Source organism: Pelecanus crispus, chromosome 3, assembly GCF_030463565.1.
Source record: "Pelecanus crispus isolate bPelCri1 chromosome 3, bPelCri1.pri, whole genome shotgun sequence".
Classification (NCBI taxonomy): domain Eukaryota; kingdom Metazoa; phylum Chordata; class Aves; order Pelecaniformes; family Pelecanidae; genus Pelecanus; species Pelecanus crispus.
Genome location: NC_134645.1, coordinates 62,921,509 through 63,204,837, shown reverse-complemented (window position 1 = coordinate 63,204,837; position 283,329 = coordinate 62,921,509). Strand labels below are relative to the sequence as shown.

The 283,329-nt window shown below is 39.8% G+C and overlaps 3 protein-coding genes and 1 long non-coding RNA gene across 11 annotated transcripts; 2 read left to right on the top strand and 2 right to left on the bottom strand.

Annotated features, from left to right (window-relative positions):
• Positions 1-8,371: 8,371 nt before the first annotated feature.
• Positions 8,372-67,862, bottom strand: SNX9 (sorting nexin 9). Its single transcript, XM_075707341.1, has 19 exons — positions 67,830-67,862; positions 48,799-48,885; positions 47,877-47,951; positions 46,561-46,687; positions 35,273-35,285; positions 31,934-32,103; positions 31,005-31,158; positions 29,465-29,549; positions 28,444-28,569; positions 28,029-28,146; positions 25,189-25,319; positions 23,654-23,757; positions 23,087-23,190; positions 20,294-20,371; positions 14,534-14,610; positions 13,492-13,581; positions 11,796-11,910; positions 10,283-10,374; positions 8,372-8,913 (listed from the first exon to the last, which is right to left on the bottom strand). The coding sequence occupies exons 1-19, from the start codon at positions 67,839-67,841 to the stop codon at positions 8,866-8,868; spliced, it is 1,806 nt and encodes a 601-aa protein (XP_075563456.1). The 5' UTR covers positions 67,842-67,862; the 3' UTR covers positions 8,372-8,865.
• A 48,083-nt stretch (positions 67,863-115,945) lies between these two features.
• On the bottom strand, positions 115,946-236,172 carry ZDHHC14 (zDHHC palmitoyltransferase 14). 8 transcript variants are annotated; one of them, XM_075706630.1, is made up of 9 exons: positions 235,602-236,172; positions 175,583-175,755; positions 153,925-154,083; positions 140,358-140,495; positions 136,319-136,367; positions 131,414-131,516; positions 129,542-129,651; positions 126,246-126,348; positions 115,946-117,193 (listed from the first exon to the last, which is right to left on the bottom strand). In XM_075706630.1, exons 1-9 carry the CDS (start codon positions 235,850-235,852, stop codon positions 116,792-116,794), a joined length of 1,488 nt encoding a protein of 495 aa, XP_075562745.1. In that variant the 5' UTR covers positions 235,853-236,172; the 3' UTR covers positions 115,946-116,791. The 8 variants fall into 8 exon arrangements, 7 of the variants coding, with proteins under 7 accessions (XP_075562745.1, XP_075562747.1, XP_075562746.1 ...); XM_075706632.1 differs by having other exon boundaries at positions 115,946-117,148; XM_075706631.1 differs by having other exon boundaries at positions 175,595-175,755.
• A 915-nt stretch (positions 236,173-237,087) lies between these two features.
• LOC142593158 (uncharacterized) lies at positions 237,088-241,992 on the top strand. Its single transcript, XR_012830895.1, has 3 exons — positions 237,088-237,113; positions 239,071-239,195; positions 241,185-241,992. It is a non-coding gene; the product is annotated as an uncharacterized LOC142593158 (long non-coding RNA).
• A 16,982-nt stretch (positions 241,993-258,974) lies between these two features.
• Positions 258,975-283,084, top strand: TMEM242 (transmembrane protein 242). Its single transcript, XM_075707962.1, has 4 exons — positions 258,975-259,125; positions 261,300-261,400; positions 266,672-266,809; positions 281,887-283,084. Exons 1-4 carry the CDS (start codon positions 258,990-258,992, stop codon positions 281,983-281,985), a joined length of 474 nt encoding a protein of 157 aa, XP_075564077.1. The 5' UTR covers positions 258,975-258,989; the 3' UTR covers positions 281,986-283,084.
• The last annotated feature ends 245 nt before the right edge of the window (positions 283,085-283,329 follow it).

Genomic DNA, 283,329 nt, shown 5'->3' with positions numbered 1-283,329 from the left:
CAGCCGACCTGTCACTGCATCCTGGGATTGAGGGGGAAGCGGACAGTGACGGTGCACATCTGTCTTGTCTTTCTCCATGCTGTAGAAGAGTTTATCAATCTGCAGCCCCGTGTGCCGCACGTACGCCTGGAGCCAGCCAGGGTTCAGCAGTGGGCCTGAGCCGGTGCTGCTTTCGGGCTCCACAGCAGTGAGAAATGGCCCCGAGCCCATGCACAGCTCTGCAGTCTGCGCAAGCTCCCTTGCAACCACCCAATACAATGTTAACTTGGTGGTTGGTTGGGTTTTGGTTTTTTCCCCCTGTGACACACAATCCCCTTCAGGAAGGGCTGTTTTATTTTACTATTACAAAATGACTTAAGGCCACTAGTCATTTTTACTAGATACTAATACTAGATAATTACAATATAAGCCTAGCAGCTCACCCAGAGGGGAGCTGTGTCAGACCAACCCACAACCACAGCTTTTCTGAACTCTTCTCTTGTTCTAGGAGCAGACCCTCAATCCCCCCTGAAACCACTGCAGTCCCTGCAAGTTGCCCTTTTCTCATGCTGATTTTACACCACATTCAAATAGACCCCAACTCCTGCAGCCATCCTGCAGACTTCCTTTGCAGTATAGCAGTCTTCGGATAGCAACCTCCTCTTACAGATTGTGAATTTCGTTTAAATTTTGGAAGACTTTCATAAACACTTGCATTGTGGTTTTGTTTGTTTGTTTGGGGCGGGGGGTTGTTGTTGTTGCCTTTCTGCCAAGCATTAAGACTGTGTTTGTAAGCAGCAGATAGCCTAGCACTAGTTCTTACCCCAGTAAAGTTTATCTATTGCCAAGTAAGCATCAACATGCTCATACTAGGGAGGAAGTGTTCTATACCTACTTCCTTCCCAAAGGTTTGTCTTGGGGGGGGGGGGGGAGTTAAAGTCCTTGCTGTAAGTTTGGTAGGTGCAAGTTGGAACTAGCCAGAAAAGTGTCACTACTTAAACAGGGAAGACAAACGAGGAGTTTCCTTACTTCTCAACTTTCTTTGCAGGCATAACGAGTCCTTAGCTCTTTGGATTGCCTTCCTTGCTGCCCTCATCACCAACTTGATTTTCTGTTCCTTATGCTGCCATTACCCTCCCTCTTCTTTGTCCCTACCCCTCCCTTCTCCCTTCTTTGTACTCTGATGCTTTTTTGTCCAATTGGTCTGCTAATCATTAGTTTTTGTTATTAGTGATTCTGATGCAGGCATAACGAGTCCTTAGCGGTGCAGTCCTGGTGAGGGCAATCAGACGGGAACCCTCTGGGGCAGTGTCAAGCTCAGCAGCTCCACCGTAACAGCAAGCAGCCTGGTTTATATTTTGCTGCTATATTGCAGCAGATGCTATGTTTAACTTTTCACTTCTCTTCCAGCTGTTGAGTTTTTAAACAAAATCTTTACTGAGCTTAAAAATACTAGTCAACCAGTCAGGAACTAGTCAACAATTAGAAAACTGTCCCTCACCCATGTATGGCCCTCATTTCTGAGGCACCTTCCCCTTTGGCAATAGTTTAACTTGGTGAATCATTATATTATTGGATGCACCGAATTTGGCAAGATCCTGTATCTGGCTTGGAAATAATTTGATTAAAAATAATAATATAAATAGATGCACATTGGATAAACAGTGGCACTCTCTTGTTTTGGGCTTCTGAAGGTCTAGGTTTCCAGCATGTCACTGGAAATTATAGTAGCAGATTTAAAAAAAAAAAAAAAAGATGGGATTCTCACATAAACGTTTTAAGGGGCTTTAAGAAATGCCAGTAGATATTTCAGATTCCTAGTATAGTTGTGAGTGCTAGTAGTATTGTAAGGGGATGACATCCTAGCCAGAGCCCTCCAGATAGTCTTATAGAATGGCAAGAACATACTAGCAATGACATCCTCCTGTCCTAGCTGGAGACGCGGGGTCTCAGAGATGCCAACAAAGCGAATACAGTGCAATTTATGTTAGGAGTCTGATAAATTTTGATGGGTCCAGAAAGGTCTAGATGAGCAGGCAATGCACACGGATCACGTGGGATCAGGGACATACTCTTCTCCCAGAATGTAAAGCTGAGAAGTAAGCATAATGAAACATTTAATCTTTTCATTTAAGAGGATTAAGAGATTAGCTAGATTTACAAATATTACAAAGAGTTGGTGTTGTGTTTGGTACAGCAATATTATTTGCTAACTATTTTAACATCGTTATTGTCCTAAGATAATTCACAGTCCTAGAAGCTGCTACCACTCTTGTATACAAAGAGCTATAAAGTACAACAGCTAGTACCTTAACTGACCTAATCTAGTTTTCTTGATGTAATTACAGATCTGAAAGAAGCCTGATAAATATTTAGCTTCTGCATTAGAAGTACCATCATGTTTAGTATCCAGTTTCATCTACAACTGTCACTTTTTTTTTTAACAGACTGATTTTCTTCAGATACGCTACTGTAAATGGTCACAAATAAAAAGCTTGCCTTTCAATTTATCAAGGTCCTGTTTTCTGTCCCTTTATCCTCTCCTTTGGTACAGAAAGGATGAGAGCGTGCTCTTCATGGTCCCTATTCTGTAAACTCCAGTCTGCTGTCCCACTATTTTCAAGTGTCCTGTGGGTGACCAGATTCATTAGTCACCGAAGCATCATATAATTGCAGGTGGCTGTGGGTGGATGCTATGACAAGCAACTTAATAGGTACTTCTTGCATGTACTAGAAACGTTACCATTGAAAACTGTTGGGAGCTCTGGAGTTAGGCATCAGCTGGGCCAGGCCCAAGGGAGGAGAAGGAAGCTGGGTAAGGGTTGGGGATTGCAGTTTTGAATTGAGGTGAATTTCAGCATTAAATTCCTTCCTTAGAATTAGCAGTTGGGTTCTATTCTCAGCCCTCCTACCTTCTTGGCATGTGACAATTCATTTGTCCCTCAGTTTCCCTATCAGTGAGGTACAGAGAGAATACTCACACATCCTGGTACAGGTCTTTCACGGCAAAAGGTTAACAATCTGTCCAGCCCTACACAAACATTTCCTGCAAGGAAGCCTATAAGAAAAATCATGTACATTCAGAGCAGGTTAATTTGCTGAAACCACACACATAGAAATTCTGTTGCTAGAGTTCGCACCTGGTGCTTGCTTTCATATTGCTCGGGTCTTTGCTAGTTCAGGGCAGACATTGTGGGCACGAAGAAGTCTGAAGAAACAGCGAGATGCTCTGAAACATCAGCCCACAGCACACTCCCTTGCCCAGACACCCTCAGGGTGTTTCAGACCCAGGGCACTTGACCTGCTTTGGTTTAGGTAAGGTGCAGTGATCTTCCTCCCCTAAGCTCAGTGCCATGTTTACAGACACAGCCTGTCAGTCACCCCATCATGTCAATGGGACTGCACAGCCCACCAACCCCACAATTCCAGCATCGGGGCCAACTCTGACTGATCCTAACAGCTTAAGCTTATCCTTTGTAAGCAGTCCAGCACACAGGCGTTTTCCTAAGAGACATATGGTTGAAAGTGCATAAGGGTTCAAAAGTGTAGTTATTTCTGGCAGGGACCCAACAGCTAAACAAAATTAACTTAACCACTGCCCCTTCTCTCATTGCTTCTAACCTTTGGGCAAATCTTTTCAGGAAACCCTGAAAAGGAACTCAAAACCTTAAAGGAGACCTTTACCTTTTTTTCCCCCCCCCCTGCCTCTTTCCTCTCCAGTCACAGATTTTCTCTGCCTTTCCAAGCTCTTCAGGCAATGCTCTTCCACTGCCCCAGCCAGGCCTCTTCTAAGGAACAGAAGGCAATGGGAATTAAAAGTGACCTCGAACTGATAAATGTGTGCTAAGACAAAGTAAGTTTAAAAGTGAGTAGTCTTTAAAGATGCTAGGTATAGGAGAAAATGAAGGGAAGCAAAAGTCTGTTATTAACAGAAAATAGTATGATACACCTCCTTGCTTCAGCCCTGACAAACTTATGTGATTTACAAAAATGTATTTGAACAGGAGAATAGAGCCACAGGCCAGAATAAGGGAAGTGTTTAGTAAACATGAGATAGCTGGGTTCAGATTGACAGGTCTGGTTCAAAGAAATTAATCAAGGCTGTCACAAAGGAAATAGTTGTCAACTCTGTAGATGAGAAGAACCTAGACTTCAGAAAGTTCAGCAGGAAGGCAGTAGGCATACTAGCAGGAATCTGAAGGAAGGCAAAAAAAAAAAAAATGACAAACTTTTAAGAAAGCATGTCTAATTAGGAAAGATTAAAAGGCCCGGAAGATTAAAAATAGGTTAAAACATTTTTTTGCCTTTATAAAACAAGGAAAAGATGTCAGTTTGAATTCAGTATCCCAAAGATGCTCACTTGTGTCAAAGATCCCAAAGTCACAACTGATGTGCAAAGAGCCATGGGGGGGAAGGCAAAAACCAGCTAATCCAAGTTTGTTGAGAAGAATCTGTGTAAATAGTCAAATATCCTCCCTTGACTGGAAGATTAGCCTAATTAAAAACAGGGGATATAGAGACGCAGACAAAAGGGGTTTAGAAATAATTTTGACAAATTTCTCACATTCAAATCTCAGAACAAATTCAAAATAATGTATTCTAAATATGATGAATACTTGGTAGGCATAAAATAAGTTGAAAACTTACACTAAAAGTCTATTCAATAATTGGAATATAACAAGTTTATTAAAGGAAAAAAACCCCTGCATGACCCCAACTAGGTTTGGGTTGCAAATACAGATGGAACCAAGTATTACAAATTGAAAATGTGGTTGGGAATTATATTTCATTTGTGATAGATGCACAAAGCTCTACCGTATTTGATGACTGTATGGAAGTTATGCAGCCAGGTAGCAACACAGCAGGGCAAGATGGGCATTAATACCACAAACTGATGAGCTGGCAGTATGACTCTATTGAAGGGTGAGAACTACCATCCTCATTCTGGCATGCATTAACAGGACTGGCATGAGCAAGAGAACAGATTAGTTTTATGCACCCAGGGAAGAAAGGTGATACACTTTAACATGAGGAAAGAATTAGTAATGCAGCATTGTTTATGTTAAAAAGGTTGCTGAAGGTATATGGTAAGACTTCTAACATAAAAATTATTAGATATGTTGGGTAACTGTTCTAGTCAATGAAAACTCAAGCTTAGCAGTAGCATTTCAGATACAATTTACAGAAGTGATGATGTGTGTGAGGGAAAGCTTTTTAATCAATAACATGCCGATTTACTGGAAAGGGCTATGCTGGCATGTTGTAGAGTCTCCAAGATTCCAAGAAAATATGTATTTGTGACTCAGATGTCCTTTAAAATAGTATGGGTATAACTGATACTGCCTCACTACAGGATGGGTGGATTGGTCTCCAGCCAGTCTGTATGTTTCTAATTCTATGAGGTTTTTGTTAGGGATTCCTTAGACAAAAAAAAAAAAGCTTTTTTTCTGCTCAAGTGGTTACTTCTCCTGTTCTGTCCTTGTTTGTTATTATATCAGTTTCTAGTGTTAATTTTATCAGAAGAGTTACAGAAAAATATGGAAGGTATGTGGAGTAGAAAAAACAACCGACTGGCGACCCGCACACAACTGGCCTTCCCCTGGTGCATGCTCCCAGTCTCAGTGTGCAGCACTAAAAGGCAGAAGCAGCAGTAGCAGGATGCCTGCCTAGCGAGTGCTTCGCTTCCCACAGACGGCTGCACGCCACGAGGCTGTAAAGCCTTTTAGCCAGTCCCGACTGGCAGAGTGTCTGGTGTACGTCAAACTAACCCACAGCACAAGAGATGCATCTCTTTCTTTACAGGGCTGTTAGTCTGAATTATTCTGCTGCACTAAACAAGACTGATTTTGGTAGCAGCAAAATTGATGTATATTATTTAATCAGAATTTACAGAATAAAGTGTATGTTATGATAATACTTTCTCAAGTACTTTGTCATAGAAAAAAGAAATTGCTGAGTAACGTAAAAATTTCAGTACTCATGCAAAGTTAGGCCTCATTACAGCATTAAAGAATACTCTTTAAGTGCAGTAGACAGTACTCTTCCAGAAACATACCATACATTGCAACAACGAAGTCTGCTGCTGCAGTCTAGTAACTGCAGACGAGAAATACCAGTAGCATTCCCCTTTGTATAGCTACATTTTTATTGTTAAAGAATTAATTTAGTATTTTAGCAGTAACGGAATAAGCAATTAAAATAAAAAGTTAAAATAAAATTAAATTAAAATAAAAAGTTAAACTGAACTGCTAGGGCATTTGACGGCTTTTACAAAGTCACTGGCATAGTGCCAGCGTTTGGCTATACCTCACCCTCGAAGAAAAGCATAAGCCAGGAAACAGTATTAAGGCTTTTTGATACACCAGAGATTAATTACTCAGCTATGACAAATGACATTCAGGAGGGCACTGCTCAAGTCTTACTCTAACTTCTTATTCTTGTTTTATGACTGCATCTTCAGTGCAAAGATTTTCTGTTGCTCCCAACTCACCCAACCTAACTATGCCACTATTCATGTCTAATTTAAAAAACAAATACCAAAGACAATCTAATTTCTATTCTGGGTCAACACCATGCTGACACAAAGCCAGGAATACACAGTGGCACTGTGCTCTACTACTTATTTGCAGTCAGGAGGGTTCCATCAAGCACAAGCTGGACTGACCTGAATAATGAAAGCTTACAACATACGCGTAGCCTTTGCTGGTTTGCAGTCACTAGCACTATTATACTGTTCAGTTGTGACGCCTGCTTTATGGAAGACACATGGATGCTTTCTCATTCCTCAGCTGGCCAGTGTCTGTAAGCTGATGAAAAGCTATAAGGAAGATTTGCCTCGTACGGCATCACCCTGTTAAAAAGCAATGTGACGATTTCAAAGAAAAAAAAATAGTCTTGTGGATATACATAAATATTTATTATCAGTTTAACTTCATTTTACTAGAAGTCTTTAAACATTTTTTCTTTTTTGCCACAATGTTGCATCTCTGATACAGTTGCTACCATCATAGCTTCCCTGCACTGGGAATGCGCAGCTTACACTTAGATTCCAAAACAATCTATTCAAGATAAAGAACCTTCAGCTTTAGTGCATACGGGAGCTATTTAAAGATTGGTAAAAAGAACCCTCCTTCCCCCTCCCAAATTAAGAGTCTGTTACAAAGAGATTTCATTACCAAAAAGTGAATATACAAATGCTAAAAAAAAAGCTGGCTTGAAAAATGATTTCAGAATTTACTGTACACATTGTAACAATTTATTATATAAGCTGCTTCTACATGCAAGCAGATCTTACATTTGGTGTAAAACATTTATACACATTCTTTACAATTTGTACATATTTAAATGCCTGTATCAAACAACACTGCACTATGGAATTTTGGAAGCAAACAACTAAAATTGGGAGGAGAAAAAGACAAGGTTTATAAAAAGTGAACAAAACCCGTGACACTGAAAAGCATCTAGACTTAGGCTTAGTCTTGTTTGGTTTGGTTTCAGGTTATTCAGGCAGACCCAGGTTTTCCTTCTAGCACACAAAAGTAACACCAATGTAAAACAGAATAAGGCAACTATTCAACCAGCGGACTGTACCCGTCACTTAGAATGGCTTATTGGTAAAATGCCTTTTTAAAAGTTTTTATCTTTTTGCTAAAATGTTTATGTTCTAGGCACATTTTAGCAAACACATTTTGGCTAACACGTTTTGGCTTTCCTGCTTGCTTATGGCATCACCTGAATTACTGGAGTCGGTGTCCATTGTGAACAGGGTTGGTGGTGGCTCTTTGTTTTGTAAAGCCCAGGCCTCAGATGATATTTCAGTAGTACAAAAGAGGACACTGGGCCACTTGATAAGAGATGAGGATCAAAGCATAGAGTTTGTGTGATAACTAATGATGTTATTCAGTACTTTTGCCACCTTTTAGTTTGCATTAGAAGGTAACAAAAAGTAAACCCAAGCCAATAGCATACCATACTACTACATGAAGACCTGAGCTTAGCTGTGGAATTTGGGGACTTCTGCTAGTTTGGGTTAAAACTGAGGGGTAAAAGGGAAGCTGGCCCTGTACAGCACTGAGGAACACCAGTGCCTTATGGCATAACATCAGGCGGGTGTCAAAGTGCTGGGTATGGAAAACCATTTTTCACACCTTCCTGAATGGCTCTTCCCTTGTTTGTACTTTGTCTTTTTATACAGTGCATAGCGAGAAAGAGAGAGCTTGACATAAGGTCTGAGGTGTTGTGCCACAAGTACAAGATTTAGTTAGAAGGAAAAAAAAGAAAGGGAAGAAAGAATGATATTTACCAGAAGACATAATGGGAGCAGTATGCCATGGCTGCATATGGGAAGCAAAACTTAGAACAAAGTGTTCATTCAGGAGATCATCATGAACACGTACCAGAACCATACACAAATATAATTCCTCCTGGCTACTGAATCACTAGAGAGCTGAATTGAATATAATGAGTGCTAAAGTAATTTTCTCAAGCTTGTCTGCTTTCCCACTTGAAAAAAGATATAAATTTGTAACTCTGATGTTGATTAAGAGTTTTTGGAAGAACATCTGATAGACACAAGTCTGCATGAAGTCCATGGCAACATTTTGGTAAATTAGATGCCTAAACTGACAGCATTATCTAGCTGGTTTTATTTAAATAATGTTACAAATGGGATAGCATCCAAAATAAGAGAACTTGATCTGATGATTTAGGTTGATAAAGTAAAATTTTAAATAATTTTTTTTTTTCCTACAACTCATTTTCATTGTTGGTGGGGTTTTTTTGGTGGGGTTTTTTGGCTGGCGAAGGCTAACAAGTTTTTATTGGCATTGCCCTCAAATCAGAAAAGCACTTCGGAGTTGTTCTTTATTGTTGACTACTCCTTATTCTCTACATCACAGGAAAGCGGCTGAGTGCCTGCCTCAGCTTCTGTGCAATCTGAAACAAAGAAACAGAACGTATTAAATATGTAGTCACTTTACACTATGCAGAAAAAAGATTGCAGGCTAAGAAATTAAACTAACTGTTCCCTCATCTTCTGAAAAACTGCAGTTTTTACTGCAGACTTTGTGTATGTAGGACTCCCAAAGCATTCCTTTATAAAGGCTTTTCTTCTCATATATACACTTTCTGCTTTGTTAATTTTGTGCTTTCACTGCTCAGGTTGTGTTGGAGAAAGTATTGTAGGCAGGGCTGTCATCCTGCCTGTTAGGTTATCTAGCACTGCACTAGGCAGGAGGGCTACAGGAACAAAGCCAGATTTTTCATTAAATCCATCTGCCTGCTGAAACAAGGCCACACATCAGAACAGAGCTCCTGTGCCCTCCCCGCAGCTCTCATGGTAGCCAGCACCCCACATCTGAACATGGATCTGGTCCCTGTACTGGGGGAGAGAGGATTGGTACAATGAGACTGGTGAGGCTGCAACCAGAAGAATTGGGATAGACTGGATAAGAAACTGGAAGAAGCTAAGGAGAAACCTAGGCTTAACCCCATCAGATGTCTCAGAGAAACTGAACAAGGTGACCTGATGGGGTTCCTGAAGTTCTTGTCCACTGAAGATACCTCTGAAGCCCCACTGGCACGTTTTACTGATGTGAAGGACCACCAGTTGCTTATATTACTCCTCTAAGTGATAGAAGTCAGGTGCCAGCACACTCAAACTCACATGTTTTACCAGCATATCACATCAGAAAATTTGTTCTCGGGTTTCATTTAAAGAAACACAAGGAATACATACATAAGAAACATTTTAAATGAGAACTAATATTGTAGGTCATGCTCAGAGTTAACATATTTAGTAAGTCACCTAAACCACTCCAGTCCCTGTCATGCCCCCCCTACCCCCATCCCCTTGTATACATCACACTTTACATCACAGAAGCTTCCCTTCATCCTCCCATCCTATGGGACAGAAGTTTTGTTCAAATGGTTTATTGTATTCAGTGCAGCAGGCCTTACTTACTGCATATCACAGAACTAAAATTTTTTGTAACCTTAGTACCAGCATTGAAAAAAAACCCCACCAAGCTGTCAACAGTAATGTTTCTCAACACTGGTTTTTAGGTTTAATATGACATAGTCATGTATATAGGAATAGTATCTATAAGAAAATCTTACTTTAACTCATTCTTTGGGTTTTTGTTTTGGTTTTGGGTTTTTTTTTTAAAAATATGTACAATTCTTCAGATATCTGCTCTCTGGGAGAGGCTCATACAAAAAGATGATTAAGTACTGTAAGTATTTCTTATAAAAAGTAGCAGCACACTATGTGCCAGGAAAACAGCACTGAAATACTACACCTTACCGTTTCATAAAACTGTGCCTGCTGCTCCAGATACAGACGAATGACACTGTTGTAGTCATAAATCCGGTTACTGTGGAAGTGATTCATCTCAGCTGCAATTAGACCCAGGAGGCAAATTATTTAAGAGAAGCATTCAAAATTATGAACAGTTTCACTCAGTTCAGATTAGTTACTATGCAACAAGCTCAGTGTCCAGCCCTGCCAGCACAGTTACTGTTCTCATGCTTCCACAGCCTGTTTTGCCTGCAGCACTCAAGTTATGATGGAACTGTTCGTGAAATTGGTAGGGTGTCAATTACTCACTGCTAAAATACGGACACTTCCTGGATAAAGCTGGGTTCTTGTTACAATACTCAGGTGTACAAAGATTTGATACAGAATACAAGCAGGATTTTCTCCTACTGAGGTAACTGCTCTTTCCTGAAGTGTTTCCAACAGAATTTGGCTAGGACATTCACATTTCCAAGGGTACAGATACCAAGTTGTAAGCCACAGCTGTAAATATTTAGCTCAAGAAAAGATACAGCCAGTAGTGTTTGACCCATTCTTGACTGAGGCCGTTTCAGTAGAAACCTGAGAAACAGCACTACTGAATCCATAACACCTTTCACCACATTCTGCATCTCTTGTCAACTCACAGCTTATGGCTCAAATAAAAAGTTAAAATATATTTTGAGATACCAATAGAGGGAGAAGAAATATTCTAGATTATAAAAGTCATCCTAGAGGCCTCTTCTATGATTACCACTTATACAGCACAGTCCTTTTGCATCATTGTGACCAGGAAGGAGGGGGTGGGGCATTTTCTTGTTTGTTTTTAAAATCAATTTTGTGTGCTGCTCTGACTTGGTCCTGTAAAATACTGAGGACTCTTGGCTTTATGTCAGCTAAAAAAGATGCAACTCCCTCAGCAATGAGCAGTCCCACTGAAGTCAGTAACAGGATGCACTTAAGGGCTTGATATCCTGCAGCACTGAGCCCCAGTTCCTCACTTCCCCACTTTTTCAAGGGCAGTGTGCTACATCTCGTATTTACAACATCTCTGACCTGAAGAGGAAAAAAGTTCACTCAAAGAACATCCAGGAAATAAAATCTTCTCCATGAGAATGTGAATCTCAACTGGATCACGTCTGACTAAACCACGAGTCAAAAACACTTCTGCACGCAATTAACTGCTTCCTGCACCAGGGCCCATGCTTTTTCTTTGAGACATTATCACTTCAAAATGAAAGAATCAGTCTGGGGTGGTTGTTTTTGTTTTGTTTTTAAATTGCATTTCCAAAACATGTATCTTTTGCAATAGCAATATGAGATTTGAAAGAAAACAATGGGCAAAATAACTACAATTTTAGGAAAATCTAAGCAGGTCACAAAGAAAAAAAAGAAAAAAAAGACAAAGCCTAGCTCTTATTATCATTCCTGGTAGAACAAAGATTCTCTTTCAAAGTTTGTTACTTAAGACATGTCCTTCAGAGGTCTACAACATTGCCATTTAGCCCAAAATTTGGTTTACCTTGTAGTGCATAAGCCATAGTGCTCACACGTTTCACCATGTTCTGCTTGTCTTGTGGTGTTATTTTACTGGTTGCAACTAATTTATCACTTTCCTTCACTCTTTCTATTGCTCCCTGTAGAAACCAAAATGCAGAAAGATTAAAAAAGTAGTCAACTTAAAGGTCTTTATAGTCATCTAAAATGCCACTGGCCACGTTTTGAGCTTGTGCACTATACACATATAGATACACGCACAGCAACTGATTCTGCCTTCCCACTTTTTCACCCAAAGTTTGTTATTTCACTCTATTGCTTTCCAGAGTCCTAACAGCTTGCAAAAAGCTACTTCAAACACAGGCATGAACACAGTCACTAGGAAATTGAATTTGGTAAAGGCAGTAATACACAACAATATATACAGAAAGGACAAAAGGACCAAGTTTCAAAATAACAGCTGACCAACACAACAGACATCCAAAAGCCTCAAACTATCAAGGTTCTGCAGAACCTTATTTGCACACTATACAAGATGAGACAACATCAACTATTTTCCAAGAGACTACAGCTCATTGCAATTTATAACATTCAATTCAGGAAAATCCTTGTGTCACATAAACAACAAGCATAAAAAGAAATGCCTCCCCTTTCACAACATATCTCTGCCAAACAACATTCAAGATAATCTATTTACACATCTCTTGGCAGTAGGCTTATGTTTCAAGTTTTTAAAAACATCTCTTCTCCTTTTATGGTATTTTTCCCCAAAGATTCTGTGGGATGAGAGACCATAAGCTGTCCTGAAGAAAGAATATACAAATCTGATATGCTTTTATTTTTGTTGCTCTCAGAAGTATGTTCTTGTTTTATACATTTAACACTTCAAGTGGTAAAAAAGCCCTTGTGTACTTGTTTAATACTTCAAAATTTTTTAGTTTCCTGAAATATGTTACAGCAGGCACATGAACATAAGGAAAACTCTAGGACCAAAAAAAAGCAGAATATCCAAACCTAGACACAATGGCTAAATTTATTGTTTTGTTATTTGATGGCTTTCATATTACAAATAACAAGTTGGTTGTTTTTTGTTGCTGGAGGTCATGCCTCCCCCCCAAAAAAAAAAAACGTTAGCCCTGTTAGCTCAGTTGGTTAGAGCATGGTGCTAATAATGCCAAGTTCACAGGTTCAATCCCTGCTTACTGCAGAGGGGTTGGGCTCGATTGATCTCTCAAGGTCCCTTCCAACCCAAAGCATTCTATGATTCTATGATTCTCTATTTTTTAATATTAAAGAAACTTCTAGGCAGTGCATGATTATTTATCACATATCAGTAAGCCAGCCATGTAAGTGTGCACAGTTTTTCCTACAATACTGGTATGGTTTAGTATCAGCTGCCACGTAAGACATATACTACAAATTTACACTACCGCTATTCACCACATTGGGACATGAAGTTAACATGAAGAAAATCATGAAGCTTCTAGTGTTTTACTATAGCAGAAAGTCATGATATTCTTAAATCTCGAAACACATTCTGGCTTCCCTCACCTCTAAGTCATTTTTCTTTTAAAAATCAACATGCCAATTTCACAGAAACTTTCAGTGTTTCTGGAAGCAGGGGCCAGGCTGCTGCACAAATGCAGTGTACCGTATCACCGCTTTTGTTGCTGTAGATCTTCCTACTGCCCAACCCTTAAAAGGAAAGGCCCCTTACATACCTTATGAGCTCCTATGATGTCAGGGAAGCAACCAAGAAATCCCTTATATTCATGATTTGTTTCCATCAAAAAGTGAAGATCTTTCTTCGGCTAATAAACGAAGTGTAAGCATTAGTAAGAGTATCTGTGGCATATTAACATCACAGAAGAGAAACTATGATGCCAAAAAAGGGTGGGGAGAAAAAGGGAAGGAAAGAATAGAAAAAAGCCAACCCAAAATCTTAATTGTTTGTTGCAAGTTTTTCATATTTAAAAAGGTCCTTATTAAAATATAAGCTCTTTGGAGTAAGGCACTGGGCACCAGTGAGCAGATGCCTCTGTTCTTTGTTTTACTCAACACTAGCTTATGAAGTGAGGGGTTTTTCCTCAAATTTTCACTGAAGAGAAGTTACCAGTCCTAGCAATAGCACTATTAAGCAACAATCTCATTACATATACAGATATGTACATGTGCATCTCCTTAGTTGCTGACTTGGAAAGCTGTTTTAAGAACCTCCAGACTCAACCTTGAGATCAAGAGGATCAGCATTTTGGAGACTTTAAGCTTAATACACTAAGCATTAATTATGGGCTTGAATGCTGACACCAATCAGGATTTAAGCTAGATTTTTACTGAAGCAGGTAATTGTGTATCAAGACAATGAAATGCAGCAAGATCTGGATCCTGTAGACATTTGGGTAATGCAGGGGGAAGATAGATACAAACCCTATCCTTGATTAAATCTCATTCTTCTGTATCAGTAATGAAAACAGCTCACTGACATCAAAAAACAAACACACTTAAAGAGGAAGTAATCATTTTAGTATTTTAGAAACCAGAGTGTGATCTTTCTGATCCAAGAGAAATACCCTCCCATTACATTCCCCTTAAGTTGACACATAGTAGAAAAGAAGATGAAAGTGCATTTAAAAGTATTAATAGTAATTTCATTTAACTGGTCTGCAGCACCAGCAATTATGTTTTAACAGAAAGGAAAAAAAGAAAAGTCAGCAGTGATCCAAATAGGTGATATGTATGCCAATGCATTCGTAATACTCCCACCTGATCTGCTACAAGACTGGCGATTTCTTCATAGGTTTTTCCTGCTTCTGTTATTGCTCCATTGAGATCAGATTCTCCTAAAAGTAAACATCAGTGTTCAAATTACAAGAAGGCAATTACAGTAACAAACTTGCCTTGATTCAAGGCAAAGTTCTAAAATAGCTTATTTTACAGTAATAAATGCCTAGTCATCATTTTATAACCAGCAGTAATAAAGAAGTTAGAAAAATATTAGTAGTTTTTATACTACTAATATATACCATTAAAGAAAGAAAACTCTGAAGATCTTATAGAAAGAATGCTAAAGGGACCACATAAACACTGTTCTACCATAGTACCAGCACTATTCACTTCCACATTTCATAATCATATGTAGTTTAAAAACACAGGTATTCACCTACACAGGGCAACAGGAAGCCTACCAGAATGAGAGGGAAGGGAGAATGAGGATGGTGACACTAGAATATAAGACTAACAAAGCTGGAGACACCTGCTTTCCAGTTTTTAATACATGATTTTCATACCTGATAAGCAGTAAATTCTGCACTATGCCCTATGGAGCAGTGATGCTAGCCCTAAGCTCTCCAACAGTCCTGGACTGCAACTGTTAGAAGGTCAGAGAAGCAGAAGGAGGCCCAACTGACTTTTTTCCTTGCCAACAAGATTTCTGACCCTTTAGGGAACTCTTGGATATATTTTCAAGCTCTGTACAAATCGCTGCTTTTGAGAGTGAGTTTCTAAGTTTCATCATCATATGAAACAGAATAAAGGGCCCCACAAACTACACTTAAAAATACAGACATCACCACAAATCCTAAGCTAGATAACACCACAAGCGCTCATAACACTGTATTACTAGCAGGACGTGGCTATGTGGGTCAAAGATGGAAACAAGCCTTACATTCTTGGGTTTTTCATGCCACTTCACCTTCCCAAAACACCACAGGTTTTTTCCATCCTTGTTAGCTTGTCCAGAGCATGTAGTCAACAGTAAGAAAAGCAAATTGAAGTAGAGAAAGGGGAAGATATAATTTGTGGATATCTAATATTAGTTTAAGAAAAAATGATTTTTCTCATCCTCTCAGACATGTCTTGATATTAGGTAGCAGTTAGTCTTCTACAAACATTTTGGTTTTATTCTATAGATGTTAATCAGTGACTTAATTGAAAATTACCAAACACCGATTTCATTACTACAACATAAGGACTAATCTGTTAGAGATTTATTAGATAGGATTCCTTCATTTTAGCATGTCCTAAAGGAAACAAGGTAATGGCTGAATGTTGCTTCAATTCTATCAATCAGTTCTGACTTTCCATTAGACTGGTTTCATAAAGCCAAAAGCTTTGAGGGAAAGTTACTGATCCTAACAACTAGTAAGTCCAGCAACACAAACACTGCTAAAGAATAGTTATTTTTCTTCTACTTGAGCCTGTCTGGATAAAATAAAAATAAAACCAACGTGAAATCCCATTGTGAGATCTAAGAGGTACATAATTCAGAAGATATCTTCACATTGTTGTAAAACAAAAAACATTTCAGGGAGATTAATTTCATTATTTCAGGTAGACTTAAATAATGTCATTATTTCAGAATTCCCCATGTCTGCTCAGAAGTAATCTTGAGTAACCTTGAAGTAACTGCTGCTTAGGCAACTGACTCCTAGATTTTGGGACAAAACATGGTGTGGCTTTAGAGTCAGAAGCCAGGTTGGTCTAGATATTGCTGTTCATTTCATAATATGCTATAAAAGATGATGACCTTTCCTATCTGAGCAAAAAGAAAGAGAAAGTATGTATATTTGAGTAGAAAGAGAAAATCCTCCCCTTCTGTGCAGACCTCACGCAAAGGACCTTCATAGATTGGAGCTTCAAAGAATCTAGACAAACCCTCCCAACACCAATCCTCTTTCATTTGGAGACAGCAGGGCACAAAGCCAGAAGGCACAGGGTGCATTAAGAGCTTCTACTACTAGCAGAGGCATTCACACTCCTCCAAAAGTAGGGCTAAGGGATAGCATATTTAAAAGTTGTCCCAGACAGTGGATCCTGACAGTAGGCAGGCACACAAGTGGCAGAAGAATATCTGCAGCTCCTCACACTGCATCCTTTTCTTCTACAATCTTTTTCAGGTAGTGCCAGGGCAGCCTTAAAGAGTCAGATTTCATCTCTCACCTGCCGCACCCTCCAAGTTTAATACACATTTATCAGCAATGTCATGCCATGCTCAGTCAGTCACTCCCTGCACTAGGCCACCTTGTCAGAGATACCGCACGCAACCCACATGCTCACCCACTAAAGTAACTTGAATTCCAGCAGCAGTTCGCTCCCAATCACTGTTGTTAGCACGTGTTTTGGTTAGAGTTTTGTTACTTGGGCAGGGCCAAGTTTCTAGCATTCTCAGCTTCTGAACAGATGCGAAGCTGGGAACGGGCTGCTTAACTCAAGCTGTGAAAGCTGACCTGGGTCCCAGTGCAAGGATATACCAGGATGTCAGGGGTTCTTTAATCAATGGAAAAGCAGAAAGCCCCACATGCTGCCAACATTTACAACAAAACTAAGGCAGGGTGCATTACATATATCCCCATGAGAAACAGAGAGGGCTTAAAAGCATTGACTAAAGGTAGCTGTAAAAAGACCAGTAATATTCTACAGATATTTAACCCAACCACAGGGAGAAACTGATATTTTCATTGATTTATAGGCCTGCATGCTGTCAGAGTTTTACATCTTCCTTCATCTCCCTATGAGGAGTCTTTTGGAGATGTTTAGCAGAGCATCTCTTAGCAGTTCAACTGCCTGGTAAATGCCAGTGATTATCACCTTTAAGGGAATACACCAGGCACATTGAGGGAACTAATATTCTGTAAGGCTTGATTAGGGCAGCAGAATTATTTTTTGTCAAGAAATGTTTTCATTTCGTTTTCTTTTCTTTCAAAGTACATTTTAACAGAATCCAGGAGTATGAAAAAGATAGAGTTTGATGTACTAGGGAACTACTTGCAGCAAGATTGTTCTTGACAAGTACACCTCAGACTGCTAATGTTCAGCACACAAGCAGCTCGGAAGGCATGATGTGCTTGTTGCTAGCTGGCAGGATAGTGAAACTTGCATGTAACTGCCTAACAAAATTCTTGAGGGGGTGATGCAGGATTAGGAGATCTTACTATGGTTGAATGGCATACCACAGCCATTCACATTTTCTTAATATAGGAGAAAGACTCACCCAGATTTGGCACCGCAAAAGAGGAGCCATGCTATTTAAGACTGCGTTAACCTAAGAGCATCGTATGATGCAATAGGATAGGGAACATAGTGCTAGGCTACAAGACACTTCCAGGCATATTCTGGAACTGTTCAATACACATTTTTGGACCAGGATCATACTTTCAAAGCACGTGTTCTTAAAACTAATCAGACAATACATAGGCCCATGGCCAAGTTAAATGAGACCCTCTCGATGCGTCCTTAATAGTTTTAAAGGCACCCTTGCCTCTACAAATAGTGGCAACAGATTCCCAATATGCACTGTAGCTGGCAACTAATTGATAAGGGTCATTCTGCAGCATAAAAAAAAAAGAGCTTGAGTGCATCAGATTAACAAGTGCATCTTGCCTGGTGCAATCTTAAACATTTTAGGCTGGAAATCACAAGATAAGGCAGTAGACATTCACCACATATAATAAGGCTTTGCAAAGTGAGCAGGCAGCGCTGATGAAAGAGGTAAGGACAGTAGATACATCCCATCCCAACTGTGCAAAGGAACCAACTAACAGTGTATTCAGCATGTCAGAAGTCAGCTACCAGTATCTGGAATGTTTGTGTCATCAAATCAGTTGTTGCAATCTTCAGCTGAAGAGCTTCAGCTTGCAAAGGAAACTGAACTGAGTGCCTTTTAAGTATGGCTGAAGGAGCCATTCCTCTTTACCGATAGTCCAGAAAAATCATTCCCCATACTCGGCTTAGCTAGTACTTCTTCATTTGAAGGAATAGGTCCAGTGCTGCCTGTTAAATATTGAGATCAGGAAACCTGCATCCTAGCAGTTTAAATCTAGGTGCTTATGTCTCTTGCATAGAGTCTGCTCGATCCACAGACCGGTACCTGAGGCAACCATCAAATGAAATTGTATACAAACAGCAGGCGAGGGCAGCACTGATGAAGACATTTAAAGCAACACAGGCACTGCACTTATCCTCTCTCCCTAGGAAATCAAATTTAAAAGCAAAGAATCCCATACATTATCAATTCTGAAAAAATACATGGTGTACCAGTTATTAAAAAAGCAAAATATATGGAAACAGGATAAAGGCATAAGTGGGAAGGGCGAGATACTAGGGTGCAACCAGGTACAACTGGGCAAACAGCAAAGAGAAACATCCTTGCCTTGTTCCCAGACATCATGGGATCTATTTTTTTCATACCATTTGAAGATGCTGGAAATCAAATTGAAGCTTTCCTTCGTAAGGCTGATCTGCAATTTTGCATCCTAGCTTTAAGCCATACTGTTTTCCCTTTACCCTGGCAAAAGAACGTGTGTTATAGTTCAAGCGATTTTCAGTCCTTTCTCAAGAATTCTTGCTACAGATTTTATCTGGCTAGGATTTACAGTTTTCTAACCCATGTTAAGAGTACATAACTATGCAAATCCCCTACTTGGTTCTCACATCCAGAAGTAATGTTTTAGGCAACATGCTATGCTCCAATTTTAACTCAGCAGTCATCCTGTTGAAGTACAGGACAAAGATGAGAACAAACTACAGGGACTATGCCTATTTCCAATGTTTCCAGCAGCAGTGAACCTGAGTTTCAGAAGTGATTGCATTTTAATACATGGTTTATGGGGCAAAAAGCTTTAAGAGTACTAAGCATGGGATAGATGAGTAGTCAGAGTAAGTACTGGTGAACTAAGAGCCTTAAGATGGAAAGATTTCAGAAAGCCTCTATGCTATAATGTTTAAGGTTTTAGAACAGAGCAATTTTGTTATTAAGTTTAGGGGGAAAAAAAAAAAAAGAAAAAACCCCACACATTTGACTGAGAATCCCAGAGAAAATGGACTCAATTGGCTCCCTCTGGGATATGAGGAAATATTTTCCAGTTATCTGGAAAAATCAGCAGAACTTAACATATCAAAGCAGGATTTTAAGTTTGGTCTAAAGACTACATTTTAGGAGGACTTTGAGCAATTGATGCCCTCCTTTTCCCTCCCACAACTTTCATACCTAACATGACAGGCTCTATTTTAGGGCTCTTGAAGGAGAAGGAAAGGTGAAGGACAAGAAAAAGCTACAGTAGCCAACCCTCCAGTCCACATAATGGTACACAAAAATCTTGTAATAAGTTCTCCAATCCCCATGTGGGGTCATCGTTTCATGAAGTCAGTCACACTGTAGTTCTCTGACAGATATTTTCAAGGCCGCATTTTTTCTACTTTCCTTTTGTGATATCACAAAAAAATGCTACAGCATGTTTTGTCAGTCAGGTCAATGACCAGATCATATATTAATGAGATCAAGCTAAACTCCACCACCACCACCAACCCACCACATGATTATACAGTGAGAGAAAACAAGATTGCAGACTAGAATATAAAAACCCCATAATACACACAGGGAAACAACTTTTTAATGTTTTTTCCAGAATCATGTTTGACATCTAAAATTCAAAGCGCATTAAGCATTAAGATCTTTGCAAAAAATATAGCATGATGCAATTAAAGTATCTTTTGTTAAGTAAAGTGCAAATGAATCTATAAAAGTACCTTGGTATCCACTAGTGCTGAAGACCAGTGCCAGGCTCTGCAACGCTTTTCCTATCTTCTGGTACTCCTTGGGTAGTGCTAAAAGGGGGAAAAGGATGGGGAAAGAGGGAAACAGAAGCAAAAACCCACAAGGGTAAGTGAGACTAAAACTGCAGCATTTCCAAAACTTGATAGAAGCAGATGTCAAAAACAACTAGGTTTTACATTTCCTGTACTCAAGTATTTACAATTACATTCTTACCCCCTCCCCTGCTACAGACGTTCCAAAACTGGATAAAGCAATTGCAATCTGGATTCTTGAAAGCCACAAACAGTTGGGGAAACAGCATGTGACTGCTATAAAAAAAAAAGAAAAAAAATCTCACTGTACTCCTAGCTCTGTCCTCCTATGTATACAGTGAGATTTTTTTTTTTTCCTCCTTGTGAGCAGACTTTATCCTCCTGGGGGGGGGGGCAGGGAGGGAAGTGCTGCAGTGATATGGAGAACAGATCTCATTAATATTTTAAGAGAGGGGATTATTATACAGACCTATAACACCTAAATTCTCCTCAAATCATGGATTTTATATTTAAAGGCACTAGAAACCAAGATTATCTAGGGATAAACATTGATGCAAGTATCTGAATAATACATTTTTTTTAATAATCTATTTATTGAAAACATATGCATAAATTGCTTCCTCACAATGAAGTCAAACTGATTTATGAGTGTACTCGTTATTAACACTTTGAATACCACCACCCCAGAGGCCTGAAAAGTGAAAACAATTTTTTATAAGCTACCTATGCTAGCAGAAAAAAACCCCAAGTAGATGTGCTTTTTGTTGCCAAACATTTGTATGCAGAGGGTACACTATCCAAGTAAATAGCAGTTTTTAGTTGCTCTAGCATCCCACACAATCTGATTTTCACAGAGGAACCCCTTTGTGTGGTAAAAAAAAACCAACACAAAAAACCCCCCAAAACCCAAAAAACAAACCCCCCAAACCATGTAATTTTATTGATTATCTTTGATCGAGTTCTTTCCCAGAAGTTAGATTATTTGTGACAACTGGTATTTCTTATACAACAGGTACCATTCAGAGTACTAGAATTCTGTTATCAGCCATTAACTTGTTACTGAATCTCCAGTGGAAACTTCAGCAAAGAACATTTGGTTTCTTTTCATTTGCAGTTAAGAAATTTCCACTGTCAGTCAGTTTAAATATCATAGAATGGAATGCACGTAACTATTGCTCAGGAAGTGCCAAAAATAATTCTGACTAGGAGCTGGGACTAGAGCTGACAGGGGACTTAAAACCTAAGAGACTACTGAAATTCTTCAGTTTTGCATGTCCCGATTTACCAGTCTCCTTTTTCTATTCAGTATGAATGTCTGGAAAGTTAAAAGTTACAATTTTCAACACTATCACATCTGACTTACTGCTTTTATCCTAACTAATTAATACCTGTAAGTATTAGAAGAGTCATTCCACACTTAAAACACTAGTGTCATAAGTTTAGGGATGTTTTAGCAGTGAACAAAGCACAATTCACAGCCAGCCCTTAACTATGGTGGTTTTGATCACTGCTTCTGTAACTGCAAAGCAATGCTATTTTTCTAGTCTCATCTGAGGGACCTTAGCCCTTCCCTTGCCCTCTGCTTCCCCCTTGGTATCATTTCCTAGTGAAGTGAGATCTGTACAGTGTTAGAGCCGTGTCCTGTGTTGGACTATTTTTGGCCAGCAGGAGGGTCAGTGATGTGTAGAAGGAAACCCTCTTATTCAAAGTGGAGAATTGTAAATAATTTAAAGTTCACATCCTACAGATACTAAGGTCTAATGTAATCACTACCAGAAGAGACTGGGCTTTTATACTTCCCATTCCCTCTGGTCAGCCCCAGATATTCAGCGTTAGATTAGAAAGCAGCAAAGAGATAACTCGGGAGATATACTTATTCCCAAGTCTGGAGACAGTGGTTTTTTGTGGGACTTAAAGGGGGGGTGGGGGGAGGAAGGAAGGAAAAAAATTAAGGAGATTTGAGGAGATTTATGTGATAGTCTTTGGTCACCAGACACTACAGCCTGCCCTGAAGTGTTTCTGATTATGATCCTCAGCTGTAGTACCTGCTTCTTTTCAATAGCTGCCTTGTGGTGGCCACAAACACTGAACACTGCTGTGGACTAGGAAATTAGAGCCCAGGCAGAGTCATAGGGACTTGGTGTGAAGTTCTGCAACCCTAAATATCTGTGGGAAGGAAGAGACAAGATAGGAGAAAAAGAATTGGGCTAAAGATTATGTTAGAATCAAGTTGTTTTTTTCTTTTCTTTTTCTTTTTTTTAAACTCATTTCATCTTTAAATCACTCCTCCTGGCATGCAAGAGTCCTAAATAAGGGATTAATAAAATGCAATCATTTATGATTTCAAATAGACAGGTCTACTTTGCCCATGTCACTAAAATGTAGATAAATGACAAATATATGAGAACAGGTCCAACAAGGGCTTTAGCTGGATCACTAGAATTATTTAACTTTTAATATTTTTAAACCTATGGGCAGGGACCAGGTATTCCTGTTATGGGAGAAAGAAAAAAAACAAAACAAAACCCAAAACAAAACCCCAAACTAAAAAACTTGCACAATTTATACTCTCAGACAATGAAAGCAGCCAGAATGCCATACAATCCTCATGATAATTTAGGGTTTCCTTTAGCTTTAAGATGTGCCTTGGATTATAAACAACAAGAACGCCAAAAAAAAACCACAGAGAAAAGCAACACAGAAATGACTGCTGAGTTCAGAAGGAACACTTACGCCCTGTACACCTCTTCCAGTGCTCTTGTCCCACTGTCAGCAGCTCTTTAACTCCATCATCCATTGCTTTGGTGAACCTACCCACTGCATCACATTTCTGTTCTCTGTGGCATTTGGAAAAAACAAACCCAAGAAGCAGGTTAACAGATACATTATGCTAACTTTAAATGCATGCTGAAATGTTATCCTAAGCTACTTGGGAAGTCTAGCATACTTTGGAACTGTTCACAATTGAAGGATTAAAGATCAAAATATACTTCCACAGCAATATAAAACATAACTCCATAGGATCTGCCAGCACTCTATCTCATCAACTAGTTTTGCATAAATCTTTTTAGTATCAGTATTCAGCCACTGAAGCCAAAGAGACATCACATGGAGTTCCACCAAGTTTTAGAGGAGTTGATATGAAAAAAAAATCTCATATTCAAACAATTTTTCAGCTCTGCCTTGATAAGTACCTCTTCAAATCCATGACTATATGTGCATGCTTACTATTCTAGTTTAAGCTCAATATCTGTTGTATATCCAGATGCATAATATCCATGGAAAAAGAAACCACCTTACATTTCTACCATGTCCAAGTCAGGAGCTTCTGGTTCCATTGTAGAGAAGATCAAGACTCCTACAGTTTCATCTTTTTCTGCCTTCCGCTTTCCAGTTTTCCACTCCTTGAGGAAAGAGGGTGAAGAAAAAAAAAAGTTTGACCACCACTGTTCATGCATTTTTAAGGGCATGTACTTAAGCAGTGAATGTAATGTTTAGGAGAACAGTTAACCAATAGACCATGCATAAATTAAAACCTTTTAAATGAAAGTTTCAGTGAGGCCAAGGTTTCTTAAGAGTTTCCCTCCGTCTTCCTTGTGCAGTTTGTTTTCTAGAATATGGGGTAAACAGAACCTTCTTGTATATTACTGAAATACAGTGTAAGAGCAATTATATTCAGCTGTCTCTGCACATGTGATAGTGCTGATATCAGAAGCTACTCACAAAGATCATGAGACTATTATGCAATTGCCATACTAAGTTTTTAGTGGGAACAGACAAAAAGGTTAAAAATTCCACATGTATTGCAACATCTATTCTGTTTATATCAGTCCATAAGTTAGCTACTAAGAACTGCTGACTAGCACAATTATACAACTCTCCACTGGCCATCCAAATAGCTCTTCACTAGGACTGCTACTTACTATGTTATTAAGCCTCTACTTACAGGATCACAGAATAATTCTGGTTGGAACTGACCTCAGGAGGTTTGTAGTCCAACCTCTTACTCAAAAATGGTCAGCTGCGACCTTAGTTACTCAGGGCTTTATCCAGTCTAGTCTTAAAAACCTCCAAGGATCATTTACTTTTTCAGCAAAATCTGTGTGTATTTAGAAATATGACTATTTTGAGGAGAAACCAGAAGAGTTTTCCTATTTATTTCCTCATTGGTAGATACCCAAATTAGTAACAGAGCTGGAGTTCAGTCATGAAGAAACCATTATTTACTGAAGGTGAAGATATTAAAACCTCTTAAAAAAGCATAAGAAAATGCTGGGGCGGGGGTGGGGGGCAGCATGGGAATAAAAAAGGGCTAGTTATATGAGGTAGGACTGCAGCATAATGCTGTTACAACCCATTCCAGTGAAAACTGTTGGGGGGGGTGGGGGTGGTGTCTGTTTTTTTAAATGTAATACAGGATCACACACATCCTAGATCTGCTACAAAGTAGCTTCTGTTAGCAAAGCAGTACCAATCAGAGGACCACAGTAATTAGCAAGTCCAACAGAGACAGATCAGGGCAACAGCCAGAAGAGTTGTTATATATGTTCCTCTCCTGCTGGAGGACACAAACTGTCCTTAAAAGACTGGCAACAAAGCTACTTTAAAGAGCACACGTCTGTTGGAACGCATATAGCATTTCACACAAGCAACTTTATGCCTCCTTTTGATCAATCAAGCTAAGTTAGTTGGTAAACCCAGCAGTTTTCAGCTCATCACTACTGCCCACAGGGGGGCAGACAAATGAGAAGGCTACAAAGCTGAACTCTTAGTTCGAAAAGGGATGTGGGGGGAGCAATTCCTCAATCTCAGTCTGTGTGAACTTTATTTCGTACCTTCTCGTCTCGGAAATTGAGAAATTGCTGGAAAACTTCACTTTCTGAGACTACAGGATGGCGACACATCCTCGTCATCCAAGCTTGCAGTCTCTCCATACGCATTTTGATAAATTCTTCTTCAAAGCGTCCTGTTATACATTGAACAGTAATTGTTACATTTCTACTATAGTACCCTCAACCTTTTTTTTTTTTTAAATTAAAACAGAATCTGTAATTCATCTGGTGAGTTATTAACCATTTAATGACTCAGAACTTACAAGAAGGAAACATTATGCTGACAAATCAGAAGAACCTTAAATTACATTATACTGATTATTGACCAAGCGTACTCCTCCTTTTAGAGTCAGGAAGTATTAAAAAAAACATAATACCCACCCACAATTCAAATAAATTTTGGGGGGGAGTAATAAACTTTCACATGGAAAAATTAGGCATTCAGATGACCCAAGAGAGAAGCTAGGTACAGGCTTGGAACGCAGACAATTTTTCTGATACAGTCTAGTAAATCTTTGGTCAATGTAAGGCTCAAAAACATTGGAGAAAAGGTACTACTTACTTTCCAACTTGTCATGTCCTAGCTAACAAAACATTTGAAATTGGACTGCTCAGATCTGAATAGGAGATTTAAAAAAGCAGTACCCCCCATAAATGTATTTCTATATAGGTAAATGAATGTGTTGGGAAAAAGCCTCAGAAAAATCTCAATAAATCATATGTATAAACCAGTTAGAATACATACATGTAAAGCTAACTCATTTTCTTGTTAGTTAAGAGATTTTAACACAAACTATTTAATAAGTAACCATATTCTTTTTTAACTAGAAGTGCATCATCACTGTTTACAAGAACCTTTTAGTTTTAGCACAAACTGCATCTTCTTGAGAGAATCTTTTCCAGTTAAAAAGTACACATCAGACTTCTAAAGCATACAGTGAATAGGATGTATTTGAAAGGAGAGATTCCTCCAGCACCCAACTCTTCTAATTTCCATAGCAGCACACATGACAAACCTCAAACACATGTACTCTTTCAACATAATTCTACCGTATTGTTACTATGGCAGCAGCTCCACAAGGTTGAGGGCTTTTTTGTGGGTTTTGTTTGTTTGGTTGTTTTTTTAAATGTCAAATATGGAAACTAGCAAGACTAGCAGGTAAAGAACACAACTAATGAGAAATGAAGTTTGGGTATGGGTACATTTCCTGCAAATTAGCTGGGGGCGGGAATTCAACTACTATGGAAGAGACATTACATAACCTGCAGTAATACCTTGTTCCACCCTTAATCTATACCGAAATCTCCACAGCATTCCTGCCAGCATAAGGAATGCAAGGCAACAGGAACAGTAACATTTGGAAGTTATGTGCTGGTCATTAGGCATATCATCACCAGCAAAATCATGATCCTGAGCAAAGGCAGTCTATTTGTAAGGAGACTTGCTTTGCCAAGACTAGTGGACAGAAATACTTTTCTAGACAGTCTTCAGAAAGAAGAGTCCTAAACACATTGAAAAACAAACACCATTTTTTCAGAGTTTTCCATAATGTTTCAAAAAAAGAGAGAAAAAGAGGCATGCTTTTTTTTTTTCTCTCCTTGCACGAGACAAGTTACCCTCTCCCACAGACTCTGGAAGACTGAAATCCACAGGCAAGTTTTAACTGTGATGCCAACCTCTTGAGTCTTTTAAAATACAGTTACAATAAAATGTAGAGATCCCACCAGGTCTTTTGGTTTCCTTTTAGTCCACATGCACATGTTTAAGCAAAACTACTGGTGAATTGTAAACATGGGACTAAGGGGAGGGGAGGAAGTTGCTTCCTCACTTTTGTTTCCTCGGCATTTTTCCCAGCATCTGCATCAATGCTTAGCTTTCTTCAAACAGCAGAGCTGCTGCATTTTCAGTGATGCCCACAGACACATGGCTGGCGACATGCCGGCTTTTGTATGTTTGGTTTTGGCTGGTTATCTTAAAGGCTGTATAAAAATCTTACCCAAAAACATACAAGTGGAAATAGGCAAAAGTAACACATTTTCCTCCTATAGAGGTGTCCATTCTTTTCTTCACATGCCTTCTAGCACACCTTTGTACAAAGGAAGCCAGAGACTACTGAAAATGCACAGGCATTGCCATATGCAATTGCAATGACTGAACTCATGAGTATTTAAAGGGTCCAACCCCACTTTTCTTCGAGTCCGAACAAGAGAATTCCATAAGCTTCAGAGAGTTTGGTCAAGCTGAACTGACATCAACCAGAGCAGAATGTTGTACAAATGAAAGATGCTTTCTAAATCAAGTGTGAAATCAAGCAACAGGAGAAACAGCTGCAACATTTTACTCATGAGCAAAAAAACCCAGATTGTCAGGGGATGCTCCCTTCCCCCGCCCCCAAGAGCTCTGCTTCAAAGCTCCTACAACATAACACATTTACAATCAAATGCAAAAGAAACACCACCCCCCCCCCACCAAGAAACCTCAAAAACCATTTCTCCAGACAATCAAATATGGAACATGAGTAGTTATCTCTTCTCTCCAATAATAAATACTCTCTTCTGTAGTAACTAGGGCAGTTTTTTCATTTGTTTGCAATTTTTTTTTTTTTTTAAATCACTGGACTAGATAAGTAAACCTGAGTTCTGAAATGATGCTTTAGTGCTGATATTTTATTATCAATAGGCCATCACAACTCATCCAAGTTTTGAATGGCAAAAGGCTGGGGTTTTTTTTGATACCTTCTTTAAAAATAATGGGAAAACCAAACAATAACAAATAACCAAACCTTGTAAAAAAGTGATCTCCTTATTTTCCATTCCATGAATTCACAACTGGGAATAATTACCTGTTACTTGCTTGTCTGGAAGAGATGGGATTGGAATGGCTAATCCAAATTTAACCAGGAGACGCTCATACAACCAGTCAAAGTGCTTGTATCTGTGGTTGACAGACCGATTAGTGTTCTGTAAGAGAAACACAACTCTGAATTTTGACAGGAATCTACAGATAGTGACACGTAACAGGTGTGACCAGAACAGTAAATACGTGGAATGTAAATAAAATCTATGATTTAGAGCCTTAAATCTGTAATTACAGAAGAACTTGAAATGCTAGAGCAAAGTAACTCTTTGGGGGAAAAAAGTGAGACAACTACCACTTATTCTTACAACCCTGTTTACCAAGTCATACAAACTGTATTATTTATATGTACAAATGACCCATATTTGCGAGAGAGAAGATCACATTTCAGATACACTTACAGTGCAGGTCAGCTGATATTCAATGTAGCTCTTGAGACCATACATTTTAGAACCTTTTTTGGGATCTGCCACCACACAGTCAAATGTAGAGGTAGGATAAACCCACATTGGGCCATAATCACCAATCTGTAAGAAATTACAAATGTTATCTTTAAATACATCCTGTTGTACCAGCTGCAAACAAGGAGACAAATATTTTCTCTCTCCAATTGAAAGTTTCCATTGATTTCAGTGAGAGCTTGATAGTCACGACAGAGGGGTTTCTTGCAACCAGAGATGACTGACCACAGTTGTGTTTATCTTATTCTGTATTTTACAATTTTTCCCAAAGAGCAAAGGAGTGGTGAATTCTAGGGATTGCTACTTCAGCCACATTTCACTAGAACAGCATATATCTAAAAAGAGTTTGGGTTTTAGATCAGAAGATGACCTGACCATCATGACTGAATATTGTAAACCTTTATGAATGTAGCTCCTGTGTATTAGGAGAATATCTAAATAACTAATAGACAGTGGAATGCATTTGCTCTGCCTCCCAATCCCAAAAAGGCTTATTTTCATGATCACAGGTAATGTAGATCCAGAATGAGAAAAAAAAAGTACTGAAAAAAATCATAAAAAATAATAAATCAGCACACTTAGAAGAAAGGAGGAGTTAACGCTTGACCCTGAAAGATCCCTCAATGATGTATGACTCTGAAATGTAGTCTACCACAACTTCAAAATACTTAAATGGTACACAGTTTTATTATGATAGTTCTAATTATATATTCAGTATCGGTTTCTTCTGACCCAAATACATATAGCAATCCTGAGGCTAAAAGTTAAGCTGGGGAAAAAGGGAAGGGTGGGGAGGATTTAAAACAAACAAAAACACCTCCCAAAACCCCCACAACCCCAAAAACAAACCACCACAAACAAAAAACCCAGAAACCAACCCCACCCACTCCCCAAAAAAACCCACCCCCAAAACAAACCACACCACCCCCACACAAAAACTACACACACGTCCCCAACTTACAATTATGGGAATTTTCTCTTTGGGTTTTGCTAGCTGCTTTGCCAACAGATACTGTTCCATCCCAGGTTTTGCAAATCCAGGAAATCTAACAAAGTGATAAGTTTATTCCATATTTTCCTTCCTTTGACATATGCAGAATTACCTACCACTATAGGAAAAAACCTTTAGTATTTCTCAAGTATACCAAAGAATTGATGTGGATTACTTAACCAACAATTTGCCCTGAAAAAACAGAATTTTTAGCTACTGACCTCCAGCTTTTATTTGTGTAATATAGGCCCCTTCTTCCAAGGCAAAGTAGCTATTTGTGGTTGGCAGCCCATCAGAGCAAACGTAACAGGAGGATGCAAAGTAGCAGCTGCCACTCCACTGCAGTCCACCCTCTCTGGAAATGCACACACACACACACTCATGCACACCGTCCTGCCGTTCAGATGATGAGATTTCAATCATCTGAAAGAACAATGAACTGCAGATTTAGCAAGTGCTTCTAAACATGAGTTATGTTAAATAATATATCCACCAATTAGAAAGAAAACCACACAAAAATCACTGTAATGTCCTTAAAGTCTGTGCAAAAAAATATTACAAAAAGCAAATGGTGGTTCTCTTTCTAATTAGGAAGATACTTAGCCCTTCAAGTACTGCCAACCTACTGCCTGCTTGCAGAAACATGAGGAGTAAAGTAGGACTTACTTCACAGACAAAAAACTCTTAAATAAGGTATGTTTATGCTGGTTATACCAAATGGGTTTGCAACAAGTAGATGCCACAATGATGCAAAAGTATTGTTGCAAAACCGGCCAAAACCTCCACTGATGAACAAAATCAACTGTCTCTACATGACTAGCTGTTAATCTCAGTTACCTACCCAAGAAGCCCATTATTCTACAATCCTTTTCCACTCTGCTTTCATCCACTTAAAGATTACTATACAGTAGCTTCTCAGAGTAAGGGTAGTTTTAGAATAAACAAACATTAAGTTGCAACATGAGATGAGATAATGCTAGTATAACCCTGACAAAGCTTCATGCTATTGTAAGATTCTTATCTAAAAATCAAGCTTTCTGTGGCTCAAGAATCAACCTGGGTGATACACAGACACAGGAGAGCAGAACTCTTCCCTACTCCCAGCAACTGAAATTGCTCACGAGCTCTGGGGCAGCATGTCTGATTGGTCTCGCTGTATGGACAAGCCACCCATCACCTTTCAATTTCACTAAAACACACACAGTGTTAAAGACAGTTACATTTTAAGTATGGTCCAGAAGTTCAGGCCTTACAAAAGTGTCATTTGCCTGTATAACACCTCCAAAACTTATACAGTTTTGTCATGTCATGTACTTTCAGGCTTTCATAGATTTGTGTTCTCTGATCACACAGGGAGAATGCTGAGCTACAAATCCATCTCCACTTTTACCCCAAAACTGTAATATTTACATTGCATATTTCAAGAAGGTTGAATGGCCACATATTTACACATCTTGCCAAATTCCAATTCTCTTCAATATATACACATTTGCCCCGCATTTTCCATTACTTGTTAAGTGGTAACTTCATAGCAGCTGCACGAGAATTTCCACGCTGGACCCCCCCAGCGTCTGATGCCTCAGTCTCCTTGTAACCAAGATAAGACGGTGAAGTTGATTTTGGGTCATCCCAGTCATCATCCCAATCATCGTCATCAGCAGCTGCTGAAGTACAGGAAGGGGCAGGGGGGTAGGGAAAGGAAAAAGTTAAATATTTTCTCTTCAAAAGCAGAGGCAGCAACCTTAGCAGTCATACAAAAATAATCAACAGGGTAAATAGATTAAGTGCTAGTTCAGCCTTCTGTTTTACAATTCCTTCTCAATTACCACCATCCCCATCAAACACAACCTGGAAAACACTACACTAGAAATCCATTGAGGGAGATGGGAGGGGGGAAAAAAAAAAAGAGAAAAAAGAAAGACAAGATGGTGGTGTGTTAAGATTAATTCAATAGTGTTCCACATTCATAGATTCCATGTTAGCATTCTCCAGTTATGAGTTCTCCTCTTAATTTAGGCCTTTATTACAAAAAGGTAGAGAAGCCTTCTGAAAGGCCAGCCACTTCCTAAAATTACGGATTTAAGAGATTACTTCTTCACAGGCCTGAGGGCACAAATTCAAGGGTGTCTAAGTTCCAGTTATGCAAGCTGAACAACATGCCTGAGAACAGATGATGTATGCACAAGACTTTGGCTTGCCAGATGTCCATACCAGTTTGAGGTGTCTGTTACCATGGATAGGATTTTTTTTAAATTTTATTTTAAAACCCTATTATTTTAGTGTCCAGTTTACCCACGTGGCAATGTGCTACTAGGAAGCTGGCTTTATTTTGTTTTTTTAAATAAGCCATGTTCTATAGTTTATGACAGATTAAGCAATTCTTACCTCTACTGTCCACTTACTCTAATGTATTCAAAAATAAGAACATTATTAGCACACCTGGTCCTTGATATGCCTGTGGATGACCAAATGCTGCTGCTGTCTCCCAGTTATTTGAAGCACTGTTTCTCTGGCCAGCTACACTTTCAGGTTTTGTCGCCCAGCTGTCAACAGCATTTCCATTATCCCAGTTCCCAGACTTCCCAACATTCCAGCTGGACCAAGGATCACTGGCATTGTTTGCCTACATTGTATAAAGACAAAAGTAAAGAAGCAATTGCTGAAGAAATGAACAACGATCACGTACTTTCTTCCTGAAGTCTTTGATCTCCTGCTGATAGGCTATGAGTTTGCATTCAGCACTTTACTCATTTGATTTAGAAGCAGCTGGCAAATCTTACATTCCCAGCTACGCAGCTCTTAAAATGCAGTAAGCACCTAGAAGAACCGGTCAGCTTTCCAGCAACGTGATGCCAATACATACTAATAAGAGTGTTACATCTCCTATGGTAAATTAAACTATTTGTTCCAACAATGTTAGGAAGCTCTCCTACCCATGGTAATTATTTTACACCAATACCATAAGTACAGTGCATGTGAACTATTAATTACATAAAGCCATGGACTAATTAGCACATTTAAAACAGAAACTTAAAAGTCAAGGATTAGGTTTTTCCAAATGCTTATTTTATTAAACTCAGATTAGTGGCTTTATTAAAAGCAAATCATAAATTGTCCACCCACACCGTCACTATTGGTGTGACAGTTAGGGAGTTAGGGCCAGCAACCTGCCCAGCTTCCCTGTCAGAGCTTAACTCATTCACAGTGGAGATGAGGGAAGGAAACAAACGTCTGCCAGGGAAGAGTCTGGCATCTCCCTGTAGACCTACACTCTCAGCATAAGCTTCTTGTGAAGGTAATCACACATACCCTTCTGCTGATGCTGTTGTGGAGGTGGAAACCTCAGTGAAAGAGTGTAGAGCAGACGTGTCTAACTACTGCATCAATTTGTCAAGTTCATCTGTCAGTAAGTTGGATTAATAGCTTTGCGTCCTGCTCAGCTCCTTGATTTTAAGACTACACTTTGAAAAAGCATTGACTAGTTAACTGCAGTCTACTCCAGACACTTAGTGCAGAGACTAACTGGCAGAAAGAAAAAGAAAAAACCCAACAAAAAACACCACACAAATCAAAACCCACACACCCAAAGTGTAGGAGGAAGGAGGAGGAGAAGAGGAAGGAAAGCAAACAAAGCCGACAAAGCTTGTCTTGTTCAGCAGAGGGAGAAACTGAGTTTTGTAAAAGGAAGTCTCAAAACCTACAGAAGCCAGTGCATTATTTTTATCATGAAGCAGCATATCAAAGGGAAGCCTAATACAAATTAATTGCTATTAGACTATAACATTTACATAAAACTCAGAGCATTTGCCAGTACAGGAAATTTAATAAAACTCCCACTAAAAGCCAAATTATTCTCTGCAAACCTGTTGGAATACATTTGTTTCTTACATATACACCAAAAAAGTGCACTCCACACTCTGTTTTTCTTCACTAAAAATTCTCTCCTCTCATTTCAGCTTTGAGAAACTACTTAGGAATGAGAGCTCTCGCTTTAGTTTTTCCTAAAACAAAGTCATCTGACAGATTTTACAGACACTATCAAACCTTTAAGACTTTAAAATGCTTTGGACCTATACTATTGATATGATACAGCACCTGTTTTTTAGGTATAGAATCCCCAGGATCTGGAAATTAAGACCAAGCCCCCAGGCTAGGGGGAAATCACCATTCAGAAGACTCACTAGAGTCAGTGGGTCTCTAGGAACTGATGGAGCGAGACAGATTATGTGGACAGCTCCTATGTTGACAGTTTGGGGAATTTTGATGATGAAACTGAAGCAAGAACACTACTCCCTAAGGGATTGATATCATTGAGGTCTACCTAATTCTTGGATAGCCGATATACAGTGCTACTCTCAGCAATTACAAAGAAGTTGCTGGTAGCTTATAAGGTACCAGCATGCTCTTCCTATGATGTTCACTTGACACTAATTTATGTAAAGACAAAAAGCCATACATGCCATCAGTCAGAATTTATCATCTTTGCTAAAGGAAAACACATACACTGGGGCCCAACCACATGGGAAAGTGTGTCTGCTCCTAACAGAGCACCTAGAAAAGAATAGTTTGCATAATATTCATTTGCATATACTTCTGCAATATATGCTGTGCTGATCACCAGCAAATGAAAGCCCATCAGAAGTGGGATGATCGCCAAAAGGCTGAGTGAAGTTTTCCTCTTCTCTGTAGTTCATGTGTGGGTGAGTGGGTGGAAAAGAAACCTTAAAATCTGCTGCAAAACAAGGGGGAAGCAATATTATTAACACTGGGTACACTACTAAAGAATGACTGTCAAGACCAATCATCAAACTTGCAGACAGTTGCTGATATACACTAAATGCTGTACAGCAAGAGGAAGTGGATTACTTTAACTGGCCTCTCAGATGTTTTATCTCTGTGTACTGATATGGAAGCACTATTCAAATCAGAAAATTTTACTTCTGAAGTGTCCAAGAAAGCTCTAGGGTAAGCTCTTGCCCCTAGGTGTATCTCCCACAAGCTATAAAAGGGGTGGGATATGCTATTCCCACTCAGCTTCTTTCAGCCAAAGGGTCCACATTTCTTTCCGAGGCAATGGGGAAGAGGGTAAGAGATCGGTTAGGAATGTACATACACACAACACCTCTCAAAGAGCATTTACAGGTCTCCTTTCATCTCTCTTCAAATGTTTTCCTACATACACAGACACTGTGGACACTTTTAAGTAGTAGCCAAAAATCAGTAAATGTGGAAAAGGGTTCAGGAATCAGACCTGCCATCCTCAAGGTCCCATAGCACCATGGAGGGCCAAATAAGGCACAGCATTTATTAAAAGGGTAATCTCAGCTCCAGTCAGCAGTTCTGTGGATCTCAGCAGCTGACAAATTCTATACGAGAAGCCATTTGTGTGGCTTAGCTCTGGCTGAATAAACCCTCATTAAGCCAGCAAGTATTTTGTAAGTGATTAAATTATATATTCTCACACCTTTAGTTTTCCATAACTGAAATTGATAATCCTCTGATCTCTCTTTAGTCAGCACAAAAAAAGATGAAGAGTCCTTGCAAGAGGCTGTTACTTAATCAATATAACTTGATACAGCACACCTAACATCCAAGCATGCAAGCAAACGCACAGAAAGAAATGCCACACCACGCATAATTAAGAAACTAATCAACCTTCAAATGAAACACTGCATCTCTTTGCTCCTCAAGGTAACATCAAACAAGTACACTGAGATTAAATTCAAGGATAAACTCCTCAAAGGCAGCTGATTTTCCCTTTTGTAGACTATTACAGACTTGTTCGCTCCTACTGCTCTAGGAGAAAATACAAAAAGGCTATTCGGAGAACAGACAACAGAGGGAACTCATTACTAAGTATTTTAAGAGTCTTCCACTAAGGGCAGATTCAAACTCACTATAGAAATAGACCATTACTGGTGGGGGGCTGGGGGAAAGGGGGAGAAATCTAGTATGTTTTTAAAGACCTAATTATAGTTGAATGAGAAAAAATTCCACCACAACAGGAAAATCCTCAGCTTGGGGGTAGAATGTCAGTATCTTCACCAAATGAATCATGAATTAAATAGGAAGAAGTGACATCTTTGCTATTTTCCGGAGAATACAAAGTTAGACAGTAAAGCTAAGACAACTCACTGAGGCATCTCTCTGCCCTGGCTAAAAATCTTTTTTTGACCTCTTGGCCAACTAAGTTGTTCCTGGCAGACTCCTTCCTCATATTTATGGATGTTGCTGATGGACAAACAGATCCATTCTACTCCTGAGGGACAAAAGCCAAACCAAACATGATATTCAGATGCTAAAACTAAGCTAGGTACATAAAAAGATCTAGCTTGTCAAAAATGACAACCTCCAACTGTAAGAAATACACCTTGAAATCTACTCAGAGACAGCAGCCATGCTGAAGCAGCGAGTAGAGAAAGTAAGTGTGATCAGATCAAGGGAAGTCCAGGACAGCCAAAGCTGCAATAAGAAGTGTTACACTTGAAGAGGGGTTGAAAAGAAACAGACAGCACAGAGGAATGGCAGAAAATACAAGAAAAGTCATGGTGGCTCAGCTGAATAGCTCACAGGAATGAACATACCTCTCCAGTTTTATAGCTGCCTTAGTTACCTGCATGGAGACAAAGCCTTAGGCATACTCAGACATCACACTAAACTCAAGTTCTTTGGATAACAGCCTCTGAATAGATGCATAAAAAAAGTAAGGTAACATAGAGAGTCACCCTAAAAATCAAGCTTTTTTTCTTCAGGAAGAAATGTGAAGGGCTCAAAGCCTACCCTACAGCAATCACAGAATTGCATTCACTGTGCTGTATTTACTATAGAGCAACTGTGCACATTAGCAGATACTGAAGTAGCTGCCATGCCCATGATATTTTATGCCCAAGCTTTCTTCCTGGTAAATCATTACCTTAGTATTGTGGTCCTGGACACTTTTATCACTCCTGAAGGAAGGCCCTCTTTTCCATCGAACAATTTAAACATTTTGTCCTTAAAGAAATCCTCTAGGAAAAGGAAGACTGGAGATGGGCTAGACTTTAAGGGATAGCCAGCCTTACGGACTCACATACTAGAATGCTCCTGTGGATAAATACATGAAAGCAACAGGAGAGAGGACCTCCAGAAGGAGGTGACAAGCAGGCAGTAGCAATGCTGTCCAAGGAACCCATCTGTTCCTCAGCTGCTCCTGTCATCTTGCTTCCTTCCAGAGAAAACCATCATTCAGCACCTGCACTCCCAGCCCCACTGCCCCCTTCACAAAGCAGTCCCTGCAAAGGAGCTGGGCTTTGAATGCTCACAAACCACATACAGCCAAGGCACACCCACTGGACACTCCTTGCTTTCAGCAGGAAAAAAAAAAAAACAAACCACCAGTGAAAGAACTGAGTTACTACCATGAAGAGCAGAGCAGTTCAGTTTTTGGTTTTTCCCCACTTCCATTTCCTCACCTGTGAGGTTATTCACAGCCAAAGTGGACTAGAGGCTGCATTGCTTCTGCACAGTGCAGGCACAGGATTTCCATCTATTAACTCCCAATTCAGCAAAAAAAAAAAAAAAAAAAAAAGCCATGTTTGAAGTACAGAATGGTCTTTTAGAAAGATATATAATTTGGACTTGAGCAAAGAATACTCAGTGAGGGGACAAGGGGAGGGAAATAAAACACGTATATTGTCACCCTCACTGCGTAAGGGATTTTTTTTTTTTTTTAAATTAAAGTTTGCTTAGTTTCAACTCTCAGCCACTAAAAATCCTACCGACATTTATTCAATTGAGCTCTCTCAGGCTTCTGTTTTTGTTACCCACACCTGCACATGTAAATGGCAATCAAGTCACCTCTTTATATCCTTGTCTGCTCTTGAGCTAATTTCAATCCCTAATGGATTCTTCTTGAAACACAGATGAGAAATTTCAGACAGTTTTCCAAGCAGCAGTCACAGCAATGCCAGAAACGGAAGAAAGACTCCCTGTTCCTCTCTGCTCTTCTCTAAACATCCCAGGGATCAGGCTACAAAGATTAAACAAGGCTTTATCCTTCCTTTTTGGGAAAAGCACTCTGTATTTTTGTTTGGGAACAGGGGACAGGGGTTTCCCTTGTTGCCGGTTTTTTTTTTTTTTTTGGAGGAGTTGAAGAGTATTATTGGCTAAGGCTTTTCAGCTCACCACTTTCAATGACAAATGTCAATGATTCCACCTTAAAATAAGAAGTTCTCAGTGAACAATAAACAAACAAAAAAATCAGAAAAACTATATACTGCAGTAAGCCCCCTGCTGTGGTGAAGGGGATTGTGCAACACATGCATGCTGCTGCCACTGTAAGCATGCAAGCAAGTAGAAACACTCATAGGAGAGCTAACAAGATTGTCACCACTAGCAAGTTAAAATATTCTTTATATAGTCAATGCCAAACTACAAGACCACAAGGCTACCTCACAAAACAAGAAGTCAAATCAAAACAAAGCTACAAGAAAAAGAACATGCGAACACTGCAAATTGTGGGAAACGGACTATTTCAATAGTCAGATTTTGCCTGAGGGTATAGGTACAGACCATAGGTGAGGAGTGATCGCAGTACTACAGTTTAACAACTTGCTGCTCAGGCCTTTGCATTCCACCAGGACACCCACAAAAAAAAAGCTCAGGACAGCTCCACAATTGGAATTGGTACAATCACTATCATATGTTGGACAGTTATTTTTTAATATGTGAATGTGATTCATTTCAAAGCAAGCAAGCCACTGTTTCCAGTACTGTATGGGAGCTGCTGCCTGGTACTTTGGTTAAACAAGAATTGGTCACAAATTCCTGTTACTGGTCTGAATGCAATATTCCGATTCAGGTGGGGGGGGAAAAGAGTTGCTTTCAAATTACATGTAGCAATGGAGAATGTTACAGTGTCATTATCTGTAACAGGAACTAGAAGTTACTAATCATGAAAGCCAAACTAGCATAAAACCTTTTTTTTTTTTTTTTTAACGTCTGAACAGTTCTAACCCACCGGTTTTGCTTGCACTTCTTTATAGATACCTTTTGCACTATGCCCTTCTAGACATGACTTACGCACATACAGAGGCAACTTTACACTTAATCTTACAAACATATACATTTATGCAGAGCTAAGGTTTATTAGTCAAGGAAGCAATAATTTCCAAAATCCATAAACAATTGTAATCGTAACTTCCATGGTGAACCTACCTGCGTATTTTATAAGGTAGTTTAGCATACTGGTTTAACAAGACAAACTGGACTCAACCAAACATGAGTGAGTCACATTTCCCATGACAATACTTCTACTTTACTGCACACACAGCAACGTCAGAGAATGGAAATGTTGTTACAGGAATGCAATAACATGCATGTGGAAATTTCCACAGAAGTATAATAATGCACTCTTAGTAAGAGTACTACATCTATTTTCTTCAATCTTAGCATTTATTGCTACTCATAGCAGTTCAGGGCGGGGGGAGTTATGGTATGCAAATTTCAGAATGACAATTTGCCTTTCCAGCACTAAGTTGCAAAGAGTGGAAAAGATATGAAGTAAAGCTCTGGGAATAGCTTCTTCAGTGTTCTCCTTATGCACGTTCAACAACTTATGTCTAGACACCAGGTAACTTAAGAATTGCCTCAGCTCCTGTACACCAAACTCGGTATTTTCACTGCTATTACTCATCCTGCCTATACAGAAGTCCCACTGTTTTCTGAAGGGAAAGGGTTTTCTACACATAAGACAGACCATTTATTTCATATCCTTCAACAATTGTGTAGCAGCTTATCTTTCTTCTACTGAGAGAGAAACTATCCCGAGTGATTTCACACTTACCACTGGATAAAACAATACAAATATTGAGAGCCTTCTGTTAGCTGCTTCCTGTACCAGCTCCTAGGCTCTTGCTGCTCTTGGGCCCTTGCTGCTCTGCCCACAACACAACTGAAGACACAAAATGTGGATTCACTGAGGTCACACTGGAATTAAAACTGACAAATCTGCAATTCACAAAAATGCAAACTCCCAGGATACTTATTTTATCCAGAACTAAGAACAGCTGTACAGTCATCTTCATACAGAAGTAGACTTGGCAGCAATTAGAGAATTAGTGTCAAGAAGAGGGAACAAACTCCTCTACACATGCAACTTACGGTTAGCTACAAGAACTATTTTTGTATCTGAAATACTGTGAAGCCACATCCACAGTTCTCACATCAACATAGCTGGTGATCCACTTCCACCCTGAAACAGACAAGCAGTACTCCACACTTTAATTTATACATTTTTAATGCTAGCTTTCTATTCTCCAGCAGGGCCAGGGAGGGGGCGTGGGGTGGCAGAAGGCTAGACTTTAAGCTTTAGAAGGAAGGGAGGAGAAACCATACAGACTAAAATATATAGTACACTGAATTCATAGCATTTCTATCCTATGTTCAAACATGCATGTTACACACGCTGTAAATACCTGGACTACATTATGGCTAATTGTACATACAGTTTATTTACAGACCACTAATAAGACTGTTGTACAGATAAGAAAGGTTTAGCTTAATAAGGAGAACTAGTTTGGGCCAAAATAGTTATGATTTAGATTTAATTTAGATGAAATCTAAATAACTCAGATAAACACTATTGTTAAAACAGAAAGCTGATATTTGTTCACAACTTTTAAAACATTTTAAGTTAGATAAATGAAAAAACACCACAAGTTGTGGTTTAGAATGGAGAGAGAAATCGTCACTTAAAACAGCAGTTTCTGAACCTAGAACACGTGTAAAATAAATGCAACTATATCTGTGACTTGAAAAACACTACTCTTGACCACCAAAAAAACCCAAACCAGTTGGAGGAGACTACTCAGAATGAATTTTACATTAATGCTTGTATTTTCATACATACTTTAATTATGAAGGCTCCAGATGCCACCAAGCTAACAACGTCCTCGTCAACTACAATGAAAAACACTATTTAAAAGCGTGAAACAGGATATCTATTGCTGCCACAGCCCCTGGAAGCAACTCAGCATCAAAGAAATACTACAAGAAAGAAAAAAAACCCCAAACATTCATTCTTCATCAGAAATGAGAAATTTTGTGTCCAGTGTATTTCAAGATGTTTATTTGGTTTAACCTGCCATAACTTATATTCATTTCAGTGCCATTATAGCCAGTGTTATTCTAATACCAGAAGGGTTTACAGGTACCTTACTTGAATACATATATGCAATTCTAACACATAGAAAAAAACCATAGAGTGCTGATATAATTACTATTTGTTCCACATGACAGTCTAAAATTAGCAACCCGCATTGCCGCTCAGAGGAACAGTGGATTGACAGAGAAGAAAGATTTCTCATTCCCTTTGCTTCCTTTGTCCAAGGGCTACAAGGTCAAAACAGCACGAGACCCATACAAAAGCCATGCAACAGCCTCCATCTTTGGCAACTAAGGGTTACTTAAACTGTATTTTGTTGAACAATTTTTCAGGCTTTTCAGACATTAAACCACAAATGTTATGGGCAGATGTAACATTAAGTTCTCCTATCTGCTTTTCTTCTAAGTGTAAAAATAATCACCTTGAGTAATTTTTTCCCCTTGTTCGTGTATAATTAGCCTCATTCCTTCCTCTGATGCTTTCATCTCGCCATATTTTCTACTGGTAGCTCCTTCAAGGAGCAGCTGCAAGCTTTATCAATGCAGCTATTGCTGGGACACTACTGATGCAAGGAATGAGTTGAGGGAGAGTGAACTGCCAAGGGTTGTGCGGAATTCTCCTTAGGAAGTACCTCTGTGCCCTTTCTCTACTGTCACTTTACACCTGTGGCAAACCCAGGTAAGGTACAACGCCAAAGTGTTACTGTGGTCATTGTATCTTAGTGAAGACAAGGAAGTAAGAGCAGCTGCTTTTAGTTATTGCTTGTTAATTACTTTTCAGGAGGTTGTTTACTGAGCAACAACAAAAAACTTCTTAGAAAAGGGCAGACAGGGAGTAGGGCAGTGTTTGAGCTGATGATGTTTTCTTAACACCAAAAAGTTATGGATCCCAGAGTAGGAAACCAAAAGCTTCTTGTTTGCCTGGAAAGCAAAAAGGGATGGGTGTAGACAGAGGGAGGAAGTAAGTTTTATTCAGAGATATATGCATGCATAGAAACTGATCTGGGAAAACTGTAATGATTTAGGTTCTGTATTGCATGCAGCATTGCTACTTAAGAAAAGCAGTCATCCCCCTAGATCTATCAGGGCATATGAAGATATGTCAGCAACAATACAGTGTATAAAGCTAAAAAAATAAATTTGTTGGAATTCTTTTAAGCCCTGTCAGAAGGACATTGCCATTGGAGATATATTTCTGAACTGATAGGCTAACCAGTTCAGAACTTTAAAAATAAAACTAAGACAGAAAAAAGTTATAGACAAAGTTTGCATTCAAATATAACTGGTTGTACTGGTTTTGGCAGGGGTTCAGTTAACTTCCTTCAAAGTAACTGGTATGGTGCTATGTTTTGGATTTGTGACCAAAACAGTGCTGATAATAGAGGGATGTTTCAGTTATTGCTGAGCAGTGCTTACACAGAGCCAAGGCCTTTTCTGCTTCTCACCCCACCCCACCAGCGAGTAGGCTGGGGGTGCACAAGAAGCTGGGAGGGGACACAGCTGGGACAGCTGACCCCAACTGACCAAAGGGATATCCCGTACCATATGACATTGTGCTCAGCAACAAGCACTACAGGGAAGAAGGAAGCGGGGGATGTTTGAAGTCATGGTGTTTGTCTTCCCAAGTAACTGTTACGTGTGATGGATGCTTTCCTGGGAACAGCTAAACACCAGCCTGTTGATGGGAAGTAGTGAATGAATTCCTTATTTTGCCTTGCTTGCATGCAGAGCTTTTGCTTTACCTATTCAGCTGTCTTTATCCCAACCCACAAGTTCCCACACTTTTACCCTTCTGATAAGGGTCTCCTCCATCCCACTGGGGAGAAGTGAGCAAGGGGCTGGGTGGGGCTGAGCTGCTGGCTGGGGTTAAGCCACACCACTGTGGTTTAACTGGTCTTTCAAAAAAGAAAACAACCCCCCACATACACACACATTTCAACTCAGACAGATCTACTATTTTTAATAAGGTTTGGCACTGAAAGACTATGCAACAACCTGGTTTTTTACTTACTTTTAGAAGAATGGAAGGAATTCTAAGAATTAAAACATCTTTTGACTTATTGAAATTGGGGGGGTGGGGGTGTTGTGTAATTGCACGTACATTAAAGTGACTTAATGTTTGCACAAAGTAACTTCTTCAATACAGTAGTAGTAAGAAAAAATCCCTAAACATCCTGTTTATTTAGAAGGGCTTTTATAAAGTCTTCTTGTAATAAACTTGTGCCCCTCCATGTTACTATGAAATATAATTGATAGCATAAAATGTCAGCATTTAGGAATGCTGCTATTTCTTATTCAGTCCACCATGCTACATCTATGAACATTTTAGTTCCCACTACTGTGTCACCTCCAGCATCGATTCTCTTTACATTGACACCTAATTTGTCATTTTCCTTTGTTCTCCATAGCCTGAACACACAAGTTTCATTTAAGATGAAGTGCTTTGTATATTGACCTAGTCACTCATTAAGACACTTGAAAAGAGTAAGTCAATTGCTTGCAACAGTGCATCCGAACACAAATCAATCCAAAGTGCCTGAGCGAACTCATGTTAAACAATGTAAATGTTATCATAATCAAAGGCAGAGTAATACATCTAGGAAGAAGGGTCATACCCACAAAACAGAAGATCATATCCTTATAAGCAGTGGCTCTAAAAGAGAAGCCAGTATGCAGGGGATGAGCAACTCAGTATAACCTCCTGATGCAGTATTACAGGAATCAATGCAATCCTTCACTATATCAGGCTTTTCGACACCAGAACAGCAATGTCAAACCTGTTTGACATCACATGATGTACACAGGAGCAATGCACACATTTCACAGACAAGTCACAAGATCACAGAGACTGCAGAAGAAAGGGTTGGGGTTTTTTTGAGGGCAGGAAAAGAGTCTTACACCAGACAGATAGAACAAACAGAATTTCTTAAATCAAGAGGACAATTAGCCATAGAATTTTTGCAAGGAGAAAATACCATGCACTAGAGAGCTCTCTGATCTGGGAGAAATGCCTAACAGCCAAAAGGGAAAGCCAGACTGCTTAGTATACAAATTAAATTCCTATTAGCAATAAGCCACTGGAACAAACTACTAGATGTATGTCAGAAGCTGAAGAAGCCAGTTTTCAAATCAAGATCTGCCATTTTTCTAGAAAATACATAAAACTAAGCTGCAGTTACTGAACTCACTTAAAGAAAAAAAATTGAGGAAATGGAAATAACTTATGACATAAAATCCTGACCATGCAACAGTATGATTCCTGGTATGAAAAAACAGGAAAACAAAAGACCCAAACACACTAGCCTGAGGGAATGTGCTTCCCCCACATCTTGCATGGCCTTGGCTGCTTCCAGGTACACACTCCTCTTCCTCCTCCTCTCTCCACGCCCCCCCCCCCCCCCCATTAATGTTAGCAATATAATTTTACTGTAATACACTGTGGTACCCTGGTTCTCCCAATTGTCTTGCACAGAATTTGAAGGATAATGGAGAGGAACAGGACACACACGAATAAGGCACTGAAACAGATGAGATAAGCTGTTCACCTGAAGTTACTCCTTTCCAAAATTTGTTAAGAAGAAACTGCAATTTGTATGGATTACAGGGCCAGTATACCGCTGATCCTGTGCATACTGTATTGTGAAGTGACCATATTTTCAAGATTTTCCCTCCTTGTCGTGGTTTAGCCCCAGCCAGCAACTAAGCACCATGCAGCTGCTCACTCACTCCCCCTACCCTGATGGGATGGGGGAGAGAATCAGAGGAGTAAGAGTGAAAAAACCCACTCCTGGGTTGAGATAAGAACAGTTTAATAATTGAAATAAGGTAAAATGATAATAATAATAATATAATAATGATAATAATAACAACAATATACAAAGCAAGTGATGCACAATGCAATTGCTCACCACCCACTGACCTATACCCAGACAGTTCCTGAGCAGCGATCGCTGCTCCCCGGCCAACCCCCCCCAGTTTATACACTGAGCATGACGTCGTATGGTATGGAATAGCCCTTTGGTCAGTTTGGGTCAACTATTCTGGCTGTGCCTCCTCCCAGCTTCTTGTGCACCTGGCAGAGCATGGGAAGCTGAAAAGTCCTTGACTAGCATAAGCACTACTTAGCAACAACTAAAACATCAGTGTGTTATCAACATTATTCTCCTACTAAATCCAAAACCCAGCACTGTGCCTGCTACTAGGAAGAAAATTAACTCTATTCCAGCTGAAACCAGGACACTCCTCTAGAAATGCAACTTCCAAAACTACATTGCCATAGTAATTCACTATTATTTAGGATATAATAGATATCTTTATTTTAACCTTTCCTCCTATATGGGCAAGGGGTTTTACTTCCCTTCTCCAGGCACAAGTACCTTGTGTTAAACACAGATCAACCTCTGATAGATGCCTCTACCACCATTCAAAATATTATATATTCATTTTGTTACTAAGCAATTCTTCCTAGATCAAATTCTCTTCCTTCAGAAGAGAAACAGTATTTGAATTTGACAGAAGTAGCTGCACCAAATATTTCAAGCTTACCCAGAGATAAAGTTTGGCTAGAAATTCTGTAGGAGGAAAAAAACAGGGTAAGGGTAACAGACAGAGCAGAAGAAATGAGGTTCCCACTCTAACTTAAAAATTACTGTAAGTCTTACTGAGGGAAAACAAACCTATTATCAATGCTTTTAGCTCAGTCTGACATGAGAAATTAGTAAGGCATTTCAAGAGTTCTGTATTTAACCTAAATATTAACCGGGCATCAGAAAAAAAAAGTGATAAACACTGAAACAGTCACAGTGTGGTCTGGAGTTCTCTCTATATGTGTGATCACAGAATCACAATCCTAGCATTGTCTGGCTGAATACAAGGAAGCACAAATTGAACACTATACAGTCAATGAACTGTTACATTCACTGTCATACAAAAATGCCCCATGCACAGTTTTCAAGAGATCTCGCTTCATGTTGAAGTCCTGTGTTGCATGTTACAATTAAGAAAACTAGTAACTGATATTTAACTGATCCACAAACCAGGTATGTGTCCCTAACTGCTACGATGAGTAAAGCATTTACTTTCCAACATGTGAGATGTTGATATTCTGCTGTTGGGAAAAGCAGATGTTGTTCTTCTGTTGACCCATGGACTTTGAAATGTTTAACTGTTCCTACATGTGTGACATCCAGCAGTCTGTATACCATAATAAACAGCTTGTGTTTAAAGATACCATATGTCTTCAGATATCTAACCTGAGACTAAATACTTGCTGCTTAATGACCTGACATGCTGGGCAAAAAGCAAGGAATAAAGCAGAGGCGGGAACGAACAAAAACCCAAACCCACCAAAAAACCCACATTCTTCCAAACCAAAGTCAGCCTCTTCTCCAACTGACTAGGGACAATGCATGAACTTGCTTCATTGTTTTTAATCAAAGAAATAACTCTTACTCATATTCTGGAAAAGATAAATATCCATTCACTCCAGCTGATGATGCACGGACCACCCAATCATAATAGACATTTAAAAAAAAAAAAAAAAGAAATTTACAGTTCCTTAAAAAGGTTAGCATACTAACATAAGTAACTTGAAAATAAAGTAAATTTGCTAAGAGTGCATTCACATAGAACTGAGGTACAAACAGAGACTGAGGTAGTCACAGATTTATATGATTGCAGGCTGGAAAGAATAAAAAGGCTCTGTTTTTGAAAGGGTTATAATACTAATTTTTCCAGCAGGGACAGTAGCTGAACAGGCACCCATATCATTAATATTCAACAAAAGTGTTCCCTAATGAAAACACAGTTACTTTAATTCGTACTTTTATGAGGATTCACAACTATGCTACAGCACAACTGAAGAATGCAAGCAGTTAACGTCAACAGAACCTGCCATGCCCACTGTGCCTGGAAAACCTGGAGACATACCTGATTACTGCTTTTTGCAGCAGAGTTGGTCTGAGCTGTATTTGAAGAAAGAGAATCAAAAAAGGCTTGGTCAGCTAATGAGTTACCGCAGCTAATTCCATCTTTTGCACCTTCAGTTATAATCTGAAATGGAAAAAGTTGCAAAAGATTTTTCATGCTTCCATTAATCAAATTATGCTCTTTATCATATATAATCATCCTAACATTCATGTCACTAGATGCTCAGATGGTCGCAAATACCCTTTTTGAATTCAAATTGAATAGTACCTTTTACAAGAAGTTGATGTGAGAATCTGGAGGATTTACTTCCACAACAGATGGAACTGTTTTGCATTATCACAGTGTAACATGTAAGACTGTTGTGGCAGTGGACTCCTGACTACAAATTCATTGGGAAATTAACAAAGTTGTTAACATTACTGCTTGGAGACTGGGAACTCAATACTCGGAGGATCAGTTTGGGACAGCAAGTTTGGAGAGCCAAAAGCTACTAGACCATGAGCTAGCCAACTGAAGACAAAAATCAAGGTTATGTGAACAAGCATCCTTTCCTCATCACCACCCCCTCTTCCTTCCCCCCCCTTTTTTATTTTTAATAAACACAGCACTGGTGAAGGAAGGGAGACACATGCCTTAAGAGGAGGCTGCAGGAATTACAGCCAGAGTCTTCACCTAACTGGCAACCTGCAGACATTCAGACACTGGGCCCTCCAAGAGTTAACTGGATTCTGGTCTTTGCACCAAGACCCCTATGCCATCCCCACCCCCATACCACCAGTCTTTAAACAAAGAGTAGATCAATGCATGCTGAAGAGACAGCAAAGGCCCTCAGGATGAAGATGAGCTGAATAGTCCCTGGATTTGGGATCCCATATCCTGAGCCCCAGAAATGGGATTCCACACCAGAGATTTATGACCGTGTGGCAAATCAGCCACAGCAACCCCAGTGTAAACTTGCACTACTCATTTCACTTCCATATCTTCAGACAGGAAAACAAAACAATTATTGGATCACAAGACCCCAAAACCAGAAGCAGACTCAAAACAGCTCATGTTCTGCAGGTCACCAGTATTTACTATAGACAACCTCCTGTTGCATTTCTTGGGAAACCACTAAGAAGCGCAGCAGCTTTGGATGGCATGTTTGCACTGGTCTCCAAAGCCAGCTACAGTTGCTACAATAAGATTATATATTCCAAGCTTTAACACTGGAAGTTTTAAGTCTGAGCATTACAGGCTGATCAGCAAACCAGAGGATGGCCTTTTCAGTAGTTCTGCTTTTGCAGTGCAGAGCAGTGTAGTAGTCACTTACCTCAACGTAATCTGTTGGAACAAGTCCTCTCTCGCCTTGGCTGTTTTTTCCTTCTAACCAGCCTCCACCAACATCCTAAAAGAAGTAATAATATAGAAATAGTTTTGCTAGATGGATCTTACAGCATGCTTTAAACAGCTCAGGAGGAAGCACTGTCTTGCTGTCAAATGCAATGTTTGAAATACACAGTTATGACTATGCCCATAAACAAACTTGCTTAAATCTGCTGAAGCAGCAGACATTAATTTAAACAGAAGACAGACCATGCTTGTTTCACACAGCTATTGTGGACTTTAGATTTAATAAGCATGAGGAGAAAAATCACACTCTACAACTACCTGAAAAGAGGTTGTAGTGAGGGGGATGTTGGTCTCTTCTCCCAAGTAGTTAGCAATAGGATGAGAGGAAATGGTCTCAAGCTGCATCAGCGGAGGTTTAGATTGGATATTAGGAAAAATTTCTTCACGGAAAGAGTGGTCAAGCATTGGAACAGGCTGCCCAGAGAGGTGGTGGAGTCACCATCCCTGGAAGCGTTCAAAAAAACAGGTAGACATGGCACTCTGGGACATGGTTTAGTGGGCATGGTGGTGTTGGGTTGATGATTGGACTGATGATCTTAGAGGTCCTTTCCAGCCTTAATGATTCCTAGTTTTTACTTTCATTAAAAAATAATCCAGCCACCAAGCCAGGAAACATGAAATTACTACTCGACCCTTAAATGGTTTAGTGGTGGACTTGGCAGTGTTAGGTTAATGGTTGGACTGGATGATTTTAAAGGTCTTTCCAACCTAAACGATTCTAGGATTCTTCAGGGGAGGGTAGCCAGGGCTTTCAGAGGCCAGCTAGCACCTTTTTTCTTCCATGTGCTAGAAGTAGGTCAGGACAGTGCACTGAAGCCTTGATTCTATCTCCGTTTTCTTACCGGGTTGGTAATTATGATAATCTCCCCTTCACTGACGGTCAGCTCGTTGTTTCCAGGCTCAGCAGCAAAATCATACATAACACGGGCCTGTAGGTGAAAGAATATACCAGTGAGCCTTCCAACTTATTTAGAAGATTTCATGAAGGAAGTATCAGCACAACTCATTCTTACGTAGCAGAAATACTAGGTGGCGAAAGGCTGGGTGTACAAAGAACAACTCAGCATGTAGGAAGCCAACATTTTCTAAATTTGACCTCCAAACTGAACACTAATGCAAACTTTACATGATGAAAGTCTCTTGCAGAGCTTGTTAGAGATGATCATTATTTTCCTGGAGGAGTCACAGTTTAAGCCTGGCTGTTCTCTGCCATGTGCAGAACTATCTGTATAACTCTTTCCAGGGGAAGAAGGAAAGGCTTCTAACTTTAGCAAACAATCCAATTAATTTTTTCTACAAGACATATTCCAGCTCCAATTCGGGTAAAGGGAACTGTTTCATAGAGCAAGTAATTCAGAAGAACAAGTTACTGCAGATGTAAATAACCACTGCTTTACATAAAAAGTAATATGTAAAGTTATGTTTTGAGACTCTGTATACAGGAGGAACTATGCAAATGCACAAACAGTAAGAGCAAGCCTGTTACATATTGGCACAAGGGCAGAAGGAAAAACAAAACCAACCTAATTTTTAAGTGTTTAGACACACAAAGGCTTTGCTGTGTACTGGCTCTGCTACTACAATACATAAAGAAATATTATGTTTGAAACACTGACAAAGTTGTCTAACATTTAAGGAACAGTTCTGCTTCTCTGTACAAAGAATTGTGACATGGTCTAAGATTATATTCCCAAATATCTTTTCATTGTCTTCTATTAAATTCCTTTCCAATCTAAAAGTAGAGAAAGCTCTCAGGAATTACAAAGTGACTATATTTATTTTCTCAAACTGTTGAAATGGATGCAGAGAGAAACCACATCTATTTTCCCCTTGACTCTTAAAAGAAGATCTAGAATCAATGTTTTAGCTTTCCAGTTAAAGTGGCATATTAGATAAACTTTAAACCTGACTGAACAAGAGAGCAATAAACCCTTTATCTAAGCTTTTTTTCCTCTGAAATAAAACTCATCACACTAGTAGATCTTACAAAAGATAAAAGCCTTATTATTTACACCTCAAGTCTTTGTTACCAGGTGCCCCAGAAGTAATTAATACTTCATTTTACCAATATTTTACCAATTACCAGATTGATGCCAATGCTGAAGTATCAAAGAGCAGCAAAAGGGAAAGCTAGTCTACAACTCAGGAAAGCCAAACAGAAAAAGTACAGATTTTAACAGACAGTCCTAACAATTGTAACAAAAAGTTTTTTCTTGTACAACTAAAACAACAAGCTATAAACTCAATTCCAGGGGAGGGGGGGAATCTTTAGTAGCTTAAAGTTTAGGAAAAAGTAATTTCTAAGAGCAAAGTTATTAAGACTTGTGGTTGTAACATGAAGGCCTCTGTTGTTGTTTAACCCCAGTCAGCAGCTAAGCACCATGCAGCCGCTTGCTCACCCTACCCCCCCAGCCAGTGGGATGGGGGAGAGAATGGGAAAAAAAAAAAAAAGTAGAACCTGTGGGTTGAGATAAAGGCCATTTGATAGGACAGCAGAGGAAGAGAAAGTAATAATAATAATAATAATGATGATGATAAAAGAATATACAAAACAAGTGATGTACAATGCAATTGCTCACCACTTACTGACTGATACCCAGACAGTCCCTGAGCAGCAATCACTGCCCCCGGCCAACCCCCCCCCAGTTTATATACTGAGCATGATGTCATATGGTCTGGAATAACCCTTTGGTCAGTTTGGATCAACTATTCTGGCTGTGCCCCCTCCCAGTTTCTTGTGCACCTGGCAGAGCATGGGAAGCTGAAAAGTCCTTGACTAGTATGAACACTACTTAGCAACAACTAAAACGTCAGTGCGTTACCAGCATTATTCTCATCCTAAATCCAAAACACAGCACTATGCCTGCTACTAGGAAGAAAATTAACTCTATCCCAGCTGAAACGAGGATAGCCTCTAAAAGTGGTAATGTAGTCATTGATTTACAGGCCTGAAAGCCACAGAAGGGACAACTAGGAAGAGAAACACCTCCCTATCATGATACACCGGCTAAAAAAGGTTTCTTTAAAATAAAATTTAAAAAAAAAATCAATACTCAATATAGATTACATCGTAGCCTTTCTTTCTCCAGCTCATATAGGATTAAGAGCAGGAGAAAGTTTATTTCCAGAAACACACCAACTTCCCTAGCACATCTTGAAAGAGGAAAGACCAGGGTCTCATCTTCACCACCAAGACATATGCTTTAGTTACCTCAGCTCATACAGAAGTGGGCTTTGTTCCTGCAGATTAAAAAACTAAATCCAAGAAAAACAATTTTATAACAGTGTTACTAATAATGTCAGACACTGTGTACAGCAATAAGATCCTTCTTGTACTTGGAGGTTGAGGGAAGGAAAAAAAAGCAGCTAATTGTTTCTGCCATAAAGATGACATTAAAATCATGATTTCTGTCAAAAGCAAGTTATGTGATAGAAAACAAAAAAAACCCCACACCAGAAAGCAAACGTTCACCATCAAGCCTTGCCTGTCTCAAATTGTTGTTATGATCCCCACCTAGACATTCCTTCTTCTGACATAAAACCAGAAAAAACACAAACTTCCCTCCCCCACATCTTCATTTCATAAGTATCATGTGGAAATACTTCTGGCTGGTCAAGAGATACTTTACTTCAGTGTAAATAAAAACAGCACAGAGAAAAAACACATATGTTGTAGTTCAGCTGACAAAGCTAATCCTGAACCATGTGCACAACAAATCAGACACTTGGTCTTCTCCAGTAGAGAAGCACAACATTGGAAAAAAACATGTGCCCCAAAGCACACTGAATGCTTCCTTGCGTGAAAGCTTTTCCTTGAGAATGGAGGCTTTCAGCACTTTCTGATTATGCCGTGCAAAACAAAGATGAATAAAAAAACCCCTGTTTTCAGTAATAACACTGACTGCTTTCCTTCCAGCAGAAAATCAGGCTTCCATGCAAATATAAGAATAAGCTGCCTTACTTTCCTTAAAAAGTAAGTTGAAGAGAAGAAACACACCTTTTGAAATACACAACCATTTTAAGTAGGGGTGTAAAAAGCACCACCCTCCAGGCCTCTCCCCTCAGCAGTGGTAGATGAAGGTGTTGAACGTGTCCTTTTTACAGCAGGTTACCAACACTTATCTAGTTCCTGCAAGTCGATTTAACAAAGCTCAGATGCTAGGCATCTGAACCATGGGGAAAGGAGCTTTCTTAACCAGAGAGCCTCCTTAGCCTTCTTCAAGTAGTACACCACAGTATAAAAGTTCTTGCTTTTATTCACAGGAATGAGAAGAATTCAGCAGGACAGAGGCAGATTTTACTAGCCTTCAGGAAAACTGGCAAAAGATCCCACAGTAACGACCAGACTAGAAAGGTAAGATATATTTGTGTCTAATAAGAGATCAGATGCAAACACTCGGTTCTCCAGATGTAGCAGGGAAATAAAGTAACTCAGAAAAATCTGGAAGTATTAATCTTGTAGGGAAGGAAAGACCAAGAGAGATACATAGAATTTAATAAAGTCATCATGCCAAAGTCTATCCATTCACCTGCTCCGGATTCCTGTTCCAGAAGTTGTTAAAAAAAAGTAGAAAGAAAAAAAATAAAAACAAATGCAATAATTTTTGACTTACCACAGTTTGAGACATTGAAAAGAAAAAAAAAGATTCGCAATACCACAGAAATGGATTCTTACAGAGCATTAAGCATTTGAAGTACATCTGTAACCTGATCCATATATTGACGTCTCAAATACATTCCCCAGATTTTTTTGCTGGTACTCTCCGTTTCACTTGCATTGCTGGACTCATTTGGCTAGTTTGGGAATTAAGTCCCTAAGAACTCCTGGCAAGTAAGTTTTAACACTACCCTCTGACTATTGAGATTTAATGGGAAAAAAGAATATAAACTCAACTAATTCCAAAGTAAGTGAAACTAAGTGACTAAATGTTTTCCCTCAATTTAATAACTATTGTTAACAATGAAAAACCCTCCCTCTAGCCTTTCCTTGGGCAGAGGCATCAGCCTCAACCCTATTTAAATTTTTGACAATCAGTTCCAAAACACTATAAAAAGGGAAATGGTTTGGTTTTGCAATAAACTTTTTCCTACTTACTGGCCACAAATATTACATCCAAGCAGCAGTTATGGCTTAGACTTACATCTTTGCCACTTACGCAAAATAGCATGTGGGCATGGAGAGACGAAAGCACTTAACCAGAAAAGATTTTAGCTCCTGGGCACTGCAATACATGCATTGAATATTAGGTCTAAGCTTATGGACATTTTGAATATTTGTAAAATTGGAATCTCTGACAAATTCCAAAGATCACAGAACGAACACCACAAAGGCAACTCCTTCAAAACACAGGTTTTAAAAAAAAAACACAAACCAAGACTTGTTACAGTAACTGTTGTGCTTCATATTGACTTCTGATCATATGTAAAAGGATCAAACAAATCCAAGAGCTACAGGAACTTCAGAGATTCAAACATTTGGTTAGTGGAATAAAGGCCATTGCTTCATTTACAGAATACTTCAAATCCACAAAACAAGTAAGAATTACTAATCAATCTATTAAGCTATAAGGAAATTAGTTTCTTTTACTGGCTGCACTTATTTCCCTCCCACAAGATACAACTGGTCCTGGATTCTGAAGTTGTTTTGTCAGATCCTTCGAGAAAAAGGACTGCTAACCCGAAAAGTTTAAGCAGATTTTATGGACCAGAAAGCAGACCTAGTCACTGTACTGTACACCTACTGCCTCCCTTTGCTCAGGTGGCAGTGGAGCTTCCCGCACCTCCGCTGGGAGTTTGTAACACATCCTGACCTTCGGTTCATCTCCTGTTCCCTCATGTGAGAAGAGGCCAGCATGGATTAAGCAGAATCCTGGCACAACACATGCCAAGGAGGAAAGGGCTCTCCAGTCCCTAGCACCTCTGCAGCTCTGGTGTATATTGCAGTTTCTCTGGAATGAGAGGGAGCTGGCAGTTTTCTCTACAAGCTGAGGATAGGGGGAAACCAGTAAGAATTCCTCCTTATTGAACGAAAAGGAGCTTTTCAGCAGTATGGATATAGACACTCGCATTGTAATAAGGAGAAGAAAATAGGAAAGCAGTAATTCTCAGTGCTACATCAGCATCCTTAGGAGCTGGTTCTACTTGCTGTAGAGTTAACACATCTGGACTGCGGTTTCCCAATTTACAGATTTACTGACTTATTACAGAGTGAAGCCTCTCTAACTTCTAGAAATCCTAAGCATTGCCATCAATCACTATTACTATCTTTTTAGTATGATAACAGTAACGGTACCTAAGCATATTAGAATACAAAAGATTCTTTGCATTGAAAAGCAGTACCTAGATAGCAAAATCATTATTCCCCTGCAGACCTGGAGCAGACTTAGCCTTTCTCCATTACTTACCTGCCTGAGTTGAGTACCTCCCACCTCTTCCCAAAATATTAAAAAACAAGAGAAAAAAAAATAACCAAGGGCATTTATCAACTTATTTCTGCAAGCAGACATAAGACTATGAAACTCTAACTGTCAGTGTGTCAAGACTCTTCACATAAATTAAGCAGGAAGTTGGCTAGCAAAAGTCATTAAATAAAATTTCAATGAAGGATTACATTATCACTACAGTAAGTTACTAGAGGAGTATCCAAGATCTCCACAGACATCCTGATGGACCAGCTCTTCTGTATTTCCCCCAGAATCTTGAAAGAGGTGATAGAGCAACAGAAGCACCTATTTCTCATAAGAAGAATCCTTCTACCTTTTCTAAGATGTTTTACTTGTGAGATGCTAGGCTCAGATGGAAAAGCAACTTACTCCCCAAGTCTGACAATCCTGATGCGCACAGGCACACACTCACCTGCATTACAGTTCACCTGCAGCAGGCTAGCTCTTTCATGGAGAAGCAGGATGATGAAAACCACCGTGCATTCCTCACTAGCCACGAGCATACGCACTAACAGCTCATGCACATCAGTTGTGCTCACAGCAGCTTTTATAACAGCTTCCCTATCTAAACTCTGTTGATAAGAACAATTAATGACCCACATAGAGTGATTACTGGTTTTTTGTTTAAGTTCACACTTCTGAAGCAAAATGGTTTTGTAATGCTGGACTTCCTAATGCAGAACCATGGTGTTACAATGAAAGTATGCTTTATAGCACTAAAACTGAAGAAGCGACTCAAACATTGGACACACCTTTGAAAACGCTTTCCCTACGGACAGAACTTCATTGCATTAGAAAGAGCTCTTGTGTTATGCCATAGATTCATCTGTTTCAGCCATGTGTTAAAAGTTTAGGAAACTGTACCACAACTGCTTCTCTTGGACAGCTGACAGTGGCAGATTGTACAAAGGAAATATCCTTAAAAGGTTCATAGCATGAAATTCCCATAAATGCATGCCTACCTTTTAGTAGTTAGAGCTTCAGCAGTTCAGCATTTCAGCCTTTCTTTTCAAGGGACAAGGACTCACAGGTTTAATTTGCTTGGTGCCACCATCTCAAAGACAACTGCTGTATCACAGCAGCAAGGATGGCAACACCTTCCAGGTTCATGCTTTGCCTCCAGTTTCCTGTCCTACTGCTGGTGGCAGCAGTTCCCAGATTCAAAGAAAGAGGATCAAATTCCATATTTCTGTTTTGGAAAGTAAATGGGGCAGATAAATCTTTCCAAAGAAACCTGCATCCCACTAAAGAAGCAGAAACCATAATTTGGGAAGCCTGGTAAAATGTCTTTAAAAAAAAGTTAATCATTAGCATCAGCTTTTTTGGGGGTGGGTTTTTTTTTGTTTGGCTGGGTTGGTTTGTTTGTTTGTGGTTGTTTTTGTTTTGGTTTTGAGCTAGGACTCTTCTTCACAAGTCAAGACCTTAAATTTTAAATAGCCTTGACAGTGAGCAGACTTGAGCTTTTCTTCTAGGACAGCGGCTTAAGCTTTTAGCTGGAATGAACAACAAAGGGCTTCTGGTCACCTCAAATAACTCCAGTAACATTTCTGTTATGAATAAGCTTCAGAAATGTTTGCTACAAAAACTGCATCAGTTAGTACAAATATTCTTTAGTAGGTCTAGTAAGCATAAACCTTTGAAACCAGCTGCTTGTGAAACACTGATAAGCAATATGTTGATCACACCTGGAAGCACAGGACAGTAAAATGCATTTCTGTCTTAGAATCATAGAATCATTTAGTCTTCCCTGACTTTGTTTTATTCATTCTCTACTACAAGTTTTTTGGATGTAGGTTTTCAGGTTTTTTTGTTTGGTTGCATTTTGGGGGGAGTTTTTTGGTCAGGTTTTTTTTTTTTTTCAGAATTGCTTTTCCCACCAATATTGTTTTTAGAAACACAATATTCATTCTAAAGGGCAGTTCTAAGAGAACAAAATAGCAACAACATTCCTGGGATACAGGTTGAGATCCCAGGATTAGAGAAATTGAGGAAGCAGAAAGAAAATAATAAACACAAAAACCTAGCTGCAAATAAACCAGTTCAGAAGTTGGCAGTATCTTTTGATTGCATCCAAAAGAACAGTTCAAAATTAAGCATTTAATCTAAAACGTGGCAATACTATGCAAACAGAGCCAATTGACTTGAGAGGATTTTTGTATTTTCTGTTCTGGACTGTTTGACCTTTCACAGCAATTTGCCCTATGATTACTGTCTAATGTTGCCTTTCAGGTAGTTTATTACTTAAAACAACTGCAAGACATCTGACTTGTTATCAGCTGAAGAGTCAGCATTAAACCCCTAGCTGTCCTCAACCGCATCAGTGAAGCTACAGAAACACGGTAGGGTAGGCAAGGCTCTAAACGCCAGTTTAACTATTGTTTCATTTCACCATTCAAACACAGACTACTTCAGTTGCCATGTTTTAGTCAATGCTGTCTTTGGGGGCTGGGGGGAAGCCTCTCAGCAAGTCAAAACACACACTAACTCGCACCGTTGATATTACTAAGGGTACTGTGAGAAGCTGAAGAATTAAAACAACTAGTGTCTAAAGAGCTTGGAAAACCAGGAAGAAAAATGCTTCAGAAACATAGGCAGGAGCCCCTCCTCTCTTTCCCATCTCAGAGTACACTACCTTTCTTCTAAGAGTGGCTACCATTTAGCTAGATTTAACCTTTCCCCCACTCTTTATCCTGAAACCCCAGCTCACCCAAAAGCCAGTAAGTACTCCAAGACTGAAAGAGATTTTCACTGCAGCAGCTGCAACATCTGGGGCTATGATTTGACAAAAGAAAAATTTGCCTCTTCATTTTAGTCCATCACAACTGTATCAGACTGCTATGCAAAGTGTTCATTTGGATAGTCTATGCAGAAATACAAAATGGCTCTTCAAGGGCCTATGCCTCAGCCTGGAAAGGCAGCTACCTTCTGTCCTGCCTGCAGTAAACAAATCTCTATATATGTTCCTCTCACAGGCATTCCTAAGAGACAAAAAGCAAACAAAACAAAAAAAAAGATGGAAGCACAAGAGGACACTAGGGACACTGTCTTCTCAGACAGACTTCTACAGATGTCTTACTTTAACAATTCAAGAGATTATACATTATTCTAGAAACTGCCAGTTAAAGTGATAAAGATTTATTCCAGAGGAAGAGATCCCAATGCTTATCTATTTAACTAATATAGAGCAAAGGGAGAAAATGCATATTGCTTGTGTAATGCTAGGCATCCCTGTTCTTGTGTACGTGCTCAACAACATCTGCCTAGAAAAAAACCTGCTAGCCTGAAGAAACTGAACCATCCCTTCAAATTGGTTCTATACTATGATTTTATTAAACAATAAGTAAAAATTATAATTCACTTGTTTTGATAAACACCTCCCTTTAGTATTAAATTTCTTTTCAAACACTTTTTTTTTTCTTTCAGCAACATCAAAATTAAAAGAAACTCATACAAAAAGTGAAACTAAATTCAATCAAGAATGCCACTTCTGGACTAAGAGAGGTCACCATATTCAGATATTAACTACAGAATTTTAAAGTCTGTGGATTATATATAAGCAGCTCAGTAGTTTTAAAAAGCAGCATTCAAATTCTGATACTTTCGAAAGAACCATCACGCACTATTAAAAGAGGTGCTTGGTTACTTTTTGTGGTGTTCATACAGACTTATTTATGGGGCACTGTCAGACCAAACAACAACATCCCCATGCACCCAAGCAATACAGAAGAAATGGAAATTCAGTTGCAGAAATACATGCAAGACACCCATGTGATTTAGAGAGGTTTCCAAATACTGACTCAGATACTCCTGTGAATCACGTGAGCTTTCAGTTGCGTTAAGCACGTGAAGTTCTTTTCTTGTTTAAAACATCACTTATAAACCAGTTATCGGTTATTAACAATGTACTGCAAAACTTTTAACCGTGAGTGAGGAGCTCCAATGATATCAGAAGACCTTTTTCAGAATCAATTTACTGCACAGCTCCAGGTGCCCAGAGTTCCCCACATTTTCCTTCCTGTGATACCAACCTATTCCAGGTCCCCAAATAGACTAGGGACTAAACAATTTCAAATTTGAGAAGATTAATTCCAGTTACAGCAGGACATACAACTGCAGCAAGCACAGCATGGGTTTGTATTTATGGATGTTAAGCAGGATGCATTTATCTCAAGCATGATTAAAATCTCTGCCTTGATTAATCATTACTGCCCCTGAAATCAAACTGCAACACTTGCAACTGTTTGCTGAATCAATATTTAACGGTGTGTTTCAGAAGTCTGCCGCACCAAGTCCCCTGATGTTTGCCTGAAACTTTAGGGTGATCAGAATTGTACCCTCGCAGTCCTGTCCCCAAAGAACAAAGCCGGTAAGACATGAAGGTTTCAGAAAAAGCCTGCAGCATTCACCAGAAAAATTGCCACATTGTGACCTACTCATTAAGACAGCTTCTAGTCACACAATAGTGCTGCCTTCATGAGAGCGGAGATTAGAAAAAAAAAACAGTAATTATCCCAATAATTGGAGAGGCACAATGTTTCACTAAGGTTATCTAATGAACTTCAAGCCTTTTCAGACTCACTACACTATTACAGGTTCTGCATTTCAACGTACCAGCTGCACAGGCCAGTCTAGAAGCAAATGAAGAACTAGCAAAGCAAACTACCTGCATGTTAAAATGATGCTACTTCTAATAAAACTTGACCTGTAAAATACAGAATGGAATAGCTATACTACTTTGAAGTCCAAGCACTGATAATATTAATAGGAAAACACGTGCTCAATAGCATGCTAACTGAAGACAGCAGGGAAGGAATCTAAAATGCAGCAGAATACATCCTCAATGTGGAATTCTGCTAAATTCCCTGTTACTTGAGTAACCAGTATTAATCAAGATACTAATGTTTTGGGATGTCTTAGTCCTTTTTAGAAACACTACTTTATGAAAGCCCAATAATTGAACCCTTTCTACGTTTACTTTTATTTTATGAAGACAAGTGAGGAAACTATTATGCCAACATAAATGCCTTACCATTTTATCAGATGAAGCTTCTTTGCTCTAGAAATGGGTAAAGTTCAGGTTTTATGGGTTCTAATGCACGCAAGCTTACAGATACTTTAAGCTTTTCTGTTGACAGTGTAGAAAAGTACAGGACCCTGTAAAGTTACAAACTGGGCATGTTAAACAGCAGCTCAAATAAGCAAGGCTCAGTCATTAGACCTGGCCAGAGAAGACCCACCACTTGAACTGGACATTAGTCACCTGCAATTTAATGCAATATGCACACTAGCACTATTGCCCTATCCCACTTCAAGGAAAAAAAAAAAAAAAAGAATGCATGACAGAACTTACAATATTTAAAGTTTCTACTTTACAAATCTCCATCTTCCATTATCTAGGAATTGATTTAAATTGGACACCACACAAACTTTTATTGTACCAGCAACCTTTACAGTGACAGAAAGCATCAAAGAAGTCAGAAAAGACAGTTTGAACTGCTGCTTCCTTACAAACTACTAGAAAATTTGGCAGTTTGACAGAATGTGACAGAGCTGTTGATATAAAAATTACAATTCAACAAGCATATGCAAACTTCCAAGAATATGGTCTAGTTATTTGCAGCAAGGAAGATGCTTAATTTTGTATTCCATAAGCAACCATTTTCAGAAGACAAATATAGGGCTATTAAGGGAGGAAATTACAGTACTGCTGAAAGAACTGTGCTATAACTAGGTAAGCACTAATTACATTATATTATCATATGTTATTACAATATTCAATTACTGAATTAAATCTTAACCCCCCAAAAAGAATTAATGCAGTGGAAGAAACAAAACATTTAAGCTTAATTCTCAAATCTGATGAAGTTGTAGGCCAAAATGAAGCACCTCATCAGTCATGGCCTTACTGCTGCAGAAAGATGCATTGTATAGGCTCTCCAGGGAATCCCAGGATTTAAATCAGAGTTAGCAGGAACAATAAATGTAATAGCCTTACATCAATCATCTTTCTTTTGGAAAATGCCCATATAATCATGACAAAGAAAAAAATCCTCATACAGAACAGAGAACCAGTTTAAAGCTATCCTAAGAGAATTTTTACAGTTGTTCTTGAAAGTTAGCCATTTTGTTGTATCAGCCAGGAAAACAAACACGTTGCTTGAATTCAACTAGAATCGAGAGGACAACTTATTTTTGCTCTGAACATTGAGAACTGCAGTCTCAGACGGCTGGGAAAAGCAAAGGAAGTCCAAAACCTACTGTGTATAAACAAAGATACCATATGAATACACAAAATAAAAGCACAACAGTTCCCTTGCCAAGGAGGAGCAGATGGCAACTCAGAGCAGAAGTCAGTAACACAACGATAAGTCATAAGAAAATGCCCATCAAGCAGTTATACCCAGGTCCTACTTTTTACAAGAGAGGGACTGAATGATTTCACCTGGGTAAGTCCCATTTGCAGAAACCCCAGGTCAGGCATGGCTGCCCATCCCCAGAAGCAACCGCTTTGCTTGGACTCCCAAGGGACCTCCCTCAAGCTGCACTGCATACCTTCCTACCACCCCCTCGCCCTTCCAGCCACTTATTTTGCACATTGGAAACCCCTCCTGTACAGTGGTTTGGGGCAAGGCCCGGGGGAAGAGCTGCTCTAAAACACAGGAGGAAATTAGAGTTCTTACCAAGAAAAAACACACGCCCAGAGTTGCTGGTTTGACTTTACCCAGCACGCTTACTATAAGCACACACACTCTTATTAGCAGTGCCCAGGACAGCTCACATGCCCTTCATACCACGCCATGTCCTGAATGTCCCCTTGCAGCTACGCAACAGCTGGATCAGCCTGCGTAAAGGCAGCTCCCTACAAGAAGAGTTGTCTCTCATGCCCTTCTCCTCTTACTGGGGGTCTCACAGAGGACTATGTGTCAAAGTTAAATGAGTCTGGTCTTAATTGCCTTTTTTTTTTTTTTTTTTGACAGAGGTTTCTTACCCATATGAAGCTGGAAGTGAAAGACTGCTTTGGAAAAAAATCCAATAAGGCTCAGAGCTTAAATTAAATTTTCCAGTAAGCAACATGCATATATTTTTTTTCTCTTCAATAGCACTTAAATATTGCTTATTGGACTACTACAAGATTGCTTTTTGAACTTTGTGTTACTTGGGAAGCTCCTTTCCAATCATAAATCGCTGAGAAAGCAGGAATACAACTAAAGTAAGTAAAAGAACAAGCTCTGATTTTTGCCCACCCCCCCAAGAAGTTTAAAGTGAATTTGAATTAGCTTGTAATTGTGAAACATGCTTTGAAATAGAAGAGGTTTAGCTTTAAATACTGAACACTGCAACAGTTATTTACTTTAAATAATTCCAGATCTCTAAATGGTGATCTGCCCTACTGCAGTGCTGGTTGAAACAAATCACTCCCACTATTTTACAGTCTCTATTACCTGCTTTTGTAATGTTCTGCAAGCCTGCTTCCAACACCATCAATGTTGCAATTGCTTGTAAATGTAATACAGGAGGGAACCTGTATATTTAAAACGGAAAGGTTCTCATGTAATCTTCCCTTTGTAACTTCTGTAATCTCTGAAATTTGCCAGGTGTCCTAATCAAATAAGGAGGTTTTTATAAACAGAAGTATGTGTGGATATTCAATATTTAAGCAGCTTTCTGAAGACCCAAAAATCAGAGGTTCTAGAAGAGGAAGATAATTCACATAAGAAAACATTGAAAAATGGACTAAAATAAAAACTTTGTTACAAAGCCACAATTAACTGTAAAGACTTCTTGCTGAAATAATACTGATACATGGAGAAATTCTACCAGAGTGAAAATCTGAACTGCTGCGCCTATAAACCAGATGAGGCTTACGACATATGACACCAGACTTCCTTCTCTTTAGCTGCTGCAATCATGTTTTTAAATCACGACCTCTGGTAATGAGTCTCTGATGACTCAATGCCCAGGTGCTTAAAATAACTTTGAAAAACTGAGTCAGAGGAATCATTACCCAAGCATAGCATCATACAGAATCTCACCAGCTCTCCAGGTTCCCAGCACAGAAACAGGCTGGCAAATGAGAAGCCTTGCACTACTAATTGCTGCAATGTAACGTAACTCACTTACCACTGAACTTTTAAAAAAATCATAAGGTCAGACAGAAAGACAAAAGAACAGACAACCTGTATCTTAATAAAGTAAGACTGTATCAGTTCTTGTGCTCATCCTAACATCTCACTCCATCAATATGCCAGGAATCTGTGGTAAATTTGCATTACCAAACATTTTCACCTTCCTCTAGTCATCTTGTTGCCCCTTAAAAAAACAAGCCACCAAACCAAAATAATCTGAAAAGTCCCAGGAAATATTTTCACATCTACTTAATTATAGCTTAAAAAACCAAACAACTTTTCATATGATTAAGACCATAAAATCAAAATTATTACTTCACCTAATTAGTTTTGTTCTATCACATCCTACATATATAAGTCAACCATGATCTCATTCTTTGTATTACACCTTGCTCTGCTGAATTTAAATAGTGGAACATGCTGAACGGATTATGAAGTGCTCTGCATAGTAAAAGTTCATCCCAACTCACAGAAGTATTAAGATTTATTAACTGAATATTCTCTTAAGATGCAATTTCCTAGAAAAGTCCACTTTCAAAGTTATGACAATACAGAAGGCAGACTTGCAGAAAGCAGAGTTTGGGTATTTTGGAGGGTTTAGCACAGAGGGGTGCTTCACTTCCCAGCTGCAAATCAGAACAAAGAATTGTTTCTGCCCAATTCATAATGCAAACATACAAACAGCTTCATGATGGTACAAATGAAAATGTGAGACTTTTTTGGGGGAGCCTTACACTAGTAACAGCAATGGAGAATCAAAAAGAAAGATGAAAGGAAGTATATACACTTAAGAAAAATAATCTTTATTTGAAGTCTAATGTGTTATTTTTTCCTACCTGAAATTTTCATATATAAATCATTATCTTCCCTCACAACTACAAGAACTGTGCTGAATTCAACTATACCTGGTTAGTGACATTCACAAGAGATAATCCAACATGATTAGATGGACAAAAAAGCCTTGAACAACACTTCCATGTTTTAGAAGTATTGCTAAGCTATACCTTCTTTTAAGAACAAACTATTCAGTCTAAGGTTTCATCTCAAGGGACTTCTTCGCACAAAAAAGAGCCCAGTCCTACAAACAGAACCAGATAAATGAGTTCTTAAAGTAGACAAAGCATCGAACAATCAAGAACATAATGGTGGGATACAGGTGCCCCTAAGGTTACAAAGAAAAAATTGTCCCTATTTACACCGAGGGGCTTAACCTGATAAAGCTTATCAATACCTGCCTTGTGAAATACCCAGCTTGTGAAAGTAATGTCACCAACTTCAACAGTGTTATTCCCATAAATCAGTTTATCAGCTTCTAGTTCCAACTTCAACTTTTAAATTAAAACCCTCAATGCACATTAGCAGCACGGGTTCCGGAAGAACTGTCTTGATCACCAGCATGCATGTAACGTATGAGCTTTTCTGAATATCATCACCTCCTCCTGAAATTAGGACTTCACAAATGGCAAAACATCAGCTTTCCAAGAAAAGGATTTGCCTACATTTTAAAATAATAACTAACTCCAAAAATAGACTGAGGTAGGGAGCATGTTATTTAAAAGCCAGCATATCACTTCCTGACATTTCTAGCTCTCCCTGTTCAATGAAACTCAAAAACAAAACAAAGAGCATGAGTAAAACTGGGACTTAGCAAACTCTAGTGGGGAAAGAAGAGGAAAGGCCAAAGAAGTGAAGAAGGAACAAATAGAAGAATGAGAATCTCCTTGAGATTCTGCAGCTTTCGCAAGCAACTATCACAGAAACACATTTATAATATTGCATTTTCTTTGTGACTGAGTTTTGAAAATTTTTTTAAGCTTTATTCTTTTAGGCTCAGGCACTTTTTGCCTTCTTTTGTAATGCACAGTTAAAAACAAGGAATTAGTAAGCTCAACTCTGTTTCTGAAGGAAGCATCCAAAATAAAGTATCTAGCTTAACGCATCCGTTCTTAACTGTGCGTTTGAAATTGCCTACCTCTGAAGTCAGGTACAGTTAAGTTACTGCAAAACTTTGGAAGTCAGCATCTCCTAAACAATCCTTTTTTGTTTTGATTTGCTTTTTTCACTTGCTTCGCTTTTTAGAGCATGTGACCTTGAGCAAGCCTTTAGGGAATCACAAAATCCACTGCCAAGCTACAGTAAGGAGCTAGCCAACGAAAGAACTGCCACTGGAAGTCTCAGGTCCTCCATTTCCCATTTATATTTCTACCCTTCACCATGGAAGTCTCCCCCTCCCCACTCTGCCACCCCACCCAACCTTTCACATCAGCTCTGAGCAAACTTTCAGCTACTGCACCTCCCTAGAACTGGAGAAAATGGCCCCACTGTTTCCATTCAGTTAATCTTTTGCTATTTCAGCAAGTTACAGTAGCTCAAAGACAGGCCTGACAAGTGTTGGAGTCAACTCCTGGGACATACAAACAGCACAGGATGAGGAGCAAGAAGAAGGAGCAATGGTGACTGCTAGCTCAGCTCACAGCAGCAGGCCCAGCCTCCACAGCCTCCGGAGCACCTAGGGCCTACAGCCACCCCGACCCATTTCAACAAGACTCCCTACCAAGCTGCCAATTAACAAAGACGCTAGGAAAGCATTGCTAGAGGCTTTTTTGTACAAAAATAGTAGCCCTTTCCCCTAAAAGCTTTTATAATTTCAGTAAGAAATCGGGTGAGTTTGAATGGTACAGGGAAGAGCCAGCAGATTACATGACTATAGACCGCATCTTCATACTGGAAAACTCTAGGAACTTAGTTGCTGTGGTTTATCAAAGTGGGAGGCAAGAAAACTGGCCAGGGTTTACAAGTTAGCTGTGGAAGAAATCCCAATTCTCCCCACACCCCCCAGGAAACCTAACACTTTGATACAAGCATTTGTAAATCTTGTAGGCAAAAGGATAAAACTGGAAACAGAAACAGGTCAAATTTAGATTAAATAAATTAATAAAGAAGCATCAACAGCAAGAGAGTTGATGGTTTAAAAAAGAAAAAAAAGGGCAGTGAAAGCATTCAAACCAAGACCGAATTCTCCCCCAGCCCTCCTTGGAAAGTATATTCTAGTTTAAACAGGAATTAATTCAGGAAGCGCTAATAGCCCGTGCACTGCAGGCCAGGCCTGACTGTCAGTCGCCCCTACCAGCTATATAGGATTTGATACCATTAAAGTTTGAGAAATTCACACTCCAGATGACTAATTATAGTTTCGTTTTGTTAACGTTTTCACATACAACACAAATACTCATTGCATATGTCTTTTAAGAATAGGCTATTTTGGAAGGAGCACAAGCAGAAGGTGAAAAGTTTGTTTACAATTTAAAAAACAAAATTAACTTCCCAAGTGAAATGATGGCTGGTTAATTGGCAGAGTTCCTAAAAACTGTTTCTTCAGCCAGCTAGTCCCTTACATTGTTAAAAAAATGTATCCTTTACTATAGCTGACATTTGCACAAGTTTAACATCCAAAACGTGGCAATTCTTAGAGAGGGACCTATCTCCTGGGTGAAGCTCACAGAAAATAAAGCAAGCTTCTCTTCAGTGCTGCTCTCAGTTACCAGCATATCAAACAAATAACAATAAAATATCAAGTCTTTACTCACTATCACTTCCCAATTTTAACCTTCAAGTTAAAGTAAATTACCACAACTTGCAATCTATAGAATGAAAAAACTTGCACCACCTGATTTCAAGCCCATCCTGGTTAGGAAATTGGAAATTATACACCCTTCAGTCTGTGGCCGTAATGACGCCAAAAAAGTATTTCAAGAAAAGCAAGGTGAAAGTTTCCTAACGTATGAATAAAACGGCTTCAAGTGTTCGGCACAGAACACAGGATCCCATGAGGGTACTGCACCTCAAAGTGAGGAGAGAAACAGTAAACTGGTTTAGTACAGTATCTGCTTAGCATACTGTGTATTATGTAGTACATGCGTACACAGAAGTCATTTTCTTTTTCTTGCTACCTACAATAGTTAGGTTGATTATATATCATTCATTCCCACAGATCAGTGGGAACCACCAATATTAAAACCGAGTCCATCAACAATATTCTAGAACCTCAACAGAGATAAATGTCACTCTATTAATACTTCTTAAACTGCCCGAGTGATTTTGAAGCCTAAAACCAACTTCTCCGAGCTTCTGAAAAAGTTTACTAAAACTTGAATAACCATCAACTCATATGGTTACAGAGACAGCTACTTATGCGTTAAATTTGATGCATTCAAGATGCAGAATTTCTCCAGCACCGAGAAGCACAACACAAATAGTGCACTGTATAAGAACTGCCGGCCAAGTTTATGGAATTAGGTGACTCAAAGCATTACTTCAAATACCAAAAAAGCCTGCTGCGATATTTAGGCAACTTACAGATGATGTTTACTGGTGGATGTTAACTCACACCTACACAAGCAGAGATGCTTTCATCAACCGATATAGTAAATAAACATTGTCAATTTAGAAAGAGACCGGTTTCAGATAGGATGGGCTAAATTTGACTGTTGCATTAATAGCAGACACTGTTGAAGAACTGCATAAAGTAATTTCACTTCCTGCCTTTTTTGGGTGTTTTGGGGTTTTTTTTGTAAAATCAGACCCTGCTATTAACAGGTCGCACACTACAGACTGCGGGCTCCCACAAGAGACGCAGCGCACCTCTCCCCCGGCTGCCGCTCCAGGGGCTCTGCATCAGCCGCCCCGACGCGACGGGGCGGCCGGGGGGTGCGTTTTGCGGGGGGGGAGGGGGGGGCAGCCGGGACGCCCCGTGGCCAGCCCCGCGGGGCAGCCGGGCCACCCCGCCTCGCGGCCGGGCCCGCCGGCGGCCGAGGCCTTTCCCCACCAGCGGCGCTGGGTCGCAGGGCACGGTGGAAGCGGGGCAGGGGCGCCCGGGCTGCAGGAGGAGCAGCCCTCGGCCTCCGGCTGCTTTTCGGCCCTACAGCGGCTCCGGGCGAGCCGGGGGGGCGGAAAGAAAGCAGAAAACAACTTTCCCCCCCCCCGCCCCGGAGTTGGCGCTGCCCCGCCGAGCCCGCCGCGCCGCTCGGAGGGGCCGGGCAGCGGCGAGGCCTGAGCGCGGCGGGAGCGGGCGGCCCCCTCCTCCCCTCCCTCCTTCCCTCCCTCCCGCGGCCGGCGGCGAGGGGCAGGCCCCGGGGAGGGGACTCGCTCCCCCGACCCCCGAAACGCAGCCCGTCCCCCGCGGGGCCTCCCCCTCGCCCGCCGCCGAGCCCCTCCGCGGGGCCTGCCGGGCGGCCGGGGGGCTCGGTGCAGGGGGCGCCGCGGAGCCGCCTCACGACCCCCCGGGCCGCGCCGGGGGCTGCTCACCTTGGTGGCCATGGCGCTGCCGCTGCGGGCTGGGCTGCCGCTCTCCCCTCCCCGCCGCGGACCGCGGCTGCTCGGTCGGTGCGTCCGGCCCGCCCGCCGCCGCCGCCGCTCAGCCGCGCAGGCGGCTCCTCCTCAGCGTCCCCCAGTCGCCGCCGCTGCCGCCTGGGGGCCGTTGGGCGGCTCAGCAGCAAGCCCCGGCGCTGGGCAGGCGGGGGCTGATGTAGCCGCAGGGCCGTGCCCCCTCCCCACACCCCCTGCACGCCCCCGCTCCGGCCGCCCCTTCCCCCGGCTCGGCTGGGCACGGCACGGCACGGCACAGCACCCGGGGGCGGTGGCGGTGGCGGTGGCGGGGCTGTTTGTCCCCAGCTTTTCCGACTGGGCCGGAGGGAGGGACCCGCGGCGCGGCGGGGAGCCCCGGGGGAGCCGCCCCGGTCGGTCCCCGGGGTGCGGGCGGGGGCGGACGTGCCTCCGGGGCCGCCGGGTTGGGACCGGCCGCCCCCCCCCCCACCCCCGGTGCCTTCAGCGCCTTCGCTTTGCAGTCAGCGCTTGCCCCCAAATTCCCGTCTCTGGAGCGGGGCCGCCCCGGCACGGCGGGGAGCCGAGCTACCTGCCCGCCTCGGGGGAGAGGGCCCGCAGAAACACATGGTCTGTCCCTCGGTCGCTTTTGAACAGAAATTTCGAAGCAACTGTGTAGCAAGGAGAGCAATTTTTCCTGGGCCAGGCTCCCTCTGCAGCTGTTAGCGGGATGTGCGTCGCCCCTGACCTCCTGTTTCAGCCGGGCCTTGGGGTATGGCTGGTTTTAAAGGCAGAAAATAGTATCAAGGAGCCGGTCAGGGTCGGTAGCGTTCTTGTCGGGCGCTCTACGACCGTCTCATAAAAACTAACTGTGACCCCACTTGATTTCCAGCCTACAGGAGAGATGTGATGGGAGGCTAAAACAGAGGGGATGGGAAAATCCAGTGGCAGCGATCACGCAAGGTACTGCAACACCTGAAAAGCGCAACTTCTCGTCTGTATATGTACAGTGGCTGGCCTGGAATCGGGATACGTTTCCTTTCTGTAAAAGGAAATACATGGTGTAATTGTCAGGGCTGCCAAGGAGAGTCCCAAGAGGCAGGCAGGCTGTTGGGAAGCTGCATAACTCTTTACATCTGCATTTCCTTGCCCACAGAAATTACAAGCCTCTCTTCTGTTATTGGTGTAGTTTCTCAGCCAGACAGCTTTATTACAAGAGAAAAATGTGTCCAAACGTTTTTTTTTTTAAGTTGGAAAAAAAAATTCTTTTTTGGTAGGACAAGTGAAATAGTTTCTATGGAGAGTGAGGATGAGGAAGGAGGAGGAAGCTGGCTGTTCCATCGCCACTACTTTTCAAATGGTTGAACTGATTAATTTGAGAAGTATTCAAACTCCATTACTGCAGTTTTTAACTTTTTCAGAATTCAATTAAATACAATGATTCCAACTTTTTATTCTTTCTAACAGCAGTATCTGAAGTGGAACCTCTGTGTGTGGCTCTCAAATGACCCTTTATGATACCACTTGTAAGTAGAGGTATTGTATTGAGGATCAGTTTTGCTGCGTGATCCCTTCCAGACTGGCCCTGCATCCACTTTAGTAGCAAAACTCTCTGCATACAGCTTCATCCTTGTACTAAGGGACCCTGTTCTTCCACCTTCTTGCTAAAAATCTTTCCAACGTTGCACGTTTTCATGTGGTGATCTAGCGAGGACTTTTGTTCACCTTGGACCGTGTTCGGTGGAATCGTGCCCCCTCCACCCCCATGCTACGTAGGAAACAGTCCAGCAAGAGGCTGGCTGAGTCATGGGAAGAAGGGTGGGAAAAGGGGTTTCCAAGCTTGGGTAGAAACCAGCCTGTTTGCTTCCTACAGGAAATGGGGATTTATCCATAGCTGGAAAGAATGATTGTGCACTACAGATATATTTTGTCACTGGCATTTTTAGAACCAGAAAAAGGGACCTTCTGGCTAAAAGAGCAGAACTCACTAATTCTGCTTGGATTTACGCCTCCTTTGTAGTACCAGCTGTCAGGATAGCAATCCTAGACAAAAGTAACATGTACATTTGCCACAGGTTAAAGGAAGCATAGCTATGCCCACACTGCCAGGAAGGAAAAAAGGGCCTGGGACTGATTTCTGTCCTTGGGGCAAATTAACAGTAACTCACTCATGTCCGTACTGCTTAGGATTAGCCCCCAATACAGCAAACTTTTCTGGCTGACGGATAGTTGGAGTGGTTTAAAAGTGAATTACCTAAGTTAAGCAATGTGGATGTTTATGGATCTTGTGCTCAAGGTAACTCCCTGGCCATCCATCCTGCAGGATGGCCAGACCCGATGTGGAGAAGGGTTAAGGAGCAGTTTTCACAGGTGTAAGGTATGGCAGCAGGCTGTGGGACCAAGAAAGACTGGTACATAGTTGATGAAACCTTGAATCTTATAAAAATGGTAGAGGTGTGAAGTCAGGAGACCCAGCATTGTCTTGTTTAGGGGTCCCCAACCGATAGGTATGTGAAGCACCTTCCATCCCTTCACTAGATGCTATATTTTGATATGTGATTTATAATAAACTTGTGGGGTTTGTATAAGCTTGAGTCTGTGTCATTCTTTACCTGCAGTCAGAATAGCTGCCTGAAAAGCTTAGTCTACAGCTGGTAACCAGTATAATTTAACAGAGGGCTGCTTGCCATGTGGGGAATGAAGAACAAAATCATGATTTATTCAGCCTCTCTATATGCTTAAAATCTCCAGTTTACAGTTTTTCCACTCTGAGGTACTCCTAAAAATAAATCTTGCCTGACAAGTTTGAGGGATGAAGGAAATGTTAACGTTTCTTTCAGAGTGAGAGACTGTTCTGGGAAAATTATTTTTGATGAGTTCTTTCCAATACTATTTGCAATTAATTGCCATTAATTCTTGCATTAACAAAGACATTCTTAGCGATTACTTTGGATTGCAAGTAAACATACCTCTTCTCAGCTGCAAGCGTTATTATTGCTTGACACAAAGGGCCAAATAGCAACAAATTGCTAATTAAATCACCTAAAATTTCCAAAACTTTCTAAATTAGTTAATTTTCTGCTACCAAGCTGAGTGCTAGTTAATTAAGACTAGATGTTTGCTTAGCACTAAACATATAAGAAATCTCAGTGGCTTCAGTGGGGTTGTTTACATACTTAAGCATTTGGTAGGTTGGAATTTGAGTGCTCTGCATGGAGCATCAGCTTTCAAACACAGTTGGCTCATTATTCACTTTGTACTAAAGCCCCAATACATGTAATAATAGTTAAATATCTCCACCTCAGGAAAAAAAAAAAAAAAAAAAAGAAGAAAATCCCTTACCCAGCACATAAGTGACTTTCACAGAAAGGCAGTGACCCTGTACATTCTGCTTTATGCAAGCCTGGTAGGGAATGATAAAGAAAACAATAAGGTTATTCAGATAACCTTCAAGCTGAAAACTGTCTGGAGAAAGAACTACGGTTTGTGTTTCTAAGCTACTGTCCTCAAGAACTCCTTGAGATGTTGCACTTTGGATTTTGCCCTGCTAGCAGGCTGTGCCCTTAGCATTACCTAGGTGATGCATGAGGGTGAACCAAGAAGGACAGGTGACCCTGAGGCATTGACCACAGCTGTGGAGGAATTTTCAGGAACAGTTATTATCTTCAGTGGCAACAACTTTGCAAATAGAGCAGCCTGTCAAATACATGTATTTCCAAAATCTTTGCAGGGGGCATACTGAGAGTATATTGTTCTAGGTCTTTATTTTCAAAAGTGTTTTATAAAGTAAGAAGTGATTTTTTTTTTTTTTCCTCTTGGTTGAGAGGCTATCACTGTGATGTGTATGATAACATCAGTTCCACACTATGTGCTTTTAGCTCAAGATTTCTAACTACATTCATCAGTAAAGCCTAACAATGACTAGGGAGTAATTACAAAAACATTTCAAACTTTCCTTACTCCTTTTAATTATCCTGTTTACCTTAATCACCTGATACACCTCTTGTTTTAAGAAGTAGAGATTTCACATTTCCAAAGCCTTAAAGTTAACAGTTTAAGCAACGACTTAGTTAACGAATCAAAAATAATGGTAGTGTAGTCTTCATCTTCAGAAGTCATATCCTACAGCTTCACCTACCTCTGCCCAACAGGTTCTTCGGGTGTCATTGCCTTTCCTCCCAGCTGACCAGTGGTTCTATTTCAGGGTTGGGTTAACACCATTTCTTCAGTGTTCCTGAGAAGTTTGCCATAGAGCAAAATAGATGAAATATTGCTTCCTCCTATCTTCTGTCTCCTACCATCCCCCAAAATTGGACAGAAAACAATAGTAGCTGCCACATCCTTGAAATCTAATGTAATCTGCATAGAGCAACAGGGGAGCAGCTGTTGAATCCCATTTGTGTATTGCTCTGTACAATGTGGCATCATTTGCAAATTCTATCTGAAAAATACATTTAATGGAACATATTCTGAGGAAAAAATGCAATTATTTTCCTTGATTGTATGTTGGGAATCTTTGGCCAGAAAGGGTGTGAACTCTTGAATCGTATGGTATTGGCACCAAAGCACTATACCTTCTCATTTAGCCAGAAGTTTACATGGCAGTTTAAAATGGTGCTCAAGCGATTAAAGACACGCTTTTCAATCTTATTCTGCACCTGGTGCTGGAAGATCACTGTCAAACCAGTAAGGCAGCCAACTTTGAAATACCATAGGATGTTAGATCAAGACTTCCCTAGTTCATAAAAGCCACACAAATGCACCCAAAATTGCACCCACATTCCTCTGAGTTTTTCAGTCTCAGAATTTGTGTCTGAATAAGCAGTGCTGAGAAAAACTGTGCTTCGTGCATTTGCATTTGACTTAAGGGTTTTGTCTCCTTAGAGCTGGTAATCAAACACCATTATTATCTGAACTGTGGCATACTGTGTGAGCTTTTTCAAGGTAAGTTCTGATTTGACATAGTTACATCCTTAATAAATACACAGCTAAGACTGGGTTTGTGTTGTGTATGAATATGCTGTTTTCTTTACACTGGGGGAAAAGTACAATGCTATGTGATGCTCTGTGGGTGCTGGTTTTTTGTAACACATCTTTGTGAAGCCAACATTTTTAAGTCATGGTGGTCTTCCTGGACTCAATTTTCTCTTTAAAAACCCGTAAAAACAACTGCTGACCATGGAAGATGTGAAAAAGCTACACAGGGAAAAAAGTGTGGATGTTCCAGAGACAAAATGTCGTTGCAATATGCTTTTGGACACTGTCAATTCTTTGAGAGCACTTTTTTCTTTTCTTGTGAAGCTGATTGTAAAGGTCATGTTTTGGTGCAAATTTGATCACCCTTGAAGGAGAGGGGGATGTGTGAATTGAATACCTAGTGCAGACCTTCATGGGTGAGCTCCATGGGTGCAGCAGTTAGGAGGTTGCTTGGTCATGATGATCTATTCTTTCTTTAGATAATAGTGTGTGAAACAACTTTTTTCCTCCCTTTTTCCCAATTCAACAAATATTTTGACCAGTTCTAGTATTCTTTTTCTGACTTTACAGCATAATAATTGGTGATAGACATATTTATTTTTTTTTAGCAGTATAAGCTTTGAAACAAATGATGTAACAACTCATGGTTTCTTGTGCAAGGTACAAAACAGATTTCCTGAAACACCTAACCCTAATATCATTCTTACTTTTTGCATTCCCTTCTGGCTGATTGATAGTTTATTACATATGCTATATATCTGAGCTAGGATACTTATGCATGCATACATATCATGCATTTTACTTGTTTTGCAGTTGGATTTTTTGTTAATGTTTTGTATTCATTTGGGTTTCAGTGCAATGACTGCTGAGGTCAATAGGTATTGAACTCAGCTTTCCTGAAAAATAGAATACAGTTCAGTAAAAAGAATATTTTAAAAGGTATAAATGTTTCCACTTTGCTGTTTGCTAGCTTTAGCAGAAGTGACATACTGTTAGCACTATTGATTCTTACTGCTACTGACCCTTTGACAGCTTGTGGCTTATTTCCATTTTTTTCCTGTCATGGTGGAAGGGCTGTGCCAGCTTCTGTACCCTGCCATCTCAGGGGACTGCAGTCTCAACAAGCAAAGCAACAGAAGTGGAGTGTGTTCTGCTATGTACTTCATTTAAATGCACGGGTACATCTACGATGAGGTTCTGTCAACATTAAGAAGCCAAGGATTGCACCCAAATTGTCTTCCAATACACAGATTGCTAATCATACTAAATATGTAATTAATTACTCTTTGCAGTCATGTCTAGATGATGGTCCAGTTATTCATCTTCACTGAGTATCCCTGGTTTAATGTTTGCTCTCCAGTGTTCCAGCATGCAGCATTCACTCACACTTTTTCCCCATGACACAGACAGATGTTTTGGAGAAATGTGATTCTGAGTTTTCTAACTGCTTGTGTTTTTCGAATTCTAACAGGTTTATTACTTCATTACTTTTTTGTGTGTTTTCATTATGGAAATTTGGGAGATTTCGGGGTGTCTAGTTGACTCTGCTTCCATACATGAGAAATGCAGTTCTGTGGCATTTATATGGTGAGATCACCAAAAGACTGAACCAGACCTTAGTTTCCTTTACACCTTAAATCTTGTTTTGAACCACTGTTTCCTTCAGCAATAACTGTCAATGAAATTACTTCAGAGAAAGAAGCTGCTGATGAGCAGCCCCCCAGCATTTGTGAGCCCATCTTTAATGAATGCAGGTGAAGGTGAAAAGAACTGCTCCAAAGCAAATGCCAAGCAATATTAATTTCCAGGAGCTATTGTTCATCTGCATTTTCTCTAGTAGGGTTAAGGTGTCCTACAGCTAGAGAAAGAGTTATGAAGCCTCTTTCTAGTGCACATATATTTCTCTCTCATGTCAACCCATGTTACAACTCCAGTGCATAAACTGTTTTCTAGCCCAGACAAGCTGAAAAGGAAATAAAGAAAAGGGAGAAAGTGAAAGCTTTCGTTAATTTCATTATACTATCACTAGGTACACTCCTATTATGTAGTTTTTCCTGTCTGGAGGAAGGAGCTTGGAATGTTAAGATCCCTTTTTATCCTACTTTTCGTGATTTGTTCTTGCACATTATAGCCAATAAAGACCATGCTATCCTAGTAAAGAGATAATAATGTACAATAGAAGGAAAAGCAAAGCTTGTGGCTAGCTGATGGTCTACAAAAGAGGCTTTGTAAGCTGCATACCTTGCATTGCTGCTGAGGAAATTATGTGACTGTGGGCAGGTCAGAAAATTTCAAGTATCTGTGAAATTCTTTGTAATCACTGCCTCAGATTAGGTTTTGCAAAAAAAGCATTTTCTTTGGTTGCAGGGCACAGGACCATTCATTCATTAGTAGGAGTATTCAATAGTTGGCAGTTCCAAGATATCTTATAGGAGTAGGTATTCAAATCTTTTTTCAAAAATCCACTATTACTAGCAAGACCAATAAGTCTAGTCAAGCATTTAATTTATTACCAGTGCTAAAACAAAAATGATACCTTAGGAATTTAAGTGCTTCATATCTTTCTGCGTGCAAGTATTAAGATGTTCAAACTAGCCGACACTTCTTTTCTTCAGATTACCAGAAACAGCCCTAGAGGTAGCTCTAGCTACCCTGGAAAGGCAGATGTCCAAAAATCTACAAATATTTCCTGGAAATCTGACCCTTACACTGAAGTTAAAGAGAGGATCCAGACAGGAGTAAATTCTGCAGCTCCCTTTTCCAGAGTACAGATTTTCTTAGTTTTTGATAGGGGGTAAAATTTGAAGCTTGCTTCAATGAGGAGCTCTAAATGCATTCTTTAAGTTGAGAGTTCTCCTTTAAGTTTACAGAGTATTCTTGTCCAAACTCTTTAGACTGAGGGAGGACATAGCAGATGCAGCACTCAGTCATGTGCCCTTTTTGTGGTTAGCCACACAAAGCCAATTTTTTCAGATGCTAAGCTCTACCCTTTTTTTTTTTTTAAGAAAAAAGACTGAACACAGCTGCTCTTGATATCAAAAACAGCCACTGAAGAAATGAAAAAGCACTATGCTATCCAACTAACAGCTGACATTTAGAGTCGATCACAGTGAGTTTACCTAAGGAATGCTGAGGACAAAAAAAGGACCTGCTGTACCACAAAGTACCTTTTCTCATTTGCTTGAACCCCACGTGTGCATTTTTCCAGCATATCACATCATTCAGTTTGTCTCTGGTAATGTGTTTACTCAAAAGGTGTTCTTTATCAGGAACTTGCTGGTGTTTGCCTGCCACTGCTACATCAGTCCAAGGTTTTTACAAGAATAAAATACTGCTGCTACAGACAATGTTGTTGCAGAAGAGTTAAACTGAAAAGATACTCCTTTAAAGTTATGATAACAAATGGAAGAGGAAATGTGACTGTAATAAGACATTAAAAAAAAAAAAAAGCAACACAAAACCCCTTAAGCACTGCAGTGAGCCTTGAAACCTACTAATATTTCTAATTTTGTTTTGTGAACCTTCTATTTCTAAGCTTTTTTTTCCACCATAAGTATGCAGCATCGACCCTTTTTTTTTCCTCCCATGGTTCAAAGAGATGTTTTGGAACACTATGACTGCAAGCTCTCTACCTGCCTACTCTCCTTCCAATTCTCAGTTTATCACTTCACTACATTTCTTTGTCTATGTTTTTATCAAGGCATTTTGGGGGCCTCAGGCTAAGGAATTTATCTGGTAATTTAATTCCCAGGTAGCATGAGAAGTTTTCCCCATAATATTACTTCAGTAATTGAGTTGGTTGCAAACATGATCATTACTGTGCCTGATTTTCCTCCCTGCAAGCATCCTGATTGATTTTTCCAGAATGTGAATTTAATTCTGGATATCCCACCAGAAATATTTCTAAGTCCCCTCAACATCTCTTCTGCAGCTGCCTTCACACTCCTGACAGATGAGGCTCTTCCCGCCATCCCGACGGCTCCACGGTGCCCTGCTGCTGCGGAGGAGGATGCTGGGGTGTAAGGTAGGGCTGTACTATACCTTTATAGCTTTGTCATGGTATAGTGGCAGCCCCTGTCCATCCTGATTATGATCTGCCCTCTGTGTGAAGGACTGTAACCACCCTGAACATTTTGCCCACGTTTCCAATAGCTGGCATGTCTGTTGTGCTTCCTAACCAGCTCCTTCTTTGGCTCACAGGGCAAGGTTGAAGCTTTAATTCCACATCAGACCCAGAGGTTTCTTTTCCCTTGAATGTTTAACGACAGTCAAATGGAAGATAAGAGTTTCCTAGCGCTTTTTCAGGCCCACAGTGTCTCTGCGGAGAGGCAAGCCTTTGGCACCGCAGACCACCCTGAGTCAGTGATGCAGTTGCAACACACATAGAAATCAGGGCCTTCCCTCGTCCTGGTCTCTACCCTGGGTTTCTAACACACTGAGCTGTTTTCCTAACACACAGAAAGCCACCTTTGACTGCATCCTCCAGGCCACTTCTTCCACTGCTAACCTCTTCACCGCTCCCCAGAAGTCCCCAACCAAACCCTGCTGAGCTTTGGCTTTGACCCCAGCTGGCAACAACCATTTGGGTTTTTTTTTCTCAGGCTACAGCTGCTCAGAAGCTTCCTTGCACAAAAGCAGTTATAATTGCAGACTTCTCCTCAAGGACAGGTGATTTATAGACTTAAACTCTCCAGCCTCTCAGTCACCTGATGTGGGAGAGGATGGAGAACAGACAGAGAGGAATGTCTGCAAAAAGGTTGTTCACCTGGAGTTAAGGGTTGTTTCCTGACCCAGACAAATCCATTCACAGGTATCCTATGCCCAACGCGATAGACAGATGTACTTCCTTTAAACAGAGAGGACTGCTCCTTTAATTCAGCCATTGGAATGCCCTGATCTGATCCAGCAGGGATATCTTCCATCCATGTAGATGCCGTTATTCCCTTTGCACCAGCCGACTGCCTGGAAACGTCTCTGTGGCCAAATCTGCAGTGGTTTCCCCTGCAGCAATTGCCACTGGCTCGCTGTCATCGGTCAAATGCCTCTGGCTGTGTTACAGCATTGGATTTTGTATTCTGGAGTAATTTTCTCTCATTTCTTTTTTTTGAAAGATGTAAAGTCCTCCTTATTAGTGTTTTGTCTGAAGAGAAATCTTGACTTCTATTATGTTTAATTACGATTAATTAAGGGGATGTGAGAAGGGGCACTTCAGGCTGTTACCAACTGCATTCCTCTGACAAAATACCTCTTCCAGATATCCCCATTAACCAGCAGTTTTTGCTTCAACTGTCTTTCCAAAATAACTGACCCCAATAGCTGTCAACAGACAGTTCAGAGTAACCTAATAGCATTTATTATTTTTCCTACCTGCTTAGCAGAGTCCAGATTTCACAGTGCCAAAGTAATTTGAATGTTACCATCCCGTGGAAAAGTTAAACCAGCAGATTCTGCTGTGGGCTTTCAGTAAGCCAGTCAAGAGAAAAGAGAGGGGGTGCAGTCTTGTTTTAAAGCATCGGTAGATGAATTGCTATGCAATGGAATTCTCTGTTGGCCCAGTGACAGCCTGAATCAGCACAGGGCTGGGGCCTGGCAGGGATCCTGCTGCTGCTGCCGCCGCTGCACTTTGCTCTCTAAGGTTTATTCTCTGCTGCCGGTGGCGGAAGCACATGGGGAATTGCCCTGGCTGCATTAGGAGCTGAAGGTAATTTTAAAATAAAAGTTGAAAGTGTAATATCTTTTCTATATGTTGAAGTCAGCTTTGCGTTCCTGTACTACAATCTGGCCATTCTCAATATACCTCAAGTAGAAAGTTGTCTCCACTGCTAAAGGATGTCACAATATAAGTGTATTCCTGTTTAATTCAAATTGGTGTCTTGCTGGTCAAGCAAGAAGTAAACCATTTATTCTACTGTGCAATCCTTATGGCAGAACAGCTCATGGGGTTCCCCATAACTTCAGCAGAAGTGCTCCCAGCAATGGTTGCTAATTCTCCTGTCGCATCACATATAATCACAAAACCTGTGGAACTGGACTACTGTTATTGCCCCAATCATCAACCCATGCAGAATATACCTGTGCTAATACCAGCAAAGCAGAACCAAGCCTCTACAGTACTCCTTTTGTCACCAGAGATCCCTGAGGTTTGCCAGTCTTCTGCGACTGCCCATACTGGCAGGTTAAATGCAATCATTTACGCTGGTAAACCACCAAATTGTTCCCTGACTCCATTTTGGCCCAGGCTAACTAGTACCCTGCTAAACTACTCATGGGGATAGTTTGAGAACGATAATATTACTGAGACCATTCCCAACAGGCAGTTTGAGGCTACCGCACTGTTGTGGAGGCTGAGCTTACCAGCACAGACGTGAGCTGTGCCGTGCCATTTGGCCTCGGTGTCTAGGAACATTCCCGCGCACGTTTGATTTGCTAGGGTATACACTTAGTTTATGAGTGTATACTAGTGTATACAGCCTATAATACCAGAGATCCTGGCTGTGAAAACCCGGCAATAAGCTTGGGTTTGGACAAGGAGTAGAACAAAGATCTTGAATAGTCCCTGAGTTTTGCAAGAGTATAGGTGAAACCGCTCACATCTTAGATGCTTTCCTGTTCAGCTAACCACATTCTGACTACCAGAAATTCCTCCAGATAATGCTGATTAATAAAGTGTTACTCCTTATCTCCCTCCATGACTATTTTTATTTGGGAAGCCATATTGCTTATTTTGTAACACCTGCTTTCTTTCACCAGGAAGGTGGCTGTTCTTTATTGCTGGGCAAACCTAGCTCTTCTCCAAGGTGAATTGTCTTCCAATCCTTTGAAAGTAGAATTTCAGAATACATTTTATTTCATCAATGTTGAATTTACTGACTCTGAACTTCATCAGATATCCACTTTGGTTTTGGGATTATGACAGTGGGAGCTTCTATTTTGCTATATACTTTCCCTGATGGATATCTTTCCATCAGCTCCCCACTTACCCACCACCTCGTTTTCTCATGAAGACATTCCTAGCCATTTCACTCTCTTCACATGACAGTTTTTCCTCAAGTCCTTGACACTTTATTGCTCTTCTCTGTACTCCTCCCAGCTTTATAGCCTGCTGTCTAGAACACTTTGAATGCAGCCAACAAATAAAGCCTTCCCTGAGTTATCTAAGTTTACAATAGTCATTGATTATTTGCCATTGTATTCCTCATGCATCCCAATATCTTGTGAGTGCCTTAAATTCAGCTTCTGTATCTCTAGCTGTACGGGCCAGTCCTTGCTTGACTGAGGACCATGTCAGGGCAAAAACCTTAGCAGAAGAGCTGGAATCAGGTTTTATGTCAAGCAGTCAAGAGGCAATAAGTAAGATTTGTCTAGCATGTAATCTTGTAATCTTCTGTGTAGTTTGAAAGACAAAACTTAAATGGGTGCTTATTCTATGGGTCTGATAGGGTAATTAATTAACTTGGAAACCAGTGTGTATAAATATACAGAATCCTTATGGACTGGGTGGAGATGCTCAATTCAGCAAATGAAAGACTTTAGATGTATGGACTGATGAATATAACCGACAGGAACAAAGTGTGGAAATGAACAACATGATTTAGAGTTTCTGAAGACCAAGACTAACACAGGACTTTAATTGACAAAGTGAGCATGTGTCCTACAAAATGTCCTAGGCTAGAAAGCTAAAAAAAAATATACATACTAGCAGCTCTGTTTCCATAATAATTCAGAATTGCTGTTTGAACTGCTGTACATTTATTTTCAAACACGTATAGTTCAGTAGATAACTGTACTTGCCAAAGCCTATGCTAAAAGCTAGAAAATTATTTTGTAAAGATATCCTCCTTTGTAATAAATTACAAAGGAATAAATTTGTATTAAATTAACAAGGAATACACTTGTGTTAAATTACAAAGGAATAAATTTGTATTAAATTACAAAGGAATGCTAATTGTCACATTTTGATTACAAAGCTTGACTTGGATAAACTAACGCTTGAAATAACTTAGAATAGCTTTTCAGTCATTTCTTTGGTGGACTGAGCTTTGAGACCTGCATAATTGAGTAGGGATAATCTGAAAAGCTGTTGCATAATTTGTTTTAACTAAGACGAGTTTCATAAATTTGCAGAGCCAGTTTGTAGAAGATGCTGGGTTTTGGGTTGGTTTTTTGGGTTTTTTTGGGTTTTTTTTTAAAAGCTTAAAAATACTGACACTAAGTTCTGCTAAATGAAAGATGATATCTCTGACATTGACATGGTATTTTTGTAAGAAAATGTCTCTGCTTATAAGATTTTTGAGACTTCTCAGCTTCAAATCCCTTATAAACCAAGAAATTGTCCCTAACACTCTTTCAAAACACATTCTTAGCTGAAATCTTTGAATCTGTGAGTAATGCTGCTGGATTTACATTTTCAAAAGCTATTCCACTGATAGAAATGGACAGGAAAACTTAATATGCAATTACTTAGATATAGGGGAGAATAATATACTAGAGCAATAAAGGAAATCTTAATATTCAGGCTACTGAAATAAACAGGGTAATAACAATGTTTAGTGAAAAGAGGAGGAAGTCATAGTTCAGAAAAAAGCGGGTAATATGTATTTTGGGTAACAGAAGGACAAGTCACAGCCTAATGGGAAAGGAAGAAAATGTTGATTCTTTACCATAAAACTTGGCATTTTGTCTTCATTAAACAATGCACTTATACTCCCATAGCATAGCATTTCCTTTTGCATATGTTCGAAAGCAGGACAGGATGGGGGATGAGGTTTCAGAAGATAGGAAGAAAGGCTATATAATGCCAATTTTAAACAGAGGAAAAAGGGTGAAGCAGCTAATTATAGTCTTTTCAGTAGGAGGAAACCACTTGGAAGAGTCTTGGCCCTTTGGGAGAGACTGGGAAGCGAGGTAGCTGTCAGAATGGCTTTACAGCAGAGTGGTCCCAGCAGACAAAGAGCATCTGTCTAGGCAAGGAAAGGAGGTCACATTTAAAAGCAAGCTAGCTAGAGTAGAGACAAAGTCTGATCCTAATCTCTTAGATATGTCAAACCTGTTTTAAGTAGCATTTACCAATTGTTCGTTTGGGGGTGGGGGTTGTTCAGAGCATGTTAGCCCACATCTTTTTAAACATGACCTGCTTTCCTAATCTGGGCAGAGGCAAAATGGATTTTGCTTTTTCTTTCAAACAGAAACAAACAAACCAACCCCTATCAGGCAAACTGGTAATTTATATGGGAAACACATACATTCTGAATGGATTTCTGTCAAGCTTTTTAGTAACGTATTTCACAGCAGCTTAATTAAAGATTAAATCTTTAAAAAACGTGGTTATGATGCTTGATCTGAGGGAGAAGTTCTGCAGGAGGCCTGGTGGGAGCACAGTTCAGAGACAGTAATTGGGCCTTCACCCAGAATATTTCACATCTGAGAGGAAGTCTCCTGTTTGGGGCTTTGGAGAGAGCTTTACTGGGGCTGCTGAACGTCACAACATAGGATAGGCAGCCTAATAACTTCATACTGGCAGTCCACTACCCTTCTGCAGTATCTTTCTTCTCAAGCTGCTAAGGTATTTTAGCTTACACCACTCAGCAAGGAAGTGAAATAATACCGTTTCCTACTAGTTAACTCAGGTGCAGAGAAGTTATGTGCAAGATTTTGTAACCTTTGCTCAGGTTGGTGATTGCTCACTCACGTGTCTTACCCATAGTAGTCAGTGGGACAGCTCATGTGTTTTAATTGCTCATCAGTGTGAGGAAGGATGATACTACCCAGCCCAAATGCCAGGTACACAAGGTTATATGGGAAGTATGTGGAAGAGCTGGTAGTAGTCTTCTGATTCCAGCACCTCTGCTGATCAAATAGGTGAAAGTTCAACAGTATTAAAATATCAAATAATCTACTGTGGTAAAATCTAATTGCAAGAGGTGACACATGAATAAAAGAGCAGGAATAAGGGACCCATGGACAAGCATCACCCAAAATTGCAGACCCTGTGTAGGAAATCACAATTCAGTCTGCAAAGTCCTCCCTGTGACATTAGTGGTTTTATTGGGCAGAGGAGCTGGTCCCACAAACCATTTTGTGCTAGCCAACAACCAGAGCAAGACTTCTTGGTGCAGGTGTCAATGGACTGGAGGAAGAGAAGACAGATCTCTGCCCGGATTTAATGAGTTGAAATGTAGGTGGATGGAGTCTGTCTTTGGATAAAAGTTCTGGGTTCTGGCCTAGGAAAGATCACTAACCAGGTCTGCCAAGTAAACACAGCCTAATGCACAGTATGAATCATGTAATATTTTATGATAATACTGGATTGATATATTTCCCAAAGTTTCTGTGGGACTTCATATTCTGAGGGACTGAGGAACTTTTAAGTGGGAGAAAAATAATGTAAAAGCGACCATATTTAAATTCAAAGTGCTAACAGACTGAGAGTGGTTTAGCCAAGGAGTCGTAGCTACCTCACAAAGTGCCCTATGTCAGCTCCACCCTTCCAGCCATTTCTTTTAACTCGTGGCAGATAACTTGTCCCCACAAAAGACAATGCTCCCAGACTGGATCTGCTCCTCTCTTGCCACTGAAAATGCTAGGGCAGCTGCTGGCTTGGGAGGCGGCAGCTTTTTGTCCAGAGTCATCTCCAAGAGGGGGAATTACAGGAGGGCACAGTCAGCACACCCCATATTTTCTGTTTTCCCTATTCTCAAGTGCAAAGGATGTTTTCTAGTTCATGATAATGATTTCTTGAGGAGGCTTTTTAAAGTCAGAAGCATTTTTGTCCTATGTGAGGCTGAAACAAAGCAATACTATTTGTGAGAGAAATGCTAATTATTCATTAGAAAAACTTTCTGACAAGTTCTAAACCCTTTTGGCTTCGCCTGAGCTGATGGAACATGTACATTCATATTTATTAAAGCAGAGAGAGTTTTTGACTACAGAAAATTTCTTTTTGCACTTAAATAGCAGTTCAAGACAAAATAAAACTTCTTACCTTCTCTCAAACTTCAGGAAATTGTAACCTGCTTCTTTAAGCTTTTTTTTCTTGTCTCATTTTGCAGCTTTTCATAATAGCATAAGTAGAGCTGAAATATTAAATGTTTATGGAGACTTTAGAGCCTGGTGAGCAACAGAGTTCTTGAATTAACTCCATTCAGTGGTATACCGGCACTGACACCGCTCAAACACTCTTAAACCACACTCTGCTCAAGTCTACACTCTTCATGTTGATTCCTAAAACCAGACATTATGTGGTCCTTTTTGTAGCCAAAGAGACCTTGTACAGATTTATCCTGACTCTGGGACCTCACATAGTTTTAGTCTCTACAAAGCTTGATTCACATAGAGAGGCTAACACTGCACTGCGTAATTTTACAAACAGAAAGGGGCTAATGCATGTAAATTGTACATTTTCTTGGGCACAAGAAGAAATTTCTAGAAGAATTTCAAAAGGTGGAGGCCAATGTACTACCTAATTCTAATATTTCAGTATTAGAAATAATTACCATGTTCCTGACACACACCCCTTTACTGACTGTGGACAAGCTTTGGATCCAGCATTATGTGAACCACATCAGAACTGTTGTTGGGCAGACAGATTAACCTCTTTTCGTTGATGGGAACACGTCTCAGTACAATGAGCAGGTAGCTGTTTCCTGCCAACAGCCAGACCTGTCTTTTTATAAAATTTAAATTGATTGCCCTTTAAAACCACCAGTTTTGCAGAGTTAGGTTGTTGCTGTCCACGGACTCTCCTACTTGGCAGTCTGGGAGGTATAGAGGGATAAGTCCTGTATTTTCTGACTTCTTACAGTTCCTATAACAGTGAATGGGAGCAATGATTTGTGAAGTTTTTATGCCATTTCCCCTCATTACCCTCCCCACCCAGTCTTCCCCAGGGGGAGAGTTGGCATACTGCAGCAACAGCAGTTCTGCCCAGACAACAGAAACGTTTGTGAGCAGGAAGGTTATGGAAACTCGTGAGAGCCAAACCCTCATTTACAGCACTGAAGCCTACAAGGTGCTGGCCACCACTACAATTACAGTGGTGTCTGTATGTCTGTTCTCCTGGAGCACAGGAGTACTCTTTATGTAGGGACAGCTGTTTGCTGCTTGCTATGCTAGCTTGTCTCTATTTCTTTGCTTTTTCACTAAGTTATTTCTGAATGTACTTACAGTATTACAAGATAATCTATTTTACAGAATGTCATGGAGAGCTATTGTATATGTATACACTGCTACCCATACTTACTCTGGTCAAAAATTCATATGCACTTTAAAAACTGTGGAGCACATTAAGGTTTCTTGGCATTGTGTTCAAATATTACAGTTTTAAGAGGGATACACCATTCTGTGATCACAGAAAGATGACTGAATCCACCCTTAATGTAACTGCATTGATTCTGATAGTGCTACAATAAAGTTATATTTGATCACAAGTCTTCAAAACCTGAATGTCTTGCCATCAGGGCTTTAGAATGGCAAAGAAGGGAAAAATGCCTCATGGTTTTTGTCCGGTCACTGCTGCCTTTACAACTTTGTTTCACTGCAGTTTGAATTACTTTTCTGTTGAAGGTAGCATATATAACTATCATTTCTTGAGCTAGATGCTAACAGCACCTATCTGGTCTCAGACATGTAATAGAGCTGCACTCTTAAGTCTTGACAAATCGTTATTTAATCTTAACCGTACAATTAAACCCTAGCTGTGTGCTTGTGTTGCTGACTTGCTCCCTTCCTGCTTTAGAAAGGCCCCTGATCTGTGCCAGTGAGCTTGTTGTTGAGGTCACTTCTGCTCTGTCCGACATTGTCCCCATCACCTGAAGGCTCACACCCAGAAAAACACTCAGTGATTCATCACTGCAGCCTGGAAAGGCTGAATTACCCACTCAGGGATTCCTAAGTCATGAGTTTGTTGCTATTTCATCACGTGCTTTGCTCTGGATTGTAGACAACTTCCTTTTCTCAACTCTTTAACTCTGAAGGGCCAGCAGTCATTTGATTGACTCTCTGCTACTCATTATTTACATATCCTCCCTAGATATTTGGTTCTGGGTGCATCGTGTCTGTGTCTGCGTGTGTGTGTTTTAATGACTTGCTGGCCAAATTTCTTCGTGGAGTGAATCACACTGTTCTGCCAAATCATTCCTCCACTACTGTCAGCCAATGGAGCCTATTCACGCTATTTAAATACAATAGCCACAAATGAGGACGGTGTGATAAGAAAGTCAGGAGGACCTGGAAAAACATAGTGAAATATCATGTCTCTAAGAGGCAATCTATGCTGAAGCAATGCAAATGTACAGGTCTGGTGTCCCTACGGTTTCTAGTGCTGATCTTCATCTGCAAAGCAATGTCATCTCTCCCCTAGTTTTGCTCTAAGATCCTTGCACTGTCATCTCTACAGAGAAACCTGCTGAAGAAAATGACCCAATACACGAGTAAACAGGAATTGACTCCATATAAGTTGCCTATGTGGAATATCTGACTACTTTTCCCAATGTAGTATAAACTCTCCCAATACACCCAAAGTTACATTTTCATATAAGCTCAGCTTATATGTAGAGATTAAATGAAAAAGTTTTCAAAAGGATTTTGCACTCAGTGCATAGACATCTCAGAAAAGCTGGCCTTTGATAGCTGCTGCGATGCCTGTCACAAATACTTTGGAGGAACCAGCTATTATTATTGGCAAGAGTCAACATTTTTTCCCTAAAATCATATAGCAACTATCAAGATTGCATCCAATGAGAACATAAACCAACGCAACCCTACAATCTTTGATAACTCTTGAATTTCACCCTAATGACCTACATACCTTTAATCAACCTTCACCGCTGTATCTGCATGCATCTGTTTCAGGCTGGTTTTATGCATAATTACAAACTAATTTTCAAAAAGACCTTCAAAGAGCTTCACAATTGCCTTTGCGTATTTAAGTACATCAGAATCATCCTGACTAGCAAATTGCATAATTAGATCCAAACAGGAGCAAAATTCAGGATGTTTGATAAAATATTTCTTTTCCACAAACCAGTGAAGGAAATTCAGTGTCAGACACATCCTGAGAAGATGGATGGTATCCTGCAATTCAGAGGCCTCTATTCTACAAAAAAGGCATTTCCTTTTCCTATCTTCTCCACTCACCAGAACCGTATTGCTTACTTGGGGAAAAAAAATTGAGATGGGGTTATTTTTTGAACAATATAATGCTAAACTTAGGTTATCTCCCTGTCTGCCTTAGGGCGATATGCCGGAGGGACCAGGAACTGACTGTTACCACCACATTGTTACAGAGATGGCAAAACATACTGTGGAGACAGATGGATTTGGTCTGAGGCAACCTTTTTTTCTTTGCCACAGAATCATAGAATTGTTTAGGTTGGAAAAGGCCTTTAAGATCATCCGGTCCAACCATTAACCTACACTACCAAGTCCACACCAAACCAACCAAGGGTAGACTAGACTAAACCATGTCCCAAAGTGCCACATCTACCCGTTTTTTGAACACCTCCAGGGATGGTAACTCCACCACCTCTCTGGGCAGCCTGTTCCAATGCTTGACCACCCTTTCTGTGAAGAAATTTTTCCTAATTTCCAACCTAAACCTCCCCTGGTGCAGCTTGAGCCAATTTCCTCTCATCCTATCACTAACTACATGGGAGAAGAGACCAACACCCACCTCACCACACCCTCCTTTCAGGTAGTTGTAGAGAGCAATAAGGTCTCCCCTCAGCCTCCTCTTCTCTAGGCTAAACAACCCCAGTTCCCTCAGCTGCTCCTCATAAGGCCTGTGCTCCAGACCCTTCACCAGCCTTGTTGCCCTTCTCTGGACATGCTCCAGCACCTCAATGTCTTTCTTGTAGTGAGGGGCCCAAAACTGGACACAGTATTCCAGGTGCGGCCTCACCAGTGCCGAGTACAGGGGGACAATCACCTCCCTGCTCCTGCTGGCCACACTATTCCTGATACAGGCCAGGATGTTGTTGGCCTTCTTGGCCACCTGGGCACACTGCTGGCTCATGTTCCTCTGAAAGAGCTGAGGACATTCCCTTGCACTGTGTGTAATGGACCAGCTCACCCTTTCCCCAAGACAAATTGGGCAGAAGTAAGGGCTGCCGTACTGAAGGAGCTCCTCTTGTTTCTTCAGGAGAGTTATGAAACCATTTCATGCTGGATCCAAGAGCAAATCCTCTTTGCTGTCCCCCTAATGCTTCTGTCTAACATAAATTATTAAAACACACACATGTGCATTAACTTACAACATTTCATACAGCTTTGATTTGCTGTACTCTTCTGCTCTTATCCCAAGCTGCTCACTGGAGATTGAATTTCCTGAAAACTAGATCCTAAATTAAGATTTTTGTTGTTCTTGCCACAGTGCATGATAACTAGAAGGACTATCGGCCCCTTGCACTCTACGCAGAATCCCCTGTCAGGCCACCTGCCCATATCTGAGCAGATCAGAGTAGTTTAAGCAGCCTGGCATCCTGAAAATGGGCTATTAAGATTGCACTTTGTATTATTTGTGAAAGAAGTGTTGTATCTTTTCTGAAATAATTCTTGCCACAGCTCTCACCATTCACTATGTCTGCTAGTTTGGCTGTAATTACTAAATTCATTTTTAGAAGCAGATTATTATGATTATTGATATGTTAAGTAATTGGAGCATAGACCTTAAAAATTAGATTTCCTTTTCAACTTAAGAACTGAGCATGGTTTTTGTTTGACAGAAGGCACACAAATACTTAAGATACCAGAATAATGGTATCCTAAGTCCTAAGAAGAATGGTACCCTATATACTAAGAAGCATTTTCAGGTCTTTCCAAAATTGTATGCCCATGCTGATGCTGATATGTATTTCTTTGAATTAAGATATACTGGTGAGCACATCTTGTGTTTGAAACAGCATAATTTTTCTTGTCTTGACTTCTTCTCTTCTAGCTGCATTCTCAGATTTCCTCAGATTTTATACTTTGTTATGCACTTTAAAAGTTTTGGAGAGCCATTTTCCTGTGATTATGTAGAGTGCAGATTATAGTCAAAACACTACAGATAGACCTATACAAGGTCTGAAAAAAATCAGTGGCACAGAAGGCCAGCTGGAAAGAAGCAGCTGAGTTACTGGAAAACCAGCTGTATTTGATCTTGAGATGGATGGACAAGGGGGACAGGAATTTCCAGCTTGGATGGAAGGAGACAAAAGTAATTTTGGATAGAACTTACAGAATATACTGTCTGAACACTAGAGTCCTTTTAAATAGATACTGAAGATACCAGTGTATCAGATAATAGCTACTGACACATTTAAACACATCCTAAAAATGTTAACAGTTTCCTGGGTTTGCTTAATCAAAATGTTTAATATTTTCTTTAGTTTAGAAGTCCAGCAATTTATGTTTTTAATCAGATGCACGCAGCTGGATCTGGCTTGTTTCAGACCAACATTTTCCATTTGCCTCACATTAGTCACTTTTGGGAAAGATCAGCTTTCTGGGACTTCAGACCATTTGTTCCAGGGTCATCTTCTACTGACATTGGGTCTGTTTAGACAGAGGCTTTTTGACACAAATATTGCGTAAAGCATAAATATAGCACGACACCCTCTGTGACTGTTAGCTCAGTGACAGAACTGCATGCTTCTGCTAAACAAAGCCAGGAAACAGTCAAAAGCATCTTGGAAGAAAAAGGCAGGAGGACAAAGAAGTAACATTTTAGTCACCTCATGTTGTCAGGGCCAAGAATACAAGCAACCTAGCTTTATTTAATTGAAGCATCATACTATCCTCTGACAAGTTCACTAGATTTAAATGTCATACGTTAAAAATAAAAAACAATTCTGCCATTCTAATTTTATCTGCACATCAAATGACAGTGTAAGAAATTTATTTCCAATATTGCCGTTCACTGCACTGTAAGGACTATTGCTCTTTCCATGAGCAACTCCCTCACTGAGAGGATGGATTTCAGCTGTACAAGCTCCAATCTGGACCGAAATCTGGCATCAAGCCATCTGAATTCATAACATGAATCATACTGATCAAAAGTACGCAGTGCTTTCAGAAGAGCTATTTTCATCTATCACGCTACCACATTTTCCTCTCCTTGCCCTGTTACAATGGGTGGCCAAGGAGAGTGCTCCAAACTCGGAAGTGAAGTGGATCTTTGTGTCTCGTGAGTTCCCCCGTCCTCAGACCTCTCCAAATTACGGAGATTGGAGGAGCACCACAGCGTGCTGCCCCACCAGCCTTCTGCAGATGCACACAAATCCTCCCTCTCTCTCCCCAGGTACAAGCCCTCCGGCTGTAACGGCGCGGCACCGTAAGCCTGAGGTGGTCCTCTCCTGCCCAGCCGTGCCAGGCTTGGGGCCACGCTCCTCCGTGCAGCACAAAGCAGCTGCAGTGCAGGAGAGGATCTGGCTCTGCAATTAATGGCAGGAGTGCACACTGAACTCCTTCTCAGAGCACCAGCCACAGACAGACGAGGTTGTGTTCACTCGCACACAAGCAAGTATTTATTTGGTCCTCTGCAGACTGTCTCTCTCGCAGACGCCCACCTCTCAGCTTCCCGTCTCCTCGAGCAGGAGAGAAAACATGGGAGCAGAAGCCAAGGACTCCTGATTTTCAGTTCGACTGCTGGTATTGACTCATTGTTTGGCCTGACTTACTCATTTAACCTCTCTGCCTTTAGTTCCCTCGCTGAAAAAGGACAAAGAAGATGGATTTGACTGGGCAAGACAGCTCTCCTCAGGAAACAAACAGGGGGGCTGTTTTGGAGAGCAGAGGCAGCTCTTTCCCCAGGGTAGCTGGCCCTCAATGGACACAGAGCAAAGTGCAAGGGGCAGAGCTGGACTGTGACCTGTAGTATACCACTACTAATCTTTAACCTCTGAAAATGATTTTCCTGAGTTTCAGTAGCACAGGTCCCTGTAGCTGGTGCAATGTAGACACCAAGCTATTCTCTCTCTCCCCCTTGTAACAAAGGAAATCATGGCTTACCTCTACTTACCAACAGTGCGATCCCCCAGTTCGGAGGGTGTGGCTGGTTGCCATGTTCTCCTTGGAAAGAGAAAGTCATAGAAAAAGCTGCAGGTAGGACCAGTAGGCCAAGCCTTGGACACCGAGAGGTATTTGAAGCAAGGGAACTGCTCTCCCTCAGAAAATACCTGAGTGCCCTTGCTAACAGTGAGGGACCGTGTAGGTACTCACCATCAAACCAACAAACCTGCTACATGAGAGATGAGAAGTAGTGCTGCCTGAATGGGTGAACCAATACTGAATGAAGATGTGGGTTAGTATGTTGTGGCCTGGAGAATCTCCTCCTAGCAAAATTTCATGGTAAAATTTACATTCAGTGACCATTGATAAGGGTTCTTCACTGCCACATGTCCCATACATAATACGACTAGCAGTATATGACTAGCAGCATAACAGCATGACTTTATTATTATTAACAACAATGAAGATTCAGGGGTTTTTTTCCTAGTTTCTAGACTTTTAAATTCTGATATGGTGGCATTTCTTCCTCAGCTGTAAAAAACAAGGCTAGAGGCTGTCATTTATCATGTGGCTGCACAAGCTAAAGCTTAGCAGAGCAACCCAATGGCTTTTGACAAAAGCATGAAAGCTGGTAACACAAGAACCTGCCAACACAGGCACTTGCCAATATTAACAGATAGAAGAGATGGGAAAATATTTCAAAGCACCAGTGAAGAAGCTGAAATGCTCTTTAACTGAGGGATGTCTTTCTACATCAGTTCAGCTGGGATGAAGGTGGAACAGGGAGCTATGCAGTTCTGGCCAACACAGCTACACTAAGCAGAGCTTGAATACCTGCCAGGGCACCGGCTGGCTGGCTGCTTTATAATTCCTGTCACTCTTGTAGGGACACAGCACAGTAGTGTCCAGCAAGGGTGGAAATCAGAACTCAGGCTTGTGTGCGCCCCATATGTCCCACCCTCGCAGGGCACCGTCTTCAGGCAGGTGCAATGATAGGCTCCCACCCACAAGGCAAGGGGCTGACTGGGGACTTGCTCTGGGGAGGAAATACGGTTGGGATGGGCTAGCAACAGAAGACTTGACTTCTTTTTTCATGCCCAAGAGAGGTCAAGCAGAGGTCAGAAGAAGAAACTCAATCCAGTAAATTAGTCAGTCCGTTTGGCCTTGGAGAGCATACAACTGCCTGCTCCAATATGGCCTTAATTAGATGCTTCACAGGAAGTCCGCAAGGGAATGTAAGCACTAGCCACCTATTTATGTGCCTGCACTCCTACCAAAATCGCCAAAGCAGGTAGAAGGTGCCTACCATCTTTGCAGAGCTGGTCTTTACTAGCTGGGTGTGACTGCGCCGGCAGAGAAGCAAAGGCACAAGCAGTCAATCTTTGAGACTTGAAGGGAGGTGATGGAAGAGCCCAACCTAACTTAGCACATTAGCATGGGGCCGCAGGCAGACTGGGCATGGCCAAGGTGAAGGGTGTTACGAACCAGTCTGTCAGCACGTATCCTGGGCTAGCTGCAAGAACAAATACAAACCATTCAGACGTGACAGTGACAGGTACTGTACCAGCACCTCAGACAAGAGTAATATCCCCATCCCAACGGCTAAATATCCCAAGGCAGCTGCAGCTCAGGGAGCTGAAATGGGAGAAAGCTCCTACACAGAAGCGTGGAGTCCTCTACTAGGTCTTGTAATGTCCCAGGTTTTGCCACCCCTCAGGGGGGTTACTCTGGCACATCAGTTCCTACCACGGCAAGGGGCTGTAGTGCAGCCTGCTGGCAGAGATTTTGTCCCTCAACTTCCCCCAGACCTCTTTTTGCAGAAGGAATGATCTGGTCTTAGGTAACATTTCAGATGTCACATTTTAGAGATGAAAAGCCAAAGCATGCTGATTAAAAAACTGATTAAGAGATATTTCAATGACTAATATGTCACATGGAGAGATAACTCACTGTTTCATAAGTAGGGTTTGGGCAAGCTGTTCTTCAAAGAGGCTATACTGCACTGAAGGGATTTAATTAATACTGTGTCCGCAGTAATGGGTTATGTGCATTAAATCTCATTAATTTTACATGACAAATCATACTATATACTGCCCCATAAATTCATCTATTCATCTCAAATACATGGACAATTATGTGAAAAAACCCTGCAATCTGGAATATGAATGTTGTCCAGCCTCATGCGGAAGGACATTCTGCTTCACAGTGGGTTTGCAATCTGCTAGGGCTCAGGTTGGCTCTGAAGCAGTAGTTACTTAATAGAGTTTAACATTTGGGAAGGCAGTAGTTGCACATGGTCAAGGCTGAAGCAGGAGAGGACAGCAAAAAGTGTGGCAGGAAGAAAACTGAAACTCCAAGCTCAAAGGTGAAGTAAAAATGGGATATACTCATGATCCTACCGTGTTAATCTAAGATTCTCTGTTGCAAAAACACCCTGAAGAGAGGAGGCACAACATACACCAATTGCACCTTGAGAAGACAGAATATATAGCATGATCAAACCCTTTTTAGCACCTACAGCTTGTCACCTAGATAAGGTGAAATCCAAAAGACTTTCACCACTAGATAAGCAAGCATGGCTTTCTATACTGCCTTTTATAAGAACCTATCAGGAGTTTGGGACAATTACTGAAAGATGAATGACACCTCAGGCACGGTTTACCAAGCATGGCAAAATTATAAGGAAAGGTTACAAATCGGTCTTGGTAAAAGTAAAACTGTTTCAGAGCACAGGGGTTTTTTTGAGTGCTTTGCTTAGGGAACACCACCTTCTTCACAGACATTTGACTGAGCCTCAGATTACCAAACTTGGGCAAAAAGGGTTGTACAGTGCCATTAGTGCAGTACACAGTCTAAACCAATAACTTCTACTGAGACTACATTACATTGGGAGCACTCATTTCTGCTTTTATTCACCAAGAAAATTACATGTTCAAACGACTTGGTTCACTGGACTAGTGATGGAGTTACTCCAGCTGGATATCTGTGCAGCAGGCAGCAGAATGCACCCCTTTTTGTTAAAAACACTATACAAAAAGGGTGACAAGCATCATGCGCAAAAGCTACAAAAATGCTGACATTCAGGCAACCTATCTTAGCCTTCTCAGAATTGCTTTGAGAGATCAACAACACAAGCAACCACAAGGCAGCCAAACCCTTCTTGTCCCAAACTCTCACTGCCCTGGGAGGAAAGCCTGAGCATTTCTCCCAGAGCCTGCTGTGATCAATCTTGGTGGTCAACCTTCCCTGCCCTTCCGATCAGAAGGTCTTATTTCACTAAAAGAAGGCACAAGGGGATAGGAAAGGAAAACCATGGGCATAATTAAAGGTCTCTGGAATACAACTGCGTTAGCTGGAACCCCTGTGGGTATGCAGAAGTGTACCCTTGGAGCAAATAACACATCAGAGGCTGAGCACAGGGCCTGGGTGACAGATAGTGGCTTCTGCCACAACTGCAGAAATATCAGGGGCCCAGAAATCAAAATGACACACACAGCATTTGTAGATCCCAATTAACACTGCAGCTTCCCTTGCAGACACTGTGAAAGTGTCACGTAAGAAGTCATCTGTCCACATTATGGTGAAAGGTGCTCTATGGCACGCTTAACGTACGTTCCCTCAGCCTCTGCTGAAGAAGGTTTTGTACATTTAAACGCACACTTTGATGGTTAAAGCTCCACAGTTACTCGTACTGCCAGGCAGCTGCACAAGAGGAGGTTTCCTACCTCCTGTTTGCCTCTGAAGCCCAGGTAGCCTAAAAGGAATTTTGATGGGGTTTGCCTGGGGGCAAATCTCAAGAACAGAGATTGATGCAGAACACTTGCTTTTCCTAAGTAACTTAACTGGATGCAAGTCCTGGAGGAAGCTGTTTCTGGAGAGAGCCCAGGGGGTCCTGATCTTTGCTTCTGAAGGGGAGCTGAGGAAGCTGTATATGATCTGCAAGGACTACTGCTCTCAAGAGCTGGCCCCGCATGTGTCTCCATGAGTAAGCTAATTACAGTAAGCCTAAATTCAGTGATGAACTAGTATCATAAACAAACCTTGGCCAAGCAATGCATTTATTTGCTTTGCCTCAGAAGGCAATGGGAAAAAAAACCCAAACAAAAACCCAACAAAAAAAGAGAGTTAATGTGGAGATCAAAAGTGAGGAACTAAACAAGTTTAAAAAATTATTCTTGGAGAGGCAACATGTATCGAATAATTAGGGAAACCCACTACCACATGTATCACAAATGCCAAGATCTTAGTAAGAATCAAAAGCACTGGAAATTTCTAGGGAAACACAAAAACACCTTTTTTTTTTTTTTTTCTTTAAACAAAACCCAAACACCATCGTCCTGGATGTTATGAAATGGCTAAAAACCATCAGGCTTCATATGTCAGGCCTGGACTTCCCAGGAGAGATTATTTCCTCACTGCTCATGGCAGGATATTGTGCATCTTCCTACTGGCCATTGCAAACAAATGTGACTGGACTAAACACATCAATGACATTATAATTGCTCTAGTTCTATGTTGTATTTGTAATTAAGCCTATAGAAGAGGCAAAGTTTACATTTGTAACATATAGTAACATGTAGTTCTACTTCTGAAACTTCCTCTGATTTCTTATTTTGTTAATTGTACAGAGACATCTCAACCTGATTAAAAGTATACTGATTAGTAAGGAAACAAAGAAATTAACCAGTTCCAGGAACCTTTTCATGTGAAACCAGCCATGACTGAATTAGTCTAAATGATTTATTAGGACACTACAGATGCCACACCTCCTGCTCTCAGGGAATTAAATAAAAAGAAATAAGTATTTAAATTAAGTTTCTTTTGAACAGATTTGATCTACTAGTTGATTTTTAGGGAAGGAAACTATGCTATTCATCAAAACTTTTCTACATAACAGCTTTTTACTCTTACAATAGTGCTAGTGAAAGAGAGAGAGAAAAAAACTAGTTTTTCATGAAGTTTGCTGAGATGAACTTAATTTAGAAAAGTTCTTTGCTGTTTTCTGGCCTTTTCAGTAGGAAATAAATTATTAATATTTATTATAGTAAGCTAATTTGTATAGAGCAAATGCTTCAGAATGAAATAAAATTCACCGAGCTGTTGGCATCTTTTCTTGTTTGCTTGGGCATTGGGAGAGCGGTTGCAAGCCAAGCAGATACAGCTGGTCCTCATTCCCCTGTGTCTATCATAGGCATAAACCACTGCCATCAGCTGACTGAAGTCACAACCCTTCCTCCTTTGCAATCTATTTTCTTATCAAAATAACCCAAACAGTTAAGAAAAAAGCTACAACCTGGAAAATTGTCATTCAAGTTTCAATATGATTTAATGATGGACTGAAAATATGTATCTTCCCTTCAAAGGTGTAGTAATTTCAGCCAACATGAAGATACCTGAATCATCTTGAAACGTGGGGTGAAAGGACAGAATGATGATGTGCAGAAATAAGACTCTGTTAAGGATATAGACCTATGTACCATGCAGAAATGCAGGTCACAGGAAATACTGGTTTGCACACTCTTAGGAGGTAATACTAAGGATCTAGAAGGCTAGTAATAAGGATGGCTACAGCACAGGCACGCGTTCAGCTCTGGATAACCATGAAGCTGTGGGAGGAGTCATAATTATTGGTACTTAGAAAACCTGCTCTCCATGTTGGGTATGGTTAGTTCTAGACTGCAAGGGAAGGAAGTTGGAAGGACATTTGTCTTCCCTTTCCTATTTTGCATCTGCTAAGGACAGTCCTAGCATTAAGACAATACCATTTTATCACTGCCCCTCAACTCTCTCAGCACACAAGTTTGCCAGACATAAGTGAATGTAGGTGATTTATACCAACAACGAGATATACTCATTCAGGCCACAGCCCAAATATGAAAAGCAAGAATATTTCCTCTTCTCTTTCAACCCTATGCATTTAAAAAGGGACTGACCTGGATTCTAGCTTGCACGGTCACTGCTTTGAATTACCCTGGCAGCACTAAAAGGCTCCAAGGCTAATGTCATTGCAAGGTCTCCACACTGGAGAGTAAATCTCCAGTGACACCATGACTGTGTAGCATCTGCACTGCGTTCCTCTTGGATGAGGAAGCCTTGCACTCTGCCAGCTCTTTTCTGCTGCAGTGGATTCCTGAAGATATTATCAGCTAAGCCTGGGCTGCAGCAATTTATAGGGCACCAACCTACTAGTCACAGAGCAGCAGAGCACGCAGCTATCAGTGGTTGGGGCAGCACAGAGTTTGAAGTCACTTTTGTACAATCTCCCTCCAGAGTTGTACCATCTGTCCTAGTGTAGGATCCATCTCTTTTGCTCTGTGGCACAAGCAATAAGGACTCCATTAAAACCTGTTTCAGGATCTGGAAGGTGGCAGCAATATGCCTCAGAAAAGTACTTCCCTGATGCCTTGGAGAGGCAGCTGGAGGATAAGAGACACAATTTAGTGTTTCAACATACTGGTGTGTTTGAATCCCTGTGCAGCTCTCGGCAATCTGAAAGACACAGATTTATAACGAAGCCAACAGAGCTGCAGAGCTGCACTGAGATGTTCTGAACCTGGGCTGCAATCTGTCCCCACAGACTCTGGAAGAGCAGGAATATGTTTCAGCTCAGTATAAAATCATGTGGCTTGGCAGCTGCCTACACCAAAGACACTGGAGAAACATCACCTGGAAAAGTCTGGCATAGCCAGAGGTTCTCAATTCTGTTCCTAGACCATGAAAATTATTGCTGTCCCTTCTGCTAGTGACTGATACCATCTCTGTGACAATGACAGCCATTTGTTTCTTACCAAGGTAATAAATAAAAAAAAAAAAATTAAAAATTTGGTCTTCTTTTCAGTTCAGTGCAGCAGCAACAGCAGCAGCAAACAAGACCAGGTCATTTTTTCTTATGGACTACTAACACAAAGTTCAAAAATTGCAGGTAGTCTGAGAAAAAGAATTTGGAAACCATTAGACCTTATTCTCTTGATATTTTAGCTATCATTATATCCTTGCATAGCATCTAACATATCATGGCCTAAGTTACCACAATCTTACTTTGAGCAGTGAACCTTAGGAAATGCATTCCACTTAAGAAATATAATGCCACTTTGCATTAATAAAGTAAACATCAATTTAAGTGCAACATTGTCACATTTTCTCTCCTTACGGGATGGCACAAGAATAGACCATCCCCGAATGGAGGCAGTTTAATGCCTGATGATAATTCAGATAGTCAGGGCAGCAGTTTTCCTCTCTTTGTTGCCTGTAACCTGCCATGACTATTAATGTCAGAACACATATTTATCTACACACAAATACAGTTATTACAATGTGTGTAGGCATAGGTATGTGTGTACATATGCACATACTAAATATGTATGGTAAATGCCTGCATGAAAAATACTCGATCCATGACAATTCTATAATGCAGCATACTTAAACCACACCACAGTACAGCACATATTACTCCATCAACATGGAGCGCCTGGGGACTGCAGAACATGATAAACCTGAATCCCAGAACTCTCAAATTCACTGGTATGTGTTTTCATTGTAGTAAGTAAATTTAACTAAACACAACTCTTCTCTGGTCAGGAAGGGAGGGAGCAAGAAACCACACTTTATGTACGAGGAAACAGAAGATTAAATGAAATTGCTTTTCTGCCTAGGAACTGCATCTTTGTATTGTAACACAACATTAGTTCCCAAAATGAACCTAACCAGTTTGTAGAACATTTGGTACAGTAAACATGATGACAATAAACAACCTGCTTGAGATCACACAGTCAGTGATCCAGCTTCCTGACTGAGTCCTACAACTTAGTCACTAAGGTTAGGTCTGCACGGCACGCTTACTCCAGGTGACTGGCTCTACTGAATGAACACCAAGATTAATTAGCCTATGATTACTGTGCGGATGTGCCTTAAATGCTCCCCAATCTTACAAAAACCCCTTGGTACTACTGTCTTGTATTCAGAACAGGGCTTTCACCCCTTTCCAATTACAACAAAGAAACACAACCTGAAAGATCGTGAGGTCTGAGTGTTTGTGAAGCATCAAATTTCCATGGCAATGGCTATTACAATTTTTCTTTTGCGTTTCCCACTTTTTTTTTTTTTATTCCCTGTGTAGCCTATAGCTTCAGCCAAGCGGCTGGGATTTCTGAGGACTTTTACTGTCACCTGTGTTTGCTGAGACGCCAATCTTTTCAGAAGCACTTTTCTGCCGAGTGCTGAGCTGAACCAGAGCCTGACTTGCACTCCAGGCTTTACTTGTCTTTCACACTTCTCTCTTCCTCTGCAAGTCTCTGTTCTTACCCCATCAAGCCATTTGTAAATAATAATTCAAATTACTTTGGAAAAGCCTGAACTGTTGGAAATGCTGTTGCCTGTTTAGGGCAGCAGGTACATGTACCCAAAGTTTCTTGCCTACACACCTTTCACCCAGTCCCTAGTGCTCCCTTTCAAATCCTTCAAACACCCTTATAGCACTGTATGAACCACTGTATAAGGCACATGTTACCTGCCAGTGATTAGCAGCACCCTTCTGGCCATATACAGCCTCTCGCCCACAGAACGTTGAGTAATGCTGCTTAATTTAAGTTCTTTGATAAATAAGTAAATGCAGCAATACATCTCTCTAACAGAAACAGGCTGCATTTCCTGCATGGGAGAGGAGGGGAGGGAGCTGAGGAGCCCTGACTTGGCCAGTTTGTTTGCATGTTCAGAGGAAGAACAACTGCTGCTCGGACAGCTGAGCCCCAGGATATTGCACACTAGAACAAGTGGACTCAGCACTTACTGGAGCATTACTGGGGAGCACTGGTGTTCCCCATGACTGAGAAGGAAGCCTGGGGGACTAACTGAACATTGTAAATCCACAAAAGCTTTATAACTGGTAGGTGGCTTGAAATTCCATATTATGTTGCATTTGGTTAGGTATTTGCTGTTGCTGCAGTTTTATCTGGGGTGAAAGCATGGGAAGTACTGCTTTTAAGGTTCTTTCCCCAGAGCTATCAGGAGGCAGCTGCTGGAGGGTAAACTCTGTTTACCCTGTGTGCTGAGCAAGCAGAATTTGCATGTAAAAGTCAGGCAGACTCCATATAGCCAAACAATTTCAGCTCAACACATCCTAAAGCGCAGAACTGCGTGCAAGTAACCTCCTTACCTAGACTTAAAACAGGTATTAGTTCATCCCTGTAGAAATACAAGACATGTTCCTCCTTTTCTCCCTTCCCTTCCCTTCCCTACCTCACAGAAGTATCCCTTTTCCAGAGCACAGGAACTACCAGGACCTCATACACAATCCATCCAGCTTTGCAGCACTTCTGAGAGCACTTGAGCTGAGAGTATCCAACAGAGATGTAGCAATGTAATGCCTCTTCTGTCACTGTGCAGTGTTGCCTCATGTAAGACTTACATGATCATCGCCAACAGACTCTCATGAGTGTCTGGAAAATGAAGTCCTCCATGCTAGCTGCCTTTTCAAAGCAAGAAATGGAGATCTGTCTTGTACTGAAACTTTATCACAACTGCATGATGAAGACAAGATTTCTTTCCAAAGAATCATGCCAGTTGTCTTATGAATTTTGGACAAGCTGGCATAAATACACTGCCACAATGCATCCGCTGAAACTAAGTTATTTAAAATTTCCATATTCTTCCCTATGCTTTCAGGTAAGACAGTAGGCTCTAAGTACTTGTTCAGATTTCTTCACTTCTACTGCAGCTTAGAAAAAAAATTCAAAATCAAATCAAATTCAGTAAGGTGGTCTGAATCTTCTGTAAGATGTTCCATTGAAGACCTTTCTAAGCAGAATTAATCAAGCCTCACAAGCATCCCTAAACAACTCATTATTCCTTTTTTACAGAAGGGCCCCAAAGTGTCTCATGGAAACAGTGAAGAACACAGCTCAAGCAAGTAGAGTTGGCTGGGTAGCAGTTCTTCAGTAAAAGATTTAGGGCTCAGTTAGAGTCTCAGATTTGGCTTTCCACAGGCCTTACACCTTATGGGGTGCTGCCAGCATGGCAAGACCTGGGAGAAGGGGAATGAGCATGGCCAGAGAGCTGCAGCCCCACCAGAGCAAACTAGCAGAGTTTTAGTCCAAGAAAAATGCAGCTGCCAGTGCTGAGAAAAGCCCAGTCTGCCCAACACGCCCCAAACAGCCACAACATGGGGTAATGGGAGCGAGTTACAATGTGGGAGGTTTAATTTAGACGGTAAGAAAATGTGTCTAATGGTGAGGCTACTGAAGCAACAGAAGGTGTGAGCCTGGAGAGGTTGTGAAGTCTCCCTCATTACACACAGTATAAGCAAAAATTGCTCAGGTGTTACCGAGACAGGTATTCCTATGTGTCGGGATACAAGGATGGGTTAGATGCTTTCAGGGTCCCTTCCAGCAATACTTCTTAGTGAATATTTCTTGAATTTAACCTGGGGTTTAACACTTTCAACCCATAGCTTTTGCTTTCGGTGAAATGTAATCTACTGCAGTCCTAATACCAGTTTAATGACTTTACTGGACCACATACCTCTAATTTAGTTTCCTCGCAGTGAAAACAGGGGTGGGGAACAAAAAAAACACCCTTACAAAATATATTTCACTTCCTTCTAGAGCTAAACTTTCTCTTCCCAGAGCCTAGGACATGGGCTAAATTAGAACAAATGACCCTAATTTTGAGACTGGGAGGCTTCAAGCAGACAAAAAACCAGCTGATTTCCTGAAAGACACAAAAGCTTCTCACTTCCTTGGAAAAGACAAATAAAAACTCCAAACCCCAGAATTTACTGAGGGCAACATTAAAACAGCAAACAAGAGACGACAGCAAAATGTGATCTGTTTACTAGCTCACACATGCATCTAACTCTCATCCCCACAGAGTACTGATTCTACATTTTAAGAATTGAACTCGGCATCGATGTAAACCTATTTACTTAATTGTTCTTGCAAAACATTAACCTGAGGCAACAGTGACTCAAACCTTGGCAGACAGAGCAATAGGGAGGTCATTTGAAAAGGGATTTTTTTTCTAATTGTTAATCTTAGCTAAATCTCAGTTGATCAAATCACTGGATGACAAGGTTTTGGGTAATACCACGTGTGCTAGCTTCCAATACCTGTTACATACGATGGTAATTGCTCAGCCAATTTCACAGTGGTACAGGTGGGTAGGAAAAGATTTTCAGAAGACCTTGACTGCAGGCAAAATTTTATCTCTTGGAAGTGGGGTCCTTTTTTTGCTCATGAGAATGATTACAAAACTCTCTCCTGTTCACTAAATAGCTGCCATATACTACCAACCCCCAAACCGTTTTGCTAATCATGCGGGGTGTTTTCATGGCTGGTTTTTTTTTTCCCCTCCAGAACATGAATTCTTCAGGTATTGCAATGTAGTCAAAACAAGTTTTTATAGAAGTAATGATTGCCAATAAAGGACACAATAGTTTCCACAAAGAAAAGAATGCTGCTCTGAGAGGAATTGGTCCTTTTGCAATGTCCTCCTGTTGTAAAAATTATTATGAATGGTGGAGGTGAGTTTTCTGTGGTCTCTTAATTTGTCTGGTTCATTTGTCTGAAGTATCTTCTACATAACTGTCTACAGCAGATCCAGAAAAAAGCAATTATTTTTCTTTGATTGATAAATATATTAATTCCCAGTGAAACTCCCATTTCAGGAACAAGGTCTTCACCTCATAAAGTGCTACAGACTATAGTTACACACAAGTGTCATGTTGGTCCACTTCACAGAGTATTTCTTCACCAGTTTAACTAAAAACTGCAGTGGAAAATTCCCATATTGTTGCAAGGGGGCACAATTATTGCCTGGAAACTTTCCTTTTTAAGATGACAGTGGCTATGAATTATACTTCAGTAAATAAACATTTAATTAAACAAATGGAAGAGCATGCATCTTAAGATGATCTGATAAACAATATATACGTTTACAGCACAGACACCTGCTGCAGATACATATTTTCCCAGGAAAAGAACCATTACGTTTTCTGTAGGACTGAACTACCACATCATCAAACCCAACTGCACTATACTAAGCAGTTATTCTGAAAGAAAAAACAACAAACAACATTTGCTTTTATAATCCAGTAAGTTTTAAATGCTCCAGTGTAACAGTACAATGTTACTCTTCTTGCTGCCTTCTAGACCTGGGTGCATAATCCTACATCCCCGACATTACTGAGCTTCAAATGATGAACACTGAAAAATGATGAAAGAAAAAAAAACTGCAAGCAACAGATTTGCTCTAATACTGGGTGAATCATGTTTCTTTTTGTATATGCCTGTTCACTCAAGTGTTAAGTATTTTCTGAATTATAGAACACATAACCTAGCTTCATCCCTTCTGGAAAGACAGGTACTAAATCATTTATAGGTTGAGTCATCCACCAAGCCACTTACACAAAGTAATCTGCTATCTTGAAGCTTTCAGCAGACTGTCAAATGAGCTCAAGGAATTACTTTAGATAAAACTCAGAAACACTGGGGAGCTGCAGAAGTACATTGAAAGAAGCTCAATTCTAAGGCATATTTTCTTTGAACAGGAGAACAAAGTCTGTATTAGTCAGTATTAGATGTACATGGCTGAAAGTCCATGCCATAGTGGACTTGCATGTAAAGGAAATCAAAGCATAAAGCAAAATTGTACGGATTGTTTAGAAGGGTTTTCTAAGGAAAAATTGACTTGGGCAATCATCCCAAGCTTGTGTGTGTGCACATGTGGGTGTGCATCCTCCTAATACCCTTGAAGCTATGGGAGAATGATGACAACAAACTGTTGTGTGGGGTGGAGGTGGGGGTTCGGTCAATGTGCTGAGGGCAGGGCTGCCATTCAGAGAGCCCGAGGCAGGTTGGAGGACTGGCAGGATCCCTGTGAAGTTGTGTCCAGCAAGGACCAACGCAGAGCCCGGCAGCTGGACCGCAATAGCCCCCTGCGGGGATACATGGAGCGGCACTGGAAAGCCGTGGGAGACACTCATGCTGCTGTGGTAAAGAATCACAGAAAATATGAGTCTGGGGCAGGAAATTGATAGCCCGGGGCCTTCAAGTGGAGAGGGGGAGGTAATATATTCTTCCATCACGTAGCTCAAACTCAAAATCGGCGTGTTTCTAATTTAGGAAGCAACTACAAACACTGGTCAGAGTAGTGGTGACAAGTGACATTTAAGTGCAAGTAACAAAGGTGAGTGTGGCCAGAAAAAAGGACTACTGAAAAAGCCCAGAAATGTAGAGCAGCAATTTTTTGCATGTGAATTGAATGTGGATTTTTGTTTGTTTTAAAAACATATTTCATTGACAAAACCAATACAATCTTGTTTTCCCCCTATTCTTTGAAACCTATGCAACTGTGGGGAAAACTTCTTTCAGTTCATGCATCACTGGAAAAAGCTAAATATTTATTTACTCACTTGATTATAAATGTAACTGCATCTTTGTTATACTTGTAAATTCCTATGTTCACTAAGGAAACTAATACAGACCTACACAACCTGGAAAAAAAAATAAAAAGCATTTAAAGTCCTGTCTCAAAGAGAAGACATGACATTTGAGGCCCAAAGGAAAGCTACAGACCTCACAGTCTCCAACTTAAGAACCGAACATCTGAAACTCTGTTTATAGTTGATTCCCCCTCCAGAGACATGTAATTAGAAATCAAAGAGGAACATTGCTAAATATCCCATAGAAGAAACTTCCTAGTAGAACATCCTCCTTACAACGAAATCAGAAAAACAAAGCAGGACAGAGGAACATCCAGAATCAGTCATTGCCACCTAGAAGAAGAAACTGCAGGACAAATTATGGAGATAAGTATTTATGCAACTCAAATGACAGAGAAAACATGAAAACATTTTCTGCTCCTTGTTTGGGGCAGAACTGCAACTGATTGCATTGCCCATTAGAAAAAGATTTACCATTGAAAATAATGGAGCAAAACACTGCCTAAATTAGTGAGGACAGAAAAAGCACCTCAGATCTGCACCATGATGCTGCCAGGGATGGCACCTGGCTCTGTGAAGTCAGCAGAGCACCTTGGTGAGACACCAAACCTGGATATTTGTTTTACTGTTGATTTGGGTTATACATTATCCGATATAATAGACACAGTGTTGAAAAGCTGTGTTTAAAAAAAAAATAAAATAGAACAGACTTTCAACACTCAAGAATAGTACCCTGTTCTTTTAATCTCTCATCTTATTCAGAAAATATGGCTCATATGAAAGTCTACATATGTCAAGAATAATGTTAAACCAGCACAGTATTTGTCATTTATGTACCTCTGAAAAGGTAAAACCAAAATAAATATAAATCCTTTAATTAACTGGGGCTGCCTGCAGTGGGTCAGAAATTTTGCCCTCAGAGGACAAAAAAAAAGCTGTATTCTTCTGTTGGAAATTCCATATTTTATCTAGACTTACTAGCATGCTAAAGACAAATATCCAAAATTCTGATTTCACACAAAGACACACATATGGTTATATTTCTAAACTACTTGCAAATTGTAAAATTAATCTTAATAACTAATCATTTTATGCTGCATGTTCTTTACTGCATGTTAGTACTCAAACATTTTAGTTATATAAAACTGCCTAATTATAACCCTTATGGGGACAATCTTTTTAGCAAGGCCTGTTGGGACAGGACAAGGAGTAATGGTTTTAAACTAAAGGAGGATAGATTTAGACTAGATATAAGGAAGAAATATTTTACAATGAAGGTGGTGAAGCACTGGAACAGGTTGCCCAGAGAGGTAGTGGAGGCCCCATCCCTGGCAACATTGAAGGTCAGGTTGGATGGGGCTCTGAGCAACCTGATCCAGTTAAAGCTGTCCCTGCTCACTGCAGGGGGGTTGGGCTGGGTGACCTCTAAAGGTCCCTTCCAACCCAAAGCATTCTATGATTCCATAAAGAATGAGTTGAAAAGCTCTTTCTCTTTTTTGAGTGCTACTATCCTTTAAACCGTATGGATTTTCTAGAAAGAAACAGGTCAGCAAGCGAGAACCAGTATCTGACTCATACGTACCAGTCCACTTCAGGGCAACCAGTATCTGACTCATACTTACCAGTTACCAGTACAATTACCAGTCAGCAAGACCTGTGCAGATAAGCAGCATGCAAGACTGCAGCTGGGAACGGATAACCTGCTGGTTACTGTGGGAGCAGGCTACCAAAGCACAGAGCAGGAAAACAGAAGTTGTTGGTCTCATGTATGGTTGCGTCTCCGGCTGGGGAAAGGGAGAAAATAGCTTTTGGTGTCAAAGATAAGCCCTCCTTTTTTAAAAATTTTTTTAAATTTTTTTTTTTTTTAAATTTTCTAAGATAAGTGAGCAAAAGCCACCTTCAGAAAAAGCAAGAGAGATATTTCCATGTGTTTTGGGACTGATTACTTACAGCGTAAGTACTTTTAGTACAGAATTCTCAGTATAAACAAATGTCTATAACACAGATGTTCAAGCACCGATAATGTGAATAGCATGCTGGGTCAACAGCTAATACCTAGAATAAGATAAAGTACTAACAAGTCATAATTTTTAGGCCTGTACGTGTGCTTAGTTTGCACAGTCATTGTGGATCACATAACAGGCTCCATGGAGCATCCGTGCTCTTATTTCCCTCATGACGTATACGCAATGCATCTGTCACTGTATTGGTGCTATGAACAACTTGTTGCTGTGTATCTCAGTGGAAAGACACTAAATTAAAGACTTCGAGGCTACCTCTTTAAACTTTCATTGCTTTACATTCCCACTAACACTAGTGACAACAGACAAGTATCAGTTTGTATGAATGCGATACTGCTCATATGAGACTAGATACAATCCAACACACTTCTATTTTCTCTAATGTAATCTGATGTTCTTTCCTTACAGTCAGTGAAAGAAATATGTATCTTTAAAACATTTTATGTATGTATTCTAATCAGTGCTGTGCTCCTTAATTATTCTTGTAATATGTGTTAGTAAAATTCTGTAGGATGCTATTGTCATTATAGCCAGTGGAAACATGTAGGAAGAAGAAATGAAACCATCAGTCTCAAAACATGAATCCATTCCTCAGGCATCAGGATCACTAATTATTATGTCAAGAATGTAAGATCAGAGCAACTGACTAGTGAGCGGATAGGAGAGGAACAAAACTTGCCATAATTCAGAAACAACATAAATAGTTAAAATAATACACATTTTAATCTCTTCAAATATATTTGCATAAATTAAAACAAAGCCTTACCAGCAGAAACCATCTCTTTATAGTAATACATGTTAAGGCTCATGAACTAATGAAACTGCTATCTACAAGAAATCAGGCCCTAGGGTTTCTAGACAACAGGTGGTCAGAGTGAGTGGGGAGCTCATGGAGGTATGTGATGCTACTGAAAGCGCATCCCTGAATTGCATGTGTTAGTCTTGCATTTGACAAAATTCCAGGAGCATTTTCTAGGCACATTGTTAATGACTTCCTCATGTAAGAATTATTTTGTATATTTTAAAGAAACATGCCCTATAAATTCACAAAAGTTAAATTTTACAGATTACTAGGTATACTGATACTTCTTTTTTTCAATAAGGAAGAACACAACTTCAGCATTATGAATGAGAGGAACAGTACAAATTTGTTGGGAAATCTGTCTATGGTTATAGCTATATGGTTATGTCTACTTTCACAAGAAGTGAGCATAATATGCATAAATCTCTGTAGCAAGACATTTGGTGCTGATGACCTGATGTCCACACTGTACGTGTTTTAGGGATAGAAGCTCTGGACTAGCTCCAGTCTGGTCTTGTTAACATTTGGATTGCATTAGGTATGCCACTGGAACCCATCTTCTGGTTTATTTGTTTATTTAAAAGAAATCTAGTTCTTATTACAAGACTGCTGCATAATATGAGCTGAAGTGCTAAGCAGAGATAACAGGAAAATTGATTTCCAAAGTGCATTAAAATACTAATGTGGATATGTACAGAACCAAAGGCCAGAAGAAACTCAGTCCCAGGCATTTAGTCAAAAAGTTCTGAATATATGTCTTCTCACTTCCTCCTCACCCATATATACCTTTCCCGTAACATATTTTAGCCTGTTAACGCAAGTCTTTTTCAGCCTGGTTTCCTATGCAAGTGTACGACCAGTGCGTGTGTGTGTTTCCATGCCTCTAAATAAGAATATATTTCAATCAAATTATATAAAAGGGTAGGGGTCTTGAAAATACAAAAATCTTGTGCTTTTTGTGAAAACAAGCAACTGAGAAACTCCTCCTGTTCCTGTGTGCCTCCTGTGCCCTCCAGAAAAACTCCCCGATGAGCTCAATGACAGTGCTGGTTCCAAGAGCATCCCCGTGTCAAAGAGCCGTAGGAAGCCGGGCATGTTTTGCTGCAGACTGAGGGTTTCTCAGGGGCCACAGAAGTAAGGGAAGCTGCGTACCAGGGTGCTGGGTGAGCACACAGAGGGGTGGTGTGGCTAAGGGGGTAAAGGCTGAGTCAGATGCATCTGTCTGCCAGGCTGGAGGATCCCAAGCTCATTTGCCCCTGGATTTTCCAAGGAGGTGGGGAAACAGGAGGATGGATGGGAAAAGATACCCTAAAATGGAAGATATGGATTTTCTCTGCCTCTCTTTTTGCAATCTGGAATCTAGAGCAACTCATCTAATATCAACTGCACTAATTCTATTACAGTACAGTAAAGGCTTGTGCCACAAGTACTAAAAAATAGTGTGGGTTTGGGTTTTTTTTTTCCCTGATTTGTGTAAACTGTTTTTAGTATTCCTGACTTATCCTATCAGAAATTTGATTATTAAATAACTAAAAAAACAAGGTATGATGTGTTACAGAATACTGATTTACAGCTGGAAGAGAATTTTAATCCTTGACATGAGAGAAAAATATTCAAGAGTAAGACAAGAATATTAGAAACAGCTGCTACTCATGTAATTATGGAATAAAGCATTTAACCTCATTTTCTTCTTCAAACGTAACTACAATAAAAGACAGACATTGTGAATATGAAAACAACAGTAGGACTTTGAGATGTTCTTTTAATATTCCAATAGAGATGAAAAGTCATATAGGTAATAAATTAAATACTAAATACATAAACCTACTATTTATTTAAAGATTAAACACCACTTGTGTTCCAAAAGGTTTTTCAGCTGAAGTTTTCAGAATCTGTGGAAACTTTCCAGAACCTTGTTTTTCCTTTCAGTTTAGAAAGCAAACCAAGTACACAAAAATATTAGGTATTTTCTGCATGCTAGAAACTTAGCTGGTTAGTCAGCGCTACTGAGCATGCTTTTATTTTTCTGTGACCTACCTAGAAGGGAACTTAACACTTTGTTACAAAAAGAAAACAAAAGAAAGCTTGTCTAGCTGAGGTTTCTGCCAGGAACTCCTCCCTTCCTATTCCAGCCAATAACCACAACCAACTGCTGCACTATGACAAGGCACGTAGCAGGGCAGACAAATTAGAGATCCTGTAACCAATTTTCTGTTTACTGCAACAAAGTTGTGGTTCACGTGCAAAACCATGCAATAACCGCACATGCTTACACTGAATTAAATTAATACTCTCACCTATAAGTATCTTTTTTTAACAGAAAAATGAACTTTCATGGTGACAAACTGTGTGAACCCATTGTGCACTAGCGCTCTCTCTCCTGACAGTGCAGGAGACTCAGGAAACAGGTCATGGGACTTTCACACCTTTGCTACCAAAACCCTCGTGCTTAGCGAACACGTACGCAACAGGAATCACTTCCTCATACCTGTCACGCGAACGCTGCTTTAACTACAGTGCCACCACCTTGACTGAACTTTCCACCATTCTTTGAAGTTCATTCCCTAATGAGTACGACACCTATACAGCCCACCTCGTCTTCCACCTCCCAGCTGGCAGCCCCCAGCGCAGTCAGATCCCTGCAGATTGCTATGGGCAGACTATAGAGCGTAACCCCAAAGTGAGACACTTTTGAGCCTGCTACATTCACATCCTTTTCTCAATTGTTTATGGTGCGTTTGAGAGGAGCTCAAGAAAGGCTCCAAGAGTTCTCCTCACATCACAGATCACTTGGCCAACTTGCTTTAAGGTGGTCCCTTTGTGTCCTTTGTATAACTGCACCGAAATGCACACAGGTAAGTTCCAGCAGCTGTTACCAGCTTCGGGTCTGGGAAGATTTAAATTATAGCAGGGTTAAACTTAGTTTTGTTTTTCCAAGTTTTCAGAAGAAGCAATGTAGCTGAAGTTGGGAAGGGCATAAAATACATCAAGGCAACCTTGGCATTAATGTTTTGTTGCCAGTGGAATTGACTTCAGTATATACTGTGAAGTAAATCTATCTCTGTGGGACAGATCTTTTTGGTTTGTAAACCACAAAGTTTATCTAGCCTGTAGTCTTAATTCCTATTTGCACACTAGTCACAGAAACTCTGACTGAATTCCAGGTTTCATGTCCAATTGGTGAGACTACTGCTTAGGAAAATACTTTTACTTTAAGGTGAGTGAACTTAATGAAGGCATCACCAAGAAACACAGAACCATACTACACCATTTTCCCCGTGCAATGGCACTTTTGGTATGGAAATACAGAATGCTAATACAATTATCAGTATGGAAATGCAAAATGCTAAAGCAATTGCCATTTTTAGCATAGTCAATGTCTTAAGCTTCCCATCAACTTCAAAGGGACCAAGATTTCACCTGTTTTTATATTTACAGATGTATTTTCAAAACAGAAGTAGGAAAAGATATTAGGGGAGAGGAGCTTGAGGGCAGATCAGCTCCTTGCATTTTTCTCACCATCTTCCTACAGCTGCTTTCTCTCAAAAGTCTGACCTTATTTCTCTTTTTTTTTTCTAGAATGATTTTTGAGAAATTTCTCACAAAAAATATTTGAATACCAGTGAGAAATTATCTTGACTTTTAAAAAAAAATTTGTTTGATTAATATTGACAGCTGTCCTCTTTTTTCCCCATGTGACTTTTTTGTTTATTCCCCCTCCTTCTCCTTCCACAGCTTACAGGTAATTCCCCTTTTCCTCCATGTCACCTGCTAATCTTCTCTGTTCTGCTTTCACCCAGTCTTCTTCCTTGCATCTTCTTATTCTCGTCCTCTCTGACCTACCTTAAAAACAAAGTCCTGTTTTATCTCTTCGTAATATCCAAAAGTTGTTCTCCTCTCCGCCCTGCATTGTTTGTGGTGAACTTTCAAATTCTATAGTTGAATGGTAACAGATAGTTGCCTTCTGGTGATGGAACTGAATTGCTGCATCAACTCAGAAATAATCCAGATTTGCAGAGGTTTAACTAGCTCACTTAATCCCACCAGTCTTTTGGGAGTCCAAGCAGTGCTCTCAGCCAGATGTCAAATTGAAATGTCTTTGCAGGCAGGCAGGCAATCAAAACCAGGAAGCCCTGACCCAGATGGATCCTGAAAACCAGGACAGTTCTAGTTTAAATGAACTAAATCTGTATGCAACTGTCTAAAACACATTCCATTCACCTTTTGGGCCTAAGAATATTTGAAAGTGTGTTGAAGTATGCTACCTCATCTCACTTCAGCCCTTAAAACAAAATCACTTGGGCAGCAATTGATTTTTAAAACAGTGTCAGGCTGGTCTGAGGCCCAACATATCATGCTCATCTTCAGGGGACCACTGCTGATAAGAAGGGGAGGAAAAAAAAAATATCAACAAATACATGGTGACAGTTCCCACATATAATTGAAAAGAGAAGAGAACTAAAGTAAGGATTAGAACCCTCTAACATTGCTGAGTTGTTCTTCAAGCTGTACTGAATTTGGGAATTAAAAGACAAACAGAAATTCAATTTTATTAGTTCTACAGAGATGCGCCTTCATTTAATATTTTTAACATTAGGCAATAATTTACTTACCATGACCTATTAAACTTACCGTATAGACTTAAAATACAAAATCACCAGTATCACAAGTTGGTCATCTCCCTTGTAATACACGCTGCTAACCCATAGGTCTTTGGGTTTATGAGATCAGTTTGCTGCTTCTAGGATCATTCACTGGGATCAACTGCAAAACAGCTAATCTTCCATCTATGAGATATTTTTAATGGATGCATTAACCACTTTATGCAGAAATACTTCTACCTGTATAAGCAGTTACCATGAACAGATGAAAAGTCTATAAAGGATGCAGTGTTATACAAAAACACAGTAATATTTTGACATTTATTACAATACTGCTTAACTGATATAAATATAAAACTCCCTTTTAAAATAGAAATGTCTTTGAGAAATCACAAGAATAAAGAGCCTTTAAAAACATTTTATGAAGCACTGTATTTCATTCTACATAGAATATTATATAGTCACCTAGAAGGGAAAAATGTTATTTAAAAAACCCAAAGCAGAACAAATATTTTTCATCAGATAAACTAACCAGTTTTCACACAAAGATTTTAGATTTTTAAGAAAAAAAACCCCCAACATTTACTTTTTGAAAATATCAACTTCCACTTTGATTCTACATTTATAAATCAGACAAATATGGAAAGAACGATTTAGTATTAGTATGCTAATTGTCAAAGAAAAAAGGTGGGAAAACCCCTGTGCAGTATTGACTAGGATTATCAGTTCAAATCCCTAGTGTCCATACTCTGTAATCATAGTTCAAAACACCAAAATAAAATTAAAAAATCAAATCTGTAAAGTAGGTGATGAATAGCTACTTTGCTCACTCATTCCAGATGTATATACAAGTTCCAGTGAAGGGAGCACTCATGATTGAAGACAGTTGTGATGGAGGTGAGGGGAAAGGACCCAAAACCCTTTTAGAGGCATCTCTTCAATCAACCTGCTGCTACAGGACAACCAGGCGATCAGGCCCAGTCAGCATGGGTTATGAAAGGCAGGTCCTGCTTGACTAACCTGATCTCCTTCTATGACAAGGTGACACGATTAATGGTTGAGGGAAAGGCTGTGGATGTCATCTACCTAGACTTTGGTAAAGCCTTTGACACTGTCTCCCACTGCATTCTCCTGGAGAACCTGGCTGGTCATGGCTTGGACGGGCATACTCTTTGCTGGGTAAAAAAACTGGCTGGATGGCTAGGCCCAGTTGCGGTGAACCGAGTTCAATCCAGTTGGTGACCAGTCACAAGTGGTGTTCCCCAGGGCTCAGTATTGGGGCCAGTCTTGTTTCATATCTTTATCAATGATCTGGATGAGGGGATTGAGCGCGCCCTCAGTAAGCTTGCAGACGACACCAAGTTAGGCAGGAGTGTTGATCTGCTTGAGGTAGGAAGGCTCTACAGAGGGATCTGGACAGGCTGGATCAGTGGGCCAAGGCCAGTTGTATGAAATTCAACAAGGCTGGGTCCTGCACTTGAGTCACAACAACCCCATGCAATGCTACAGCCTTAGGGAAGAGTGGCCAGAACGCTGTTCGGCGGAAAAGGACCTGAGCTGAACACGAGCCAGCAGTGTGCCCAGGTGGCCAAGAAGGCCAACAGCATCCTGGCTTGTATCAGGAATAGTGTGGCCAGCAGGAGCAGGGAGGTGATTGTCCCCCTGTACTCGGCGCTGGTGAGGCCGCACCTGGAATACTGTGTCCAGTTTTGGGCCCCTCAATACAAGAAAGACATTGAGGTGCTGGAGCATGTCCAGAGAAGGGCAACAAGGCTGGTGAAGGGTCTGGAGCACAGGCCTTATGGGCAGTGGCTGAGGGAACTGGGGTTGTTTAGTCTGGAGAAGAGAAGGCTGAGAGGAGACCTTATCGCTCTCTACAACTACCTTCAGGTAGGAGGTTGTAGTGAGGTGGGTGTTGGTCTCTTCTCCCAAGTAGCTAGCAATAGGACAAGAGGAAATGGGCTCAAGTTGCATCAGGGGATGTTTAGATTGGATATTAGGAAAAATTTATTCACTGAAAGGGTTGTCAAGGACTGGAACAGGCTGCCCAGGGAACTGATTGAGTCACCATCCCTGGAGGTATTTAACAGACATGTAGACGCTTAGGGACATGGGGTTTAGTGGTGGAAGTGGCAGTGTTAGGTTAACAGTTTGACTCACTGATCTTAAAGGTCCTTTCCAACTGAAATGATTCTATGATTCTATAAATCACCGCCTGCTGTCAATCAAAGACTGCAAGTACCACACCATATGGGTTAACAGACCTAGTTCTGAAATCTTCCAGCAGATGTCCTCACAAGGCAGTTGTGTCAGGGAGGTTAGAGATGTCACCATTTAAAAGACAGAGATGGGAAGGAAAAATAGACTTAAAATAAGGGTGATATAAATATCTAGATAGTCAAATGCAAAGTATTGAATTTATTCTCATGTGCCAAACTTAAAAACATAAACAACGTGTTAAAAAATAAGGCTGTGATCTTAAAAACTACAAAAAAAAAAAAAAAAAAAAAAGCCCTAACACCCCCCCCTCCCCCCAGTTTGTTTTAAGTAGCACATCTGTTTCAATTTTGTTAGGTAATTCTTATACCTCAGTTATAAACAAAACAAGAGATTAAAAAAAATGATGGTGAAAAGCATGAGCACAAGTTTCACATGGAAAACAGCATAAAAACTTTAATGCTGTCCTCCTTCTGTTTCATGTTAAAACTGACACTAACTTTATCGTATGCAGAGCTGATGTGCAGCTTTCTGCACTACTCCCTAGTGGCAATGACATACAAATGTTGTCACGAAGCTGGTATTCTTGGAAGCATAAAATCCCTCGGGTACTTCAGGGAGACTTAAAAAGAACAATTTCCTTAAAATAGTGATCCTCATCATTACTGCTACGAGTGGGAAGTTTTGATACCACATTAAAAAAATTTGACTTGTCCTTCTGTGTAGTGAGTAATGCATCTGCAGTTAACTACTCACAGACACCTATGTGATAATGATTCAGTCAAGTACTGGTCTACAAACTCAAAGCCGGGATTCTTTACCCAGGCCTACGAGACCAGTATCTCCAGTCCTCAATCCATTACCTGCTTTAATGCAGATGTTCATGGCATCATACATGAGAAGCCACAACAGGGAAAGATGAAAGCAAGATGATGAGCATCACCGACTCTTCTGCAAGAGCAGACACAGAAATAAGTGCCAATACTTGGGGCTTATTGGGAGACCAGCCAACTGGGACATGTCAGTCACTACAGTCTGGCTGGTGGAAAGGACTCAAAACTGTCCCAGCTTCAGGAAAATGCTGGGAGGGTGGCTCCAATAGCTGGGACAGACTTGTCTGCCAGAGGTTCTTTGGTAGACCCGTTACAGCACTTAGAGACAGAAAGTTTTGCTGTGTTCTACACAGTGAATTAGGTCAAAGCTAGCATCATCAATTAGAGAATCAGACTGCTTACGAAATCTTAGAGGAGTAGGGTATTTGTCAGTATCTTGTCTGAAGCTTCAATAGCGTGGGTGACTGATTTTCTGCAGGCTGATATCTTCAATTTCAACAATGAAAGTAAAAACAAAAAGATTTTTATCTTGGTGTCAGTGAATGACCACGGTGAACAATACAGAACTGTTACATTTCTTAACTGGTGAACACTTTCATGCCATAGAAGCATCAGATAAAGCATACTCAGCACTTAGTTTGTCCTGAGAAAAGAAGAATCCACGTTGCACATCCTGAAAAGCATGGTAAATACAGAATTAAAGCTATTAAACTTTCCCAGCTTAACTAAGGTTCTCTTCAGCTATCACGAAAAATAATTATAAAAATATCTTCAACTTTTTTGTTGTGCTTTACTTAAAAAAAAAAAGCACAGAAGAATTCTACAAAATCAAGATTTCAATTTAAAATATTAAAGGACAAATACAAATGAAGGATGATGTCTGGGAGCAGCTGCAGTCTATTGTTAACAATTTAAGATTGCTTCACTAAGCTGTCTTTGTCTCAAATCTCAAGCCCCTCACCCTTTAGCCATATGATAAGGAACACAGAATTACAGTCCAAGCAGAGGCTAACTCTACCATTTCCAAATAAAGACTTCTTATGGGAAAAATACACATTTCAAACAAAACCACAAAAGATGCTGAAGCAATCCTAATTGTAACCAGCTCTTCCTCCGTAGCTCTGGTTTCATTATGTAAACACATCCCAGTCAAATCTTTACAAGCTATGTCAACAAATCATGATTTCCCCCTCTTTCCCCAGGAAAGCTGCAAGGATAACTGTACACATGTCCAAGAAATAGAGGATGTCATTTTATTGGAGGTCCACAGGTAATTGTATCACATTAGGGAGTGGAAGAATCTTGTGGTATGGCACAACACAATACCTCACTCTAAACACTTAAACAGAAGGTTAAATGATATGCAACATGATCAAATCAGTAACTCTCCATCTTCTAGGCACCACTGATTAATTTAAAATAAATTTTAATTGAAAAAATAATATAGTCCATTAATTTGTCTGTTGCACTGTCTTTAAATGAAACAGCACTTTGAAAGTCACAAATAAAAAAGCAGCACTTTCTCTTAATACCAACACCACTGTAACACATACTGTAGCGTGGCATGCAAATCCATATCTGCAGTCTTTTTTTTTTTTGTATTAACAAATGGAATGGTAATTTTCTATCTCAAATATTAGTAGCATAACATGTAAGTGCAGATCATTCTGGCCACAAGTGTGGTAAGCCTTAACAAGTGTGTATTACAAGAGCATAGAACACAGAGCATGACACTTACATCCAAGAATCTCTCTCTTTTGTACTGTACATGATGTTTGTTACAGGCTGAATTCCAACTTGCTGTACCCAAGCTTCAGGAAACAAGATTATTGACCTTTTCTGGTTTTGCTTAAAAATAAAATGCAGTCACCATCAAAGCACAACCATTAACAACCTGGTCAAAAAAATGCTGTAGCTCCATTGAAAAATAACTTGTCTTTTTAGTAGACTCCATTACGCAATAAAGTTTCCATTACAGGCATGTTACGAAGTCTTACAGTGGTACTGCAGTGTCATTCCTGTTAAGCAGAGATTTGTATAGACACCAAGAAATGGTGCAATGTTCAAAAAAGCTGTTCAAACTGAGCTAAGCTTCACAAGACCACGTACTGAGTCTTCATGCAATGAATCCTGGCTGGCTAGACTCAGGACGTGCATTGTATGGCTGTGTGTAATAGGACTTCCACTTGGCAGCATCCCAGGGGGTGATGGAGCTTCTTCAGGAGTGAGAAACTGATGACCTTCGTGTTCCTCTTTTAATGGCATCATGTCTGTCAAACCTGTATCTGATGTGAGATTTGGCATAGAAGATGGTGGTGTTGGTTGCCCTAGAGTTAGAGTTGCACAAGGCCCACTGATAGTAGTCTTTCCTGGTAAAGGTAGCTCTTCACTAGTTATGCTTGGCTCACTCTGTAGTAGGGGGGTGGCAGCAGCCTGCAAAACGAATTTAGTGCTCTGAATGCACTGATCTTGGTCACACTGTAGAATGGAAGGGTGTCAAAATCATATAAGGCAAACAGAACAGAAAAAAAAGGGAGAATATGAACAAAAAGGTATGGAAAAGAATGGGATATGAAGAGAAAAAAAGAAAGCCATTAGTATCATTCCATGGTTAGCGACCCAAAAATCCCATTGCATGCTGCCCAGGGGGAAAAAAAAAAAGCATGCATAACTGAGCCAGTGCTTTGGATAACCATCAAAGTCAATTATGATAAACATTTACAGTGTTCCCTTAAGGATTTTGGTAACCTCTAAAATAGTATTTTGTGTGTACTGTAATTCAAACGCTTTGCTTATTCTTGTTCAAAGCCATTTGGAAAGCCTAGCTGCACAGTCTGTGTATAACTAACTGCACTGGACACCTCAAAACCTCCCTGATTCCAGGTGAGGTGAATCACTTCCACACTACTCATTTTACCCTAGAGTAGCTAGCAGTTCATAGAGAGGCCCAAATGCATAATCCAAGCATCTTTCCAAGTTCAAAAACACTAGGCAAGTATCTTTTTTTTAATTGGTCTTCACAGATCAGAATTAAGGTGCTACAGAAGTTTTCCAGAAGAATTCCACCTGATGCAGGTGGGTTTATAAAGATATAGCTGGCAGCACAGCCTCTATGAGCAAAAGTTTCCCCCCTTCCCTATTTAATACATTACATATACACTCTAGAGAATATACTACACTATCCTCAATACTCTGTAGGATGTATAGAAATTAGGCAGTACTGCAGATGCATTAGTTTAATCAACTTTCATGATCTTTAGGCTGTGTCTTGATTAATTTAGTCTTGACAACATGAAGAATCAAGGTACAAACCACAGATTTTCTGGCAAGCACTTTTACAATAACAAGCCAAATTCAGCATTATATAAATCCAATTAAGCTCAGTGAGTATTACCAGGAATGCTTTTGGCTCTACATCCTTCCTAAGAACTGTTTACACAAAATTATCATTCATTCCTTGAGATGACAAGACAACAGGTAGGTGTTTCAATAATGTCCACCTAGCTAAGTAGGTGGTAGACCTATTGCTAAATTAAGTTTCTTTAACTCAAACTGGCATAATTTTTGAGAGTTTCCAAGGTCAATATTTATTTAATTGATAGCCTGATCAATTATAACATCTGCAGATTTTCAAAATCCTGTTAGATTAACTTGCCACACTACTGTTCTGCTGTGCAAAAGAAACACTACAGTTAATGAACAGAACTGTAACTCCAATGTAGCAAAGAAAATCTGGAAGCAAGCAAGCAGAATAAAAAAATATATCCGGAGGTAAGACATGCCTATTGCTGTCATTATTTCAAGGATTCTGTTAAAGCAGTGTGTTCTGCTTTACAACTGACTTCTTTGATCTATATCAAATTACTGAAAGACATTACAAATCCAACATCTGTTCAAGATATTCCCAATCATAAGCATTGCTACTAATACTACAGCAATTCCCTAAAATGCCCATTTGAGTTTAATAAGCCACTGTGATATAGTCTATGCAAACTCATGGAAAGGCTTTTGCTTCCTTTACTGTAATGATGAAAACAATCACTATGAACACTTCCTCTGATATTTTCAGGTCCTCCAATTCCACCACTGAAGAGCTTAATGATGGATGCGCACACACTGCATTCAGAAAGTGTGCAAGCAGACTGCTTGGTCACAGTAAATAGGTAGTATTTTAAACATGTCTAAGTGGTTTAAGACTCCCAGAACAGCTATTTTTTGACAGGCAGAAGTACGATCCTTACTCATTTACGTATTTTCCAACACTTACGCATTCAGAAAGATAAATGCACTGACTTCCTATTATAAAAATTGAGTTCAGAAATGTTGCAGGCAATTTTTTCCCCCACAAAATGATGAACAGCCCCAGCCAAACAATTGAAGTTGTCCCATATAATTTCAGAGGGATTACTCACAGGCTTAAAGTCAAAATCTTGCATAAGTACCTTACTAAGAAGAAAACTGTCAGCATCTTTTAAAGTCGAGCTTTCAATTAGTAATTCAGTGTGAACAACTCATTCTTGATTAATATACTGTTATTCATGCCTGCTTATTTCAATTAAACTATAGCCCTTCAACCAACCTTACTATGCAGACCTTAAAGATCTGTTAACTGAATTTTCAAACTTCAAAAAGACCAAAATCCATCTTCTCTGAAAAGCAGTAGCCAAAGAGCATGTTAAATAACAAAGGAATGCCAATAACCACTGGGGTACATTGAAAACAAATAATTTTAGCAGCTGACTTACTGCTTTAGTGCAGCTTCAGCACTGATCTTCAAAAGGAAATTATTAATGTGTTCCAGGCAATACAAGTACACAGTTTTAAATTAGCTGAAAGTAATTTACTTGAACTCATTGTATAGTCTGAATTAATTTTCTTCTTACGGAACTCTACTGCATTTCAACTGAATCAATACCCCAAAGATAAAGTAGCCTCATAAAGCTCCATTAAACAGAGTGTTATAAAACCTTTTCAGGTCTGTATATCTCTTCTTCATTTTCCAAGCATTTGTCACTAAAGCCTCTCCTCTTATTCAGATACATTTCAGGTTTTCTTTTTTTTTTTTTGTTCAATTAACAGTGATCAACATGAAATTTCTTAGGAAAACACAGGCTGTACACAGCTTTCAAAAGTGACTAGAGTGGGGTTTATACTAGAAGAGGTACACGTGTTCGATGAGCTCTCAAAAACATCTGATAAAACCAACATATACTATACAGGTAGACTATTCCTGAGTCTAAACAGCCAACACAAAACTAAACAAGGAAATCAGATTTCTTTATATGCCTGGCATTGTGTTTTTCCTTGATTCCATATTTATATTTCACTCTTAACTAAGTGAAATTTAGGGCCAAAAGTCTTAACAGCTATTAATCACATGAGTTATTTAACGGCAGCATTTTAAATAGAATAAAAAAGCCTACGATTGTAACAAAAAGGAAGCCAAGCACTGAAATCTAAATAGCTAAAATCTACTGTAGAAATTATTCCACCAGTACTTTCTACTGATTTTATTTTCCACTTACAATTTCCACTGTTTCAGAGGAACAGCAGATTCTGAAGGTAAGACAAGTTTCCTAAGTTCTACAAGTACAGAAGTTCAATTACATATTTGCATAGAAGTTTTTAGCCATCTCTGTATTTATTTTCATCTCACAAGGCATGAATTAAAGCAAATTAGACAAAACCTAATATTCTGCATTTATTTCACAAATAATAAATAAAAACAACTAAGGAAACAGTATTTTTGTTTTTTTTTTTCTGAAGGAAATCTGATTTTTTTCTAAGCTACCCAAAACATACACATTAACACAGTTGTCGTACATGGCAATACATTTTTCACATTTCTAACGCCAAAGTTAGAGATTATTTACTTTGAATTTAAAATTAACTTTGTTAACTATTTTCTAAACATTGGTAACATTAAAGAATTGTTACAGTTCTCAGAAGATGGAGAAAAGAAGGTTGAATTAGCTCAGCATCTCTGAATAAAGTACAAACAACAAAAAGTTTGGAGGAGACTGACAGCACTAAGTGTCAGTGCTATGAAGTAACAGAAGGGATGCTGAAATGCCATACTAGATGGATACAATAGATGGGTAAAGAGTGGAGGGCTATAGCTGTATAACTGTTCCCAACAGCTGTAGGATTTCACACGCAAAATCATGGTGTTTGCAGATACTGTGCAACAACTGAGCCACAAAACCCACCAAGTCAATGGCTCCACTAGCAAGTAGTAGAATGCACCAGGAGATCTATGAAGAGAAACGCTTCTGAAGCTAAAGGGGAAACTATGCCTGTTCCAGGGATTTTACTTCAGACTAACTACTGTTTGTTCTTACGGACTGAATGTCTGTGGTTAGAGCATGTTGTGTGCATTCCAGGAGCACATCTTCTGAAAGAAATCTAGTTCATGTGCTCTGATACTGCTCTGCAGTGTGAACGACAATGCAGTAAATATGCAGAATCAAAAGAATGGCTTCTGTAACATACCTTGATCCAAAGCAAAATGCTTAAGTTGATTTACTGCATGTGCCCTTAACCCATTTCAACTGTGAAGTAAAATGCTTTAATGAAAATCCTCTATCAACCTTGACTGTAGTCATGTTGACTTGCTAAGAGCCTCAAGTTCCATTTTGGGCAATGATAAATTATATTTGTGAGGTACGACAGTAAATACACAAGGAAACACACTCGTAAAACTCCCAGCAAAGTGGGGCTCCTATCCTTGCTGATCCTTGCACTGTTTGTGATAGAAATACTTACTCCTAATAATGAGAATATAAAAAGCAAAGGAGAAAGTATGCTACGATGGTTAAAGTTCCCTGAATCAGCTGGATTCCTGTTTCCAGATCAGTGCTAGAAATACTGACGTGAACATTTGAGACAGAACTTTGCTGCACGTCTCGCTGGCAACGAATGTTGTGCATGCACTATTATGGTTCCTATAATTTTCAGTGGTATGTATAAATAAGAAAACAAACACTCTACCTAAAGAATTTGCATCCAGGAAAGGAAAGGAAGAACTGGATATAAGGGAATTTGGCACACATGTAACTACCTAAGCATTGAACAAGAGACGCCTAGAACGCAGGAGTACAAGTGAATTTCTTAAAAACAAATAAATAAACCTGTCCTGACACAGAGGCAGATAGAAGTAAAATCTACCACTTTATAAGGCATTAGAGAATTCCTAGAGACATCATAGTAAAAATAAAGCAAACTAATTCCTCTAAAAAAGTGCACAGAGTGAGATGGATTTTGTGTTTCTTCATAATGGATTACTAAAGAATAAAATACCCTGTATCAAAACCCAAGAATCAACTCAGGTTTTTAAGAGTAAGCTAAGTACTACAGAAGTACAGATCCAGGTAACAGCAGCTGATGGGTTTATGGTGAAATAAGAACTTTTTTCAGAGTAGAAAGAAAATAAACCTTAAAATGAAAGAGAAAGAAAGAATAAAATACAGGAAAAGTTATGATTTCATAATGGCTGCAGTACTGTGTTTCACACACACACAAATTCTTAAGAATGAGAAGAGAGATACTTGGGCAATCAAACTAACGAAGAGCTTCTAAAAATCATCAGCAATAAAATGCAATAGGGAAATAGTTTGGAAATACCAGATCTACAGACCATTAGCTCCAAGTGACCATGCTTGTCACTTGGATAAGGATATTAAGAAGCTGACTAATGAATTTACCAGACTAATTTCAAATTATATTGGAAAATAGATTAAAAACATTGGGAATGTACCAGGAAAAAAAAAAAATTTGTGCTTCCAGCCTTCAAAAAAGTAAATAAAACTTTAGCTGTTAGTAAAATAAGGGAGATGCGAAGGAGAGAACAGGAAAAAAAGCTCTTTTATAAAGATCGGGGGTGGGGGGGAGAATCACAGCATGGGTCTATGAAGCACTGATTATAGCAACAACCCTGACTTTCTGAGATTGTGACAAACTGAGTCACTAGCACGAGTACAGTAGCTCCTATGTGAAATATTCAAAGTCTCAAAGGCAAAATTACCACAAAAGCTGTTAAATAAAAAAATAGTGCCCCACAAATGGTATCCTGAATAAGAGATAATGTATTGCACTGAAAACAAGTGTCTGGGAAGTTTAAATTTAGCCTGATATTTATTTTGAGGTGAAATGCAAAAATGATGCGATGCTAAAAGATATATTAAAATAAATTAAAGCAGAATGTAATACTAAGCAACCTAGAGAGATTCAAAGAATGACCAGATGCTAGTTGGGTGAGGCACAAGAATTCTATTTAGAAAGACACAAGTCACTGAGTAAAAGATTGGAGGGAAGGGAAGAGAAGGAAAGGAAAGAGGGAGGGAAAGGAGTAAGAGAAGACAAGTGTGATAGAAGATGCTCATTAAAAACTTCCTTTAATGTCAATGGGCAGGAGAGACATTTTAGCACACTATATGGATTAAGTACTATAACATCTAGATGTTAAGATTCAATGTAGAGATAAGATGTAACGCATTCTGGAAAAAAAATCCAGGTGTACTGGAACACACTTTAGATTTCTAATAAATTATTTCCTGTACTTAAAAGAGTTAAACTTGGTAACATAGTGTAATTATCTGTGATGATGTATAAATGGCTAAACCTTGCTATTTAAAAATTATTTATGGACTAAGACTATGATCTACACATGGTCTTAAGTCAAGGAATTTCTCTTTGCCTGTCCTTATCTGAAACCATAATAATACAGGTTGCAGTACCAGATACATACCCTTCAAACTAGCCAGTTCTCTGTGGCCCACCTGCCTCAGCCCCAAGAAAGCATTCTTCATTTTATGCCTCTGCCTTTTTTTCCAAAAGGTATGCAACCTTCCAGAAGGGATGACTGAATCATATTCCATCTTTTGCCTAACCTTTGTCAGTGAGGACATGAGGTAAAAAGAAAACCTTTTCTTCCACAAAGACTTTCCCTCTATTGTTTTGCTTCTACTGGAGTCTTGGGCTTGAGCTAGTCTATTATTTAAACCATCAGCCACCAAAGGAAATTTTGATGTTTGCATCTGAACTTCTAGCAAGAGGGATTCTAGAGAATTTTGCAGAGATTCCTCCTCTAAAAAAAACCAAATCAAAAAACAACCAAACCACAAAACAAACCCAACACACCAACAGGATGCCACATGCCTTGTTATGCTTCTGCCATAAAGTGTACTCCACTGCCTTTCACTCAAGAAGCTTCAGCAGCCTTTTTCAGGGGAGAACAAGTGAATGGCTGGTGTTCCCAGTGCTCCTGTTCCCAAACTTCTTCAGAAGAATCTAAGACTGTGTACTGGGAAGAAAGCTGAGAAAAACAGATACTGTAAAGCCTGGAAAAGTAATAGGGGTCACTTCATGGGAAAAGGTTTAAATAGAATGATGAAGTTTTACTTGATTATTTGTCGAAATTTAAATTGGAACAGGAAATCTGGTACAGAATGACTGAAAATAACTAAGCTACCAGTAAGGTGAATTAATTTTGGTAGAAAAAAAGAAAGTCTGTTATGTGGATGAGATTGAGATCTTAACTGTGAAATAGGGAAATCAATTTTGTTGTTTGCTGCTTTATGAGATAGGAGAGACGGGAACCTGAAAGTAGACTACTGAGAAGAGCAAAAAAGTTGACCTTAGAACACAGATAAAGGGAAATGTGAAACAAGAACAAATCAGAGGCAAAAGTTATGTCCCTGTGCATTGTTGCCCGCAGGAAATTAATTTCTTATTACTTCAAGCAACACAGGAAAGAATGCAAGATTTTAAATAGGGAAGAGAAAATAGTGCTAGAGAGACTGGGAAACTAAGCAGGTCTTTAACAGCTTGCAACAAAACTCAAGGGAGAAATTTTAATGCTGATAACCAGCTGCTACTAGAAGCCAATTGGTCGTGGATCCAGACCAGGAATAATACCCCGAGAAAAAATGGCATCACAGTCTTAAAGACATTCCTCCATCCCAAACATGACCTATTACCTTTTTCAAGGTTTTTCTGAGAGATTATTTTCAGGAATGAAAGCTGCACATTTCCAAGTGACTCTGATAACTGTTAAAGAACCCAAGCCTTTCCCAGCTTGAGTAGTGTGATGTTCTAGGATATTAGTAGTTCAAATCCTTGAAGAATTTGCGTATTTACAGGTATTAGACTCTAAAATCATAAGAGCTACCTGTTTGACTTAAAGTAATGCCATAACAGATTTCTCCATTTGTAGAAACAAATATAGTCAATTTTCTATCAAAGTGGCACAAGATTTTCTCATTAATAACTAGTATTAATGATAGTGTCTTCTTTACAAATAAGAAGTCTTGACAGAGTCAGAAAGTTTGGGTAATCCCTGAAAGACCTCAGGCTATTTCTAAGGTTTGCTTTCTCTTTCTTGTTTTCTGCCCCCCCCCCCCCCCCCCCCCCCCCCCATCTTTTCAGGGTTTTTTTGTTTGGTTGGTTTTTGGTGTTTTTTTGAGTAAAATTTGCATGGAGCATTATCTTGTTCTGCACAACTGCACCTCACAGAAGATTAAGAGTTAATACTGTGTCTTTCATACATTTTCCTATTAAGGAGACTAACAAATCTTGTAATTTAATCCTCAAAATAATAAGTAAAAACGGCTTAGGAACTACAGCAAAATTTTTATACCAGTTTATCAGTGACACTAAAACTAATCTGTCTGGGAATAGTGAGTCTTTCCTTCTTTTGTTCAAAAGAAAGGCTGAACTATGTCAGAAGGCCTTGTGGCCTCCTCTTTTTTGGCAGAGGAAGGGTGTCCATAACTTATGGCTTCTTTGACAAAGTCTTAGAACCCACATAATATGAAGATATGTGGATAACAATTCAGAAATAGGCACATACGTTAAGATGCTTGCCTTTGGAAAAAGATCTCTTTCCAGTTATTCTCTTCTTCTTGGCACTGAAAATCCTATCTTCCATTATGATAGCCAACGTTACCAGCAAAAAACAAAATAAAAAACTATTGAAAGATGTTTAAAAGCTTTTGCTGTAATAATCCAGTTGCCATTTTTTATTCATTGGAAGTTCAGTGTCCTCCTGCTCTTTCTTCAACATACTTCTCCCCTATAATCTCCTCTTTGTTCATCTTTGCTTTTTAAAACACATTAGTCTATGCAAAACCGCAGTGTACAAGCAAAGAAGGAAACAGAGTATGAAGAAAGTGCCATACAAAACAATTAGCTGGAAAATGATGAACCAGAGCAAGTCCACGATACTTGATTATTCCAGTTCAAAAGACAGCAGGTGTCAACAGTACAAGTCAAAATGCCAGTATATTCAATAAATCAACGGTGTAGAAAAGCCTCTCGTTTTTTAGAATCCATGAGCAATAACTATTACACTGTGTGAAATATACATCAAAAAGAGCCTTTGGGGTTTTTTTCTTTACTGTTAATAAACAAGTCATTCCACCCAGAATGTCAGCTGTATCCAATTAGTTATTACTTGATTAGTTCACATGAAAGTGGAGAAGGAAAACATTCACAGGAATCTTGATGAACAACACTATGGGATGATTCCTACCATGTTGCTCTGCGATTGTGTGGCCCCATACATAGTAATGCCATTTGACGGTCCTGCTAATTGCGGTGTATCTGGTTGTATAAATCCTCTTCTGTCAATTAAGCTATGGAATAATCAAAATAAAGAAAAAATGTTAGAGATATTTCTGATTAATAACTACCTCCTCTTGATAAAAAGAAAGAGAAAATTTTTCTATCATACAATGGACCTTAATACCTTACCAATGCCTTCAAATGTCTCCTTTTATTCAACTGAAGTACAAGACTTCATTTCTACTCATCAGCAAGGTAATTGTTTCCTTTAATGCTACCTGCTACATAGTCATATGTACTGCCACTTCTCTGGATTTTTATCATAGACAAAAGATTTAGAAGCTTACTAGCAGATACCACAAAACCCAACAATTTTAAACCACAGGTGTGAAAACAAATTACAAAATTCACTAGTGAACTTTGAATCAGTATCTATTTTGAAGGTTCTTTTGTTATCAGTTTCCACACCTCTAAATTAAAGCTACTTAATCACAAACTTTACAAAGAAAGAGGAACTTTTGTTCAGACAACTTACTTGACAGGTTTTTCATGACAGCTACTTAACACTACTTATAGCACTCCACTAGTCTTACCGAAGTGACACACTCATAAAATTTCTTATTTCCATCTAAGAAAATGTTTTATGGAAAAATTAATAAAAATAAGTAAAAGTCTACATAAGATTATAAAAAAAATAAATAGAATGGAATAATCTGACCTAGCTAAAGATTCTGCTAAAATTCCACATACAATTTTACTCTCAATTTAAGAGCTATAAACCTCACTTAGGTTCTGCTAGTTAATACTCACAAAAAGCTGAATGTACAGACCAAAGTACTGTATTCTACATCTGTATTAGCTTGTATCACTTCAATTAAAAAAAAAACCAAAAAAAACAAACAAAAACTTTTTAACTGTTTATGCTTCAATTCATTCCAAGTTGGGTTGTTTTTTTTTTTTTTTAATTATATGAAGCTTTCAATTATAGTTCCATGTATTTTTAATCATAGGCCAAAATGCTTTTTTCCTGTGACATGAACAATGTTACCTCCCATCTGGAAAACTACAAGTTTTACCATAGCATATCAAATTTTAACTGGAGGGTTTATAGTTCCAGTTACAAAGACATAATGACAGGAACGCCTCAAAACAACTGAGAGCTAAAGTCAGCACAGAACTGTTTTTATTTGCTGATTTATGGGACCTCTATATTCATTAAGGGTCAAGATGGCTTCAATTTTAAAAGATAAGAACAGGATGCATGGAAAATTCTAAGGTGTTTCCCCTCTCAATAGTCAATGAGGTTACCAACATTTGGAGACCAGTTGAAGCTCTCCTCATGAAGGTCTGCAGAACAGGTTTTTATGTACATTCAAAACACTTAGAAATCCACCTGAAATTACAATCTGCCACGTGGAAAGCACTCCTTCAAAAATCAGATGCTTAAGTTACAATTTATTATAGTTAGACCTATGCTGACAGCTATGGCTCAAATTAATTTTGAAAGTTACTGTTAAGGACATGTAAAATGCATTCTGAATTTGCTAGCATAGGTTTAAAAATGAGAAACAAGATCTTTAAACAGAAGTGAGATAAGTTTGGATTATTTACAGATCCTGTCTTAATCTGCATTCTATTCCCAAAGGCACTTAAACATTTTGAATTTTAAGCTGTAATTGCTGCTAAACCACTTTACCAGAATTTAAGGAAAAAAATTATATTTGGTTACTTGGGACACAGCTGAGATTAAAAGTCAAAAAAAGCAAGGTTATAATTTACATTTTACACTTGGTCACAAAACATCTCTCTGCAGAAACTCTACATACACTTCAGCATCTAAATAAGTTATGTTGCTACATGGAATATAGGGAAAAATGTACAAACTCTGTTAAAACAGAGAAGCCAATGCCAGTCTGGTCTAATTGTGTGCTGTTATTTGTATCAGCCTAAGATGCTATTTCAAATACTGAGAAACATTACGTAGTTTTAATAAAGATTTCCATTTGGAGTCAAACAAAAGAATTTGAAGCACAGCACTGAGTTTTTATGTCACATACTTTTATGAGAAGCAAAATGGCAGAATTAAAGGGTTAGCTTCAGGCACCATACATATAGGCAGGAAGCAGAGACAGGGTTGTTCTTTCTCACCACAGGGATTACAGTGTTAATCCAATATGTGGAAATCTTAACTCAGTTGTCTCCACCTTAGGAAAAGATGTCAGTCTCCCCTGTTGACCTTCAACTGCTCATAGAAGAACCACCTCTGATATTCATAATAGCAAAGACAGAAATCCCACTTCCAATGAAACACCTTAGCCACTGGACTGTAATTTACTTACTTTCTTCTCCACAGTTCAGATTCATAACTACATAATTCCAGACAAAGCAAAACCATTTCAGGCGATGAGTATGGCACAAAAATAATCTACAGGATGTTATCCACTCTCTACAGAGGAATTGGGCCTCTACTGTACATGTAGTACACGAACTATCTAACAACTGAGCATTGGAACAAGAGAATTAAATTAAGTCTTTCCATCTGCCAGTTTTATTTCTCTAGTCTCAGCTCTGTATTATATTTTGTTCAGGCTGAAAAACCATCTACAACCTTGAATATACAAATATTTTGGATTTCAAAAGTGAAAATGTATGCTGCAAAAATTAACCCATTAAGCTTTCTCTGGAACTGCTTTGGTGTAAGACCACCGAATTCAGGTTAATGTATACAAGTTACCAGTAGTATAATAAAGAAAATAATAAAGTCTAATATAATACTACTACTAAAAAAACCTTACTGTCCATTTAAATAAAGTGTTTTAGAGTGAAAAGACAAAAATGAACTATCAAGCTAGTTGTAGAATTAAGGTTCCTAAACTCTCCTAAACTGACGTCACATTTGTTAGATACATAAGAGTTTTTATTGAAGTTTCAAATCACGCATCATGCAACAGCTAACTACTAGAAATCTTTTACTGCTAGAATTATTAACTGCAGTGGCAAAAGTTCAAACAACAGATAAACAAGTTTATTTTCATTTCAGATGACAACCTTAAATATATTTTACAGGATCTGATGACTAACTTAGTTTAACCACAATTTACCAACTTATCTCTTTACTACTGAAGTAAAACTTAAAGCTTCTAATAGTCAGTAAAACAAAACTTTATTTTTGTTAAGTAAACTCAAGCAATCAGAAAGAATGTTTTTTTTCATCAATAATCATGTGGCTTCATTTATACTAACAAATACTTTTGATACTCTTACCTTGGAGAGAGGGGCCCACAGAGCGCAGCACAGCAATTAGTAAAGATGTTGCCATAACTGTATGGATTATAGTTTTCTTTACCTCTTTTATTTGACCATGATCCTTTAATCTGAAGAGATATGAACAAGATGCATCACATGTAATACAATACAGAAAATGGCTGCGACAAATTAAGGGTTACCAGAGTAGCAACAAGCTACTTACATCAGAGGCAGACCAGAGAAAAACCATGATCACACTTTCCAAACAGCCTAGAGCTTTGGGTTGTTATGAAAGGCTGGACCCTAAAATCTTACAAGCAAGCACATACTTTACCTCCATAGATTTAGACAACCCAAAATCTCAAAGGATCAATATACTCACAGTAGGAATTTCAGCATCTAAACATAATGGTCTAAGCTTAATTTTACAAATATTATGGCATGTTCTACAGAAGAGGTTCAATTACAATGTACCATTAAAGCCAGCAATAGAGCACTTCTTTTCCATACTCCTGGGTAAGTTCTCAAGCTGTGCCATACCACACAACATTATCCTCCCTAAGGTTCACAAATGGCTCTAAAATATTATGAAGCAACTGAAGTCATTACTACCTTTTAGCACATATTATGTTTTCTTTTAGCAAGTCTTGCTTTTCTGTTTTTGAGATACTTGAGAGCCTGAGTAAAATGTCTTACTGTATTCAACTGGAAATGTATGCTTTACATGAAATTATTGAACAGTTTAGTTGAAATTCAGACATGTTACACTGCTGCAGTTCCCTGCTATCTGACTTCCAACAATCCAAAAGAGACATTTATTTGAGGGAAGGGGGGATAGTGGAAGAACGCGGGGTCCATCTAGAGAAACAATGTTGGCCTAAACCTAATAATTGAGGAATACCAGAGTATCTCATCTGTCTTACTAACGAAGTAGATTTCTTCAAAGTCAGGCTACTTGCTCAGATACTTGATACCGAGAATCAATTCATTCTGAGCCTGCTTGGTAAGTTTTTTCTGGTTGATTTGTTATTTATCGTAAAATCTATAATTTTAACTGTGACCTTAAACAATAACCAAACACGTGTTTGACAGTCCCAGAGATGCTACTTTTATATTTGCCAGATAAAAAAGGTACAACAGAAAATTACAATAAAATAATTTTAAGCTTGCAGTAATTTCTTAGATTACCTACTAAATTCCACAAACTTTCTACACTATTAGCTACCTAGCTATTTTTATTTTCTCCTTTCACTCATTTTGTATTTCTCCTTTTAGTTAGGGGAGAACACATGAAGCCTCCACACACAAACATAATTTCACACCAAAACAATGGAAACCTATGTGCAAAATAGGACAACTGTAGAAATTAGAAAGTTGACCTTTAAATTAATTATATACTCCTTGCCAGGCATTTTAGACCTCAGACCGGCAAAGACATTTCAAAGGAAAAATAAAATAAAGGATTAAAATTTTGTTTTGAGAATTAAACAGGCTTTGCAATTTTTACAGTAAGCAATTTTTGAGTCAAAGAATATTTAGGACTCCCAGTGAACAAGAGATACTGAAAATTATTTAGTAATTTCCTACTGTATAAAATATATTTGTTCCTTTGTCTCCTCTCTTCTATATTTTCCTATTTCAAGATACAGGTTCTGTGGGCGTAAATCATAATGGACACACTACATAATGAGCACATTTTCAAGCCACAACAAATATAGTCCAAAAGTTCTATTCCGATATTTTGAATCAAGCATGACCAGGTTACTTCCTTCTTTTCTACTGAGGCATTCACAAAATTATGCAGGCAGGTGTGACTTCTCTAAGAATAACAGAGAAAACCTCCTCATTACTATTTAGAAACATATATGTAGAAATATACTCTGAACTTACATCTTCATTTGTTGTTTGATTGGAGCTGATCAAATACGTGTGAAAACCTGAGAGGCCAACAATGGACCATACTGAGAAAAAACACACCACAGCTTCCAGCACAGTAATTGAAAGTCAAGGAAATATATGCAAATGGAAAAAAATATTATATCCAATAACAAGTAGTTACAATCACAAAATTCAGGGCAGTTATCTTATAGCCCACGAGTCCCTTGAGATCTTTGGGGTACTTCAAAGGGGTAAGCAAAAGTAAAACTCAGAAAAGCAAGCCTATTGTCAGTAGGCTTTAGTGTACAGGCCACTGAATAGCATCTACACCAGCAAATATTTAAGGGTCTGCAGATTGAAAAAGGCTAGAAACTACTGACGAGTGGTTCTGATCTTAATTGCTGAAATTCAAATTTTCATGTTCACCCTATAAGTCATAACGTTTGTATTAAGACAGGTAAATTGATAAGTAACACTAAATAACAGTTCTGATGGGGTGAGGGGAAGATCAAACACAATTGAGGTAACTCAAGGCTAGCCGAATAGCAAAGACTGAACAGATAAGTTTATACAAATATTTAGCACACAATAGGAGTCTTGAGCCAGGACTAAGGCTTCTAGATCTGTGCTTATACGTATAGCAACAACAACAACAGAGTAAACTGCATCTCAGTCATATGTTCTAACTGCTGGACTCTCCTGTCTTTCTTCTGTTACTGAAGTTAAGATGCTGATGGGGATCCTAACACTAGCAAATTGCACTAGTCCAAATAAAATACAAAGTCCACTTGCTCTCTCAAGTCCCCCTAATAATGGGATATATTCCACATTACAACTGTGGGGTGCCTGAATGGCCCAGCCTTGGCAAATGGCCTGGATAACTCCTGTTAAGCCTGTGAGTGTAAATAGTTGGGCTGGGGTTGAATACTCAAAACTCAGCAGCATTTGCCCAAAACTTCTCATGTTAAAGAGGAAGACTATCAACTCCCAACTCACTGCACTGCTATTAGACAGTAGCTGAGGAATTACAAGACAACTTTTGAAGGAGGCATCAGCCCAAATTGTAAGAAAATCACAAAAAATGGCAGAAGAGAACTTGAAGTGGGAGCAGCAGCAGTCAAAACTTGGTTTGGTACAGCCACAGGTCACTCGACTGGCACCTGCCTAGCCCAGAGAGATCACCCTCCCTGTCAAATACTGGTAGTCTGCATCCAGACAGTAGACTCCCAGTATGGGGTGCAACATATAAGGACTTGCACCCGAGGTATACGTATGCGAGCTCGTGGGGTGCTTTCTCACCTGAGGGTTGTTGTAGGGAGCAGCACAGGTACACATACAGCAAGAGCACCCACACCTCCAAGAGGGTAGCAAAGGTGTGCACGTGCATGTGTGTGTGTGCACCACTAGGATTTTTCAAACTACCTGTGTTTTCACTCCTTATAAACTGCACAACCCAAATGCCATGAAGAAGTAACCAGGCTTTAAAAGTGAGATTGGTATGCTAAGAAAGTCAGTCAGCACTCAGTGTTGCATACTTACTACAGTTTATATCATTCCTTTAACTCTAAAAGAGTCATCATCTCAGCAATAAGACAATAAAGTTGCTTCTCAACTGTACATAATCAAGCATAAAGAGCAACTTTCTATAGAAGGCTTCCTGCCATAGTTTTTTATTTATATATATTTTTATTTACATACAATAGCCATGAACTCAGAATACATCTGCTTCGAGAATGTTATTTTCTACAACACTTCAATACTAAATTTTTTTTTAGGGAACATGAATCAACAGCAGAAAATACTTTGGTTCACAGAAAAATAGCTATAATAAATCAGTAGGAACAAGACAATGGGAAAAAGAGTAAGATAAAAATAATCTGTATATTAACCATATGCCAACCTTTAGTGAAGTCAGTTTCCAAGACAACATCAACTCAAAATATTCCAGAACAAGGACACAGCCTTAAAACATAGAAAACCATCCTTATTGCTGAACCTATCAACAGAAGAGAAATATGACAGCTCCTCACCGTTACACAGAGACACAGACTCGAAAATGCATGGATGGACAGACCTATTGGTGATAAATAATCCTAACATTAGTTAACAGTGAAGAGTTTTGTATTGCAGGTCTGCCCTCACCTAATGAATTGGGAAATACCTGAATTGTCTGTGTAACTTCCTCTAGAACCTACTTCACTCAGAGTGGTTTAAAAACCTGAAGAGAGCCATTTGCATTCTGAGCAAATCTTCTCCAAAAGAAGCACGATGACCAGAGTGCATTGCTGAGCAGCATGTTCACTACTCTCTCCCTCTCATCTCCTCCTCAAACTACGTGGGGAGTCAAACCAACACAACATATGAACTCAGTCTCAGTTGACTGTGCAACAGCCACGGCTAAAGCAAGGAGAATGAGGGAGAACAGATAAAGAAATAGACTGTTGTTAGCAGAGGGTTCAGAAAGGTGTAAAGGAGGAAAGGTAAAAGAAGGAAACAGCCCCAAAACATTATGCACAATACAAGTCCACCTAACTGGGCTTTGAGAGGGTAGAAATCATAAGGAAGGCTGTAGATGAGCACTGCTGGGTGGAGTCTACACACCAAGACTAAGAGGAAGAATCACCAGGTCAGAAAAGGGGAGCCTGAGAGGGAGAAGGGTTTCCTGTAACCTCATCAGATGACAGGATGTTCCTTGCCATGATTACACTCAAGAGGGTCCTGAAATGCCAGTTTAACCCTCCACATGGTAATTTCTACTGACAAAAAGGGGAATTTCTTTCAGTTCAAGACCTCTCAGTTCCCCGCTTAATGGGACTTCTTTCCCCAAGAAAGGGACTTCTTTCAGTTCCCCACACCAAGATCTAAAGCTCTCGGGAACAGCGGGGGTGGTTCATGTTAGATTAACATGACTCCATTAATTAAACATCAAATACAAAAAAGCAACATATTCTCAATATAAAGTATAACTTGCTAGCATAATATGGTATAACACTCCCTTGGTATCTCATACAGGGTTGTTAGCAAGCTAGAAATGGCAACGTTCTCTGTGCCTGAATTGACTGGCTTGCCCCAAAGCAGCATTCCCAATAATATTTGGACAATTTAATTTTTTACTGTTAGGGATTGTAACTACGCTATTAACTTGTCGAACATATCACTATCAAACCAGGCCATTTCTACAAGATGTGCTACTGAGCCTTTCAAATCAGCACATCTCTGAATATAAACTATGAATAAACAGCCCATTGTTCCTGTACAAGGATCCTCAAATGCGTAATCAATTACCTTTTGATCTAAGGACAATTGAAAGCTATTCTCAGTTTGAAAATACTTTGAAAGAATCATCTTTTGTAAGAAGTGATTGTAATTGTTTTAATTGGAAGCTATTGTTGTGCTATTTAGAAGAGTTTGCTTGTGCTTTGTAAAATCATTTGTACAAAAAAAAGTCTGAACAGTGGCTTTGCTTAAAAAGGGAGTTTACAGCTCAGTGACTCTACCTGATGAACACATAGACACACACACAAAAAAACCGCATCTGCAGAATTTGGAGAATTTGATACTTTGGAAAACTATCTGGAAAAAGAGGTCTGCCTTTATGCATAACTACGAATGACAGAGTAAGAGGTTTTTCTTCCTACTCTTCTGTGGAAAAGAGCAAACTGTGTGAGGCACAATGGACAAAAGACTTTTCCTTAGCACAAGTATGAGAAAGAATTCTTTTTATAGTAGCTTTGTGAGAGGTGCAAACTGCTTATTCAGACACAAACCATTCAAAACATATACAAAAGGAGTGGGAAGCTTACCATCTGTACAAAAATGTAAGGAAGAAACTAAAGAGAAGTTATGTCAGCTTCCCATTTTTCCATTATGTTAGCTGCTTTCAGACAGGAAGAAGGAGTATTTTTCATTCTCACCAAGTAGAGAGTATACAGAAAGCTCCCATGAAGTCACAAAAAGAATACAAAGTATTTACAGAACAGAATCACGGAATGGTTTGGGTTGGAAGGGACCTTTAAAGATCATCTAGTCCAACACCCCAACATTAGCAGGAACATCTTTCACTAGATCAGGTTGCTCAAAGCCCCATCCAATCTGACCTTGAACACTTCCAGGGATGGGGCATCTACCACCCCTCTGGGTAACCTGTTCCAGTGTCTCACCACCCTCATCATAAAAGCTTTCTTCATTACAGCCAACCTAAATCTACCTTCTTTCAGTTTAAAACTGTTGCCCCTTGTTCTCTCACTACAGGCCCTGGTAAAATGTCTCTCTGTCTTTTTTATGAGCCCCCCTTTATATATCTAAAGACCACACTGATGTCTCCCCAGAGCCTTCTCTTCTCAGGCTGAACAACAATAACAGTCCGTGTGTATGATGTGCATACTTTTATGTAACTTAACAGAAGTTGATACTTAAAAAATGACTTCTCTAAAAACAGTAAACAAACATAACAATACTTTCAGGAATTGAACTCTTCAGGGACAGCTTATTGTTTCAGTTGTTCCACAATCTACTTTTTCTGTCCTGACAAGAATCAGCCATTTTGGATACTTTCTGTTGTAAAAGCAGAAGAATTATTTAATATTTTAAATGAAACTACAGCATGGGTATAGTGTGAGATATGTTTACGAATTCCATCACAAATACATGGAACATATTTCCATCACACTTGGAAACTACAGACCTTTGTCAAGAGTACTACTCTGCAAAAGATGAAGAATAAAAACCACCCCAGGCTACGGTCTCTTTTGTACCTCCAACATGTGGTGAGAAATCCTGTTGTGCAGGAAGTGATGAAATCCTTAACTGATAAAGTCCCAAATGCACATATCCAACAACAGCAAGAAAACAAGCAAAAATACAATCTCAGATGTTATTTTGCAACAAGATCTAAAATTTGTTTCAGTGAAAGGATATCTTGCAGGACTGTCCTTCAGGGCATTGAGGAACCCTGTTTGTTGAGAACCTGTAGAAACAGAACCCAGAATTACCAGCTGAGTAAGAAATTGGACTACAGGCTGTTTTCAGCATAGTTAACACAATTAATATTTGAAGACCAACTGAATAATCATAGAATAGATTAACTAATATAAATCTGAGATTATGTTGCTCAGCAGCAGCATCAGAAAAAAACCTTGGGTAAGTTATCAGGTCTAACATCTGCAGGATATTTTCTCAGTCATACCAAATTTATGCATGCATACTTTCCCATGGACAAGATTTCTGATTATTTTTGTTCTTTTCAGACCTAATATGGAAACAAAAAATTATATGATACTTTTTTAGTTTGAAATACTATTTTTCAAAGCAACTTTTTTACTTTGAAAAATTTATACTATAGACCCAGACTCTCAACTTGCCCTCCTTTGTTCTGGAAGCAGCCTAAGTTCTCTAGACTATAATCCTGCTCCTACTGCACCTGCACAGAAGTTTTATTTAATAGGTGCTTATTGCCTCTGGGCAAAAAGAAGAATATCTAACAGCTGAAAAGAGCTCAAGAGCAGCATGCTTCAATGAACTAGAGATGCAGAAGCATCCACTTGGGTTCCACAACCAAAAAAGGGCAATTTGACAATTTTCTGATAAATATGCAACAAGTGAATTAGTCTGAAGAAACTGACACAATATCCCATAAGTATAAGGCACAGAGTTTGCATTTTACTTCATAATTTGACTTAAATCTTCAGGTTGAAAGTCTTTCCTACAGCAAAAAAAAATCTAAATTCATCAGAAGATTCGTATGAAGAGAGAAGCACTTCATCTTTAAAACAAAAAATAAAAACATATATATATGTGTGTGTATACATATATATATTCTCTAGACCTGCCTGGTCAATTTTACTGTTAAAAAGGGAAAGTTACTTACCTTGTATTTCTGAGCCTTTTCAGATAACTAACTGTTTCTTAGCCTCAAGGCACAGGACTAGTGGAACTTCCCCCTACCTTCTTACTATTTTTAGGATCCTTAATGGCAATGGCAGCAGGTAGGTGTGATCTCTAGTCCCTACTGCTGGTCAGACTTTTCCAAGCAGTTCCCAATATATCAGAAGGGGAAGGTTCTTCACTGCAACATACAGTTGAAATACTGATGCCTCCAACAGAGCTGAGTAACTGTGAAGATAGGCACTACTATTGAAAAATGTGTTATGCTTGGAGAAATGGAATAAAATCTTGCAAGCCAATACCTTTGAAGTATCTGATTTAAAAAGTAATTTTATCATCTTCAATAATACTACGTGCATACATTCTTAATCCTGGAAAGGGCAAATTTCCAATGAATGCCTCAAAAGTAAGGCCACAGAAAACAAAAAGTTAAGATGTATCTCACACCTCATCACCACTTATGCCCACTAAAAATTAAAAAAATGCCAGCTTGCAAGATTTATTAAAAATGAAACAGATCTCAACAATTTTTCTAAATCAAGAGATATTAAAAAAAAACCCCAAAACAGGTTTTCTATGTAATCAAGGAGGTCAGAGAAAGACCTTCCCTATTAAGATGAACAATAAAGGATTTTTTTTTTTTTTAAGGTCAGTGCCTGCAAGTTGCTAAAAATATCCCTCAGTCCCTTCCTAAAAGGATATTGGCAGAAGGCTTTCAGTCCAACACAGCATATCTAGAATAACGTGTTGCTGAAGGGAAGGTAAACCTGCTAGGATCATCTTCAGAAGAGCTAAGAACAGGATTTGATTGTCAGCAAGACTTCCTCTAGAATCAAGAATTTTGCCAGAACTTGAGGAAATACATATGGATGACTTTGAAATACTGCAGGAATAGTCCCAGGTCTAAAAACCAAGACTTTATTCAGACACACTAACACAAAGCACTCTATGCCAATTACAAAGGTTCAGATTAAGTAACTGAGAATCCTGCTTAATGATTAGCATCAGCTGAAGAACAGCATGGCTGTAAAACAGAACAAAAATGGTTGAGTGGTAACGTTAGAAAGGTAGATATGAAGACTTCTAGAAGCATGACAGAGAGTGGAGTGATCGATATGATAAAGAAACCTTATTTGTAAAGAACTCTGGTTTTTTTTGTCACAGTCAAGATTATAATAGATAATTTGGAAAGCTGGGCTTGAAGCTCAAACGTAGCAAACAAACATCGAGGAACTAATCACAATTCATACCTGCTCCCATTGCCTTTGAGGACCAAACAGTCTTTAGAACTAGGGAGGTTTTTCCTGTCCCATCCAAGCTAGATAAACCTCCATAGTGAGAAGGTTTCACAGCTGATATACTTAAACAAGTCAGCATTTAACATTTACTATACATTATCTGTAACACCTACACAGTACTAAAGTGCTGCTCAACCACACAGAGGCACAGTTCATTTCTCTGCTCTGTCTAATTCACACTTAGAATTAGGTATGGACACTGCAAAGTTAAAATCCACTGGATAACTCCACTTGATATACAGAAGATGAAATATTGGCATAATATTGGTAATTCATATGCTGAAAACTGAAAAAAAAAAAAAAAGCACTGTAGTGTCTATGAAATACAGGTAGCTAGCTTCAAAAGTAGCTTTATATTGTCAGACTGGTGTTTTCAACTACTGAATTCTAGCAGAGCAAGATGACAGAAAAACCCCATGCTTCCTTCTTCTTAAATGTAAAAAGTGTGCATGTATATGCTCATATATGCCCAAATAAATTTCAAGAATCTGAATATTAATGGAAAGTGTTCTCTTTCCAATAATTACCTTCCCCCTTTAAAATAATATTTACATCTTTTCTCTGCTCTTTCAACTGATATTAGAAATGCTGTATCTGGCAGTGAGAACAACTTGTTGATCCAGACTCCCGCAATATTAAAAGTGCCCCTAGCTCTAGTGTATATGCTAGATTTCTGAGCTACAGGAAAGCTGCTCAGTGCTCTCATCCTTCTTTTGTGAAGCACAAGTAAAAGGAGGAGGTTCCAGTTTTTAACACACAAATTTTCATGCCTGCACAGTGTAAGTAATTCAGGAAATTGAGCACAATCTGGTAAATTTTTCAGTAAAGCAGTCTCTAAATATTGCCATTACCAACTTTATAAATGTGTTATAAACTGAACTTAGTACTTCTATCAGATTTCCATTGTAATATGGAATACAAAGGGATAAAAAGATCACTTTTCCAAAATGATTAAAGAAACACTGTTCAAGGCAATAGCCTATATAATTAGTGAAAAGATGGAACACTCTTAAGCTTCCTAGTGATAGTGGGTTAAAAAACCCTCACAGCATACAAAAGGTCTTTAAAGACAAGTCATATAACCTGTCACCATAAATTAGAACATCATCATCATATAGGAGCTAACAAAATTTGTTACGTGTGTGGAAAAAAAAAATACACTATCCAAGAGTCTTGAAAATACTCTCCTCAAACCCAATCCAGAACACAAATAAAAATCAAACTCATGAGTATTCATTTTTCCTATAGCTTATCCGATTCACTCCATTACAAATTGGTTATTCTCAGAATGTCTATGCAAATGAACGTAACTTGTGTTAAAAATAGGGTAGAAAAAGATGTAAAACTAAACAGCAAACAACAAAAAGTGTAAAATAGCTCCAATTATTTCCTAGCAATTTACCTTTTTGTTTGGATGGCAAGTGACCCATGCTTACAGTTAAAAAGCACACAAATGTTCTTTGGGAAAATGATACTATCTGTATACTTAGACATAGAGTATGTGTGCTGCTTTTGCAATAAACTGTCCATAAAAGGACAAAAAAAGAATAAGCAAATTAACACTGTATTAAGATAAAGCCAGTGCTAGATCAATGACTACCATGACCAAGGTCTACTACAGACCAGAATGGGGCTCACTGGGGATTGTGAAGCTTCAGAGAAAAGGCAAATAAATAAATAAATAAATAAACCCTGAATGATCAAAAGATTAACTTAAAAATAAAAAACTCAAGCAAATGGCTACATACGTAATCTGATTTCACCAGCATACTTACGAAGGATGACGTGGGTGATAACGAATGCAAATATAAAGACTGTCAGAAAGGACAGAGATAAAATAAACATATAAAAAAATCTGTAGTTTCTTTTCCCCACACAGTTGCCTACCCAGGGACAGTGGTGATCAAACCGTTCTGAAATGAGAGGCAGAAGAAAAAAAAACGGAAAACAATTAATAAAATGCTGTTTATTTGAAAAAAGCTCTCTGAATACTACATTAAAACTCATGATTTAACTGGCATTTTCAAATTAGCCACAGAGAAATTCTTATTTAGAAAGGAAAAAGTAGAAAAGAAAACGGGAGTATTTTAATGAAACCTTACAGCTTTCAAAGAAATCAAAGCATGGCTGAGGTGAGCTCCTGTTAAACTAAGAGCATTATTGTGATAAATTGTGCAGTCAGACCAATAAGCATGTTTTATCCACTGTCAAACGCAGTGGTACCAGCTCAATTGGATTTTATGTTTTCAAAATAAGGATGTTTTTCCTCCAGTGACTCTTCTACTCAAAACCGGAGGTTTTTATGTTGTTTTATTTGTATCTGTCATGATCACACCTCTGACTTATGTCTACTATCATTTCATCCACCCATCCATTACGGTATATGAAATATTTATACCCTCCCACTTCTTTTTATTGCTTCACTCAAAATATTCTCCATTCCAGACCACCTATTTTTCCACTTAGAGTTGACACTGCTATACAAACCCATTCAAAATAGCAAAACCATTCACGTAAGCCATTTTTCAAGTGTTAAGATTCAGTGTCTTGTAAAATTTGCTTATACTTCTTTTGTGTTTGGTTTGGGTTTTTTTTTTTTTTTTTTTAATAATCTCTTCATTCTTGCAGGAATTTTCTGCAAACCACATGGTATAAAAATTGGTAGATGTCTGAATGTTCTGGTACCCTTTGCACTATAGGCTCCCTCTTCTTTTTACTAGACCAAAACCTTTCTCTTTATTCCCCTGAGAGATCAACTGGTCCATGAGACAGGAAAAGGCCAGGGCGGGGCAGAAACCAGTGTCCCCAGCACAGGGGAAATGCCCCAGCGCTGGAAAGCAGCAGAGGGAGCAGTTCATTGTGCTTCTTCCCAGGCAGCCTGGACCCCGCGTTCCCTTCCCAGTACACTGGGTAATGGACACAGAGCAATCGTCAGGAAACAAATCGGCTTTTGCTAACTTTGCTTTGGAGAGATTACACTGACAGAATTTAAATTTTTTTAATCAAATCCAAGATCATAACATAAGACAGATGCTCTCACGCTGACTCCCTCTCACCCTCTGATCCTTGTCCAAATCCTGTTTTGTTTTCTGTGACTTTTATGCCTCCATTGACGTACAATATCAAACTATTTGTACTTCCACAGGAAAGGCAAGCTATAAATTTGAAGTCCTTAAGCCCTATGTTAAAAAGACACATCTGTCCAAGCACACCAGTTTATTTTAGCTATGGTTTTATGTTCAAGACCTACATTAGAGGTTTTCCTTGAAGGACGTACTTAGGATTATCTTCATTTAAAAAAAAAAAAGTCAAAACAACATGCACAACAGATTTCTGAGTTCACCAGACTTTCAGGGTTTCTTAAAATGGTTTTGCGTGACAGCTGTTCAGACCACATGTTTCTGCCATAAATCTGTTTCAAATTCCGATGGGGCTATTCAAGGTGAAGTTACTGAACTTTCTTAGGGTAAGGCTTCAGAAATACTTTGATTTAATGAGTACTGCTAAGAATATCAAGAACTAAACACTCTGGTATCTAAAAGGGTAGGCAATGCTACCTTTATTCAGTGCAATACAGTTGTATTCCCGAAATAAGTTGATATTGCATTGGAACAGTGCTTATTTTTACATTTGTGCTTCTGAATGAGTCCTTGTGTTCTGATAAACACTTCATTTAATGGGCACCTAACACAACACATGAGCAAATAATAACAGAGACGACTACAGTTATAGCCTTTTAAAGAGCATAATCCTAGGGTAGTTTTGTAGCCTACTGCTTCAGGAAAAAAAAATCATGATGTCTTTGGAAGATGAATTCTGTATATACACATTCATTCCCTTCTATGCTGACACAGCAGGAATCAAAAAATTCTATTGACATAAAGCTCAGTTTCTAGCCATGAAACAATATTTAGATAGATGTAGACATCTGTTTGATAGATTCAGATAAATGCATACAAACATAAACACACATACATATACACACCCCTCTATCTACAAACACACATACATATATATTCCTTACTAAAGACTGACTGGGTATTTTTAACCTACTTGTCACCAATTTCTGTCTTCAAACTTTCTTGGTAAACTGAAAGGCTCTGCTTTCTCTATAAACAGCTTCACAATGATTGGTAAGGTAAGTAACTACCTAAGATATTTGCAAAGCAGAAATGGACAGAAAAGGGTAGCTGAATATGAAAAACACTGCTACAGTGTTAGATCTGAATCAACTCTAATGAAAAAGGAGAAATATTACAGGGTTTACATGAGTGTTATGAATGAATAACTGGGCCTCACATTTCTAGTCATAACATAGAAAGGGATGGGATATTTATGCTATATGCCACAAAACAATACACTAAAAAGCAAGGGATTATTGTACTCAGCAGAGCACAAATATGTAAATGCAAGTAAAAGATAACAGCCTTACAGCTTGTGAGCTGCTCTGGTTAGTTGTTAATGCAAGAGAAAAAAGCCAACCCTGGCAAAATGAAAAGACACATACTAAGCAAAAACTGCTAATGCTGTTAAATATAAACTCCCTTAAACCTAGAGCTGTTTCTTCTTCCTTACAAAAAGACATGGCTTAATAATTATTAATGAAGAAATACAATAAACAATACCTTAAGGTTCACCTCCAGCACTCCAGATGTCTGCAAACTGAACAACCAATGATTTGGAAAAGGAAGCTCTGCCTGACATCTTTACTTGGCTTGGACAATGTTGGCAGCAAAATTAAGATTTACTTTCACTGAGAAATGAAAAACTACTGATGCTGAGAAAAACTGGGAATTCCGGCCCTTGTAAACTTAAAATGCAGAGCAAATATAAATGCAACTGATTGTTATGAAGAATAACAGGCTGTTTAGAGGTGATGACTGCAGTTTTGGTTTAAATTTATAGGGTATAGTTAACATGCTGCTGTGTTCAATCATACGTCTGTGAGAAAGTTAATGTAAAAACATTTGAGGCAAATGAAGAGAATCAAAACACTAGTAATACAAACTCTTGTTAACAAAAAGTGGATTAGATCTCTTAATGAGGGAGGAAGAAAGCTTCAAGGGCTGAAAAGTTTGTTTATGGAAGCATCCCATGGAGAGAAAAGTTGTGATAGATCATCCTCCTGCACTCAATTTTAAGCAAAAGCAGCAAGGTATTTGCCTTCAGGATGTGGTATGACATTACAGGCATATCTACCTAATCGAGAATACTGCTAAAACAGATGGCACAGCTTCTCCCCTTTTAGCAGTCCTGTGAACAATCTCTTCCCTGTGTGTTTATGGCTCTCCGTCCTTAGGCCAAGCCCAGTGTTCATTTTACCCTGGGGGGAGCTGGTTGACAGAGCCAGATGAACTTAAAACTATGGTTAATCTTAGAATCATAGAATTGTTTAAGTTGGAAAAGACCTTTAAGATCATCCAGTCCAACCAGTAACCTAACATTACCAAGTCCACCACTAAACCATTTAAGGGTAGTGTAGCAATTTCATGTTTCCTGGCTTGGTGGCTGGATAATTTATAATGAAAGTAAAAACTAGGAATCATTAAGGTTGGAAAGGACCTCTAAGATCACCAGTCCAATCATCAACCCAACACCACCATGCCCACTAAGCCATGTCCCAGAGTGCCACATCTACCCGTTTTTTGAACACTTCCAGGGATGGTGACTCCACCACCTCTCTGGGCAGCCTGTTCCAATGCTTGACTACCCTTTCTGTAAAGAAATTTTTCCTAATGTCCAATCTAAACATCCCCTGATGCAACTTGAGCCCATTTCCTCTTGTCCTATTGCTAGCTACTTGGGAGAAGAGACCAACACCCACCACCCTACAACCTCCTACCTGAAGGTAGTTGTAGAGAGCGATAAGTCTCCCCTCAGCCTCCTCTTCTCTAGGCTAAACAACCCCAGTTCCCTCAGCCACTCCTCATAAGGCCTGTGCTCCAGACCCTTCACCAGCCTTGTTGCCCTTCTCTGGACACGCTCCAGCACCTCAATGTCTTTCGTGTAGTGAGGGGCCCAAAACTGGACACAGTATTCCAGGTGCGGCCTCACCAGTGCTAAGTATAGGGGGACAACCACTTCCCTGCTCCTGCTGGCCACACTATTCCCGATACAGGCCAGGATGCTGTTGGCCGCCTTGGCCACCTGGGCACACTGCTGGCTCATGTTCAGCCGGCTGTCAACCAACACCCTCAGGTCCTTTTCCGCCGAGCAGCTTTCCAGCCACTCTTCCCTAAGGCTGTAGCATTGCATGGGGTTGTTGTGACTGAAGTGCAGGACCCGGCACTTGGCCTTGTTGAACCTCATACAGTTGGCCTCGGCCCATCGGTCCAGCCTGTACAGGTCCCTCTGCAGGGCCATCCTACCCTCCAGCAGATCGACACTCCCACCCAGTTTGGTGTCGTCTGCAACCTTACTGAGGGTGCACTCAATCCCCTCATCCAGATCATTGATAAAGATATTAAACAAGACTGGCCCCAAAGCAGAGCCCTGGGAAGCGCCGCTCATGACCGGCCGCCAACTGGACTTAACTCCATTCACCACAACTCTCTGGGCTCGGCCACCCAGCCAGTTTTTTACCCAGCAAAGAGTATGTCCATCCAAGCCATGAGCTGCCAGCTTCCTAAGGAGAATGCTATGGGAGATGGTGTCAAAGGCTTTGCTTCTGTTGCCTAGCTCCCCAGACCAGCTCATCACAGTATCAGATGAACACCAAAGCTGGCCCAAGTGAAGCAGTGAGAACACATTGGCAGAGAAGGGATGAAATGACCCTTTCAGACGCAGCTAAGTGTTAATTCACCTTAGCTTTATCATCAACCTTACTACAGGTTAACACTTACCAGGACTGCAGGAGTAAGCCAGTTTTGATTAATTTTTTAGGGTCTGAGAACAAAAGCTGAAGCAAACAAAAAACACTGATAAAATACGTGAACAGTTTATAAGGTGAAGTACCAATGAAATGAGGAGATGGGTAAATGGAGACTAGAAATGCTGCTGTAGCTGAAAACCAAAGAGGTAAGAAACCTCAAAAGCTGTCAGTAAAGCTGCAAGAGTGACTTTATTTTACTAGTCTTTCCCAAGTGATCAGCAACTTCACATTTGGTTAATAACTTCTAAGGATAGCCAGGACCCCCACAATCAAATCCTAAGGGTGAGGCTTCACAAGATAACTGAGCCAATCTAAAAGCTGAGTAGCAGTGAAAGAGATAGTTGCATGCTACCTGTCCTGCCACTTTATCCTGCTTCCTTCTTTCATTGTCTAAGCTGCTGATGAGTCAGGTCAGTTCCCTGAACTGGCAGGAAGGAAAAAATGGAATTATTTTGTTCATTGCTTAGTGAGAAAAACTGACTTACCAATGGCTGTGTGATACTAAGGGCTGTGTGAACAGGCACAATGGAGAGAATCACACAAGTTGGGGGGGGGGGGGGGGGGGGTTGGGGGGTTGGGGAAGAGGATGAAGTTCAGATACTGCCCCTTTGGAAGCAGCAAGCTGTCAGCATGACTCAGTGGTCTCATTCATACTCACCTAATAATATATGCTAAGTGGATGACAGAAGAACATACAAGTTACATCATACTTTAGACATTTCTCTCATTTTTTACCTTCCCTGAAATATCTACATTTGAAAACTTGCTTAAAAAACATTAACTGCTGGATATCTCAGATAAAAACAAAAGCAAAAGCATTTCCCATTTTAATAAGCAATGGTCTTATAGATGGAGAGTGTTTCTGTCAGGAGCCACACCGAAGCACATTCCTTGCTGCTCACCAAAGAGTCAAATCTCTACTCTTCCATAGCACAGCATGTAGACTTTTAAATCCTTAAATGTTCAGCTTCCATTTTTCAATCATTACACTCCAGGAAACCACGTACAAAATGACCCCAACGTTTTCCTTCCTCTTTCAAAACATTTAATAAAAGCTTTATAATGTACAAGGAACAAAAAAAAGCATTTTTACATGGAACATTTGTAGGCCATCTTGGCCCTTCAGTTTTCAGCTTCTCTCATCTGTTCACACTGTGATCTCAGAAACATCTATTGTTATTTATGAACTGCTTTCTTTTTCCTTTGCTCAACTGGATCATTGCACTCCAACGTATGTTTTCTAAAGCTTAATGTGAAGGCAAGTCTCAAAGACAAAAAGTCTCCAGGTGCAAAAATATCTAGGTCACATTACTAGGAGATTCCAATGAGCACAAGTTAGAACTCCCTAATTCTTCCATCCCATTCAACTAAAGTGTTGTAGGGCAAAGATACAAACCTAAGGCATCACTGAATGTTACCATCTTTATTTAACATGCTCAAACATGCATCCCAGGACTTGGAAGAGTCAACAGCCCGCTATTCAAATCTTGCATCAGTCAAAAAAATCACATTACAACTGAACCAACTGGGCCAGCATTACTCAAAATTACTTTTGATACTAGCAGTACAACATAGGACTACAAAGTCCATTGTCGTGGCTCCACACTAAGCAATTATGTAGGGACACCGACACATCTGCACATATTTATAATGATGACAATTACAGCTTTTTGTAGGATTATGACATCATGATATGACCACATCTATTCAGGCTTACTGACTTGATATTTTGCATTACTTTCAGAACTTGGCTGCTCTTGAAATACTTAGGAAAATAAATGAGGTTTTTAAAAGTCCATATAAGGAATACTTTTTATTACAAAAAGTATGTATTTTCTTTAAGATACAGCAGTTCAATCCCAACAGCCTGCTGAGAGTCATGCACAAAAGCAAACACAACCATGGCATTAAATCCTTTACAGTCAAGAAAATTGTTTATTTAATCATATTGAAAAAAAACACTGATGGAACTTGCCATCCATTGGCAACAGCAATCAAATATATGGATCAATTTAACTTACACAACATTCACCTGTGTGACAGTCATTCCCTGACAATGCCTTTGCTGTTACTTTTGTGGAATGAAATCAGAGTAGAAATTTAGATGAAAAAAATGGTGAAAAACAAAAGACCAATTGCAAGTTACATTTATATGCATGCTGATGTTATTTTAGAACATCTGTTATGGACAATGCACAATGGAGCCTTTAAATCATTGAGATTCAGTACTTTTGTACTCTGATCCCAAATCAAAACACCCCAAGAAAACCAAATTGAGCAGAAAGAGCCTTCTAGCCTCAAGTTTACATTTGGGAAATACTCACCAAAGGTTTACTCCAGATTACATCATGGACACTACACTAATCTCTACAAGGTGATGCAAACTGGAACAGGAATGTAACACTGGGAAAGATGGGCCTCTATTAATGAAATAAATTAATAATGTGCATAATAAAGTCAATCAGAAGCACAAACACAAGGGCTACTCAACAAATATTTCAGTCTCACAATTGTTTAAATACTGTCCCAGACAGCTAAGCTATTTGGGTGGGGCGTTTTCAAGAAAATCAGTTGCAACTTCAACTTTTTCCACACTAATCAACTTCAATAGTGGCAGACTAATGTTATTCACAAAAAGAAAATAAACATGCTTAATTTTTTAAATAAAAATAGCAATTGATTTATTAGGAAAACATCCAGCCATTGCCCTAGGACAGCTCATAGTAATTAAACTGTATTGTCACATACCTCACTTCACTGCTACCTCCAATAATAAATGTTGACTAATTAACAACAAACCCCTTTACATGCACATTAATGGTGACATTTTCAAAGGCAGCAGCGGCAGTTCAGAATGGCTGGTCTTTGATAGGTACAAAGAGTGCACAGCAAAGGACCTCACTGCTTAACAGTCTCCCCTTACATACCTATTCTTGTCAGTACAATACCTTCACACATTGGGAACCAAACAAGTGCCAGACCTGCACCCAGCTGTGGAGGAAGAGAGTTAAGAACCCCAACTTGTCCCTAGGGGAAGCGTGGTATCCTTACCAGGTATCAGCATCCACAAAGTTCATGGCTTTGTACCCCTCTTTTCTACATGAAAGCACATTTTTTACACACTTCTGTTGCTGCCTTGTATCTGCCTTTGGATTCCTCAACTATGTTTCAAATTGTTATTGCACCAAATGTAAATGTTTGTTTATTTTCTTAGGTTCCTAATTTTTTTTCTGGTAATTTCTCTCTTTAATTTTTACTCTGACATCTGATGTTTACAGCATCATTTACACAGTTGGGTATTATGATCATCTCTGCTTTTTTTATAAGCAGACCAATACATAAGCTGCAACCTCTCTAAAGTAACCTATAATACTATTATTTTTTTTTAAAAGAGACTTTGTCATATTTCTCAGTGCTTTTTGACATACATGCCATGCTCCCTGAATTTCTAAAGTACATCTAGTATACAGATGGCACAATCACAAACAAATAATCTATCACTTCTGTAAGTACTGGTGTGTAGTACACACCATTGGCAGATTTTTGGGTGCCCCAAAAAGGCAGCACAAATAAAAAGAGCCAAAGCCATTTCTCACACGTAAAAACTGAGGAAAAAATATACAAGAAAAGAGAAGAAAGGAAAAAAAAAAAAGGGACATAGCAGCCAACTTTGTAGTTTTAACTGTTCAGCTAAAGAGTCACTTCAAGAGACCTGGAGCTAAGGTTTAACAGATTAAAAAATCAGGCCCCAAAATGAAGTGAAAATTGTACTCTCTTCATTGCAGGAAATGTAAGGAAAGAAATAGGCAAAGGTCATGAAAAGGAACTGAAAGCAAGAAGGGAGATAATAAAGTAATGGAGGAAAAGTGCTACAGAATGGAATTAAAACTAAGCAAAACAAAGTCCTGACATCAAGTAAATACACACCGATTATCAAGGACCACGAAGTCCTGGGAAAATTACTCTCAGACACAGTTGGTGTTATAAAAACCAAACTGTTACAATGCCACTTCTCAGCCTGTTTTTGCAGTAATTTGTGTTCCCTAGGCTGGAGGATGGTGGTATCTGGAGTGACTACAGGGAAGAGCTTCTCCCAGAAGACACTGGTAATTCTCACTCTCTGTCTTACATTGCGTGTGTTATATGTGTTTTAATAATTAATCCCCCATTTTAAGAAAATAAATTTACAACACTGGTGCCTAATCTTGGAAACTACTTTTAAAAACAATCATTTTATTCAAATTCTGCTGTTTGGCATACTGCTGGGTACATATCACCTTGTGTTTTCAAAACAATACATTAACATACACTGGTCAAGACTAAAAATGAAAGATGATGCTTGAAATTGCCTGGGAGAAGCACTTTACAGAAGCAGTGATTTAACCAGAAAGGGGGTGTCTATTGGCTTCTAATATAGCATGTTTTCTGTCAAAACTGCCAAAATATCGACATTTGGTCTCATATTAGGATCTATAGAAAAGCAGTCAGACTTACAAGTAAGAGGAATCCTCTCTCCTACAGAAAACAGAAACATGATACAAAATGCCAGTATGGTACGTGGGCCTTCAGCACTACTGGCATCCTGGTTCCCCATCTCAAAAGGTTTATATTAGGTACAAAGGCGGCCAACTAGCATCCATCAAGAGCTACTGAAAGGAAAGGGATAACCCCCCAGGGTTCAAGAAGGCCCATGCTGAAAATTTCTGAGAGCGTGAGAATATTCAGCAGGAAGCATCCCTGCACACTCGCCCTCTTCTGTTCTTCCCCAGGGATCCACTCTGGCCGTGGCAGAAAACAGGCTACTGCACAACCCAAAACTTTGGTCTAACTTAGTATGCCATTCTCATGTTCATCGGTGATGTCTGAAAAAACAAACTAAACGTTTCAAAGTTAAGTTGTGACATCTAATTTCAAAAATTTGAGCTTTGAATCCTCTGTGGAAAAAAATCATGTGTTGAAAGAAACACAGGGGAACTGGAGAAGAGAAGCTATCTTTATCATCAGTCACACACAAATATACGATATACAGATTTTGAAACAAATAAAAAGGCCATATTCTCTTAGATTAATATAAATGGTGGATCTCTTCTTCCACCATACTGGATTTTTGCCGTAGTCTAAATCAGTTACTTCACTTGATAAGCAAAACTGTGGCATGTGAAAGCAAGGAAGGCTTTAGACATTTAGATTATGGGACTATGTTGCTTTACCGCTTGCTAATCATTATTCACCGTTTCTCATTAGTAAATTGTTACTATATTTAAATAAATTGTTTGGAAATTGTCAACTGCTTCTTGTTCAGCTTTTACTATAGAAATCAAATTAAACAAGTCAAAAATTTATTAAAACAAAACAAAAAAAGGAAATTACACAGTTGGTGTTGAAATCATCAAAAATGAATAACAAAAGGTCATTTGGTAATTTCAGAAGCAAGCCCAAACACTGGCTTCTTACTAGCATCACACAGTGCAATCAAAACCTCCTGTCAAAACGCAGCAATAACTAGCTTGAATTTATGCTCAGAATTTATGTCTGTTGTGGTGGTTCTTTTTTTTTTTTTTAAGTCTTTATCTCTTGTGAATATGTGTACATTATTCTAAATTCATTTATGACTTTTAAGCAATATAATGGTACACAAAAAATCCTTGAGTGGCTAACTTCCAGCTGCCATTCACAAAGGCAATTAAAGAAAGTCAGGAATACACCCAAGATATTTGCCTCAGGGCAACGAAATTTTTGAAGGCATTACATAAATGCAACGAACTGCATTTGTATGAAAATCCAGATTTTTCTGGATACTACTATGAAAATATTGTAAAGCTGAAGGAGTTTGAAGTATTACTATGGGTAGAACTCAAATTGGTTTGAGTTTTTTTTTAAAGCTATTTCTTCATATTTTTATCTAAATATACTATGTACCTATTTATAAAAAATTTAGTGACAAAATGAAAAGCAGAAACAAGAGCAAGTAACACATATGCTTATTAGATAACTAGAAAGTTAGGATTAATTCAAAAGGGGGAAAAAAAACCAACGATGAAAAATTTTTGTATGTACTTACATATTTAAAATGCTGCTAAGGATTCCTTACAGAATGAAAAGCATCAACAGAAAATACAGAATGAAGGAACCTCTCTTCACACTGCATTCATTTGCCCAGTATCACAAAACACCTTCAGGTAAAAGTAGCATATTGTTTTTTCTGAGCAGTGAGTACCAGTTTGAATAAAGACTCCATTCCTGTATCACACAGTCTCTTGTAGTTAGTTTATAACTACGCAGCAAAAGCTTCAGGAATTACATGATAAAAAGCAACGCATAGCCATATTGGTAGTGAGTTGCAATCCTAAATTACTTCAATACCCGTATGCACGTGAAGTAGGTATATTTTTGCATTGATTTGGTTACATCAGTAAGGAACTCGCAAATGATAGTGGCACAAGAACACTCATTGCTATTACAAGATTTATTCACAAACTAAAATTAAATAAAAACATCATCATAAAGACAATCCTAACTTAAGAGTGGAGGTAAACTGCATAACACATTCTGATTAAGTGTACGCTCTTAGACTGTTTTCCACAGGTAATTGAGCAATCTGATCGTCTTGACAGCTATTTTTCACAGAAGATTTGTTGCAGGTACTTGTAGATTTCACTTTTTGCATTCAATACAGCTGAATATTTATATGACAAATACCTGCACCTAGTCAGGAAACAAAAGTACTATGCAATGTACCCTGAAAAAGTCACAGTTTATTATAATTCCCACAATAAACGCTGAGAAGAAAAACCACAGCAAATTCATTCCAATACAAGGATGGAATTATTTTAAAACAATAACTTCAAATTAAAAAATGTGCAAGAGGAAACTACAATGATCATACTTATTTTATGAGCAGAAAAGACTAATCTTCTTGAATACAATTATCACTTAAATGAGTCATTTGCTCACTCTTTTCTCATATGCATTCATAATAATTCACATCTGTTGCTTCATCCCAGACATAATCAAAAGACAAAGATTGTTTAAGTTATTTCCCCCCCATCACTAATTGTATGTTTCACAGAGTGGGTTTTCCAAATTTAGTATGAAAAGGACACAATCAGATTACAGAATAACCTGTAGAAAAATCCTTCATATCAGTTTATTTAAAAAGCTGAAACACTATTTTAAAATAAGCTTCAGGATGTGTGTGTGGGAGTTGCTATTATTTATGCACTCTCTCAGTAAAGACAACAGCCTTTAACTTTTATTTACCACACTGGTCAACAACTGCTTTTTCACATTATCAGGTTTGCTGAGCAATACCACAACACTGTAATGTCCAGGTTACACATTTAATATACTATTTTTTCTGAAAAATGTGTCAACTGCAATTCATAAACATCCCTACTTGCCAAGTTCAATAGCTTTTACAACACTTACAAAATTCTAACACATCAGAAAAACTTATTTACTGAAGGAACCATCTACAGATACCAATTGATTGTATAGGGCCAAAAGGCTAAACTTTTCACTCTGATTTAAGTGTACTCCCTAAATGAATATCTTCTAAACACGAAACTGTAATTCTTCCAATGACTGCTTTATATCTAAAAATATCACTGCTGAATGCTGCAATTACATTTCTCAGCTGGAGACATCTTTCTACATTATTTTCTTGAATGCATAAGATCCAGGCTCAACAGTGTGCTAATCAGCCGCACTAAACTCTAAATGTGATCTAATTAACTAGAAAACTACTCAGATTTGATTGGTGGGTTTTTTTGGTTTGCTTTTAAATCCAAGCATATCTTAATCAGCTTGTCTGCCCTCCAAAGAAAATAGTCATGAAAAAAGATACGATGTTCAGAGACAAAAAACCCCTATCATTACAAAATATCCTTAGGTCCTGACATCACCTACTTACTCTCAAAATAGCATGCTTGCCCAGTAATTCTTATGGATTTTGACTTTAAAATTTCTAGTCGTAAAACTGCTCAAAGGTAAGAATCACCTACAGCGTATATTCTGGTCACAGTGCAAGCCCTAACCATTTGAACCGCACCTTACAGTTAGTCTGAAATGAACAGGAGAAGCAGCTCCTTGCCCTCAATTCAGTTTGGTGAAGGAAACAATTCTGAGACTCCTGTAAAGCTTGGTTCTCTCCGTACTAGAAAGTTCATTGCACGTACTATGCAGTCCTATTTGAACTGGGTGTGTTCTCTGTCTTAGGTTAGGAAAGATGTATGCATCAGAAGATATTTTTCCTTCCTAGATTAGCAACAACTGTTAGGCCAAATCTCCTCTTCTGCCTCCTCTAAAATTCTCAACGTTTAACAGAGCTTGTAGGAAAGAAGGATGAACACAGCAAGTGACCTCATGAGTAATCTTGTCACTAACTGATTCTTTTCTCTCTCATATCAAAAGTATTCATAACAATACATAAGCTACTAAACTGAACATATGCCATATCTTTTTTTACTCACCTACGCAGTTATCACAAAGGCTGCAATGTGAGGCACGAGGTGGGCGGAAAATCTTGCAAGTAAAACAGTATTTTAGTTTCACTGTCTGTCCATTGATGATCACTTCTTTTGTTCTGGGAGGGGGGCGGTATCCTCCTGAACTGGAGCCATTTGCAATATCTAAACATGGAAATACAACGCATTAAATTTTTCACTTGAGCTATGGCATATGCACAGAGCTGTCCTTGATGGCAACTGATAGCAAGTTTCAAATTTATATTAACACACTTAAAATAAACAACTTTTTTCCTTTCTCATTCCCCTAAAATAATATGTGGGAAAAAGACCATTAATTACAAATAGCATTTATAGCCAATCAATTTGAATTAAAAAAAACCCACCCAAACCCAATTCTCAAATGCTGACAGCGAACTGGATCCCAAAACTCTTACACTCGCATATCCCCTAATAGTTCATAGAGAATACGTTAAAGACAACTATGACTACTGGTGCAGAGTCATAAAACTTGGACAAGTTATCTTTAGGATTTTCCTGAATTTTTTTAGAATCCTGTAATAACAAATAGTCTCTCTACAAGTGCTGCCGAAATTCTACAATCTAATATAGAATCTGCACATTTACTTAAGCAACATCATCTCTGTCATTAGAGCTTGGCCCATGGTAGAAATAAGATCAGTCATCACTGAGATTTCTTAAATGCTGTGATACAATGGAGCACATTCAGAATAGTATTTCTCAGCTCTTGCTGTTTCAAAAGTTTGAAAATCTAACTCAGAGTGTTACTTTTACACATCTCGAAGTTTGTTTGTTGCATAAAAATAGTTTCCAACTACTTCATTTGGTATAAGTGGTGGGGTTTTGGGTTTTGTTTGCTTGCTTTTGTTTTATTTTAGGACATCAGCATTCATTTTTCCAGCAACTAAAGGACTGATTAGGCTAAATCATTAAGGTTCAATTTTGTCCTTTAAATGCTCCCAAGCTGAGTTATACCCTGAAAGTTGAACATGTAAAAGTGGTACCTTTTTCTCAGTTTATCTGTTCTTGTGTAATCACAATCAAATCAAACCACAGAAGCGAGAAAACCTAAATTATTACTCTTGAACAGGCAGAATGATAGGAAAGTAAAACAAGTTATTTTCCAATGTATCAATGAAACTACATTTCGAAGTCAGTCACCTGCACAACTGTGTTTTAAGTTGTCCCCCTCACTTTCACATTGGACAAGCATGGGGCTTGATGACAGGTTACTAAAAGATCCATGACTTGTATTTGAGCTCAGACTGTTAGAAATGTCACCCACAATTACAATTTCTGCCAGGTCTGCAGACATATTTACACAGCCTACAAACTACCCATTTTCCAAGGGGGCAACTAGAAAGCCTCCCACCTAGCAAGGTATTCAAATTAGTGACAGCATAGCTGTGCTAGCAAAGGTGTAATTATACAATATGCTAGATTTGGCAGCAAACATAGCTTAAGAAGTTCCCATCTGCAATGTGCTCACCCGCTCCATAAATATGCATTAATAAAACTATTTGTGGGACACCACTGTAAACTTGACCATTGAAACAAATAGACTTCAGAAAACTTTCTTGGAGAAGAAGGCGGAAGGAAGGGAGCAATAGCTGAGAATGATGGAATCAGGGTGTGAAGCTCCTAAGCATCTGTTATGAGAATGAAGTGGTGAATACCGAAGAAAGAGCAGCTCAGAAGCAGCCTACTAGACCCTGACGCGGTACACATATTTGCTTCTGTTGAATCTAAAGCAACCCCTGCAATGTTCCTGGGATGCTGGGCCAGGTGTTATGATCTGCACGTGGAAGTACGGATTACTGTGTGGCTCCCATAACAATCATTAATACTGATTTTGACCTCAAGGCCAATACTACTTGACAGTATTTTTTATTAAATAAGTATTGCATTACAAGCTACCAGTGTATTTACATGCTGAAGCATAACTAGACAATAAAAGTTGTTTAATGTGCAATATGGACATTATCTAAGTTTCCTATTTTTTTCGTTTTTACAGTTATGTTGTTTAAAAGAAACTCATTAATTAAATGATTGTGATTTCAAAGCACTCTAGCAGGTACAAGAATTTGATGAGGTCAATAGAAATAATTTAATTTCTTCAGATTATAGTAAAAAACTTTTTTCATTTGCTTGCATAACAGTTTATTTGTCCTCATGATGCATCAGTTTGAGTTAAGCAATTTTTGATTTTTGCATTCTAATTCAGAACTAAGCTGAAAAGATGTTCTTCTGAGGGCATAGCACAACTGTGCTTATACTATTTAAAGTGTCACAGAGACATGGATGATTCCTAAATCCAGAAAACAGGGAAGAATTTCTTATAATTCAGAGATTGCATTAAAAAAGCTTCCATATTTACAATGAAAACTTTTTTCTGTAGATCAAGTTATCATAGGCCGCATGAAAAGCTGCAATAAAGAACTTTTCTTCTTTTACCAAATCTTATTATACCTGAATACGTACATAATCATTGAAAGAAAATTACTTAAACCAGTCAAGGTGAATTGTTTAGAAGAAAAATGCTCTTTTTTTCTAATGAAACAGTTATGCATAAAAAATGTACATTGACTAAACCCAGTATTTCCCCACCTTTCAAGAAGTTCAAGAAGTGTACTGTTTCTATTTTATTTTAAAAGGGTCTTTGGCAGAATCTCAAAGGCAACTTCCCTCTTCTCTGGTGGAAAAGGGAGACTACTGACCAGCCCATTATACTTAAAATGCTGGTTTTCTAAGAGGATTTCCTTCCAAACCTTTGCAGGGAAGTTCAAGTTCACAGGGAAGGTGATTCATCCTAGCTCTCTGAGGAAAATTAATCTCAGAATCCAAGGGTGAAAACTGATGCAAATGAAATTAATGAAAACGGTCTTGCTGACTTTCTGTGGAGTCAGGATTTTACCCACAATCCTAAATTGCATAATCAAACCTGAAAGTCCCAGTCTGTTTATTAACATTTTCTTCTGGAAACTAGCAACAGAGCAAGGTCAAACGTGCTTGGATTTAATCAGATTTATCTAACCTAAATGTGCTAAAGTTGTCCTGGTCTCACAGTGATTTTTTCAGACTTCAACTGGAGTGCTCAAACTTGGGTTCTAACACAGTTAAATCTTTTAATATCTTTATATCTTTTAATAGATGCAGTACCTTTAAGGCATAATAAGATTAACCTTTACAGAATCACCTTCCCCAAGTAAACCTCCATTTGACCACTACTTTTTACATTTTTCTCTTCCAATCCGTTACTGATGTAGTAATGCAAGTTATTTTACAAAAAGGCTAAAATTTTCCCGCTAATTGGATTGCCTTCCATCCTTTCTGCTCTGACACATTTTATAACTTCTCTAGCAGTGTTAAATGTTCATGCACTAGATGGGGCTCCAGCATTTTTATTACCCTATTACAAAAACCCCAAACATACAATACATATACTTGCAGGACCAAAGTACCTGAACTGCTGCAAGAAACTCACTCCAAGTATTTAATGAAGATACAGTGCAGTCTAGCAACCTCCTAATGTGACAACAAACTCCACTTAGGTCTCTCAAATTATTATGCTGAAAACAAATGGGAGGTGCTGTTTAGATGAGACACAGAGGCTGGAATTTTGTATACATATCACCAGGATTCTCCTGCTCAATCAAGCATTTGCCTTTTTGGTCAATTTTCCTAAGATCCTAGGACAAACAGCCTCTAGAAGGTCTCTACGTGTTGTGTCTACACAAACTTAACAACCATATTATGCAAGGTTTGCCATCAACTTTAAAGGGTCACAGTTTCAATCTTCAAATATTATCATCAGAAAAGTTAGTAACTTGAAATAGTTGTAATGTTTCCTGCTAAGAAAACCAGATCATGTAATGAAAAAAAAAAACCCAAAACCTTTATGTATGACCTATAACATCTGAAGAACAAAAAAACACCCACATACCCCCCAAAAAAACTCTGCAAAAATGCAACCCCACTCTAAGAAATGTCTTCCTCTGTGTTTAAGCACTTAAATCTAAGCTACATGCTTAACCACTGTGGGCTACAAGAGGAAAGAGTAATTTATTATTTTAGGGAAAAGAACTTAATCAAATAACATTTTCTTGTTTCCAGACAGTAATCTCAGGGACAAACAATACTGGGAACCCAGCTTAGACTGAACCCAGCAGCTGCTAACTGCATTCTTCACATAATTCTTCATCTGATAGCCAACAAGAGATACTGACCAAATATTGCTCCTGACTTCAGATAAAAGACTTACTGTCTCAATTTAAGAAAAACCTATGTATTATTTTCTTAAGAGTAGAATTGCATCATCTTCTTGAAGTCTAAAACTTTATGTGAAAAGTATTCTCCCAGAAAGAAATGTAAGTGCCTTTCTGAGGGAAAGAAGCATAGAGAGTAAGAGCTTTCTGAAAGACTTACCTGATGCACAAAGTAATTTCACTAAATTTATTTTAAGAATGTTGTTTAAAGCATGCAATATCAGTTATGACTATTAGCCTATCAAGTTGGAGAGAAAGCAAAACATACCCACATTGTACCCACAAACGGTATGTATTTGTTCAGGCTATTGTCAATTCTATGAAATGTCTATGCTGTGGCACAAATTTAATTTTATAAGGCTCTAGGAAATCAAATTATGCATTTCAAAACAAATGGAAGACAGGCATGGAACTATGGAGAAGTCCCAAATGTAATCTTGAGCACCAATGAAAATTAGAAAGCCAAGACAAAAACAACTTCCAGAGATGGTGTGTTGGTGTAGCTAATATACTGAATTCAGGGCTTTTGAAAAGGCAAAAGAAAGCAACCAGAAACTGTGAACTGGCCTGAGCTGGTTGTACAGAATAAATTAGGAAGACATACATAAGTTAAAGACAGTTACCCTGAAGAAAAATCTGAAGCATTTCCTTGCTATAGATGGGCCTTTTTAAGGTTGGAAGGATAAACTACCATGATCACCTTTTTATTATCATCTATCCCATTTATCACCTATCCAATGCAAAAAATATTGATACTGTGGAAGAACTGTCAATCTTGTATGCATCAAATGGACAAACACTTTCCCATCTGTGAAACCCATTCTCCTGGGTTTGGTTATCCTTTTAAGCCTTCATATTTAGAAGTTTATTATCCTATAAACATTCTTCCACTTGAGGTGACTTCACACTAAACTAACTACAAGAGACACATATCATAACTGCAAAGAGGTTACAAAAAAAAAGCTGCTCCTAGTTTTCACGTTCCCATAGAAACAACAGCCCCTCTCAATACAGTATTTTATGTGATCACAGAAAACATGCTTATATGCACCATGAAAAGGATGCAACTACCATTGGGGTTGCCCTGGAAAAAAAAATGACTTTTCAATTTTCATGACAGTAATAATCGAAGTAAAAATACTACAACAACAGGTTCAATTTCCCATTTAGGGAAAAAAAAAAAAAAAAAAAAGAGGTCCTGCTGCATTTGACTGAGATTATAGCACTTTTATAGCAAATAACCCTGCATCATCTTCAGTGATTTTGCATTATACAAGCTTCATATATTTAGTTGCTTTTGTTCCATTATCTTATATGAAAAAAATACTAGAGTATTTTAAGACCTGTACTCCTTCCCTCTCTTAGGCCAAACACATATTTCTTATAGGTCACATTTTTTAGACTTCTCTGTTTTGCTGCCTTCCTCTTGAATTTCCACACATGGTGTCAAAAACCAGACAGTGAACTGAGCTCTCATTATCAGTAGGTAGTGCAGAATGTAATTTCTCCTGGTTTATGTAATGACTCTTTTTCTAATGCATCCCCAAAAGAATTTCCCCTCTTTGTCATGATCATCATGATGCTGACTCAAATCTGTTTGTGGATGTTACTCAAGCCCCCTTTTACTGTACCATTCACTACCGAGCTCCCTTTTTGTTAGTATTTGATTTCCATTTGTAATCATGCATTTTGTATCTGTTCCTTAAATTTGCTATGACTATGTAGAGTGGATTACCAAAAAAAACCCCAAACCCAACCAAAACCAAAAAACGAGCCAAGTGCTTGCAAATTCCCCCAACTCAGCATCAGCCTCAGAGTTAAGCATATTCCCATTTTCTTGAGCACGCAATCAGTCTCTGCAAGATCCTACTTGATCACTTACCACTTGCCAGTAGAGTGTCTTTCCAAAAAGTTGCTCACTGACTTTGTGGTAATTTCATCTAGACTTTATTTCCAAAATTTATATAGAAAGAATCCTATGCAGGCCAGTATCAAGAGCTCTATTACAGTCAAAATTTAGCACATCTGCTTCTTCTTTTCCACCAACACAGTTACTCTTTCAAGGAAGGACATCAGTTTGGTTACACTTGATTTGCCCTTGAACTACTTTGTTGCTTGTTTTTAGTCTTAAATGGCCATAAACCCGACCCCCTGCCAGCCCCAATTCTTACAATTTGATCATTTAGCAGTTTGCTCCATGTGTTTCCAGACAGAGAACAGTTTCTAGCAATAGAACAGACAGATTTCTATTAGAGTAGAATATTAGACAGACAGATATAGATACAGTATAGTAGACTGACAGATTTTTCTTTTTCTTTTAACTACTACTACTTTCCCTCTTCTGACCTGCGCTTCCTATCAGCTGGGAAGAAACGTGCACGTTCTTTTCTGAGATCAAAGCAGTGTTGAATCCTTCAGATTGCCCTCTGTTATTTCTCATTTCCCAATTACACAGCATGCCTTCAGCTTCTCTTTCTTCTTCTGACCTCTAACAGAACCTGTCCTGTTGTCTTCTACTGTTCCTTGCTGGTTGTAACTGACTTTACTCCCCTTTTGCCTTTCCAACACTTTCCCTATATGCTTGTGCTACCTCTTTAAACTCACCTTTAGAAACTGTCTCCACTTCTGATACAAGTATCTTTTTGACTGCAATCTTCATAAAACTACAAATACAGACAGAATCGCCTCTTACTATGCTTCCCAACCTTCCTCTGTATGAGGATAGCTTGATGATGCGCACTTAATGTAATATTTTTGAATAAGAGAAGTCCCTTTTGCCTGGTGGACATCCTTAATTTTTTTGCAATTCCTTTCACTTTCTGTTTTGCCATGAACACAGATGGCTGGGCTACTACAACCTCACCAAATCCTCAAGAAACAACTGCTTTCCATTTCTGTATTCTGATGGTGGAAACAGCAGCATCACAGCTCTGTTAGTCTTCCATCTTCACCTGGAAAGAGGTGATAACCTAGATGGAAACATTTCACACTGTCAGCATGACCACCCTGTTTCCAAAAAGTCACCTGAACAAATGGAGTACTGGCAGTTTCTTTAGGTCTTATTTTGAGAACTGTTCTCCTTAATCAGCTCATCCTATTCTACGCTTTCTCACATACAAAAATAAAGTTTAATAAGCTTTAAAAGAACTTCAAAATAGCATTAAATCAGAATTCTGCCTCTTGGGACATAACAGTTTCTCACTGCATTTGTAATAATTTCGTGAGGCTGCTTCCCAAAGAGACAGGTAGGGCAGACTAAGTCTTAAGTATCTACAAACAACCTGAATAGAGTAAAAGCCACAGACTGGATATGTTACATGCACAAATTTTAGAAAAGAAACAATTTGGTAAAGGCATTATTTTCAGGTGATTTATCTGAAGAATCTCTTGCCTTGAAGTATACTACTGTTAACCTTGCACCCCATCTTCAGAAGGCACCTCAAGTTCAAAGGTACAGCAAGTTCCAAGGCCATCAAACCAGAATGTTAATTTTGGATCATGTAGAAGTTTTCTTCTGAATTGCAAGAGCCATCCAGCTTTTCCTGCTGCACAGACGCCACTCCATGAGGATACATCTTTCTAGGGCACATTTAAAAATGTATTTTAACAGTACAAAGATGTTTCTTTCCTTTTCCATTGTTAATTCCAGAATCACAATTTTAGGGCAGAAGGATTTGTTATAGCTACCTAGCTTGTTCTTCTCCACTAATTAGACTTGCCATAAGCCCTCGTGTTTGTGAACTTGAGCCCCAAACTCCACATTTGCTGGCAATATAGTTCCTCACTTCCAGACTCCATTGGCCCTTTTTGGAAGACTACCGGTTTTGCTAATGCTGAAGAAAGGAACTGTCTTTTTTGATCAGCTCAGCAGTCTGAACCTGTGAAGCAAGTCTTGCGCTACCATTTTTAAAAAAAATTTGTAAACACAAGTTCTGAAACTGTCACACATGGAAACATTTTGACTCTCCTAATCAACTTTTTAATACAATCTTTGTCTTTTTTCAGTATCCAATTTACATTTTTCAGTTTGCATTTAGGCAAAACTCTGTATCTGACAGACTCTGTCTTTAAGGAAAAAATTATTATTGTCAGCTGCTTATTTAAAATAATTTATTTCCTGACATAGATCAATGTTTCTTTGAACACAGGGTAAACAAGCAATTCCTTGAACAGGAACCTGTACCTGTATTTTGGACTAAAGCTGGTACCTTATTCTAGGTAAAGGATTCTTTGAACGAGATCGATGAAACTAGACCATAACAGTGATTAGGAAAAGGTGCCAAACGAATGCTTCGTTATATTTTTCCATATTTTTATACTTAAAAAAAACCCCAAAACCCAAAACTCAGTGATTTTTTGTAGCCTGATCTATATAACCTTATTTCTGAGGTTTTCAGATGCTTAAGCAAGATGATTCAACCACTTCTGAAACCCAAATGAATAGCAAACATTTTAATACCTCTATCACATTAGAGAATTTAAATAAAGGAGCCAAAACCTAGCACATGCTGTAGCCTTTGAGCTTAGCACGCAACTTTCTCTGCACAAATTTTGGCAGAAGAAAAGTGGGGGGATAGGGGAGGGGGAGGTCACAGTTCAGATATCCTCAGCAGCAGCTTGTTAAGAGCTACAGAATTAACTTCCAGATTTCTTTACTGCAGAGCACTTCAACTCTGTTTATGAAAAGATTATGAACACTCTATCACTCCAGAGAAACTAAGGATGTCACATTCCAGCAGAACTGGGTTTATTGGAGACTGCTGCCATCAAGCACTCAGGGCAAGAAACCTGGCTTTCCCTCCTACCACCTCCACAAGAAAGAAGAGGCACCTGCCCAACCCAGAAAAAGGAAAAGCTTTAAGGAAATCCCATCACAGAAACACAAGGTGAGTAAAAAGCCAAATGGAAGGAGGAATCAGAAAGAGGAAGGAGTGACAGACAACAAAAGATGCAACCCAGTAGGATCCAGATAAGACCCATGGAGGCAGGGCTGGACAGAAGTATAGGAAAGACTGGGCAAAACTCAGGGTGTATGTACCTAACAGATGCAATACAGGTAAGAGGCAGAAAAGAGACCCAGAGTGGATTCTAAACACCAGAAAGCACAGGATTCTCCAGAAACAGGAACCAAAACCCAGATAACTTTTTGGAACTGCAGTAACACGCTTCTGTGTCAAGGCCCTAACAACAAGTGCATTGCTATAGTGCTGTTTTCTGTCTTAACTGTCTAGGTTTTCATTACTCAAAGAACAACTTACTGCTTTTTTTTTTTTTTTTTGTCTTTATAACCACTGGATTATGAAAATAACACATCTAAGCCACTTTATATGCCAATTAGCAAGCATCCAAATACCTCATCCTTCAAATGGAGCCAAGAACAAGCTCAGTTAATATTTATAGCCTGTTTATACCTCTGCCATTCTATAAGAATAGAGGATTAAACTGCACATCATAAAAACTCTAAAGTGACTATTACACCACATCCATTTCAAAACAACAGGTACAATTAAATATTGCATGTATGGGTACTGGATTTAAAAACTGATGAATTCATTTGCTGTGGTTAAATTGGAGAAAATCCTTTAATAAAAGCATATTTAAAACATGATTTACAGAATGCTCAAGATTTCACCAGGGAGCTGGATATAGTGTTGAAAAATACCTGTCATAGCAAGATAACTAAATCCTAATATCTACTCTTCAGCAAGTCACTTGCAATCTCATTTAGCAGATCATCATCATTATCATCTTTATACGTAATTACTGAAAAGGTAAATTTCCATTAGAAAGCCCATCTGTTTTACATAAAAATAATAGGTTACAGAAGTTTTTGTTCTGAAATGTTTTACCCCAACTGCACCATCATTATTACTAGTAGATAATCAGCAAGTAAATTTCAGTAGCAGCTTCATTAATGGATTTTAATTTTATTTTCTGCCTAAGGGACTCAAGAAATTCAAAGAAATGGAAAAGTACCTACAGAGATGACAGGGAACATAGGACAGTACCTAGATGGATACTACTATATGTGGCTGGAAAGCCGCCTGGCCGAAAAGGACCTGGGGGTGTTGGTTGACAGCCGGCTGAACATGAGCCAGCAGTGTGCCCAGGTGGCCAAGAAGGCCAACAGCATCCTGGCCTGTATCAGGAATAGTGTGGCCAGCAGGAGCAGGGAGGTGATTGTCCCCCTGTACTCGGCACTGGTGAGGCCGCACCTGGAATACTGTGTCCAGTTTTGGGCCCCTCACTACAAGAAAGACATTGAGGTGCTGGAGCATGTTCAGAGAAGGGCAACGAAGCCGGTGAAAGGTCTGGAGCACAGGCCTTATGAGGAGCGGCTGAGGGAACTGGGTTGTTTAGTCTGGAGAAGAGAAGGCTGAGAGGAGACCTTATTGCTCTCTACAACTACCTTCAGGTAGGAGGTTGTAGTGAGGTGGGTGTTGGTCTCTTCTCCCAGGTAGTTAGCGATAGGATGAGAGGAAATGGGCTCAAGCTGCGCCAGGGGAGGTTTAGGTTGGAAATTAGGAAAAATTTCTTCACGGAAAGGGTAGTCAAGCATTGGAACAGGCTGCCCAGAGAGGTGGTGGAGTCACCATCCCTGGAGGTGTTCAAAAAACGGGTAGATGTGGCACTTCGGGACATGGTTTAGTCTAGTCTACCCTTAATTGGTTTAGTGTGGACTTGGTAGTGTAGGTTAATGGTTGGACTGGATGATCTTAAAGGTCTTTTCCAACCTAAACGATTCTATGATTCTACTATTCTTTTCGGCTTCTTACCCTCCTCTCTGTTCCTTTTTCAAATGGAAGTGCGAAAGCCTCCCACTGTTTGGGAAGACTTTATTTCATTGATTTTCGAACAGTTTAAGGAATTAGGACTATGATTTTTCTACAGCTGAACTATCAGCCACCAGTATATGTGGCTCAATTCAAAACACCATATCTGTCTTACTTGTCTAAACTGACGACCATTTGCTTTCACTCAGCAAACTGTTCTTAGTAATGGAAACAACAACAAGTATAACCTTACTTTAACCAGAGTTAAAGTAACTTCCCTCAAATACATTTTTCTTCCTATACAGTTATGTTCCAGCTTTTCCTTACAATGATCTTGCATTATAGTAGGAATAAATTATTCTCTCAATCATCACTATTTGTTCCATTACAGAGCAAAAGAAACAAAACAGAACACCAGCAGTAAGAAGCCCAACGATTTGTCCACAATCTTGCTTCTAACCAACTCTGAAATCCTATCCTTAGCCAAAAATGTGTTTAAAGAAATTTGTTAATATGAAAAGTGGAAGATGGCTGGTCAACAGGCTCGGACACAAATGTCTTCCCTTCTCCTAGTTCTGGTTTAAATATGCTTCACGAGTGCAGGCTTCCAGTGTCCTCCTATGGTGCTCCAGCCTTTGCCTAATGAGAACCTCTTCTGATTAGGTACAGCAGTCCCCCCCACAATGCTGCTTTTCTGAGAAAGGAGGGGGAAATTATAATTTTTTCCCCACATTTCCCCAAATCGTTGTGAGATGCTTTTTCCCCCCACTCTCCATCCTTTCCTTCCCAGCTATAAAAATGATGGCATTACCCATTATAGCAACTTACACACTTCCGTGCAGCACATTACATACTCAGTATTTGATTCTGAAAAAATGTTTGCAGTGACAGCACTGGCAAAAGCTAAAAAATAAGCTCTAAAATCAGTATTCCTGAGAAATCTGTCAGCTTTCTCAACAACACAAATTTGAACTTTGGCATCTGTTTTCCACATAACTGGATTCTGTGAATATTACGAATTCTTCTATTATACAAGCAAGGACTGAAATTATTGTGTTTGAAGAGAATTCCAGTTCCTCAGTATAACCACATTCCATATCCATTTTTAATATATATTTTTTGGAGTGCAGTGAGAATGTAGCTTCACAATGCTACTCATTCCTGATTTAATTTATTTATGGCATGTAATAGCAGGTTGACTGAAGATTTTAAATAATCCAGAGTGCCATATCGGAAAGTAAGCAAACAGAAGAAATGTATATAAATTTAAATTAATCCATCTGGGATTGAGCTATCTGGGTCATCTAGGATCTAACGGTTTTCTTCCCTGAATACTATGTACAGTACGGTCCTTGCCCAAAGCTAAGTCCTGACTGGCTAAATGTAACCTTCTTCCTGTCATGGCAATGACAGCTGGCTCCTGGCTCTGCACAATTAGTCCAAACAACGTATAAAAGCAATATAGGTTTTCTTCCTGAAATATGAATACCAGAATACACTGTTTTTAGAAATCTATACCAGGTCTATAAAATTTGGTGAACTACACATCTCAGACTTTGCACACCTATGGGAAAATATTTCCTCCCACAAAGTTCAACAAACATGTTACATGACACGTTGTGGGTGTTGGTCTCTCCTCCCAAGTAGTTACCAATAGGACAAGAGGAAATGGCCTCAAGTTGCGCCAGGGGAGGTTTAGATTGGACATTAGGAAAAATTTATTCACAGAAAGAGTGGTCAAGCATTGGAACAGGCTACCCAAAGAGGTGGTGGAGTCACCATCCCTGGAGGTGTTCAAAAAACAGGTAGACGTGGCACTTTGAGACATGGTTTCTATGACCATACAGTTCCAAAAGCCTCAAGCCTACGCAAAGAGCATACAGAGTAAGTACAATTAGCTGCTGCACATAGCATGCTGCAAATGCATTGATTCCACTTCAGAACTCAAATCCAAATGCTTTGAAATATACAAAATGCTGTTTATTACACAGACATCTCTTTATCTTAACACATAACATAGTACAACAGCTGTCCTGGTTTCGGCTGGGATAGAGTTAATTTTCTTCCTAGCAGCAGGCATAGTGCTGTGTTTTGGATTTAGTAGGAGAAGAATGTTGATAACAGGCTGATGTTTTTAGTTGTTGCTGAGTACTGCTTATGCTAGTCAAGGACTTTTTCAGCTTCCCATGCTCTGCCAGGGGCACAAGAAACTGGGAGGGGGCACAGCCAGAATAGTTGATCCAAACTGACCAAAGGGCTATTCCATACCATATGATGTCATGCTCAGTATATAAACTGGGGGGGGTTGGCCGGGGAGCAGCGATCGCTGCTCGGGAACTGTCTGGGTATCGGTCGGCGGGTGGTGAGCAATTGCATTGTGCATCACTTGCTTCGTGTATCATTATTATTATTATCATTATTATACTGTTACTATTAGCATTACTATTTTACTTTATTTCAATTATTAAACTGTTCTTATCTCAGCCCAGGAGTGTTTCTCACTCTTACTCCTCCAATTCTCTCCCCCATCCCATCGGGGTAGGGGGAGTGAGCGAGCGGCTGCGTGGTGCTTAGTTGCTGGCTGGGGCTAAACCACGACAGTCCTTTTTGGCGCCCAACGTGGGGCTTGAGATAACAACAGATTAATCAGAGTGTATTAAGGAGTCTGTTAACAGTTGCCGGTCACGATATTAGTTCTTCTGATCTGCACCATGTTCTTTTTTTTGCAGCACGCGTTAAAGCTTGCTGTCAGTTTGTGTAGTGTGCTATGCTCTGCAGTGATTCATGATCTTTTGCTTGGGAGGCTCCTTATCAAAGCCCTGACCTTGAGCATTCTTTGGTATTTGGGTTTCATACAGAAGTCACTACTGTACTTCGGGTACTACCTCATAGAGAGAGTTAGCAATTATACTTCTTACTCTGAGAGGCTTGTTGTGGAGGAAATACAGAATGGCACCTTTGCTGCTTTCTTCTATGATGTTTCCTCCTTCATTACAACAACTTTCCTGTATCTTGAACACCCCTGGGCAGTTAAGATACTTGTATTGATACTTCTTGGGAATGTTGTTTCCATTTTGATAAAGGTCAGTAAGCAGTTTAAAAATACCATCCAGAGATCTACCCCAAGGCTGGATAGTTATGAGTGGCAGGGTGTGTGGGATCGTATGCGCAAGTACCTAGGGCAGTGGGGACCTCCAGTGTTTTGGAACTTCACCCCTGAACAAGTGCAGAATCCTGAAGAATTAGTAAAGTATTTGGAAGAAGTATGTTGTCACCCTGGTAGCTCCAGAGAGACACAAATCATTGCAACATGCTGGGGACTGGCCCATGCCTATCGAGCCGTGGTCAACGCTAATCAGTACCCTCAAAAGAAAGAGAAGGTCTCTGGATCTGATGACAAAACAACAAGCACTGTGGCTACTCAAACCCCCACTACAGGCCCTGCGGCTACTCCAACCCCCACTACAGGCCTTGCAGCTACTCAAACCCCTGCCCCAGGCACTGTGGCTACTCCAGCCACAGCCATGAGCACTGCGGCTACTCAAACCCCAGTGACAGACACTGTGGCTAAACCAGAGAACCAACCTGCGCCGGTATCAGTTGCCCCTATACAGAAGAAAAAATACACGAGGAAATCAGTTTGTTTAGTAAGGGATGAAGATGAACCAGGGCCATCACGAGAACCAGAGGAGGAAGAACCCATAAATGAGATGGTGACCACCCGATCCCTATCCCTGAGTGAGCTGCGAGATATGCGAAAAGATTTTGGTCGTCATCCAGGCGAGCACATCATCACCTGGCTGCTCCGATGCTGGGATAACGGGGCCAGTAGCCTGGATTTAGAGGGTAGGGAAGCCAAGCAGCTGGGATCCCTTTCCAGGGAAGGGGGCATTGACAAAGCAATTGGAAAAGGGGCAAAACCGCTCAGCCTCTGGAGGCGACTTCTGTCAAGCGTGAAGGAAAGGTATCCCTTCAAGGAGGATGTTTTATACCGCCCAAGCAAATGGACCACCGTAGAGAAAGGTATCCAGTACCTGAGGGAATTAGGCGTGCTGGAGGTGATTTACAGTGACCTGAATGATGAGCGGTTAACCAAAGACCCAGATGAAGTCAGGTGCACACAATCCATGTGGCGGAAGGTGGTACGGAGCGCACCAGCATCGTATTCCAACTCGTTGGCAATACTAGCCTGGAAAGACGACGAGGCACCAACGGTGGATGAAGTGGCTAGACAACTCCGGGACTACGAAGAAAAGCTCTCTTCCTCCCTACGGGCCTGTGTCTCGGCTGTGGAAAAACTGTCTGAAAAAATATGCCAAGAGTTCCAACAACTCAGAGAGGATCTGTCCTACTCCCCACCTGCACGGACCAGTGTCTCAGCCATTAGGAGTCAACGTCCCTATGCTCAAGAGAGAGGATATAGAGGATACACACCACGGGGCACCCTGTGGTTTTACCTGCGTGATTATGGAGAGGACATGAGAAAGTGGGATGGAAAACCCACCTCAACCTTAGAGGCACGGGTGCGTGAATTGCAAGGAAAAACTATTAGAAAAGGCGGTTCTCCCAGGAAAATTGCAGCTCCAGTTTCCAGTGAGCAGTTCCCGAGACAGAGTAAGAGGGCTAATTTTACTTCCGACCTTGATCAGGGAACTTTTGATTCACATTTACAGGAAGTGAACAACGAATACTGTGACCAGTGTTAGAGGGGCCCTGCCTCCAGCCAGGTGGAGGAAAGGGACAACCGGGTTTACTGGACTGTGTGGATTCGATGGCCTGGAACGTCAGACCCACAGGAGTATAAGGCTCTAGTGGACACTGGTGCACAGTGCACGCTAATGCCATCAAACTATAGAGGGGCAGAACCCATTTGTATTTCTGGAGTGACAGGGGGATCCCAACAGCTAACTGTACTGGAAGCTGAAGTGAGCCTAACTGGGAATGAGTGGCAAAAGCACCCCATTGTGACTGGCCCAGATGCTCCGTGCATCCTTGGCATAGACTACCTCAGGAGAGGGTATTTCAAGGACCCAAAAGGGTACCGGTGGGCTTTTGGTATAGCTGCTTTGGAGACAGAGGAAATTAAACAGTTGTCCACCTTGCCCGGTCTCTCAGAGGACCCTTCGATTGTAGGGTTGCTGAAGGTTGAGGAACAACAGGTGCCGATTGCTACCACAACTGTGCACAGGCGGCAATATCGCACCAACCGAGACTCCCTGATTCCCATCCATAAACTGATTCGTCGACTGGACAGCCAGGGAGTGATCAGCAAGACTCGCTCACCCTTTAACAGTCCCATATGGCCAGTGCGAAAGTCTAATGGGGAGTGGAGACTAACAGTGGACTATCGTGGCCTGAACGAAGTTACACCGCCGCTGAGTGCTGCCGTGCCAGACATGCTAGAACTTCAATATGAACTGGAGTCAAAGGCAGCTAAGTGGTATGCCACAATTGATATTGCTAATGCATTTTTCTCCATCCCTTTGGCAGCAGAGTGCAGACCCCAGTTTGCTTTTACCTGGAGGGGTGTTCAGTACACCTGGAACCGACTGCCCCAGGGGTGGAAGCACAGCCCCACCATTTGCCATGGACTGATCCAGACAGCACTGGAACAGGGTGAAGCTCCAGAACATCTGCAGTACATTGATGACATCATTGTGTGGGGCAATACAGCAGAAGAAGTTTTTGAGAAGGGAAAGAAAATAGTCCAAATCCTTCTGAAGGCTGGTTTTGCCATAAAACAGAGTAAGGTCAAGGGGCCTGCACAGGAGATCCAGTTTTTAGGAATAAAATGGCAAGATGGACGTCGTCAGATCCCAATGGATGTGATCAACAAAATAACAGCTATGTCCCCACCAACTAGCAAAAAGGAAACACAAGCTTTCTTAGGTGTTGTGGGGTTTTGGAGAATGCATATTCCAAATTACAGCCAGATCGTAAGCCCTCTCTATCAAGTGACCCGGAAGAAGAACGAATTCAAATGGGGCCCTGAGCAACAACAAGCCTTTGAACAAATTAAACGTGAGATAGTTCATGCAGTAGCCCTTGGGCCAGTCCGGGCAGGGCAGGATATTAAAAATGTGCTCTACACCGCAGCCGGGGAGAATGGCCCTACCTGGAGCCTCTGGCAGAAAGCACCAGGGGAGACTCGAGGTCGACCCCTAGGGTTTTGGAGTCGGGGATACAGAGGATCCGAAGCCCGCTACACTCCAACTGAGAAGGAGATACTGGCAGCATATGAAGGGGTTCGAGCTGCTTCAGAAGTGGTTGGTACTGAAGCACAGCTCCTGCTGGCACCCCGACTGCCGGTGTTGGGCTGGATGTTCAAAGGGAGGGTCCCCTCTACACATCATGCAACTGATGCTACATGGAGTAAGTGGGTTGCATTGATCACACAACGGGCTCGAATAGGAAACCCCAGTCGCCCAGGAATCTTGGAAGTGATCATGGACTGGCCAGAAGGAAAAAACATTAGAATATCACCAGAGGAGGAGGTGACACGTGCTGAAGAGGCCCCACTGTATAATAAATTGCCAGAAAATGAAAAGCAATATGCCCTGTTCACTGATGGGTCCTGTCGTCTCGTGGGAAAGCATCGGAGGTGGAAAGCTGCTGTATGGAGTCCTATACGACAAGTCGCAGAAACTGCTGAAGGAGAAGGGGAGTCGAGTCAGTTTGCAGAGGTGAAAGCCATCCAGCTGGCTTTAGATATTGCTGAAAGAGAAAAGTGGCCAGTCCTTTATCTCTATACTGACTCATGGATGGTGGCAAATGCCCTGTGGGGGTGGCTGCAGCAATGGAAGCAGAGCAACTGGCAGCGCAGAGGCAAACCAATCTGGGCTGCCGCATTGTGGCAAGATATTGCTGCCCGGGTAGAGAACCTGGTTGTAAAAGTTCGTCATGTAGATGCTCATGTACCTAAGAGTCGGGCCACTGAAGAACATCAAAACAACCAGCAAGTAGATCAGGCTGCTAAGATTGAAGTGGCTCAGGTGGATTTGGACTGGCAACATAAGGGTGAATTATTTATAGCTCGGTGGGCCCATGATGCCTCAGGCCATCAAGGAAGGGATGCAACGTATAAATGGGCTCGTGATCGAGGGGTGGACTTAACTATGGACAGTATTGCACAGGTTATTCATGAGTGTGAAACATGCGCTGCAATCAAGCAAGCCAAGCAGTTCAAGCCCCCTGGGTATAGTGAACGATGGCTGAAATATAAATATGGGGAGGCCTGGCAGGTTGATTACATCACGCTCCCACAGACCCGCCAGGGCAAGCGCTATGTGCTCACCATGGTGGAAGCAACCACTGGATGGCTGGAAACATATCCCGTGCCCCATGCCACCGCCCGGAACACCATCCTGGGCCTTGAAAAGCAAGTCCTGTGGCGACATGGCACCCCAGAAAGAATTGAGTCAGACAACGGGACTCATTTCCGAAACAACCTCATAGACACCTGGGCCAAAGAGCACGGCATTGAGTGGGTGTATCACATCCCTTACCATGCACCAGCCTCCGGGAAAATTGAGCGATACAATGGATTGTTAAAGACTACCCTGAGAGCAATGGGTGGTGGGACGTTTAAACATTGGGATACGCATTTAGCAAAAGCCACCTGGTTAGTCAACACCAGGGGATCTGCCAATCGAGCTGGCCCTGCCCAATCAAAACTTTTACGTACTGTAGAAGGAGATAAAGTTCCTGTAGTGCACATGAAAAATATGCTGGGGAAGACAGTCTGGGTTACTTCCCCCTCTGGCAAAGGCAAACCCATTCGTGGGATTGCTTTTGCTCAAGGACCTGGGTGCACTTGGTGGGTGATGCGAAAGGATGGGGAAGCCCAATGTGTACCTCAAGGGAATTTGATTTTGGGTGAAAATAGCCAATGAACTGAATTGTATAATATTAATTGCTTTATAATACTGTATGTTATCTCTTAACTATATGTTATCTCTTAACTGCATGTTAATATAATAATATAGTAGGTTAATATTAAGTATATAATACTATATATTATGATTGCTATATGCCGCATCAATGGTATTGCAGTAAGAATTGCCCAGCCTAAGGAAAATGAACTTTGATGAAACCATGTTGGAATGAGAACTGACTTCAGCATGCAACAGTCCAACACTGCACACCACCTCTCCTGCTCTGAAAGACTGTGATGACAGATGGAACCCAAAGTCATGGGCTAAATGAACTCAATGGACATTTTAGAGGGATGGGCCATAGACGAAGGGAATGATATCTGTGTGTATATCAAGATAGGGAAAGGGGTGGTGATTAATTGGAACACATTGGAAAGGGGAGGGCCTGTGCATGACGTAGATGGTATAGAATAAGGGGTGGATACTGTCCTGGTTTCGGCTGGGATAGAGTTAATTTTCTTCCTAGCAGCAGGCATAGTGCTGTGTTTTGGATTTAGTAGGAGAAGAATGTTGATAACAGGCTGATGTTTTTAGTTGTTGCTGAGTACTGCTTATGCTAGTCAAGGACTTTTTCAGCTTCCCATGCTCTGCCAGGGGCACAAGAAACTGGGAGGGGGCACAGCCAGAATAGTTGATCCAAACTGACCAAAGGGCTATTCCATACCATATGATGTCATGCTCAGTATATAAACTGGGGGGGGTTGGCCGGGGAGCAGCGATCGCTGCTCGGGAACTGTCTGGGTATCGGTCGGCGGGTGGTGAGCAATTGCATTGTGCATCACTTGCTTCGTGTATCATTATTATTATTATCATTATTATACTGTTACTATTAGCATTACTATTTTACTTTATTTCAATTATTAAACTGTTCTTATCTCAGCCCAGGAGTGTTTCTCACTCTTACTCCTCCAATTCTCTCCCCCATCCCATCGGGGTAGGGGGAGTGAGCGAGCGGCTGCGTGGTGCTTAGTTGCTGGCTGGGGCTAAACCACGACAACAGCTGTGGTCAGGACCTTCCAAATCTGGTGAAAGAAAATTCTCTCAGTGTAGTAACGATCAATATAGTCATCGCTATATTTTGAAATCCTCCTGCTTCCTAAAATAATCCATACCAAAGATAATGTGCATGTTTCTAGAAAATAAAACCATTCTTCTTCCTCCAACAGCAGTTTTCTGAAACTGAGCCCTTCAGACAAGATTTTTTTAGTCACAATGAAACCATTAGATTCAAACAACCACTAAAGCATGCATGCATGTATCTAAAAACAAACTTGTTACCTTTCCTCTGCTAAAGGCTCATAAAGGCCTAAATAGTGAATATAAGTCGATACATTTTTTGTTTTACCTTAACAATATTTCTTTGTCCAACAGATCTCTTAAGTGGAAGACATAATTTCATGATGCACTTACTGTCTCTTAACAGCTAAGTAAGAGGAATCTAATGCCATACTGTTGTTAACACTTCGCTATTTTGACATGAATTCTATCATTCCCACTTACTGGTATGGTTCACAGTGTTATTTTGGTGCATACAAACTACATTTGCTTTCTGGGGAAACTAAACCAGAACTTCTGCTCCATGTGTACACCAAATGAACTCTACCCCATAACATGGCATAAGAGTCTTAACATATAGTCTATGAGAACCAGACAAAACCTAGTCTGATGTAAACCCCTCAAATTCACACTGCATAGATGCAGAAGCATCTGCAACAACAGCTTTAGTGCACTCAATTGCTTCTACTGCACTAAATTCTTTGCAACAGTAAACAAAGCCTAAGACTGTACTATAGTATTAAACATCAAGGACCTTGCAGGTATTTCTCCTGTGCTTGCATAAGCCTGTTATCTGTCTTTTCAATTATATGAGTGACTGTTCCTCTGAAATTGTTTCAGAACATGGGACTTCCATTGACTATCATATCAAAGCAGATATAGTAGCCTTTAGTAAGCTTTAGTAGCTTACTGAAAAATAAGCAAACAAAACCACTGTTTGTGAAGCAGCTACGCAAATTCATCCTGTGTTTTCTTATCCAGGTAGCACATTTTAGCTATTGAGTGTATTTGTAGCTGTAGAAATTCCACAATCAGAATTTAGTTAACAATCATCTTGATAAATGAGGCTGATTAAAGTCTAGTTCAATCTCCTTTAATTGTGCTGGCTTTACACAGATAAAAAATAATAACATTTTATTACTGTTACTGAAAAAAACCTTCCCAAGACTGCATCAACTTATGAGACTGAACATTAACAGAGATTTATCTCACTCTTTCACAACATAAATAACAACATAATTAAATTCAGTTAAACTCTGAGGGTATATTACTTTAAAAGATGCACAATTGTAGAACCTTTGCAATATCAGCTTTCTTGCCAAAAACACTTTAGAAGGTATTCTCTTGTGCACCACGGAAAGTCTTGAACCATACTTGCTGAAAAGTATTTACAATAATAACTATCACTCTCCAGGGCCAAGATTTTGCTTACTAACTTTCTCGGTGAAGAACTGATCCACCATCTTTCCACAGGAATCACTGCAATGTCATCAGATATTACAACTCCCGAACAATTACTGTGGCAAGATAGGAGTAAATCCTCCCATGAGCAGAGCAGCACACGGCCTTCACACAGTACATGCACCCTTGGGAGGAAAGCGAAGAGACAACAGACCTTCAGTGTTACCTATTTGTCTCTCTAGATCTGCTGCTTCATCTGGTGTTGCGCGTGGGAGGACACCAGGATCACTGAAACTAGTACGCAGCAGGGTCCCCATCACGAAAAAGAAAAGAATCCCACCGATTGCAGGTATAGCAGGTGTAATCTTCTCTGACAAATATGGACAACTGGAAACAGAAAGAAGATTAAACATAATCAATAACACATAGTACAACTTGCTCTCAAAAACTGTTCACCATTATAAAACCATATGAAGAATTCACTTTCTTCTATTGACACATTACTTGTCTTGGAACCTTTACTGAAGCTGAAATTTCTGTTTATGAGCTCATGACACTTCTGAAATTTCTCATAATCTGTTTAATACAATAAAGGTCCAAACAGCATAATAATGACCTCACTAATGTGCAATACTCATTTATGTAAGAAAATATTTTTATTACAGGATATTATAAGCTCATATATTTGTTCATCTACTGCCCACTTATATAAAGTAAAGGGGGGGGGGGGAATAACCTGAAGATACTCAGCAATAAAAAGCAAAGCACATAACATGATGAAATAAGCCACACTGAAAAATTTAATTAAGTCTGTAAAATAAATTTATTGTCCATCACAAAGATGGTGCTCAAGAACTTACACCTGTGATGCATTCCTTTAATAGCCTTGGTATATATCAATATTATAACACCACTACTGATTCTCTTCCTTAATCTATTTCTTGTAACTTGGTAAGCTTGTTTACTCATTTGCAAAGGAAGACAAGTGCAAATAACGGTGCAACACACCTGGAAACAAATAATCCAGGGGGGTCTAGGACAATGTCAACAGCCCTTTACCAGCACAAAAAAAGGCTCTGTGGTTACCAGGTTTACAATATACATGCAGGGCTTAAGATTGGATCATGGTTTTAGCAAGTTTTCCTTTATGCTTCACATGTAATAAAATCAAAATGGACAGAAGCACTGGAATCTAAACAACACACAAATATAATTATCTCTTCACAGTTGTGCAAAAAGAAGGGATATGAACACTTAGACGTTACATAGTATACCATGCCCATTAATCTGAGTCATACAATAAGCATTGCAGGATCATCTTAGAAAACACACAGGCTGAAGAGTCTGTTCATAGCTCTTACATTAAGTAGGGGTGGGTAAAACACAGAGATGGCTTCATGCATTTCTAATGTCTGCGTAAGAAGTCATAAAATAAGCCTAAAACCAACACAAGCCGGAAACCAAGTTCTGGGCCTTAAGGCTTCATCTAAAGCTTCCAGGTATCAATCAAGTCTAATTAACATCGTCTTCCCTGTTTCTGCTGACTGCCTTAAATGACAATTCAGACACGTGAGCTTTTGCACTGCAAGTCAGTTAACCTCACTGGAATGTTAACTCTGACCAAGTGATGACAATGTCAGCTTCACTGTCCATCACTTCTGCTGACAGGATGGGGAGAGAATGGAAACACTTTTCATACCAGCTACCATGTACCAAGCATTTATCTCCCTGCATAATCCTGTTAAATGTACTTGGCTGTTTCATTGAACACCGTGGGTTTCACAGATGTGATGAGTCCAAACGCATTACACGGCGCATCATACCATCACTATGAGTGGAATTCATCTTTCATCCTACATGAATGTAATATTGCAGATGTAACAAGTTATGAAAGATTAAAAAGACAACCAGGTATAAAAAAGGCGAGGGGCAAGAGATAGTGTAGTTTCATGTAATGAATAGACTGTTTAAATACTAGGAAACATACTTCAAATGCACACTTTTAAAAAATGTCTGTCAAAGACCCAGATTTATGAAATCAGTGCCAACTAAAGGAAGCAGCAGCAAGACAGCTGGTAGATATATGCCTTGCTCCCTTCATGTCAGAGAAGTCAGTCAGAATGAACAACCAAAGAGAAGCTTTTTTTACCACATAAACGTCCTACTGCTCAATTTCTTTCTTGCCACAAAGGATTTCAGTAATCAAAACCACTGTAATATGCTCAGAAAAGAGTACAAATAGGCTGCAAGAACATATTTTTTAAAGGATTAGAGAGAACATGTACATTAATGAACACTAAATATAGTACAGTGCTATTATTCTTCTGTTGCATTATTCATTACACATACCAAAGAAATTGCAACTGTGATGAAGTCTGTTGACCAAACAAGAGCTGTATGTGTGCGAAAGGTACCATGAGATAATCTCACAGCAGCACAGTAGGTGCAATACAATTTAGACAGGTGCCAATGCAGAAACAGTAATGGCGTCTACCTACACAACTTAAATCTCAAATTCTCAGTGATACTCAAAGAATGGAAACTGAACAGCCATCATTAGAGTGACATGTTTTGTTTTAACAATAATTTAATAGGGAATTGGTAGAAAGAACAAATTCCTGTGCTGAAATACTGAGAAAGTCTTGCATTGCCGAAAAGCGATGACTTCGTTATAGTAAAAAAAGCACAAAAATGTCTATCTCTGCCCTGCTGAATCAAGTCCATCTGCAGTGAAAAAAACCACTCTTGAAGCCCTGCACACTCTTTACCACAGGGCAAGTGTAAGGTAACATGCTTCACCTGAAGGTGTTTTCAGTGTATAACACCCTGTATTTTATCAACTTTGACTTAGAATTACTTCAGTAATAATGTAGAAAAGACTGAACATGTCATCTTTGGCAACAATACCCAACTAATGCTCCACCAATTCAGAAATTATTTCAAACTGAGAAACCAGTCCTTACAGACATTCAGACAGTAAGCCTAGGCAGGACCATTCAATCCACTCTGACTTGCATACCAACAGACCATATAATATCACATTGGCCTGCAGAGAGCTCAGTGATATCTATCCTTTAGAAAGGCCCAATTAATTTTTAAAGTTCCTGTCAATTAAATTTAAATAGACCATCTTTTTCTTCATGTCTGTATGGAAAAAAAGGGGAAAAAAATCATAGTACCTCCTGGGTTATTAAAAAATCCACTAAAAGTAGCTTCAAATTAAAAATGTGGATTTTAGCTCAAAACTGTTAATACATCTATAGAAATACACTTGCATATTTATACAATTTATATTTTGCATGCTTATACAACAAATGCATTAATACTGCTATGTTAAGTCAATATTATTTTAAACAATTTTAGTGTTACAACTTCTGGAATTGTCAAATACTGTACAGAGAAAAAGATTATTCCTAATATTTGCTCAAATCCTTTAATTAATTTGCTTCAATTGAGTTTGTATCACTTTAGGCATCGGCTTTCCTCAGATATTACAAGAAATATATTTTCTGGATGGTATTTTCAGCAGGTATTTCCTGACAGCAAATTTCAGAACTTTCAGGCAGAGGAACTCTCTGCACAGAGGACTGTCCATCTGCAGCACCACTTACGATAAAGCAGCACAGAGCTCCAGAACAAATCTCTGTCCTATACACACCTGCAGAGCAAGTAGTGACAAACTTTTTTAAATCAGCACTTGGTAACTACTAGATATGAACCGATATCCTCAGTTTACATCTTAGACACAGCAGAACAATTGTTCTTAACTGGTACCTGCAATGATAGCACAGAGCAAGTACTGATTGGGTCCACCCCAGAAAACACATTTTTTTGGAAGTATTACTTGACCATAGATCCCACTAGAAATTGTTATTGTTGAAACAGCTTCTTCAGAGAACAATGTTTGGATTTGCACGTAGCAACCAGTAACACAACCTGAAGTTTTCATTTAATTAATAGAGGGGCTTTATACAAATCAGCCCTGCTTTCTGCTTGGCTTCTCAGCTGCTTTTTTGAAGCATTATGTGAAAGTTTGCATGAGTGTAGGAGGGAAATAAAATCTGCTGGAAGACTAGTCTGTCACAGCTAGATAAAAATAAAAACACACTGACATTTAAGAGATAATTATCAGTATCACCCCTGTGAACGAAGGATGCAGGAGAACAACAAAAGTAATTCTTACCACCCAGCAGCCCTCTAAACTGTGTAACCATGCTCCCTGTGGCTACTGAGATCAGCAGAAAAACACATGTAGTAAGTGTACTGAAGAGCACACACAGTGAGAGTCCTACAACTTTCAAGCTCTTTTATTAGAAAAGTGGAGGAAAAAAAAAAAGAAGCCTCCTTAAGCCTTTCCTGGAAAGATGAAGGCTTTCCTGAACAGTTCATTGACAGTTGTTGTTATTCGCTGATGGGGAAATACAGTAAATGACAAATCTATCCAGTAGGGATAATTTTGGAGAGTCTACCTTGGAGAGAAGCTAACCCTGTAGTTACAAAAAAACATTAATAACAAATACAGCCTCTTTGACAAATCCAATACGCACTTGGAAAGGAGCACTGATATTAGCATGAGGCAAGAGAGACAGAAGCACACACAAAAACTAGAGGGAGAGGGAAACTGGGACAGAAGGAGGAGACCTTCATTTCAGCAGCTGTCAGTAAGGTTTTCATTCTGACCACCGCCTCCTGTGAAACCACATTCTAACCTGGACCTCTGTCAATTTAGAAATGGCAACAGAATAACCCATATAGATAGATTAAAGGCAAATCAAGACTCTGGGCTAGAACAACAGAAATGGCTTATAATTTACTTTTCTAATGACAAGTTACCAGTTCAAAGAAAGCAGCCAAAGACATGCATGTAGACCACAACACAGACAGTGGAAGATGCAAGGATGGGCAAAACATGAGGGCACAGCAAGAACCTTGAAGGCTGCTGCCTGACAAAAACTGTAGGAAGACAAGCAGGACAAAGAGAATGATCAGAGTGTAATAATTTCATTGTTGTAGGGTTTGAAGGGTTGCCTCCTTTTACTTGTTTTCCAGCAGAATCTCAACTAGAGAACATTACATTTCATATTGCTATTAGAAAAAGCGTTGGCAAAGTATAAGGAGGTATAAAAGGAATCACAGAAGCACTTTCAAAGACTGCACAGTGAATTCTCACATACAATGCAGGCTTCAACCTGCTACAGATGACTTCAAAGGTACTGCACCTATGATATTAAAACACAGTTTTAATACACTCAGAACTGTAAAAAGCATGGTATAAATTTTTCAACTGTATAGCTGTAGCTACAGAGAAAACAATGCCACAGAAAATAATACATACCTAATTTAAAGGCTAGAAGAAAAATAAGACCAAAGAATGGTTGAATGTATCAGCTCCTCAGTCAGTATTTTTTGGGATGGTCATGTTTCCACATGTACCCCCACCCCCAAATCCCAGCATCCTACAACTACCTCTTTGAGAAGACCTTATTTTAAAGTTAAGGTGAAGAAACTCTTAAGAAAGGTCTGACACAAGAAAAAAGTTACAATAGGAAACAACTTGCAGGGCCTCAACCAGTTAATGGTTAATTCTTCACAAGCATGCTGTTGACACACAGAAAATGTGATGTAATTTGAGTACAGATTAGTCCAATGTTACATGAAATGCCTAATAAGATTAGCTAGGGAAGTTCTGCATTAGTTTCCTACATCTGCCTGATTCTGCTGTACAGCCTTTAAAATTTATTAGAATTTTCAAGAGATATTGAGGAAATCACAGACTGATTTCGATGGGATTTGAAATTTGCTTTTAAAGAAATGGATTTATTTCATTATTCTTTTTTGTGTTTTGAACTATTTTTTAACATCATACACTCTCTCGTTTCAGAATGGTCAATCAGTTTCAGAAACTCATTTCATCAAATACAAGACAAAAATCACTCTTCTAATACTTGTTTCATTTCAAATCCAGGAACTCTGGAATGCTGCAAACTTGCGAAGACTATGGAACACAAAACAGCTAACAAAAAAAAGGCAGAATGACAGCAGGAAGGGAAGAAATAGGCAGAATATTACTTCCTCCTCAGTTTAATAATCTAAAATATTATACCCTAATCATAAATGCAGATTTATTGAATGGTTTCAGACAAGAAGCATTTAGCCTTGCTTGAATGCTTTACTAGTTTATTCTGTATTTTATGGTACTGGACACATCTTACTTTTTTCTGCATTTGTTATGATGCTTAGGGGTAACTTCACTTAATTTTAATTCTATTTTAAAATAATTTTTAAGTGGGAACACATAGAGAATAATAGTAATTATATTGTGTACATAAGTGTCCCAGCCTCTACCAGTACTTGGAAATTATTACTTAAACCAAAGAAGATTAATGTGATGAAATCACACAGATTACAGAACAGCATCATCCTTCAACCTAATCAATTAAGTACTTTAGAAGTTCTCTCAAACCTAGTACAAAATAAAATTAGCTTAACGTTACCCTGAACAGCAAAAGCTCAACAACCAGTCTTCAAAGTTTCACATGAAAACTTGACACAGTTTGGTCTTTAAAGCTGATGTCAAAACACATGAGCAATTACCAAGAATGAAAGACTGCAGGGACCTCTCTCTCCCCTGCTCAAACCAGCAAGTGTTCAGTGGAAGTCCTAGCAGCACTGACTCCATTAAATTCATCGAATCATAGAATGCTTTGGGTTGGAAGGGACCTTTAGAGGCCATCTAGCCCAGCCCCCTGCAGTGAGCAGGGACAGCTTTAACCAGATCAGGTGACTGTATTAAATCAGCACAGTTCAGCTTGGCCCCTTCACTTCAAGAGAAGTTGCAGGACAGACAAGTATCTAACTAGGTTACTTAATATTTCAGGAAAAAAATGTGTATTTGAATCTGGCTTACATACTGCATCAGTGGCACAACTTTCGGCATCTAAAATCAGATGACAAATTTGTACATTTTTACCCAATAGGAGCAGAATTCCAAAATATTTTAAAAAAACAACTAGGGCATAAATTGTAGCGCATTATCATTGAAATTGTATCTACACTAGCTGGATTTGGATGTAGGAGTGCAGATGAAGCTAAGCAAGCAGTGTTGATTATGACATTGTATAAGATAACCACAAACTCCCTCCTACAAGTAAAGATCTTAAGGGTTTCATGCAGCAGATATGCAACAAAGTAATAGCCTTTCATGACCTCCCAATTTTTATTGCTACATGAATTAACTCTAATGATCCACTGTCAAACTTCAAAGCAGGAATAGATAAAATGCATAATGCAAAAAGAACCTGTCTGCAAAACAGATGTGGTTACTGAAGATTCTACAAGGGCAACTAAATTTTGTTTTGTTATACAGAGAAGGAACTTCTTTGTTTTACAAAACACAATTTCTAAAATTCTCATTGCATCAACTGTTGGCCAGAAATTTCCAAGCAAGGTAGTAAGAAAACGGGAAATATCTAACAAACTATACACTAAGAGCCTGAGTCTTACCAAATAATCAGTTTCTTTATGAAAGGTCAACACAAGTATGATGTATCCTCAAAAGACAAACTCAGAAAAGTCATAGCTTCCAACTATGCAGCAAATTGCTTTATTGCAATTTCTGTTTGCTGACTAATTACTTCCTTGAAAAGCTAAAAAAATATATTTTACTTTAATTCTCCGGGTTTGCATACTACGTAAGGTCTGGTTTCCACAGCGAAAGACTACCGATTAACGAATTCCACTAGATGCACAAACTCAGGATTTCTTTTAAACAGCTCATATAGAACACTTTCTTTCCTGTTATGCTTTGTATTACTTCCTTATTATTTCTTATTATTTCCTGTTGTGTGATTTTATAACTAAACCATCAGGTTAATCCCAAGTACTTATGAACAGAAATGAAAACTGGGACAAAACAAGCAGAAGTGCCTTATGCCACAAACGCAAGTCCCTGAAGGAGCATGAGCTTCTAGGTGATTTTCCACAGGATTGTCTGGAAATTGAAACATACACAAATAAGCTGCTGCCAGATAGTAGACTCCAAGCTTCCAATGAGCAGTATTTTGTGTTCGCCCTGCACAATTTATAAGGTCTAAAGGCTGGATGTAAAGCCTAGCTCTTGCTAAAAGGCAAAGGCCTGTCAATGCAATCCCTACCCCGGGCCACACTCTACTGTCACTTCCCTTCTGTAAGTACAAGTGAGCTGGCTAACACTGAGTTAAAACAGAGGAACTGCTCTCAACCTGTTCCCTTTTCTGAAAAAAACATTCATTTTCTGTTAGATCAGTTTCCTGAACAACTTCACTCACTGTATGATGCAATGAGTGCCAGCGAACAGGTAGGAACACACAGAGGGCAGGACGAAGTTGAACTGTCATTCCAGAGGCATTCAACTGCTGTGTGGACTTAGCCATAAAATGAAATCCTACCCATAGTCATAAGAGGTTAGGAATAGTAGATGCAGTGTCTTATATAGATCTATTTTTTTTTTTTTTTTTTTTACTGTGTCTTTTTCCCCTCCACAATTCTTCATATTGGAAGACTTATGAATACAACCCACAAATGAACTTTATTCTAAAATACAGGGGAAAAACATTAAAACCTTAACTTCTCAGTGGAACCGACTACAATACAAGCCTTGCTCTTTCCATTGAAAAACAGAGCTAAGCTTCACAGATACAGCATTTTCTGGGGCTCCTTTACTTACAAAAAAGTGGAGAACTGATGATCCTGCCCACACTACATATCAAAAGTGTACATCACATGGTTATAAATAAAGCAGCTGGGAACATAAAGCAAGGAGGAGCATAAAACCAAGACAGTTTAGCCTCCTGTTCCCCAAAAGAAGCAGAGCTGAGCAGTAGCGATTCAGCAACTTGATCACCCTCCTCAAAGACCCGAGAGGCTTGTTTGTAGTAACTTCACAGGCGTGGGTCTCCACAAGCGTTGGGAGAGTTTTACCTGAAATGGCATCCTTTGTTTTTTCCTACTGCCTCCTCACAGTATCACCGGAATTCTCTTATCCCACACTAAGCATTCACTGGACAAACAGACTGGCATTCTGCAGGCTACTTCAGATTAAGAAAACCCCGACAACTAATTGGCATACATCATGCTAAAGCAGTGCCAGCTCTCCATATCTAAAAATGAGTCAGTTTAAATATAAACAAATTGCAAGACCAGCTTCAGGCAAATCTTTTATTTCATGGAAAAAAATAAAGCACATGGTGCTTCATCTACACAGAAGGCATTACCACTACAAATACTTTGGTTAGAAATGTTAATTTAAACAACTAGGAACAGCCTTTTACTGTTTTGCATTAGAAGGGTGATTTGGGTGCAAGTCATGCAAGTCCAGGCATTAAAAGTTTAAGAAATACCCTACAATGAAAGATTGCTTCTGAATCACCAGTTAGCAATGTCATAGCATTTAGTTACCTTCAGGGGTGTGTACAGAAAAGATTGCACTGTTTGAATACTGAAATACTTCTGTCTGACTTTTTCCTTTTTTTTTTTTTTCCTCCCCGAAGGCATCTAAAATGCTCTGTATACATTTTTATGTTAAATACTTATCAAACCTAGATAATCATGTTCAAATTGAAAATCAGTGGCTTTATCGTATTATGCTTTTCTCTGCACTTCCACAAATATATCATGCGCAGGCACTTTCCTCTTGAGAAAGGCCACTGACTGAAATTATTAATTCCATATTCCCTTCCTGAATAATGATGAATAATTCATCAAAAGTTATTTCTACCATACATCAATTCTAGGATTTAAATCACCTGTTTAAATAAGGAAAACATATTCCAGCATATTTTCTCTTAAGCCAACTACATCAAGAAACATGTATTACAGAAAAATACAATTAAAGGAAGTTATAACAGAAATGTTACTTTGAAAATTAAAAACCAAAAGATGAAAATAATCCGTGTTAAGAAATGCCCAGATTTTACATTGTTTCTTAAAAATATTTTATTTAAAATTCCCACTTAGTTTTAAATTGTCATATGCAGTTTTTGCTTTCTACTATTTCATTAAAATTTTCAAGCCTTTTCCCAATTGAGTTCAGTAATTTTGTTGCAGTAAACTGAAATTTTGTTCAGTAATTACCACAAACTGCAAATTTTAATGTAAATTGAACCAGGATTTCAGGTAGGGGAGAATAACGAACACAGGGTATTACTGCTACCTTTCTTCTGAAAGTATAATTTACTTCTTCAATTTAACATCTGTCTAATTTTGTCAGACTGCCAAAACTTTGAAAAAAGTCTCACAAGAAGGTGAAGCAAAGAAGGTCTTTATTACATCCATTGTAACTCTAAATTCCAAACTTTTTTTCTTCTAACATTTTAATTATGCAACTTGTTATCGCCTATATGATACGATCCCAAGCCCCAATGAAAGAGCATTTCTTTTGCCGCTATTTATACAGACATCTAGTAGATGATTTTGCAAGTGGAATAACGTGATCTCTCTCCCTAAGGCAAGCCAGCCATGAAAATCAGAGCAAAGCTGTTACTTCATTGTTCCCAGAATATACTCTAAGGAATTGCAACACAAGATTTGTTCTCCGTCTTTCCATTGTCAAACATGTTCTGCTGTCCTCCTCCCAGTTTCAGACGCTGACATGTAAACAATTCTCCCAGACACACTCAACCATGCAAATGCCGCTCCAACTGCTGGTCTGCACTTCGGCACTTTTGCACAAACAGAAAACTAGCAGGGCATGAAGTTAAATAGAAATGGAAATCTTTTGAACACATAAAACAATTGCACAGAAGCTAAAACAAAACCAGGATTGTAGCAACAAATGAACCACCACTACAGGACCACTATCCAACAAAAAAAGCAACTGGCTGCATACACTGGCATAACATGCTACATCCTATATCTCTGTAGTGCACCACCTCTAAATGTAAATTGCTGATGTGTAACCTATTTCACAAAGTCCTTCAAGCAATATCATGAGCCCCACCTTTTACCCTGATGTTCTGTCTTCAGCCAGGTTTGCTGCTGCCTTTGACTAGTCCCTCCCAAGTTCCTCAGGCTCTGTCCTGGCCGGATTCTGATCACCAGGGAACAGAGGCTGTCCGGGCCCTTCTGCCAGCTCCAAACGCACACGCTCCTTCTGCTACGGTACCAGAGGGGAGCGGCAGCCTTTACCAACACCCCGGCAGTGTCCCGATTTATCTGAGGATATCAGCAACTGAACTTGAAGAGAAGCTGCTACCCTGGATTAATCAGCAGCTTTGCACATGGCAACAGGAACAGACTGTAATCAGGACGACGACAGAGTTCGGTAATATTCTGCAGCCTTTACTCTTTTCTTCTAGCCTATCCTCTGATTAAGTCCATTCTCCATGGAAAAGCTTGCCTTTCGGGTTTGCAGAACATGCTACATTCAAAGAGATGAACTACATGTAACTATAAGAAGTGTGCTGGTTATGTTACTTCAAATAGGTGCACTAAATGAAAGAATAAATGCCTAACGTGTTCCTCCTCCTTCCTTTCCGTGCCCTTACAAACATGACAACAAAGTTCAGAAGATGTCAGGTATGTGCTTCATTTTTCAGTAGCTTTCCTAGGTAAAGGTGCAATGTAACTGCGATTTGTAGCATTTTCTGTGTACATGTGTTCAGAAAGGAGAGACCTTGGTGCATCTTGCTCCTATTATAAACACGAAGCTAATGCTCCCAATGAGTAAGTGAAAAAGCAAAGTGTATGAAAGACACATGCAACACTGCAGTGGAGTAAGTAATTTCTATTTTGAAATAAAAGACAGGCCAGGAGCACAAGATTCTTGATTCTTCACAGGTATATAAAAATCCTTTTCCTCTCAAAGCACAGGAAACTACTCTGCTTTACTGTTGAAGTATAGAATTCTTTATTCCAATATTCTGCTTTGAAAGAAAAAAAAAAAAAGACCAAAGAAGAATGCACAGTCAGGCAAGCAATCTTAAATCAAAATACAGCTGTAAATCTAATTTCAGGTCCATTGAACTTTACATTACAAGCTTACTTAACATTATGTGCACTTATTCCTCCAAGAGCAATATTTTGCCCTCTTACACTTGAAAACAAAACTTCATTTTTCACATCCATTAAACAATAAGATATTACCTAGTGTTTCATTAGCCTGAAGATCAAACCCTCAAAGGTTCTGGTATGAAGAACACAGCAAATAATTCATCATATCACTGTGAATAAGTTCACAAATTGAAGTCCAGAAGCACTGCCAGGCAACTGAACTTCTTGATGAACTGAGTATTCAACTCATGCTTATTTATTTTTTAAAGCCCCCATTAAATTAATAAACCAAATCATTCTCACTACTCAACCATTCTTTTCCTTTGTCAGATAAATTTCCATTCTGTCCACAAAGTCAAAGCTTCTTACTAGGAGACAGAAGATTCTAATAAGATTTTGCTGAAAGGATGAAAAAAGGACTGAAGACTACATGGCTTATAAATAACAAACATGATCCTAACCTACACTTTGTAATCTAGAGAGAAACACATTTCAAATGTATGTAATTAAAATTCTGAACATGGCATTTTGTCCTGGATTGCAAAACATCAATATCCTCTATGTCCCAAATACATACTAACCACCTATTAACTTGTTTAAAACGTGCAGAAAATACTGGGGCTGGAGGGGAATAGAAGTAAATATGCAAGAGTAGAGAGTGCAGTTTTTCTATTCAGAAAAGCTACAAACCTCAAAATAGCAAGCAGCGTGGCGAATACCAAGTTGCTAGTGTAACTGCATCCATTCCCCAAAAAGATTTTTAATGCAACTATCTCTGAATTAAAATTCATAGCTATGAATGCATATTGGTGTCCAACTCCTCACAGACACTGACAAAATACTGAGATATGAGCTCTCTGCAATTTTTCAGTCTGTTAGAACAGTGAACAGCCATTAAAATGTGATAGTCCACATCTGACAACCATGAGTTCCAGGCTTGTGTTTCAGACTCATGCACTGCACAGAGGGTACGATCAACTCACCGAACGTCCTCAGAACAGCACAGATCTCCCTGTTTGAACATGAACACACTCTGCTGTATCTCAACAGCAGTGATAATTACTCACAGCATCTTAAGCTGCATTTTAATCTGTAACCTAAAAAAATGTAAACGCTTGTTCTGCAAGCCTGTCCTACACTAGGATAAGGTCCTAGAAAAAAATCCAGCATTTAGAAACACGATTAGCACCAATTGCAGTGGGACCTAGGTGCCAATATAAGTCTAATCTTTGAGAGACTTTTATTAATTCATACTGTATTAACCCCTTCTCTCCCTTTTCTGGAAACATACGTGCACACATGTGACAAAAATAATTAAAACACCCATAGGAATAAGTCCACAATTTGGTGTTCCAAAACTTGTAATATCTAGCTGGGTATTAAGATAAACAAAAGGGTGCACCTTGTACAGTGTAACGGTCTATAAACGGAATGGTCTGTGTTCTTACTGTTAGCTTTTAAGCAGGAGTTTCCTTGAAGCCCAGTCTCCATTGTTACAGTCAAGAGCATCAGTGCGTAAAGAATAATACACACAGAAAAGCACGTTAATGACAGCTATATTAAAAACTACAATAGAGCAATAAATGAAAAAATTTTAAAATAGAAGAGTCAAAAGTGGCAAAAAAATTGTTGAGGTTTTCAAGAAAGAAAGTTGAACAGCAGCAAATCCTTTATTCTATTTTTACTATTTCTTAACTGACTACTCGATGTCCAAAGCAAGGGACTTGAATTCTTTCTTTTGTTTTTCCTTACTGTTCTCCTTGAAAAGCTGGCACACTGTTCTTGTCAAAAACCTCTCAAGGTGCTTCTCATACTGTACTGAAGAGCTAAATTAAACCTTAAATCTATAAACACAATTTAAAAATTCATAATTTGAAGGAGTATTTCTCCTTCACAAAAGACTAAAGTAAAAAAAAGAAATCTCTATGCTAAGGAGGTCAACAAGACTAAGAAAAGCGTAAACAAAGGCCCTTGCAGCATCACTGGCCAGAGGTGGCCTTTCACAGTCAAACTGGTACAAGAAAGTGTCTAGATTACAAAAAAAGTATTGAAACTATTTTGGAAATACATGGCATAAACCCACCAGTTGTTAATGTGCTACATTGCTACCCTACATTGCAATCATCTCCATTTTGTATATGACATTATAATACTTATGCTAAAATTAGCTAAAACTATATATTCTTTCAAAACAACAAAGCAACGTTCCTTATTTTTTGACCTACTCTGCACTCAGATGCTTGTAGCTTAGCCAACCCTCTGCAGCTGCTTCGACACTATGCCAATGCCTCCACTTCCTCAGCCTTTCTATGCTTAGGGAAGAATCTCTGGAGACCTAAAGAGTATTGCACAAACAATACTGTGTCCTCCAACTGTTGCTAAACACAAAATCCATCTTTGCTTCTTTTGTCTCTCTTGAAGGACAGCAAATGTGTGCTTTGGACTTCATTTTTGGTTGGTGAAATAGTATTTTATTTTCTCTCAAAAAGGGGATGGATCAACCTAAGAGAAGCCTGTTACAACAGAGGTCACAAACAGTTCAGTGGATAGGACAGGAGACCAGGAATCGGTGAAGTTATCTTCCTGGATCAGCCAGGAATCTGTTGTGTGACCCTGAGCAAAGGCAATTCACCTCTCCATTATCCCTCCACTTTTTTGGGCGTACACCTATCCAGGACACAATCAAGACTGAATAATTATGTGCCAAACTCTGTATGACTATAAAAATCCCCCCCCGGTTATTTATTTTTATTGGGCTTCTTTGCTGCCAATGAACACTGATGATGGTCTTGGACTCTACTGTACAAAAACACTACGCAGCAAGCAAATCAGCTGGAATCTCTAGGCAATACTGAAATACAAATAATTACTAACAGGATATACAGCTTGGCTTACATAATACAATAGGGAAAAAAAAAGGAGGAGGACTTAAAATAGTAACTCCATATGTTACTATGCTGATTATTAGTTGTCTCATTAAAAAAATAGTGCTGTTAGAAAAAAATTAAGAAAATATACTGAACCAGGAGTGTTTCAGCCTCTCCTACAAAGACATAGTGTTTGTCCTTTATACATTTAAATCTTGTTTTATAAAATGATACTATTCAGGTTTAGACAAGAACTTAACTGGTTCTCAAAAACATTTAATAGGAACCTGATGTTGACAGATATGTTAGCAATAGTTTCTTTCCAGTTTTTCTTCTAAGCACATGTCTGTCAACATTTTAGACAATGACTCTAGGGAAGCTACTTCAAAGTTCTGGGGGGAAAAAGTTTCTTGAGATACCTGCATTCTCCTTTTTTCTGTAAATTATATTGAGAAACATGCATGTTCCAAGAAAGTATTTTCATTAAAAAAAAGCCCTAGACTTTCTGAATTACAGTATCTGAGCCTTGAAGCAATCAGATATTAACTATTTGCCACTGTGAGGAGTAACAGTAGCCCGTACAGACCAAACTAATTTCCTCCACCAACGTGCTGAGAGTGAGTAACTTTTTGTGGTCAGTGCCAACTGAAGCTCCTCTTCCTCTCAGCCAGCCTAGTCATTTCCACCCCTGCCTTGTGCTGACACAAATGTTCCTCCAGCCCCCCAGGGAAGGAGGAAACAGACCAGGCTGATGCCCTGCCCCGGAAAAAATGAAGAGCAGAAAACGTGCTAGAGAGAGAAGTGAGATGGTTGGTTGGCTGTTTTTAAAATTCTTGGTTTGCATTGCTTAGATTTGTCTGTCTCTCATTTTAGATTGCTAAGAAATACTTGATCACCAGCCTTCAAAGATCTGAAATAATCTTCAGTTAAACTGTAAACACAGCTACAACAGGGAAAAACATTGAAATATTTTTAGGGAAAAATCAGACACCTCCATTTAATTTGAGGCATAGCATAGGACTGACTTGACAATATAATAAGTACTGTGCAGTAACGTTGTAAGTTACATCTATAATACCTGGAGTATTCTACATAAACACTGATCCTGCAAAAAAATCAAATATTCTAATGAAAAACTTTAAAGGAAAGCAACAGACATTTACAGATAATATGAATAGGTGTTATTAAGCAACACTTGTTGCCCATTACAATTGAGATGTCTGACTAAACAATCCAAAGCACCTAAAAATACCTAGCCCTTTGAACGTTTTAATCTTGAACTCCACAGAATTTTACAGACAAAACTTTTTCAAACAGAAACCCGAATTCCACTCAGTCTCTTCAAAATGTAATTACTGAAGTTGAAATAGGTCGGGTCATCTGCAGAGATGTGAACTACATTTACAAAGCAAATTCTACCATTACCATTGTAAAAACAAGAAGGGAAGTTTCATTTTGCTCCTTACTTTCTTTTGTTGTTGATTTTGTTATATAGCAGTTCTTCCTAGATAATGAAAAAAAATGTTGGTGTTATATGGGAGTTGTCACTATTGAACATAAAATTTGTTTACTCTGCAATTTTCTCTCATGTCAAGTGTTGTGATTTAGCCCCAGCCAGCAACTAAGCACCACGCAGCCGCTCACTCACTCCCCCTACCCCGATGGGATGGGGGAGAGAATCGGAGGAGTAAGAGTGAGAAACACTCCTGGGTTGAGATGAGAACAGTTTAATAATTGAAATAAAGTAAAATAGTAATGCTAATAGTAACAGTATAATAATGATAATAATAATAATGATACACGAAGCAAGTGATGCACAATGCAATTGCTCACCACCTGACGACCGATACCCAGACAGTTCCCGAGCAGCGATCGCTGTTCCCTGGCCACCCCCCCCCCCAGTTTATATACTGAGCATGACGTCATATGGTATGGAATAGCCCTTTGGTCAGTTTGGGTCAACTCTCCTGGCTGTGCCCCCTCCCAGTTTCTTGTGCGCCTGGCAGAGCATGGGAAGCTGAAAAAGTCCTTGACTAGCATAAGCAGTACTCAGCAACAACTAAAAACATCAGCATGTTATCAACATTCTTCTCCTACTAAATCCAAAACACAGCACTATGCCTGCTGCTAGGAAGAAAATTAACTCTATCCCAGCCGAAACCAGGACATCGAGGAAAACTATTTGCTGCAAGATGAGTTTACTTAGTAGAACTGAAATCTACTTGGGACAGAATAACAGTTGAATTGTTGGAATCGATACATATTCTCCATATTACAGTATATCATCATCGCTAATACTTCAATAACTAGATGACTTCTAGGCCTAAGTAAATTATAAAAGAACCCTACAATTCCGTGAGTAAAAAATTCCCTACATTGTCCAACTTCCTCTATTTTTTGCTTGCTTTCTTTAAATCTTGAATACAAACATCAGGCATTTTACACCTTCTATTTGCAAGAAAAGCACATCTCCAAGTCAGTCTCTCTGATATTCACTATTAGAAAACTTTACTTAAGAAACTGGACAAATCTATGTTTGTTCCCAATGCCTGTATGAGTTGATTAAATCAACTCCAGGAAACACAGAACAAATCACATGATCCTAATCCAAAAGCCAAACGTTCAGTGTCATCTTTAAGATTACACAAACACCTCTGAATTGGAAAAGGATTAACACTGCAGCACTGGAGGGGGACTGCAAACGGAGTAAGTAGTGAAGCTTACTGACCATCCGAGCTGGGAAGCACCAAAATGCCCTCCCGCAAAAGTAACTGTTGGATAATAGCTTTCCTTAGTTCACAGCCCTTTCCTGTGAACAGATCAATCCCCATCACCAGTGTTCAAGAGTCCCGAGTGTTGCCTTTCTACCCCCTGCACACATCAGCCATGAGACGTGGATAGCAGCCGTAACAACAGTGCCTTGCGTTCACAGTGAAATGAATCTTTTAGAAGACAGCAACAATACAGCTGTCCAGGGAAACATCCTGGTAATCAATTCTTACAAATAAAAATGTAAACGACTTTTTTTCTTCCTACTTAGGCAACAAGCCTACCTCAGCACTTGACAAATACTTCAGTGCTCCAACACTGCAGACACCAGCAAGGGGACCATTCCCCTCTGCTCAACAGAGAAACAACTACAGAGACTATTATACCTGAGAGGCTCTTTATACAGGAGGATGTCATAATTTAGCAGTTTAAATGGTCTCAATCTGGCAGGAAAGAGCTATATCCCAGTGTTATAAACCTATAATAAAGAGAGAAGAATAATTTTTTTAGGGGAAGGCATTTTCAATGCAGCACTGAATGCTTCATTTTCGTCCCTTTCAGCACTGCTTCTTTCTCCAACAAAAGCAAATTCTGAGTGACAGAAAAGTACATTTCCCTCTCTGCCCTGCAGCGCACTCTGTAACTGTGCAATCAATGGCAAAGTCAGAAATGGGGGGGGGGGGGACAGATACAAGAGCCGACAGTGCAGTGAATGATGAATGCCATACAAAAATATATGTCCTTGTATGGCCTCGAGCTCCAAAACAAGGAAAGTAAGATCCCTGAAGAAATGCAAACATTCAAGAGACAGACAATCATTTGTCATCAAGATTCTTTTTTTAAGTATCCCTGGCAACTATCTGCACACCACCACTACCATTTTAAGTGACATAATATTGAGTAAATTGGGTCAACACAGTGAAAATCACCAGCAAGTGCCATCTTGTTGATAAAGTGTACAAAAATATGCTTCATAAACCCCCCATATATTCAGATTATGACTTTTTTATGTTATACAGGTGACACTCAGACTAGCTTTGTATATTATTTCAACTTTAGTAACAATTCTTCTGGCACTCATTTTTTGCTTGGTCTAACAAAGCAGAATGGAAAGTACTGTCAAGTGCACTTTGGATTTTAATCAGGTCTCATCTGCACTCAGCATTGCATCATCTTAATTAAAGGCAGGATTTTAAGCAAGTTGAAGCGGCTTTATACCCTATAGGTAAATCGCCCAATCCACTTTAGGCTAATTTATGTGTAATTCTGCACACCAAAGGAAAAATGCCTAACAGAGGCATTAGGTAGGAAATACGGAAACTCCCTGTGTGTACAAGCTTAAACTTAAACCTGTTTTTGCATTAAGTCAGTACCCTAGAAGATTTTGGATCCTTGGACTCCAAGAGAGTCATAGCACAGTTTTAGTCTCCACACCTAAGCAAAGTTGAATACACAGACACAGCAGAGGATTAAAAAATTCTCCAGCTACAAGGAGAGCAGAGAAGAGGGTCTGATATGGATGGAAGCTGTAGTCACTGCAGCAGTTCATGAAAGAACTGAACCTGAACTAGCTCTTTCAGGAGAGGTTAGGGAGGAACAACAGACATTTGCACTTCAATATATGAAGCCTGGAAGACATGATGTGAAAAATTAGAAATACTGGTTCAGAACGTAAAATTCACCATGTTGAAGAGACTACAGGAAAAGATAGTGGAGTACCCACATCAAAGCTGAAGGGTAGCTGATATTCAGGAAAGTAAAACAACAGTAAAGCCAGGTGGATACTGAAGTGCATTAGTAATGTCTTACCAACTAGAAATACAGATTCTGTGGATAAAGCAGAATTCGCTTTGGTCAGAGTCATTTAGGGAAATGATAGTTTAAAAAGGTTTTATTTACAGCGTTACTAAGGGTTTGCACTAATTGGGCTGGGAGATGAATAGAGGTTAATGGAACAAAAATTTCATCATCTTGGAAAGACTGTCTTCACAAATAGACCAGAAAAACCCAGCAGTAGCATTCCTGATAGACAAAGACTTCTTCAGCCAAAAAGCACTGCTTTAAGAAGGAAGCAATGTTAATTAAAATCTGGTTTTGGATAGTAGGAAGGACTTTACAGAGGAACCGGTCATAGGAAATAAACTGGTATTAAAGTGAATCAGCTTTTTAGATACTGAAGTTAGATGAAAGGATAAAACAGTCAGTAATTGGGTATTCCCCCACACCTTCCCACCCACCAACTCAGAAGGACAAAGACAGTAGAACTGGAAAGCACAAGAACCTTGATCTGAAGGGGGCCTTGTCATTTCTTAAGTCAAAAAGCACAAAAATTATCTAGCTGGACATGGGGGCTCAGAGAGAAACAGGTGCCCAAAATTAACTATACAAATAAACACCTCAAGAAAGTTACCAGGGCTGAATAGAAGGTCAACAGAAACACTGTGGGAAGACATACAAGATATTTACACGCTGGAAGTCAAGAATTGTTTGCTTAAAAAGAGAACTGCTCAAATAAACATTTGAATTAGGAAATTGGAACAAAAAGTACAACTTTGTTACCCTTTTTTAATTGCAAAAACCCACCAAACAGGAAAAGAAGTGTGCATTCATGCCATATAGAAATCAAAGATAACATAAGTGAGCATCCAAACACGTTTTGCCTCTGTTTCCAAGAAACAACAGAACAGCAAAAATAGATGCATGGAGAGAAGGCTAACAAGACAGAGTGAAGAGAAATGCAAATGGCCACATCTTATGTGAGAGAAACCCAGAGAGCGCGCCATGCTCCACTGTGGGGCTGATGATCCAGAAAACTGAAAAAAGCAGCACATTAAAGTAGAAATTGAGTAGGACAATTTTTTTAATAAGACTATGAAAGTAGCTGTATGTTACCATATGACTAGCAAGCAGCAAATAACTGCATTTGTGAAAACAATTCAGATAAATATAGAACTCTGCCTTAAGTACCATAACAAAACCTTTAGAATGCATTTTGAATGAAAGAACTGAAGAAATAGAAAGTAAACAAACTATGAAGTTTTACTCAATATCTGCCTTTGATGAACTGAAAAAAGATGAAGCAAATGCAGTCCATCTAGTCTACCTGGACTTCAGTAAAAAATTTTGAAAATGGAACGTCAGCTTATCTGAATCTTTTACTTCTCATATTAAATGTTTCCTTTAACACAATTTTATAATAAAGATTTCACATAATTGGAAGGGATTTGCACTAGACAGAATCTAAGTATTAATTAAACCTCAGAATGGTATTTGTATGACTGAAACCAGAAAAAGAAAGCTAACTTGATAGTTTTATCTATCTGATTGAGAAATCCTATCATATTATTTCAGTCATGGGCTCAACAAATTTTAGTACCTGGAATGTCTAATATGTAGCTTCTAAAAAGTTAATCTTTTGCCTCAGGAGACATGAAATATCTTTTCAAAAATGCAGCCCATTTCCCAAAATCTGGAGAAAGACGATTCTGAAGCCATAACTCAGGTTATGACATTGATTGTAACAGAACTAGAACTAAAAAGTAGATATAAACTTACAAAAGCACATGCTGCAGTTACTTTTGGTGTATTTCAGTGTCTTGCATGTGTGTTTGTTTTCAGGTGTGTGTGTTTTCCACTGTGTGTAATTATTTGCATCTTTGAACAAGCAAGCTAGCATATCATCATCGTCATATGCTACTCTGGAAAGAATGGTGTTACTGTCATTCTTTACTTAACAGAAAAGTACTATTCACATTTTTTAAATTGCTGAGAGTTTGTGAAGTTCAGCTACAGATACAGGGATATCAAAATGCAAATGATGTATTTGAGGAAGTAGGAATACATCCCTCTTATTTCAAGTAACCAAATCAGTAAAAAGTGTTTTCCTTCTTTGCTGAGAAATGATGAGACCATTCAGCGGATGCCTCACAAAGGATGAGCTACTCATCTTTGAGAGAACCTTTCAGTTAGGAACTTCATAAACATTGAGGATAAACAGACAGCAATGATACCATTGAAGTCACTGTTGGTTTTAATATTCCTTAATGGAATACAAAGACAGGCCTACAAACTGCAGAAATTCAAAATGCAAGGCTACAAGCCAAGAGGGTCTTGTTTTTATTTCTATACAAAAGATTTTAAATATTCAGATGCTCAGTAACCCAATGGTGGATACAGAACAAGGACTCACAGCTGAAACAAAGACTTCCAGTTACTCAAAATGGCACTAGCTAGTGTGTAATGCACCCACAACAGCAATGGGACAATGCAAGTCTCATCTCCCACTATTATTCTTTCCACATTTACTCATTAACTGAGGTGAACTAATAATACTTAAGTAAATGTGTAAAATTAATTACACTGAAGTGACAAACACATTAACTTGGGTTCCTTCACCATAAAAAACTACCAGAGAAATTCCTGCTCCTTGTCCTATCCAGATTTACAGTTCACATTGCCTAGTTCAAGATCCCTCATTTTTTGCAAAGACCTGCACGGTATCCCAAAGCCTTATTCTGCTCAGGCTTGCCAGAAATCTCTACCTCACCTAAATCGCAACAGGAGCTCACAATAGCAGAATGACCCATTAAAATCAAAAGACAAAGTTTACCTGTTAGAGGAGACTAGAATGAGAGCGAGAAATTTCTGAAGAGTATAATCTATTACTTTTGCCAACACAATCACATTTTGACCATAGTTGCTTTTGCAATTTAAATTTACCATGCGTAAGTCAAAAAGCCAATGTAAAGCGCTGACCCTCTATTTGACAGTCTGCTTCAATGATTGTGTCTCAAATTAGTACACTTTTTAAAAGCAGATACTGATCCTAGATTACTGCTACACTAAAGAACCCTAATTTATTAAAAGGACTGTTATGAAGCAAAGTTGATTTAAACAGACATCTAAATTAGCATCACTGGAAACAGCTGTTTAAATCTAATTTTATGTAGAAGAAAAAATAGACAGAAAGATAAAAATATTTTCTCAGATTACTGAGTCATAATACATATGCACAATATAAACCAAGCCATACACATTATAAACCAAGACACACAGTAAACCAAGCTATTGACTACAGAAAGTGATGGATCCTGTAAATTACCCCAAACCCAACAATTATGAAAGTATCTCTGACATACAGTAAATAAAGTAAGGTAGAAAGTCTAGACTCGATTACAGTTATTTAGATTTACACTCTTTTGCTAAGAGATAAAAATATATTCTTGAACTCCTGAAAACATGGAAAAAACCCACTTATATTAAATAGTAATCTTCTTAATAATGATTAACTCATATAAAAATAGTAAAATTTCATCTGTAAGAAACTTTCAATAATAATGTTAAAGCTGCACTTCTACATACTTGTAGCCAAAAGAACTATCCTCATCTGAATTGTTTGATTTATAGGAAACCAATATTAATCCCTAGATTAACAGAGGCACATGATTAAAAAAAAAAAAAAGATCAACCAGAAGCTGAGGCAGAAAATTATGTTAACGTTTTGTACTGGAAGCTTCACAAGAAAGGATTTCTGCAGCTTGTTAGAAACTCATTCAGAGGATTTAGGACTTACAATAAGCATATTGATAAGGTCTTACGCAAAATATGAAAGCTCAGAAGTCCAGCTCCAGTAAAAAGGATTAAGTCACTGAAATGTGCAAGTGGGAAGATATATGTTTAAAAGGTGAGGTCTAAAATCTGCAAGTCCTAAATAAAAAAAGCCCATGGGACCAGAGGTCAAGGAGAGATGCATCTGATCTCTTGCAAAAGCAGCTTTGGTAGGCCAGACTAGCAATATGTTTTTGAAAAGGGCAAAGTTAGAACTTGAATGTGGGGTGAATTTGGAAAATGACTGCTCTGTAGTATGAAAAAGCAGAGATTACAGACAAAGCTAGGACTCCGTATGTGATGGAGGGAGTCAATCAGTCCTGCTCTGCCCGCACCCCCTGCAGCTGTACAGTCCCACTGCTTACCCTGCGCCAGCGCTCCCCCGGAGCCCGTGCAGCTCCCTCACCCAGCAAAGGCCTGGGCAGCGGCACTTTCTGCTGCATTAGCAAACTGGAGGAAATCAGGGACTAGCCCACAAAGCATCAGAACTGGAGCACGGGAGAAAAAAGTATCATACCCACAGTGGTGGGAGTGGGTAAGAAAGAAGACCTCTCTCTTCTGGTAACAGTAATGTAACATCAGACTGTCTCACCTGAATAAACTGCTGCCTTACTTTTTCAAGCCAAGATCTTCTATTTCCCCCAAACCTAGTTGGTTTACTATTCTTTTGCTACCTATTTTCATATTCAGTCTTTTCCAAGGCTTTGCAAGGCGTTTTACAGCCACTCATTTTGGTATTCTCTCACTAGGCATGAAATTCATCCCCAGTAGACAGCCAACACAAAACACAATCAGCATTTAAGTTTTTTTCTAGTACTGCGTTTGCTTGGTGCTGTCTCACTCCTATTTGAAGAAATCCATCTATAATAGCAGCCACTATTTTACAGCAGTAAGCCATTAAGTAATCATTTCTCTTCAATATTTCATTTTGCTTCCTCAAGACCACTTCAAAATGTTATTTTTACTCCTGGTATTGCTAGATACAACTACTAAGAGCTTAGAAAAAATGTTAATTATAAATAACACTCATTTCACTCTCAACACTACATTATGTCATGCTACAACCAAAACAATCAGAAAAGCTGGCAATCACATACCAGGTACAGTAATAGTGTACACCAAATACAGCACAACACAGTATGTTAACCTAAATATCATCCAACCTTGCAGAACGTCTTAGCTACGGAATCATTAAAGCTTCTATTAAAGCTTCCAAAGGTGATGGCCAAGATTACAGGACTTCCAACTGTGATTATATACCTGAATTGTGATAAGAAATTATAAGCATCTTGATTGCTTACCATAATAGCCAGCTGCCTTGGCAAAATAGGGAATGAAAACAGAAGTTTTACACTAAACCCCATCCTCTCGTGCAAAGCATGAATTAAACACATCTCTAAATTCTTCTAAAATAGTTGCATATGTAAATCTCACAAGCTCCAAGGAATTTGCTAGACTTCTTTATGCCTTCGTGCGTCTTGTACAAAATTAATATTTTTCAGAATCAAGTATCATACACACGTATGTATAGATGTATACGTATACATGCACAATTATTAATATGCATACATGTTTATATACATATGAGTGTACACACACATATACAGGAAATGTATTCTGGCCCCCATGGTCCCAAGAAACTTTAAAGTGTTTCCAAGGTAACTATATCTCACTATGGAACAATACAAAAGCTAATTCAAAGTTTTATCTCTGAAGAACAAAACCAGATGACATAGGCATTAGCTAGTGCAGGAGAATTTGAGAAATCTGAGGAAGGAGAAAAAAAAAAAAAAAAGGATCAAAGCTGTGCCAAAAGTGCCACAGTCAAGCTTTTTTTTTTTTTAAACCAACTATATAAAGCTGACCTAAACCTCTACAAGAGGGAATCTGACAAAAACGCACTAAACAATATGTGAAAAGTTCATATAAAAAAACTTGCGACTTCTAATGTTTGTTAGCTGTAAGTCCAAACATCAGTGGAAGTCCTTTCTAACAGAGGGTTGTACAGTCTTAACTTCATACTACGGTCCTACTAATCATAATCCAAATGGGCACTCTGAGGAATAAAATATATATTTGGCTTGAGCATAGCAAAGCTGGAATTCTCTTCTCTCCCAGGACATCCGTTAAAGAAAGCTCATTAGAAACATTTCTGAAATTGTTTTCTCTCACCAGAACTATTCCAAATCTGCAATTGGTTTAAAACCAGCAAGTTTGTTGCATAGTGGCATTGATACAAGTAAGAGGAAGTAAAACCGGCAGTGCAACCCCACAAGTCATAAAAGTCGTTGGATTCTTTGGCCTGAAAGAATCCATTAAAAATAACATGTTCTACCACAATATAAAGTCAGTCCATCTTCAAAAAAAGAGTAAAGTAAAATTTAGAACTGAATTACTAAAAAGACCAAATGTATAAAAATTACATTCTGATTAGTGAATTTAAACGCATTTTTACTTTGTAATAGGAGTGATGCATTCCAGAACAAACCTTTTGATTTCCTTCACAGTTTTTCAAAACACCACCAGGTTGTGAAGTATTTTTTTTTTTTCTTGGCTAAAAATAAACGTGCTGTGAATCATCAAGAAAACCATTACACAGCACTTCCTGGGCTCTGCTAATTCCTTTCAGCCAAAGAACTGCAGTTTTCATCCTTTCTGGAGCCACTTTCAGTAGAGTCAAGGCACTTCAAAAGATCATTACAATTAAAGCTGCCCTCTATGTGTACTTACACAGCATTAACATATGACTGTAAATTCACAACTCCCCTATAAAGCAATTCGCCAGATAAGGCCTTGCTAAATTTGTGCCAATCTTTTACTACAAAGTATCAGATATCAGAAAAAAAGCACTGTACAGGAAGCACAAAACTGCCAGGCTGCACTCTAGATTATGAAAACAGAAAAGGGAAAATGGCACAGAGTATCCCATAGAAGATGAAACTGGATGCAGACAGATGAAATTGTTGCCAAAACAGGCATAATTTAAAACATTAATGCAACACTAGGTATTATTAAAAAACAAGCAAAACCCACACTTTAACCCATATAGAAAAATGAAATTTTTCTTCATTATGATCTTTATTCTCAAAATGCTTTAACTAAAAGTTTAACTTTTTAAACCACTGTCTTTTCTGAAAGCATCACATTTTTGCATGAACTAAATTAATAGCCTCCAATCATGGATGAGAGAATATTTTAAAAACCTCATTACATGCTGGTTCTTTTCCAACAGTGAAAACAGTATGGAAAGACCCTAAGATGTTCCTGAATTGCCTCTGCTCCCTGCCTACCTTGTTACATCAGCCATCAACAAGATCTTATCCAAAAAGCTAATTAAAAAAACTGGCAGGAATAGACCTACACAGTGCTGATCTGGAATTTGTTAGAGGATTTATTTACAGCAGTGTTGCCTATTGCAATGAAATATTTCCCTAAGAGATTTGTATTCGTTTACCAATTATGTAGCAAGTGTTCCTTTATCTGACACTGCACACATATTACTCTACAGACCTGTATACAACACAGACAAAAAAAAAAAAAAAAAAAAAAAGGAAGGGGGAAAATAACAGGGAATTTTTGCAAGCAGCTTTTTTCTGTAAAGTGAATCTTGTCCGCAAACACTTCAAATTGAAATCAGTTTGCTCCACTTATGCCATATCTTTTTCTATATTAAAATGTCACATAGTTTGCTTTTAAAGAAAAGAAACTAAAGTTATTCCTGTTACTATTCTTTTAGAAAGAACATTTATATTCTTTGTTATTACCTGCTTTAATACTGATCACAGAGATTAGTTAAACTCCTGGGGGAGTGGAGAAAAGACTGAGCAAAAAGAGAACAATATTGATTCCTCATACTAATCTCTGAAAGTAGAATTTTCCAAGGGCAGTTCACAGACATCTACAATGAGCAACTGAATATTTTCCATCTTGACATACTTAATCCAGGGAAAAAAAGTCTCTGAAATCCACTTCCTTTTCATACCTGCAATCATAGGATGTTAACAGTTTTAACAGTTTAAGAGTCTGAACTTTAAAAAAGATACTGGGAAAACCATTTTGATATAGAACATGTGTTTAGAAACAAGGACAATTAAGGGCCATGAGAAAACTGCACAGAGGTAGAAAATATTTGGAGCTACAAAAGGGAATTATTTTATGATGATATGTCTGGCTACTGAATGGGAAAAATATTAACAGGTTGATGAATACCTTGCTATTCTGACGTGTTAGATATGCAGAGCCTTCACAGAGAGCACGGCATGCTACAGCAGGAGCCTCTGTATGAGCGCTCCATTTTAAATCTTCCCGACTCAAAAATCTCCTGCTGGGAAAAATTTATCTGCAGAACTTAATTAACAGTAAGTTTACTACAGGTTCTCTACAGTATACTGTTGATTTTCATGCAGAGTAGCAAAATCAAAATCAGACAGACATAAGCAGCAAAGGGAATTAAACTCTGTTTGTCACACACAAAATACACGCTTGTTACATCCCCCTTCCTTCCCACAGGGTGGAAGGGAGGGGTATGTGAAAACATACAGCTCTGCTGAACAGAACATCCATCACACAGAGCCACAGGCTGGTATCAGATACACTACGGCTTCTTTCCTAAACACTCAAGTTTCTTTTTGGATGCCGAAGGAGCTATTTCTGGAATTCCAAAAATTTCACAAATCTCTTCCCATGACCTTTCTGACATTCAGACTTTGATGAATAGCTCCCACACTAGATTGCTCATTCTGAGAAGGAAATTTCATGTTCCTTTTCCTTAGTGGGAGATAAATTATGGATTGTCCACAGCAATGATTAAACAGTTTACCAATACACTGGCATATCAGCCATTTTTATTTAATTCAAAAACACCTGACCTTTTTTCTGGCATGACCCTATTCTTTTCAATCCAACAATGGACCTTCTCAAAATAAACTCTGAAAGCTGTTCTGCACCATATCTCACTCGTGTCCTAGGTTCTGCAGGCTATTCCTAGAGTTACACAGTTGTGAACAGAAACTAGGCCCAGAGAAAAATCAAGTTGCAAAATCAAGCACTCCAAAGTCAGCAAATGTCAAAGACACTGCCAGAAACAACGGGCAAGATGCCTGGGAGCCTTGATTTGCCCTTGCCCTGTGTGTATGCATTATGGTCAAGTTTTTAGTTATAGGATCACATCCTACCTCCCCCCTCCAAAGGCTGCTCCCTGATTCCGTTAAAAAGAAAAATCAACACACATTTACTGAGCAACTACTCAATATTTTATTTTCTTCTCAGCATTTGAAATATAGCCTGAGGCCTGCTATACAAAGCAGTATACTCAAGTATTTCTATGAAGTTGAACTCCTCAGTTTCCTGGTGTGGTACTGAATAAGGCTCGTTATTATATCAGCTGAGTGTCTTACAAAACACTGCCCTCAAAAATATATCCCTAAAAATCTATAAAGCATTACCCCAAGATTTGAGATGGAAGTATTCAGGCACAGAAAGGCAAAAAAATGTTCAAGATTTGTGGATGCCAAACAAACACCTAGCAGCATATTTTCCAGACTAGATAACCTCACATAGTATTTTTATTATATATAAAAGTAGTATTTTATATTTACTTAACACAAAATTACCATGAATTCAATTGCAATTGAGAGTTCATATCACTTTTCCAAGTCAAATTCCAGGTTCTTAAGTTGAACCAAAAGAAAAATACAAGTAGTGACTACCTACAGAAATTCTGATTTTAAGTGAATCACCATAAGAAACCTGGGAAAGGCAGGAACACAGTCCAGCTCCCAACACAATACGGAGCTGTACTCTATAATTAAATTCTAAAATAAAGTCAATGATATGGCTGGTAGTCCCAAGCTTCTCAAATATATACTTGGATGAAAAATGTAGGTCACCATACTAAAAATAAGGGGATTACATATGCAGGGCTGAAATTTTGTTATGGGGGGAGGGGAGACACACACGACACGACCAAAACCAAGCCACGTAACACAAAAAACTAAAGTCATGTACACCAAAACATACATCCTGAAAGCAATTTTGCATCTCAATGCAATAGCATGCCAAACAGCAACCTAATGAAGGAGAATGGAAAGTAACACCATATTTGAAGGTCTATTAATACTATGTGGAGCAGATTCCAATAAGCCAAAACCTGACAGAAAAGAACACAGGAAGCTGCAAAGCAATTAGGACTTTTGGCCAATGCAATGCTTTCTCAGCACACGTACAGCGTGGGAAATGACGAGTGCAATGACACATGCACCTGAGACACAAAAACTTAATAAACATAAAAATACCGCTTTTGTAGAGCATTGGGAAAAACTTAAGCTAGAAGAGTTCTAGATGTAACTAGCACATGCTAGGAGAGAAATAGCAGTCAAAAGTTATTAAAATCTAATGGCAGATATTTGTGCAGTCCAGTCCTGATACTGTTTAATGGAAGCTCTGTGCTGCAAATGGTTTCAGAGGCAAAGGTAATTAATAAAAAGCTGAAAGAATCATGTTGTTATTAATTAAAGAATTTTATGAAATGTTTGTACTAGATAAAACTACAATGAAAACTTTTATGTTCATTCCAATCAATTTGTGATTTTTGTACCGTATCCGCACATCATATATAAATGCCAAAGGGGATGGCAGAGTTCCGCAAAACAAAAACACATTAAATGGAATTAAGACTGAGAGTATGGACCTATGTACATACCACGTGTGCATACACATTTTTATTACACAGATACAACTGTAAAACATGTTACCAACCCAAGAAGTCAGGATCAATTTTAAATCAATGTCTTAATGCAGAATTTCCCCCCCACACACACTTCAAACAAGGAAGTGGAGTAATCATCAGAACAAAACTAGCACAAGAAGTAGTGTCTTCTCTATGTCTTTAAATTAAGGATGGATATCCTTCTGGCAAATGCACTTTGACTAAGCACAAACTGCATTTTGGTCACATAACTCAAAAGGCTCATTATCAGGAGAACTGGATGAAATATAAAGACCTGTAGTATGTAAAGAATGGCAGACTAGTTGATTTAATGGTCCCTTCTAGTCACAAACACTATCAAGAACTGTCCCAAAGGAAACCACGCAATAAACACATCATTATAATCAATTAAATCATGCCCACACTCACTAACCTAAAAATCCCTCACTACCCTCTTTGCCAGAGGCAAAGACCATTCTTGAAGGTGTTATCCACAAGGTAGAATAGAAAAATGAATCCCCTACACATCCTCCTTCCTTATATTCAAATACAATTTGCTATGTACTTGAACATATTTACCCCTTCATCTTAGTCTCCCTCACACACACTGATCTTCTTTTAGGAAAAAAAAAAAAAACCAAGGATGAGCAGGTTTGGGTTTTTTAAACTGCTTTCTCAATTAGAACATTTTCTGTCAGCAGGCAGCTTAACCTAATATGGAAACCATGGATATTTACAAAAACAGTAACTGTCTCTCATAGCTCCTAGAGCAAAGCCAGGTTACCCTTAAAGAACAGAACAGCACAGCACAGCACCCTTGCAACAAGCAAAGAAAACTGAATTCAAATCTATATAATCATTCTGAAATACATTTATTCTTGATGGTATTCTCTGTGATACACAGTATTATATCAATATCTCTTGCAAAAGAAACTTACACTTCTAAAGAATAAAGTGATCACTTTGTAGCGATCACTTTAAAGAAGTTATCATTAGACCTAAAAAAGCATTTAAAAGTACTTGTGGACAGGTTCAGAAATGCATTTAAGGTGTCTCTCTGAAATTCTGCTGATTTCAGCAGGAAGCTAGGTATCTAAATATCTCTGTGGACTAGAGTCTACTTGTACACTAATCCCATAAATCAATTTTATTATGAGAAAGATATAAAAGTTTATTTTTCTTGCTATATAAAAGCAAAGTAAATAATAGTTGTATGATTTAAGAGATATTTCTTTCAAATAAAAATCTTATGAATACGTCACAACCAGAAGTTTACATATCTGAAGTTACCAGAAGGATAGTCAATTATGCTAAAAATATGTGCAAGCATCCTCTTTAGGCCAAGTGGATGACATGTATTTGCTGAAAACAAACTCGCCAATTCCTCTGTCCTCTACAGAGCTCAATACCATTAAATTCAAGCAGTGGGAAAAACAACAACAAAAATCTATATGATACTACTTTTTTTTTGTAAACAGTAAAACCCCCAAATTTTAACTATACATTATGCATGCAAGTACAGAGAGCTCTTGTGGTCCCCCTCAAACCAAAAATGTGGCCATTGGGAGGCATGTGTCTCAGTCAAACACACATGAAAGCATATGCTGCAGACAAATCATTGCCTGTCTCTGCACAACTCCTATATAAGAAAAGAAAAACCAGGTAACAGTGTAAATTCCAAGAAAACACTCTGTGCCAGTCAGCTGCAATAGTTACTGTCTCTGGTTGCAGATCCAGTCTTTGCAACTGCCACAGAATTCCTTGGCCAAGCAGGACGGGCAATTACAGAGTTTCTGCACACATTTTCTGGTAATTTAGAGTATGTATAAAACATCCAAAAGCATACATAGATCTTTTTAACCCATCGCCTCAAAGTATCTCAGTAATTACTTTGCTAGTCAAAAAAAAGACGACATGATTTTGGGAACAAAGACATGATGAAAAACCAAACCCATTATATTTGGCATATCATTTTCATAAGGGGGAAAAAAAAAGTCTATCCAAGACAGTATCACTCTTTCACTTGGATAACATTTCTTTTTTTTTTGCAGTCTGCACGTCTAAGATTTTGTGCACATTCTCTTTCCAGTCAGGCTGGGACGACAAGTTGAAGAAGCATGAGATTTGGGCTCAGTTTTAAAAAATCTTTTTTAAAGTTTCAACTCGTTATCTACCTCCATTTAAAAGAATTAAAGAAAGAGAAATTAAGGAAAACGTGCAAAAACATATTAGTTACATTTTACATTAAATATTGTGTATTTTCACTTCACTTGGAAACATCTCGTACAGTATGCACATGTATACAAAAGTCACTCAAAATCCTCTGGTGGCCATTCCACCACACAAGGAAGGTGAACAACAACCAAAACAAAGTTCAACCATTTTATTTTCATCCTGGACATTCTAAGGACCAGAGCACACATGGTCACGCTGTCCATCTACTCTTTCTTTTCCAGCTTCTTTCCGTAACTTCCAAAAGACCAGGACAAACCTTCCACCTAATTTTGACAAAGTTTAAAGGAATAAAGGCTATCTAAAAGCTTGTTTGTTCTAATTAAAATCAAAGGTAGAGGTGGTAAAGAAATTAGTACTCCACTAAAGCAGCAGCTGTTGCCAATAGTTATCTTTTATACTGGAGGTACTGTGGGAAGGAGGGTAAGAGGGTGTTGGAGGCAGGTATAACTGAGGGTTCTCCAAAGAACTCAGGGTATGGCATTTTCATGGAGAGGAAATGCAATTATTTTAAAAGGATTTTACAGATGATGCAGGGGGGGGAAAAAAAGCTTCATTACTTCCCCTTTATAAAGATCCACTTGTTAAACAAAAATGCCTGAAAATACTTGGGGTCTAAACCCAAGAGAAAAATGTATCTTGGGATCTGTAGTAAAATTAAGTCTAGTTTGCTCCACTGCCTTCTTGACAGCGTAACTGTTTCTCATATGCAAACCCCCTTTTTTCAAAGTTTCTCTCCCCTACAACAGAAGGACATCAAAAGGTTCCAAACACAATCTCTTTAAACATCTGTTTATATCTTCAGCAGTCAATACAGATTTTACAATGCTGTATCTTCTATAAGCAATGAGGAAACTGGAACCAAAGTCAAAACTGTATTGTAAGTCTCAATAGTCATCATATGTTTCCATCCATACAATTTAATACTAAAAAGCAGAAAGATCTTAAAAAGGCTACATTGAGAATTACTTGATTCTGGTATCTATACTCATTCTTTAGTCAGCAGGGGAACCATGTGCCTGGTTAAGGCACTACCACCATGTTGAAAAGCAGCAAAGATTGTTTCCACACTTAAACTAGAAGTCACTAGTACTATTTACAAAAACACATTAATGTTTTTGTTTGGTTGGTTCAACAGTCAGCCAAAGGGTACAGTTTATGAAAGAGAGAGGAAAAAATAGACCCTAATTTGTCTAGATGCTTTATTTTGATCTCAAAAGGGAAAAACATAATAGGAAATGCTGTCAAGTCCTAAAAGAAATCCTTCAATTTTTAAATCGCTAGCAGTATCACCACAACTGTGTTTTTCCTCTGGCTACTGCAAATCTTTCAAACATTATGTTTGTTACATCTTGCAATTGGCCTTTCTGGTTAACAAAAATGAAAGAATAAGTGTAACTTAGAGAACAGCTTACTGTCTGAACAATTAGCACAGTCTCAAAAATGAGGTTAAACTGTATCTCCAGGCAGCTGTCAATAAAGAAGGCAGGGCACATAATCCTATCCCAAAATGGTGTGAATATTTAAGTCTGAGTTTAAATCACAAAATACATCATACTTCCTATTTAAATTGCATACTTACAAATCATTAGAAGGCCATCATTGCATCTGTTTGTTTGTTTTTTTTTTTTTTTTACCATTCACAGTTAGACAGGATCTTAATGAAAAAGGAGACTGTTTAATGAGGGAAACATCTGCTTATACAGAAAAATGCATTTCCAGTATTTGTATTAAAATGAACTCTGAAAATTACTATAATCCATGTAGACCATCCCTTAACTAATAAGACTTTGTCTAATCTCTTCTACAAATAATTCCATTAAAAATACACAGTAATTAACATTATTCCTTTCAATAGGCCAAAGACAAAAGTTATCATCTCTGCTTTTTAAAAAAAACCCAAAAAACCAATACCCCACCCAAAAAAAACCCCACCAAAAGAAAACACCTTCTTGGAAGAAATGCTTCTTCAGAGTATATGTGTTATGAGCAATAAAAGCCCGTGTCAACATGTAAAAAAAGAAGAGTTTATTAAATATATAAAGGTAAAATAATTTTGTTTATTCTGAAACTTAGCAAACATGATTATATTTTCTGCTGTATTTCTGTTAAGTCTGATTTAACATAATTCTGCACTGCAAGGAGGGAGGAAACCAATTTTGATGACAAGGCTAAATCTATGAAAGAAAAAACTGTGCTGAAACAGGCCACTCTTCACTTACTCTGTAGAAATTACTGACACACCCAAAGAATAATTTGGAGTAATTTTTACTTTGACAGGAGTTGTTCACATCTCTGCTGACTGTAACAAAATAAAACATTTGCTTTCCCATGTAAGCAACTATCCAAGAGCAGATTTTAGTAATTACAGTATTCAGAAGAACCCCTGGATTTGGTCTCGTGCTCTCTGAAAAACAGCATTAAAAGTTGCTCTGTTTACAAAACCTGAAAAAATTACAACTGCTCCACAAAATTGCTTTACACACTTCTCGATCTTTAACTAGGCTTGCTTTAATGTCCTTCAGTCTCCAGACTATACACTACTGATTAACTCAGGACAGGACTCCACAACCAGATGTCCGGTTCAACAGACAGCAGTCAAATAAAATAGCCCCAAATTAGTTTTCTTTCATGTTCAAAGGTAGACTTTACATACTTACAGTCAAACTCTCAAAAACACAGTATCATCTATAAACATTTCTACAAACATATAGAATGTGTTCTATAAACGTATTTCCTGTATACCTTTCCATGAGTTTACAGAAGGCATTTTACAAACCCTTCTTCCTCTATAAATGTCTAAATCCCAGCAGGCTTCTGGCAGGCCACCAGAAGTAAACCACTGTGCAAATAGCAAGACAGCTAGGGACTATACATACAAAGTGCTCAAGCAACTGAGTATTTCTCCCTGCATACATACAAGACCAAAACCTCCTCCTGTTACTGCCATCACAGATGAGAAAAGGCAAATTGGAGAAAGTGCATTTGTGACATCAGCTGGCCAGTGGCCATCACTCAATGCCAACAAGCCAAAAATCTGTAGGAAGTAGACTTACTGCTACTGCTGATCAAAGAGGAAGTGGGGAAAGAAGATAGTGCTTTGTTTTAGTCATGCTAAGCCTGAGTTGACAGTTAGATATTTCTAAGAAAATGTCAATGAAAGAGGCCGAGACATCAGGTTAGCCACCAGAGGTCAAAATTTGCACAGGCAGATGTATATGAATTGCCAACACAAAGATTACAGTGGACTTCGTGTTACTCTGTGTCTTCCATGACTGTATTTACTTCTAGTTGTCTCTGACTCATTAATGTACCTTGCTTGTTCTGTCCAGGTTTAGAAAGGAACTGTTCTTGTAGTCCTTCTTCCCCCCCGCCGCCCCGTTATCTTTGGATAATCTCATCCATAAACAAAAATTGAAAACAGCGTGAATAGCAACATCAAAAGCTGCTAAGGTAGACAAAACAGTTCTGAGATTTTTTTTATTTTATGTTTTCAGTGGCTTCTTCCTAAAAACTTCCTAAGAGTTATGGCAGAAATGGAAGAGTAATTCTATGTATGCTGCTTATATCATAAATAGTTTGCATCAAAAAATAAATCAATCTGAGAAGCCGTCCTATTCTTCCACTGGCAAGGAAGTTAGATACTAGGACATTTGAAAAGGAGATTTTACAGCTGATTTAATATGATCCTCATTATCTGCTAGAAAGGAAGACCCAGATCTATTTAAACAATACCCATACAACATAATCTTGCTCAGTTAGCCAAGATCAAAAGTACAAGATCTCCTCAAACCCCAACTACAACACATGTAAGACATGTTAACAGTCCATATCGCGAAAGATATCCAAAGCAAAGTTTGATTCAGATTTCCAGAATACTCTGCAGGTACCCATTCTGTTTCATTTCAAAGTCTTCCAGATCACTCTTAAGTGCATACAAGAAAACAGTTATACAAGAGAAATCCTTGAATTGAACCATCTGGCATTTTGCTGCATGAAATCGGCAACAAATTAGTAGACAACAAACCCCAAAGAAAAACATGGAAGAAGTTTTACTTTGTACTTGCGTTCATTAACTTGGGAAAAGCAGGGAAGGACATTCCACAGACTCTGCAGCAGCATTTCTACCAAGTCAGAAAAAAGATCAGAAGTATTTTAATTTTCACTTTTCAGATATTGAGAGAGGACTATATTACAGATGAGTATCAGAAAAAAAATTTGCCTCCAAAACAAAATTCTTTGGTAACATACAGAAGTGTAGGATAATGCAAAACATTTAAAGTCAGAAAAGATCCACATAGGATTTCAAAAGAAGGCAAGAATAGGCAGCATGGCATGAATTAAAGAACTTCCTCATCAAAAAGTCCATGTTTCTGCCTTGAATAGGCCAGCAATTACTCAGTGTAAACCTAAACAACTTAAAAGTTGCAATGATAAATTATAAAAAAACAACCACCACATATTGTCAGTTTCATAATCTTCTGTCTTATAGCAAAGGAATTAATCATCCTCTTTTCGCAGAATTCTACAATTGATAATACTCATGGAAATATTTCATATCTTTCAATGAGAATGAAACTAGCTATTAGTCAAGTGATGCTATACTTGCTCTTTCACAGGAATACAGGATCTATATTTGTAAGCATTTTTTTTAAATCAGTGCTTTAGAAAACACAAAACATCCTAGTGCTACTCACTCTCCCAAAATCAAACTATGTGCTGTTGGTAAATCTCACACACAAAATCCAAGTATGTTAAGGACTTTCGAACCAGGAAGACAAAATAAGTACTCTGGTGACTACATTTTTGATCTAAGATAACAAAGACGTAATTCTGTCATTATGAAATGACACAGAAGCAGCAGATTTTCCAATTAATTTTACTAATCACACTATACACACCTTAAACAGGGACTAAATTTAACATAAATCAGTGTGAAAACACAAAGGAGAATAAATAAAGCAGTCTTGAAGTGTACCCTAAAGAATGTGTTCTAAATCACATGCCAGTCAGAGCTATGATGATTATTTAAATCTCGCACTACAAAAAAAAAGCAGAACAGATGAAGAAATAGGTTTTTACAACCAACTGCTTGCTGGTTTAAAGGCACCAAGATACTTAGGCCTCTTTAACATAGGGAGTTTTCATCTAGTCTGAAGTTATATACCTTAAAACATATATGTAGAATAAAGACTACTACACAATTTTTTGTCAATCAAAATTAAATATTATAAATAAGGTTTTTAAAAATCTACTTCATAGGTAATTTTTTTCAAGTATACTTAATATTTACAAATATTTCCATTTTTTCAATCTATGACTAAATATCCCTAGATTCACAGAAAATCAAAGTGCTTTCTGTCAAAAATTTGAACACATTAAGATGTTTTCAAATAGTTAATAGAAAAAATAGAATGTTATGTTCTTGATAAGCACACACGAACTTAATGCAAGCATAACTACGACTTTAGAAAAAAATCACTAGCAATTTGTAAAGAGAACAAGTTTTATATTTTTCTTCTGTATGTTACATTATCTTCTAATCTTTGTGATACAAATCATTCTTTGTTAGTTAATAATAAAGGTTCAGAAAATTTATGTTTATCAGCAAACTGAAGCAGAAGCAAGATGGCTGGAGAGCTATGGCACTATCCCTTCCATTTGCTAATTCTCAAATACATCCAAGTGGTAATTACAGTATCAATTTGAATTAGATTTGTCAGAAAAAATTACAAACTTTTGGAAGGACCCAGCTGAAGGTGGTCATGGTAACACCAAGCACCAACTGATTTGTCTGGCAGTATGTTCCTGTTTCTACACATTACCTCAGGAAACAGGTAACACTAGTTACCTTAAATTTTTGTTTTACCACAGTATGTCAGACGTTAAAAAACAAAACAAAACAAACAAAAAAACCTCAAAAAACCCCACCAACCCAAGAAAAAAAACCAACCCAGGACAAAGAGGAAAGTAGTGGCAAAGTCCCAGTGTTAGGAGCCACGTTAGGCCTAAAGAGTAACTCATTTAGAGCTCCCATGCAGTTAAGAGAATGTCTCAAAAGCAGTATTTTTAATAGGCACATGATGAAGCTGGGGTAGGGGAATATATATATTTGAATGTACAACCTGCAGTTGGCCTTTTTCCCTACTCAGGCAGAAGCACAATTAGTTTGTTAGCACAGAGTGAGAATATGATAGCAGGCAGTTACGATCCATTCCTATCCTACAGATTTTTAACATTCAACTATGAAAGCTTTACAGTTTGAAACTTCTGTTCCCCACAGTTCCCATATAGTTCCTTTAACATTAAAGATTATTCTTTTTGCATAATACGAAACTTTACATTACAGCCACAAAGCACTAGAAGCACATACAGACCAAAATAGCTGGGTATCCATTCATCCGAAGGGACCTCTTCTCTCCCCTTTGTAATGAACCACCACAGCTGGGGTCACAGAAGGAGATGCAGGAGCTGAAACCCCATTACCACTCCAGTTGAAAGAGTAACTAACACAATGCTCTTCGTAAAGGGTTAAAACTCACAGTCAAGTCTGGCCTGCATGAACTAGCTTATTTGCAATATATTCTGTGGCTAAACACAGCTTTCTCCTTTGCTAACAAAGGAAGAGATAAAAAGTATGGCTGAGTGGCAGGAGGGCAGGATTCCACATGTTGGTAAACAACTTACAAGTTAACTCTAACCAAATAGAGCAGGTTAGCTGTTTGCTGATTAAGCACTGAAGAAGCTATCAACAGTAGTGAGAGAGAACACCTAGCTACAGCGGACAAATGAGATCTCAGAGATCTGCAAAACAACAGGTCCAGAGGTGGTTGTTAGCTATTCAAATTACTTATTAGAACACTCAGATTAAGCCTAGTAATTACAGCTATACCACAAGATCCAAAAGTGTTCTCTCGCTGTCAAATTGCTCCCACACCAATTTAAGAGGTTATTTCCCATAAAAACTCTGACAACTTGTCCCAAACGTACTTCAACAGGTTGAGAGAAGCGAACTCCCCTCCGCTTGCCATTGTGCGCCCGTCTTTTGTCCTTCCAGTCAATTCAGGACCATTCTGGCAATTTGTTTGCCAACACTTTCATCACTTGTCTTTGTCTATCGAAGTTACTTTGTTAAACTGAGGTTTTCATTACTCATTCCAATTCCAAGGCTAATACTGGACAGGTAAACCTGCTTAGACATGTTAAAAAAATCGTAAGTACTAGTTCATTAAAATTCAGATCTTTAGTAATGCAAACAGTAAGAAAGATTCCATGAGTATTTATTTTATGTAGGCCAAAACAAACATTCATGTTTTCACACACTATTAATTTTTAATATAACTCTCACCAATGCTACTGAAACTCACTGGAAAGTCATAATACATACTGTAATTTAGAAATTCACATATTTAGAGCTCGATGTATCACATGAAACATGTAGGTGCTTTGAAAGTTTTGCAAGTTTCACGTCCCACCTTTGATTTTTAGTTTAATATATTTAAGATGTTGGACCACACCATTTCTAATAAGGTGACTGTATAAGCTTCTGCAGTGGCAGAAGATGGCTGCATGCAATAGCCCTCTCCATGGTATATGTCAAGACAGTTGGTAAGTATACATACTACAACTCCAGGGGTTCCTAGAAACTATACATACACCATCTGAGAAATTAGGTAGGCAGGAGCTGAACACCACTCCTGATTACTTGGTCCAGTCTACCTCTAGCCATCAAAGAAGCTGTGGGCATCAGCAAGCAGTTCCCACCTGCCATTTTTCTTCAAGGGGGAATCAAGGGGCCCAACTCTTCCCTATTACAACCAGATACATATCATAGGTGACATCATCATCTCAAAAAATAATGCCCAGGAGTACAGTACTATTTGCTTCCAAAGAGCCCTCAGACTTTGCAAGAGATAGACTGATGAATTGCCTTAGCAGGCAATAAGCAAATTGTATGTTTACTAGCAGAGTATAATTTTTCCTACTAACAAGAAAATACATTTATACCTAGCTGATTAATATGAACACAGAAAAAGAACATGCTTTATAATAAAATTAGATTTCTTTTGTATGCAGTAGGACTGGAAAACACCATCTGGTTAATTTGGTAACCTACTAAATTTTTCATGTCATACTTCATTAATTACCTTTACTAAGACACCAGTGAATACTTAGATTAATTTCTTCCCACATTAATAGACTGCTATGATGACTCTAAACTCTAGATGGTAGGTTCCTTTTAAAACCCTTTTATATGAGTCAACAACAGCCCTCCCCTTTTTGAAAGTTCAGAAGTCCTTTCTAATATCACCTGTATGTAGTAATAGCTACCATGCGTTAAGTAACTGACATAATTGTGTTCTACTCAATACACAGTACTCTCCTTCCTCTCCCCACCCCCAACAGTGTTGCATTATTAATAAAGACAAGAAAAATAGCAGTTCCAGCTGATATCCTTCTAGCATTTCATAGATATATTCCTGAATAATGGTAGTGGAACCATCTTTGGAAGTTACCCTTCTCCAAGAAAAGACCAGCTATACATGAATCACTTCAGATAAAGCTTTGTCTAGCCTGCTTTGCAAAAAACTTCTAATGATGACAATTCCACAATCTTCCTAGGAAATTTATTTCAGTCCTTATCCATCCTTATGCTTGGAAAGGGTTCTTTTCCCTAATGCCCACTAACCTCTAACCTGAATACTTCCTGCTGCAACTTAAAGTTAGAACTTCCTGTCACATCCCAAACAATGTGGAAAAGCATTTATTATCATCCTTCTACACATCCAAAGGCAATGACCATAAATCTCTCTGTATCATCCTTTCTGCGTAAAAAAAATCCCAGCCTTTTTTAAGGTACCTGGGATGGTGAGAGGGAAGGGGAAGAGAAGGAAGAAATTCTCCTGATGAAGAAACTGCTAGTTTTACTGATAGGTTCTGTAACTTTGAGAGAAATAAAAGGGAAAAAGTTCAGAAAATTGAAATAAAAAAAAATCAAGACATTTCTCAATTTAACAACCTAACTTATCTATTGTTAGGAAAGCAATACCCAAGGGAAAACAGCATCTTTCACAACATTGCCCTTATACATCACCCCAAGCATAATCAGTACTATAAGGAGACAGAGTTCTCCAGTAAAAGCAACAGAAAAAACCGCACATGTTCAAGTAATTAAACACATGCCAGTTCTGATCTACAGTAACAGTTTACACTGACACTAACAGTATTTAACAATTTTTTTTTTGTATACATCATAAGCATTGCCTGTGATCTCTTCCAAACTTGGTAAGATTTCACTTCATAGAAATCGTCGTTCAAGTCTGAAAAGAATAATCTGATCTAATCTGGTCCCTGCATGGATTCTTACTGCCATATTTGTCATAGTTTAGTGCCACTGAAAGAGAAGTCCACTTGTTCCCAACAGACTTCTCTTCACAGATTTTTTTTTATTGTTGTTTTGCACAACACAGAGCACAGATAATTTGTTGAGTTGCTATCCAGCATCTACCTATGCAATGCTGCAAGGAGAAATGTACTATTCTGAAGAGTTTCATTTGGCTAGGTTAGTCCTACTAGTGGAGTACAAACTGAGAACAGAGTTTCTGAAGAATAATTTAAAGCATGAGCATGTGAAAAAAAAGTCTAAAAAAAATTTGGGAAGATACCATCTTAAAATACAGTGCATTCCAAAAGATATTTTTGGCTGTAATAAACACGACCTTAGAGTTGGCCTTCAATTCATAGTATGAATTGTGCTACAAACCACATTTCTAGAACACAACTACTTTTCAGATGCTTCCTAGGAAAGGGCATAGTAAGTTTGCCCCCAGCCAAAAAAAAAAAAAAAATTACCAGGTCTGCATCGGTCAGTGGCCATTTTCTCCTTTGGAAAGATTCCACCATGTGTCAAACTCCAATCTGCAGGTATACCTTTATTAAACTGGTGACATAGTTGTGTTCACAAACATAACATGAGATCAAAAGAAAAAGATGCGGATGACTGGATTCAAGCTCTCCCAGAGGCCAGCCTCCCATCTCAAACTAAGTCACAAATAGTGCTAAAATTTAATTGATGTCTTGCCATAAGAATAAGACAGTCCCTTCAAAACTCCGTTTTCATCAAATAAAGAAACAGGTTGGTTTGTGGATGATTTTTTGCTTAAAGAAAATTCCAGCAAAACCTGCCCCAACAAGAGTAGATTGCATTCAGCTACCTTAGGGGGACATCCTCCTTGTTCATTTCCACAACTGCTGAAATCCCCTCAGTGTCCTGAGGGTCCTTGCTTTAAATGAGGGCAGCCAGTGGCACAATATTATATATGAAGGGTCAGTAGTTCTGAAACGCATTCACTCCCATTGCTTGGAAAGATGGCTGGACACAGTGACCTCCAGAATAAGGTTCATCTTTTTTCCCAGGCTTTGTGCAAGAAAAATAAACTCGAGATGGCAGGGAGCCTTGATAACTAGCTGAGGAAGCAGCCAGTGCCAATCTTCTTGCAAAAACCCTACCCCAAGCCATAGTGTAATAATGTAATAATAAATAGTAACAAGCAGCAAAGCAAAAGTAGTTTAGCTTCTCCATCCTGCCAGCTGTTTAGCGTTAACCAGTTTTTGTGCCTGCTGATCAACACAGCTGAGGAAAATCTGTACTGAAGCAAAAATTATCACCCACCATATGTGTCACACACATGCACAGACCTCTGAGTCGCCTGTAGTCTGATCAACACCTGGCCCTTTTATAACTACCACATACAGTTAAACACTACTTTGAGTTATTTATACTTTTTTTGCACATACTAGACCAATGCTGTCACTGGAAAACCAAGTTGATCTCAGTTTCCACCACTGGCAAATGAACTTTACTCCACTTTAGTCAACACAGCTATCAGAAGGTGGAGTCATCTTACAAACTGAAAATAAATTTAGAACTATAATATATGACCAAAGCTGAAGAAGCAGTAAGTTTCCTGCACCTTCAAAACAAAAAATATTTAGTTTTTAATGCTAACATATAAAAAGCAAAAGCGAAAGCTGATTGTCAGTCAAAATTGAACACAAAAATTAAGTTGGAAGTAATTACAAAAAAATAATAATAAAGTAGGTTCTGAAGCTCTGCAATACAAAAAATAAAAATGGTCAATATAGGGCAGGTATGTCTAATTACCAAACTATCTTCAGTGCATTACCTTGTAAAGAGTAGTGCCTTAAGCATTAAAAGATCATTCTTTTGCAAATGTAAAGAAAGCCCACGTAGAAAATGGTCACAAAATGAAAACTGTCTGCATTAAATACTATTATACCATGGACTCTGCCAACCTAAATTTGCTGTGAATTTCTGTTTCACCAAGACCCAGGCAGTTTCACTGGTCACTTTGCTATTCCACAAGTTTGACTATTGGCATGTACTTAAATCAAATGGCTCCCCTTATGCAACTTGCTTAGAACTTTAAGTGAAAAGCAAAATGAGTATTTAGGGTTACAAAATGTTTTTTCTTACAGCATTCCTATACAAGCAACATTTAGACCCACTTAAGTATTCTGTACAACGTATTATGTACCCCGTTAAAGAGAGCTTATGTATCAAGCCACTTTGTTTCATACAGCAGAGCAGCAGTCCTCCCCATGCAGAAATATTTCCATCAAGGCTTGGGCTGTCCAATTGTACTCATTCCCAGCTGTACTTTGCTGCCTGCAAAGACCACCTCCGAACCTTCCCCAGTTTCATCCAGTCACCCACACTGCAAGCACTGTGAAAGATAACAGTGGCAAACAAGTAGCATCTGAACAGCCAAATGCCTCCATCTGTAAAAGCACGCAGCGCAGCACCTCTTCTGTTCTAGTACTCTCACTATCTATAGTGCTTCCCTCCTCAATTAGAGGAGCATAGAAAAACAAAAGCAATGTTAAGAGACTTATCTGCAAGACTTGCGGAAATGAGAAGAAAATAGGGGAAGGCTACAACACTACTACAAAAGGAATGAAGCCCCTTGCCTTTACCTCTCCCACCCCTGCAACAAGTTCAAAAGCTGTGTTGAGCAGAAGAGGCAGTGCTGCCCCTTATGGCTCTCTGAAAAGTGCTGGAGGAAGAAGCATCAGTCCACAGAACACAATGGTAAAGAGCAAGCATGTACAAGGTATTTGGAAAGAGGAGAGAAGGGGAGACATTGATTTGGGAGGGAGTATGCGGAAAAGAACAGAAATAGTGCCTGGTTGGGAACTTATTGGTCTAACACACACAGACAAACTATGCTAAAACAAACTGCAAGATCGCTACATTCAAGACTGCCAAAATGAAATAAAATGCCAGCATGCCTGTAGAAATTAAATTTGACACCCTTCTGCCAGGCTCTCCTTTCCCTGTCATAAGCCTTATGACAGAGCTTTTAGTTTCAACACCCCCCGCCCCTGAGGAGCCCTGCTTCGCTTAAAGCTGTGGGTAAGACTGTTTTGGAGATGAACCAGGGTTTAAGTGAAGACAACTTTTGCATAATAATACTACACAGAACTGGAGATTGCAGAAACTGGAAGATGTATGGTGAATGAAGCAGTTTCACTGTTTCTTCATTTATGCTGTCTGTAGCCACAGTTGAAAGCAGCCCTACAGAGCAGAGCTTAGTTCCCAAAACCAGTTGTGCTACCAAACTCCTGAGCAGGCTGGCATTGCTCAAAACTGTAATTTCAGTGAAAGAGTTCTGCCATGCCCTCAGAGAGGCATGTCCAGCATAGGCACAGATTTCAGAGATTTTACTTGATAAAAATCAAGTTCTTAGCATGCACAAAGACTCAGGCTTGGGCAGATGTCAATACTGGACTTTTATGAAGACAACACAACATACATCTTTCAGAGACCATCACACTTGCAGACTCCTGCCTATGTATAACAAAGATTCAGAATAACCCACTATCTCTTCTATATGTAACCTGCAAGCACCTGTTTCCTGGGTATTTCCCTCACCATCATGGCACTGGAAGTAAAAAAAAGACCAACCTTGGACAGAGCCACAGAGCTTCCCTGTCATGAAAGATTAGCACAAGAGAAATCAGGAGCAGTAAGAAAAGGGAAAAGCATTTCTGGACTGAAAAAGCACAAAAAGATTTTGAAACCTTAAAGCACTACTGGTATTACTGTCCTTAACGGCTCTCTTTTCTGACCCGCTCGCAAAACAAATATATAAAAAACCAAACTCCAAAAGGAGTCAAATAATGAAGATCTATGCACCATGCTGTCATTCCCAGAGTTCTTAATTCTCGGCTGATGAACTAGGACAGTGTATCTCTGTGAGCCGCTTTAACATCTCGTATCTATTCACAACTATTTTTCATGTTTATTTTTCACTTTCAGCCTCTGAAGCGAGAGAGATGTTGGTAGGACACAACATGCATAAGCAACTTAAGAGTGCAGTGTAACTTAAGTATCTTGCTGTGCAGTCCAACTCTGTCTACAGTACTGTAATAATTGAAAAAAACAGCATGTATATCAAAAGTTATTACTAGGTTACTTACAGGTGCTAACTAAATATGGACACAAAACAACTGCCCCTTGAGTAACTGAAATTAATTTCCAGAAGCAAATACTACAGCAGATACTTCAGTTCCTCCCCACTCCTTATTCCCTCCCCCCCCCACACCCCCCCATCTCTTCTGCATGCATTGAACAATATTCTGAAATTGTGAGTCTCTTCATCATTCAGAATATGAAGGCAAGCATAGCTGGCCTAGGGATGCACTCATTCTGGATGAATAACATAACTATGCAACTCTTATCTGTAGGGATCAACTTCAGTGACAAGTTGCAAGCTCCCTAAATATTTGACCTTTATTTTGCAGTCAGAAAGAATACTTGTAATAAAGCTCAAATTAAAAGTTTGTTTCAGTGACAATGTTATTTCAGTAACAGTGAATTACCTTTGCAACAAATGTCGCTTCTTTTGTATTGAACTAAGCAGCAATGAACCTATGTTCTCCTTTCACAAATGCCATTTCTTTGTTGCAACAGCAAGGGCTAGTGCCAACAACTGTTTAAAAAAAAAAAGTTTCAGAACAGAAAATAAAAAGTTTTGCCAAGAACAGTCAACCATTGGGTAATACTGCACCTCCAGACTATCATTTAGCAACTCTAACTGTTGGTTAAAGTTTTCTAGGATGCAATAATAGAAAGGTATGTGCATTGGGAAGGGCATGTTTACCTTTCAATCGAGCTGGATGTCAGCCCACAACAGTTTCACTTACTGGAATCCAAGCATGTCAGTTGTTTTTCTCATATCAGACTGTTTTGATTTTCACATTCATAGCCACTTGCCTGTTTCCCAAACTCCTCTTGAGTATGAGCTGAGTGAAAAAGCAAAATTATTTTATCCCACCCAATCTTTATACACTTTCCTCTGAAATGTTCTTCTGCCCACAGCACACTTCTTTTGATATATTCAAGCACTGGAAATGAGATTCAGGCTTCCAGGGACTAGCATTAAAATACAATGCACAGTGTAGCCTGATCCTAAAATGAACCCTTTTTTAGGGGTTCATTACATTAGAGGAAAAAAACCATATTTTGCTCTGAAGATGAACACTCACATCAGTGATGAGAAGTCTCAGAACCTCCACAGATCAAGGTAAAGAGAAGAGAGCCTTCTGAGCTTAGTGTCTTGTAAACGAAGAAAAATTATCCTTTCAAGGTCTTATATTGAATTAGATTCATCTCTGTCAGATTTCAGTCCATAAGTTCTTCCCCGTCTTCTGCTCTATAGACAACTCATCCTGCTCTGATTAGTTTTAGGTGTCTTATTTAAAAAAATAATTTTAAAGGCCAATTCTTTTATCACACTATGAATAGACACGTCCACTCAAACTGCCTCTTGCATGCAGGCTGTTCAATTCTCCATTAACTGCTTTATGATTCTTCCTTCATCCTCCTAAGCTGAAACTTTCAACATTTACCATATCAAACAAAACAAAAAACCACCCAAGTAGGCAGCTGAATGGGACTGTGAAGAAACAAGCAATTTCCCTGGGCTGTTTGCTATCTCAGCTGAAGCATAGGAGAAATGGCAAGAATCGAGAATACTCCTTTCCTGGTTCAGTTTAGCATATTTTGGGCTAACTCAGCTGTTTTTATACAAACTAAGGTGAAGAAGTATTCATGCAGCTTTTCCATAGGCTCCACTATCAAATGCAATACAATACATTGGCTCTGCAGTCTAGATATAGGTAACAGATGCTACACATGCAAGTATGTGGGAGAAAGAATGGCTTCAGTTACTGCCCCTGTGTTGTGTTACACAATTGGGTATAGTGTCTTTTAAAAAAAATTACAGAAAAAGAGACATAAACAACTAAGGAGCACTGAATGCATTATTTTAAAGATGCTGCAGTTCAAGTTCTGTAAACTGCAATCCGGTTACTTCCGAAATAAAATCTGGTTAAGAAGTCAGAACTCTGTAGTTCTCATTAAGCAACTAAATACTAATTCAGGTAAGCCTGAAGATGTTCTGTTTGTGCCCTCACAGATGCCAAACAATGAACCAAGACTAAGTAACAACAAGTTTCCTCAAGCTGGGATACAATTTCAAATCATAGCTAAGATGATCTGACAATCTCCTCCCTCTCACTTACCCACTTCCTCCCTTGCACTAGTAATAACATTTTCTGAATTTTCAGGGATTCAGCTCAGGGATCTAAAGCAGCAGAAAGTTTTTCTTTGTGTGGGCAGAAGGGAAGGATAAGCTTTCTGCAGGAAGGGAACTCCCTGATGTGGTTCACCATTGGGTGGGGGAAAACAGCAGAGCCAGACAAAAGAAGTAACATCTGAGCCCTGGGAGAAGGGAATCATAGAATAGTTTGGGTTGGAAGGGACCTTTAAAGCTCATCTAGTCCAGCCCCCAAGAGGGGGGTCCATCCTTTTCAGCAGCCTATGACCATCAGATTTGTCTTGCTGCAAGTGAGCCTGCTAAACAGAAAGGAAACTGGGATGCTCCGAAGAAATACTCTAATGTTTTGTTTGAATTCATGAGCAGTAGAGTCCAACCCCTGTCCCCTGAGAAAAAGCAGGCAGGTCTACAGGCATGAAGTTCACTCTGAAAAACAGTGCTTTGAATATGTGGTATGGGGAAATGCCCCTTTGGATTCCACCAGCCTCATAGAAACTTAGCAGTGATAGCTACTGTAGCACATAGAGATTCAGATATATTTCACTTAAATAAAATATGCTGTTTCATTTAAGCTTTCTCCACTTATAAATTTATTTTTAATTTGTAATCTAGAACTGGACACCTGCCCTACTGGAATTATTTACACTTTTGTTTTAAGCAAATCAATGTTTAAAGGGAGTTTGGATTAATCTGACAAATCTAGAGTGTTTTCCCTTCCCCAAAGATAATAAATCCAGCTTTAGCAGCTTTTCAGACAAACCGTTTCATCCTTTATGTCCAGGAGTCCAGAAGCTGGAACATACTATCTATTAAGGTACAAGAGTTGGTCCAAAGCTAGTATTGTCAAGTAGCAGGCTCAAGGAGGAAGCTAAACCTGCAGGATCCAAACAACTTTTTGACCTGGCTCAAACACTGGGTGACAGACCCCATGATTTTGCATATCTGCACAATGATATAGGTAAATACAATGTAGATCACGGGAAAAAAATTGTACTCTCATCCCTCATAACTATGGAAAAGGGAAAACTAAGTCTTTCAACTTCATCCTTACTGCCTCCCCATCCCTTCTTAGTGTATTAGAAGTGAACAAGTGTCTAGGAAGATTAGATGGAAGGAAAGAAAAGTTCAAAAATTTAAGTGAGACAGACAAACTGATGAACTCATCACACTACTGGAACAACTGTATATAAAGACATTCTATTAGATGCAGTTGATTTCATTTAAATGTCATGCTGTTGTTTACATGAGAAGAAAAGAAAATACTAACTATAATTCAGCAAAAGCCAGATGGATTGTAGAGGGCAAAGCTTGGTAAGGAATAGCAGGTAAGTGAAAGAAAGCAGGAAAAGAACCTCCAAGAAGTCTTGGAAAATGCACTTTGAACTAAGAAAGCCATATTCAAAGGTGAGAAGAGAGGGGACAGAAAGAACAGTTATGGCTATTTCACTTGCAAATTTTTAAGTTTTGTTGGACTGAGACTTTAGGTTCAGATCCTCAGACTATATAAAACTGAAGTTCCTGTGAAATATGCATGTAATAAATAGGTCATTAAAACAAGATTAAAATTATCTCACTAGATATACCTTTTGCTGTCTTATGGGAAGAAGCTCTCAGATTTTCACAGTTAACACAGAATGGCTGAGGTGGGATGGGACATCTGGAGATCATCAAGTCCAACCCCCAGCTCAAAGCAGGGTCAGCTAGAGGATACTGCTTTAGTCTACATCTGGTTGGTTTTCAGCATGTCCATAGCCTCTCTGGGCAACCTGTGCCAGTGTTCGATCATTCTCACAGCAAAAAAACCCAAACCAAGCAGGCAAACAAACAAACCAACCAACCCACAAACCCCTTTTTTCTTATGTTTAAATGGTATTTTGTTTTACGTCCATTACACCTTGTCCTGTCATTGGGCACCACTGAGAAGAGTCCAGGGCTCTTTTTTTTTTTTTTTGCTCCCCCTCCCCAGTCAGGTACTTACTTTAATAAGATCCCCCCTGAGTCTTCTCTTCTCCAGGCTAATTCACTGAGGCAAAACACAACTGACTATGCTCTTTACACAGTGCACTCCAATCTTTTATATCACACCATACAACACATTTCATGTACGAGTCTACTCAGACTAATGACGAAGTTTACTTGGCTGTTTCCACACCTGATGCCTGTCCAGCCCTGGAAAGAGTTCAAATCATGCTGAATCATAAAAGTATCTTAAAAGCTGTATTTTTTCACTATATAGAAGCACTATAAGCTTCAGCTCTAAAGAAACCACATTCACAAGAAGCAAGACAGAGTTGTAATACTGATGAGAGAGAAGTCACCACTATTCGAGCTTTTACTTTTCTTCTTAGTGCTTTTAACTGCTACACATTGCTCCAAATTAGAAAAAATTATAACTCTTCCATATTCTAATTCAACACTAGAAAACCCTTGTTGCCAATAAAACAGTATTTACTAAGGAACGTGTGTAGAAAGTTGTGCCATGAAAACCCACACCATGAGCACAAACAAGCATGCCGGCAAAATTTAAGTACAGGCTGGTCTGACACTTGCTTCTACCCTGAAACATGGCATTCATTACCAATGGGATATCTAACAAGTGCACTGAACATGCAAGACCAGGACTGCAATTTCCTGATATCCAGACAGCTCAAAAAAGAGGGTACACAAAATTTATCACAATCAGAAACAGAAGTTTTGTATTAGTACTCCTTTTCCTAGTGGGGGGAAAAAGCTTCCGATCCCTGCCAGTGTTTTTTAATCTACATTCATAACTTCTAGGAATATACTGAGTGCTTATGCTAAAATAATAACAAATTCTAGTATATCTGTTCTCTGCTCTTAAGAACTAATATATATTGATCATATGTATAAGAAACATATACTAAAACCCACAAATTTATTTCATACATTTACTCAATGCAGACAATGTAACAGTGTTATCTTGCACTTAAACTGTAACATGAAACTCACAAACTGCAGATTTTATGTACATCTTAACTTCTGAGTTCAGGTTCTCAGTTTTCAATTTAATTCTCAGTATTCTATTTAATCTCTGTTTTGTAAAATATTTTTTAAAAAATAAGAGCAAAGTTTAAAGAAGCAGCTGAACTGACTGCATATTCACCACAATAAACACACGCTGCCAGTATATATTGCAGTAAGCAACTTAAGGGAACGGCAGGAGTGGAAAAACATAAAACAAAACCAGCTGTGATCTCATTACCCAAGCTCATTATGTAAGACCTCATTAACCAACATCCCACAATAATGTGAAAAAACCCTATGGACACTGATGAAAAGGAAGTGATCAGGGATGCAGAAGCTGACTATCACATAGCACTACAGCACACTGTCACCTTAGTAGTTAAAGTTCTGGAATGCAGTTGGATAAGATCTCCACTAATGCACACTGCAGAAAGCCCACGGTCAGGCTTCGCAAATACAAAGCCCCCTTCGCCTACTAACTGCAGTATGAAGAGGAGTTCGACTATGAATACGTACAACAGGGTAAGGGACAGGGGTGTGTTACACAAAACTGAAACTCCAAAAACGCTTCAGCCTCCTTCCCTAAGTAAGTTTTATGTTAGTGACATTTAATACTTCTGCAATATAAGAAATATGAACAGAATTTTATTTTTGGCTATTGCACATAGACTTCATCTTGATTTCTTGATTTTAGTCTGTTTCTTTAGTTTGTAAAAAGTTTAACCACTTTACAATTTTTGTATTAAGTGCTGAAAAAAATGGGCTGTAATTATATGAAGTTCAAACAAACTTTGGTAGCTCCAGCTGGCTTCAGGGTTTTTTTTCCCCTTTTCCATCAGTTTTGCCAAATGAAAGATGAGCAGCATTGACACATACAAACCTTTACTGGCAGCCTGGAACTTAAGTGACCATCCACTACTACAGCCTCACTTAGAAGGATCATCCTTCAGGATAACAAAAATTTCCTAGATAAAGCTGTTATAACATTTTAATCAATTTTTCAAAATGTCCCAGTATTTTAAGCCAGTAGGTTTTTTTGACTGGGCTATTTTGAAACAATCATGCAGCTTAGAAAGTCAAAAATATTCTCAGCTTTCTCCTCTTCTGCAGTCATCTTCACTTTATTAATTAGTTCACATTTTAATGTTACAACTAACAGTTTAACGCTGCACTAGAATAGAGACCCTTTCCATTAGAAAGGTGGTATAAAAGGCTTTGTTTTGTTGTTGTTTTAAACTACTTTAAAGGTATTAATTTAGTTGTTAAAAGAGAATTTATATTGTAATGTCCAGTTCAAATTTCAGCATTTCAATTTCTACTGAATCTACAAATAAGCACAGATGTTTTTAACAAAGTATTTTTTCCACCACCCCCCCCCCCCCAAAAAAAAAAAAAAAAACAACAAAAAAGGAAGAGAATGAACAGAATAGCTTGGTTCAAGTTCTGCACAGGCTAGTATTTTCTCTTTTCAATCTAAAGGAAGATAATTTCTCAGTCATCCAGAGGGTAGCTAATCACTTATATATTTTGTTTTGTATGAAATGCCATTTACAAAATAATAATACAACACAGCTATGACAGAAAATAAATCATGTCTTTGCGTCATTAGTCCAAATACAAACATGAGTTAAAAGAATACTTTGCACTACCTAAACATGTAACATGATTCCTGAGAAACTGACTTGAGAAAACATCTGGAAAAAAACATCTTTCCTCCAAACAAGGTATGAAAATTTCTACCGGGTTGATGTGAGAAGAGCCCCAGAGAAGGTCACGTGGCAATGCTGGTCTTCCAAGAACAACTAACAGAAATTAGTTTTTCCAATAGTGCAAATCTATTTAACTTGACTCTCCCTACACTGGTCTCCAGAAGATACATTTTATACCTTTGGCACACATCCATTCCGATAAAGGGGCAACAGTACCTACTCAGGGAAAGACAAAACAAAACAGGCATACTATACAGATTATATCAACGACAGAAACCTCAAACTTTTGAGTGATAAATTAAGATAGATTTTATCAAACAACTGTCAGAAAATCACAGGTCTAACCTCATATTCTGGAGGCTTAAGATGTACAGAAGTATTATCCATCAGCATTCGTAAATATTTGAAGATATTTATATAGGTAAGAATAACTGGATTCTGCACCTAGGACGGAGTAATGCCAGGCACAAGTGTAAATTGGGAGAGGAGTTGCTGGAGAGCAGCCCTGCAGAAAGGGATCCAGGGGTGCTGGTGAGCAGCAGGCTCAGTGCGAGTCAGCAGTGTGCCCTGGCAGCCAGGAGGGCAAACCGCAGCCACAGGACGACCAGCCGGCCAAAGGAGACGATGATCCCGCTGTATTCATAGAATCATAGAATAGTATTCAGCGTTGGTGAGGCCTCGCCTAGAGTACTGCCTGCAATTCTGGGCCCCACAATTTAAGAAGGATGTGAAGGTCCCCGAATGCGTCCAGAGGAGGGCAGCAAAGCTGGTGAAAGGGCTGGAAGGCATGTCCTATGGGGAGTGGCTAAGGACTCTGGGCTCATCTAGTCTGGAGAAAAGGAGGCTGAGGGGCGACCTCATTGCTCCCTACAGCTTCCTGAGGAGGGGGAGTGGAGAGGGAGGTGCTGATCTCTTCTCCCTGGTATCCAGCAATAGGGTGCGTGGGAATGGTTCAAAGCAGCGCCGGGGGGTGGGGGGGTTAGGCTGGGCATTAGGAAGCATTTCTTTACCAAGAGGGTGGTCAAACACTGGAACAAGCTTCCTAGAGAGGCAGTCGATGCCCCAAGCCTGTCAGTGTTTAAGAGGCATTTGGACAATGCCCTTAATAACGTGCTTTAACTTGGCCAGCCCTGAAGTAGTCAGGCAGTTGGACTAGATGATCATTGTAGGTCCCTTCCAACTGAAATAGTCTATCCTATTCAACCAAACTTTTGAAATTACTTTTTTTTCCCCCAGTCTGGAAGGGATATCAAATATCCCAGGTGAGAATTTACACCTACCTACAGCAATCATGCTGAGCTATGATGAGAGCAGAAAACCACCTCCCAGGAGGCTGTGATGGAATTTCCCCTCTTTCTCCAAGGGGTTGGGGTGACATCAGGCAAAGGAGACCACAAACGTTCACATTTCAGTCTGAAGATGCACGTGTATTGATGGTCCCAAGCTACACAGTTATTTCCTCAAGGTCCTGAGAGGACATGGTATCCAAGAAGCCAACATCTTACACCATTATACTCCCTATTTTCATTTCCCTCCACCTCTGCAAAGAAAAGGTGGAAATGTAAGTAGAACTATAGGTGAGAAAGGAGTAAATTAAAAGACCAAAAATTATGTTCAAAAGTTGTCTTCTCCATGAAACATTAGATAAAGGCCATCAACTAAGCTGAATACAAAAAAAACCCTAACAAACAAAAAAAGCCCCAAATCCAAAAAAACTCACCCTTGGGGAAAAAAGCTGTTTAACATTTCTTTTGGAAAATGAGTTAGTGTTACAAAACCATAAAAATCCTCTGCAGTTTCAGGGGAACTAAAGAAGGTATGACTTCCAAAAACAAGAGAGGTTATCCTTCTATTATCCTCACAGAATTTTACTCTGAAAAATGAAGCATTTAGTCATTATCCATTTCCTCATAAACAGACCTAGCCTTGAAAAGTAGAGGTGCATGGCCTAATATCAAATGCTATTATTATGTTTCTGGGTAAAAGGATTTCAATTTATATCATATAATTCATTCAAAGCAGGTTTAAAAGTTTACACTGACGTAACAGCTCAGTGAAGTGCTCCTTTAAGATAGGGTAGTACAAAACTACTCCCTTTTGGCCAGGGAGAAAATTCAGCAGACATACTCGCACAGATCACTGGGAAACTTAGAAGAGATGAATTAAGTAAACTTTTTTGTGACAAAGGAAGGTCAAGTCCCTTGTCAAGGAAAAAAAGTATTCGATATACTTTGTACCTGAAAGATACTTGATTCTGACAGTTAACATTTTCAAGGTAATTTAAGTGCAAAAAGTAAACAACATCTGGTTAGAATGCATACCATCCCTTAGGGATTTGCCATATCATTTGGTATATCTATATAAAATCAGTACAAAAAGTAAACCCAAATGATTAGGCTTACTGTATCCATGTCTTTTTCCACTAAGTTATCAGAGGTGGATAGTACGGCAAAATGAGAAACAGAAATGCTGCTCTGGTTTAATGACAGATTTTTTAAACAAAACTGAGGGGAAAAAAACACCTACTCATCACTGCATTTGCCTACACCAGTATGCACTACTGGGCGGCTACTGCCTTCCATGTAGAAAAGGATGCAGTTCTCTGTTGAACAATCATTTTTGTTTATACACCATGATTTTTGCTTTAAAATCCATTTTGACATCTTCAGCGGGAAATGCCCTACAAGTTTATAGCAGCCTTTAACAGCTGAAGTCCAATTGGTAGCACTTCCTTCTAAGGAACTCATAGCTTAAGGACATGGCCAACAAAAGATACAAGTAACCTACACATCTTAAGAGCAGAGGAAGAAACATAAAGGAGGCTATTAGATGAAGAACATTCCACCTACTTGGAATATGACCTCACACTAAGAATCCACCTCTTGCAAGAGCAGAAAACATTTGCCATAAGATGAAGATGATTGTTGGTACCACAGTGAAAATGCTCAGCTTACTGACATCAGTGTTTACACAGAGAGGTTCGTCACAGTGAGCAGCAAGTTACACCACTTTGCCATAGTGTGTGCTATAGAAGTTCAATATTGAACAATCTACACGGCATCAGAAAGCATGACTCATGAATGTCCTCCAGTCACACTGCTTTTCAAAGTGGGAGGCATGGAGCAGGTTGCCAGCAACTGCAAGAGCAGATAGAAAGCAATGATTTGTATACAGATATGCACATAAACAGTCTCAGTTTAAATAATTTTCCAACACCCATCTTTTCAAAGACAGTGTAATTACACAAACGCTCACAAAAATCAACTTTTAACTGGCTCAAAAAAAAAAAAAAATCTCCATTTTGTTGAATCAGTGCAAGTGTCGAATTGTGTCAGAAGCGATAGGGCTCTGACTCACGTTTACAGAGAAAAGAGCTGCACTGCTTCAGCCCTTCCGGCATCCTACCATCTGCTCCAACCTTCTTCCAGAGCTACTCACCCTGCAACTGAGTTGACAGAAGAAAACATGACTGTGCCTGAGTCAATTCACTTCAGTCGGCATCTTCACTTAAACCCACCTTTTACAGGAAGTTTAATTTGCCTGCCCGAACTGAAGCAGCTCAGGTGCAGACCTGTTCCCTCCTGCTACCTGCGCAGTGAGGTCCGAGAAGGAAGGCAGGCAGCTGGCAGACAGGGGCAGCGTTAACTCACAGTAGCAAAGCAGCCAAGCTCGTCTACCGCCACTCTGGAACTCGCGAAGCTTGTGCATCCATACAAGACTTGCCATTTAACAACAAGATGTCTGTTTTACATATCCTACTGTGTTAAATGCATCGTTCAGCCTCCATTTTGCTTTCCTGTAACCTACAAAAACAGTACCCCCAAATGACCACAGGCATAAAGGGTTCTTTTCTCTCTTGAGTATGTATACCTAGCTGAATAAAAGCAGAAAGTATGAAGTGCCTTAGTTTTGCTTCTCTTTATTGCACCAATAAAGGACTCTACATATATGTAAATACAGTGGTTGAACTGGATAGGTACAGCAGTGAGATGTGCCCTTCAGTTATGGATGCTATCTTTGCTCTGGGGAAAGGAATTTATTTTCCAAGCTTTCTATGCAGCTACTTTTACATGAGCACTGAATAGTTTAAAAAAATTTCTATGTCTGTGTAATGGGGCAAGGCAAAGGAAAAAAAGGAAGTTCAACACAAAGCCAAATTTGCAAGAAAAAAAAAGAAAAACAGCTAAATATCACAGGGTTAGAGTTAGGAAATGTATTTCCGAGATAAAGTAAAATATCCAAATTTTAAAGACAAATTAAGTAATTTGTGGTGCCTCACCTTGAGCATTTTAAGATAGGCATCATTTTTAAGAATACCTCAAGCACAGCATCCCTCTCGGGACCCAAAAGTACTTGCAATAATTCTTGTTACATTTAATAGACAAGTTACAGAAATAAAACTGCTTGTTATTTGCATTCTCTTCCTTTGGAAGGGGAGGGAGACAGGAATTATAAATACTTCACTTGCTTGAAAGCTTATGGTTTGTTGGTTTTCTGTTTTCAGCAAATTCTGGCTTACCTCTTTGAAAATGAAAAAGAACAGTGAAGCGATAAAAGGAAGAAGTGGTGATGTACTTGGAGTATATGAGAGATAAAAGTCAACAGAGAGAAAGGAATAAAACCAGCTGAAAGCAGGAGCTGGAAAAAGCAGGCAGGAAAAAGCACAGAAGCATAAATGTGAAAAGACAAAGATTACAAAGGCATGGTTCAATGTCAAAAGCTATACAGGTCAATATATATGACATATGTTTGCTTTTGGAGAGCTAGCATTTGTTGATTCAGAAAAAATGTATTTCTCCCGTGGACAGCATTCCAAAGCACGTGAGATACAGCTCTGGATAAATGGGTGTCAAGAGTAAAATAAAAGGAAGGGGGGAAAAATCATGTTAGAGGAACAAACAAAGCCAAAAGGATAAAGGACGAGCATTTATGTTAGCATGAGGCTTTCCCAGGAATTAGCTGTCAAAGTCACCTCTTTCCTACTCCCCCCTCTTCACTGCCTGCAACCAAGGAGTGACTGGGAACACGAGTACCTATTTAACAGTTTCCAAAACCAAACGGAACAAAAATAATTTATTTCAATTGCAACAAAAAGACCAAACAATTCCAAGAACATACAAGGTATCTTCCTCTTCAATGACAGTTGGACATTACAGTTCAGACGCACAAGGCACATGCCCATTTAAAAATCACTTTGCCCCATGTGCACACAAAGGACTGAAACACATTTCTGTCGTGTTCTGTAAATAGCTGGTTAATGAGGACCATCATAACCAAATCAGCCAAACAATAGAAGTGACACTCTAACAACTCAAGATGTTATCAACTGATCAATAAATAGTAACTTCAGAACACTACCAAGAAACACAATTAGAAACTGCTTCAAAGTAACACTGTTTAATCAAAGAGACCCCTCTCTTTTCTTTGTAACATTAACAACCTCCTGCAGTTCAAACATCACGAACATGCTGAACACCATTCTCATAGTCTTAAGGTTTGTTTTTTAATTAGCCTTCAGAGGATGAGTAATAATTTTCCAGTGCAAGTGCTTTTTAAAGACCAAAATCTACCTTATTATTATAAAAATGAAATATCATTGCCAACCTCTACTTTGATTTTCCTTAAAAGGAGAGTGTAAGCGATACAAGAATGACTCAAGATGGGTACACACACACAGAGAATTTATATAGTTATATAAAGCCAAAGATTTTTCCCTGCTTCGAGACTTCTGGTTAGAATAAGCACCAATTTTATATCAAAATGCTGTAGCTTGACTAAAAATGTTGTCCACCACATACGGTTACACTGCAAATAAGCTCAAAGACACCGACAGAAGTGGTAGTGTTCAACTCTGGTAGAGCACATAACTCACAGTAGTAATGAGATCAGAAGGTGATGAACAGCTAGCAGCTCATCCTGCTTTAGCAGTTCTGAATCATGCAGCTGCAGAGAATATTTCTCTGAAGGATCAAAGCATTAAAACGCATAAATAAACTGTAAGTGGTGGCTTAATAAATTTTACCATCATTATTATAAAACATTACAGTTTTGATCCTACATTTACATTCTGGTATTTGCAGGAAGTCCAGCGCTTGCCTTCAGAGGCTCTGCTGAAGGTGATAAGACAGCACACAGATGCAAGTGCCAGCCCACACAGAAAAGCTTTCCAAAACTAGGCCTAATCATGGCAAACAGAATAGAGTAGCACCCAGTCCTGATGCAATACTATCAGGCTACACCTTTAATACCTCTTTAAAACCAGGAAAGTAAACACACTTGCAGTACATGGATACCATCACTGACTGTGTTGTTTCAATTACCCCAAGGATGTTCAAGCAGCTTCACAATGTCTGCAGAAGATTTACAATTAATAAATCCCTCTAAAGTATTCTGAAGCCCACTAAAGACCATTCATCTGCTGAGCTAGCATATATATTTAGCCACTTGTTACCTTCTGAGCATTTTTACCTTCTTTACTGCTACCAGTATGTTAGGATGATCCACATTTAACTGGTACAATTTAGGGTTTGCTAATGTCACTGTCTTCTTCCTTGAAGACTCCAAGTAATAAATGACCTTTGTTGTTCAACTGTATCATTTAGCAAAGCGAACAGAATTTCCGGACGCAGCGCTGAAGCTTACTTATAAATAATAGTTCCTATTCAAGAAAATAGTAAAGAGCTGTATATGTATTTTGAAGAATTTTTGCTTGCCATGAACCACAAATCCAGCTACAATAGTTTAAGACAGGTAAAGTAGCATTAACTCTTTAAAAATAATTCAGTTATTACTATAGCAAGTGTTTTGGCAGTGTGAGCACCTTTGTACTCAGTGCTTTAAAAAAAATAAGTAAATAAAAGTTAAACTGTATTGTTCATATCAAGTGCCTAATTCTTTATTGTCACGCATAGTTAATTTAACCACTCCAACATAAGTGCAAAAATCAGTACATTTGATTTGCTGTCACTGTGTGTTCACTTTATATAGATGAAAAGGACTCCTGAAGACTCGGAGCAACAGAGAAGAAAGCCCTAGGAGGACACCAGAAGCCTGCTTAAAAAATTCCAAAACTCCACAAGAAACATAGATTAAAGACCAAACTCACATACAAGTTATCATCACAAACTGAAAGTAATGCTGTTACCTAGTGGCAGAAAGCTAGGCACATGCAAAATTGTACAGCTCTTTTTTTTTTTTTAAACTAACTTGGAATTCTTATCTACAAGCTATTAAATGACTTCAAGAGGGAAAAAAAAAAAAAGCCCAATTCGTAAATTAATGGAAGACATTGGTTTTCTTGCATTCAGTTCTGCAACAAAGGGTCAATATTTTTGCACCTGCCAGTTTTGATTCTCAACAGAGTAATTGACAGACAAGAAGCTACATCATTTCCTAACCATCCCAAACCTGCTGTTTTACACTCCTCTTGCAACATCAGCAAGAGCTGGAAACCTGTGGTATAAAAGCGCTACAACCTTAACCCTCAAACATCAGATTTCCACAGAGTACGATAACCAAAAGAGGATCGTGCGTCCCTCAGCATCTTATCAGATCATATTTTCAATTACATAAACCAACATTAGCTGAATTCAGCTAATTCTCGATAAACATGTTTACTTTGCTTTCAGCCAGAAAATAAATAACTAGAGGAAGAGAAGGAAGACATGAAGACTTTAATGTCACTTACTCAAATGCAAAGAAGAGTCCACTGGTGACCAAGATGAGAACAAGAGTCAGGTAGAAGACTCCAGTCTGCCGAGCCATCATGATCCTCCCATTGCAGAAGAATTTGTTTCTTCCAGGAAAAACCTCCCATTTTCTCTTGGGAGCTGATTTCTTTTTCTTATGGGGAGACTCCATGGGAGACGAAGAGCTGTGTGTGCTGATCTGACTGTATTCACAGTCTTTCATGGGCCCACTACCACCTCCAGGAGTCATCAAGAGAGAGTAAAATGTGGGGAGAACCCCACCAAAAATATATACAATATATATATGTGCAAATATTCTTCTAACCAAGATAACCCTCTCCACCAGCCCCAGTTAATAAAAAAGCAAATAAAAAGATGAAAAGTCTGCTACCAGGCTAGCAATAGGCGTATCATGCAAACACCAGTTAACTCTTCAGAAACCAAAGCTGTCATATCAGAAACACTTGAGAGGGATCCTTCCTTCCTTCCTCCACCAGTTACAAAACAACCATGTAGACCAATCCTTTTTAAAACAACTTATCACAAAAGAAGACCAAAAAAAAAAAAAAAAAAAAAGTACTTATAAAGCAGTTAGGCTGTCCAAAAAAATTTAGTCTTTTTCAAGTTTATTTTCAATGGGAGGGTTTTTTTCCTTCCCACGCGCACCCTGAGAGATCTCTCCGAGGGTCAGAAGGTTGGTCAAGGCAAGGTTTAGCAATCGAGTCTATCATTCATAGAGATTTGTTATAATCCTCCTCTGCGCAGCAGATTTCACTGCTAAAAACGACCATTCCCAAAACGTCCCCTCAAGAGACACGCGTAACAAATGATTAAGCAAAAAAATTAAAAAAACCAACAACAACAACAACAACAAAAAAAACCACCAGCAAGAAAGAAACCAGGCTGCAACTCCAGCTTCCGAGAAACACTTGAAGCTCTCTTCTTCCTGAAGCCGCAATTCAGCGGGAAGCGGCCGCCGCTCGGCGCAGCCCTGCGGGCGCAGGGCTCCCCGCGGGCCCTTCGCCCCTGTCACGGCTCCGCCGGAGGGGATTCCGCCGAGCCCGAGGCAGCCCGGGGCAGGGCCGCTCCCCGACAGGCACCAGCGCCTCGGGAGCGGGTCCTCATCCTCCCTCCCCGCCGAACCGCTCCCCCGCCTCACGCCCCGGGCGCCGCCGCCGCCGCGCTCAGCCCCCGCCTCCCCCTACACAACAGGTCCCCGCCGCCGCCTCATGCTCCCCAGCGCCTCAGCCCCGCGGGGCGGGCGGCCGTGCGGAAGGCGGGTTGGGGAGGGCGAGGAGAGGGAGGCTTCGCCGCCGGTGCGAGATTCCCTGCCGGCGCTTCTCCCCGCCTTCACCATCCCCGCCGGCGGCCGCACGCCGCCGCGGCGCAGGCTCTCGCCCACGGCCCGCGGCGGTGCCGGGGCCCCCCCCGCATCCTGCCCCTCCCCTCGGCGCAGAGGAGCGGCTTCCCGCCGGCGTCCCTGGTTTCGCTGTGCTCTCGCCCGGAGCAAGGTGAGGACGCCGCCCGGCCGCCCCTCCGCGCGCCGCAGAGCGGCGGCTTTCCCTCCCCGCTTTCTTTCGGAGCCTCTATCCAGGTTTCTCCCCGGCAGCCGGGCCCAGAAGCAGCCGCTGCCACCTCTTCATCTTCAGGGGGAGGCGGTAACCACCGCAGCGGCGGCCGCCCGCGGGAGGAGGCGGTGAGGGACGGGACCACACAGGCGCGCAGCCCCCGCCGCGGGCGGGCGGGCGGTCGCTGCCCGGCAAGAGGGCAGGCAGGTGCCCCGCACCGGCCCGGCCCTCTCTGCAGCCGCTGGAGCGCAGCGACGGCGCTAACTCTTCCCCATCATCGCCGCCGCCGCCGCAGGCAGCCGCCCGCCGGGCGGGCCGGAGGCGCAGGGGAGCGAGCGGGGCGGCGGGTGCCCGCGCTAGAGCCCTGCTCCCGCCGCCTCCGCCGGCCCACGCGGCCGACCAACCGCGCGCCGCCGAGCCGCGAGCGATGTCTGCCGTTAGCCCCGGGCGGCCCCGGCCCCGTCCTCCCCTGCTCCGGCTGCCGGGCCGAAGGCGAACGGAGCCGTGCGGCTGAGCGACAGGGAGAGAGGAGCCCCGCCCACGCGGCCCGAGCTAGCGGGACCAGCCTCCCGCCCCGTGCGGGCTCCGGCACGGACGCTGAGGGGGCACGCCCCTCCGCCCGCTGGGAGTTGTAGTTTCGCTCCCCCGCTTCCGCCGAGCGGCCCCGGAGGCGGGAGGGCGGCGGGAGGGACTACAAGCCCCAGCACGCCTTGCGAGCCGTCCCGGCGGGAGGGGGCGGAGCGGGCCGGCCGGGCGGCGCGGGAGCGCTGGCGGGGCCCGGCGCGAGGCGAGGGCGGGGCTGCCCCGGCGGCCGTTGCGGGGGCACCCGCCGCCCCGTGCGGGGCCTGAGGTGGCTTCGGCCGGCCCGGCCGTGCCCTGGCGCCTCTCGCCTCTCGCCCTCCGCAGGGCCCCGTTCCCCCGAGGCAGCCCTGCCTTCCCCTCCGGCCCTCCCCCGCGGGTGGGCACGGCCGCGGCTGGTGTTTGCGTCCGGGCTTGTATTTCAGCCAGGCCTGAGGGCCGGGGCTGGAGCCCCTCGTCCGTCCAGCTGGGCGCGGCGCTGCCCCCCCGCGGCTCCAGGGTCACCCAGCGTAAGCAGGGGTTGCTCCTGTCCCGCTTGCCCGAAGTCCGCTGCACCGGTGAGATGGGCCAACAGGCGGCCGCCCCTACTTTGGCTCGTACGTCCAGGCGTTTCACTGCTTTAGCGGTGGTGTCTGCACGCTCCATTACGTTGCTGGAAGAAACGGGCGTGTCCTTCAGCCCTGAGGTGTTCGTACAGACCCTTACTTTGTCCCGACTTCAGGAGGCTGATCCCAGAAAGGTAGGAGCCACGAAGGAAAAGCTTTTCCAGAAACACAATCCTGCACCAAGCCCTTCTCACGCAGTACCGCCCCGGTGCGAAATGGCGCCAGTGGCAGGGTCACCTGCAGAGAGCCCAGGGAGGGAAGGTACCCACAGCTAAGACAGAACTGCTCTCGAAGTTGCTTGCTGTTGTTTCTACCTAGTATGTTCTCCATGAACTGCTAGAGATAAGCAGGCACGCACAGTGCTAACAAGAGTTTCGTTTTGACGCATCTTTTACAAAGGTTTGCAACTTGCTAGCGGAGCTGTGTAACCTACAGAGGATGGACTAGTTTGGGACACGTGGTAGGAATCGACCCTCAGTTCAAAAAACCCAAAAGCATACTGAAAAAAATGTCTGGAAAAAGTTAAGTTATATTACAATCAGCCCACATCTCTCTTTGATGATGTCCTAGGAGAGACACCAAAAAACAGTGTAAGGATTCAGCTGAGTTCTCATACATAGGCAATGTGTTTTCTGTTTTCATAATTCCATTTCTAATTTTGGAATGGAATATTTATCCCTTTAATATGATAAGCTAATTCTTTATCCAATAAACAGTGCCTGATAACAAAGGAACCATGGAACAGATTGACCAGCACTGGATACTCCCCCTTCCTTGGAAGAAATTAATTATTTTGGTAACCAAATTATACAGAGCAGCCTGGTAGACACTCTCTTGGTGGGTGAGTCTACGATCCGTTTTACTGATACACAGGAATAATTTTGGAAATGTTAATGCCACGTGGGAAAAATATGGAGGGGTGTCTCCCTCTGCAAGGTGTAAAGGAGTAGTCCTTTGGCAAGTGGGCAGCAGGATGTAGAACCAGTTTCTGATATCATCTCTCGTGCAAATGCATTGGCATCCTTTTCCCCACATGTAATAGATGCTGCTACATTATTCCTTCCCATCTCCTCCTCCTCTTGTAGTGCCTGTTGTCAACAGTTTGCCTGCTATCTCATAACTTGGATATCACAGCATTTTTTTATTCTTTGAAATGTTCTTTATAAACAGCTAATAACTTTTCTATCTTCATGAATACAGCATCAATATATGCCAGCAGAAGGCTGCTGACAGAAATTCTGTGGTTCACGGACAAGCATTTTTAGTCTTCATCGGTTTTTTATTAGCATATTGCTGGAGATCTGTCTTCAGTGCTTTGACAATATTAATGACTGTATGATGTCAAATGGCACTATTCTCTCCTGAGATTATAAAATATTTTAGACATTAGCAAATAGAGCAGTTTATGTAAAAATGTCATTGTTGGCTTATCTTCACAGGTAGCACTCAGGCTAATTTCAGAAACACTCTTCAGAAGCAAAACATTCGTAAACAATACCAGCACCTTGTTCAAGCTGCTGTCTTAACTACAGTCTTTCCCTTCGATTTTAAGACATTATGGTTGGGAAGTGAACTTCAGCCATATTAATTGAGAGAAATACATAAAGGAATTTGAGGAGTGACTGGAAAAATAATTCTAAAAGTCAAACTCAGAGAACAAACATACATTTACTTTCAATAGTGAATCTACTTTGATTCTAACAGGATCATCCAGTGCCACACATTGTACTTTTCACATGATAGCCTGTTCTAGTCCCTAATCAGTACCAGTATTGCATTGGAATTTAGAGTATTATTGATGTCCTTTTGCAAGCATTATGAACACTCTGTCAACACCTCTTTGAAGTTGTTTTTAAAACAAATTGAAAGCTCCCCTACAAAAAAGACTTTATACAGCTAATATTTTACACAATTCAACATTATTCTTTAAAGCATTTGTTATTGTTTATTTACAACATTAATGAAAATTTGTTTGAGGCATTGAATAGATTAAATCTTAAACACAGTAGGTAGGGCAAATATTCTTTCTTCATAAAACTTTGTAGGATCATTTGTTATGGTATGTACTCTTCTGATTTCTTATTTGTGACTCAGGTTGATCTCATGCAATAGATGAATATGTTGCAGCAACATTACTGAGTTTAAAAAAAAAGACAGACTATCTTTTTATTAGGAAATTGCTAATGAAAGAGCTGTTGCCACTGAAAGTTGCTATCTCTTATCCTGTCTGCAGTGTGGAGGTGTCATAAGGGCAAGTCTTAAAACAACAGGGAAGCTAATTTGCTGAGACGACACGTGACCTAACATATATAGAACATCTGTTACCATGCCTTGTGGCAGCATGTGCTTGACTATGCTGGAAGCATTATCAGACAAAGTATTTAAATGATTAAATAAACACAAACTAGCAAACTGTAGCATTTTGGACGTAAGATATCTGTACTCTGCACATCTTACACTGCCAAACCAATTGCTTTTTACTTCCAAGCAAAAAAGGGGGATGAAGTGACAGGTATTGAACTGAAAGATCTTCTGATATTCTTACAGGTGGAAAGCAAGCTAGGCACTGCCGTGGACACATTTTCTAGGCACATTTTCCACACCTTTCACAATGAATTTTGAAAATAAATTTAAAAAAATTCAAACAAAGTAGTGATAATACCATTGTCATGCGAGACACTGAAGGTAGCCTTGCAGGTCTAGACTTGCTGAATACTACATCATACATGCCAGTATAGCCTATATTATAGCCTATAATGCTAAGAGTTTTCTGCAATATACCTCTTTTCCTGACCAGATGTTTTTCTCCTTTTTCTCTGCTGTTTTTCAGAAGTAACCTCATCCTGTACCGCTGCTTGGACAGTGAGCCATCATTGTAGAGTCTTACCAATACCAACTATTCATTTTGTGAAAGTACTTAATTTCCTTGAAAAAGTTTTTAGGTAAACTAGAAATATTACATTTCATAAAAGTTGGCAGGAAGAGAGAGTGAGAATGCACATCAGAATCACTCTCTAAGGAATCAAAAAAATAGAGACATTTTCATTACAACAATGTGATCAACTTAAGCAGGTCCAAAAAGCTTTTAAGTGTCTCTTAAGTCTTGCTTTTGAAAGACCAAGATGGCTAGTCATTCACTGTACAGCCTTCCAACAAAGTGTAACATATACTACTTCTCTGCAGTAGGTGAGTTAAGCAGGCAAGAGGAGGTAAGAAAGCTTTTTCATGGCAAGCTCTGGAGACCAGAATTTATTTTGTATTTACACTTATCCACTGCATGTTAAAACCATCTCTCTTGATTGGGGTGGCTTTTTTCTGTTTTGAAGCATTAGAAACATAGTTGTTTATAACTTTAAGATCTAAAATGGCTTAATCGTATAGAGTCTGGACTATTTTTATAGTTTTTCAACTTATAACTTTGTCTTCTTACCATATAGCTTCATTGCTTTGGATAGAAATCAGAATCTATGGATATTTTAATTTATGCCAGCAGTATAAATGAAGAATTCTCCTTAAAAATGCAATCAAAATCCAGAAGTTTTCAGAATTGGCCATGCTTCCCGGATCAATGACTGCTTCCAAAGCTGAAGGGAGACTGCCTCAGAATCTTACAATTTAAACTGAAAAAATAAACATGAGCATTGTGCAAGGCCATCAGTGTGGTATTTTAACCCTATTTAACATTTCTTCTTGCTCTAATTTGAGTGAAGGAAAGAAAAAAGTCTTCCATTCTGGGAAGCTGATACAGAACACAAGCCAACCAAAAGAAGGGGCCAGGAAAGTACAGTTACATGAGGAAAAAACCCCAAATTTTCCAGTGTTATCAGTCTTGGATCACATCATACGTTCCCTCACTGGAGCCAGGAAATAATTTTCCTCAGTCTTACATCATGTATTAGTAGAGCACACTGCTCAAACAGTGGAGTGAATTACAATTCTTTTGATGTTTTACTTCCCCGTGAAGAACCTTGTATTCATCGTTGCTTGATGCAGAACAACATCATTTAATTGGTTGGTACTAGACAGAAATTTCTGTATAGTTCAGTGAAGGTCAGGCATCCATATTACTGATTCTTGATTAACATGGTTCATACAGCTTTATCCTAATCCCAGTTCACCAAACCAGTACTTTTTCTTCAGCAGACTTCCTCATTAAACCCACTTTTGGGGTGTGTGTGGGGTGTTTCACAATACGTACAGTAAATGAACTTAGCACTTCAGAGAAATAAACATATGATCATGGGTCATACCCATCTGTACACTTGACAGCACATCTGCTTTCTGATTTCTAGGTTGCTAAACTCCTTGCTATTGAGCCAGGCCTCATTTTTTGTGTTCAGCACAACTGATATTAAAACAAGCGTCTGTCTGAGCAGTAGATGAAACGGAACTGGATTTCCCTTCCCCACTACAACCACCTTGCTTTCCCCTATGGTCGGCATCACACTCCCCACATGACAAGAGAATCGCATGCTGCGGCTAACTGGGAGCTGCACACAACGCTGACCGGGGCTCAGCTGGCTGCCACCAAATGACCAAAAGTGCAGTGACGTAAGATGGGTGAGTGGCTGAGCAGAGCTAGTAGCTCACTAGCGCCAAGGGAGGAAGGCCTCCCTCTCTCCCACTTTCCCTGCTCCTAAACTAGCAGTGAAGGGTGGCAGTTGTCCTGTCCTCTCCTCTACTCAGACCCTTCCACACTCTCCCTTGCAGTCTCTCCACTGCTCATCGGATGTTTTGCTGAGCCGTCTTAGTACAAAAGTATCAGCAGAAACAGAAAACTCTTCACTTTTTTTTTTCACTGAGTTAATTTTCTGCCACTTTATCATGTTGAAGTGACTCAACAAAAGGACATGACAAAGCATCCAGGACCGCTACAAGGGAGGGGCAGGAACACATTGCCCAGGGAAAGGGAAGTGAAAGGAAGGAGTTTTCCTCTTTATAAGTATGTGTTATATAGATTTAAATATATGTAAAATAAAGGGGCAACGAGTAGGACTGTAGGCAGCAGTTAGATTGGTCTGGGCTGCCGCTGAACTTCAGGCTCAACCAGATGTGTTCATGGAGGCATCCCATAGGTGCAAGAGCTGGCAAAAAGTGAGAGGAGACAACATGCAGCTTAAAGACAGAAAAGGAAGGGGGAGCAGGACCTTCACCTCTGGTAGTGGGGGACTGTTAGATTAGCTCAAGCCATCTCATTATGACTTGCTCACAATGGTAGTACATAATGACCAAGTCCTTTCTACAGCATTGGCATTAATTTGTCTGTCTTCTGCTGATTTTCAGGAAACTTTTAAGAATTTAATTATACTTGAAACTTCTACTCTCCTTCCTATTCAGCCAAGCAAGTTCCAAAGTCTTCCTTTGGGAAGAGAAGGAAAGTCTGACTGACACTTTAAACAATCGTCTAAGTCTGTTCCCATAGGAAACAAAACAAAAAATAACAAAATACACACCTACAAATGGTCATGTAATTAAAGGGATGCTGTCAACTGCAATTATTTTAATTAACCAATTAAGATAGTAAAAATGTTTTGAGATAGAGTTCTTTAATATCTCCTATGTAAAAGAATATCCCTTTTACAGGTGTTTCTTTTTTTCGTCCTGTTTCCTACTTGGGGCTATAGAAGGGACTGGACTCCTGGTTGACAAAAAAATAACCACAAATATGCTCCAATTTATCTCATCTACAACCTTTTTTGCCCCCCTCTGTGTATGTTTCCTGGCTGCCTCTTCTTTTCTCTTATCCTCTGCCTCAGCAAACAGCCTCTTACAGTACTGTGGGAAAGTAGGAACTTGTGCTCTGCAGTGGAGTGCAAGAAAGTGATTCCATCCAGCTCATGCAGGAGCATGATGCTCATTTTGAGAAAAGCCTTCTTTATAATTGTCGTGGTGGGCTGTTTCACTGTTTTGGACTACACGCTTTGAGCATTTACAGCAGAACCATCCATTGCTGTCAGTGGAACACATCCGTGATGTATATTTATATGGATTAACACAAAATACATAATAGTTTTCCTGGAGGGATTAGGCAATTAGAGACTTCTGTAAATCCCAGAGGGGGGCTATCTGCATCATTAAACACTTAACTAGGCCGCCTCAAAATGGAGCTAACTGCTTTTGAAAATCTCTTTAATGCTTCATTGTCACAATTCAGCATCATTAATGGGGAAGATTTAGTATTATATCATTGCTTTTCTCTTGTTCCTTTCTTTTCTTCCCCATACTCCTTTCCCTCCCTTTAACTTGTGTTTGTGTCTCTTCTAGACCTGCCCTCCCCCACTGCATATACTCTCTTTCAGCAAACAGCAATGTTGGTCTGCGGTTTCTTACCCACCCCTCTTTCCTACCTTCCTACCATGAAACAAAGCAAAAAGAATAAGGGAGAACAGGTCATTTTACACCTCTAGGAGCTATTGTTTTCAGGAGAATAAGCCATGACAGACTCAGGGGTGCAGCACTGCAAGGACTGAATTAATTTCAAATTCGGAAAGCCTGGGTTCCTTCCCTTCCCCCCCAGCAAACAGGATAAAAAAATTATTTCATTTACTTGATAATTTATACTCTGTAGGATCTGAATATTCAATGAGCTCTGTATACAAAGGACTAGATATGACTCATGAATCATATGGCTGACAACACTGCGGCAGAGAAAGGAAGTCTGACAATCAACAGAAACGTGATACTGATCATACACAAGTGTGGTCAGAGGCATAAACCAAAAACATTTTTCCGCTATTTGTGTTCATTTATTTACTATAGTTATCATTCCCATATTTCTGTGAACACTTAAATGGATGGGCTTTGCTCTGCTCAGAAGCTTGTGCCCAACTAGGTATGTGTTTATGGCACCAGAGTTTTAGCAATTACTTCTCCTACTAGTTGATGCAACATCTTCTGATGGAAATGTGATTTTCACTTAATAAATGCATGTTTCATATTGCAATCAATGTAATGGCTCACTTTTAAGGGTTCTCAGAAGTTTGTCGTCTTCAAATATGCCCAAGTGGGCCTCATAAGACATATTTCTATTTTTTTCCTGTAAGATTATTAGCCATTAATTATTTTAACCAATAATTATTCTTCAAAAAATTCAAGAACTTCTTATAAGAAAAGATACAGGATTATTTGTATGGTTAAGAGGTGGTTTTGGCCAAGATCCCGAGAGTGACTTGTAAAAGCTTCAGAACATACGCTTTTTACAGAAAAATAGGAGAATGAGTTTATAAATCTGAATTTTTGTAGAATTAGTTTATAGTAATCTACTAGCATTCATATAAATTAATTCTGATGAGCAAATGACAGTCTGCAGTATAATCACGTCTTAAACCAATAAAACCATAACCAGCAAATCCAGGAAAACCATTCAGAATTCTAAAGAAAATTATTCATGCAATAAATAATATGCAAATATTAGTCTTGGAGGCATTATGAACTGGTATGTTTTATTTGATTAAAAGGAGTGTAGGTACAGAATACTAGCAGGAATGTAACAGAAAAAAAATCTTAACTTCAGAAAGAAATGAGGTTGAGAAAACAATTTAAACTCAGACTTGATGTAAAGGTATCAGAAGTGTTTACCAGTAATCAGAGTTCCTCCTAATGTGAAATCCACGTATTCATTTGTACCACAGATGTGCGCAAGCACACATTGGAGAAATCTTTTCACTTTGACTGTAGCGGGGTGCACTCAGCCTGCCTTCCCTCCAGCTCGGAGCACATGAAGGGGACCATCCTAATTCAGCTGCCTCTCAGCCACAGAGCCCCAAGTGACCAGTAACGTCAGAAGGAGAGAGGGCAAGAGGGGAATGCTTGTGTGAGTATCTGAGCTTGAAGAGCTTCAGTTACTATTAAGTAGACTCCCCTTTTAACTTTGAGATACAAACATAAGTATTTCTGTGTGGAAATTTACAAAGTGGGGTTACATGGAGAAGAACAAAGCCTCCAAATACCCATAGTGAGGAGTCCGAGTCCTTCATGCAAACAGCATCAGACCCGGATGCCTCAGAGATGGTGAATACTTGGTAAAGTGGATGGCTGAAGCTTCAGATCGCTGCTCGGAGCTGAGGAGTAGGGGCAGAGGACATCAAGAGGGGAAAAGTCTGTCACTCACTGCCGTGGGAGAAACTGCAGGTGGATTTTTAGGGACACCTTACTCAGAAGGAACATCTTGTAAGGGGAAATCATCTGTAAAAACTTGTGTTTTTCCACTTCTGAAGATAGCTGCAACTAGGAAGGATTGCTCCACGGAGAAATGCTAACAAAAAGCAAATTACTGGTGGCATGAAGGGGCAGCCTATGGGGATTTATGAGAACCCAATCTAACTTCCATTTTTTGTGATTTTTATCCAGGCCAACTGGCGCAGACTAGCTTTTGGCATGCAGGTCAAAGCTAGGGCTTCCCTAGCAGGCTAGCTTCATCCTTTCTTCACACTCAGAGAAGCACATTTTAGTGCAAAATCCATCCCACACTTTTTTATCCGCATGACACAGCCCTGCCTATTACGCATTATGCACAACACTCAGCACTTGCCTGTTCTAACCACAATACCTAACCACAACATGTTGCTCAGGATGAGCCTAGCACACATCGGTAACCTTTGCATAGCCTACACTGCAAGCACACCCCACCTGCCGTTATACTGCTTGCTGCAGCTGCCGCTGTACCTGCTCCTTGTGCGACAGCTCAAGAAATCATGACAGCATCTCAGGCCTCTCCCGAGCCTGCCTGCGCCAGGTCAGCCATCTCTAGATGTCAAACCTCAACACCTTGTAGAAACTGTAAACTTACATGAAATAATTTTTTCTCTTTTTTTCCAAGGACCAATTTTTTTGCAATAACCAATACTTCATAACTTAGGAGGTTTTGATCTTGGAGACTAACATTCCCTATGGCACCATGTTATGGTCTGTATTTGGGACAAGCAGTAGATAATGAAGAATTCTTGGCCACAGGAAGCCAAACGTGAGATGCCTGTCTCAGAGGTAGCACCTGCCATTCAGCACTAACTAGCATTCTGGGCATCCATGCATATTCAGGAGGCACCTGGTACAGATTAGCTTCAGCAAATCTAAGGTGGGTCTGTTTACAGTCAAGATCTTCAAAGCCATTCTCTACAGCCTGTATCCCCATATAATCTTCACCAGCACTAAAAATACTCTCAGCTCTCTTCCCCATGTGGACTCTCCCATTCCAGGGAAAAAAAGACAGGATTCACATTCCCACAGGCTATGTCTACACAGTTCTTACAACTACACTCAGAGAAAAAATATCATTGTCAACTCTCCACTCTTCCAGAGTGGGTAGCTAGCTCTCTCTCCCCCTCTGCAGCCTTGGCTTCTGCAAAGCTGGAGAACCTGTGGTTATTTCAGGGATTGCAGCTTTTTAATCTTGGATGAAGCGCCCATACCCAGCCAAGCTGCACACATGCAGTGTTGGGAGGGACTGCGCACTCAGCTTGCTGACCATGTGGACTGCCAGGATACAGGGGATGCCAATTTCCCATGTTCTGTGAGAATCCCTATGACCAGATGCCTCTTACACCATCTCTGTATGATGGGTTTCGTGAACCCTTGAATGTGGATTAGCCCCAAAAGATTATGTGTTTCAGTCTGTCTATATCCATCTCAGCACTGCTGCTGCCTCCAAGCGATCCTGAGCCCTGGGATGGTAAGCAAATGTGTGTTGGCAGCAGGGCAGCCTCACAAGCACCACCTGGGTCTGTGGGGCAAGAAAGGTACTATTTTAATGAATGTTCATTCCAACCAGTGCTCACAGGGCAGAATTTTTCTCTCCATACCTGACCAGAAAAAAGCACTAATTTCCTTCCTTCCTTTGCACCTCCTCAACAAGACAAAAGCAAGAGTTTCCTCTTTATACTAAAAGACCAAAAAACCCCAATCCTCCCACTTCCTTTTCCCACCTCCTTCCAAAGTCATGAAAGGCACCAGCTTCTCTCTCCTCTCCACCAACCTACCCAAAGCATACAACTCCCCATCTTCTGAACACCTCATAAGTGTAACTCCTCTCCTGCCTCTGGGAAGGTGGCAGGCTGAGGAATGCTCTTTGCAAAGGTCAGTGGTCAGGCCTGTGCCATGAAAGGCTCGCACAAGAACAAAACCCAGGCTCTCAGGCAGATTGACAGTATCTTGCTGCTTTGCTGCCTGCCCCATATCCCCTCCAGACAGAGGCAGCCCACATTCCCTGCCATCCCTCTCTAGGAGGCCAGCTGTGGAGCTGAGGTGAGGGAAGGAAATATTTGCCTTCCAAGCCCTCACTCAAAATAGACGGCAAGCAGAAAACTTTAAATAAAAACATGTTTTAAAATACATGTAGATCTGTATGTAAAAAGATTTCTCATAAGTAGAAGAGTTCACCATAATTAACCCCTCAAATTAAATAAAACCAAGTGCTTACATGTTAAGGCTTCATCTAGTGTTGCTATGCAGACCACTATAGTGGAGAAGCACTGGATTCGGCCACCATGAATAAGGGATGCTTAGGTTGAAAGTTGCTTGGGCTGGTTCTGTTGCTTGATGGGCTGACAGGGTATATGGCTCCTCCTTGGATGAGGTTTTAACAGGGGTGAAAGTCAGAAGGTGCCTAAACAGCTTCTGAAGAACCTGTCATTCCAGTAACAAAGCACTCTGACCCTGCTAGTGGGTGAGATGCTGGTGCATCTCCCATCTCCACCAAGACCCACCACCCCCTTAACAGCACTTGTCTGTCACAGCTTGTCAGCCTGCTCTGCGCAGCAAGCAGATCAAGAACTTTGTACTGCTGCATGCTGGCATCTTGCCCGCACCTTCCTCAGTTTCAGAAGAGAAAGAGAGCAGGGTGATTCAGGGATTTCTCATGGCTTTACCACCAAGCACAAGAAACAGGTTTTTGCAGCAATGCAAGGGTGTGATAACCAATGGTCTTTTGAATCCCCGGTGTGGCTCAGAGCTTTTCATATCACAGCACTGTCAGGGATGAGAGAAGATGGGAGATCTTCAGTTCTATATTTCTTTGAGAAATGGCACCTGCCTGGAGGATGCTCTTTGCAGTATTGGGAGATACTGTGAAAGCAGAGGCTTCTCTTCCAGGTGGGGACAGACCACATAGATCCTGGAGCCCCGCAAGTGCCTGACATATCCTCAGCAGCTGTCAGGTTGAATATTTATCTGAAATGCACCTAAGATGCTTCCATGTGCGTATGGAGTACGATTCACACAGCACATGGATGAAATTAAACTTTGGGAGAGGACATCAACATGAGACAGCTAGAAACATAGGAGTGCTGTAGCAAGAATTCTAGCTGGCCCAAACTGTGGCGTTTGAATAAAATCTTTGATCATGAAATGCTTTGTCTCTGTTGAGTGGTTGAGAACTGAAACAGAGTTGAACATGCTCCATCTTATATGAATAGCAGCCAAATGTATGGGCAGTGCAGAAGCATGCCCTCTATAGACACTCAAATTTCTCCCATCTGGAATAAGAGGACATAGGTACTACATAGCTTGAAGACAGAAATACAGCTGGCAAGGAAGTAACTCTCTTGTGCTAGGTGAGGATTTGAACCAAGTTTTTACTACAATAGCATGTTTTGAAGAAAAGGAAATTTTCAGAAGATTGAGTTTTCAAGAGAGAAAGGAATTCACTGGAGTGACAAAGGATGTTGTCCAGATCTTGCAAAATTCAGTTAAAAAAAAATCAAAGATAAAGTTTGTGGTTTCTAAAAATCATGAAAATAAGAATACTTTTTTGAAAATGCTCTTTGAAAAGAGAGAATACTCTCTTTTCAATATTGAATTAGAATGGCAATAACAATTTTTAATAGGTAAGCCTTTTACATTTTGCATATTAACACAATCTTCTGCATTTTAATTAGAAAGTTACTACAATGTATAATTTTGTAATTAAAAAGCAAAGTTCCTCCCATCCCTAGGAATGCCATTTGATTGCACTGTAGGATTCTTTATATAATAAACTAGCTGAAATTCATTGTATCAGGGGAACATACTACATTGTTGTTTTAACATTTGGGAAAGCAGAATGGTATTTATTGATCAACAAAGATCTTAAAATCTTAGAAAGCTTAGCTCACTAGAGGAACACTTGTGCTTGCAGCTGCCACTGTCTTGGAAGGCCTGCTGGATCCAGTGGTGGAGGTGACGTACTGCCTGGAACAAAGACAAATTAGATCACAATGTACATCACAGGTGGCCATCATCTGCATGGCCAAGTGCCACTTTTATACCCCAAAAGCATTTGCAGTCAGATCATGTTGTCATGTCTCTGTCCACCCAGGGCAATACATACCAGCAACCTGGCATATACAAAGTTCAGAATTAATCCTTTGTTTTCTGTCAAAGACAAAACTAGGAAGACTCTCTTCAGTTGTTGCTTCTTTCTTGCCCCTCTGCTTCATATCAGACATGAGTACTCTTTTCCATCAGTTCAAGGGATCACCTTTCTCCACCTGAAGAGGGAGGGAGGGCAGATGGTTTCCTCCACACCTGCAAGTTCCTCTAGCTTCTTGCTGAGCTGAAAGCATTTAAAATGTCAGCCGTGAATCAGAAACCCTGAGCTGGTTGGTAGCATCTGTGCCTCCTTGTTTTACCAAGTAGGTTCAGCTGACCTTCCAGATCCTCCAGGGGTTCATATATCCTGTAACAGGGCAAACCATCCATGTTTGCCCACTAGGACATCAGATTTAATCAAAACTGCCTGATATACATACCTCCAACATATGCGCATGTGTACAAACTCCACCACCCCATGCACAGACAGACAGACAGACAGAACAATGGCCCCATCTGACCTTCCAACCAGCCAGCTTTCTGTGGGGCTGATGAAACGCCCTTGTGAGCTACCTGCTGACCCAAGGGCTTGTTGTAAGATCAGGGCCGTACTTTAAACCAGGTTTGAGAGAGTTGTAAATCCTGACATAAAAAAGAATAATCATACTTTCAGCTCAATGAATGTGGCAAAGCATTCTGAAAGGCAGTATTCCTGTTTCTTTCTCTGGTCCCTCATTTTATCCACTCTGTAGTTGTTATTAGTGTTAACCTTGTCAACAAAGCAAACAGGCTTGGAAAAGAAACTCTGCAAAGGGTCAAAAAAATACACAGCATTTTTCTAGAGAACAGAAAGCACTGTCCAATGAACACAGAAGGAGATGAGATGTCAGCGGTTAGTTTTAAGCTTTATTTCTGCTCTAAAACCAAAGACCTCTTTATAGCCTAATAGAATTATAGACTCGAGTCTACCATTAATAGCATGCATGGCGCCAGTGTAATAAAAAATGGAAATTTATTGTCCAAGAATGATTTATGAAGTTCAGTAATTCATGTCAGAGTTTCCACAACATTGTGCTTCTCAAAAAATCTCAGGTCCAGCTAACAGTGCTCAGTTAGACATTGATCCTTTAATGCATGTGTGCACTTTACTGATGTTATTTTGGCAATGTTACAAGCATGGAAGCGAGCGAGCGAGAGAACGTGTGCAGTAAAATATTCAGCAACATTTCTAATCTGCTTTGTACTTGGTATCTTTAAGATAATAATTTAATCTTTTCACCCTCTGGGACAAATATATACCATGGAACATGTAAACTTCTGAAAAAATGCACATTTTCTTAAAATTGAGTTCAGCAGAATATGTGATAAATAGATGTGAAGATGCAAGATCAGATTTAAGGATCATTTGAGCAATAGGCTTTATTTCAGATCTATAACCATGAATAAAAATGCATAGAAAATATTAATTAGCCTACTTTTGACCATTTGTGTGTCTGTAGTGCTACACCAAGTGAGCTTACTCACTTTTTTTTTAACCGTGTACATTTAATTTTAATGGTTCAGCTCTTCTTCAGTCATCAATAGAGAGCCTTGTTACCATAGTGACAGACAGATGGATTAATGCGATATTTAGAGAGATACAGTAGTGCCAAATTTTTATATATACAGTAAGCACTAATGTACTGCATACTCAAGAGGGCATGCATGCAGAAAATCTCAGGGACAGTCTTCCATATGCACAGAGAGTGTCTTGACACAAAATTCCCATTATCTTCTGACAGAAAGTGGCCATCTATCTCCCACTTTATGCCCTTCAAATATACCCTGTTGGAGTCATGGACGGTTGCTCTAGAAACTTAAAAGGAATGGCTAATGAGGCCTGTGGGAAAGGGCTGCTGTCAACACCTAACGTGTCAGCTATGTGTATTAGCCCATGAAGCTACCGGTCATCTTAGAATGATTATCTATAATCCACTTAAATGCAGTCTGACACCTTCAGCTGAGACATTTACATTTGCCTGTTTATTTTATTAATTGCAGGTCTCGCTAATCAGAAAGAAATGCGAGGTATACAAAAATCATTGGCTTTTTTACAGAGCACAGACAGATTGTATGTCGAGTAATTCTTCTCAAAACTTTCACACTTCCTTCTCTTTCAAGCCTTAATGACCTGCACCTTCCTTGCCCATCTCACTCCCTTCCCTAGAGCTGCTAATGAGCTTTCCTGTTTTCAAAGCATTAGCCTAATGGTTTGTCTTGCAAAAATCCTCAGATGGAGATGAAATTAATACAGGAAGAAAATGTGTGACAGTTACACTATGAATCCCTGTCATTTAGACTGTGAATCCCCCATGCTTGTAGAACTAAGAGATTATGCTAGCTGCATAGGGGTTTTTTTTATTTTATTTTACTTTATTCTCCATGCAACATTTGAATCATTCTATCATTGCTGAACATCTTCACTGCAGAAACCTATGATAAGCTGCTAAATTGACTGAAGAGTCAGGTATTTCTAAAAGACAATTTGACCTGCCAACTGAAATTCTGGCACAAACTTGGTGCTCTTAGAAATATTCTAGATATGAAATCAGAAGTACTTTATCCAGATCACACTATTAATTTATTTTACAAGAATAATTTAATTAGAAATGTTTTCTATCCATCTACACAAAGTGATAATTATCATTCACCAGGAGCCTAATATTCAGCTCTCCTTCCAGGCCTTTTTTAATTGTAATATTAAACTATAGCAATTAAGCTCTGTCAATGACCGCAAAAAGGGCCTTTGGATATAATTGCACTGAAGCCGATTACGAAAAGTATACATCTCGTATTCATGCCAATTAATTTTATGGTTGGATTTCTCAGCAGGTGATGTACTACTATAAATGAATCAAGTTTATACTGGCCACCTCCCCATGATAAATGAAACGCTAGTCCAATTTCTTCCTCTGCCAGGTGCTCTGAGCACAGGCCACCGCCCAGGGCCCCCGAACCGGTGCGGTTGGCCACAGGGGGACAGCCAGTGGCATGGGGCAGGCACAGCAGACCTGGTCAGGTGGCCCATCCAAATGGTGGTGCAGGACCACCGCTGCTACCTCAGGTTGCAGCGTCCAGGCAGAGTGGCTGAGCTTCGAGTACCAGGCCATGCTCTAATGACACTGTGGAAATAATAATTAATTTTTGCTGTTTCTTTTTTGAATTCAGACAGAAATACATTTTTTTCTGAACCATGTTCATCATAGAATCATAGAATCGTTTAGGTTGGAAAAGAACTTTAAGATCATCCAGTCCAACCATTAACCTACACTACCAAGTCCACACTAAACCAATCAAGGGTAGACTAGACTAAACCATGTCCCAGAGTGCCACGTCTACCTGTTTTCTGAACGCTTCCAGGGATGGTGACTCCAAAAGGTTAAAGGTTTTTCTCATATGGCACAGCAAAGTAACTATTAAAAGTTGATAGAGTACTATTCTATAGTGAAATACATGCTGAGACCATTAAAGGCATGGTACCCAGTAAAATTAAAAAAGAGCTCGTAGGCATATTTGCTAGGTCTCTAAAGACAGTGGTAGTACCACAGGAACTGGGAAAGGATCTATGATTTGCCTCTCTAGTTAATGTGGGCAGAGCCAAAGAGATATGGGCATATTGTACTTGCCAAGAGAGAATATTGTAAACACTGAGTGGGTAATAAACCATGTAATTTATTAAAGGATAAGAACAGAAAACAAGTAGATAACACGCATATGCAAGAAGACCCTCCATACGTGTTCTCATCTCTGCAGCCCCACGTGAATGCTGTCCAAGGCATATGGCAGCCTTGATATCAACAGCTCTGAAATTTGTCTTGTGCCTCTGACCAGCCATAAGGTCATCATCAACAAGCGCTAATTTGGGATTTATAACAGAAACTGTGGCCATACTGCCAACGGGACTTTTGCCATTTACTGAAATGTGGCCAGGCTCTGGCTGTAGAAAGCAATGCTGCTGTGGTGTCAGTGCAGCATGCCGGCGCCGGCACAGTGAGTCTTGTCCGAAGTTACGCCTGACGTGGCCTGCTGAATAACCAAACGTAAAAGTGAAATTAAAAAAGAAGCGTTTCATATTCTGCAGAAGTAAGCTGCAGCTTAGAAGGGCAGCTCTGGGGCTGGGGGAGGTGACTGGGAATCTGGAGATCCAGCCTCTCAGCTCCTACTTTTGCTGAAGAACTACAGCAGAACTTTTTGCAAACTGATTAATTTCCTCATCTTCTCCAAATGGAAAAATACCCCTCCTGTAAGTGTGTGAAGCTAGCTCAACCAATATTTCTAAAGTGTCTTTTGACTCTCCGATTCAACGCTCTTCTTATAATTGCTCTTACATTTGACAAATGAGCACTGACTTTGTCAGTATTTCTGTGGTTAAAGTCTATAAATCATTATTCAGTGACCAGATTTTTGCTGCGATATGAGACAGAAGACCTGAGGACTTACTCCCAACATGGGAATTTCAGCCACCAGATTTTTGAGAAGCACAACAGTAACCAGCTTACTGTAAGAACAGAGGTTTCTGCAGAAACCCAATCATAGCTGCAGAACACTTTCATTTCTTGTCCAATCAACCAGAAAATTGTTTGGAAATACATAACCGGTTTCTTCATGCCCCCGCCTGTACACAGCGCTGAGGCTGCATGGTGCTTTCAGGAATATCAAAGCTTCCATAAATACAGGAAATGACCCCCACGAGTCAGGCAGAGACTGAAGCTCGGCTCTCCTGAGAGCTGGAGAATAGCTTAACTGCTGCATTTTCTTCCTTTCCAAAACCAGTGTTTGGCTCTTTCTCAAATTCTTTTACATAATCCAGTTCTGTTACTGAACGCGTCAGTTTATCCAGTATTCAAATCAACCTCCTCTATATTTTGTATTGGATTTTCAAACTCGAAGCAGGATTCTGTGCCTCAGCTGCCAACTTTTTTCGCAGTTGTGCCCAAGACTGGTTGGGGTATATAAAACCAGACAGTTAGATAATTTAGTGAATACATCAGATTACGGCATTTATTATGTCCCAGTTACCTTATAAACTAACTTATCTGAAGACCTAAATTGCAAGCTTGGTCCTCAAGATACACTCGCCTTCAGTGGAGATGGCCAGGTATCACTGTGCGGCCCCGCACAGAAGAGGAAGGGAAGCAGGAGAAACACAGGCCAGGACGGAAATATTTCGCAGTGTTATGTTAAGAAGTTTGCACACCGTGCTTTTATTTCTTGATAGAGCTGCTTATTGGCAGGAATACCATGCATTCACAAAGATTACAAAAATCTCTTAGGGAATATATTTATGCAAACTTGTTTCTTTTGTATTTTTCTTAAATTTCTGTTCTTCCTTGTGCTCTTGCTTATTCTCTTTCCACACTTCTCCCTCACCAATATGTACAATTTTATGAACTTCCACGTGAGAGGCACCGTGTCACCAATTTTTCATTAAAACCCAGGGGTCGATGTAGAAATCCTAACTGTAACTTCAGAATCACAGGTGGACACTTACACATACTTTGAAGCTGAAAACTTTGGTTGCCTCTCACTGTCTGCTTTTGGCTCACCCAATTTTTTTGTAATAAAACAGAGAGACCACAGAAGGAAGCCCACCATCCACAATTGCTTCTCTGTGAAACTCAGGGCATCCTGGCTACTGCAAACCTCGCCAGAAAGTAAACATGCACACAGTGCCTGAACCTGGTTGTGCAATTACTGTCACTTTGTCCAACTTCAAAGCTATGAGAGCTCAGACCTATGGTAAAATTAAATGAGTAAAAGTAATATATTTTTCCAACTCTGCTATCACCTATATAACCTACTTATTTGCATATACATTTTCATGCTCTCATTTTATGAAGATTTGGATATTTGATATTAGAATCATTAAAATCTTTCTTCCAAACAAAAATGTGTCTGCTTTTAGAAAAACATAACAACTGCATTTTAGAAAAAGATAACTGGTTAATTCTGAGTAGCCATACGTAGATGAGTATGCTTGCATGTGTATCATAACAGTGACAGAGAAGGAATAATGACAGAAAATGCAAGGCTCTTGGGTGAGGTATACATAACAGGAGAGAAAGCATTCATTATATTCAGGTATATAACAAGAAGAGATTAATATTGTAACCTAAATAGCTGCAATTCTGCTAAACAGCTCTGCTTTGTTTTTTTAAAGCAGGACAATTTATTTTAGAACGCGAAGAATTTTAAGTTATTCAGTCAGACAGAGTGGATTTCATGGGTTTTACGCCCTACTTTAAGTCTCTGTGAATGATTAACAGAGACAGATCTTATCTGACTCTCCTGCAGACAGAGTCTTGGCATTGTTCAAACCATGATTAAATAACATCATTATACCTTTTCTTTTCTCTTTCTTCCTAGTTCTGGAGAAGATTTGAAAGAAAGTGATGTCTTGATTGATGTGAACTCAAAAAAACTATCCTGAGAAGGAAATCTAGGATTTTATCATCAAAGACACGAAAAATAGGTTATTATCTCTCACAGTTCAAGGATTCTTCTAGCAGATGCAATGGTGATCTTGACACAATTTACAATCAAAATTACATGCATGCTGCTGGTTTAGTTTTATGCATACTAATAGCATTTAAATACTTTATATAATCATACACACCTCAGCAAGAAGATAAAATAAAAAGTAATTTCCTCTTTTAATATTGTCACTCTGCAGTTTTTCTAAGACCAGCTTTTTCTAAGCTTTTCCACGAGGTTTTATGATAATTTGTGATAAAGTCTCATGCTGTTCCAAAACACACACAGGATTTTGGGGTGCTTTTTCCAAAGGAGGGAAGAAGACTAGAAGTCATTTAGGTGCTGTCCAGATTAAAAAAATGGAGTTAGTGATGATGGGTCAGCTCTACAGCAGAGATAATGCCTACTTCTTTTGCAGGAACTGCTTCTTAACTGTGTAAAATTTTAACTGACACAGTACATGGACTATTAAGAAATGGCTTTGGATTGGATTTCAGAAGTACCATGAACAGGAAGTTTCCCAAAATACTAAATTTTTGCCTAGCAACCCAAGCCCCTATAATTAGACCCTTAGATACAGACTATAAGTGAAGATGAAAAGATACAAAGGAGGAAGCTGGGGAAGAAAGACTTGGTTTGGATTTATTTACATTCTTTGCTTGCTGTTAAAGTACTGTTAAAAATACACTTCACCTGCCTGGACTGAATCCTGGTTAAGTCAGTACACTGTTTGATAAAGGAACACATTCAATAGTGCGATAGGTAACTGTACTGCAATTTATATCATAGAATCATAGAATCGTTTAGGTTGGAAAAGACCTTTAAGATCATCCAGTCCAACCATTAACCTACACTACCAAGTCCACACTAAACCAGTCAAGGGTAGACTAGACTAAACCATGTCCCGAAGTGCCACATCTACCCGTTTTCTGAACACTTCCAGGGATGGGGACTCCACCACCTCTCTGGGCAGCCTGTTCCAATGCTTGACTACCCTTTCTGTAAAGACATTTTTCCTAATTTCCAACCTAAACCTCCCCTGGCGCAGCTTGAGCCCATTTCCTCTCGTCCTATCGCTAGCTACTTCCATCAGCAGCTGAGAAGTACTGTGGCACAGACATGAAAGAAAACAGAAACATACGGTTCTCGTGGCGTTATGATTCCATTCAGACAGAATTTAGATGTGTATGAAGAACTATTTCTGTAACTTGGGAGAATAATTTTGAACAGAAAGACGTACTTTAGGGCAACATAATTCGTCGAGATACAGCTTAGTAAAATTCATGGGAAGTAAGACTTTCTCCCAGTTTCATTTAGTCAAGCCCATGACGTTATCCGTCCCGCAGACCTGAACAAAAGCCCCCTTATGCGCCTGCTACAAAAGACGTGATTTAAAAGAGGCCTGGCCGGCTTTTGCCCGTTTTCCCTCGGCCCGCTTTGGGGGACACCGGCCGCGCCCCCAGGGGCAGGCGCCCACCGAGGGGGCGGCGGGCGGCGCGCACGAAGCCAGCGGCGGCCGCGGAGACAGCGCCAGGGCCGCGCCCGCCCTCGGGCCTCCGCGCTCCCGGCTGCCGCCGCCGCCGGCCGCCCCGGCTGCCTCCGCGGCCGGCGAGCCGCTCCTGGGGCGGGCGCGGCCCAGCTCCCCCGCCCTCCTCCGGCAGGGCTGGCGGGCGGCAGCGGCCGCCCAAACCCCTCGGGGCGGCGGGTTCCCCGCCCGACTGCACCGCTGATGGAAGAGGAGGAGGAGGAGGAGGAGGAAGGGCGGCTGCGTGTCCCGGCCCAGCTCCGTTTCCTTCCGGGTTGCGGCCCGCAGCCACCTCCTCCTCCCGCGCCCTGGGCCATGGGGCCGGCTGCCGGCGGGGACGCCCAGGAGGGGGCAGCGGCGGCGGCTCCGCTGGACCCCGGGCGCGGGCTGCCGCTGCCCCGGGGGGCCGGGGGCCCTGCGGCGTCCCAGGACAAGCTCTTCTTGCTCAAAGGTGCAGAACGCCCTCCTCCCCGCCACTCCTTCGCCTGCACGGGTCAGGGACGAGCAGCAGCGGCTGCGGGAGCCCCGTGGCCGCCTCCGGCCGCGCCGCAGGGACGGCGGAGGCGGCGGGCGGGAGGAAGGCGTTTCCGTGCCCCCCTTGTCCCGCTCTCCCGTCCCCGGGGCGGAGCTGAGGCGTTTGGGGACGGTCTCGGCCTCGGCTTCTGGGTGCGGTGAGGAAGCCCCTGCAACGCCGCCCGCCTTTTTACCTCCCCTTCGGCGGTGGCGGCGCCCGTCGCCGCTCAGCGCCCCTCAGCCACCCGCCCCCGGCACGGGGCTGCAAGGCACGGCGCTGCTGGCTGGCAACCGGGCGGCCCGAGGCCGGGGGGCCCGCTTCGGGACTGAGGGGAGCCGCCTTCCTCCCTCCTTCGCCCCGCAGCGCCGCGGGGTGCCGAGACCGCCAGGGCCGAGGGGCGGGGGTCGCGCAGCGAGATGGCGGCGGCGGCGGCGGGGTTTGAGGGAGCTCAGCCCCGCGGGGCCGCGCCCAGCCCTGCCGGGACGCCCTGAGGGGGCAGAGCCCTCGGGGAGGAGGCGGCTCGGAGCGGTTACGGGCAGCGCCGCGGGCTCCTTAAAGCGAAGTTTCCGTAACGAAGCAAGCAGCGCTCCCGGGCTGCATCCCAGCCGGGGCGGCTGAGGCGAGGGGAGAGCCCGGCCTCCTTGGCGGGGCCGCAGCCTCCGCGGTCACACGCAGCTGCGGCCGGCCCCGGGCCCGGGCCCGCCAGGCGCCCGCCGCCCCCTGCGACTGCTCTGGCTCACCGCGCCCCCTGGCGGAGCGGAGGCCGGAGCTCCTCCCGCTCCCCCGCCCGGGCGCCCCCTCCCAGCGCCGGCCCGGGGGGGGCCGGGCAGGGCCGGGCCAGGCAAAGGGCAGGGCCAGGCCAGGCAAAGGGCAGGGCCGGGCCAGGCCAGGCCGCCGTCGTGTGGAGCTGCCCCCCCGCAGGCCCAGGGGACTGATGGCGCCGCTCCCTGTTACCACACGCTTCGCCTACCCCTTGCAAATGCTTGCCCGCCCCTCCCGAGCAGGCCGTGCATCGAGCTCCTCTTTGGCAAGTTAATTTAAGACCAGTTGTGATTTCTGAAATCGGAGAAATGCGGGTTAGTAGACCTGGAAATGTAAAATGCAGGGGGACGTGCAAAGTTCGGACAGCGTGTGAGGTCTTCCCGCTCCCAGGCAGAAGAGGTACTTTACAGATTTCATTTGACACGAGTACAGCGAACTTCTCCATCACGATCATAGGGTAATTAATTTTTAAAAAGTGAGACCTAACATAAACATGTTTCGCTTCTTCCTTCCTATTCAGGCCAGTTTTTAAATTACCTAACTGGTATTAGGAAAGGGAAAACAGGCTGGGCATCAATAGTTGGAAAGAAAGAACTTGTAACCCCCTGAAATTTTTAAATTTGAATATGAATCAGATGGTTTTGTACCATGCACTCACTCTTTGTAACGTGCCTTTTCCTTAAAAGTGGGCAGGTATGGCTACATGTGCCGTTGATCCAAGAACTAGAAGGGATCAAGGGACCCCAAGTGACTTTGGGAACACTCTGCAAAAGCTGAAAAGTGAGGAATGCTTTCCACCTTGCGAAAGCTCCCTGCTAGTGTCATTTTCTTTTTTTAAATAGAGCATTAGAACGTAAAACAAAGAGAGCTGAGGAACAAGGGTTGCTTATGGAATGGTCTTCAGAGGTACTCGTGGATTTTCAGGTGGCCATTTGAAATAACAAGTGATGCAACAAAAATAATGATGTCTTCCTTTTGGGGAAGGGTGAGGTGTAGCCATAGAACAAGATGATTTTAGTAGCTTGGCTCTGGAGTGAGAGAGAAATTTCAAAGTACTGTGAAAAGGCATCCTGGGATTTGAGTGATTTTTGTGTGTGTGTGTGGCTTGAAAATAAATACACTTGCCACAAATTTTTAAAATGCTCTATTTCAAAATATTCTTTCTTGCTATATTGAGTTAACGTAAATAATGTAGACAACAGTGCCTTTCCCTTCAGCATGTGCTGACAGATCTTAATTTTTCAGGTTTTATTTTCAAACAGGCTTGGTTTTGTGGTTTGTTTGGTTTTTTTTCTCCTCCCTGTAAGAAACAAAATCTTAATTTTTATTTCTTAAACTTTTCTTGGCAGGTGGAATTTTTCTAGGTACCGTTGCTACAGCAGGAATGATAGCAGGTTTTGGCACCACACTTGCCATGACAAAAAAGAAGAACCCGGACTGGTTCAGTAAGGTTTGTTCCGTTTAAACTGTTTTCCAGTTGTGATACAGAGGAAATAAGGATGCATCAAATGCTTTCTCGAAATGTTGATATATGTGGAGGTTGGCTGTACAAAGTTGATGGTAAGAGCACTAGACTTAATTGAAGTCAATAGGGGTAGGATTAATTTAAAAATCAATTCAGAGTTGGCACTGCTAAATACTTTAGTACTTGAGATTAGTTGAAATACGTAAAGCTTACACTGTTTGCTGGAATCGTACTGCCACTATATAATGGAATATAATTGATCGTCTGTTTTGATTCTGTGATGTGAACACACTTCAGTCATGAGCCCGTATCGCCTCAGTGATCAGTTCACCATGTGGTCCCATAGTGCTACAGTGAGTTGGGAAGTGAGGTGACTGCAGTAAGGATGGGAATGAGGAGGTAGAAAGCCTGTGAGCTGTGGAATATGTAAGTGAGATCATTTAGTCAAAATTTAAGCTCTCCACTCCTTTCCCACTGTGTAAGGGGACTGATGAGAATGAGCAGTGGCTTGGTACTATGACATCTGAAAGCCAAAAATAATCTGATCTCGTGCAACTACTAACAGGATCCGCCTGAGCATTCTGAAGGAATAAATTGCAAAACAAAGCTAGCAATTATACCATGTTGGTATATTAATCTGAAATACAGCATATTTAATTGAAGAACGCTTCTTTCCTCACTGATGCCTTATTACTGTGGAAAATGTCAAAAGTAGACCCTTAAAATTGATCACACTCATCTCCATTGAGCCCTTAAAATACAACATATATTACACATGTTTTTAGGGAGCTGAGAACTGATCAGTTCTGTTGTTTATTTTTAAAATGTTAATTCAATAACAATGCATATCAAGAGAAAAAAAATTCCTCCATTGCACTTTCTATCAGAGCCTTTGTATCTGATCACTCACAATCTCCTTTTTGTGGTCAAAGAGCATGAGATCCTTCCTCTGCCATCCTATTTTCCTCTGTAGGCTGCTAAGGCATAACTCATCTGTTGCCTTTTCAGCAGCAATAAACACGGGTTTCTTTTTTGGAATAGACAAAAAAGAAAACACCATGAGAAGTTTTTTCACAAGCTATAGAAATATATCACAATAAGGAAGTTTTATCTTTTTTTAAGTTTTTTTTTTTTTAAACTTCCTTTTTCCTGAGCACTGCATTTTTTCCAGCTCACGCATATTCTTGGCTGTCTGAGCTGTCCTGTTAAAAGTGTGAAATTTATCAAGAGTGACATGACATTGACATCCGAGAATATGTATGCTGGAAATGGCACCAAGTGATACATACCATTTCAATTTTTGCTGAAAACCTGTATCTACTACTGTCTGTGCAAATGAATTACAACAATTTGCTAGCAAAAGCCTGTGATTCCTGGGCTTCTCAGCTTAAATACTGCAAAGTGTAGAAAGATGCTTTTTTGTCAAGGTACTTGTAGGTGAGCAATTTCAAAAGGGAAGGCTAGCTTTTGGGAACAACTTGACTGTCTACGGATGCTCTCTGAGATACCAATGAGGTAAACAGTTTTGCAGTAGCATTCTTACTTAAATTTATAGTTAGTTACTGCAAGTCATTTTTAATCACACATCATGTATAATAACAACAGCGTTACTATGAATAACTACAGATGATTGCATCCTTCTTAGATGTTCAATGCCTAAATATTATTTTTATCCATGTTAGGGTGAGGCCATACTTTGACAGGTACTTTAAGCAAACATCAGCCAGCATTGCTGTGAAAGAAAGAATCCTACCAGCCCTTAGTTTCTGGCAATTCATTCCTGCCCCTGTAGAGGCACCAGTACTTGTGGTACTATGTTGGTGAGATGATACTGCTTAATTCTACTTTTTTTTTTTTTATTATTTCCTGCATTAGTTTTAGTCCAAATCAGTCTTCTGATCCCCTTCACCGCATGCCTGCAGTGACTGGGCTGGCACAAGCTTGGGGGAGAGTCCGAAGGAATGAGAATTGATGCTCAATGTTGGGAAGAAGTGCGAGACCTATTCTTTCAGCATCTTTGCTGGCTTGGGCCAGGTTTTATGTCAGTGAAATGGCAGTATGCAAGTCAGGTAGGAACAAGAAGCAAACACAACGCAGCCTGGGACAGATTTAAATAGTTTTATGGGAGAAAAAAATAGCAATTTAGAGGGGAAGCTGTAGCATTACAGCATCATGGCTTCATGACTGCATTCAGACTTCCAGGAAGCAACAGTATGAGGCCCTACTCTTGTAGAGAAGCATCAGTATTACTGGCAAGAGATAAAGCTGAAATTGCCCCTACTGTACCTTCTCCGTCATAGTGAAGTAAAGCATTTGTAGGACTGGTGCCCAAATTGACTCGAAACTGAGATTACATAATCCTGTTTAGTGATGAACCACTGCAGAGACCTTCAGTTAAGAAATGACTTGGAGGGGTGTTAAAAATAAATGCTCAGATGCAGCAGCTCCTTGTGGTAAGTGTCCAGTTTTACCAGCATTTATCCAGGTGTTTAATTTAACAATGAGTTAGGTCATACAGAACAGTGAACATGCTGAATACAATCAACCAAAACAGTTGAACACACCATTTATTTTAGGCACTGCTTCCTTTCAGACACACTCTTATCCACAAGGGGATAGTTACAGGATTGAGGCCTGTGTCTGAAAAAAACCAATGTCATTTCTCCTTCTTCCACTTCCTGCTTATATCCTCCAGAAAAAAAAAAAAAAGCATATATTTTGGTAACCAAATCAGCTATTTCTGCCCTATATTTTCCTGGCCTGTTTTTTTAGAAAGCCTCAAATATTGTTTAATAGCTTATTTTTTAAATTAAGGAGTTGCCTTTTTAAAAAAATACAAGAGCAGTAATGAAGAGAAAACAATCTCTGCATAGAATAACGGGCTCATGAATAAAACTTAGTTCTCTTAAAAATGTTCTTTTATTGGTGACATCTTTTTCTCCCATGCTGCTGTTGTCTTTTTAAAATTTTTTATCATTTCATTAATCAGGTTTCTTGATGCTCTGAACAGCATCTCTGATAATTATCTAACAAGCTGTTTTGTTTACAGAAATCCTTACCTGTGTACTTAATACCCTGAAGAATCAGCCTGTGACTGAATGCTGTTTGACTGCTGTCAGTAAAACCAGATCAATTGTTTCCATTTACCACTGTTTTTCTAGGGCAGTCAAGCATTTAAATAGTATTCGGGTGGGTTTTTTTTTCCCCAGCAATTTTCACAGATAATGACTCCTATTTAAAGATTCTGTGTAGAGGATATTTTTGTCCATTCATTTCCCATCTTCCAAATGGGAGACATTTTCCTGCATGTTGTTGTATATGGTTAGACTATGGAAGCAGGAAAAATGTTTAGAAATCATCATCATCATCATTTAAAATCTACTCAAAGCAGCCTCTGCTGAAAGAGTTATGAAAGTTCATTAGCTGTGGTAAGGAAATAATGGGACCTGGTATAATAGTGTGACCAGAGATCTCTGCTGTTTGTTGTCTGTGTGCATGAATGTGTATGCTTACAGAGCATTGTTTTGTTAACAGCTTCCACTTTGGGATGTCCAAATCAGAAAAAATAAGGATCAAGATACCTTTTGCTTGTGCCCTTTGCAAGTGTGCATTTGTCCTTGGGTAACTGCCTACAGCTAAATCCTAAGGAGAAGTGCTGACTGTCTGAGGATCATTTTAACATTTCAATAAATACAAAGCCAAGAGGAAAAAAACTATTGGTGCTATTTCACTGACCAAATACCATAGTGATAGCCACTACATATGTTTAATTGTATCAAAGAACAAAGAGAAACATTAAAAAAAAAAAAAATTGAAAGTCTTTTTAAAGCAAGAATACAAAAGATCTTTTTCCCACTTTTTGTGATGAATAGGGAAGTGCAGCTCTTTGGCATGTTTTGGAGGAAATTTTTTTGGATCATTCTGCAAGTTAATTTCACTTTTCAGTATTTTAGACTATAAATGAAATAATTCTTTATTGAATATATTTGTATGCTTACAGTCTCATTTATGTTTACCTCGGAGCAATAATTGTTTTTTTTTCCCCAAGATACCCAGTAAGTAAGTAGGACTGTTCAGTTGTGTAAGGACCGTAGAGGCCAGTCTTTAACAGTTACCATCTGAAACCTGTGTTTCCATGTGAAGAATTGAACAGTGAACCTGTGGGAGAAAACCAAACTCTCTTGCTGACATTTACCACTGTGAGCAAGAAGATTGTCTGTCTTACTGCTGTTGCAGGCTACACAGATTGAAGCTGTCCTATACTGTATAGGTACAGTAAGGTGGGCGTTGTGAGATGAGAACAGCTGGCTAACAGTGAATGTGCCGTGCGAATTGATTGATGTCAGCCAGCATGTGGCTTATGCCCTTGGTAGCTGCAGTGTGCATTATGTGCTGCGACAGAGAATGTTTCATTGTGGCTGGGACCCCATCATGGCTGAGGCTCCGTTCTTGGCCTGAGGTGGCTTTTCCAAGTGACAGTGTTTTGTGTTTTCAGGACGCGCCTCATGGCAGACTTGTATGCAACAGTATCTTAACAAGTGGTTAAAACCACCTACTCTTGTTTCTGACAAAAATGAGAAGTATGGAGACAGCAGAGCATTTTTTTTCTATGTTGCCACTTGGTGAACTCTGCAGGGGGATGGGTTCAGCGTTGTTTGCTCTTTACAAAATTTTCATAAATAGTTTCCAGAGCTCCTTCAGAGTTGCAGCCCCTGGAAATTAGTCTCTCAGTCACTGTTACACCCTCTCTGTGTCAAGCTGAAAGCTACTCAGGTTCCTCCCGTTTCCTAATCTGCTGTTTCAGGAGTGCAGATAAAGACCTGTAGGCCAGTGGTTGCTCACCACTGTTACTGCCCCAAGAAAAAGTACCAAAATCAATGATGTACAATGATTATGTTCTGATGTCACTGTCATAAAGGCTTGTGACTGGCTTCGATACAGTTTTGTATTTTGACTGGTGGGATAACTGAGTGTCGGATTCTTGTGCCCACAAAACAGTTGACTTCAGCATTTCTGAGTAATAAAAGCCATCCCCAGGTGGTACTGGCAACCATGAAAGCCGCTCCTGGTGGGAAGGCAGCTCATCCACCCCTTGCTTGGCTCTCTGGGTCTGTCGGCAGCCGTAACAGTTTCTGTGGCCACACTAGCACAGCTGGCAAGTCAGGAGAAATTCTAGAGAATTAAGTTAACTTTTTTAGTTCATTTTTTTTCCAGTTATTGTTCACTTTTTCTTGATCACTTTCTTTTTGGTTCTAGGGGATTACTGCCACAGCTGCACTGCCAGAGAGCGGTTCGTCACTGGCCTTACGAGCACTAGGATGGGGCTCGCTCTACGCGTGGTGTGGAGTTGGATTGCTCAGTTTTGCCATCTGGAAGGCCCTGGGTGTGCACAGTGTGAGTAGCAAGTATGATCCCCTCAAATAACGTATTTTTCCTTGGGTAATGCATCTCGCGGTGGCATCTCTATACTACTTCAGCCTAGGAGTTACACCTTCATTCACCACATGTAGAGTGAGTAACCAGAGTGAGTGCACACAGGGAAGGCATTCTTACATCTGCAAAAAATGGGATAGTGTAGGAGGAGACAATTTTGGGGAAGGACCAGTTTAGTCCTGCTTATGTTTATTTGCAAAGATGTTTCGGATTCACCAAAGAGCCTGCGTTCTAATTTAGAGACTAAAATAGTAGCTGCAAACTTTCTATATACTTTGCCTATTGAATTGAAGGCTACCCCCTGAATCCTATCTTTAGAGCAATCCGTTTATTTGTCCAAGTTCCATTTTTTGCATCAGGCCACTGGGGACATAAGAAAAACTGAGAGGAAACCAGCTTGCTTTCTAGTGCATTTCTGGAAGGGGCAAGGGGGCAGAAGATTTGAGTTTCATGTGCAATAGAGCAGTGGTCTGTGACAGGCCACATCAAGGCAAAGAAACTCGGGAAGCTTCTGTATGTCCCACGGGGCTAAGGCTATCTTTAGTAAATTGCTTATGTTACAGTGTTTCACAGTGTTGAGTATGATCACTAAAGTTTGCGTAAGCATTTTTGTTTGCCCCTAGTAATAAGCCATGACTTGAGAGTCCCCTGCAGCTACAAGTTTGGCAGAACTGTCTGCATCCTCTTTATGACTAGGAATGAATAGACTTCCTTTACCTTCCATGGCAAATTACTTATATTAAGCAAAGTGCCTTCCAAAACCAAAAGGAAGAAGATACTTCTCCATCCCGGTACTGTTCTCACTAATATCTTTATTCAAGTTCTCACTTGTCTACTCTGCTGATGTATCCTGTAGGTCACGATTTGGGTCCCAGCATACAGCACTACACAATCCCTTATTCCTTAGTTTCCAATTTTGATTCTCAATAGGAGCCAGTAAAGGAAGGCAGAACACCAAAAAAGCATAGCAGGACATAGGAGGCATCTACAACACATTTTGTTTAAACTCAAGTCCTCCTTGTGAGGCTGTAGTGGAATGGCAGAGAAGGGGGAGGAAGAGTGGGAGTACCAGTTTGTACTCTCTGCATGCTGAGCTACAACAGTTCACCCAGTTTACTGTCAGTTATATCGTCAGCCAAAAGGATTCATTTCACACTATGCTGCTACTTCTTATTTTCGTTCCATCAGAGTACTTTTGGTCCTGCCAAAGGACAGCAGAATCTGACCTTAGTCTGCAATTTACGTTAACTGTTTCTCAGTAAGCTTAATTTTTACTTCCTCGAGAAGTACTGGCCTAGACCCACAGTTGCCTGGTTTCCCTGTGAGGCTGCTTTCCTTGAGACTGCCTGACAGAAAACAGCCACGTAAGTTTGAGATGGCCAAGCCCCAGGACATGTCAGAGTCTGATGGGGGCTTCTGGCTACCTGACAGCAGTAGCTCTTGTGTCAGAAGTGTACAGCACACTGCAGGGCATTTTAGAGACTTCTTGAGCATTCATAGTAAGAAAGCTGCACCGTATTATATTGTCTTAGTGTTGAAAAGGAGATGGGGGAAACTATCTTAAGAGGCTTTTGCAAATGCCTGTTGGTATCAGTTTCCATTGTGGAGTGCTTATGTTTCACCGTATTGCGCAGTGAGAACTGCGGACACTGAAGGAAGCACATTTCTGTCAAGAGATCGTGTCTGCACGTGATTTTGAACAGCTCTCTCCCTGCTCTCCACTGACATATTTATTGCATTCACTATAGACTTTTAAATGCCCACTGCAGAAAGAAACACGTACAATAGTGCTACTCATTATTGCAGAATCAAAAAATAGCATTTGTAGATTTCCTGTCACACATTTCTTTTTCCCGTTACACTATATATCTGTTAAAATCAAATATATGTATACAATTGCTGGAGGTACAGAAGAAGTGTGTTAAAAATGAAATATTCTGACCAAAGAGAAGAACTTCATTAGCATTAAAAATATATTTCTAGAATAATTCATCTTTGATTTTTGATTGGTTTTGATACTTTTTGCATACTGCTTTAAGATAACACTCGGGAGCAAACACTGACTTTTGAAAGACAGTATTTTTGTGCTTAAATATAATTTTGCTGAACAGTTGAGATTAAATAAGGGTTATAAGCTGGCTGGTACAATTAGTTTTGGACTCTTAAACATATGCTCATTTTAAGAAGAGCCTGTTTTATTTTATTTATTTTCCTGTTTCAGGGGAACATTGCGATACTTCTGAAAATTCTTAATTGCTATCATGTAAGCAGAGATAATAGATTAACAATCAGTCAGTTAAAATAGTGATTTTTTAAAAACACAGATGCATATGTTGTGTCTAATAATTATTAGATAGCCACAAAAATTAATTAAGTTTTATTTGTGGGAAATCATTGACTGAAGTTAGCACAGAGTGAAATAAAGTTTTCTTTCCACATAAACTGTTCAGACCACAGAAGACACCATAGATTTTACAGTAAGCTCAGCATTTTCAAATGAACATTTTAATTTCAGTTAAACATTTTAAAAAGAGGCTCTCACAGATTTACCTGAATAAAAATGTCTTGAGTCTTCAGCGTGGTTGTGTGTTGCGAGTTCAGTTGCTCTGTACTACATGCAGGTTCCCAATACCTGTAGAAATTCAAGTTACGATTTTAAACCTAGCATCAGGTATCAAGATTTGAAAACTATGTCCTTAAGGCAGACTTACACCTCTGAAAGTGCTATACTATACATGACCTGAGGGGAGACTTGACTCATTTTGATGCCAGGAATCTGTGTGAACTAGTAACTAAAGCTTTGGCAGCTGGACAAAGAGAAGAAGAGGTTTTGCCCAGCCTCTTCACCTTACTGGCTTTAACAGTAACCAGCTGCCTTTGGGACCCGCTAATTAGTGGTCGGGCAGCAGCTTCATTTGTTTAAGAGCTACTGGTAACATTGGCAGCATTACTGACAGCTAGTATGGTCTCTTGATATTAAATTGTTTCTCTCAATATTAAATTGTTAAGCATACAAAAATTCTCAAATCCACTGCCAGCTCTGTCCCTGCGACTATCTTGGTGGGATCTTAGCAACTAAAGGGCTGACCTTCACTTGCGGAATTTGAAGGGGAGTTCCGAGTCAAGTAAAACTGAGTTGCTAAGCATTGTTTAATGCCTCATGTCATCTCCAGGAGTAAAAGACAAGAAGCCACAGTGGGAAATAAGATATGATGGGTTGGCAGGAATTGCACCAAAAGGAGTAAGAGAGCTAGGAGATTTTATAGAATCATAGAATCGTTTAGGTTGGAAAAGACCTTTAAGATCATCCAGTCCAACCATTAACCTACACTACCAAGTCCACACTAAACCAATTAAGGGTAGACTAGACTAAACCATGTCCCAGAGTGCCACATCTACCCGTTTTTTGAATGCTGCTAGGGATGGTGACTCCCACCACCTCTCTGGGCAGCCTGTTCCAATGCTTGACTACCCTTTCCGTGAAGACATTTTTCCTAATATCCAATCTAAACCTCCCCTGGCACAGCTTGAGGCCATTTGCTCTCATCCTATCGCTAACCACATGGGAGAAGCGTAGCTGGCTTGGCCAGGAGAGCCATTGAGCAGTTCCGTCCTGAGCGGCCAGCGCGTGGAGACGGCCGAAGTTCACGCGCACCAGGGCTCGGGCTGGCTTTACAGGAGGAGGAGAGCAAAGCTCGTCGGTGAATTCGGGGCAGTGCAGCACAAGACGTGCTCAGTGCTCTTCGTGCTTTGAACTGTGCTCACGTTAGCCACGCGCTGGTTTGAACCGGCAGCCGTTCGGTCGGTGTTGCTGAATTGCCCCAATCCTTGCGTCGGCGCACCCGCCGTAAGCCAGTTCTGGTCGTACTTGCGTCCGCAGGAAGAGGCGATGACCATCTCCCGCACGCCTGAAAGGGCAGAACTGAAACGGCAAGGTGCTGCTACGATCTCTGGGGTGGGGTTTTTTTTTGGGGGGGGGTGGGGAGGTGGGGTACGAGCGTGGCTCTCCTCAGGGGCCGAGGGCCCTGCTGCGCCGCAGCGACACCTGCCGGCGGCGGCGGGAACAGCGGCACCGGCGCAGCGGCCGCGCGGGGCAGCCCGGGCGGTTCCTGAGGCGGGGAACGGGCGGTTTGGCGTCGGCTCGTGAGGGCCCGTGCGCGTGACCGAGCCCTGCCGCGGCGGCAAATGGAGGCGTCGTTCGCTGGAGCCCAGAGCGGTGGTTTCGCTTGGTATCGTTGCCAAAAGGCCACGGTTTTTAACGTTCGGGGGTGTGCTTCCTGTGAGCGTAACTTACGGACGGGACAGGGAGTGACTGATAAAAATACGTGATACTCTAGGCTTTGTGACTGTTGAAATTATCTTGTCATCGCTTACAAAGTCAGAGATGAAAGGACAAGAGCAAACTGGCACGATTTTTCCTTGATGAGTTGTAATTGCTGTAATTAATCTGCGTCCGTCGTTCTGAAGCGGCGTCGCGACTGCTCAGCAGTTTGCGTCGTGGAAGGGAACTGCAGCCGCGGTTCAGGATGCCTCGTCCTCCCGCCTTCTGAGACGGCCTGGGTTTGCCGCAGAAGCAAGTCGTTGCTAAGATCTGTTCCAGACACTGAGGTGATGGCACCAGCTTTGGTGATACCAGATTTTTATTTAATCTTTGTGGTTTATTGGTTCTTAAAACAGTGCTGTGACAATGCCTACTTCCAGCTCTTAAATGGCTTTATTGTAAAAGGTGGTTCCCTGTAGCTTTACAGTCTGCTGCTTTTTATGCCAGTGTGAAAACCCAGGGGTGATAGTAAGTAACTGATCTTTATGTCTTGGTAAGGGATATAAAAGATTTTACGCTGTCTCAGGTTGGGTTGTTAATATCCCGTGACTGCAGTTACCACTGTTGTAATCTGAGGACAGGCTGGTAAGTAATAAACCCTACTAAATTCCATTCAACTCTTATTCCTAAATGGAGAAGTGATGGATCAGTGAGGACTTGGTTTGATAATGGTTTAAGTTCTATTTTTCTGTAATGTAAAAGAGAAATCTTCATTTTCAGAACCTAGGAGATGGTGGTTATCTAGTATTATATTGTACCTCTTGCAGAAAGTAGCCAGCTGTCAGTAATAGTCAGACTTTTTTAGCTTGCTTCCTGCGATCTCTTAGGAAAATATTTAAAGTCAGTCCACCTTTGATTATCTCTGGGCATAGAAGCTCTGTCTGTACTAGCAAGGATCGCTGACCAGCAGCATTGGGGCAGTGAAGCAATTGGGGCCAAGGACCTGACATCTATAACCATTCCAAGGGATTTTTAAAATTTGGACTGACTCTGGTCTTGCCCCATGGCTTGAATGCCTGTTTGCAGTTGGAGTATGTTATCTGCGCTCCTAGAATGCATCTTCAGTTTTGTGTCACCCTAAAGAAGCCCAGTTCATGCATTTTAAGGCCGTTCAGAAGTACACAAACTCGTGCCCAGTAAGCACGGACAGCTGGGAGATTTGCTTCTAAAGAGTACTCCTCATCTGAACCCGGGCCTCATCCAGACGCACCCACACACGCACCCTCCTCTCTGAGGCGCTTTACGAAATAGAAGGACATGCGCAGTGCTAAACACAAGCTTAATAATTGACATCTGGCTTGAAACAAAATGGCACCGCCTTTTTTAACAAGTATATTTGCTATTTAACAACTTCCACATCATGGCATTATCTTACAGGGTTTGAGCTTGCGACCTCAGAACCCTGTAGCTGCCCGCTCCTGGTGCAGCTGTCTCCCTGTTTTTTGATGCAAAACACAGAGTTATTGAAATAAATTTTGTAGAAAAGAATGGGCTTGGCCAATTTATCATTTACTTTTTTTTAAAGTTGAGTAGTAGTTGAAACATCTTATTTCAGCATTCTCCATATGAAATGCTCAATGAAGTTTTAAATTTTCAATTGAAGAATAAATGGTGTTTCACTCAGTAAAAATTTTTAAAAGTAAAAAATTCAAAATTATCCTAAACCCCCTGTTGTTACAGTTGGCCTAAACAAGAGTTTTCATGGAAATTTCCAAAAAGTAAACCTTTCTTATTTTATTTACCTAGCCTACGGGTGTTATGATCCACCACACTTTTTTGTTGCTTGGAAAAATGTTCGTTTCACAATTTTCTAGAAGTTACAGTTGAGTTGTAAACCCTTGTTTTAAATAAGCAGGTTTTTGTTTTTAATTAAGCTTGCAGCTGTAGAATACTTGACAGGTATTAAAACATACCTACGAATGCCTGATGTTCTTTTTTCTTCTTTTTTTTTTTTTTAAACGCTCAGCGATTATGAGCCTTCATTTACAAGCAGAACAATACCCGCAGCCCTTGTAGACTGAAGCATGCAACAATTAACAAACAAGATAAATTATGCTTTAAAAGCCCTTTTGCTCTTCATGCCCTCAATAAATTAGGTTTTATTTCCTCAGAAATAAAAGCATTCTTTCTCCCATAGGAAGAAGGCCAGGATGATTCATATATAGGTTTGTGAGATGCTGATTGTTGCTTCCACATCTGTTCCATGGAAAGCAGGAAAAATAGTGAGAAGAATTGCCTAGTAGTTTGTGACTAATACAGTTATAAAATATTAGTTTATCATTTTTATGGTGACTCCTAATGAAATATCTTGGTTTTCATTGATCTTAACCTTTAAAATATTAACAGTCTAAAACAATTACACAGCTGTAAAGAGACATCTAAAACAATTAAAAACAATACAGAGAGTATATGCTTGCCATGGTTTTGCTGGTAAAGACATTTCCTAGGCAGGCTGCTTTTCTCTAGAGGAAATCTAACCTCTAAATCACCATTTTAAGCATAAAAATAATAACACACACACACCCCCCCGCTTATTTTGAGAGATATTTGATGTAATTTTGTGAGACTATAGTCATAGGTACAGTATAAATACAAAGGAGTATTAGCTTTAAGGATGGATTAATTTAAAAATTAAAATGATAACATGGAGACATAGTCTTCAAAAATTACTGGTTTTGGCATCTGTAAATAGTACTAAGATCTATAGATCTCAACTAAGTACAGGCATATTGCAGTGGCTGAAATTTGTATGCTATTTCGTAAATGAACAAATGTTGCTATAAAAGCAGTATATCTCCTAGAATCATTCTAGAGTCATTCCTAGATTTTTTTTTTGTTAGAAGTTTTTAATTATAGTTGTATTTAATCCTCACCTAAGTATTATTCATGAAGTTTCTATTTCTTGCTGTGCTTATATTTGATTGCATAATAAAAACATCTTTTCCTTGCTATTTCATGATCATATATTTCAATATAAATCAAATCTGCCCAGTTGTTTTAACGTTCTTTTATTTCCTCAATACTTATTTAAATTGAAGCTTTTAGAAAGAAGATGGAGTACTAGTACAAGTTAGCACTTCCTCCACCTGTTTATACAGGGTTTTTCTGTACTGCTTATATTGCCTAATTAGTTTGGTGTGGAGAAGACTTGCCTCCACACATATGTACTGCTAGTATTTTATCCAAGAAGTAAAGAAAAAAAAGGTAACCTATGAACTTCACTGTAAACTTGATAAGGCAGAATGGTTTTTCAAGGAATAAAATCATAATTTTCCTTCTGGAAAGCTGCTACATCTGCTTTATGAATAGGGACAGCTGTAAGTAAGTATGTCAAAAATATGGGAAGACTGTAACTGTAGCTGTCTTGTGGAATTACTCTGCTGTGTCTTGGAAGAGACTCATAGCTGTTGGCTGCCGCCAACCTCTTAAGCAGCTAGAAGATTAAAACAACATTCAGCCTTTGGTCTCAAATTGCATCTGTGGAGCAGTTCCACGTTGCTGTAAGTGGATGCGTGGATTGATCCACTTCTTGGCTGCACGTAACTGTGAACTATACGTGTACAACTAAAATCTGAAGAAAAGCTTATCTGACAGGTGTGAATTATTCGTGCTACATCTTGGTCCCATGGGATCTTCCTGTGCTTCATTAAGTGTGGTGGTATGGCCACGCTTGTCTTACCCTTCTGTGGTCCAAGACCCCAGCTGCTCTGCTGCCTGGAGGCACCCAGGGGACCCTGCCTGGCTCTGGGTGTCGTGCTGGCTCTGACAGGTTTCCTGCACAGAATTCAGCCTCAGTCATGGCGTCAGAAATCCAAATTACAGCACAGAAGAGCTTACAGAGTTGGAACGCTCATCCTGAGATTTTGGGTCCATTAACCAACTTGCTTGATACATTTAGATATTTAACTATTTTAAATTTTAAATTACTATTAATTTTTCAAATTGCCCAGGGTGACTAAGGAGCAATGACTAATACACCATAATAGACTAATCATGTGGATGTCCTTTCCAGGCACCCAGATTTGAAAGTAAGATTCTGCAGAAATAAAAGGTGTGCTCTTCAGTGATTTCAGAAGTATTTCACTCGATTTTTCTGCATGGCATGGAAGTCTTTTGCAACAAGATGGTATAATCCAAACTTTGTACCATTACTTTTATTTTGAAGCCTGATGTAGCGTCACTGAAATCAGTGAGAATAGGCTTGAGAACGAGACACTGACTTAATCTACTCTGAGATATCATATACTACAAAACTTAAGTCCTTGGCATTTATTTCGGAAGGATCAACGTGGGAATGTATAAAATTTTAAAGGATACTCCTGTATCTCTGACCCTAAGGAAGTTACCTTTTATTCAGATTGTGGTTTACAGAATTACTGTCTTGGCGTGTATAAATTAATAGCTGTCTTTCCCATTGATCATAATTAGTTAATCACTTCCTCTTTTTTTGTATTCAAAATAATCTAGCCTTAAACCAGAACAGTTTTGTTTTCTTTAGGTTTTTCTACTGGAATGGCATCTTCTTCCTTTTATGGTAGATGTATAGAAATATACTTTCAGGCTACCAGTTAACAATCCCACTTGTGGGAGCTAAGTGGCATTCACACAGAAATTAAACCAGACAAAGTGGGGCTAGTAAAACACGTTTGTGATGTAGGCCAGCTATCTTCCAATTTGTGAAATGGATTCATTTATGAATGAGTCACATGGCTCCTACGCACTTGGAAAAGTAACATGAGGAAAGTATTTCATGTGTTTTATCTCTTCATGTGACCCAGTCATTGGAAAAGAGACAGCCTGACCCTTGTGACTTGACAGCTCTCAGTAGTTCGCCAGTAATTTGAGACAGAATATGTAGTAGCTGTGGGAGGCTATTACATATGTATAATGGTTTGGGAACCGTGACAGCTTTGTTCTAAATGGTGACGATCCTGTCCTCCTCTCCCTGGAAAGTTCACTTAGGTTATTTTCATGTTATTTTTCTTTTAAAAAGTACAGGACACGTTTTACCCAATTACACAGCATTAACAGGGACAGGTTTCTGGAAAAATATGCCTATGTGTTTGTTTAATTTTAGGCATTGTAAATGGCCCTCTGATTTCAAAGAGAGTATTCAACACTACATAAGGTTAAGGATGTTTGTAAGTCTCTGTGGGATAGGGGGTTAATATGAGCTCTTGACTTCTCTAGATGGTTTAACAGAATTCTGCTGCTGCTTTTCTCTATGCAAGCCTGAAACACTGGAATCAGCAGACAGGTGGTGAACAGTGCGCTATGGCAGTACAGTGTAAGATAGTTAAATATTAGGATGTATGCTGCCAGGATTGACCCTCTGAGCACCATTTTCATAGACCTGTAGTTCTCAATAGTCCAAATATTCACAATGCTTTTGCTATTGTAGTGTAAGGTCTAAGAATATGAACGAGGGCTCTATTTTCCATGCCTTTTTAGAGGTCGGTGTGCAAACGGGTACAGGGCGACCCGCAGTGAGTGCCCCATTTTACAGTGAGAATCGGAGAATCACCTTCACCCAGCAGGCTGTCTGCTCTGCTCCGCTCTTCAAGTACTGTAAGCACTTGCCCTTTTCTACAAATAACCTGCTATTTCTGTATCTGGACCTTGGTAAGCGTTTGCTAACAAGGGCAACAGCAATCATTTTAAGATTTGGGAGAAGGTGGCAAGAGCAATCCTCTTTGATGCTCTTAAATCCAGGGCAGCCCGTCTCATCTTCATGCCTTGTGAAATGGAAGGTGGCTGAAGAGAGCACAGGGCATATACATACTGTATTCTGGTGCCAGCTGATATTCCAGTTCAGGGCATCTAACCTCATTTCACTTGGAAGCTAATGTAAGCAGTTCTTACTGGTACGAGCACTAAAATAGGAAACGAATAATTCCTAGAATCTGGGTTGGCCTATTATGAATGTCAGACATTAAAGAGAACATTTCTTCATAAAACTTTCATTCTAGGATTCAAATAGACTCTTTTAGCCCCTCTTCCATTCGTTTTAATATGAATGGCCACGTAAGTGCTCTCAGTAATAGTGCTATCCCAATTTTTGCGTGACATTCTGTCAACGATGTACATTAAAAAGAGATTATTAAATGGAGGATGCTTTTAGGTCCCCATATTTTTGCCACCTGAGGCAGGATCATTAGGTTAAGATAAGAAAATAACACTGATCTGTAGCTATTACAGATTATTTAATGCAGTAAGGTAGATGATACCCTTTTAGGAAGAAGCCTGACAGTCAGAGGTGGAACAGTTACTGTAATTTATTTGGCAGGAAAAAACAGCATCAAGCTTTGCAATATCTGTGATAAAAAAAATTCACTTGAGTGAAATTCACTTCAGAGTTGCCTCTAGGAACGGAGCATGCTGGAATGATAAATCAAGAAATGTGTTACAAATCGTTCATGTACCACTAGGTTCAGAAGCAGCAGCTGAGAGAGCGGCCTGTGATACGGAAGGCAGCAGAAAGAGGTAAAATACATTCAGCTTTTAGTGCTTGGTTTACTGCACTATTCATTGAAGACGTTATCACAGTTGAACCGAGTACCCCAGTGTCAGTGTGGCTGACAATAATAAAGAGGCAGCCATTTCAGTGAAGTATTTCAAAACATTCCAGTACTTAGTACATAGCACATTAGTTTTCATAATTAAATTAATGCCTTTTGATTGAGGCCACTGGTATGTGTATTGTGGAATCTGGAGGAGATACAGGAGAAGATTTCCAGGAAGGGAGAGGGAAGAAGAGACCTCCTGAGCGGCACGTCTACTAAAAAGAAAAGGCAAGGCAAGACATGGATTCCTAATTGCAGCATTTCCCTTGTCAAGAAGTGTGCTTGTCCCTCAAGAGGTAAAGCAGGTAAAGACAAGGTCCCAATTCTTGCACCTCAAGTGTGCAGTATTAATACAACATAAAGCTAGATTCATCATCTTCACAAGAAGCTCACCACACTGCAGGAGGTGACTGGACACTGGTAAGCCAAATTCGTTAAGGACAGCTAATTTACATGTTTAGTGAACAAATGTGCCTTCACTACAAGGATTGTCTGAAGTTGCAGTGGGCCTGGTATGATACTGTCTACCAAATGCAAGCAGGAACAACCCCGAGGCCAGTGTGAGTTACTTTGGAGGCCAAATTTAGTTCTAAATGTATAAATATATTAAATACAGCTTGGCCACTCAAGGCCCAGGATATTGAGCTGATAGTCTCTGACTGAAAGAAGTCACGGCGTAAAATCTGATACTAGAACAGTTCATAAGCAGGCAGATGTCACAGGGAGAGAAGGGATGGGAACTTTGGGATGCGGTTTCCACGGTTGTTTATGTGTGTATATGCTGGTTGCATTACATCAGAGAATAGTTATTTTTCAAAGTCTTCTCCATGCTTTTAGGCAGTGTGGCAAGTGAGCTTGAGAGGAGCTCTTAGCGCAGGGTGGACAGTGGCTGGGATTTGGAAGTACATCCAGGATAGCAACAAGCGCAAATGTGGAAACGGAGGAAGAAGCTCAGAAGCTGGTGTTATTAGTGGAACAGAAGAGAAAGGGGAGATACCTCAGAAGTCCAGATCAAAGCCCTAATGAAATACTGTATTGCACTTTCTTACTGGGAGGAGAGGGACGCGGGGAAAGTAGAAGTCCATGACTAGTACTAATTACGTTGCTTAATGTATTATTAGTGAGAACTCAAAAACTTGTGGAGAGAAATAATAGGGTGTGATATCTTTTAAGTTGTATGGAAATAAAAACTTCTAGTAAGAGTTAGTAGCTGTGACGTGTATTGTGAAGAAATGGGCCCTGTTCAGACATACTGTGAAGACATTATGTATTAGCGAGGCCCATGCCAGTCACGGTAGGTAATGACCTTCTTAAATAGCTGACAACCTAAAGCATAACATTGAGAAGACAATGCACAGTGGTGATCAGCTTGGCATTATGATTTATTAAAATAGCGCACTGTCCAGGAATCACAAAGGAAGAAAGCTTGTGGAAAAATATAAAACATGGACAAAGTTGTGAACTGCGATGAAAAACTATTTTTGTGCAGAGGGGGCTTGTGGAAAAGGGCATATATGCTGGCAAGAGAGGAAGTGGTAAATGAGACATTGAGTCTGGCATCACTTGCAAAGTGGTTTTACAAATAAGCATCAAAATCTGTGAAGGCTGAGGAATTTTCTCGGGGAGTCTTAAAAGCAAAAGACAGGCACTGAATATTTCAGATTTGGTCCATGTGTTAAGGAAAAATTGCTTTTCCAGCAAATGAGTTGCTTTTACCTGCAGAATATAAATTAGTGTTCTGATGGGAGAAAAATCTGAATATTCTTAAATCTGCAGCTGCTAGCAGTGTTTTAGTGCTTTCTAAATAAATACCTTTTTTCTTTCAGAACAGAGCTGTAGTGTTTTATTTCCCAGACAAGATTGCTTTTTGCATTTGAGGGTTAGGGTTTGGCATGTTAGTAATTACAAGGTAGCTGTTAGAGTGAGGAAGGACTGTAGTTTTCTGAATGGTCCCCCACCCATCATCCTATTTTTGGAGCCTTTACATACTTGCTTTTAGTTTTCCTTTGGTTTTGTGTCTTCAGTGGAGTAAGAGGTGTCCTGTAGGGCTTCTGAGTGCGTAAGTTAAATTTGCCACTAAAAGAAAGTTAAAAGTCTGAGTTTAGAAACAGCCAAAAAATCCACATTGCACCAGATCATTAGCTGGTATAAAATGTTTTATTTCCAGTTATACCAATTGAGCTGCAGCAGTTTACATCAGGTTAGGATCTGATCATTCCTGTGTTACCAAACACCCAGATAATACTCGGAGTGAGACAAAAAAGTAGAAGAGTTGGTTCACTCTTTAGGAAGTAAAAAAATGTTAAGTAAATGGAATACATTCTGCACATCAGGGAACTGGGGTAACTTAATTACAGAGGACTGGAAAAAACAGCTAAGCCAAAGCTCCTAAAGCATTTCCTACTGTAAATAACTTGTATTTAATTGTCAGCAATTGTTTAATGTAATTTGGGCTGCTCCCCTACGTCGGCTTCTATACTGGTGTTTATTGTTCTTGGAAATATTAGCTGTCTATGAGAGCTTTTCAGTTTTAAATAAGAAGCAAAAATATTAGTTTAGGAATAATTGTGGGTGATTGCCAAGATTTTTAAAAACCAAGAACAAGTAATTAATCAAAGCAGCTATCTGATCAGAATAAAATACAAAGCAGACAGTGAATTAGTTTTTACATAAGAACACAATCGGGATAAAACAAAAAGGATAATTTGGCTCTGAATTTTCTTCCTACTTTATATAACAAGTATTTTTATTTGATTAGCAGTACCCAGGCATTTTTACACAAAAACTTGAGTTCTAAAATGCTTTCATCCATCATAGTTACTTGTTGTCTTAGTAAAGGATTGGTAATTTCTTTGTAAATTGTTTCATTCTTTGTATCAGCTGTAACTTGAGTAATTGCATTCCAGCAACATTTCTCTAAAGTACCAGCTCTTTCTCAGAATTACTCATATACAGAAGGACTTGAACAGAAAGTGACCCAAAGGTATTTGTAAAAAAACTGATGACCCATAACACACAAAATGCAGGCATGTTAGAGAAGATGCCCATGTGGTTCTTCAGAATATCTAGATTTCCTGGAACCTCTCTGTGGGACATACTGCCTGAGACAGCATTTGGTCTTTAAGAGGTCATTGCCTTCAGTGCTTGAATACCAACCACATCCTGTCTTCTCTGCGTGAATGTCATAGATTCTGTAGAACTTCTTAAAATAGCAGTCCAAAAATTCCCCTGTACATCCTGCTGTTTGTGTAACAGGATTTGATTTTTCCATGCCTGTCCTTTAAAAATGTAGTATATGTAAAAATATATGTAAAAATCTTGGAAGAAAGCAAGCTGCTAAATCTAAATATTATCTTCAAACAGAAGTGATTTTTAAGGAAATCAAATTTCCATTCTGGCCTGCCAGGACTATTGAATCAGACATTGGTGATAAAATGTTTATCATAAATACAGATCTGGCAATTGGTGTTACTGTATTGATATACGGAATATAAAACTAGCAAACTTCCTCTTTCACAGCATTTTAATTTAACAAGAGTGAAAGAAAAGCTTCGTCCTATACACTGTTATGATATAACAATATATATGATCATGTAATATATATATGATATAAGTTTTTCTTCCTACTAATGTATACATTTGAATGAGACTTTGTTTTGTCACCTGTATCCGTATGGTGGGATAAACCTAAACTGTCAGGGCTGACCAGTATTTTTTCTTTCATCCATGTTTTAAAATCCTTGAACAAATGTATTGGGCCTTTAATCCACTCCAAGTGTAGAAAAAGGCACTGCAGTCAAAATCTGGGCACATTCTATGGAGGTAATTTTCCTCCAAAGAAAAACATTTTAAATGTGTGTGTGTGTATATTAGTTCATATAACGGTAGTGAATCATTCAGGCAAGTCGTCCAAATTAGGCACCCCAGTGTGGTGCTTTAGAAGGGGGGATTGTTGTGGGTCCCTTCATACTTTTTTTCACTTTGTTAATTGAACCAACATAATCAGAGGGAAAGTCTTAATTTTCTGTTAAAGTCTTTTTACCTCTTCTTTACCTCACACAGTTTATTTTGTGCAGTAAGCCCAGGGGTCATGGTCTACTTTGTTTGCTCCTTATTAACGGTTAACTGATTTTATTTTTAAATCTCTTTTACAGATGAAAGAATTCCAAACTAAAATGCAGTCAATGTTTCCAGCAATTCCTAAAAATAGCGAGTCCACTGTTGAATGGGAAGACTTACTTAAATCCAAGTGAAAGACTCGGAGCCATTTGGAGACGTCTTTCTCAGCAAGAACAGGAGCAGAAGTAGCAGAAGCATCCCATCTGAAAAATAAGGAAGAAAACTCAGACTGAGCAAGTTACCGAGTTCACTGAACCTCCAGTTAACATCTAGCAGCAAGGGAATTAAAACAAAGCAAAACAGTTTATACTGTACTTTTCGGTGTGCTTGGTATGGTTGATTTGCGAGGAAATGAAACCTCCCAAGGTAACTTGGATCCAGCTTGAAAAAAGACTCTCTTATGAAGACTTAAAGAAGAAACCAATCTTCAGTAGTAAACATAAGGACAAAACCCCAGTAAACTCTTAGCCCATCCTGCCTCTTAAGAGGAATTTTAGGAAATTTCTCTAGGAAACAAAGAACAGTACTTTAGTGACATTTACATGTCCCATTAGGAATATAACCATCAAGTCAACTATAACAGATCTGTTACTGAGCCTGAAGGTAAAGCATACAGTGCACTCTTCTAAAAATAAAGGAGATACATTTGCAACAGAGGAAGTATCTAAACCAGACTATTTTTGTATGTCTGAAGGGAAAGTTTAAAACATGCCATATGCAAGTAGTGACCTACTGAGCTCCTCTGTAGAGCATCAGAAGAGATCTCTACGAAGTGCACTGTTTTCTCAGTATTAGCTTTTTTTACTGGATGCCACAACAGTGAATCTGATAGATTGCATAAAAGTCTCTGCTCTATTTGTATAGCAATTTAAGTTGTAAGTGAAAAAGGTCTGAAATAGTGAGACACCCAGTTTGTCCTACACAAATATTTTCAGCTAAGAAAGTGTATGGGCAGGGCTAGGGTTTTTGTATTTCAGTGGTTCCTGTGGCTCTTCCTCCAGGAGAAGCAATGTGGCATTTTCCACACTGCAGTAATCTCGTGAAGCGTGGGCATAAACTAGGAAGAATCATGTCTTATTCAAACATTGTATTTGCAGAACTGTAGATCTGTAAAAATGCAGAAATAAAAAATGCTATCAGTGAACAATCCTTTGTTGAATGCTCACTTATAATTTTTTTTTATTAATTGCACACAGTCCAATTAGTCAGTTATCAGATTTAATAAAGTCCTCTTAAAACCTGTCTTTTGTGATTAAGTCTTTATATTCCTAGGAAAGAACATAAAAAAAGCTTTAAATGTCAGATGAATAATAGAGAAGTATGGTTTTCATATGAAACATGACAGCACTAAAATAATATCTTTAAAGCAATTGAAGTGTAATAGTTGACATCTTATCCATAGCTTGATGCTTGTAATCCAATATTAAATAAATTGTGGTGAATACTGCCATCATATGCACATGAAAAACGGTACTATT

Coding starts and splice junctions, on each gene's coding strand:
- SNX9 (XM_075707341.1), bottom strand. Junction 23,191..23,653: donor GACTTGGACATGGTAGAAAT/GTAAGGTGGTTT, acceptor CAAATGCCACAG/AGAACAGAAATGTGATGCAG. Junction 11,911..13,491: donor ACATCATAGGAGCTCATAAG/GTATGTAAGGGG, acceptor TGGTTTCTACAG/GGAGCAATAGAAAGAGTGAA.
- ZDHHC14 (XM_075706630.1), bottom strand. CDS start 235,852: ATGACTCCTGGAGGTGGTAGTGGGCCCATGAAAGACTGTGAATACAGT. Junction 140,496..153,924: donor CCTTTGTGATAACTGCGTAG/GTGAGTAAAAAA, acceptor CTCTCATTTCAG/AACGGTTTGATCACCACTGT. Junction 129,652..131,413: donor ATCAAACAACAAATGAAGAT/GTAAGTTCAGAG, acceptor ATATCTCTTCAG/ATTAAAGGATCATGGTCAAA.
- TMEM242 (XM_075707962.1), top strand. CDS start 258,990: ATGGGGCCGGCTGCCGGCGGGGACGCCCAGGAGGGGGCAGCGGCGGCG. Junction 259,126..261,299: donor CAAGCTCTTCTTGCTCAAAG/GTGCAGAACGCC, acceptor TTTTCTTGGCAG/GTGGAATTTTTCTAGGTACC. Junction 261,401..266,671: donor ACCCGGACTGGTTCAGTAAG/GTTTGTTCCGTT, acceptor TTTTGGTTCTAG/GGGATTACTGCCACAGCTGC.